The sequence below is a fragment of the Camelus dromedarius genome, chromosome 14, assembly GCF_036321535.1.
Source record: "Camelus dromedarius isolate mCamDro1 chromosome 14, mCamDro1.pat, whole genome shotgun sequence".
Classification (NCBI taxonomy): Eukaryota; Metazoa; Chordata; class Mammalia; order Artiodactyla; family Camelidae; genus Camelus; species Camelus dromedarius.
The window spans coordinates 20,459,087-20,747,444 of NC_087449.1; the positions used below are offsets into that span (position 1 = coordinate 20,459,087).

General features: G+C 43.7%; 2 protein-coding genes across 4 annotated transcripts; one reads left to right on the top strand and one right to left on the bottom strand.

Annotated features, from left to right (window-relative positions):
• Window positions 1–89,309: 89,309 nt before the first annotated feature.
• GNG12 (G protein subunit gamma 12) lies at window positions 89,310–208,996 on the top strand. 3 transcript variants are annotated; one of them, XM_064493473.1, is made up of 4 exons: window positions 89,310–89,331; window positions 136,635–136,687; window positions 203,188–203,306; window positions 205,038–208,996. In XM_064493473.1, the coding sequence occupies exons 3-4, from the start codon at window positions 203,214–203,216 to the stop codon at window positions 205,161–205,163; spliced, it is 219 nt and encodes a 72-aa protein (XP_064349543.1). In that variant the 5' UTR covers window positions 89,310–89,331; window positions 136,635–136,687; window positions 203,188–203,213; the 3' UTR covers window positions 205,164–208,996. The 3 variants fall into 3 exon arrangements, with proteins under 3 accessions (XP_064349543.1, XP_031321214.1, XP_031321215.1); XM_031465354.2 differs by lacking the exon at window positions 89,310–89,331 and adding an exon at window positions 90,191–90,327; XM_031465355.2 differs by lacking the exon at window positions 89,310–89,331 and adding an exon at window positions 90,199–90,331.
• Window positions 208,997–222,426: 13,430 nt separating this feature from the next.
• Window positions 222,427–225,592, bottom strand: GADD45A (growth arrest and DNA damage inducible alpha). Its single transcript, XM_010989011.3, has 4 exons — window positions 225,276–225,592; window positions 224,687–224,788; window positions 224,194–224,431; window positions 222,427–223,107 (listed from the first exon to the last, which is right to left on the bottom strand). The coding sequence occupies exons 1-4, from the start codon at window positions 225,317–225,319 to the stop codon at window positions 222,994–222,996; spliced, it is 498 nt and encodes a 165-aa protein (XP_010987313.1). The 5' UTR covers window positions 225,320–225,592; the 3' UTR covers window positions 222,427–222,993.
• Window positions 225,593–288,358: the final 62,766 nt, after the last annotated feature.

Consider the following 288,358-nt stretch of genomic DNA (forward strand, 5'->3'; position numbering starts at 1 on the left):
CTCTGCCATCGTGACTTGCTGTGGGCCCAGTTTTCCCCCAGATGATATGATTTCTCTTCTGGATTTTAGATAATTTCCATGTTCTAAGGAGAAAGGGAGGGAGCACCTCCCGGAGAGACGCCCAGGCTGCGCCAGCGTGTTCCTGCTTCTCCCTTAGTGTGCGCCAGCGACAGCTCCAGCATACTAAGTACTTTGTGGGGCTGTTTTTCTCTTCTAAAACGTCAGTGCTGTTGTAGCCTGAAAGAAGAACCTGAGTCCCCAGGGGAGCGTTTGGAGAGAGGCTTAGTCATAAGGACACATGTATTGATTTTACCTGCCATCCCCCGAGCTCTGCAAGGACCTGGAACTTTCAGAGAAATGGCACCTTTATTTATTTCCTCCATCTTTGGACTGAAATATCTCCATTGATGGGGCTGAGCTAGTTGCAGTGCGGGGGGTTGTTTTTTGTTCCTATTTTCATTTTCTTACCGTGAAAAAAATTGTAATAAACCCCAAAGTAAGATAACTCAATAATCATCAAGGCTTTATAATGTGGTTTCATCTTTCCCCCTTTTCTTCTCTTGCTTTAAAGCAAATCCCAGACATCATGTCATTTCATGCCTACATACCTGAGCATACATCTCTGACAAAACATAGCCAAAATACCGTTTTATTACCCAAAGCATGACATCATGACTCATATTTCAAATTCCCCAATTTTTTTTATGGTTGTTTTATTCAAATGAAGATCTAAAAAGGGGGGCTACACGTTTCATTTGGCTGTATGTCTCTTAAGTTTCTTTTATTCTAGAGAAGTACCCTTTCCCCTGTTTTTTTATGCCATTGACATGTTGAAAATGAGTTATGCTACTTGAAAGAAAAAATGTATCTCTACTGTCATTCCCTTTCTTTTCCATCATCTCCCACTCAGGAAAAGGGGAGCTGTACTGTCCCTGGAAGAGAGCACTGGTTACCGACATTTTTTTCTCTCCTTCTTTGAAGGAATGGAATTTTAAGCTGGGCCCATGACTGCCTGCTATAAAGACCCTATATCCCGGTCACCTTCACAATGAGATGTGGCCATGTGTGCAAAAGTGACGGTGAGCTGTGCAAGTGCCAGATGGCATCCTTCAAGGAGAGAGGCTCTCCCCATCCCTGCTCAGCCTCCCATGGCCTGAACTCCAGGCACAGTGGGAGCCGTCGTGGGTCATGCAATCGGGTGTGCATCCCAGGGATGGCTGAGCCCTGAGCCCCAAATGGAAGGCAGCAGGCTCCCTGCTGATTTTGTGAAGCAAAGCTGCCACTTCAGCTCAGACTTAGATCACAGACAAACGTCTACATTGTTTCAGCCACTGTTACTCTGGGACTTGGTCTAATGCAACTCCGCATATTTGCTTACAAATTTAATATCCATATTTCATATGTCTTCAACCTAATTTTCTGTTTCTGTGCCTTGGGGAAGGTATTTCATCTCACTAATTCTGAGTTTCCTCAAATATTAAAAGGAATGATATTAGTACCTATCTCATAGCATTGTTGCGAGAATTAATTCATGCATGCATTATTCAACAGATATATATTGAGTACCATGTGTCAGTTAATACGCTGTGTGCTGGCCGGGCATGTAGTGTTGAAGGAGTTATTCCTGCCCTGCAGGAGGTGATTATCTATCAAGGGAGTCAGAGTAAGCGGACGGAGGACTCAGGCACCGTGTGCTCTGGAAACACAGAGGTGGAACCCCTGCTCTGTCAAGGTGGGGCATTGAGGAGGAGTTCCAGGTGGGGGGTATCTGAGGCCTGAGGGAAGGACAGAATTAGATCAAAAGAGCTTGTACACCAATGGAAACTTCTGGACTGTTTGTTGTCTTTCTCACTTACTCCCTTGAAAACATATGTTGGTGTCCTAATTTTGTACCCGGCACTGTGCTAAGTACCACACACACAGATGACTGAAACACGATGGGTCTATGTTTTGCTAGGGGGACGCACACAGTCTAGTGAAGGAGACAGATGTTAAGAGATAAATTGTGAAACACAGTGAGAAGTACTTCAACAGGACCCTGAATGCAGCAGCAGAAAGAGCACAGATAAAAATAATAGCAATTAACATTTATGGACCTCTCCCCACGAGCTCAGCTCCGGGCTCAGCCCTTCATACGCATATCTGATTTTGAATGATCAGAACAATAACACTTATAGGGTTTGAGCAGGCACTCTTCAGAAGGCTTTGCATGCATGTTTATTGTTTATTGTTTATTCTTACATAAGAGCCCTAAAAAATAAGGAATATTATTATCTCTATCTCTCAGATGGGAAAACCCAGGCCAGAGAGGTTAAACCTCTGGCCCGAGGTCATGTGGCTGGTGAGTGGCACAGTCAGGGCGTAAACCTGAGCTCCAACTCTATGCTCTCAGCTGCTGTGCTGAGGCTGCCCCCACAGAGCACTAACCACACATGGGGACAAGGGAAGGCTTTAGAGGAGATGAAATGACACGAACCTCAGCTAAAGCAGAACAATAGACAGAGAGTTGTCTGAGGGAGACCTGACAGGACTGGTTGCTTGTTAGATATTGGTGAGAGGTAGAGGAGAGACAGAGAGAGCTAGGGAGCTGAGAAGGGCCCTGGGGAGGGTCTAGCATAGAAGGATGGGAGGATGGCAATGCCATCAATCAAACATATGAGAAAATAGATGTGGTAAGGGAAAGGCAAAGAACCTCATTTGATTGTGTACCTATTGAAAGTCCCGATGGCTATCCAATTGCAGATTAGGAACTAGAGCTCAGGAAAGAGGATAAGGCCAGGAATAGAGATTGTTCAATCATCAGTATGTGGTGGCTGGTCGTAGAAGCTACGAGATGAGATCACACGTGGAGTGGACGTGCATGGCAAGAATACAAGAGAACCAAGAATGGGGCCAGGAGAAACCTTAATAATTATGGATAGAATGAATTGGTGAGACAATGAAAGAGACAGTGTCAGTGAAAGATTTCCCCTTCTTACTGCCATCCACATGGAAATAAATGCTGGAGCATCAGCAGCTGTCTTATAACCATGAGGTAACAAGAGGACGGAAAGAGCAAGAAAATCAGAGATATATTTATCCTAACATAACTAAGACATCAAATCATACTAGTATCTGGCTTTCTACAGACTTTTATTTTTCTTTTTAAGTTGAAGTTTTGTTGACATACAGTATTATATTAGTTTCAGGTATGTAACATAGTAATTTGGCATTTATATTCATTACAAATTGACCACCGCAATAAATCTAATAACCATCTGTCACCATACAAAGTTATTACAATATTATTGAGTATATTCCCTATGTTGTACATGACATTCCTATGATTTATTTATTATATAACTGGTGGTTTATACTTCTTAATCCCTTAGCTTATTCCCCGCCCACCCCCCACTCTCACATCCTCCCTTCTGGCAACCACCTGTTTGTTCCCTGTATCTGTGAGTCTGTTTCTATTTGTTTTGTTTGTTTTTGTTTGTTAGATTTCACATATAAGTGAAGTCATACAGTATTGTCTTTTATCTGACTTATTTCACATAATTTCCCCTAGGTCCATCAATGTTGTCACAAATGGCAAGATTTCATTCATTTTAATGGCTGAGTCATATTCCTGTGTGTGTGTGTGTGTGTGTGTGTGTGTGTATAAAGCACATCTTCTTTATCCTTTCATCCAAGGACAGTTAGTCAACCATACTTCAATTTTTTTTAAAGTGAAGGAAAGAGCATTCTAACAGCAACAAAAAAGGACAGTTAAGTTGCTTCCATAACTTATATTGTAAATAATGTGCAGTGGACATAGGATTGCATATATCTTTTCAAATTAGTGTTTTTGTTTTCTTCAGACAAATACTCAGAGGTGGAATTGCTGGATCGTATGGTAGTTCTATTTTTAATTTTTTGAGGAACCTCTATACCATTTTCCACAGTGGATGCACCAACTTACATTCCCACCAACAGTGCACAAGTGTTCCCTTTTTCCCACATCCTCCTTAACACTTATTTGTTGTCTTTTTGATAACAGCCATTCTGACTGGTGTGAGATGGTAACCCATTATGATTTTGATTTTTATTTGCTTGATGATTAGATTCCTTGAGCATCTTTTCATGTGTCTATTGCCCATCTGGAAGTCTTCTTTGGAAAAATATCTATTTAGTTCCTCTGCACATTTTTTAAACCAGATTGTATTTTTGATGTTGACTTGTGTGAGTTCTTTATATATTCTGGATATTAACCCCTTATCGGATATATCATTTGCAAATGTCTTCTCACATTCAGTATGTTGCCTTTCTGTTGTGTTGATGATTTCCTTCTGTGCAGAAGCTTTTTAGTTTGATGCTCTCCCATTTTTTTTTTTTTTTTTTTGCTTTTGTTTCCCTTGCCTGAGGAGACATAGTCAAAAAATATTGCTAAGCCTGATGTCAAAGAGCTTACTGCCTATGTTATATTCTGGAAATTATATGGTTTCAGGTATTACATTTAAATCTTTAATCTATTTTGAGTTTATTTTTGTATATAGTATAAGAAAGTGGCCTAGTTTCATTCTTTAGCATGTAGCTGTCCAGTTTTCCCAACCCTACTTATTAAAGAGACTGTCTTTGTCCCACTGTATATTCTTGGCTCCTTTGTTGTAAATTAATTGACCATGTAAGCATGGCTTTTTTCTGGGCTCACTACTCTATTCCATTTATCTATGTGTCAGTTCTTGTGCCAGTATTGTACTGTTTTGATTACTGTAGCTTTATAGAACAGTTTGAAATTAGGGAGCGTGTTACCTCTAGCTTTGTTCTTTTTTCTTAAGGTTTCTTTGGCTATTCAGGGTCTTTTGTGAGTCCATACAAATTTTAGGATTTATTCATTCCAGTTCTGTGGACTTCTCTGTCATTAAACAGTAGAGATAGTTCTTAACTATAAAGTGAGAATACCTGTCACTCTCACAACCATCCTCCGTGACAGCTAAGACTAGAACAGTGTTGTATATTCAACATTATTTAAACAGACGTGGCATCAAGATATACATGGTAGTAAATTTTTCTTAAGTATTATCTGACAATATGAGATCAAGCAAATAGTTGGATATCTTCTAAGTTGGGGACCAATTGCAAGGGGTAAAGAGAATGGGTTACATAGAATAAATGGTGCAATTTTTGGAAATGGAAAACATACAACCTGTCCTTGATCACTGGGTTCAAATTGCATAGGGAAGAATTTGAATCCAGGTGGGTGTCGACATCTTGGACCTTTCCATTTTGTGGAGAGGTTGAGTCCATCTCAGTGAGGAAAAACTACAAGACTAGTAGTTAAAAAGGGAAAGAGGGCTAAATCTTGTGATTAGAGAAAGGGATTCCCATAATTTAAGATTTCAGAGTTAAAGTGGTTTCAAATAGTGACAAGAACAGAAGTGAATGGTTGCAATGCAGTGGAAGTGAAGTCTACTGTCAAAATAATTAAAATTAATAGTCAACATTCTATTTTAGTCCTCATCTACCAGATTCCAGGTATACTAAGAAATATTGTTGAGACTGCCATAACAAAGTACCACAGGCTGGATGGCTTAAGGAACAGAAATTTATTTTATAATTCTGGATGGTAGACGTCCAAGATGACCACGTCGGCACGTTCAGTCTCTTCTGAAGCCTCTCTCCTTGGCTTATAGTTAGCTGGCTTCTCCCTGCGTATTTACGCGGTCTTCTTTCTGTACCTCTGTGTCCTAATCTCCTCTTTTAATAAGACCCCATTTGTATTGGATTAGATCTCACCCTCCTGATCTCACTTTACCTTAATTACTTCTTTAAGACCCTGTCTCCAAACACAGTCGCATTTTGAGGTCCTGGGGGTGAGCACTTAAGTGTGTGAATGAGTATGGCATGGAGCAGGGGATGGGTCACAATTTAGCCCACATCCCTAGGCAGTGTGCCATTCTTTTCTATATATGAGCGCTCAGTTACTCTATGTAGCATTTAATTCTCACATAGCCTTTTGAGAACAAATGTACTATTTTCTATTTTACATATTAAAAAACTAATAGGTAGTCTGATTAAGTAACTTGCCCAATGTCTTAATCAGTTTGAGCTGCTGTGACAAAATACCGTGGACCAGTTGGCTTCAACGACAATTTATTTCTCACAGTTTTGGAGGTCTGGAAAGTCCAAGATCCAGGTGCCTGCCAATTCAACGCCAGTGAGAACCCTCTTCCTGGCTTGCAGATGGGCATCTTCGTGCTTTACCCTCCCGTGGCAGAGAGAGAGATCTCATGTCTCTTCCTCTTTTTATAAGACATTTATACCCTTATGACCCTCATCTAACCCAAATTACCTTCCAACGGCGATGCCTTCAAATACCGTCCCAAAGGGGATTAGAGCTTCAGTACATGAATTTGGGAAGAACACATTCAGTCCACAGTACCCAAGTGCACACTGCTGTTGCCTGGCCATGCTTGTATTCAAGCTCAGATCTGATTTCCAAACCTGTGTGACTTCTTTTCCACCTTGCTTCTTCCTCTAATTTAAATTTTACACCTTCTCTTCTTCCAAACTGGATTAGAGGAGCCATCCTCCTGTCATTTCTAACATGAGTCAAAAGTACTTTTTATCCCCGAGTTCTGTGTTTTATTTTTAGAGGTATAGAAGAGGATTCATTGATCATGAAAGGGATCAATAAGGAAGTCTTAAAGGAGACCAGTGTAGGGAGAAGAAATAAATAATCTCCTAAGGAGGGGCTACGAATATCTCTGTAATTCCAGGATGCTGCATTTCAGTTTGCCTACAGTATTAGTTTCCTATTGCTGCTGTATCAAATGAAAACAAATTTAGTGGCGTAAAACACTACAAATTTTTGACTGTTCTGGAGGTCTGAAATCTGAGTCTTATAAAACTAGATCAAGTTGGTGGCAGGGCTGTATTCCTTCTGGAAACTCCAGGGAAGAATCAATTTCCTTGACCGTTCTATCTTTGAAAGGTTGCCTGCATTCCTTGGCTCATAGCCTCATCCTCCATCTCCAAATTGCATCAGCCCAATCTCTATTTCTATCATTACATCTCCTTTCTCTCACTGTGGCTCTCCTGTCTCTCTCTCATAAGGACCATTGTGATTATAATGGACCTGCTCAGATAATCAAGAATAATCTCCCCAAGTCAGGACCCTTAAGCACATCTGTAAAATCCCCTTTTCCACATAAGTAACATATTTATAGGTCCCAGGGTATTAAGGCATGGACATTTTTGGAGGGGCCAGTATTCAGCCTACCACACCTACTAATGCTTGTCCATTAGTGAATAGTTGAACTAGGAAAGACAGAACCATGGATTTTATTAAAGCAGATTGCAAATCTCAGCATTTAAACACTTTTAAGAGAAAACATTGGGAGTGTAGCAACAGGAAACCTGTTGAATAATGCTCCTCTACATATTGATGTATGTAATATGTATGGCGTAGCCAATTGTAGCTGACAATGATTGCTCTGAATAATGAGTATTTCCAGGCATAAGATGCATGACTCTTATTGTGTTAATGTTTGGAAGCTTAAAAGCAGAGCATGAGTTATGTTTATGATTCACTCCGCTATGTGTGATGTAAAAGGGACAATAAAACATTGCTATCGTCAAGTGCAGGACTAGATTTCTTTCTTTACCCCTTATAGCAAAAGTCATCTTAGGCAAGAAAGATGTACTTTCTTATCTAGAGAAATGAAATAATAACTTCTTTGTAGGATTGCTTGGAGCTTAAACAGAGGGTGGGGGAGGTGATGCATGAGAACATTTTATAGTGTTTACTTTCATTAAACTACCTATGGCCCTGCCACCATTCACAGGTATTTAGTACCCACTCCTTTCCAACTGACAGTAAAATTGCCCTTCTCCCATCCACTTGAAGTTAGAAGGAGTCGTATAACTTGCTTTAGCCAACAAAACATGATTGAAGACTCTCAAGCTACACTTTCTCTGCCATGGTGATTGTAAGAGCAAGTCTTGACACCAAGTATCACACAAAATACCTGAAATTCTGAGCCTACACATGGAAGAAAATTGCACTGAAAAGCAGCCCAGACTCAAAGTGGAATGGATGTGAACAAGAAATAGACTCTTGCTTAAAGCCGCCAAAATTCTGGGAGGTTTGATTTTGTAGAATTAAACAAGCTTAATCTGGCTAACAAACTATTACAGAGATTTTAATGCTAAACTGCTGCAGAGCTTTAAGGCTTTCAGACTAAATATGTAATGGTAATATTAATGGTAACATAGCTGTTATTGTTGCTTCTGACTCTGAAGGCACCATATAAGGGCCCTTTGGATTCATTGTGCCCATCTATACTGTTTTCACACTGCTATCCGAAGTGCCGAGAACGGTGTAAAAGCACACAGTGGGCACTTAGTAAGTATTCACTGAATTAGTAAATTTCTATTTTCTATTAGGAAGGGATTTTATCAATAAGTTAAAGAAAACTAGAATTTAAGTGGTAATTAACAGATATTAATGAGTAAGGTAGCTCGCCATACAGAGGCTTTCATTGGCTTTTCAGGCTTTCCCTTTAGTACTAACTGTCATCATTAACCAATGTGTTGAATGCTTGCTATGAACACACCTGCTTCAATCTTTAATGACTTTCCTAGATTTTTAAGATTGCTATGACAGAGGTAAGGTGAACAAGCAGAAGACAACAGGTGTCATCAGAGGGAAGAGTAGAATCTTTTATGATGATGATGATGATGATGATGATGATGATGATGATGATGGTGAAATATTTCCTACATTCAAAAGAGTATGTATGCATATTTGTCTAGTTTAATAAGAAAACACACATGCCATGTACCCCCACCCCCACCCCCAGAGTTTCACAGAAATCCTGGGACCTCTGAAGTCCTCTGTGCCCTCGCCTGATGAACTTCACCTTCTTCATGCAGACATAGTCACCCTCCTGAACTTTGTGTTAATCATTCCCCTTTTCTCTTAAAGTTGTACTTCCTATGTGTATGCAGCACCCCTAAAGAATATATTTTTGCATATTTTTAAACTTTATATTATACTTTGTATCATACTGTATGCATTCTTCTGAGTCATTTTATTTTGCTTAATAATATGTTTTGGAAATTTATCAACATTGATGTGCACAGCTGTCATTTAATCACTTTCATTACTGTAAAGTATAGTTCATGACTCAACAGAAAAAGATATATGCATTCGATTTTTGTTGGATTTGGTCAGTTACTTCTTTATTTCTACAATGATCAATTGTGCTAAGGATATTCTTGTACACGTGCAAAATTTTGTCTAGGTACTGTTTCAGTTAGGCTTGGTTTCAACCCTAAGTGATAGTAACCCAAAATAGCAATGGGTTAAACCAGACAGAAATGTATTTATTACTTAAGTAAAGTTCAGGTAGATGTACCTGGCTAGTACAGCAGTTCTGCTCTCCTAAGTTTGCAGAAACCCAGTTTCCTTCCAGCTTAAGATGCTACCATTTCTAGAGTGTGGCTCTCAGCCTCACAATCCAAGATGATGGCATTTTATTCTGTATTTTAGCCAGTGAGATGAAGGAAGAATGAAAAGCCAGGTACAAAGCATATACATCACCTATCTATTAAGAAAGTTTCCTGGAAAATGCTACACATATTTCTACTTATATCCCACTGGCCAGAAGTTAAGTGCCCAGGCCTAGGTGCAATGAAGGGTGAGAAATGAAATCTTTATTCTGGATGACCAGCTAGAAATTCTACTTCCATGGTGGAAGAAGAGAATGGATATTGAGAAAGAACTAGAAAGCTTTCCCATAGGTGCATACCTGGGAGTGAAACTGCTGGGTGACTGGCTATGCATACACTCATTTGTGAAAAGCAACGCCAAATCATCCTTCCTCGTGTTTGCACCAGAGGATAAAATCTGCATATATTCATCCATTAAACAAGTATTTATGGAACACATTATTCAAAGAGCTAGACTGTCACAGTCAGCTCACATTCCAGTGGAGAACATCAGGAAACAGGTAAATTTAAAAATGTTATAATTTGGTGAGTGAAGTGAGCAGCAGTGAAGTCACGTAGCAGGCAGAGATTGTGAGAGCACTAGGTTTTGGGGACTGGCTCCAGGGGCCTGGAGAAACAGAGCTGAAAGGGCACACGTGGACTAAATTCAGATCCTCCTGTGTCTTTCCTTGGCACGGAAGAACAAAGTTGTCTTTTCTAACAAGTGGCCTTCTTATTTATCATATCAAAAGAATTGAGCATGCTGGTACTGATGATGTATTCAAATAATGATTATGCTGGTGAGGATCTCTTACCTGGAATACAATGGAGCTATCAAGTTCAGAGTCTAGTCTTTCATTTTCCATTCATTCATCAAGTACATCACATGTGCAAAGCATTGTACTGACTAAAGGGGTATTTAAAATTCGCAGAGCAAGAGTACCTATACTAGTTTGCAGGCACAAAAACAGTGCAGTTATACTGCCATTAAAGTGGGTGCAGGGAGACAGGTTACCTGCCCAGCAACGTGCAAGACTTGGGTGCCTTCTCCAGGAAGCAAGTCCCAGGTACAGGTGCTCATGTTTGAATTTTCCCAAAATATGCTGAGAGGGCTTCTTCAAATCAGCAGCCAAGCTGAGGAATTTTTCTTTCCTGCTGTAGTTGTAATTCTGCTACCACAGATCTAGCTCTCATTGCCTAGGGAAATTACGTAAGAGTCAACACAATTTGAACATTATACAGACACATTCTCTCTCTCTTTTTTAAAATCAATCCTGTGTGACTTATGTGGTACTATAAAAACACACATTGTAGCATAGAAAATTCTATTTACACACTCATTACATTTTTCCATACTTGACTATCCAATCCTTTGAATGCAAAACCTTACGTGATGTAATGCAAGTTATCCCCCATCCCACTATTTGATTGCCGATTGCCAACTAAAGTTTTGCCTGAAGGGTCAAGCAACAGCATGGTGCAGCAATGTGCCCAAACCTGGCTTGAACTTGTAGCCTTGTTGTAAATAGGCCTCAGCTTCAGGCAGCTGAGGGTACCAACCTCAAGCAATAGGGAAGCCAAAATGAAGAAAGCAGCTACCATTCAATAAACAAACGCCCAAAGTGAGTGTAAAAAGCATTCTCTTCATGAAAACTGGTGACCTGAAACAAATATTTCTCCAGCAATAATAGGGTGACTTGGAATTACCATAGAAATACAACTCAGGTTCGTCAAACGTGGTGAGCCACACGCAAGTTCCCCATAGGCCAGGAAAGAAGACCGCTGTTACAGAAGGGGAAAAGGAAACTGGGAAGTTGATAGTAAACAAAGAGTCCTCGGCTGAGTTGTTGCCAGGAAAGAAGAAGGGTCTTTGATCTTCTTGTTGGGCTCTGCTATCATTCCAAGGCCTGAGACCACCCCCCTTCTGATCTCCTAATTCTATTTAGTTGAGGTTTCCGTTTATTACTATTATTATTTTATGTTTCCCCCTGTTGATCAAGATTATTCTCTGAAAGCATCAGTGATCAAGAGTTGGGTTTTCTAGTTTCAGCAGCTTTTTGTCCCCCAGTGCCAGGAACCACTTTTCCTGGGAATAGTGTCTCACATCGGGAGGAAAGTTCACAGACTGGAAAACTACTGAGGTCACATTTGAGTAAAGAGGAAGGGTAGAAGGAAGATCTCCCAGGCATTTTTATCTGAAGTCTGCTTGTGCTCAATATCATAGACACTGAAGTTCATCTGAAGAGTTATGTCATCATTAAAGGTCTGGAAACAAATTTCCAACAGACCTGGTACAGATATCTTGGGAAAGCCATACAGCACAAATTCCTGGCCAGTAAAATGAGTTCCTTGATTATTATGAAGTTTGAGAGGAATTCCTCAGGTAGGGATAACCTCTCCCAAAAGAACTTTAGCCACAGAAGAGGCAGCATCCTGTTTATAAGAAAAGACTTCTGTCGAGTGTGAAAACATACAGACTATGACTAAAGCATTTATATCCATGAGACAACGGAAGTTGTATGAAATCTATCTGCCAGAACTTGAATGGTCCATTAGGCAGTTTAAAATGTCCAGGAGCAGTACAAACAGGCTTCTCTGGGTTGTACTTCCAACAAGTGGGACAACTGAGTTAGGCACCTTCTGAGCCTTGATCATGAACACTGTCTTTTTGCCAGTAGACCAATGGCTGAGCACATATTCAGTGGTAAGGAGTAGGACTTTTAGGGTCCCAGGTAGGACTGGGTTATTTGGTCCAAACTAGAGCTTTATCTTTTTATCAAACCAACAATTGTTGAATTTCCAATTTTTTTTTCTTTTCTGGGGCCAATTGTTGGGCTTCTCTAGTTATCATCTGGGGAAATATCCCTTTAGATCCTGACAAAGTTTCTGCTGCTGTTGGTCCCTTTAAGGGCAGCATTCCTTGCAGAATATCAGCAAGGTGATTTCCCTCAGCTTCCAGAGAGTCAAGTTTAGAGTGCCCCTTGAATCTTGATAACAGCTAAAGCAGAAAGTAAGAGTATTGCATCCAATAACTCCTGAACTTGGGGCCATTTTTAATTTTATTTCTGCTGGAAGTAAGAACCCACATTGTTTCCATAACATTCCAAAATCATGAGCTACTCTGAAAGCATATCTACTGTCACTATAAATATTGGCAGTTTCGTTCTTTGGCTAAATTATTAGATGATGTAAGAGTGTATAATTCAGCCTTTTGGGCTGAAGTAGCCTTAGATAGAGGTGTTGTCTGAACAACGTCAGAAGAAGTTACAATTGAAACCCAGCACAACATTTGCCATTGGTCCCTTTTAGATAAGAACCATCAGTGAACCATGAGAAGTCAATGTTACCTGGAGGAATTTCTTACAGATCTTCACAAGAGTCAAGAGGTGATCCATCAGCATTAAGCAGTCATAAAGGGCTTTGTCAGTGATTGGGGGGAAGAACAGTAGCAGGGTCAAGGTTATTATAATATAAAAGAGTTATGTGAGGACCAGTTAACAAAAAGGACTTCATAGGAGGTGAGGCAGCTGGCTGAGAAATGTTGAGTGTGATGAGAATTCGAGAAAGTGTCTACTGTATGAGTTACAAAAATTGTTAAAGGGATCTCACAACAGCCTCCTTAGTGGACTTAACCAAAAGGACAATGGCTCTAAGGCAAGGTGGGGCATCTCTGTGCCCCAGCGTCCAGTTGCTGGCTGTAGCACCCTGTGGATTGCTGGTGGTCCTGTGCTTTGGGGTGAGTACTCCAAGAGGGTTTCTTTCCTTTTTCTATACAGAAAGGAAAAAGGGAATCTGACAAGTGGAATGGCCAAGAGCAAGTGAGCTCATCAAACTGTCCTTTTAGGCCTGCTGAGGCATCTAGTTCTTCCCACACAATTGAGTTGGAATTGTTATTGCTTAGTAAATTATACAGAGGTTTGGCCATCAAAGAGAAATTTTGGATCCAATTTCAGCAGTAACCAACTAGCCTGAGAAAACCTTACAGTGGGCACTTAGTTTGGGGTTTTGGGAAAATGAAGACTCCCTGGATCTAGGTGTAGCCCTTGTCCTAAGGGCAGATGCCCTAAGTATCAAACCTGTGTGTGAGCAAATACAATCTTTCTTTGGCAATCTTATGTCCCTTTAATGATGAAAGCTTTAGTAATCGGAGGCTGCCTTCCTGTGAGGAAGCCTGAGCAGAGTAAAGAAGCAAATCATCTATATGTTGCAACAAAGTAGACCCTTTAGGGAACTTTATGTTATCCAGATCAGCCTTCAGGATCTGCGAGAAATAAGAAGGACTCTCAGTAAAACCCTCAGGCATTACTGTCCACCTGAATTGTTTTTCTTCCCAAGAGAAGGTAAAAAGGTAACTTCACCAACTGGAACTAAAGAATGCCCTGCGTAAATCAATTACAGTAAAGAATTTGCTGCCAGTGGGAACGGATGTTAGTAACGTATGAGAGTTAGGAACAAAAGGGTGGTGTTTATAGCTCAGGGGTCCTGGGCAAACCTCCACCCTCAGCCCTTAGGTTTTCTCACCAGTAAAATGGGAGTGTTACAGGGGCTCGTGCAAGGGATAACGAGGCCTTGAGACTTGTAATTTTCTGTTGTGAGCTTTGTGCCTTGAAGGGCTTCTTTACTTACAGGGTTTTGACTAATTTGGGGAAGAGGTTTTGAGGGATCTATTTGAAGCTTGATGGGAAGGGCACTGTGAGTTTTGTCAGTGTCAGTTGGAGATTTTGTCTATAAGGAAGATGGTAGCTGATTCAACAGGGACAAATGATCAGTGTTTCCAGAATCACCTCTTCTAGTAGCATCAGACAGAGAACAAATAAAAAATGTCAAAGGGCCATTTAATTCACCTCATTGGTTACTCTGATGACTACTGTCAAATTTTAGAATTATTTCCTCCTTTTTGGAGAAAGAAATTTCAACACGATACTTCTCTAAGAAGTCTCAGCCCTATAACTGGGTAGGAGCAGAGGAACTAAGGAGAAAAGGCTGTGTGTCTTTCAAAAGGCCTGAACAAAAGGGAATATGTTCAGAGACAGAAAGGTCTTGAAGTTCATTAGAGAGTCCCCACTATGTAAATTGTCTTAGTACTCCAGGACAAGGGCTGTCTGCTTCACAGTAGTGGGACTGAGCACCAAGAGTGTGGCTCCAGTATCAGTCAGGACTGGAAGAGATTTTACCCAATCTGGATAAATGTTTCTCCAAGCTGATTAAGAGGGAGGACTGGGAGGAGCCCCTGCAATTTCTTGGACAATTGGGAGGACACTGGAAAGTCTGGCTAAAGGCTGAAGATATTTAAAGTGCTTAAATTTATAACAATCTGTTTTCCAATGTCCTGGCTTTTTGCAATAATAGCAGAAACTAGGACGGTTTTGGTTTCCTTTAGGAGCCTTCATTTGCTGGAGCTGAAGATTAAGAATTTTGGCTGTCTTCCTTTTAGGTGGCTCATCTAGAGTGAGAGGGAGCTAACTTGCCAGATTAACTAAATCTGAAGTGAACATAGTTTCCGATTCCATCTTGGTCCTTTTTACTAGAAGGAAAAGGTCCCAGTATAGTCCATTAATAAACAGAGTTAAAAGCTGTGCAGGTGGAATCAACATCTGAAGGAAGATAAGAATTTTCCTTAAAAATAATCTGAAGTCAATTATAATAGTCATGAATAAGTTCATCAGATTTTTTTCCTGCAAGCCTGAATTTTGTTCCAATCAACAGGCTTCGGAAAAGCACTAGGAATTGCTCAATGAAGTCACCTAGTGATTACTTGAGCCTGATTATGTGGGTTAGCAGGCTGGTCTCCCAGTTGTAATTCTAGAAACCTTTCAGAATTTTCCCAGTTAGAGGTTTTCATCCAGTGCTGCATATACCTTCACCAATGAGCATATGAACTCATTGATAAAAGTCAGAGAAACCGGATTGACTATAATAAATTCCTCAGCAAATCTGTGAGTATCCTTGGTTACTTTGGGGAAATCTTTGACTATGGCTTGCAGTTCAGCTTTAGTCCGGAGAATATAAGAAATCAAGGGTTTAGGCTCTGGATCCTCAGAAGGCTTAAACTGAAAGGGACAGAGTTCACGAGTTCAGAAGAAAAGGGAGTGGAGAGAATTTCAGAGAAAAGGGGAAGTCTGGTAGGATGATTAGTATAAAGGATGAGGATACAGAGGAGGTATGGGTGGTATAGAAGAAAGGAAGGAAGATGATGCTGAAGGCAGAGTCTGGCCATGAGAAGCCAAGGGAGAGAGACAAGATGGTGTGGAGGTGAAACCTGTGATGGAGCAGCCAAGGAAGACGAGCCTGAGGCTTTGGGATCTATTTTATCTTTCCAAAATTATTTGTTTGCCTTAATTAATCTTAAAATCTTATTATGCAGGGAGGCAGTTTTAGGCTTCTGATAATGTTTGGAAGCCTCAGAATACCAATCAAAAGAGGCATCCACTCAGTTCTGGACTTTTGAGCTATTATAATCCAATTTAGTTTTTTTTTTAATTTTTAATTTTTAATTTTTAAATTGAAGTATAGTCAGTTACAATGTGTCAACTTGTACAGCACAGTGTTCCAGTCATGCATATACATACATATATTTATTTTCATATTCTTTTTCATTAAAAGTTATTATAAGATACTGAATATAGTTCCCTGTGCTATACAGAAGAAATTTGTTTTTGTAATCTATTTTTATATATAGTGGCCAACATTTGCAAATCTCAAGCTCCCAAATTTATCCCTTCCCACCTCCTTTCCCCTGGTAACCATAAGACTGTTTACTATGTCTGTGAGTCTGTTTCTGATTTGTAGATGAGTTCATTAGTGTCCTATTTTCTCTTTTTTAGATTCCACATGTTAGTAATATCATATGATATTTTTCTTTCTCTTTCTGGCTTACTTCACTTAGAATTTAGTTTTAAGAAACTTGAGTTTGGGGATTTCAAGAGTTCCTTATAATGGCCATTGATATTCTACATTGTCTCTGGTCGGGTTTCTCCATTTACTTAGAAATGCACATGAAAGGACTGTGGTTTTTAAACATAAAATCAGCTGCAGTCCCTATTGCAGGGGTGGGGATGGGTGCCCTCAAAATATTTAGATAACTGGGATTCCATTTTTCAGAGGTTTTTCTTTACAGTAATAGAATAATTTTCAAGCCACTCAAACAGCTTGCAAGCTAATACCAGCCAGTTCCAAGGAAACAGCTTGACCTCGGAGGAGCTAGGCCAAAGGCTTTCCAGCCAGTTTCCAGAGAATACCCCTCTTCCAAAGGAACAAGCTGCCAACTGAACTGGCACAGTTTCAATGAAGCAGCTCCTGTTCCCAAAGGAATGGGCCAATGACTTCTCACCCAGCTTCAGTTGAAACAATCTGATCTCAAAATCAGACCAGTGTGTCAAGCAAGTACTCACATACAGAAAAAGGCCCTAATCAGAAAGACAAAACCCTAAAATAGATTCTAAATAAGCCATGGAGAGCTTCAGATGCAAAGAGGGCATGAGATTGGAGCCAGGAGAAAAATCTCACTTCAAACTCCAGGGTTAGAGAGAAAAGCAGTGAGTGACAATGGGCTCAACTGTGGGTCCTGCACCTGTTTGCTCACCAGCCCCAGAGCCATCAGAGGTCTTCTCTGGTCCCTGTACAGGCCACCAAAATTGACCCAAAACAAATAGACTACTAGATATTTATCTAGCAAAGATGGGTTTATTCAGGTTCAGCAGAGAACTACAGTTTGAAGTCTGCAACCTTGGTGAGACATGTGAAGTCCCCACAGGCAAAAAAAAAAAAAAAAAGAGGAATGCTATTATAGAGGGAAAAAGGAAATTGGGGGTGGGGGGTATAGTAAACAAAGAGTCCATGGATTTTCACTGGCTGAGTCCTTGTCTGGAGAGAAGAGGGGTCTTTAGTCTTCTTGTTGGGCTCTGCTGTTGTCACAGAGCCTGAGAGCTCCCCCTTCTGGTATCCTGACTGTTTAATTAAGGTTTCTTTTCTTTTCTTTCTTTCTTTTTTTTTTTTTTTACATTTTTTATTGATTTATAATCATTTTACAATGTTGTGTCAAATTCCAGTGTAGAGCACAATTTTTCAGTTATGCATGAACATATATATATTCATTGTCACATTTTTTTCTGTGAGCTACCATAAGATCTTGTGTATATTTCCCTGTGCTATACAGTATAATCTTGTTTATCTATTCAACAATTTTGAAATCCTGTCTATCCCTTCCCACCGTCCACCCCCTTGGCAACCACAAGTTTGTATTCTATGTCTGTGAGTCTATTTCTGTTTTGTATTTATGCTTTGTTTGTTTGTTTTTTGTTTGGTTGGTTTTTTTTAGATTCCACATATGAGCGATCTCATATGATATTTTTCTTTCTTTTTCTGGCTTACTTCACTTAGAATGACATTCTCCAGGAGCATCCATGTTGCTGCAAATGGCGTTATGTTGTAGGTTTTTATGGCTGAATACTATTCCATTGTATAAATATACCACTTCTTCTTTATCCAGTCATCTGTTGATGGACATTTAGGCTGTCTCCATGTGTTGGCTATTGTAAATAATGCTGCTATGAACATTGGGGTGCAGGTGTCATCCTGCCGTAGGGTTCCTTCTGGATATATACCCAGGAGCAGGATTCCTGGGTCATACGGTAAGTCTATTCCTAGTCTTTTGAAGAATCTCCATACTGTTTTCCACAGTGGCTGCACCAAACTGCATTCCCACCAGCAGTGAAGGAGGGTTCCCTTTTCTCCATAGCCTCTCCAGCATTTGTCATTTGTGGATTTTTGAATGCTGGCCATTCTGACTGGTGTGAGGTGATACCTCATTGTAGTTTTGATTTGCATTTCTCTGATAATTAGTGATATTGAGCATTTTTCATGTGTCTATTGATCATTTGTATGTCTTCCTTGGAGAATTGCTTGTTTAGGTCTTCTGCCTATTTTTGGATTGGGTTGTTTATTTTTTTCTTATTGAGTCGTATGAGCTGCTTATATATTCTGGAGATCAAGCCTTTGTCGGTTTCCTTTGCAAAAATTCTTTCCCATTCTGTAGGTTGTCTTTTTGCTTTACTTATGGTTTCCTTTGCTGTGCAGAAGCTTGTAAGTTTCATTAGGTCCCATTTGTTTATTCTTGCTTTTATTTCTTCTAGGAGAAAATTTTTGAGATGTATGTCAGATAATGTTTTGCCTCTATTTTACTCTAGGAGGTTTATTGTATCTTGTCTTATGTTTAAGTCTTTGACCCATTTTGAGTTTCTTTTTGTGTATGGTGTAAGGGAGTGTTCTAGCTTCATTGTTTTACATGCTGCTGTAATTAAGGTTTCTGTTCGTCAATTTTTTATGGCACCACAGTGGCTCCCACAGGATGCCTGTCCTTGAAGTGCAAACAGTCAAACAGGGCATCACATCTGCACATGACTAATATTATAAAGTACAACATGGGATGAAGTAAGTGCTGTGCAACCTCGCGGTGATTTGCACTTGCTTCTTCTGGAGCCACATAAAGATGCAAGTGCAAGCCTCATGTTGCTAGTTTCGTGACTTGGCTGGGACCATCTATGGCACTGATGCAGACAAGGCTCCTTACCATTCCCCACCCCACTGTACATGTAGGAAGCAATCTTGGCACACAGTTATATTACAGAATGTTATCACCCTCACATAATCTAAAGACATTGTCAGGAACCAGATTAAGACGTTTGGCAAGCCCCTTCCCCAGGATGCCAAACTTCTGATCTTCAGAGTGCTCCTCGCTTCACCTATCAGATACAGGCCTGGAGTTGAATTTCCCAGTTTTTAACTAACAGATCTTCAGTTGTCAGGGACACATTCTCAACTGAGTGCTGTTATTGGAGCCCAGGGGTCCAGACTATATGTGGACTTCAACAGAAAGGAAATGGAGACTTTCTTAGCCAGTTATCATCTTCTGTCTCTGGCATTTGTCCTCCATCTGTCTATACTTAGAATATCCTTTACCACCCCCCCAAAAATGGAGGATCACTTTCTATCTCTTCTGGAGGTCTTCACCACTCACCCATCCACAGATCTTCATTTCCAACCCACCCCCCAATCAAATCCCTGCACTGCAATATCCAATAGCTGATGCATCCGATAAAATTCAGCTTTTAACAATTAGGCATTTCATTGAAATGACATGCATTGGACTTGTTTAAAGTTCTACCGCAGCTACAGGAATGAGGAATAATTTAGTAATTCCTACTGGGGAACTGGGAAAGTCTTCTGAGAGAAGGGGGCATATGAACCATATCCTGGAGGTTAGAGTCAGTCTTGATAGGCTAAAGAGGGAGTCACAGCATCCAGGTTGATGGAACAACATGAGTAAAGGCACGCTCAGGAAATACTGAGAAATTTGGTGACAGCAGATTGTGTGAAGTTGATGGGAGATAAAACTGGAAGAATGGGCTAGAGGTACATTGTGGAGCATCTTGAACGCCAGGTGAAGAATTTGGATTTGATTCAGTAAACGATGGGGGACCATTGAAAACTTTGGTGGAAAAAACTTCACCTGTCCTTCAGGAAGTCAGAGAGACAAACTTGGAGGCCAGCTAGAGGTTACTGCAGCACTCCAGGTGAAAGAGAGTGGGCATTTATCCTAGAAAGTAATAGAACTAAATAGAGGGGACCAGATTAGCAGGTCATTGGGGAAGCTAGGACTTGGCTGCTGATTTCCTAATTTCTAAATTGAGATGGATTGTTTAACCCAAGGGTATCTAGAAAAGTCACGAGTCTGCGCACATTTTTATCCAGAGGCAAGGAAGGAACTAGCCGTAATGAATAAATGTATGGAGACATTGGGAGACATAAATAAAATTAATTTGTAGTTAAATCCCATAAGTCAGGTACTATCAGTACACTGTTTACTTTAAGGTCTTTCTTATATATTCACCAGGAAAGGTAGTGTTATCCCTAAAGACAGCTGAGTGTCCTCAGTAAGTGGGAACAGTGTCATTCATTCATCCATCAAATATTCATTGATCACTTATTATGTGCTAAGTGCTCCGTATATAACAAACAAGACACATCCCTTGCCCTTGAGTTGTTTATTATCTAAGGTGATTCTGAGAGTCACACAAATGAAGCAATTCCAATGGAGGGGGTAGCAGTTAAAACAGAGGCAAGCCTGGGGCCCCCACAGAACACCAAGGAGGCAGCTAACCGGCTTCTGAAGGAATAAAGAAGCATGGGCCAGAAGAGCAGGAAGGCAGTGAAGGGAAGGACACTCAAGTCAAGGAGAAAAATTTGAATAAAAGCCGAGCTTGAGAGAGAGCTTGGTGGGTATGAAGGAAACAAGTCACCTGCATGGTGTGAGGGGAGAAGGAGTCAAGAACTGTGGGTGGAGTGCTGTGTCCAGACTGGGCAGCCTCCCAACCATCCCATGGGCTTGGGACTATATCCCAGGAGCCACTGAAAACTTGAAAGCCACAAAATGACAGCCTTGTGTTTTAGAAAGCTCACTCCAGCTGCCAGAAGGAGGAGGGATCAGAGGGGGATAAGGCTGCAGCCTGGGTGCCTACCATTCATCATGTGGCTGTCCCTGCCCAGTGCCCCCTTCTGCCTGTAGAAATCCACGTCATCCATCAAAATTCGGCTCCTGGGACACCCTCTCTGTGCTGGCCAGTCAATGTTCATTGCTCCTGCCTCAGCATTTCCATCATTCGGTTGCATCTACCTCTGTTTCCCTTAATAAGCCCAGCTCTACAGGACCTCCCGGGACTTTGAAATCCTGAGAATGCCCTTTGTAAATTATAAAGTGTTGTATAAATATTTGCAATGCTATGACAGTAGCAATGAGGCTGTTTGTCTTCCCAGCTAGACTGGGAGACCTCTGAGAATGGTGATTCTGTACTAAATCTCCCGAGTCTGTATGTCTCAGCTGGAGCAAGTCCTCATTTCAGAGTCTTTCATGCTGAAGAGGCACTGAGATATATATCAGAAAGCACTTTGGAGCCAGGCAGACCTGGGTTTGAATCCCAGCTCCTGACCAGATGCGCAGGGTTGAGCTCATTGTACCTCCCTGAGCTTGAATTTACGTGTCTGTAAATAGAAATAGAACTACTTAGCCCACGAGATTGTTGTGAGGACCGAGAGTACATATAGAAAGTGCATGGCAAGCTAGCTGGTACAAAATAGGCTATTCTTCTATTGTCTCCTTTTGTATAGCCATCCGGGGGAAACCAAATCCCAATTTAGGAAATGATATTTTGAAGAAAGTAATAGATGAGCAAGAAAAGCTACAATGAAAAGTCATTTTGCTCAGATAAAATTCAACAAGCAAGTCCCAGAAAGACCAGCTCCTAATAGTGACAGTGTATTCAAACAGAATTTTCTGTGATGATGGAAATGTTCTAAATCTGCCCTGACTTAACATGTAGCCACTAGCCACATGTGACTCCTGAGTGCTTGAAATGTGACTAGTGTGAATTTTTAATTTTATTTAATTTTAATTAAGTCTAAATAATGACCCATGGCTTGAGGGTACCATATTGGACAGGATAGGTAGATGCTACACCCTCTAAGTATGTGTGTAGAGGGGAGCTTTGAGAGGATGTGCAGAGACGGGCGGAATGGATGGGGAGACTGCCTTCAAAGCTGTCCAGAAGGGCTGAAACTGCACATAGTAGTTATAAGAATTTATAAGAAGTTATAAGAAGAAAAGGCCAAGGGCCAGGCAAAAAGCTAATAGGGGCTTAGTAAGGAGGGCAGATGCCACACCCCAGCATGAGGAAGGATTGGTGATTACTGTGTGCAGGGAAGGGAAAGCCATCCCCAGAAGCCTGTGCTAAGTACAGGCCCTCTCTGGGTTATCTAGGTTGTGTAGGTATAGCATTCTTATTGAGTCCTTGCAAATGAATTGTGGCAGCAGGATGGACAATTTGAAGTGTAGGAGTTTTACAATCTTACTTCACGACTTTTTGGCTGAACCCTAGATTTTACCCCAAAGGCAGTGCGTTCTGGGGAGCGGTGAGCAGCTGTCGGAGACCGCAGGGGAAAGATGATGTGCTAGAGAAGCATCCTGAGCTTCCTCTCCCTCGATTCCCCCTCTCACAAGGTCCCCCGTGAATTTCACTACAGAACAAGAGAGGAAAGGGGCTGGAACACCTGCCTCTCTCTCCCGTTCCTTCCTTCACCTGCCTGCAGCTGGATGACAGTCCCAGAGAGTCACCTTCCTCCTTCTTTGTGGGACCATCGAACAAACCAGAGTGGGGAGGAGGCTGATCCCACACCCACTTGGTCATGTAGATGAGGCAGCGGCAAGCCAGAGCCTGAGAGAGAAGAGGAGGGAGGGAGGGACAGCACCGAGGCTGTGAAGCAGGGGTTTCAGCTCGGTGAGACCTGAAATACCTAAAAATTCTAGGGAATCAAGAGAACATAGTTCTATGGAATACGTACCCACTCCCACTCCTAATTTTTCTTCCTTGGTGATATAACTAAATATTCAGGTTGCACATAAAAGTTTAACTCAATTCAACAAATGTTTATTGAACATCCGTTGAACAAGGCCCTGAGGGGATACATTCAAATTAGGCAAAATCCCAGCCTTTCAGGAAGGAGCCAGGAGTGTAACAGCTGTCAGAGAGAAGTAAACAAAGCACAGCAGGAGCGAAGGGGGAGGGATCCCAACAGGTTTTCAGGGAAGTCTGCAGAGAAGAAAGATGCTGGAGTTGTTCCTGGAAGAGTAAGAAGAATTCCAATCAGCTTAAAAAATAAATCAAAAACATTCTTAGAGGAAAGATTAAGTGAACATAGGCTCAGAGACATGGAGGTGCCAATGGGTGACAAGGGACAGAATAATAATGCAAGGTGGCTGTATTGTAGGTGAGGACAGGATATGAGAGGAAACGGAACAGTGGGGAATGGAGCAGGAAGCAGTGATAATGCAAGATTTGGAAGGCACTGTGGATGCCATGCCAAGGCTTTCAGACATCAGGCCAAAGGAGCCAATGAAGGTTTTTATGCAAATAAGTGACATCTTCATGAATGTTTTCTTTCAACAAACTTTGCTGAGGACAAATAAAGATGAAACAGACTTAAACCTTTTTGTTGGGTTCTTAGAGCATAAATGGCAAGATCAGGCTTTTGGAAGAATACCAGGGCAGCAATGAATGCAGGGTCTAAGTGGAATATTAAGGGACTGCAGCCAGGAGGTGAGTTAGGAGGCAGCTGATGACAAAGGCCCATTCCAGGGAGTGGTGATGGAAACAGAAGAAAGACATGGTTGGGTGGGAGATACCCAGCTGGCCAAGTCACTGGGACTCAGTGGTCCATAGAATGGGGGCTGGAGGAAGTGGGAGGGACTGAAAGGAGAGGCTGTATGAGAATTTAGGAGGTACACACAGAGAATTTCTCAGTCTGGAGGAAAGCAAAAGGATCAACTCTATCCTTCCTCCCGTATACCCAGGGAAGTGAATTGAAAACAATAATAAATTGAACCACAAGGCAATCGTTCATATATACCCAATATTGATCACCATCCCAGAGAAGACCACCAGTCATTATATCAACCTGTCCCAATAGCTCTGCATCACGTGTACTATAGCACATTGCACGTGTACTACACAAGTATGCCCAAACTGCTACTTGTTTTCTCTTACTCAGCACTCTTAAGTTGCTCTCAGTAAGGGGCAGTCATTCTGTGTTCCCTGTGTGTCTATCTAAGGCAATGTGTTGAGGAAGAACGGACCAACTCAGGGTAACCAACACTGTGGTATGCCACTGTGCATCCAAGGTAAGCTTTGGTTTGGGTTTGCTGAGTTTACTCACTGAAAGCTGAAGAAAAGAAGGCACAAGCAAGTCAGGACAACACTAAAACAGTTTAAAAAAAATTTTTAACTTGCTGTCCCACGATTCAAAAATAAATATCTGGATACTATCAAGGAAGTGAAAAGACAGCCCAAAGAATGGGAGAAAACATTTGCAAGTCATGTATCTAATAAGAACCTAGTAACAAGAATATGTAAAGAACTCTCATAACTCAACCATATAAAGGTAAATGAGCAAAGACTTTGGTAGACATTTCTCCAAAGGACATACATAAATGGACAACAAGCATATGAAAACATCCTCAGTGTCGTTAGTCACTAGGGAGGTACTAACCAAAATCACAATGGAATGCCATTTCACATTCATTACACTAGCTATAATTAAAGACACAGACAATAGCAAGTGTTGACGAGGATACAGAAAAATTGGAAACTTCATATGATGCTGGAGGGAATGGATAATGGTGTAGCCACCTCTGGAGAACAATTTGGCAATGCATTAAAAGGCTAGACATAGTTGCCATATGACCCAGCAATTGTAATTCTGGGTATGGACCAACAGAATTGAAAACACATGTTCACACAAAATCTTGTACATGAGTGTTCATAGCAGTATTATTCATAACCACCAAAAATGGAGACAACCCCAATGTTCATCAACAGATGAGTGAATCAACAGAATATGGTGCATCCATTCAATGGAATATTATTCAGCCACCAAAAACCCACAGTAGTGATTCATGCCACAATATGGATGGACCTTGAAACCTTTATGTTGAGTAAAGGAAGCTAGACACAAAATGCCACATATGGTATGATTCCATTTATATAAAATGTCAAAAACAAGTAAATCCATAGAGACAGAAATGCGATTGTTGGCTGCCGGGGGCTGGAGGAAGGGAGTGGAATGAATAGTCACTGGTCATGGGTTTGAGATTTCTTTCAGGGGTGATGAAAATGTTCTGGAACTAGGCAGTGCTGATGGCTGTACACCTTTGTGAAGATACTTAAAATGACTGAATTGTACACTTTAAAATAGTGGATTTTATGGCATGTGAATTATGTCTCAATTTTTAAAGATCGTTTGACTCCTTGATCTAGTAGTTTAGGTATTCTTTTAAGGGTAATACATATTTCTCACTTGTTGCTTTCAATACACACTATGCTGTACCTTGGGGTGTATGTCTTTTAACTTAACCTGCTTGGAATTCATTGGCCTTTTGAAATTGGAGGATTAGAATTTTTCATCAATTCTGGAGCCACTATTCTTCAAAAATTGCCTCTCATTCATTATCTCTCTTTCCTCCCTTTGGGATTCCAATTAGACTCATCATAAATCATTTCACTCTCCTTTCCATACCTATTAACTTCTCTTTCATATTTTTCATCTCTTTGTCTCTCCTTGCTGCGTACTGGTTGATTTCTTTAGATTTATTTTCCAGTTCTGTCTTGAGCTATACCTAATCAGCTGCTAAGTCATCAATTAAGTATCTAATTTAATTTATTATTACCATCCAGGTAATGGGAATTCAGTCTAAATGGGGCCATATTGTGCTTGTGAATGTTCAAGTAGGTACCCCCCTCCAATAAGCATCTAAGCTCAAAATGGGCAGTTTTCCCATCTGTCCCCTGTTGGGAAACAGGTGACTATCTTCGTGTTTGGATATGAGCAAAAATGTCCGGCAAAGAATGAGTGAATGGCAAATGCTGGTTAAAGACGGTGTACAACCCCAGAGAGATATGCGAGTTTATCTCCCCTGGAGCTATCTGTCTACATCTCAAAGGGTTGTAAACACCTAGGGACTTTCCCCCTTTCTTCCCAGAGAGGATCTGTTTACATTAGAGAGCAAACATTTCTCTCCCTCTCTGCAGAGGGAGGGTGGCCGCCCTGCAGAAGTTCCCATATCAGCTCTGAGAGTCCTAATTTCAGGCTCCCCTCCTGTAGGACAGACCCTTCTGTACATGCAGGGTGAACACCCACTTGTATCGCATCACCCCAAGGGGGAAAATGGAGCCTGGGAAACCAGCCCTGTTTCTGCTGTAAGTAAATATTGGTCTGATCCCTGATCCAGAAACTTGGTGTTTGCTATAAAGATAAAATAACTATAGTGAGAGATAAAACAAATGAAAAACCAAAAAACCAAACCATCACCCCCTGAGTGGGCAGAGGGTGAGAAGTTGGTTTACTCTCTGGTCACTCTTACATTAAAGGCGTAGAACTTTGCGGTTCAGCTTTGTACGGGGGCTCTCCCACTCTTCTCATCCGTTTGGGCTTTCTCTCCATTTCCCATTGCCCTGTGAAGGTCTGAACAGGAAACTCAAGATCACCAGAGTTTGGTGCATGCCCTCAGGGTAAAGCACTTCACAGCTGAAGTTTAAGTTTGAGTTCCTGGTATCACTTTGTATTTTGTTATTTTTTTTTTAAACAATCTTTTTGCTGTATAGTTGCAGTACCATGAACTACACATACTTGATCAACTTTAGGAGAATACACTCTTGAAGTCATCCTTATAATCAAGACATTTCCATCCCCCCAGAAGTTTCCTCCTGCCCTTGGTCACACATCCCTCCATCCACCCTCACCCCCGGGGAACCCCTCTCTGTCTCTGCACTATCTCTGTCACTATCACCTTACTTTCTGCCACTGAAGGTTCATTTGAAGTTCCTGGACTTTACAGAAGTAAAATCATGCAGTATGTACTGTTTTCCTGCCCAGCTTCTTCCACTCAGCATAATGCTGTTGGGATTAACCTAGTTGCATGCATCAGTAGTTTGCCCCTTTTTATTCACTTTGGTTTTGAACTCCAAGTATTCTCTACTTTCTTTCCAGCTCGTGCTTCCATTTAATTTTTTAAAAATATTTTTATTCAGACTTTTCAATTGTTTCCCATAGGAGGGTCAGCCAGAGCATCTTGTTCGCTAAACTTTCAGAAACAGAAATTTCATCTTAATGTCCTGCCAAAAGAAGTGTCTTCTAAGCCCTCATGGTCGCCATTGTGGGGGAAGTGAATGAGTCATGCATAACAGATCCACCCCAGATTCCTGTCTCCCTGAGAACTTCATTTCTTTTGCTCCCTTGCTACCAACGCACTTCTGGTATTTCGTGTAGGTTGCGGAAGGCATAGGGCTTTATTTAGAGACCCGCAGGGAGTCTGAGGCAGTCCTTAGCTTCCTCCTGAATCTCCGTCAGCCCTTTATACTTTGATGGGGACAGTTGGTTTTTCAGCCTTATGTAAAGTTTCAGGCAAATGCAGTTTGCCATGTGTCCTCTCCCTTTCAGTTTGATCACACCTCATAATTTCTTCATGCATTGACACTCTGAATTATAGCAGTACGTAAGGGAAACTTATGGGGCCATTTTTTTTCCATCAGTGTGTATTGTGTCAACAGGCAGGATCCAGGACACTAAACAAGCTAAAGATGTTACAGGGTGGGTCTCAGACATGCCAGAAGGCAGTGAGTAGACCCAAGGCAACAGAATGGCTATAATCAGGGGCATTCCTAGGGGATGGCAGTCCTGGAATTTATCCCATACACTATACCTTCACCAATACTCAACATGTTTCGGCAGATAAAAGTGAGGTTAAAATGAAGCATTATGGCAGCCCAGAAGAGGGAAGAAAAGTCAAAAGTCATCCTACATCACTAATATTTAGAATATATATAGAACTTGTAATTTTATAATAATAAAACAAATAACCTGCTAAAAACTTTAAAAGAGGATTTGAACATGATCTTCACAAAAGTAAATATACATATTACCAGTAAGCATTTGAAAAGATTTTTAACCTCATTAGTCATCATAGAAATGAATATTGAAAACAGAATGAGACACCACCAGACACACACTAGAATGGTTAAATTGTAAAACATTAACAATATTGAATGTTCTTAAGGACCTGGAGCAACTGGAAGTTTTACACATTGCTATTGGGAATGCAGAATGGTATGTCCATTTTGGAAAAGAGTTGAAGTTTCCTATATGGTTAAATATATACATAGCACATAACCCAGCAATTTCACTTCTAGGTATTTATCTGAGAAAAATTAAAATACTTGTCCCCATAAAACTTGTATGCAAATATTCGGAGCATCTTCATTTCCCTTAGCCCTAAAGTGAAAACCACCCATCACCATCACCAGGTGAACTGATACACAAACGTTGGCATTTTCTTCCAATAAATTACCACACAGCGTGACACTTTTGAGATCCATCCACATTGTTGTGTGCTCATTGCTTTTTATTGTGAAGTGAAAAGAGCTCAACACAGAACACTTGGTACTGTAGGGTACATTCTAGAAAAAGGCAAAACTAGTATGACAGGAAGCAGATCGGATGTGCTGCTATTGGGAAAGAGGACCCAACAGCCAGTTTAGGGATGATGGAATTGTTTCAGGTCATGATATTGCTGGAAGTTACATGATTGCATACATTTGTGAAAATTCATAGAGTTGTGGATTTAAAATAGGTACACTTTGTTGGATATAAAATAGGCTTCAATAAAACTGAATGGAAAACATCTGAAAAAAAAAATCATCCTGTGTCAACTTCTACTATCTGTGTAGAGTAGAAGAGCCAAACCCAATACAGCAAATGCTTAAGAAAAAAATCAAATCGGGTGACTTATTTAGGGATAAATACTTGAAGCACTAAAGAGATCCTCCTTCCTTATGGTTGCGGTATAAACTTATTTGCAAATGTTTACTAAATGTTTGCCAAATTCAACCCAAACCAAAATAAACAATTGCATTGTTTAGCGTAGGCCAGAGAAGAGGAGACCGTCAACATGGGCGTTATGGGAAGAATGGACACAGTGTCAGAAAACCTGGATTCCAGTCCAAGCTCTGCCACTTATTAGCTGTGTAAATAAGTCCCTTTGGAGGCAGGGAAGAAGTGACTCACTTTCTTCATCTTTAAATGGGAAAAAGAAAAAAAAACCCAATCTGCCTTGATTACCTTATTACTTTACCAATGGTTACAATCAGCAAGGGTGAGAATAGAGATGGAATCTCTTTGAAAAGTGTATGGTGGTAAATCAGTGTAAGGAATAATAATTATTATTTTGCTGCTGATAATAATAGTCTTTCATTTGAATGGGTACTTTAGCACAGGAAATCCAGGCAGGAAAACCTATCTGTTGCTTTTGCAAGAACCTAAGGGGCTCATTTATGAGATATGTCTAGGTCATGACCTTGCTTCCTCCTTGCCAACTTCATGACAAATTGGAAAAGACCTCAAATTAGATAAGACAAAAAAATCATTAAATGGCAACTTTGTGGGCCAGATACTTTGAAGGAGGGTTTGGGTTTTTTCTCTCTCTCTCTCTCTTTTTTTTTTTTTCCAATTTGTGTGTGTGTGTGTGTGTGTGAAGGAGAGTTTGCATGGATTGGAGGGTGAAGGACATGGTTCCCTCAGTGACAAGAGTTATTTTAACCCCTTTTAAGATGGAGGGCCATGGGCTATTTAGAGCCAGGAAGCTCCAAACATAGGCAACCACCTCATCCTGACTCACAAAGATAATTTTCCTCTCCACAGTTATTCTCCCATTCTCCTGACAAACAGAAGTTATATTTTATTCTGGTGTTTAATCCCTTCTTTGCATGACTCAGAAGGAAAATCCTAAAAGTTTGAGTCAATCCTGATCCCATTTCCCTCTCAATATACATTTAACGAGCATCTAGTATGTGTCAGACACTGCCTGAGGTTCTGGGTTCTCAGCAGTGGAAAACACAGTCCCTTCCCTCAGACTGCAGGGTAGAGAGATAACAACAAACAAAAACATTTCGTGTTACATCGTATGCAAAGAAGTGCTCTAAGCAAAAATGAAGGAGAGCAAAGGCTCAAAGAGAGTCACAGAATGTACTATTTTAAAGTAGTCAGAGTAGGATTTTCTGAGAAGGTAACACTTCAGCAGAGACTTAAATGAGGACAGGTTGAAAGAGAATCACAAACACACCTTGTTGTAGCAGTACCTACAGCACTTTTTGAATTAAGGGCACTTTCTATTTAAGCTTTTCATCAATACTGGTCTTCCAGTATTCAGAGTGATGTGGCCCATGGTGGGTGGGAACAGCTCAGTGGTAGAGTGTATGCTTAGCATGCACAAGGTCCTGGGTTCGATCCCCAGTACCTCCATTAAAATAAGTAAGTTAAGTAAGTAAATAAATAAATAAATAAACAAACATATTGGTTAAGTAAAAATCAGAATGATGTGGCCCAGGAGTAGACAAGCACCACAGGCCACCATTACAGCACACCACAGGACCAGCACGCAGAACCACAGGCAGCCCTTAGCCAGTCGCCAGTTTCCCGTTGCCTCGTGGGTCACCTGAGTGCCGCGTTTATGCGCATCTGCTCACTTCCTGTAAGAAAACCAGCTGTGCGGTCCTGCACAGGTATCTGCAGAGACATGGCAGTGTACACTGATTAAAGAGTTAATTCTTCCAGGTTTTTTTTTTTTTTTAAGTTAAAGAAGAACATACTGAGGGCAGCCTTCACAGGTATTACTTCCGAGGCATGAGGTCAGGTTGCTCAATGTTGCCAAAACTGTGATTATGTGATTCAGATGAGTTGGTTTACAGGCAGCCATGTGACTCGGATCTGCCCCATGATGTGATACACGAACAGAGGTCTGTGGCAGGAGATGTCTGGTCATGTTCTTCTTGCTCTTAAAGAGAGACACATCCGAGAAGGCTACATACAGTACAATTCTACTCATACGGCATTCTGGAAGAACTATGGAAACAGTAAGAAGATCAGTAGTTGCCAGAGGCGAGAGGGGAGTCAGGAGTGAACAAGTGGAGCACAGGGGGTTTCGGGGCCAGTGGAGCGGCGCTGTATGATAGAGCAGTGGTGGATGCATGTCGTTACTCATCTGCCCAAAGCTGCAGAACATACGACACCAAGAGTGATCCCTGATGTAAACGATGGGCTTTGGGTGGTTGTGATGTGTCAGCGTAGGGTCGTCAGTTGTAACAAATGTACCACTCTGTAGGGATGTTGACAGGGAGGAAGGCTGTGCCTGGGTTGGGGAAGAAGTATATGGGAAGTTTATACTTGCCACTCAACTTCGCCGTGAGCCTAAAATTGCCCTAAAAAAGTCTGTTGAAAATAAAAAGGGAGACAGAGAGAGAGAGAGAGATCCATGAGCAGAAACAGTGCCTCTTCCTCCATTGAGCTTTGTCGTGGTAGCAGGCTATCTTGTAAAACACAAGAACAGCCAGGTGAGGATGGGTGAATAGGAAGTTAGGAAGCTTAGACTGTCGGATTTCTGGACCAACCAACCCTAGGGCCACCCTAAATTTCTCCACTATTTAAGTCTGTTAGGATTTTCTGGAACTTGCAACCAAAAGCATGCTAATTAATACAAACAATGCTGACTAATATGAATATAAATTGTCCAGAGTGAGAGGAAATGAAGCGCCAGTGGCTGGGGAGAGACACAGCACAAGCCAGCCTCTTGTGTGGCCCTAATCCTGGTCACTGGCACTCAAGACACTCTGGACAATGTCCACTGAGACCAGGCTCTCTTCCCAAGATCCCTTCCACTTGTGAGGAAGCCAAGATGAGTCCCTGTTCCTCTGTTCTCAAGAAGACTCTCAAACTCTGATTTTTTCTGGAAAGTCCCCAGAGGGCAGAATCATTAAGATCTTAAGAGGAGACCATCCTTAGGCAACACTATGCCTGCCCTGATTGCCAGCACCTACCCCAGCAACCTCCACAGGGCATTTCTTTTACACGTACTCTGGCCATTCTCACGTATCAAGTGTGCATGATATATGACTGGTGCGCCCATACTTACCTGTGGTCCTACAGAACCACGTGTGCAACCGCAGAGGTATATTCATTGGACACATATGTATTTGTGCCACTTGCTTGTAGCTTCATGATTTTAGTAGTGAGATGATTGATCAGGCAGAATGCTTGTCCTTTCTCCTGTCCCTTACGTGTTACTTTATCCAGCACCCTCTCCTTGGCCGTCAGCCCTCACACTTCCTTCTTTGAGCATCCTTCTGCTGACTTCTGCCTCACCTGGGGGCTTCTGCTCCTTCCTGGGCTCTGACTCTAAGTCACGATTCTCCAGCCTACATCTTCTTTTTTCCAGTTTGACTGAGATGTGGTAGACGTACAGCGCTGTATATGTTTAACATGTATAGCATAATGGTTTGACTCACATGTTGTGAAATGATTTCCACGATAAGTTTAATTAACATCTGTCATTTCATATGGATACAAAAAAGGAAAAAAAAAGAAAAATTTTTTTCTTGTGATAAGAACTCTTAGGGTCTACCCTCTCAACAACTTTCATATACACCATGCAGCAGTCACCATGCTGTACGTTATCCCTGGCATTATTTATCTTTTTAGGGGAAGTTAGTACCTTTTGATTCTCTTTCTTCAATTTCCCCTCCGTCACCACCTCCCCGATAACCATAAATCTGCACAAATCAGATTTTTTTAAAGAGTTTGGATTTTTTTTTCAATTTTTAGACTTCACATATAAGTGAGATCATATAGTGCTTGTCTTTCTCTGTCTGACTTATTTCACATCTCCAGCCTAGCTCTCCTTCCACCTTTTCACAAGCAGTTAAAAGAACCAACTCTACTTCCTATGACTACTACTGTACCCACAGTCACTCCGCAGCCCTGGGGTTTGATTTTTTTTTTTTTTTTTTTTTTTTTGCCGCACCTGTGGTGGCTAATGTCGCATCCTGGTTTGCCTAGAACTCTCTCAGCTTTGGCGCTGCACACCCCACATCCTAGGAGCCCCCTCAGTCCCAAGAACGGGAGCAGCTGGCCGCCTCAGTCACCACTTCACAGAATCTTTTTTGACAAAAGTCATCACATCTTCTCTGTTGTTAAATCCAGTGGACACTTCTTAAACATTATCTTACTTAAGCTCTCTGATTTTTGACACTGTTCTCCACATCCTCCAGCTCCTGTGACTCCATTCTCTCCAGAGTCTACTCCTGCAGCCTGGTTATTCCTTCCCAGAGTCTCCCCTTTTTCTTTTCTCTCTTTTTAATGTTGTTTGCCGAAGGTTTGGTCCTCAGCCTACTTCACTTGGTTCTGGTCCTCACCGTCTCCCTGTGAGGGAGGGATCTCATCTGCTCAGCTGACATCACCTCGTCTCTGTGACTGCAATTCAGCAACCTTTATCGTAGGACCTCTCAGGAGCCCCAAACCACTCCATGCAACTTTTCTGGGTGCTCAGATCGAGATGGGCTGTGCAGACTGGCAGGCCTGATAAATAGTTCCTCTTTGTAGACTATTAACAAGGCTTGCTTACATCAGAGTGTAAGACAGGGAACACAGGGAGATACACAAAGATAAATAACACATGTTCTCTGGCCTTAAGGTACTGTTTTCACAGTCTAGTAGGAAAGACTGATTGTTCTGCAATGCCCACTAATTCAAGATAGAAAGTACCGCAGTGAAGTCCAACTACGGTGACAGGGAGTTCAAAGAGGAAAAGTTTGCATCTAGCTGAAAAAATCAAGAGTGCTCCAAAGAATTCAGTATTTCAGCTGGGACATGAGATTCAGACACTCAGTGATGGCATGAAAGTTACTGCAGGTGACAGGATTTACGTGCACAGAGGCAGGGCAGCATGGAGACTTGCAGAGGGCTGCCTGGGCGCGCACACACACACACACACACACACACACACACACACACACAAATAAAAGTAGCACATGAGAAATTGCCACAACTGCTATTTATCCCCATTAACAATGATCACCAACAGCTTGTAGTCTTTTTTCAGGTTGCCTTATGATCTTTAGTGCCAGCATGGGCCATTCAGCAAGCCAACTCCAGTCTCGGGGAAGCAAATACCCCACGGGTCTGAAGCCTCAGAACTAGTTCTCTCTCATTTGCCCCTTTTATCTACTGTTCAGCAATTTGTACATTAGTTCTTTATATATACATGTCAGTGAAATTTTTCCTTATCTTTAATATTTAGCTCTCTAAGCTGCAAAGGGGTCCCAGGAGTTAATAAGGTATTGAAGACAAATGTAAGCATAGGGCTGCATTACCTTGCCTCCTCGTAACTGAGATATAATTAATTATGTAAGATAAAAATCTGCATTTAGCTAAGAAAAGTCTTCAAATATATAAAGGGTTGCCACTTTTAAAGGCCTTTGTGATTTCATACTAAAAAGGGCAATATTTACAGTGTAGAATTGATGAGTTTTGACATATGTTCCAACCTGTGAAAATGTCACAACAATCATGATAAAAAACAATCCATCAACCTCAGCAGTTTCTTTGTGCCCCTTTATAACCCCCTACCTCCTCCTTCTCCGTCTCCTCCTCCATCCTCATATGGCTACCAATCCGATTTCCCTCAGTAAATACTAGCTTGCATTTTCTAGAATTTTATATAGATGGAATCACAGAGAAATGGATAATGTATGGTAACATCTCTAAATCTAATGATGTATTGATCATTAATAGCAATAATAAAAATAGTTTTTGCAAGTTTAGTAACAAACTAAAACAGATACCAATATCAGGTTACGTACATGAACAGAGTTTGCGAGAAAGTTGAAATGTACTAAAACCAAAAAAATCTGCATTTAGAAAACAACCCCCATGAGCTTAACCCTGTCCTAGGCCCGCCGCGTAGAATGCAGAAAGAAGTAGATGACGGTGTTTCATATCTTTCAGTCTTGTTAAGAATATAAGTTGTGCAAAAATAAATCATGTGGAGAACAGTAAGTAAAGGGTAGCCCGGCCCAGGTCGTACAGAGTTCCTGGGAAACGTTAAAGTCAGTGCCAGGTAAGGTCAGTTAAGATGGGCTCTTAATTATCAGAGCTTCGAGTGGGACTTGATCATTAAAGACATTGACCCCACCCCCTGCCCCTGCAAGCCACCACAGAATAGTCACTGCACTCCTCCTGGCTGAGCTCAGATACAATAGAAAAATCCCTGTCAACACAGAGCTCTTGGCAGCCACAACAGATGGACTGGAATTGCCAAGTGAGATGAAATCTGCTCAGCATCCTATTTACAGACCAGCAGTCTAAGATGCAGAGAGAGTCAATCATTCAGACCAGGTTAAGACCGTGCCAGGCAAAAGCTCTAGTTTCATGACTCCTAGAATCACAGGGAAGGAGCTCATGGGGCTGTTTAGCATGGAAGTTGGAATGAAAATTGTCCTGGATTCTGTCATTTTCTATATCACATTAGACAAGTTACTTGACCTCAATGGCATATCAAAAGCAGAACATAATACATACTTTATGTAACTGTTGTGAGGATTAATTAAGAAAAAGCATGTAAAAAGCCTAGCTGTCAATGAATATTGTTATCACTGTAGCTTATAGACTTAGCAAGTGTCTTAGAAGAAATCTAGCTTAATGTCACGTTCACTCTCAGAAAAGATATGAGGAAAGGCACCTTGGTATATGTATGCTGGACACAGCGCTGGACTGGGAGTCAGAGCACTCAGATTCAGCCTCAGCTCTGCTGTTTATAATACTTATAAATAAAATATTATAAGCTGCAGCTGTGTGATTTGGGGACATTACTTAACTTCTCTGAGACTATTTCTTCCTCTCTTGTATGGAGAGAACTCAATGTTTTACAGGTTTGGTCTGAAGATTCAATGAGAAAACAAATGTAAAAGGACTTCTGCAAACCAAAAACTGTTATATGATATCTGTTGCTACTATTTTTTTTTTCCCTTTGTAATGACAAACTTGTTTATACAGACTGTGGCCATTTGAAAGGCACTCACTCCCAAGGAAAGAAAAAGTATGACCATATATAACTAATCATAGATTTAGCCAAGCCCCAAACAACTGTAGTAGCACCTGTTTGTAATTCTAACACTGGCAGCAGACTCCCTCCCCGGGAGGAAAATTCAGATGCATCACACCTATCCATGGCTGGTATGATCTGGCCCCTGCCTGTATCCCACCCACATCTGCTCATCTGCCACGTTCCTCCTCATTCCACCCTGGTCTTCTTCCACTCCCCTGAACATGCCAAGTTTGTTCCCCCTCTCCCCCATGTCCTTCACACATTCTATTTCAAAATGCTCAAAATGTCCCTCTCTCACTGAACAGGCCTCTACTCCTGACCATTCTCAAAAAAGCAGGTGCCACCCCACCAAACACCGTCCATTCGTCTCTTTCCAGCCCTTTGTTCATAGTGCTGCAAAATTAGATTCTTTTTCCATTGACTTACTTTTTGTCCATCTCCTCTATGCAACTGCATTCTCCACAAGTACAAGGATGGGGTCTGCATGTTCACCATTGTGTGCCAGCACCTACCATGTGAATATTTTGAATGAATGATGAATGGCACAGACTGTCTGCAGCTATGAGTCAGGGTCTACAGCTGAAGGCAACGTCTGTGGTGATGATTATGTCTCCATCACAAGCCTCCATCTCTAGGTTCTCTCTGTGGCTAAGTAGTGAGCAGGTCTCCCAGGCACATGGCCTCCTGCAGACTAGTTTGCCAGATCCCTGCAGAACCCTGAATGCTTCCAAAGCCTCTGCAGGAAAGCATGACAGTTTCATGATGCTCTAGGCAAGCCACAGAGCAACTGCTTTGTAGTAGCAAGAGTGAGGCTTCTCTTTCCAGTACTTGGATGCTTCTCTTTAGCTCCCTCCATTTGTCCAGGGTCTCTGAACCCTGACAGTTGTCCCCTATATTAGGGCACAGCCTTGGGAAAAAGACCCCCCCAGCACGACCACCGCGGGATATACTCCTTTATTAAGTCAGAGACTGTTGAACACAGCATGCAAAATTATACAAATGTTCATGCATATGCATCGGAATGTTAATTATGTGAAATTTATGTTCTGACCGCCTGGGGCTGGAAATACGGTAACTTTAATCAATGGTTCCCTGAGGGAGGTAATGTTGACAACTTGCCAGGAACTTGAGGGAATCCAGGTGTGTTTGTGGAGGAACTGTTCTGTAAGAGCAGCTGCTTTTTATTCCCAGCATCAATCACTGTTAACCAACAGCTCCCGCGCCCCTCTTATGAACTGGGCACTGTGTCAGGCACTGTTACCTGCCTTTACCTGCCTCCTCTCCTCCCTCTTATTTGGACGATGGTGCATTTTTCAAAACACTTTGTAACAAGGTAACACGCGTTAACTCAATTCTCAGACTAACTCTGAGCTGAAAGAGAAGGGGTATTATTATGCCCCTTTTATAGATAAGGAAACTGAGGACCTTCAGAAGCAACAGCACAAGACAGAAGCACACGATATACACCAAAGCTGATGCCTGCAGTGTGCGCTCCAGGTCGGACCCTACACACCTAACGTTGTGTGGGTAGCACAGTGCAGAGGGAAAGGCCAGGCCGAGGGTTCCAAACATCTGTGTCTGGTCCCACCTGTCCCCCTAACTAGCTTGTGAGACTTCACCACCCTTCACGTGTTTCCCTGATGACTACATGAAGGCAGTGGACGAGTCAGTGTTTCTCTGCCTGGGCTGCACATTAGAATCACCAAGGGAGATTTTAAAAATCCCCATGCCTGAACTACACCCTACACCAGTACAACGCAGTCTCTGAGGCTGGAAGACTGATTCACCCAGGTTTGTTTAATGCTCCCTTGTCTATTTGAAAATGTAGCCAAGGTTGAGAACATTGGCTCTGAACTAAATGATCCCTTAGATTTTTCACACGCTCTAAACTTCCATCTGAAGACAACTTGCAGCCTCTGATCAATATAAATGTTCACTAATTGAGCTGTCCCCAAAGAAACCCATTTAACATCGTTTAACCAAGCCTCTCCCAATCGCGTGTGAACACAAAAGCTTTTCCTTGTGTGATAATTATGAATGCCCTATTAATAGCCCCGAGTACTAATGCGTTCTGGAAAACACTCCGTTCAGGGTCCATCTTGAAAAACAATTTTGAAGAATCTGATTCTCTGAGCCATTTGGGAATGTAGATTTATGCCTTAGGAAATACTTTCTTGCAAACTACCAGCACCTCCCAGCACATCCCCAGATGGAATGATGGCCACTGCTACTTACCGCTCTTGGGTTTGGGTGAAGCTCTATAAACGAGAATTCTCTTCAGCATGTTTTGTGTTTAGAGTAAGAAGATAGGAACTTCTGCATATGTTTAATATGTTCTAGATGCTTTAAAGAACCAACCATGAAAGCAAAACCATAAACGTATAAAATACAGCGGAACACATAAAGACACAAAATGCAAAAGCAAGGAAGATAAATACATTTGAATACATCAAATTTTTAAATGGCAGAAGACTCCACAGACTAAACACAAAAGAAAGTGTAGATTGGGAGGAAATAGCTATCACATACATTAGAAAGAGAAATGTGGACTATGTAAAGTCTAATAAATCAACAAAACAAAGACAAATAGCCCCTAATAAAAACAAATGAAGACGTGAGGAGGTAATTTGTAGAAGAAAGACAAATAGCTGATATGGAAAGATGCACAGACTCACTAGTAATCAAGGGAAAACAAATTAAATAATAACAAGGCATCATTTTTCACACATGAGATTGGCAAAAAATGTAAAAAGATTGGTAACAGCAGGTTTTCCTGAGGAATAGCAAAAGGTGTATTCTTGCACACGGTTGGTGAGGAAATAAATTGAAAAAAGCCTTTCTGGAGGATAATTTGGAGTAGCTAATACATTTCTTTTTAATTCACATTCCTTCCCACCAGCAATTCTACTTTGTGGTCTCTACCCTGAAGAATGACTTGCAAAGCCAAGCTGTTAACAATGGAAAAAAACTGGGTAAATCCTAAATAGCCATAAAATACCTATATGTAAATGCAAAGAGAAACATCTAAAACTCCAGGGACGCTGGTATGTGGTGGTCCAAGTGGACAGCTTTATCTGCATTATTAATTTTTTTATTCTCTTTTTTGGATAAAGTTGTCTTAATGATAGTGCCCAACTCATACAGTAAGTTTTAGATGAGTGCATATGTTGCCAGTGATTAGGCTCTTGTCTCATTGCAGGAAGAATTCAGAGACGAGACACGGAAGTTAAGAAAGTAAAGTGAGGATTTATTAAGGGATGGATAATACACTCTCAAGGGGAGAGCAGGCAGGCTCAGGTGAGCAGCTGCCCTGAGTTTCTTTGGCAAGTTGGTTACATAGGGTGTAAAAATGAATGGGTGGAATATTCATTGGGGAGCGAAGGGTTTGGGGTCTTATTTCCTGATTTCCATCCCAGCTCCACCTTCCCGAGGGGAAGAGGGATTTTTGTCCTCATTTTGTCTGGATCTGAAGTGTCATGGCGTCAGTGCATGATGGGTACTTCTAATCTGCAAGACTAATTTTATTTTAATGAGTGTATAATGAGCAAAAGGTTACATTTGGACACTGGAGATTCCTGCCTTTTCCCACCTTTCCTTGCCCCTAGGACTTGTCACCCCAAAATGTGTGATTTCTTATCAGTTCATTTGTACCTGCTTTTCTTTGCCCAAGGACCCCTGTTGTTGACATAACGTATGGTTTCCTGCATTTGGCCCGTGCCCCTCCCTTTTTGCTCTATTCCTGCCATTTGGCTCGCGTTCCCCTTTCTCTGCTCATATCTAGCTATCTGCCTGCTCTAATACATATACATAAAGCATTCAATGCCTGTCCCACAGTAAGCATTCAAACACATCATTGGCAGTCTTTTTGTCATCTTTAGCAATAGAGATTTAATAACTGCCTGTTACCGAGGAATGTCTTCTTGCCACTGCTCTGCCATTGCTGTGGAAGGCCTATGTCACTTACCTCTGGCTTCTGGGAAGTCCTGCCTTTAAAAGCCCCTTCCTCCTCCATTCATGCAGTGATCCATGCACTGATCACTGCATCTAGCACTCCTGTGTCCACTGACAGAGTGCACAGTGCTTTCTCCAGCCTCTGAGGTGGAGCATCATGGGAGATGTGCAAACCTTGGTCTACACGCTTAGTAACAGTGCTTTGCAACTAGCAAGTAGATTCTCTAAGAAAACTCATTTTCCTCTTCGGAGAAGATCCCAGGCCCTGCTGGTTGTGGGATGGGGGCTGGAAATGGGGGAGGAAAAGAGTGAAGGGGCATTGCATTTCTGTTTCAGACAAATGTTTAGTCAGACTTTGGAGACAGTCTTTCTCAGCTTCTTCTCTGAAACGGGTAGGCATCTTAGCCCTGGCACTATTGAACCAACAACCACAAAGAAAACGGTTTTCAATAAATTAATTTTTCTTGCAGCACTAATGAAGCAATAGCCAAGCATGGGGGAAGGGCTCATTTTAGAGCTTGGTAAATTGGTGCCGCCCCAAGAAGGAAATTACATTGAGGACCCCAGGGGTGAACGGTTGCTCAGGGAAACAGGGTGGAAGGGAAGAGCCACAGGTCCTAGGAAACGCGCAGCCCCTTACTGGAGATCTGTTTATTTTCTTTCCCCTCCTCTAACATACTTTTTCTTTCTTCTTCTTCTAATTTTTTTTTTTTTTGCTTTCTCTTTTCAAGTAAGAAGACCAGACACCCCAAATCAACCCTATCACCTTTTCCTCCCTGCTCACTTGAAACCCTGCTTCCTTTTTGCCTCCTTTATCAGGAAGTCACTCTGACTCCTATAAAGTCTTCATCCCATTCACCTTTTTCTGAGTTTGACGTAGTTGACGTCTCATCCACTTAGGGAGGTTTTACCCAGAGATTTGTGCCTATTCCCTGCCTTTCTTCTATTTCTCTCCATTAGGGACTCTCTCTATGCTCAAATTTTTATTTCTATTCAGAGGCAAGGGGTCCCAGAGATTCCTTGCAGATTACAGTTCTGACGCAAGGCTGTTACTTCCAAAGATCTCATTCTCCAGCTCCATTTCCTTGGGTTCCTGCCACAGTCCCAGCTGTCCTCTGGACACCGAAGTGTTAGTGAAGATCCCCCTCATTTCTCTTTGCCAGTGTAAATCTCACCAGGTCCTACTTCATCTAAGAAGTCTTTCAGGTCCTCCACAGCCAGAAGGGATTTCTCCTATTCTGAATTTCTGCAGCACTTAATGTCTATATTTCTTACCCCAGCCATCTCTGTCATCTGTGAAGAACTGCAGGAATAATCGTGGTGCTCACCGATGAAGGCATATGCTTCTGTTCAGAGAAACAGCTACCTTCTCAGGGCAGTGCTGGGCATAGGGAGTGCAGAGAGGATTTAAAAGGGATCCCTCCCTTACAAGTCCAGGGAGGGAAACACAAATTTAGCCACATTTTTCTCCCTTGATTGAATTGGATGGTTGGAAGTATTATCATCTGGTCCTTTTAGGGTCAATTGTACCTAATTCCTGAATGATTCAGTATGACCCAGGCCCTTTGATGAGATCATATATACATAATACCTTAATCTGGACAATTTTTAGATTAATTCCTCAAGGCAGTTTGTTTCGTGGCATACTAATTTTTCATTGGTGTATTTCCCTAGTTTCTTTCCTCACCACTATAGGAAATATCAGATATACAGGGCAAATGACTATCACAAAATCATACTAAAATATATATTTAAGAGAAAATGCTATAGGACGTTCATATCTCACATTGAATATGCAGATCACGTCTAAATGCTGAGCATCCCTTGGTGATCCCAGCTTCTAAAATTCATTCACTTTGCCTACCTCAACTGCTACCCTAGCACTCCTAACAGACTCATTTCCAAAACCTCAGATTTCCAATTTTCTTAGCTGTCCTAATTCTACTATATTTCTTGATTTAGATTCCATACAAACCTGCTCTGGAAGCAGCTGTATCAGATTTTATGTTGCCCTTGCCCATGAGATGCTCCAAATATTCAGACTGAGCAGGAAACGCTCCCTAGGTTTAGAAGTACTATTTCTCTCACCCACCTAGATGTTACTGGCCACCTTTTAGGCTCTTTTCCTTTGGCTCAGAATTTTCAAACCTGTATACATTCTTTTAAAAAGATTATTTCACTGGCTGGAATTCTTCCGTTTCTGTTCCCTTTTAGATATGTTCTCTCGCTCCTTTCTCTGTATTTATGCCCCTAAGCGATTTTAGGTTCTCCTTGGGCCATTCCAGTAGCTAATCGATTTCAAAAGGTTTTCCGCTATACATAGCATTCCCATACCATGGCCTCCTTCCTAGAAATCACTTCTTGTTCCATATTTTATTCCTGTGTCTACCAGCTCTAAGTTGTCCCTGCTGCATCAGAACTAGAGGACATTGTGATTCTCTTGTACTTACCCCATTCTGTCTCAGTTTAGAATCACTCAACTCCATAGCTGATATCCCTAGTGAATTACAAATTCCTTGAGAACAGGGTCTGTGGCTGACTCATATTTCTATTTGCCATAGTATCTAGTACAAAGCCTGACTCATGATAGATACTCAGATACTTTTGTATGAATTAATGATTAATGGGTGGGTGGGTGGGTGGGTGGATGGATGGATAGGGTAGATGGGCAGGGAGGGAACATGCGATGAAGTGGAAAAACTTTGGACTTAGGTTCCAAAGAACAGAGTTCAGATCCAGTTACTCTGTTTCTCCTTGTGACCCTGGACATGCCATTACACCTCTTTGGGTCTCAATTTCTCCAAAAGAAAAATGAGGATACTAAGAGCTGCCTTACCTAAGGTTGTTCTGAAGATCAAATGAGTTATTTTATGTGAAAATGCTTTATGAACTATAAAGAACCTTAAAAAAAAAAAAGGAACCAAACAGTGATTTGAAAGTTTTTCATGCAAATTGTATTTAAAGGCATCCAGATAATTTCTTTCTCTGATACCATAAGACCCCTCTCATCCTCAGCAAGACAGGTCAAAGACTAAAAATACAAAGACAGCTAGGTACATTGGCATCAACCACCCTTTAAGTCATCCTTCCAGTAACAAATAGGAGTAAATTTTGATAATTAAGATGAGTTGACAGCACTGTTATCTTAAAAGTAAATTACAATATCTTATATTATAAATTTGTGTTGAAAAGCGTAAAAAAACTTCAGTGCATTTTACAAATACCGCGTTGCTTCTATCCTTCTGCCTTGGGGACAGTTGGATGCTCTGCTTGTCTTAGAAATGGAATGTACGACACCATGTTTCCCAGGCCTTAGCAGCCTAGAGGGAAGGTGGGGGCATGTCATCAACAGTAGGTCTCTGGCCCTGCCTGTGACTTCTGAGCTAAGGAAACTCCAGCAGACAGCCCCACCCCAGGCCTCTGGGTCACTGTGATTCTCTACCACTGCTGCTTGGACACCCTTCTCTCTGTGGGGTGCATGATTGGAGTCCAGACTGATACCCTTCACATGGCTACCAATGACCTTGAGGATACCCGGGACCTATACTGTGAGTCATGAGAGGTGATCTGGGAGGTCTGGCTTCCTGGCCAGTCTTCCATGGTTCTGTCCCTTTGAGATGTGGCCACATCAAGCCAAATGGGGAAATACTCCTCACCTACTAAGTAATTCTATTCTTGTTGCCACTCCCCTTTCCAAGTCTTGGTCAGAAATTCCTGGTGCAAAGTGTAGAACCAACGTAAGTGTGAGGAGGACCCCTCCCATTGTGATTCTCCCCAGTAATGGTTCTTTGTTCACAACCCAAGCAGGCCTCTTTCAGCGGCCTCTCCTCTTAAACTAAATTCCTTCCCTTGAGGACCCTTGGACCAATGGATCCATGCCTCCCATTGGTAAGTTTGTATACCCAGCTCTCATCATAAGACCTTGAAGACAAGTTCATCATGTTTCAACTGTACTAACCACAGGCCATCCTCCAGAACAAATAGCATAAGATCTCAGATATAGGACCTTTTTAAGAGTCTGCCCCCTTTTTTTTTAACCCCTTGGCTGGGTGGAGGCATTATAACACAGTTGTTAAGAGGGTAGACTCAAGAGCCAGATGCCTGCTTTTGTATTTATGTTCTCCTTTTTTTTTTTTTTTTTTTTTAGATTCCACATATGAGTGATCTCATATGGTATTTTTCTTTCTCTTTCTGGCTTACTTCACTTAGAATGACATTCTCCAGGGACATCCATGTTGCTGCAAATGGCGTTATGTTGTCATTTTTTATGGCTGAATAGTATTCAATTGTATAAACATACCACATCTTCTTTTTCCAGTCATCTGTTGATGGACATTTAGTCTGTTTCCATGTCTTGGCTATTGTAAATAGTGCTGCTATGAACACTGGGGTGCAGGTGTCTTTTTGAAGTAGGGTTCCTTCTGGATATATGCCCAGGAGTGGGATTACTGGGTCATATGGTAAGTCTACAGAAACAGACTTATAGGCATAGAATACAAACTTGTGGTTGCCAAGGGGGTGAGGGGTGGGAAGGGATACACTGGGAGTTAAAAATTTGTAGATACTGGCAGGTGTATGTAGAATAGATAAACAAGATTATACTGTATAGCACAGGGAAATATATACAAGATCTGGTGGTAGCTCACAGCGAAACAAAATGTGACAATGAATATATGTATGTTCATGTATAACTGAAAAATTGTGCTCTACACTGGAATTTGACACAGCATTGTAAAATGACTATAACTCAATAAAAAAAAAATCTTTAAAAAAAAAAAAAAGAGCCAGGATGCCTGCATTCAAATTTCAGTTCAACCTTGAGTAAGGTTTTTTTTTTTTTTTTTTTTTTAGCCTTTCTAGGGCCAGTTTCCTTATCTCTAAAATGGAGGGATGATAATATCTATCTCATAGTGTGGTTGTGAGAATTATCAAAATTGTTCATAAGCTAGATCATAAAGCCTCCACTAATTTTGAAGTGTTGAAATTGTTCAAAGTATGTCCCATGGAATTAAGTTAGAAATTAATCATAACAAAACTGCTAGAAAACCCCCAACTGACTGGAAGTTAGTTAACCTGTGGCTCAAATGGGATCCTCAGGCTTTGTCTGGTTTTCCTACACGCACTGTATACCTCGATTGTCAGACTGATTGATTGATTAATTAATTAATTTTTTTAAAAAAGCCGGGGGTGGGGAGAGGCTGCCCAAGCAGAGAGCCTGGCTAAGCGCTACCTAACAGCTGCCCCCCTTAGCCACCACATGCAGGCGGCTGGGTGATACAGGACCCTCAGAACCATGGACTTGGGCTTCGTCCTTCATTTGGGAGCATATGTTCACACTAAACAGGAGTGTCGCCCCTTCTCAATACACACATTTGCTGCACAAACACACAACTCAGTGAATTTTTGTAATCATTTTCTAAGGAAACGAGCACATTTTGCAGATTCCTAAAAAGGGGGGTTTATCAGGGATTTACCCAGTTCCTCTTTTTCTGTTCAATAAGTGTAGGAATTGTGGGAGGACAAAACTGGAAATTAAAGACATTAGTTCTGAGAAGTAGAACTCACAGACGGGGGGCCTTGTGGGCCAGGAGGGGTGCTAGCTGATTCAATGGTGTGATAGCTGGAGGACCGTGCAAATGTTTCCAACTTGCTAAACAATTTGCACTTGGCTGGGACCAGGAAGTTTTGTATTTGCGCCCATGCCTGGTCTTTCCATTAGCACATATGCTAACGATATATCTCCTAGGAAACATGAGGGATTAATGATTAAAATGTGAATCATTATCCAGGGTTAGGAATTAACCAATCCTATTTCACTCAACAAACATTTATAGAGCAACTATATTTAGACTCTGGGCTAGGGTAACAGTGCCATTAAAGGCAAACATCCAGATGGACTTGTTATTGAGAAAGCATTGAGTCGCAGATCAATTTCACAGGCAAGCTGGTCTAACGAATGAGCAATGGATGTGGGATTGGAAATTTTGTGTCCTAGTTCAAGCTCCGAAACTTTCTCACTGTGTCTCAGCGGCAAGTTTATTAACCTTGCTTGCTGTCTCACAACAAGGAAAGAGTAAACCAGTCATTTTCTAATAAGATAATGAATGTGAAAGCTACTTTAAGAGAGTTGAGGAAGCTCTTTGTGTAATGTTTAGAATGCTCTCTAAGAAGGTACTCGGTTTTTTGGGGGGTTTTTTTGGAAAAGGATATAGAAAAGTGCTTCCATTTTTGTAAAGAGAGAAAATGAATACATCTGTGGACTGTTAAGTGCGTAGAGTATCTTCAGAGGCATACACCAAAAAAAAAAAACACAAAACAATAATACTGCTGACCTCTGAGGAGGGTTACAGTGTGGATGGTTGAAATGACAAAAAGGTGAATTTTTAAGATAAATAAATTGAAACAGGTAGAGGTTAAATAACGTGCCCGAGGACACCTGGTTCATATCTCAAAAAGCAGGGATTCAAAATTAGGGGGTCTAATCGGAGAACTCGCTGTTACCACCATGCCCCATCCGCCTCCTGATGCTCCGAGGAGAGGGTCTCTGCTCTAAAAGGACAGCCATCATCTGTAAAATTCAATCTGCCGACCATTTTCCCCCCATTTCCAGGCTGATGTGCTACCCAGGCTGGGAACATTATGTGTTTCATTAAATTACACTTTATTTCTCAGGTACAAATCAATACAGAGCCACAATGATTTCTCTAAAAACACGCACAACATTCGTTCCCCTGGTCTGTTCTTTTCTTCCACATCACATCCCTGAGAGCTAGAGAAGAATCACTTATTTTAACAGAAAGGATCCTCCCTTGAATGACACTAATTGAAATGTCATTCATGTTCAGAAGACATCTGAACAGAAAATATGTCTAATTGAATTTGTCAATGTCTTTCCAAAAGTCACTGTCCACCTCAGGGAATCTTTGGCCAGACATCCCTCAGCTCCTTTCACTGAATTGGAGACGTCTGCACTGTTTTTTGGTTGTGGTGGTGGTACCTGCATTCTTCTTACCATGCCTCTCAAGCTCCCTGTTGTAAAGCACCCCTTAGCCCACTTGTTCTTTCCAGAAATGTTCAATGTGACCTGCCTGTTTTAAGACTGGAGCTAAAACTGTTATTCCTCTTGGTGTCAGTTACCTTAGCAGACTTCAGGTTGATATTCTGCTGGGTTACTGCAGTGACAGCTCAGCCCCGCCCCTCTTTCATCAAGGCCCACATTGTCTGGCCCTTCTTTGTACCCGTAACTATTTCTGTTCTACTGCAGTGATCTCCTCCTCACTCCCATGGCTGCACCCAGGCTTTAGCATTACCATTCTCTTGATTTCCCACCTCAGAAGTACGAGACTTAGAAATCAACCCTGTTCTGGTCACAACTGGTGGAGCCTCTACCTGTAGGGCCATAAAACCATTAGAATCCAGCACCCTGGGGTCATCAGTCCTCAACTGGCTTCACTTTCTTTCCTGCCCAACCTGGATCCCTGGTCAAAGGTCAAAGGCTTCAACCCCAATCACTGCGGCATCCTTAGTCCCTCACTCAACTGTTGTTCGGCTACATCTGCTGGAAGGGCTCCCAAGTCTTGGTCTTCCCACGTCTGTGCCTCTGCTTCTGCTCCCAGGGTGCCTAGGGTAGTTTAAAGCACATGATAGTGCAGATGGATGACTCCCTCCACTGAGGCCTCAGCTCATGAATCTTTTTCCTGGACCCTAGTAAGTTCCCTTTCCCACTCACCATAAAGCTTTAGTAAGCTCCTGTTTCAGCTGGGATTGTATTTAGGTGCATATAACTGAAACACAAAATTATAGTGGCCCTAAACTCGATCTAAGTTTATTTCTTAACTAAGTAAAAGAAAATCACAGATTGGCAATCCAAATGTGTTACAGTAACCCCACACAAAGTCATCAGAACCTAGGTGTCTATCTTTCTGCTCTACCATCCTTAGCAGATGACTTCCATCCTCAAGATCACCTCATGACCCAAAATGGCTGCTGGAGCACCAGTCATTATATTCTAGACAGCAGGAGGGTGAAAGGCCAGAAAGGCAAAAGAGCACCCCTCAAAGCTGAGTTATCTCCCTTTAAGAACCCTTCATAGAAGTTCCATATAACTCACAATACACAACACACACACACACACATAAAATACAATAGTCACATGATCACATTTAGTTGTAAGGGAAATGGGGAAATGTAGTCTTTTAGCTGTCTATGTCACTCATCTAAACAAAAATCAGGGCTCTACTACTAAGGAAGGAGAGGAGAATGAATTTGGGGTAAGCATCTAACTGCCTATATGACATCTCCTTCACTCCTCCATTCCCACACTACCGTTCTCATTTCAATCAGATAACTCAACTCTTTTACCAGGAAAAAGAGACCATCAGATGTCAAATCCCTTAATACCTCTCCCCTTCACTGCTGACTTACCTCCCCTCCACTGCTAACTGGACCCACCCTTAGTTACTTTATTTTTGTCTCGGAGGAAGAAGTGCCTATACTCTTCCCCAAGGCTAAATAAAACCTGTGTTTTAATATGTGCAGTTTAACATATGTCAAGTATACATCAATAAAGCTGTTCAAATTTTATACTCATTCATTTCTTAATCCTTTACCATCTGTTTTCCAGTCATTATTCTCCTGAAACTCTTCTAGCTAGGATCAACAATTAATATCAAATTGCTAAATCAAAAGTAAGTTTTCAGAAAACAGTTTGGTGGCTCCTCAAAGAGTTAGACATAGAATTATCATATTACCCCACTATTCTACTTCTACGTATATACTCCAAAAACTTGAAAACAGATACTTTTAAAAGTACATATACATGCAAAATCATAGCAGCACTCTTCACAATGGCCAACAGATAGAAATAGCCCAAATGTCCATCAGTGGATGAATAAATAAAAAATCATGGGATAGATATATATAATGGAATATTATTCAGCCGTAAAAAGGAATGGAGTACTGATAAATGCTACAATGTAGATAAACCTTGAAAACATTACTCTAAGTGAAAGAAACCTGACATAAAAGGTCACAGGTTGTATGACTCCATTTATATGAAATATTCAAAGTAGTTAAATCTATAGAGGTATAACACAGACTGGTAGTCACCAGGGCCTGAGTGGCTATGGAGAAGCCACTTAATGCACATGGGGTTTTACTTCAAAGTAATTGAAACATTTTGGAACTAGATAGAGATGATGGTTGCACAACACTGTGAATGTACTAAATGCCACTGAATTGTTTACTGTAAAAGAGTTAATTTCATGTTATGTGAATTTCACCTCAATGAATTATTATTTTTTAAATCAGTTTCATCCTCAACTTACCCACATTTCCCTCCATTGACCAACAGTCTACCTTGCAAATTCTTCCTTCCCTTGATTTCTTAAGCATTAGATTTTTTTCTGGTTTTTCACCTGTTCCTCTGACCAATCTCACTGTTTCTTTGGTTGGTTCAACTTTTTTTTTTGTCATGTGATTTTGGAGAATTCTCTAGACTCTTTATTTTGGTCCTTTTCCATTCTTGTTTTACCAGATTTCTCACACCCATTATTTCAGGTCTATTGAAGAAACTTGACAGTCCTATCCTCATGTTCCTGGATAAAGAACTTTTTTCCTGGAAGGAAGCAGTACTGGAAAACCCCGGCTGAGTGGTACCTTCTCTTCCCAGGGAAGGAGGATTGATTTATCTAAGTGAAGAATGACAGAAATCTGACACCCATGGAAGAGGTTATGATGTTAAAACCCCTGGTTCCCATGTGGCCCATCCTCTCTCTTTTTGTGCCAACCTCCATGTGCAAAGAAAAAGCCCTGCTTTCCTCCATGTGCTAAGCTTAACTGAAGGCCTCTTCATTTCAAATCAGAAACCTAATAGGGGCAACAGATCCAAGCCACATTTATCATGTTCACCAGGCCAGTCTTGCTAGAAATGAAACAAACCCTGCTCTCCATCTATTGACATCTTTATTTATTTCTCTCTTGGTTCTTAATTCAGGGAAAGAGGAGTATGAGCTAATGTCCCTATAAGCCTCAACTGTCTCCAACCACAACATCAGTGCTAATTGTTCCCAAAACTACCATTCTGGCCCTGACTCTTATTTTCAGTTGACCACCTGTCTTTCCCACCCATCCCAAAATTCTGCATTATTTTAGTTTGGTTGGCTTTTAAACCTTTAACCTTATTTAGGTATAATTTTTGAAGTTGCAAAGTATACACCCTCTGGAGGCTCAAAATTGTTATACATCAGAGAATTACATAATTGCTGAAGATTACAAAATTGAGGAATCTCAAGGATGCAAGGATCTAAGGAGTCATTTTTTCCACATTCTTGATCTTGAAAAATGGCCCAGCATCCAGCCAATCTCAGTTGGAGAAGATGAATGGCAAAACCTCACAGGAGCCTGAAGGAGGAACTGGGAAGCCATTAAGAACCAAGACAGCTGACCTTGTTCTTTTTAAAATCTTCTCATTATTCCAGGAGCCACTGCCATGCCCTTCTCACAAGTGCTTTTCTGTTACTTCCAGTTGCTTTCAAGAGTTCCTCTTCCTTGCAACCAATATCTGGTGTTTATTACATCCTTTTTACTTTTCATTTTTTCCTGGGTTTTCCTTGAGCATGTAATACTTAATTAAAGCATGTTTTTAAGTATAAAGTAACACACCCACATATCTTAGTCTGTTTGGGCTGCTGTAACAAAACACCATAGATTGGGTGGCTTACAAACAACAGAGATTTTATTTCTCACATTTCTGGAAGCTGGAAGTCCAAGATCAGAGTGCCTATGTGGTTGGGTTCTGGTGAGAAGTCTCTTCTGGATGGCAGACTGCTGTCTTCTTGTATCTTCACATGGTGGAAAGAAGAGAGACGAAGGAAGCTTTCTCCTGTATCTTCCTATAGGGGCACTAGTCCTACCCATGACCGCTCCACCCTCATGACCTAATCACCTCCCAAAGGCCCCCACCTCCTAATACCAATCCTTTGGGGGTTAGAATTTCAACACATGAATTTGGCAGGACACAAACATGTTCTGTAACGCCGACACTACCCCTCATTTGCTCCCTGTGGTGAGCTGATGGACTGACTCCCTGTCCAGCCTCCTTTCCTCCCTCTTGCTGGCGTGCCTGTCCACACCGCAGAAGCTGGAAGGCTTACAAACTGCATTTCCAGACTCCTTTGCAGCTAGGGTGTTAAATTACGTCTCACCAGTTAGATGCACTTGTGCAAAATATAGAAAACAGAAATGGGGTAGAGGCCTTCTCCTTGCCCTTTTTGGACTGTTTTTCTTTTGGCAAACGTTGTCTTGGACACAGGAGATTTTTGCTGTGGCAGGGTTCCAGGGTCTGCAGGAGAGGCAGTTGCCATGGAGGCAGTGGGGAAAGAAGCCTCCTGATTTTGGCTTCCTGATCCTTGGAGGTACAATTCAGAATATACAATGCAGGATCCTTGGCTACAGGGTAGTGCGTGCTTCTACTCAAAATTTCTAGGGGTGGCCTCAGAGGTGGTAACTCTCCAAGGGTTGGTCATGCTCTTCAGGTAGCAAGGATTTTGCTCCTCCTCCCCACCAATGATTTTTACTAGCACCTAATTTTCTTCATTAAATCTCTTCTTGCATAAACTAGCTAAAGTGGTTTCTCTTTCCTGCACTGAACTCTAACCAATACACTTTCTATCCTGCTTTCTTTCCCCCATAGCAGCAAGGAGTTGGAGTGAGATATTAATGATTTTATGGCCAGGAACCGAGGAATGCCCAAATCCTGCTCTGCACATCTCCCTCTTCCATCGGAGTTCCTGAGGGAGCCATCTAAAAAAGGAATCATAAATAAAAACCAAAGTACCACTTTAGTGTTAGTTATGCACAACCTTAAAACCCAAATGCAATGCCTTGATAAAGGTTGCAGTGGGGCCTGGGACCTCCCATCCCAAGTTTCCATCTTGACATCTTAGCACTTTGGCTGAACACAGGCAGGAAGGAAGGTGAAGAGAGTGAGCCAACATTATCTCAATTCTCTTACTTATCCAGCTGTGAGAAGTAGGAGAGGAAGAGAGGAGGTTCACGCCGTTTAAGGTGCAGTAACCTCACCCACTAGGCAGCATGGCCCAATCAATTGTCCCAGACCCTGACCCCACAAACGAGCAACTCTCCCCATGGGAGGATTAGACAAGGGACCCCGAGAACTGGGTCAGCCGTGGGAAAATTGGTGGATGCCAGAGAAGGCATGGCCAGGTAGGGCAGAGACACAAGGACTAGTGAACATCCCTCAGTAAGTGTTGCCATCTCTCCTCTTCTGCCCCATGTGAATGCTCCAAAGTAGGTTTACATCCTGTCTGTCCCTCTGAAGTCACTTTCAGAGCTAAGTCCTTTGGTTTTCATGAACTTGGAATAGAAAAGAATGTATGTGTGAAGGAAGGGAAGATAAGAGAGATGGGAAAACTGACCTGTGGGTATTGGTATTAATAAATCAGGAGGTATTGATCATCATCATCAAATATGGATGAATTTTTAAAATTAATTGGCCTTATATTTCCAGAGAAGATTCTAATTCAAATATATTCATGCACCCCAATATTCATAGCAGCACTATTTACAATAGTTAAGACATGGAAGGAACCTAAATGTCCATTGACAGATGATTGGATGAAGAAGATCTGGTATAAATATACAGTGGAATACTGCTCAGTCATATAAAAAAAGAAGAATGAAATAATGCCATTTGCAGCAACATGGATAGACATATAGTATATCATAATAAGTGAAATAAGTCAGAGAAAGACAAATATACAATATCACTTATATGTGGAATCTAAAAAAAAAAAGACACAAACTTATTTACAAAACAGAAACAGACTGACAGACAAAGTAAACCAACTTATGGTTACCAAAGAGGAAAGGAGCTGGGGCAGAAATAAATTAGGAGTATGGGATTAACAGATACACACCACTATATGTAAAATAGATAAACAACAAGGCCCTGCCATAGAGCATAAGGAACTATATAAAATACCCTGTAATAAACCACAATGGGAAAGAATATGAGAAATCACGCATACACCAGACATAGACCAGAAACTACCATAACACTGTAAATGAACTATATTTAAATAAGAAAATAAAAATAAATTTTTAAAAAGATTAATTGGCCATAATGAAAATACTAGTAGAGAAACTGCTAGAATAGACTGATTTTTCTGGGAGAGAGACACTAAAACCAGAAATCCTGAATGTACCTCTAATAGGCTGTTTGACTCAACCAACCTGGGAGGCAGTGGGTGATATGAACTTTAAAAAGTTCCTTCTAAAGGTTTGTGCCCAAAGTGGGAGCACCTCAGAGTTTCTGCAGTCTCTAAAAAGCTTCCTGACTCAAATAAATCAACAAACACTGCCCTCTGTGCTGGTAATAGCTACCTCCTTAAAGACACCCCCGCCAACTCCCCTTATTTTCGCCTGTGCTAAAGAAAAGAATACATCTTTCTGAAAACAAAGAAGGTAGACTTCGGAATTTTTTTTAAATTCAAATTGATCCTTTGTGCAAATAGGCAGGAAAAAAAAATCAGAAAAGTTATATTATCCAGAAAATAAAATTGTCTAAATTGTTGAAAATATTGTTTATATTGTTGACTGAGCTGATCTTAAATGACTCCAGTTTACAGCCGAGTCCTTAACTAGCACTCTGACAATATTTAAGACTTTGCATCAATACTATCCTTGAGAATATATCTTGAGAATTGTGTCGTCTCCACGAGAGATGAAATTTCTTGGGGGCAAAAACTGTCTCATTAACACCTACCCCCTTCACAGCATCAGTGTGACAGAGTAGACTCTAGGAACCATTGGATGAATGAAGAGGTGGTGGGATGGATGCTTAAACAGATGGCTGTGCAGATGGCTGGATGGAGGAATACGATGAGTTATTTTTGTTATCTCAATCAATACACTCTTTTGGAAGGGCTTCAAGATAAATCTGTATAATATTAAACTCTGTTGAAAAAGAGACAGGAGGAGCCGGGATTACAGTAAAACCCAGACAAAACACAACAAAACGTACTAGGACCGAAAGTTTTTTTAAAAAAATTTACATTCTGAAGTCTGTAACTCTGTTTAAATGTTTTTCTTGTAGTATTTTAGAATCTTATTTTTCATTTCTTAACTTGCGGTACCCTTAAAATAATGCTGTGTCAATATTTGCTCCAAGGAAAGTGTCAGAATACAGCTATGCTCTAGGCTGGAGCCCAGCTACCCAAAGTATGGCCCACGGAACAGCAGCACCTCCATCTCCTGAGACTATGTTACTGTGGACAGGGAATATTGCCTGCCATTTAGTAAACAAGAATCAAGCCGTCAACCACTGCAGCCACCTTCTCCCATCAGTGAAGCTCCCTGAGGGGAATTCAGGATGGAGGAAAACAGGAAGAATTATGTGCGTCAGATACTGGCCCCAGATAGTTAAGATGCATATCTAGCGAATAATTTAAATGAGCCCAGATTCTCACATCTTTCCCTATGCAGAAAAGCACTAAAATCATTAACTTGAGATGCCTGTTTCTTGTGATTAACAGTAATCTTTTAGTATTTGACTACATGTTTTTTTCCCAGCCAAAAAAAAAAACCAAAACCAAAACAAAACGAAACAGTTCTTCAGAGCTATCTGCGATTGTCTCCTGGGCTAACATACTCAATAAGGTCCTCGAATAAAACTTAACTCGCAACTTTTAGGTTGTGCGTTTTTCTTCAACAGACATTAGAAATGCAGAATTTCGGGCTCCTCCCTAGACCTACTAAGCCAGAATCTTCACATTAACAAGTCCCCAGGTGATTCTTATACACGTGGAAGACTTAGAAACACTGGTCTAGATTCAAGATAATAATGATTGGAAACTGGGACTAGCCCAGAGCCAGGGTCTGTGGCATCAGAGACTTAGTGTAAGCAAAGTGTGATAAATCCCCAAGTCCTGTCCTGCTGGTTTGAGAAGAATAAGGTGCTGAGGAGGAGTCTGACGTGTTGGAACATAGATGTGAGTTTTGGAGGTGGAGAATGGAGGCTGTGGGGAGGGGGACAGTATGTGTATGTATGGGGTGGAAGGAACTGTAGAAAATCCATCTTCTGAATAACAGGAACCACAGGAAATGTAGGAGGCTACAGTCAGTGTGTTGAAATCCAATGCGAGCCCTCCATTGCACTGAAAGAGGATGGAAAGTTCTATGGTACTCAAGTTGCTCCAAAGTGCCCTGACTTTTCTGACATCACTGCCAAGCCCTTCAGCCTCAGGAAGGGGCCGCCAAGTCCATGTCCTGCTTGGGGAGGAGGACAGATGAGAATGAACAACCCGACCATATCAGATTGTCTAACTCTGGCCAGAGGCCAGGTAGTCTGCAGTGTGTCGGGGTCTGACTCCAAGGAACTAAGTCAGACGGGAGACGGGGGGTCAGAGCCTAACAGCAAGGATGTGTGGCTGCTGTTGACTTCCTGAACTGACATACGGAGAAACTGAGGCACAGAGGTGAAGCGTCTCCTCACTCCCACTAGCTGGTTGGGTGATGCTATTCAAATTTATTCACTTCTTAACCACAGCTTTGGAGTTCTTTTCTTAGGGACTGCTCTCGGGACTACAATATACATCTTATTACAGTTAACTTCGGGTTAATACTGACTGAATTTTGGTAAATTATAGCAACTTTGTTCCAGGATAGCTCCATTTCCTTCTTTGTTCTATGCGCTGTTATTGTCATTATGTCTATGCAGGTGGGTTTCAGGTCCACTGGGTCCCACCAGGACCTCGTGTGTGTGCACTTCCTCTCGGTCAGCCAGTGATACGTGGAGAGCCTGTCTAATTTCCAAAGTCTCCCTGTTAAATTTCTGGCCACAGCCCCAGGCGGGCAAGGCTATAGGCTTTTCCTGTTTGTTTTCTAAAGAGTTTTCTAATTTTTCTGACAGTGACCTCCACTCCAAATCAAGTCAGTGCCCTCCGGCAGCCAAGCTGCTGGTTTTCACAGGCAGCTCCATCCCAGTAGCTCTTTGGTGCCAACAGGTCTAGGGCAGGAGTACAGAGCAGCCCCAGGCCAGCGGGCCACAGACTCCCATTGTTCTTACTCAAAATTCAGCAATGTCTCACGAATAAATGTTTCTCAACTTGTTACTTGCCTTTGTCAGTTTCCAGAGCCCTGAAAGAATTGTTTGGAATCATTTTCTCCAGCTATTTCTGAGGGAGAGAATCTGTCATCTTCTTTGCTCTTCATTGCTGGAAATCCTGCCTCTTATTCCTTTTAATGGGCTTTTGACTTCTCATCAATAAAATAGGAAGGTTTCTTCCTTCCTAGTCCTGCTTGGGACCAAAGGTTTTGAGGATCTCGTGGAGTATTAAAAGACGGCATGGGATGTATCACCTAAGTTTCAGGCAGAAGCAACCTCGCCTGACTCTGACTGGCTACAGTATCTTAGAAGGATATGTGGCAGCCCAGAGACAAGGCTGCAACTAGTACAAATTTAAAAGGATGTTCTTTCTTCAAAAAAAAAAAAAAAACTTGCTGTTAGTTTATTATTGCACAAATAAACATCATACCACCCAGGAAAATTAGAAACTAAGCAGGTGACTGTCTCACTGGCATAGGAAGGATAAGAGTAGGGGAAGGGAAAGGAGCGAATGGATAAAATGTGGGGGCAGGAGTCCCTCAATCAAATTTATTTTGCAAATTGGCCCAAATGTATATGTCCACTCAGAAAAAAGTAAAACTAAAGCCTCTTGCTTGGACACCACTCTAACCTGAATGGTTGTGTCCCCACAAAATTCACATGTTGAAGTCCTAATGCCCAAAGCGATGGTATTAGGAGATGAGTCCCTTTGGGAGGTGGGTAGGTTGTAAGGATGGCGCCCTCATGAATGCAGTTAGTGCCCTTATTCTAAAGGCCCCACGGAGACCCCTCATTCCTTCTGTGTGAGAGAGAAGCAGGCAGTCTGCAGATTGGAAGAGAGCTTTCACCAGAACCCGACCATGCCGGCACCCCGATCTTGGCCTTCAGCCCTGCAGAACTGTGATACATTTACTTTTGTTGTTTATAACCTCCCCAATCTGCAGTATTTTGTTATGTCAGCTCAAACTGACCAATACAGAGAGACATTAGCTTGGTTTTCCAGGCCCTTCTAAAGGAAGCTTGCAAGGGCTCTGGCAATCAGAGGCTATAATAACATGCATGCATGTATGTGCTCATATTTCTAGCTGCTCAGACACATCCTGATACCAGAGCATACATACCCTGGCAGTAGGCACACTCCACACCCTCAGGCCAACTCCCCAGCCAAGGGGACTGTGTTTAGATAGGTACTCTCTGAGATGTGTCAGTGAATCTGAAAGCAGTGGAGGAATGAGAAACACAACCTCAGGAAACACCCAGAGTTACAGAGGGACAAGACCAGGTTGTGCATGTGCAGGCATCAAACAGACGTACAGGTCTCCAAAGTAAATGTACATTCCTGGACGCCATTCAAGTTTATTTCACCAGGAGCTTTCCTCTGCTGCTCCAAGATGCAGCCAGAAGTCCCAGACTCCCCATGACCTATCCCCATTCTCATGAGTTCAAATAAGCCTACAAGGTGAATGCCTTCCTCCTCTTAGACACAGTACCCTCATACGTTCTGCTGGGCTGCACTTGCAGGCCTGTGTTTGCCCAGCTTCAAGACTGAAGAGAGAGCCTGGAGGCAGTGACAGAGACATCGATGGTTTAATGGAATGGGGGAGCTTACATGTCTGAAGCAAGGTTCTGGAGCAACTCCCTACCAAGTGCCGTGGACAGCACACAGCAGCAGTCTTGCTCCAGGGGGCAGGGGAGGTTAGCAGCTATAGGGGGAATTGACGTTAGGATGGCTCATTTGTTACCAGGCGAACCAGCAGAGGGGCAAGCTCCTCACCGCCCCTTTGATAAGAATCACTAGCTGAGGCCTGGGGCAACTATGTTGGAAGGCCAGTCAGGTGAGTCAGGTGTAGGTGAAGCAGGTGCGGGTTGAGCAGGGGATGTGCAGAGAGCAAGAGAACAGCCACACTGAGTGGCCTGACCATACAAGCGCACAGCGTGAACAATCATACAAGGGAAAGCCGAATAACCAAAATATTAAAAGCACAAGAAAAAGAGCAATTTGAAAGATCCGGGAATCAGGACACCAGGACACCACCACTGGGATAAATGAACTTCAACTGTATGTAATCGTTTCATTGCGCCCCTCAAGATACAAATTCTGAGGAGAAAGCATCTTGTTGGCCTATCTTGAGCTGTATATCTGTACTCTGGCTAGGGCAGAATGAGGCATCTTGATTTACAGCCCTCCAGCACTGCATTCAATCAAGAGGATTAGTTCCCCAGAACAAAATTAGGGTGCAGTTCCCAGAAAGGAGAACACATGCTGAGCAGGTAAAAACAACAGATGGGTAACACAGAACAATTAATTAGAGATCAGATTTCTTTATTGTAGGCCTTCTCAGAGCCTCTCATTAGCAAATTTTGTTTTGATGAATCTTTAATAGGAGAAAAATATGCAACATTTCTCAATTATTTTACCAAGGAAATTTTTTTTTGACAGAATATTTCAAGAGACTAATAAGCTGATTAAGATGGCAGAGCAGGAAGACCCTGTGCTCACCTCTCCCCACAGGCACACCAAAAGTGTAACTACTTACAGAGAAGTTGTCTATGAGAATGACCTGAAGACTAGCAGAAAAGATTCTCCCCAACTAAAGGTATAAAAACGTAGTCACAACAAGATGGGTAGGTGAGTAGAGCCATGGTCTAGTCAGGACCCCCAGCCCCAGTCCATGACCTACAAACAGGAGGAGGGCCTCCCCGAGGAGCAAAGGGCCTGAGCCCCACACTGGGCTCCCCAGTCCAGGGGTCCTGCATTGGAAAGATGAGCAAACAGAATGTCTGACTTAGAACACCAGCATGGCTCATGTTCAGAAGAGCCAGAGGGCTATAGCAAACAGAGATTTCACTCTTAAAGGGTGAATGCAAAAGCTCGCAAGCTCCAAGTCCCAGCACAAAGGCAGTTATTTGAAAGGTGCCTGGGTAGATGAGTTCACTTTATCAAATCTCAAAAGAACAAACAAACCAAAATAGTATTAAGTGTCTCCAAACACCTTTAGGGAAATTAGACCATGTCACCTCAGTGCCCACGTGTATTGTAGCCCCTGAGGGCAAGAAATTGCCTTTCTTATTTATCACTGAATCTCCTATGCCTAGAATAGACCTGGCACAGAGAAAGCACTCAATAATGAATGAATGAATATGTTTATATCATCTGTGTATTTCATCCCTGAAAGTCTGAATTGAATGAGGCATTGCAAGAGCCATGCTCATCAAAAGGAAATTCAGTTAACTATATTGTGCTCAATAAGGTCTGAGCGAACTGTCCATCCTCCACAGAGCCCCAGAGTCATATCACTAAAGGGAGAACCCTACCAGTCAGTCCTACACCTTAAACTCTCTCATATTTATCACAGGCCCTACATAGCATAAACTCTGAAGCATAATACACGACGGTTTTCAGTCATGGCCCCTGCGCCCCATCTAATGTTATATCTTGCGTTTCTCCAACCCCCACTTTATGCTCCAGAAAAATAGCTTACAAGTCTTCAGAATAAGGTTAGTTTACTGCTCTGTAACTTTGCAAACACTGTCCCTCTGTTGGAAATGCCACTTGCCCCTCCCCTAAGCCACTTACAAAATTTATCTTCAAAATCCAGCTTAATTATTAACTCCACTGTGAAGTGTTCTCCAATCTCATCCAGCTGCTAGCCTGCTCCTCCAAGTAATCTCTCTCCCCTGAACTGTGCACATTTGTGAATTTGCTGTGCTCACCACGCACTGCTGTTCTGTAGGCTTGTTTGTCTTCCCTTCTAGCTGATCAGCCCCTGGGGAATAAAGTTCATGCTTGTTCACATGCGTGGTGGTAGTACCTAGTACCTTGTTTCATCTAACCGGAATGAGAAAAATCCCTCCAAGGGTTTCAGACAAAAGGACTGTACTGCCAGGAGCTGGATGCATGGGTGAGAAGAAGAAGCTGAGAAGCTAACCAGGGACAGTGAGCATCTTACTTGGGTTTCCAAGAAGCAGGCTCTGAGACCAAGATTCAAATGCAAGCAAGGTTTCAAAAAATGCAAGGAGTATGGGCAGATGAGGGGGGACGGCTACAGGAAGGGAAGGAAAGGTAACTTGCCCACGAGGACATCTCTTTAGCTAAATACCAAAGTGGGCAGCTGGAGCTTAATTTACATGGACACTCTGGAAAATAGCGCAAAATACACATCTCAGAATTATCCTGGCCAAGGGTTAAGGGAGCTGGGGTGTTTATACTGGTCAGCCCTGGTTAAGGGCTATCCCCTGAGGGGATGTTAATTTGTGAGCACTGACAGCCTGCTGTACACACAACATAAGGTGGGGGTCACCCTCCAGCCAAGGCAGGCAGGAAATTACCTTTGGAAGTCAGGCTAGCTGACTAAAATGGTAAGGGGATTCTTAGAGATGTGGACCGAACATCTTAGCATTGGCTAGAGTGAGGCAATTCGGACGTTGACAAAACCATTAATTGCCACTACCCCTGACCTTAATGTACAGAGGGTGGGGTTGTGGTTACTGGGCCCCAGAAGCCAGGAATATATGGAGAAGCTGGGATCCTCACCGTGGGCAGACACTAGAGCCTTAAAGGGCATTTAGCCGCTCCCAAAGACTCCACAGGAGGCAGACAGAGGCTTCTCCCTTCCTCTCATCCTGCCGGCTCCTACCAGTGCCTCCCATCAGCCAAAACCAGCTGGATGTCCCTTGACAAGAGTCTGGAAACCAGCCTGCCCTCCAGGATGCAGAGCAGAGCAGAGTGGATCAGAGTAGCAATAACGTGGCCCAGGACTGGCAGACTACTGTGACGTAGAGGGGCTACGTTCTCCCCCAAACCACCAGCATCAGAGTTACCCGGGCAGTTTGTCTAAGATGCAGATTCCTGGGCCCTATTCTTGGCCTAATGAATCTGAACCTTACAGATGAGGTTGGGGCCCCAGGATCCATTTTTTAACAGGTCCCTGAGGAGATTCTTATATGTAACTAACTTTGGGGGCCACTGTAAAAGTAACTCAACATAAATGTTACGGAGATTAAAAAAAAATTAAATGGAATGGAGTATGTAACAAGATGAAAATTCTATTTCTTGCCAATCCAAAAAAATCAATTAACAAAAATGGTCCTTTCTAGTCAATCTAACTGCTTAACAATAAGTCTTTGACTTTTGTTTTACCAAAAAATAATCAGAGTCAGAGGATATTAGAAAATACATCCATAAAAGCCTGAGGTAGCGCCAGGGAGCAGAATTCAAATTGTAGACGCTTTGTTGATGCACTAATCATACTATATTGTCATTATTATTTAATTGTTATTTATTATTGTGTTTATTGTTGTTTGTCATGGCTGTCTACCCTCTACTAGACTCTGAGTTCCTTGAAGACAAGGATTGTGTCTTACTACTTTCTGCACACCCAGCACAAAGCATAGCCAGTTACACAGGAATCTGAAAACTTCATGTAGGGTTAAGTTCATAATCTAAACCTTCCCCTTAGCCAGTGGCGTCTTTGAAGCTGGCTCTTTCTGGCTAAAGGATCTCTTTTCCTTTATTTTTAATTTCCAAAACCTTTTCAGGTTTTCCATACAATTGGCCTTTATAACTTTTTCTCTTGGTTTTGTGCATTCATGTGGTAAATTTGTTCAATGATGCATTAAGCGTGATATATTGTGTTTATTTTGGAATAATTAAGCAATTGTTATCATAGAAATTGCATTACTCAGTTTTATTAAGAAAAAGCTCCTCTTTCCTCAGACAGTAATATATTCAGATTAAAAAATATTCCAAGGCAAGAATCAGACAAAATAAGCATTCAAAAGCGCAAATCCAAAATAAGAAAAAGATTAACTGTGTTCTAAAATGAGATGAACAAAAACAATTTATCAATTTTACTGTTTCAAGGGACTGGACAAGAGGATGAAAACTGCATTAAAAAGATTTCCATTACCAGAAAAACTCATATAGGGACATTTATTTATGAGGAAATAAAATAGAACACAATGCTGCATGTAAAATCAGAAGCCTGTGAGCCCAAAGCTAGGTCCACTTGGGAGACAGTTCCCAGAAATTAAGAGGACACACTGAAATCAGTCAGACATGGGCAGAAATCTAAGACCCAGCATAAAATACTTACATGATCTTGAGCAAATTACAAGATCTGTGCTTTCATCTTTTCGAAAATGGTATCAGTAGCACCTACTTTACAGGGCTGGTTAATCAGCACACTCTTCAACGGCTAACTACTGCCTCAGTATTTATAAAGTCTGAAGCTAAATCAAAATACAAATGTCCCCTGTAGAATTGACTTCTGGCTACCTACCGTGCCTAATGAAATAATCCAGCACAGAAAGGGGACTTGCAGGGACACGCAATAGTAAAGAAGCACGGACCTGGGGTCCACCATGGAGGGACATCAACTAAGGGGCAGAAGGGGCACAGGAAGGGAAGTAATTCCCAGATCAAGCAAGCCAGGGGGGTCAGGTGTGTTCTCAAATATAGGGTAGTGATGGGGAGCAGGGACTTTCCTGTCACCCTGGGTCCTAATCCTCACTCCATCACCCATTAACTAGCCCTGTGAACTAGAAAGTTTCATATTCTCTCTGTGATTCAGTTTCATCACTTAAAAGAAAAACATCATAATTCATTGGGCAGCTGTCCGAGAATTTAGTGTGATCATGTGCCTAGTGTGATTATCACCGTGCCAGGCCTCTAAGAAACGTTCAGAGAATGCTAGCTAGTAGTAAGAGGAGTAGCAGCGCCACTTTCCAGGCTTGGGTTCAGGAATAAAATGCCTGCTCCAGCATGAATGAGGATTACAGTCACGGGTCTGTGTAGACCATGTCATCAAGGCCGGCACTTGGGGAAACGAGGCAAAGATATGGATCTAGAAACAAGATACCCATGGGAGATCAGGACATACTACTACGGTGGAAATGCTGTAACTAAAACTGGGACAGATAGTCATCTTTGAACTTGCAGCAAGTGTGACGCAATGAGGTTGGGTCAAATCTATCCACAGAGATCAAGCTGTCAGCTGCTGGTAGGGAAGAACTCTGGGAAAGGCAGACAGGCAACTCATAAACATATCAAAACTGAAGTCAGTAAGTTCTTATCTATCTAGAGATCATTTATTCAGTAGTCTCTCTGGCTCCGTGTAAGCAAACAAGGCTTGTGAGCAACCTAAATCATTGTCATAAAGCCCGTGAGAAAAATGTATATCTTTTACTCATAGGAAACTTTTCACCCTCTCATTCAGACCCTGTTTACTCTTATTTTACATGCAATTTTTTTTCAGTTTTATTAGGTAGAATTATTACAGTTCAACTGCACAAATGCATTATATTGCATTATTTTACGTGATTTTAATGAACATTACTATTTGGTTTCCTAGCCCAAGACAGATTTGGGGAGAAAGAGGAAACTTCTGGTGGTGGGAATCCTATAAAAAAGAAAAAACTATAATTTTTGAAAAAACTTTTTAAATGACTCTTTATTCATTCTACCTAGGCAATAGAAATAAATGCAAAAAAATAAACAAATGGAACCTAGTTAAGTTTATAAGCTTTTGCATAGCAAAGAAAACCATAAACAAAATGAAAAGATAACCTACAGAATGGGAGAAAATATTTGCAAATGATGCGACTTACAAGGGCTTAATTTCCAGAATACACAAACAGCTCATACAATTTAGTAACAAAAAAACCGAAACAACCCAATCCAAAAATGGGCAGAAGACCTAAACAAGCAATTCTCCAGTGAAGACATACCAATAGGCACATTAAAAAATACTTAATACCGCTAATAATCAGAGAAATGTAAATCAAAACTACAATGAGGTATCACATCACACCAGTCATAATAACTGTCATTTAAAAGTTCACAAACAACAAATGGTGTGGAGAAAAGGGAACCCTCATACACTGTTGGTGGGAGTGTCGTTTGGTGCAGCCATCGTGGAAAAGGGTACTATAAAATGACACACGGTAGAAACAGTCTTTTGTTTTATAGTTTATAATTTTAAAACTTTAAATTTGTCTCACTTGGAGTATTTTGGCTGAATATAGTTTTTCTGTCTAATCTTCTATTTTGGATTAGGAATAGTCTTATGAAAAATAGCAGTTTTGTACCGTTTCATATCAGGGCAAATTGCCCCAGATCCCTCACAAACCAAGAAAGCACAGTATAGCATTAGATATTCATAATGATGATTTGGGGTCCCCTCATCAAAATAAATAGTATCACCAACCACCCAGTGGGTGAGGCCAAAAACCCAGAAGTTACTTTCTTTGCCTCATTCTATGAATCCAGTCTACCAGCAAGTCTTATCAGTCATAAATCCAAAATGTGTTCTGGATTCGTTCACAGACCTCTCTTTACCTCCGTTTTCACCACGAGTCCAAGCCACTGCAGTCTCTTGCCTGGACTGTGGCAATGGCTCCTAACTGACTTCCACAATAACCCACTCACCTAAATGAGCTTTTAAAGATAAATGTTAGCATATGTCAATTCCCTGATTTAAACCTCTATTATCACTTTAAGAGAAAATTCAAAGCTGAGTGTTCTGTTCCTGAGACCTAAGATCATCCGACTACTGCTTTCCTCACCAGCTTACACACCACCCTCTAGTCACACTCTCCTTCTCTCCATTCCTTAAGTACTTCAAGATCACATCCATTTGAGACCCTTTGCACTTATCTTCTCTCTTCCTGAAATTCTCATCTCCCAGATCTTTGCAGGCACCAGCTCAAATATCCTCCTTTCCCGCAAGTCTTCGATCATTCAGTCCAAAGTAGCCACCCAGTGCTCTATTAATTTGCCCTGTCTGAATATTTTGCCTTGCACTTAGTACCGCCACAGGGTATTTCTTATTTCGTTGAGCACGATCTGCCTCCCCGCAAAGGAAGGTGATCTTTTCTCTCTCATTCGCCCTGGTGTCTCCAGTACCTAGAACAGTACCAGGTACCTGATAAATGGATCATAAATATTTGCGAAATGGATATAAATGAATAAATCTTCTCCAAAAATGTTTATGAAAAAGAAATCATCTACACATCTTAGAACATCATTACTGGGTACATATAAGTCACCTGTAACCCGCTCACCACTAATTAGGTCCTACTAATGGCTGAGAATCTCTACTATGCCTGACAACAAGAGGCGAGAGTGTTGCCTTTCAGGAGGGCAGCGTGATGGAGGAGGTCTTTGAGAGAAATGAATCTGTAAATCATGTACAGGACAGACCAGAGGGGGAAAGGCAAGAGCCAAAGTGACCAGTTTCATATCTGTTTTAGCTGTCCAGATGTGAAGCGCCGGAGCCTGAATTAGAGGCAGCGAAATGAGCAGATGCAAGGACCGTGGTGATGGAAGAAATAACAGGGTTGGAGGCCGATTAAATTTGTGGAGAGAGCCACAAGGGTGGCCCTCAGGGAGCTCAAAATCTTGGCAATGATCTCCCACTTATACAAAGTCTGCTCTATGTAAATGACAAGCTGCTTGATTTAATAGAGAAATATAGACTCATAAATTGATGTAGCAGAATGTTCCCTTATAATTTGATTCTCCTTACATGATAGTCATGAAAATCATGCATTTCTTTAAAAGACTGGAAAGACTTATTTGATATCAATAACACATCAATCAAAAATGTTAAAGTAATCATAGTTGTGTACTATATGAATACAATTATTTTGAATGAATTCAATCAAAAACAACAGTTAGGTCTTTTTAGTTTCTTTAACACTTTGATGACTTGGGTGAATTTTTAAATCTTCCTCTACTTGGTGCGGTCTGTTAGTTTTCTATTGTTGCCGTAATAAATGACCACAAAGTTAGCAGCTTAAACACAGTTCTGTAAGTCAGAAATCTCTCACGGGTCCTGCTGGGTTAAAGCCCAGGTCTGGGCAGGGCTGTCCTTCATGAAAGCTCTAGGGAAGATGCATTTCCTTGTCTTCTCTGGCTTCTAGAGGCTACCCACATTCCATGGCCTTGTGACCCCTTCCTCCATCTTCAAAGCCAGCGATGTTGTTTCTCTCTAACCCTATTTCCATCATCAAATGTCTCTCTCTGACCAAAACTGGAAAATGTTCTCCACTTCTAAGGACACTTGCAGTTAGATTGGGTCAACCCAGAGCATCCAAGATGACTCCCCATCTCAAGGTCCCTCCCTGAATGACTCATGCAGAGCCCCTTTGCCACGTAAGGTACCATTCACAGGTTCTGCTGGTTGGAGTGTGGCCATCTCTGGAGGGCCATTATTCTGACAGCCACGTGTGGAATCCCATAGTTACTGTGTGTGTCTACTAGGAGTGGTTTTTCAAATGGTGCCTATTCCTTGTTTTGTAGCTAGATTCTCCTGGTGGCTACGCACAGTCATGGGAGGAAGAGATGAATCAAAAACTTGACTTAATGTTATTTCCAGTTTTTTAGAAATGTATTTTATTTCATTTACACATATCCCCAGTTTGGCCCAAGAAGAATTTAAAGACCCTTAAGAGTCCTTAAGAATATGATAAGGTTGATGTGTCAGGTACAGGAGTGGCAGTCTCCTGTCTTTCCCTCTTTTCATAGAAACCATCCTGCAAAAGTAGAGCCTAGCAGTTCAGAGCACAGGCCCTGGGGCCAGACTGGGGCAGGGACTGGACCCACGCCCGGCTCTGTCACCTAATAGCTGTATTCTCTTCCTGAAGTCTCTGTGACTCAGCCTCCTCACCTGTAAAATGGGAGTTCATTCATTCAGCCAGTATTTATTGAGCACTTTCTATGTGCCAACATAATTCTAGGCACTGGGGATTCAGCCAGAACACACGTGTACAGTGTCATCAGTTATTAAGCAATTCACCCACCTTCACCCCCAACTTCATGTCTGCCTCAACTTCTGCCCCAGGACCCTCTGGACTTCCCACAATCTAGCAGATAAAAAGATGAGACATGGCAGAGCAGGGACCCTCCAGAAGCCTACTCTTGTACCCCTGCCTGCATCTGTGCGTGCCTGTGCTGGAGCAATCGTTCATTGTGTTTTACTATGGCCTCTGGATTCAGTAGTGAAAAATAAACAGACAAAATTCCTTTGGGGATCCTGATAGAGGAGACAGGCAACAAGCAAGGCATATTGTGTGTGTGTGTGTGTGTGTGTGTGTGTGTGTGTGTGTGTGTGTGTGTGTCTATCTTGCAGGGGAATCCGTGCTATGGGGAGAAATCTAGCACAGAGGAAGGAGAGAGAATGTCAAGTGTAAATAAGGTATCAGGAGAAGACTCACTGAGAAGGAGCCACTGGAGAAAAGACCTGAAGAAGGTGAGGGAGCAAGGCACGTGGGCATGTGGGGAGGAACTGCAGAGCGAAGACCTTTGGGAGGTGGGATGTCTGGCCTGGCCTGGGGACCACGAGGAGCATAAGTGAGCCTGGAGTGAAGGCAGATGATAAAACATGATACTAGGACCTGCCTCATGGGATAGTTGTGAGGATTAAATGAGTTACATTTCATTAATTAATTGAATGACCCTAACCCTTAGAACAAGATCTGACATATGAAAAGTTTTAAATAATGATTTTTACACTTATTATTTTTACCATTATTTTTATGCCCCATTGAACAAAGTTCAAATGTTTCCCTCCCATGGCTATAATTGCGTTCCTCAAAACACCCTCTTGGGGTGTTTCAGTACCTCATGGGTTCCACTGTGACCTCAGTCCTGCGTGAGCATGTTAGTTCACGTCTCTGGAGATGTCCAGACTTGAGGTACAGGAGTTCTTCACATCCAGAACCTACAACATCAGATCTTGCATGTTCTTCCTCCAAGGAAAGATCCCATGATGTTTGGAAATTCAGAGTTTGAGTGAGAATCCTTAATAATCACTCTCCATGTATTGCCTTGGAGAGTCAAGATAAGGCTCCATCTTTTACCACTCTAGTTTGCTGTTCTTGTCTTTTCCTCTCCCCTAACTAACCTGCCCACCACTCTGTATTTGCCCAGGGGTTTTAAAGCTTTCCCTGAGGCTTTTTCTAGGCTATCTTCAGCCCAGTCCCCTGGTATCCTGCCAGTCAGCAGTGGCTTTTCTGATGATAAGAGTGGTGACCCTTATCTCAATCACTAAGGGGTTCCATTTCTAGGGGAGGATGATCAGTTTATGATGCAGATATGGGGTATCCAAAGAGTTGTGAAATACCAGTTGAACCCCCATACACACACACACACACACACACACACACACACACACACACACACACTATAGTTAGTATGTCCCATCCCACAAATTGAGAGTACAAATATGGTCATGTCATTAATACTCAGACATCCTCCTGCCTATTAGCAGGAAGTGGTGTCTGGGGATATCCCCAACTCTGTCTAGTCCAGGGATCTCCCAGGAGCTTACACAATGCAACAGTGTTCACACCTGCCCTCCGCACCAAGCTGAAACAAGTGTGTGGATGGGTCCAGACCTGCCATGTTTCCTACCCAGTGGCTTGTGGGGCCTGGTTCTGCCCATTCCTTCCCATGCTTGTCCCCTCATTTTGACTCTGAAGTTACAGATCTTTCCGATGACACCCTCATTCTCAGGAATTCTCCCCTTCATTCTTTTACTGTGCCAGGACAGCTGGTCCAGAAGAGCTCTTTTTATGAATGAAGCCCTGTGTAAGAAACTAGCCCTATGTTACAAACTTTAAGGCCTTGGTCCCAGGTCATCAGCCTAGACATCTCCTCTCCATAACGTTGATTTTATTTTTGGAACCTCAGAGCACTTCCCTGCGTTGGGTTTAATGGGAGCCCTCCACCCACCCTTCTTCAATAGCTCTACCCAACCAGACCTCAGGGAGCAGAGTTTGGAGCCTTGGCCTCTTGTCTTCCAAAATACCTTGGGCTCTCATGCAAATCAATTGTCATCTTCCCTCAAAATCAATTTCCCCAAGTAACAGGCTTGCTGGATTGACCAAATTCAGATATGCCCCAAACCCGAACAGCAGTTGCCTCCCAACCCTATGTTAAACCACTAAAGGGGCCCCTCAAGAAATAGCACAGCAGACAGACAAGCCTCTCTTGATAATATATATACCCAGACATTTCAGATGAAAAAACAAAGGCTGAGGACAAAATCAGATAATGTAGTGTGAGCTATTTGTATCTGACACATTTTTATTTGATCTGTCTAAACATCATAATACATTTCATTAATCTCCTCTTTTGTCCAATTTGGGTGAGCCCTGGAAGACTTAGATAATTAAGATGTGCAGACAGTAATATACATAGTATAACTCTTCTTTAAATATGTTGGTTACTGACAGAGCTTCCAGGAAGATATTTTCATATAGAAACTCTATTCTCTCCTTGGTTAAAAATATTTGTTAAAAGCAAATTGCTAGCAGATGAAAGCCCTCAAGACCTTCCACAGCAAGAGGAAAGCATTGCCACTATGCGTAAATGATGCTAAAGGTCCAAAGACATCAACCTGTTTCCACCCTTGTGCTGAAAGAAGCAATAGCAGGATGCGTCATTTATGCTCGATTGTGCGTTATGGCACAGAGACGTAATGCTTTAAGACGCACGAGTTGAAAAAGCTGGGAGAAACACATTCCACTCACCAGAATTGTTAAACAGTTTATGAAACAACACTTTGAGAGAGGCTGATCCCTGGCCAACAATATCCGTGGCTTCCTTAATCTCTAGATCCGTCTCCACGCGTCTTTTTGTCTGGAGCTTATTGAAAAACCTCAATTTCCTCTCAGAGGGAGAACCGATTAGGAGTCAGCTCTCTCGGACTCTGAATCATGTCCGCCTGAGCCAGGGAGAACAAACAGATTTTCATCTAAAGGGCCAACTCTGATCAATAACGGATTCTGCATCTACATCCAGCGGACAGCCAAGAGTAATGTCTGTGTAGGCACGGGAGGGGCGGGCGCGGGCTGTGCTCTGTCTCATTCACCTCTGTGCTCCCAGGGCCTCGAACAGTGCCGGGCTCACAGTAGTCACTCAGTCAAAGTTTGTGAATGAAGAAGTGGATGAACTAATTAATCTATCACCTCCGGCTCATATCTTTGAAAAGGTACAGGGTTGCAGAAATCACACTAAACCAAGGCTACCAACTACCTGGTTAAGTCTCCTCACCGCTGGGTCCCAAGTTCTCTCTCTGTAAAATGCATACAGCAACATCCGCCCCGATTGATCAGCAGTTGAAATAATGCACTGAAACACCCCAGCATCAGACATTTTTCCCGAGCTGAATCCATCAATTTGCTATTTTCTCATCAGCGTTTCAGAATGAACCTGCCTATTTCAGCCTGTCTGAACTCGGGACCTCCTAGAGATATACATGATTATCTTTCAGGCACAGCCCCCCATGCCCCGGGAAACCAGCCTCAGAAGGATGGAGAAGGACTAACAAGCAGAATGTCACAAAAGGGGATTTCAGTGAATAGACACATCTGTGATGAAATTGTTAACTCCTGCACAAAATTACATGGTGAACTTTACAATAACATAATAAAAGAAGAACATGAAAAATCTAAGTGCTACACAGTGACATTTAGATACAAGAGAAGAGGTTTCCAGAGGTATCTCCTTGACAACCAAAGGCAAAATGGAGGGAGCTTAACCTTCTCTAGCCTGTTTCTGTCAAAACAAACTATCACATCATTACATCTGTTCTATGTGGGGGGCCTCTTTGTGTTCCACAAAAAAAAAAAATCATATTTATTCATTAGAGTAGATTCCCTACTCTGCTTCAGTGATTCAGAAATGAAACTCGCAGTGACGTTAGGGAATCACATTCAAACTTTTTAGGGCAGCAGTCCAGCTCCTTGATGATTATGCCCCATCTATCTCCCATTCTCTCTCCTCTGCTCAGATCTTTCCAAAGACTTTCCGTCTCCTTAGAATAAAAACTCTGAACCCTTACAACACAGTCAAGACCTGCAGGGTCTGGCTCAGTGCTCCTCCCCACATGCATGTGCTGCTGGATTGTCCCATTGTCCCCCATCTACTCTGCTGTTGACTGGAGATTCCTTAAACAGTGATTCCCCCCTCTGCACGTTTGCATGTGCTGGGTCCTCCCCGGTACACTTTCCTCCTAGAGATTCACAGAAATCTCTCCCTCCCTATTGACATGACATCTTATCAAAGAGGACTCCCCTGGCCATTCTACTTGAATTTGCAACACGCACCCCATCATTCTTGGTTCTCTAACCCTTTTAATGTTTTTCTTCGTTGCTCTTATACCATCTGACATCTTTTCATATGTGCATGTGAGTGTGTATATATTTGTTTACTTGCTTTGGGTTTAAGCCCTCTTATCAGAAGGTAAGCAAGCCCTTGAAGGCGGGCGCTTCACTTTGATTCCACAGCTACATCCCCATTGCCTAGAGTGGTACCCAGTGTGCACGCAATAAAAACGCATTGAATGAAGGAATAAAGCCCTCCACCAAGCCTGCTCTCCTGTCGCATTCATCCACTCTCCCTTCCTCACACACATTGCGTGTCACCTCTCCAAGCCCTCGCACACGGTTGCCCCTCCACTGAGAATACCTTCTCCCCTGTTCATGGCTCCCAGGGGGGATTCTGTCTACCACATATGAGTGAAACCAACTGGGATGAAAGGACCGGAGATGGGAGAGGAGGAGCTGACGAGAAAAAGGTTGCAGCAGGAAAGAATGGTGATACGAACCCCGGGGAGAATTGGAGGAAGAATTTACTTTAGAGGAGGAGAAGGGAATGGGGGCAGACACTTAGCAAGCATCCTCCCCAGCCTCAGCCTCGTGTTTCAGAAATGCATTTAAGTGTCTGCTTTGTTGCCAGCATCAAGAATGTATCCTCTCACCTGTCCTCTCTTCCCACCTTTCCATCGACCAGGATCTTTCTTATCCCTACAGGATCAATTTAGATGCTCACCCAGAGGCTCCCCTCCCCACCCCTCAGGGTTCATGTAATCCTGAAAGCTTGGTGAGGTCCTCTGTCCAGCATTAGAGAAATCTTTCTTTTTATACTTTTTTTTTTCTCCAACTAGATAGTAAACTCGTTGGAAAGCAAAGATGTATAGACTTTTGAGATGTTTGAATCCTGACTCCAACACTTAGTACTGTATTTCATTGAATTAAAGCTGATGTAAGTCATAGTGTTATTTTATATACCAATAAAAACAGAAACTACTGCCAATTAACTATAAAATATCATCAATTGTAAAATGCCTGATGGCAGAGATTTGAGGACTTGAAAAGTGTGCATCATAAGAATTAGTGAGATCTGGAAGCTGTGTAGCCTTAGACAAGAGGTTAAACTTCTTTGAACTTCAGGCTTTCCATTTGGGAAATGAAAACCATGCTTTTTCATTTATTCAACAAATATTGGTGCTTAAATGTTACAATTTTTTAGTTGAAAGGAACAGGAACTGGCTCTGTTTAACTTAAGCAAAAGGAGATTTACTTAAGGAAGGGTATTGGGAGCTCAGAGAATTAAAGAGAGGCTGAAGAAGCAGGACCCAGAGGAGCAGGAGGCCTAGGAAACAGAAACCATGGCAACAGTCTCCCACCAGGAGGGGTCTGGTTAGGACAGAGATGCGGGGACTTAACGCTTTCTCTTGTTGCTGGGTAAATTCAGGAGCCTCTGATGGATGGAGCCCGCCCCCTGGTGAGGGGTCCTGGCCAGCATCTGCCCCTTTTGGCTTCCAAAGTAGGAGACAAGCACCTGAATTTGCCATCCGACCCAGGCTCCCCACGACAGGAGAGAGAGAATTCCCCAAAGTGCTTTGGGACTTATTAGGAAGGCAGGAAAGGAGGAATGGATACTATGTGGCAAGACAAAAATGAAAAGTGAGTTCCTAATATGTGCCAGCTTTCATAGGGGTTACTATCCAGTGAAAGAGGCAGACATTACCATATATATTTTTTTTTCAATGAAGAAGAGACTGCTGTGAGAGAGAATAACTGGGGAGACCTACTGCTTGGCTAAATCCGATGGCCCATTCTCAGTCCTCATTTCACATGAACTGTCAGTAGCTTTTGACTCAGTTGATTATTCCCTCTCTGTGAAACATTTTCTTCATTTGGCTTCCAGAAGATCATGTCCTCATAGTTTTCTTTCTCCTTCACTACCTATTCCTTCTCTTTTGCTAGATCCTTCAACTCCCCAACCCTTAAATGTTGGTGGGCCCCACGGTTCAGTCCTCAGACCCCTTACTCTGTCTACACTCACTCCCTTGGTGAGTCCTCCTAATCTCAAGGTTTTAAATAAAATCTGAACACTGAAGACTGGTAAATGTACTTCTCCATCCAGAACCTCTACATTGAACCCCAGACTCATGTATCCAACTGATATCTCAATATCTCCATTGAGATGTTTAGTCACAGGTTCAAATTTATCTTGTCTCAATCTAATTCCCCATCTTCCCTTGCCAAACCGGATCCACAGTCTTCCCCATTTAAGGCAATGAAAACTCCATCCTCCCACAAACCTTGGCAACACCTTGGATGCCTCTCTTCCTCTCATACCCTACAGCTAATCCATTGGCAAATCCTGTTGGCTCCAGATCTGACCACTTCCACCACCACCACACTTGGTCCAAGCCAACCTCATCTCTCCCGGGCTGCTTAACAGCCCCCTAATTGGTCAACTTGTTTCTGCTCTTGCCCTCAGCATTCTAATATATGAACAATGCCTCTAGGAATCCTTTAAAAATCTAGCTTGGACATTGTACCCCTTCTCAAGATCTTGTGACAGCCTCATACAATCCTCCTTTTAACTTCTCCAAACCTTACTCCTGGCTCTGTCTCATTTATTTGCTCTAGCAGGATTTCCTCCTCCAAGTTTTGCAAATGCTCTTGCCTCCTCCCAGAATGTTCTTTCTTCTAGGCTTTCCTTCCTCACCTTTTCAGGTTTTTAACAAAACATCATCTTTCCAGTGAGGTATGCTCTCACTACCGTATTTAAAATTGCAACACCAGCACCCTCAAATACACACCCACACATCCTCCCCTACCTAGTTCCTCATTTTATCCTCAATGCCACTCATCACTCTCTGGCATATTATGTATTTTATCTGTGTGTGTGTGTTCCCCACCAGAATGTAAACAGTGTAAGGGCAGGGCTTCATTTACTTCTTACAGCATTGCCTGGCACACGGTCCACTCACCATAAATATTTGTTGAATGAATCAAGTTGCCTAATCTTTCTGAATATCAGTTGAATAAACATGGCAAATAACCCATGCCTACAGTATAAGATTCACGTAAGAGGCCAGTGAAAAACTGTGCTTTCTAAACTGAGCTGCCCTGTAAAAACGTAAGGAAGTATGAGAACCTGAGTTCCACGTGGCCACACTTCTGCCCTCGTCTCATTTGGCAGTCTTTTACATGGACTGGAAACATAAAAATTGGTTTTGCTGCCTGCAATACACGTTAAAAGCCAAAAATGTATTTTCCTTCCCTCTATGACAAAGGTGTATTTCCTAACCTCTGCTCACTACATCCTCATTACCCCTCTCAAAAAACCCACATGAAATAAAAAGAAGCTGAAAAACACCTAATAAGCAATGTTACCGGATAATAACAGTAATAATTGGTAGCATTTCTTAAAACATGTTTTTAAAGCACATACATATTTTAGGCTTTTATAAGGGAAAATGAAGCATCTGGAGGGCTGAGCTGGTAGGGAAGGAGGAAGATAAATACAGTGGGGGAGCCGGCTGACCCCTGCAGCTGAACCACAGGCACTGGCATCGAGCTGACTTCCTCTCAAGACAAATTGGAGCTGCATTCATACTGCGTCAGCCTCCAAACAAAACGGGCGCTTGGACCTATCCCACCTGGCAGGCTGGGAATATATAATTATAAGTCCGCTGATAGCAATTGTACGTGTTTCAGTAGATTAGGAAAAGCAACTAAACAGAGAGTAATTGAATTCAATGCAGCGTGTTAGGAAGGGGCTGATTTTCTGGCATTTGTGTTCCATTCAGGCGCTTCCTCCCTCTCCATCTTCATGGCTCGCCTGTCCAATCAGACAAGTCAATTACAGAAGGACTCCATCTTTCTGTAAATGCAGTGGGGAGGAAGGATTATCAAAGAGGAGCACCTGCCATGAGGCAGCGCTTAGGAGGACCTGGAAGGGAGTCCGCCATCTTGCTGTGACTCATGTGCTTCCCTTGTGAGGTCATGCCTGGAAGGCTGCCCACGACTTAGGCTGACAAAGGGTAAAGCCTTGGGGGAGGGAGAGTGGGGATAAAGGTCATGGTGGGGACACTATGATAGTAAGAGCTACATTTATTCATGGTATGCTTCCTGCATACCAGGACTATGCTAGGAACCTTATAGGCATGCACCATCTAATTCTATACTCGCCATAAGCCAGTGAGGTTGGTACTAGCATGTTCACCATTCTACAGGTGAAGAAGGAGGCTCGGAAAGGTGATAGGAAGCTCCCAATGTTACTCATGTGCTAACGCTCAGAGCAGTTAGGATTAAGGGGCTTCTCATGTTATGAAGCACCTGGTCCCAGTTAGCGCAGACACACTCGCACACGCGCACACACACATTCACACACACGCACGCACACGCGCACACACACACACAAGCCTTTGTCTCCTTGTAAAAGGCCTCGGAAGGATCTTGCTCGTAAAACTGCCACTGCCTGTGCATATTACTATAAGTTGGCGAGCTGGGCTCCACTTCCAACAATTTTGACTAGACCCTGGCTGTGTGCCCCCCAAGAATCTACCTTGACGTAGTGGCGAAGGTATGGTTTCTAAATCTGGGTTTTTATAAAGAAATATTGCCATCTGGTGGACACCTGCCCACACTTTTTAAAAATCTCCATATAAAATCTCAAAAGCAAGGGGAAGGGTGACGATGTATTTTGAACTTGAGTTGTTCTCTTTTAGTCTCAACTCTTTTAGACTCGGGTATATGTTTCTCATATGTGCTGTGCTATTAGGCAGGCTTATTCTTTTTGTAGACACATGTCAGTCTTCTGAATTCACATTCATCTAAAAGCAGCATGACCACCATCCCCCCCGCATGCAAATCACGTCCTCCTCTTGTTTTCACCATCTTATGAAGTCGCTCCCATCAACCTGGGGATTGTTTCTGACACCTCCTTCCTCTTCACCTGTGCTCCCTGCCCCACAGCATAATCTCTCACTGTGTTTTATCAATCCTATCTCCAAAATACACTTCAAATTTCCTCCTTCTCTCTCCATACCCTTGGTCACAATGCTGATTCAAGCCACCATCTCTTGCCTGAACTCTGTAGTAGCCTCCTAACTGATTTTCCTCTTGCCTAGTTCCTGCCTACATTGCTGAGCTCACTTCACATCACTCTTCCCCAGCTGCTCTGCAGCCCAGCCACACTTGCCTGCTTTGGGATTTCTCCTGCATCCCCAGCTCTTTCCCTTGCCTCAGGACCTGCCACAGGCAGTTCTCCTGGGCTTAGTTGCTCTCGACCCATTCATTTTTCAGCTACACGTTGGAAATACTTGACTCACAATGTAAATTGTCTCCAGTATTCTTTTTTGTGACATCTTGGTTTTTTTTCTTTTAGGGCACATCATTTTTGTAATTATACATTTCTGTATTTGTTTTTTTTTTTAATTTGTGTCCAATTCCTCACCTACCTTGTGAATATAAGTTCCACGTGGAAAAGAGCCATTTCTGCTAAACTTTGTATCTCTGGTGCCTAGCACAGAGCTTTATGCATAGGAGATTAGAAAAGAGAGAGAAAGATTGAAAGTTTATTATGACCAATATTACTACCATTATTAATAAAAATACCCCATTTTCCTTTAGCATATGGTTTATTAAAACTGCTGTGGGCCTTTAGAAGGTAATTAGGTCATGGGATGGAGCTCCTATGTTATGATTAGTGCTCTTATAGGAAGAGGAAGAGAGCTGGTCCTTTCTTTCTCTGTCATTTGAGGACACAAAGAGAAAATGACTATCTGTAAACCAGGAAGAGAGACTTTACTGAGAACCAACCATGCTGGCACCCTGATCTCAGACTTGCCGTCTCCAGGACCGTGAGAAATAAACGTTTGTTGTTTAAGCCACCCCATCCTTGTTACTCTGGCATAGCAGCCTGGACTAAGACAAATGGCAAATAAGCACATGAAAAGATGTTCGACATTATTAGGCGTCAGTAATCCCTCTCCCCATATCTACTCATATCTTTTTAATTGTATTATTCTTCACAGTTGTACCAAACTACACGTCCTCGTCAGCCACTCCTGTCCAATCTAATCTGTGATTCCTGTTTTATCCATAACCAAATGGTCCACTGAAGTGTTTTACAAACAAGAGCCGTTCTTTCCTCCAATATTGTGTCAACAGACCTCCTAGAACAATGTTTTCCATTTGAGGGGCCCGACCCATTACTGGGTCAAGAAACCCATTGAGTGGGTTGCAACTAACACTAATATAAAGGCTAAAATAGAAGAAACTAGCTACAGGAGATGTTTAAAATAATGGCATTTTTATCTCCACTACGCAGAACCATTGAGAAGAGAACCTATTTTTTTTTCTTCTCCCCACATTCCCACCTCAACCCACAGAAAAGGGAAGGTTTTTTCCCAGTTTCCCACCCACATGTCCAGCCCCTCCCCAGGCCATGTCACAGTTGCCTCAAGGAAGCTGGAGAGCGCCAGTCTAAAAGGGCGGAGCCTAAGTCACGGGGGGGGGGGGGGGGGGGCACTTCTTAATGGCTGCCCTGCCCGTGAGCAGCACCCTCGTCTGCTTCATGTGCCATCGCACAGCGGCAGCCACGCCCTGGGCACCGCCACCGCTTGGAGGCAGGCCGAGCCATGCCTGTGCTCTCTGCCCGGCGTTTCGGTCTGCGCTGTGAGCCTCTCTCTCCTGCACAGCGGGTTAGGTGAGCGGATGAGGACCTGCTGCACAGGTCTCGCCCTCTTAGACTCAGCCAGTCTCCACCTGAGGGAGCAGGAAACCCCATGGTGGCTTCTAGACCCAACCCTCCCGCACAGCCAACCAGACATCCCTGCTCTTTTATCAGATAGACCTGGTTCCTTGTTTCCTAATTGGCTGTTGATGTGGAACTCCCTCAGCAGGGAGCCTTGGGGGTTGGTGGCACTAAAGCACCACTTCAAACTCCCAACAAGGAATATGTGTGACTCTGATAACAAATAAACCAGACTCATGCGACGGATATTTTAAAAACTTCACTCCTTTGCTGTAAATCTCTAGGCAAGTTTTTAATCTCTCTTAATCTTGCATTTATAAAATAAGGCGATAGAACCTGATATCTCACTCATAGAGAAGCGATAATAATACCTGTCTCATAGGAGAAGAGCAAAATTTCAGAAAATAAGGCGTATAAAGCCCTTAGGACAGTGTCTGGCACATAGTCAAGAGCTTAATAAACGTTAGCTACTAGTTCCCTCCAACTTTTAAAAAAAGGCACTATTTGACTTAATGTTTAATAATAGTAGTTAAAATAGTAACACTCTTATTTTAGATATAACAAGACATATCTGTGATGACCGGGAATTTAGTCTGAAGTATTTTCTCACCGTGAATATCAAAGCAAGGAAAAGACGATGGACAATGGTAGACATAAAAAAAAAAAAAAAGGAAACATGATTTGAGGGACAGGAGAGTTAAATGAGTCACGTTCTAAGGGCCAAGAGAAAAAGAGACAGAAAATGAGCCACAATAACAGAGGCCTAGAAACGCTGTGTGATCTTACTCTAAATTCAAGCAATTCAGCTTCACGAAGACAAGACTATCAGAAAATCAGAACCTGGTATTACCACCGTCCAGGGTGGCACTGTTTCTACCTGTCAGGCAAGCAAATTTGTGCCCATATAGAGTTGCTGGTACGTGATTAAACAAAGCTGATCGAACACAGAATTATCCCTATTCCTTCCCCAAATCCCCACTAAAATAATATTTAATGAAAAACAAAAAGGTGTAAGTCACAAGAAGAAGGAAAATGGGAGGGAAGACTAAAGCAGACAAGAAATAGAAAGTAGATGAACAAGTGACAAGGCAACTGGCTTGGCAGAACCAGGAAAGCTGAAATCTGAATGTCTGTGAAGGCAGACGCTGGTTCCACCATGCAAAGCCCAGAAGTGCTCAGAATCAGAGGCACTGAGCACTCTTGGAGACAGGGATGTGAAGTGGAGCTGAAAATAGAGGACTGGTTGAAAGTTTTCATAAGGAGCACTTAGACCTCCAAATCCCTCCACTTCCTTTTGCAACCACCTCCCACCCTGACTCTGGCAGCGGACTGGAGAAGTATTTCCACCAGAATGTAAGCTCCATGGAGGCAGAATTTTCATCTGTTTTGACTCCTGGTTGGTCCTCAACACCTAGAATTATGCCTGGCACAAAGTGCTAAGAGGTTCTGGATAAATATTGAATGAATGAATAAATGATCAGGCACCTAGAAAGCATGGATATGAGCCACAGGTGAGGACAGGGTACTCAAAAAACAAGGTCAACTGAAAAATATGGATTTAAAAAGCAAAACAAAAAAACATGATGAGATTTCCAGGCTCCTAGAATGATGGCAGCCAGGCTTAAACCTTCCCTGTGCCCAACTACAGTGTCTGATCCTTTCTGGTGTATCTGGCTAGCCCAAGAAAAGAGACCTACAGAAGCCAATAGGGGTCTGAAGGCAGACAAAAGAGCCAGATCTCTACCACTTCACCGACTCCCCACACTCGGCAGGCCCTGAGCACACAGAGACGTTCCAACCAGAATCAGCCAAGGATCAGTAGACATTTGAAGAAGGCTGCCAACATGAAAGACACATTTTAAAAAAGAAACAGAAATTTTTTAGAAGGTAGAAGAAACTCAAAAGAAACAACAGATTCAATAAAAATAACAGAAAAAACTCAAAAAAAAATCATTAATACTCTCAAAGATACGAGAAAACATTGCATCCATATAACCAAAACATTTATTATTTAAAAAATAAAGTGTATATGCGGGGAGAGGGGTGAGAAAGAAGACATTCAGAGAATAAAAGAGTTTTTTTTTTTTAATGCCAAGAAGACAAAAACAACTGTCAGTAACAAAAGACATCATCAGAATATGTATTTCTTAGAGGGGAAATTTATAACAGGTGAGGTACTTTTGGAGAAAATATGGCCCAGCATAACATTTAATTGGAAAAATGTATTATTATCCATATGTAGTGCTATTCATACATAGAAGTATACAATACCATTAATATAATACAACACCAAAATACGTGTACAAAAATAACAATATATATTTTATAAGGACGCATACAAATAAAAAGATCCACAACAGAATGAGAATGTTTGTCTGTGAATATGAAGGGAATAGGAGGAGGAATAGGGTAAAAAGGGTATGAATGAAAATTCAATCGATCAGTCAACTAAGAGAAGCCCTTGAACAGATAAACAAGAATCAAGAAACACGATTAGCTGAAGCTTCTGCACCTGAGTTAAAAGAGAGTGTCACAATTCTCTTGGAAATGACAGAAACCCAACGTGTACCAGCATAAACAAATGAAAAGGAATGCACTGGCTCACTGAACCACCCAGGGCTGGGTCTGCTTCAGGCAGAGTTAGTGTCTGCAATTTTCAGTTCTCCTTTACCAAAGCTTAGCCACCGAAACATTTTATTCTGTTCATGAGCTTGTATGTTAGGAATTCAGGAAAGGCTCGATTAGACAGTTCATTTCTTTTTTTTTTAAATTTTTTTAATTGAAGTATGGTCAGTTACAATGTGTCAATTTCTGGTATAATCTGTCATGCATATATATACATATATTCATTCCTAATCCACTTGGTGTCAGGTGGTATCTGGCCAGGGCCAGAAGTTCCTGTTGTACAATAGCTTCTTCATTCACATGTCGGTGCATTGTTGATCCTTGTCCCCACTCCTAAACACACACACACACACACACACACACACACAACATGGTGTGCTGGAGCTTGGTTTTTACTCAACTACTCTTTCTGTATTCTTATAGTAAATAACTTAGCACATCTAAAGTTCCTTATTTCCATCATCTCTTCAGTAATTCTTCCTGTTTACATGCACTGATGGAGCCTTGGGAAATAGTCATGGCCTTGCAGTTATTGTTGTGGGTCCGCAGTTTCGTCTCTGGGGCTAACAGCCTTCATGGAGTAGAACTAAATATACGAAAATCTTGGCTGAGAGCAGACCCATGTTCTTCTGAAATCAGAAGGCCTGTAGGCAAAGTTCAGTGCATTTAAAATTATAATGTGTGGTACAAATGTGAGGGCTTATTAACAGTCGTGGGCTGAATACTGTCTCTGCATAGAAAAGCTCCCTTCTTTTCAATTGTTGCTCACTGTAAGTTGTTTTCTTATACTGAAGCCATTGAAGGTTTGGGGATTTGGGGTTTTTGTTTGTTTGTTTGTATTGGCAGAGGAGAGGCGCATAACTAGAGATGCCTTCTAGAAGGAGTAATCTGGCCTCATGTTGGGTGCATTAGGAGAGAGACTAGATCTGTGATCTCTAAACATTTTATATTATGTACTTCAACAGTAAAGACTTTGAGTATGCAGCCCAATATATGTATTTTTATTCTATATTATATCCCTAAACAGCTGTCCTAACAAAAGGAAAAAACACAAAATAAGTGTAGGTATAACTTCTAATATTTTAATACTGCCTCCAGCAGACTGTTTTGAAGACAACTCAGAAGGACCATTGGAGAGGCTTTTGCAATTATCAAGTGAAATGTTGAAGAAAATTACTCACTTGTCAAGCTCATCATTAGGACACTAACTAATTAAGGATGTTGGTAAAGATAGTTCCCTAACCTTTCTCTTTTAGGAAGGAGGAATAAGCATGCTATTATGGGCTAGGGGTGCTGAATCACTAGCCCTAGAGGGTATCACTAATCACAGTGATACAATCCCAAGAAAAGAGGTCAGGGTGGCACCTCCATTGTGAGACATAATTTATATTTGTAAAAAGCTTAAAGCCAACCAGATTAAGAGGCATGGTCAAAGGCAAGATTCACTATGATGGCCAGGTTCCTGAATTCCAAGCAGATTCCAAAAATGTCACCTAATCTACCAAGAGCTGGAGTGAAGTCACCAGCATTGCACTCCACAATGCTGTCAAGTTGCAAATGACTAGCATTTTACATATGTCCTTCTAGTCTTGCAATAAGAGCCTCAGCTCTCAGCAAAACTTGTTCAGTTTCAGTGTTTGGCAAAGTCCTCTTGATCTGGCCCTGTCTCACTTTCATTCATTCATTCAATATTTAATGAGCACTAGTATGCATCAGGTAATGGTATAATAGCTGAGGATATACCAGTAAACCAAACAGACATAGTACGTGCTCTCATATAGCTTGCAGTCTGATGAAGGAGACAGACAATAAAAAAAAAGTGTACAAAATAATATTAGATGATGATAAGTGGAAAAGCAGAATAGTGCACGGTTTATTTAGAGTGATCGGGAGACTGCTGCTTACAGTCTCCATGGAGTAAAGGAACTGGTTTTCTCCTCCTACCTGAAATATCCTAAATACAAACAAAATATCTGAAACAACAGTTTGTAAAACACATTACACCAGGGGACAAAAGGAGAGTGATCCCAGAGAGATGGAAAACAAACGGAGTCTTACAAGTCCCCTTGCTTACCGCTTTGAAGGCATTTTCAAGGCACAGCAGAGCAGGAGGGGGAGTTCAGGAAGAGGTGGTGGGCTTCTTGAGTTGAGAAGATGGGGATGTGAGCTCAGGGAGATGAAGGCAACTAGGATTCACAAGACAGAGCATCCGACAGAAGAGAGCTGAACAGAAAGAGAACCCAGAGACTAGAAGAAGGTCCCCCTTGAGTGTGATGTTGGGTACCGTGAGTGATGGTGAACTTGTGTAGGTAAAGCAGCCACCCAAGGCCAGGGGAAGAACCAGCTGTGAGGATGAAAGGAGGAGTGCCTGATGCTGGCACAGGACCGGGAACGTTGTCTGTTCCCACCAGCCAGACTGGAAAACCTCAGGATTTATGGATCATTGGGTAGACACACAGGTCTTGCTTCAATAGGGGGGAAAATGAGCCCTAAAGTGATAACTGCTCGAATCCTGCCAGATTAATCTTAAAAGCAAGACCTAAAATGATAAATTTGGTTCCAAGTAAGTTAACTATATTCCAGAACAAAGATCAAGGCTATTTATAGCAATACAAAAATATCCAGCACAATTCATGAGAGACCTCTGGAAGCAGATCCACTCCCAAATTGGTACTAGGACCATACGTGACTAATAAACATAAAGAAAGACACTCGACCTTCCTGGTAAAACGGGAAATAGGAAAGGAAACAGCAACAAGACACCTGGGGAGTGTTTAAACGGGAGAAGGACATGGTCAGAACCCTCTTTAAAGCATCTTTATTATATTCAGAATTTTAATGTGGTATGTAATTCACAGGATAGTCTCAAGACAGAATTAGTCCCTATTTTTATTTTGAGAAATACCAAGATAATTGAATAATACCAACAACAATACCAGGATTTTGTTGTTGTTATTATTCAATTATCTCAGTATTTCTAGAGTTATACTAGAATACTAGAAAAAATAGCATTTTAATCACATTTTTCTGAGATTCCCCCATACTCTGAAAAAAACATCTTAGATATTTTGAGAACCATGCAGTGTAAATTGGAGTCACAGAGGTTGCAGGCTGGGTATTTTCCATTCTCACCAGAATATAAAGCTAAATGAAATTAACAGGTCTGTTATCAGAGTGCCAGAGAAAATACTTTCCATTCTCGTCACAGCTTAGCTCACGGATCCACATAGTTGACTGTTTCTGAGTCAAAACCCAGTAGCACAGGCTTAAGATGGACCGATGATCTAATCATCTAACAGGCTGCTTCTCTTTTTGACACTGTAAGGGCCTTATATTTCCTTCAGGGAGGGTCAGGGGTGAGTGGTTGATAAAGAGAATGTTTCTGTTGAGCCATTTAATTACTTAGCATCTGAGTACATTCCACACTGGGGCCAACATCCAGCTCTTCTGGCCAAATTCTGGAAATGAGCAAGGGCCTGGCATGGCCAGACGGGCATTAACTACTCTTGCTTGTGTGGTTTCTGTAAGTGAGAGTGTTGATGCTGGGTACCACTGATGGTGAAGGAGAAAAATCCTAAACCTCCTCTGTGTACTGGAGGCCAGACGGCTTACACAGGAAGGGAAGCTTTAAGGAAAACTGGAGGAGGGAGTGACGGAGGAGTGAGGGGAGAGAGAGGGGATTTGCTCCATGCAGTTCGCAGCCTTGGAGCTTGGTACTCCCCTATCTTCCACAACTCCTCCGGCTGTTTCTCCTTCAAGTCTAGGTGGATTCTTTGGGAGCTCATCCCTCCTCCCCCAGAATAATTTTTTGTCCAGAACTTCCTCAATCATTTCATCTTGGAGAGAACCAGCCAGCAGGAGACAGGGGCCTCAGTCCTCCACCTAGTCCTCTCTCAAGCAGAACATCTGAGGGCAAAATGGACAACTTGTTGGTTACCCTATCTCATTGGAAGAACAAGAAGGAAGAGCAGGAGGAGGAGGAAGAGCAGGAGGAACAGAAAGAGAAAAAAGGGAGCAGGAGAAAAAGAAAAAGGAAAGGGAAAAAGAAGGAAGATACACAGACTTTACCCAAGTATTGGTGTCGTCTCTTTGTTGTTATTCTAATCACTACTTAAAACTGGGAGGTACTTTAAAATACACAGACCATGTTTGTCTGTTTTAAAGAAATTCAGATACATTAAAATCTGAAGAGTTAGTAAAATCTAGGCTGCAATTTGCCATACTGGAAAAGTTGCCTAGTCTAATTGTCCACATGAGATGTTGCCACACTTTTTCTCTAAAGAGGCAGATACATATTTTAGGCTTTGCCACCCACAAGGTTTCTGTCATTGTAAAGTAAAAGCAGTCAAAGACAATGGACAAATGAATGAGTGGGGTAGTGTTCTAATAAAACTTTATTTACAAAACCAGATGCCCAATAGTCTGGACCTCTGGCCATAGTTTGCCAACCCCTGGTTGATACCTGGTTGACAAAAATGCCTTTTTTCTTTTTATAATATGAAAAAAGATCTATTGATAGAATAAAAAAAAAATTATTCAAAGAAAACCTATATTTTCACGGTAAAAAAAATTCATGCAATATGAAAAAGTATAGGTTACCCAAAACCCTACCACCCTGAGAAAAATCACTGTTAACATTTTGCCAAACATATACTCACACAAACATTTGTGCTTCTGTGCGTATGCTTTTTTTTATACATGAGTAGGAAATTCTATGCACAGTCTTCTATAACTTGCTTTTTATGCTCAAAAATATATTCAGGCATTTTTTTTTTAATGTCAATATATTTAGATCTACCTCTTTTCACAGGGTGCTTAAGATGGAGGTACCCTGTGTCCCCTGGTGGGCATTTGGGTTGCTTCCCTTGATAGCTTCTACATCTCTGCTTCCTGATTGACCACTCGTTGAACCCCTCCAGTGATGGGAAATTTGCTAATTCTTGAGTCCACATATTTGACCTCTAAACAACAGTGTCTGGGGACTTCTGCTCTCTAGAGCTAGAGAGCCTAGCTCTGTAATAAGCCAGAAAGCGCATTTTGAGTTAGTAGTAATCAACGAATTTGAGTTAGTGCCTCAGTTTTGGGCCACTCCCACCCAGGCCTCGGAAGGCTTCCACCCATTTGAGGATGGAACAGCATTGAATTGACTACTGATCTGAAGTCATAGCTTTGGTCATAGCTCCTGCCTGTGGCGATACGCGTTTCAACAAGTTACTTGGGGATTTCTGAGACTGTGGGTGCTTCTCCCTGACCTAACTTCTCTATGGGAAGATGGCAGCCTCTGACTGAGCAGAAAAACCAGTTTGTGAAACACTTACCCAGGTAACCTATTCAAAAGGAGGTAGCTCTCCATAACTTTTTAGGGCAGGTTCAGACAACGAGTCTGGCCATGTGCGATAGGATAAGTAAAATTCTTAGGAAGCAACGCTGATATACTAGACAGACTATTCTGAAGTCTGTGGAGGGCTGATCACCCACAGACTGACTGATTTGACTCATTTTTTTCATCTTTCCCCATCTCCTTCTGACTGAGCCTTTAGTTAGGGTTGATTTTTGGATATTGGGTAGAAATTCACAGAAGTAGGGTTTCACCTCTCAATTGCAATTAAGTGAAAAAAAATCAGCTGTCCTGAGTTATAAAATCATTTCTCTTGCTTGCTTCCTGAGGGATTATACAGCAGAGAAAGCCATCTTTTAAATTTTTTTTAATTTTCATAGACTTGGGACTTCAGAGACCATTGTAAATCCCTTTATTTTAAAGACAAGCAGCAGCCCAGTAAGGTGAAGTGATTGCCCCAAATTCACAGAGATTGTTAGTGGCAAAGCCAGGGTTTAATCTCAAAGGCCTTGTCTCATTATGCATAATATTTTACTTCAGTACACTGCGCTCTTTCATGGACAAGTGATTGATGGACTGATTGATTTGTCTCGAGTGCCACTGGAGGATGGAAAACAGTTGGACCGGAAAATAGAAAGGGAAAGAAAAAAGAGTTTTAAAGAAGGCTGGAGGAAAAAAATCAGAAATTAAATAGCTTTATAGTATAAAGAAGGCAAAATATATTGTCCAAGGGCTCCATGGAAGACCAAGAGGTCAGGCCTGCCTGAGCTGGGCTAAGTATGCCAGTTATGACTGAACATAAGCCCAAGTGAGGTCCTGGATTGGTTCCTGACCGCTCACAGCTGTGCCCATTACTGGGCGTTGCCCTGAGGGAACTGCTTTGCCCAACGTTACACCTCTTCCCAGGAATGCAGGATATGGAGACACAAAGGCCCAGCACCCAGGACTCAACTTGGTCCATTTTTGAAAAGCCATCCACCTCCGGTACCCCCCGGACTTCGGGCCCAGTTGTTACTATGTTGAAAGGCAGTGTCTTCCTCTGTCCCATCCTGCCAGCCTCGCTTGCTTTTTAAATCACTCACCAATAAGCCTTCTTCTTCTGAGATGTATGTTTCCAGGTAACTCAATCTAAGATACCACCCAAATACAAACCACAGTTTGTATCATGCAGTGTCAGAATTGGGAAGAAAACCCGGTTTCCTGCCTCATCATCCTGTTAACCTAAGCCACTCTCAACAGTAATACCTCTTCCTCTGGCTCAAGCTCTTATGTACACCTTGTCGTGAAGCATCCTCCTGTAAGGCGGGCCTCCCAAGGTGAGGGATGCTGACCACCAGTGTGTTACACAAGATGACTTTGGCAGTATTTGGATGTGCTGGTTTTTACTTTAATAAGTGTTGTCTTAGCTTGAAGTGCCCCAGAAGCAGACCCTGAGATGAAAACTCAAGTGAAAAGGACCTATTAGCATCCAGGCCAGCATTGTTGTTGTGCAACCTGTAAAGTCACACACGGCCCCATACTTGGTTTAATATTCTGCAGTTGCCACCTTGAGGTTCCTCATAATTTATAAACATTTTTTAATCTTGCATCAGGCCCTGCAAATCACATAGTTGGTCCTGATTAGTACGTGTTCCTAGGAAGCACTGGCAGGGGAGTGGGACTTAGGACCCAGAGGGGTAAGAAGGACAAGCAAGCATGTGGTATCAGGTCCTGGAGATAATGGAGATCCACCCTGAGGCTGTCCCAACTGAGGGCAAAGGAACCTGAGTATTTATACCACCATGCTCCTTAGTCACTGGTGAAAGGCTGAGGCGGGGGTCGGGGAGCACCAGTTCCCAGGCACTTCCAGCTGTCCTGGGAGCAGGCAAAGTAAATGCTGCAGCTGAGGGTGGTGATCTGACAACAAAATGCTGGGGCCAGGTGCAGGTGGTGGGAATGAAAGCACACCTGGAGCCAGTGTGCACAAAACAGGCGAAGGGTCAGAGGGGATATGGCGGAGCCCTGATAGCAATTGCTGGCATTTGGCATGTATTTAATGTGATCTAGATTAAGAGACTTGCTTATCAAAGTCATGATTTCACAGGTGAAATTACTAACAGCAAGTATAATATATGTAAGAAAAAGCAAAAGTAAGTTGATCAAAAATATAAATTTAAAAAGCACATAGGAGGCACAGTGATATGAAGATGAAACATGAATGACTGAAGTTTGGACACAGCAAAGCAGAAAGAGCACTGGACCACGGGTCATGGGTAAAAGCACAAAGTCTGGGGTCAGGCTCCCTGGATTGATTTCTAGCTCTGACACTTTTGGACAGCGTGGCTTAACCTCTCTGTGCCTACCTGCTAGGGCTGTTAGGAGGATTAACAAAGTTAATATATGTAAAGCACTTAAAGTAACATCTGCCATGAAAGTGTTAGCACTTATTATTCTTGCCTTGCTCCTAACTAGATCAGTGCATCTCAAACTATCTGTGAGATTTTATTTTCAATCTGTTGCAGGCTGATGCTTTTATCCAACATGATAAATACAAAATGGATAATAAGAAAAATGAAATAAAAGAGACATACAAAATACAAGGTCATATTTTTAGTTACTAAATTCAGCAGGCAGAAAATTACTCAGTCAAATTGCTATAAAAGTTTTTACATGCTCACGTTCAAGTTCTATGCTTATCCCATTACAGAAGGGTGACAGTTCCCAGACGATCATTGTTCTATGGGCCACACTTTGAGTAGCACTGAATTAGAAAAGCTTCAATAAGCCACTTAAATTCTTGGTGCATCAGTCTCCAGATGAGATTATGTACCTGAAGGCATTTACTAAACTATAAAGTGCTCCAGAAATGGACTTACTAGAGGGCTTTAAGAGTCAATTCTATAGTCTATGGCCAAAAGATACAAACTCCAGTGTGTGATGGTCTCAGTCCCAGTTGGCATCAGGCTGCTCTGTTTAGAGTGTGTCCTTGGAGCTGTCAGTGTCTGTGGATCAGTCAAGCATTTCCTACCTCTGTACAAAGCAGGGCATAAAGAGCTCCCCTGGCAGGCTGTGGCTTGTACCCCAACAACCACCACCATCCATACATTGCAAGAACCATGCTCCTGGTGTAAGGCATCCAACCACAGACTTCCTCTAACCGGGCAGCATCCCTTCTGCAGCCTGGTCAAAAGACTTCACAGAGAGTGATACTTGAGCGGGGTCAGGAGGGAAGGAAGAGTAAAGATAATGTCCTCACTGCAATCCTTGACTCCTCGTTTCCCTAGGCCTCACTTCTCTTCCGTTGGTGAAACTCAGCACAGAGACATCCTTCGCCAACCCTTTAAGACTCTATTTCAAGTATGGACTCTGCCCACGCTGGTTCTCAGTGACCTACTTTGGCCTGCTCGTCTCTGTTATCTCCACCACATCAAACAAGAAAGGAGACACCTAGGAATATGCGGGAAGTCTACTGAGTGGTGAGATTTCTGCACTTGTATCTTTTTGACTTTCTGGACTCTTCCTGGACTTTTTGGGGGTGAATCCCCTGTCTGATTTATCTTAGTGTTTCCCCAATCACCTTTAGCACAATGCCTGGTGCATAGCAGGTGCTCAGTGAATGTCCGCTGAATGGCTGTATGTGTGAATAGTTTGAAGTTTATGGAAAAAGATGTGGCTTTTCACACTACCCTACCCTGAACCCATCTACAAAAGACTAACCAAATCTAATTAATTCTTTAAACAGAACTCTGCCAGGTACTGGGCATTCGGAAACACAGATCTCATGGCGGAGAGCTGGAGGGGGAGCTCATAGTGGGTGGTCGTACTTCAAAGTCAACAACCCTTAGTTCTAGTTCCACTCTTCTGGGAAGCAAAATCTTTCTGTGGCCCCAGGGCCCTTTAAATTTTACTGTGACTGTTTTCTTAAGAAATTCCTGGAGCAGAGCCTAACTTTTGTGTCGGGGTTGGCAACGCGCATATTCTCGGCCTAAGGGACGGTTGGCATAAGGGTTGGCGAGGCGTTACATGCGAAGGAAACTTCCAAGGAGGCAGAACAATCCCGTGGAGGGTCGAGAAGCGAGGGGCCCAAAAGCCCTTGAACTTGAGGGCTTCGGTAAATTCGGGGAAGGAAAACTGGGGATGGCCAAGGCAGCCAGACGTTTGCGGGACTTCAACGCTCCTGACCTCTGCCCTCTGCCCGCCCGCCCAAGACACGACGCGGGTTCGGCGGCCAAACCGGGATACAGCCAGGGCGTCTGGGCAGGAGGGAGGAGGGCCAGGCCGGGAGGAAGGAGTCCGGGGCCGCTGCCGCCCCGCCCGTCGGGCTGTCCGCCCCGCCTACCTCGAATGAGGCGGAGCCGGCGCCCGCCCGGAGGAGCAGGAGGAGGAGGAGGAGAGGTCGGAGCCGTCTCCAGGAGCCCTTAGAGACAGAGTCCCCGGCAGCGGCGGTGGCGGCAGGGGAAGCGCACCGGCAGGCAAGTGAGCACCCAGCGGCGGGCGCAGGTGGCTAGTCTGTCCCCGAGGGGCCAAGGGCGCAGCGCGGGGCGTCGACTGACCAGTTCGGGGGCCGCCTCCGAGTTCCCGGTGCTGGGAAGCGAGATGGAGGGAGGGAACGGAGGAAGGAAGGAAGGAGGGAAGAGTGTCCCAGAGGGCGGGGACTGGTCGGGGCACTGGGCGCCAGAGACCGGGATGGGGGAGGGAGGGCAAAGGACGCCGAGACCCGGAGACAGACGGCGCTCTTGCCCTCGACGGCCAGCGGCCGGCGGGCGCGCGAAGCCTGGGGCCCTGCGGGATCAGGGCGGGGGACGCTGCCCCCGGGACGAGGGCGGGAGGAGCGGTCTCCCGGCTCGCTCGCTTCTCTTCCTCGCCAGCCCGTGGCCGTGCGCCCCGCTCCGGGTTGGGGCTGGGAGTCTCCGGGGTTCCCAGCTCTTTCTTCCGGCGGTGCCAGGTTTGGGAGGAGGGCCGGCAGCTGGGGGCGACGGGGGCGCCACGCCCCTCTTCCCTACTTTCTTCCGCTCTTTCTGGGGACTAGGCGGCGGGTGCGCAGCCCTGGAACTCGCTCGGCGCTAGGGGTCTGGCGGGGAAATAGCGGGTCACGGAGAGGAGGACCCAGATCACACATCCTGCGAGGGTCCCCCGAGCAGTTGAGTGGCCCGGAGACTATTTGCAGATGGCATGAGGAGGTCAAGACTCAGACGTGAGTCTTGCGTGATTTTTTAAAAAGTATTGCCCGGTCACTTATTGCGTGGATCAGAGTGACTTCCTTTAAAAACAAATTATCTTAACTAGGGCGTATCAATTAAAGCTAATTTAAAAAGGCTGTCCCTGAAGTCCCCTGACACTCACTTGTCCCTCGCCTTCTGTTTGTGTCTTGTAAACTTGACTACTTAAACCATTCATAACTTTCGAAAAGGAACTCGTGATTCTCGCTAAATCCCTGCTGTGGAGTGAAACTTTTAGACAACTGGAAATCTGAGTGAAGGAACTGCTGAGGCCTGTCATCTTGTGGTCACCTCGGTCCGGCCGGGCGTGGTTGTATACAAACAAGTGCACAGAGAAGGAAATGGCCAAAAACCGGAGAGAAGGGAGGTCCCCTGCGCCCACGTGTCAGGGCACGTTTAATGGCTGCTCTGAGTGGAAACAAACCCGGAATGTATTAGACCCTGTGGAGTTGGACAAACTTCACATGATTAGCTTCCTTCCCATCAGTTGTTTCCTGTCCACACCGCCCCCTCTCCCCCTGCTGTCTTTGCGGACGCTGTTTATATTTCCTGGGGCTGTTGTAGCTTCGTCTGAATAGATTGACTGTAAGGAGCCTTTTGGACGTTGTCGGAGGCAGGGACTGTGTCTGTGTGTTCTCTACTTTAAAAGCAGAGTTCGGCGTTGTTTTTAAAGTGTCTGTCACCACACTGCACCATTGCTGGTGCCTCTCAGCTCTCTGTAAATTATCACAGGATGGCGGCCCTCACCTAGGAGAACCAGGAAGGCAGGCAGCGCTAGAATGACGGAGTTTGGTTTAACTATTGCCAAAACAGTCCCATCCAAGCAGGGAGCTGTTTTGCTTAAAAAAAGAAAAAACCCAAAGTGTATGTGTTAGCAAGCTCTTGTTTCAATAAACAAACATATGATTCACACACACATACAACTTCTTAAAGAAATCAAACGTTTTACAGAGACTTCAGTGGTAAAAGAACTTTGGGATCAAATGTTCAGCCCCTCTGCCTTCTCTAACAGTTAACTAGCACCATAAAACCCTGGTTTAAGTCCAAAAAATGCTGAGCAGTCTTACGACTGCGCCTTTAGGCCTTCTAAAAAAAAATGCAGTCGTGTTTTTACTGTTTTTAACCCAGGTAATTCAATAAGGTGTTGAATCTGGACGCATTTAGATTTGTAGAGATACATAAAAATGTGGATTTGTGTTTCACAAGAGACCAAAAAGATTAATACTATGAAGATTTTCTGTGTAGCAAACTCCAGTCCCATTGGAAAGACTAGCTCTCTAACAATGAGATTTGCAGTGTCCAGCTTATGTTGTCACTTGTTGAAGGATTTGGGTGGTTTGTCAAGTTGCTGCATAGTCAAAACACTTGAAGAAATGGCCAGCTAATACCAGATTACTTCTGGTTTTTTATGTTGAAAATTTCTCTCTGAAAGAAAAAAAAAATCAAATTTAGAATTATGTTATTTATTGTGTTGGGTTTGTTGGATTTGTATTGAGTGTTTTTTGTTGTTTTTTTTTTTTAAGTTTTATATGTCAGCTTAGGCTTAATTTAGGGAGGCAAGTTGTGGAGGTCAGATACATTTTTCTGGGGCCTGATTTGGAAGAGAAGCAGCTTAACAGAGGTTTGCGGTAGGGGCTTTGGTGTTGGATAGATGTGGATGGGAATATTAGTTATTTAACCATTTTCAGTCTGCTTTGTAAAATGAGGATGACAGTGGTCTCTGTCTTGGGGGTTTTATGAAAGTATATGGAACAATCTTTGGAAAACACTTTGCACCTAATGCACAGATAATGTTCAAAATTGTTAGGTATTTTATCTACTGACTTTAGCAGCAGGGTATCGGATAAATTACAAGATGGCAGTTTGAACCTTCTGGAAACACTAGGTGGAACAAATAAATCAGATAAAAAACACACCTGATTTTATCTATGGATGGATGGACGGATAGAGAGAGAGAAATGCTAGAGCAATTAAATTCCAAAGACGTTACTTGGCTTTATAGATAGAGCTAGATAGCCATCTATCTATCTATCTACCTATCTGCCTACCTATCTAAAATATTTGTGTACGTGTGCATCATGTTTCTACCATAGTGGTATGAATAATTATGATTAATGGATTAACAGTTTTAATGTGCTTTTAGTGTGAAGTTACAGTCATATAATATTTTTACCACCAGGCAGTCAGAAACATTTCATTAATCACATTTTAAATTTAAAGAGAATTTATATTTAAAACAGCAATATTTATTAGCCCTGGATTGGACATTAAACAGAAACAGAAATATTTGTCTTTAACCTAGGATGATTTCTAACTAAAAATGTAAAAAATGTGACCCAGGGATATACAGTTATTTTTCAGGTGCTGATGTCCACTGCTAACAGGTAAGCCATTAGAAGTGTTTAGGAAATGACTGGGAGCATTTCATAAATGTTTTGTAAAAGTGTTGTGACTGATTGTAAACTTTTGTGAGAATGGATAACCAATTAATTCAGGGAATCTACTCATCACGTCATTGACTCATTTTCAAAATTTTAAAAATGCTTTCATCTTTAAAACAAACCCTTTTGAGTGCCTGTTATTTTCTTAATGCACATCAGGTGCATAGGATTGGATTGATACGAATTGTAGCTCGTGCCACAAATGGCTTCTCATTTTACTAATTGTTCCACAGGGATGCAGAGGGGGCTTTATAATATTTTTAAATAACTGTAAAGAGTACAGTATTATTATGAATCATTTCTTGCCTGTGACATTATACTCTGAAGCAGTGGAGGATTCGATTGAATAAATTATTGATTCTTTTCACTCCTAGAACATCACAGCATAGTGATGGATTCCAGGCTCATGCTTCTAGGTGTGTAGAGTGTGGGCGAGTTACTTAATACCGCTGTGCTTCAGTGAGGTGTTGGGAGGGATAAATGAGTTAATCTGTCTCAGGCATTTAGAACAGTGCCTGACACACAGCCTATGCTCAATAAATATTCACATTAAATGATTATTATTGAAATTTTCTATATGTTATATAATAAGCATGCATTCTTGTTGTAACAGGAAAACCACTATGAAATTTTAATGTTTCTGCAACATCTAAAAAAGCTTAGTAGCTTATAAAGTCCTGTCAAGCAGTGCTTAAAGAAGTAAGAGAAGATAATCAGGCAATTGTCATTGCATCTTTTATACATGAAATGGATTTCAGTGTTAACTTAGTCAACAAATTAATTCTCCTAGATCTCAATCCCATTTTCGTTTCTTATTAGAAACTTAAAAAAAAAGTCAGAATTCCATGTTAGGATACGTCAAGTACGAGAAGGGTGGTGTGTCCAGTTTTGCAGTATATGATTACAATTATAATTAGGTTTTTAAGTTTTTACTAAGCATAGAAAAGAAAGTCCAGATGGATGATGGAATTGTCATGCCCCTCGCCCTGTTTTCTCCATGAGCATGTGTATATAATAAAAAAAAAAAAATCCACTTCTGTATAACACTCAGTAAAACCAGGTTTATTAGCTTCATATAGCAGGATTTTGTTTCTGTTTTAGGAAAAAAACGCCTTGAACAGCTGTTGAAGGTCTTTAAGTTAAATGTGAGAATTAGCCAGCAGTAAGCGAGAGAATCTTTCAGAAGTTTGTAGGTTTATCTTCTGAAAAGATGTTCGAAGTTTGGATCTGCACACAGACCCTGTCCAGAGCTGTCACGTCCGTCCGAGTCCTGTATTGAGGAGCTATGTGCAGACAGCACCTGCACGTGTCCGCGGTCTCCAGGACTGCTGCAAGGAAGACACACGTGCACATGGTTTCATGGGAAAGTTCCATGGGTAAAAAATCCAGCACAATTGTGCGATTCCATTTATGGAGCTGCCCTGCCCTCTGGGACCCGTCTGAGCCCTTTCACCTATGATCTTGCGCAATCCTCGCAGCAGCCCAGGTGAGGAAGCAAGGCTCCCTTGGGGGCAAGACGAGAGTGGGACCCAGAGGTGTCCTGCCGCCACATCCCATGACACACCCAGCACTCTGCTGAGCACTGCAGTGGGGATGCATCCAGCTCCACGTGGGGCGAGGAGGACTTGATGGAGGAAGTTTTGTTTAGAAGCTGTCAATCAGACCAAGAGAAACAGGAGGGGGTTCCTTTTAGGGGTGAGATGACCCACCTGAGGAGAATTATCAGTGTCTTGCCATTGGGCTTACCCCTCTTCAACCACCGAAGTCCAAGTGTCCAGAATTGCCTGAGAGCCAACAGGCCTGAAGGGATGTGTGCAGTGGGCCTCTCCCATCCCTGGACTCCCAAAGAAGGCCTTGAGAGGAGACGCAGGCCCTGGCAGGTCCTGATCTGGAACCAACTCACACCGACAGGTGCTGTCCTCCCCACTTCCCTCCCAGAAACCAGGCGGCTTGGACCCAGGACAGAGAGTGGAGGGGCTTTGACTGAAGGTTACTTCTAGATGGATTATTCCATTTAGTGCCGAAATCTCTTGAAAATCATTTCTCCTGTCACTTAAATGTCTGGTTTATTGTGTCAGGCTTTATTGGATATCGTAAAAGTGCTTAGCTGGAAGTGTCTGGTTGCCATCCTCCGACAGGGAGGGTTTTTGTCTTCTTTTAATGGGTCTGCATTTCGGAGGATTACTGTATAATAAAAACCGGGGTGTTGTAGACTGTTACGACTTTTGAGACTTTCAACTCTACTGGGGAATTAGTAGCTCAAAGAGGAATTCCTTTTAGGTCTGCCTCTGTGAGTCAGTTGCTAAGAATCTTTTGTAATTTTTCACATTCACTCATTGCAAGCAGTGACCTTGGGGCCAGAGGGACAGGAGGCCTTGTAATCTGCTTTCTTATGGAATAGACTGCCATTCCCCTTGTAGGCAGTGTCATGTAACTGACATAGGATCCCCTTGTTCTGCTCTAACTTGGGTTGGTGTCACCACCAGCGCTCACCGGAGTGGGCTGTGAATCAGTGGTCATCAGTGCACTTGAGCAACACGTGTAGAGAATTGCCTTCATTCCTGATGACTGTGTATAAACCCGCCTGAGCCCATGGGGTAGAATCCTAACTTTATTCATGTAGGATAATCAGGCTTTTATTTAGCTGTACATGGTACAGCCAAGATTTCCCTGAGCATTGGACATTAAATCTTCAACCCCCACTGGGACCCTTTAACTAAGACCCCAACCTTGCAATGACCTCAAATTTTGTCTGCTTTCCAGGGAGAAACTATTGCAGAGGTGCAACACAGTTCAGCTCTCAACATGAGCTAAATAAATTTAAGGATGGACAGAGGAATCAAAATTCAAAAGCTGCTTGGACTTTATTGAGGTGTAGTGAGCACTTTATTGGTATGAATCCATACACCAGATTTATTCAACCAGAATCTCAGGCAGATTGGAAGAGTATTGAAATCGGCAGACTCAGTACCTGTCCTGTACCTAAACTACTGAAACCTTTTGCGCTGTAAGACCATGACCTACCTGCCCTTTAGACCCCGAGGCCTCACATGGGTGTGTAAAGTCATGATTGGCTACTCAGACAAGTTGTCAGGGGAGAGTTGGATGTCTGGCCAAGAAGCAGAAGAATTGGATTGTGACTTCTTGACAAGGCTGCCTTGAACTCTTGTAAAGGTTGTTGACTGCGCAAGAGTACCAGGGAAGTTAAGTAGGGTCTCAAATCCACTCAGAAAACCACGTGTCCTGAGCTAGAACTGCCTTTGCCAGGAGGAAGGGGCACTTCTTTCTGACTTTCATCAAGCCTGGAAGGCTAGGTCCACTGGGAGCGCTGGCCATTGTAGCTCACATGAAGGTCCAATGTGGCTGGCGGCAGCCCTGCCTCTCCCTGCCCCGTTCAGCCACAATAACCCTCTAAATGCCAGGAGCCTGCAGAATCTGGCACATAGTCAGTGCTTAATAAATGCCAGTGGAATGGGGGGATAAAACCACATTCTCTGCAGTGTGTGCCAGCAAAGTGGATGAGCTGGTGTTCTTTTTTAATCAAAAAAGTAAAATTGATGATGCCTACTGGGAAATGCACGTTCAGCAGTGCGTGTTCCCTGTGACAGGCATCTTCCTCTTCAGTTCCTCGAATCCTAAGGGGCGGGTAAAGCCCAGCACTTGAGGTGTCGTTGACATTGTTTACTGTGGGTCGAACACCAACAGATGTGCTCAGCATTGCCTGAAACCTGTGGGGTCCCTGCACTGGTGCCTCCTGGGAATGGACAGAGGGATCCAGGGTACTTAGTGACCACAGGCCCTCCCCTTGGGGACAGGATGTAAAGGACAGTGGCCGCAGGAGCCTTTGGAATTTACCTGTGAGCGGTTGCTGCTTGTGTAGAAAGACTGTTCTAGTTTGGGGTAAGAAGTGGGGACCCCTGTTGCTAAAGCTACCAACAACCAAAAAAGGGGATTGTCTGCGTCCCTCGCAGTGCCGGCTGGTGCTGCTGGCCTGCTTTCTGTTTTAAGTCGATCCTTGAGAAAGCCGCCTCTCAAAGCTAACTTCCTCTTGGCTCCTCTCCTGAGAGACAGTCTGCACAGCAGGTAGGACCAGCCATGTTTAGTGGGTTAAATTGCTAAGGCTGTGGTTCTCAGGACAGACGTGCCAGTTTGCACTTAGGACCTTGGCCTTCTGCTGTTTTACGAACAGGCTGCACCTTGTGAAAACTGCCCACAGGTGCATAAACGCAGAATCTTTTCACATTTAGTCTGCTTAAATGCAGCCTGCTTCAGGCAAACTCAGATTCCCCAAACAGGAGAAGCAGGAGATAACAATTCCTAAAAAGGATTCCTTACAGAATTTCAGCGAGCAAACTTACCTGTTGCCTTTACAGTTGCATTTGCTTTTACGAAATTCCAGGAGACTCAACTTTTCAGGAATATCTCTCTGTTGAATTAAGCAGAATATTCCGGCACATGCTTTGCCCTCTTTTTGAACATAAATATTTGATGAGCAGCATGCTTCAGCCATTACTGTCCAAATCCAGAAAGCAAATAGATGCACCTGGCAAGCTGCCTGGGAGGAAATCCTAACATTTCTCACCTCCAGCTCTCTGACTTCCTCCTGCTGTAGTAAACGTCAGGGGGCTCAGGGACACCCACACCCAGCTGGTGAGATCCAGCGGGCAGAGGTCAGCCTCTCCACGTGCACCTCCTGGGCTCTGGACCCAGGTTTCTCTGATTTACCGATGTCAGTGTGAGAAATCAGCACGGGTTTCCCGGACCCCAGACGCCTCCCCAGTTCTGTGTCTTCCAAGCTGGTCTTGTCCTGTTCATCACACTGCTATGAAGAATGGCCTATACAACCTCTCCATCTTTTTAAAATTGGTAATGTATTTATATGGTCCCCACAAACCTCACAACCATATAGAAAGGTGAACACTGAGAAATCTTGCTCCTGTGTCATCCCTATCCGAGCCTTCTCCACACTCTCTACAGGCTGAAACGTGCAAATACAAGCAAATGAGGAGATATAGATACATATATATGTGTGTATATATATATACACACATATATATATATGTTTAATGCTTCCTCCTTCTTTCACAAAAGGATATTATATATATATATTATATAATCTATTCTGTTTTCTTTTTTAAATTAGCAGTCTGTCCTGGAGATCTCTATCAGCACGATTGTTTTCCATTGTGTGAATATACCACATTTTATCCTACCAGTCCCCTGTGGCTGGACCTTTGAATTGTTTCCAGTCTTTTGCTATTACAAATGGTGCTACAACAGATAAAGGTGTCATTTTGCCTTTGTGCAGGTGGACCTAGAGGATTGATTCCCGGCAGTGGGACTGCTGAATCACAGGGCCCTGTCATCCCCGCTTCGGAAGGCTTGACTCACTTTGCCCCCTCCCCAGCAGTGTGTTAGAGGGCCCCTTCCCTGCAGCCCCACCAGCAAGAAGTGTGTCAGCTGTTTTTATTTTTGCTCATCTCGTTGGTGAGGAATGTTAATTTAGGGTCGGTTAAATTTGTTGAGTTTTGAGTGAGGTAGAGGTTTGGGGCCATGTGTACATCTTTTCCCATGGGCGGTCCAGGCCTGCCGGTCCTCCTGCGGCCATTTATTGACCTTTCATCCTGAAGCAAGCCTCTTGCCTACGTCACTGTCAAAATCTCTTAAATACAGACTTAAGAATGTGATAGCTCTTTGGGGCCTAAGGGCAGAGTGGGCTGCCAAATCGTCAGCGCAAAATCGAGAGACATGGCAAATAGGGTTTTATGCCAGTTGCTAATGTCTGATTTATAAATAGTTTTCAGCTAATGGTATTATTAAACTGGGACGTCTCCAAAACCATTATGAAGATGATCTTCTAGTCTAGAATTTCTCCCTCTCAAACAAAAACAAGAAAGATTGAGAATGTATAAATTCCAGTGGCATTTCCTACAGAATCTTCTAAGAAATCTAGATTTTCTTCCTTTCCCATGCATCTCCTGAAAGGTTACACAGGCCACATTTTGTTTACATGCTGGATAGGGCTCCTATTCACCTTTTGGTGTGACCATCAGAGAGCTGTCTACCCCATTTCCAGCGTGAAAGAGAAAAGGGAAGAGCGCAGTGTGAGGGGAGCGGCCAGAGTTCAGGATGCCCCGGAGGGCGCGGGTTGGAGTTGCACAGGATCGTCTTTCTCTCTGAGGTGCTCTATCCATCAGCCCTGGGATGCTCTTTTAATATAAAATTAATTTTCATCTTTTCAAAAATGAAATCCATTGAAAGAGAAAGGAGTTTTGGTTTAGTGAAAAGATGACTATGTGGTTTATTTTTTGACTTTTTGATTTTAGAAATTCATCTGAGGCAGTCCTGTTTAAAGTTAGCCCACATCTCCATCAAAAAAACCCAAAAAACAAGAAAGGAGGGAGGGCTTAGAGCTCAGGGTTAGAGTTTGTGCTTAGCATGCGCAAGGTCCTGGGTTCAATCCCCATTTTAAAAAGTAAATAAATAAATAAACAAACAAACTTAATCACCCCCCCAAAAAAACCAAGAAAACCCCACCACCACAACAAACCCTCCTCAGAGTTCCCACGTTTGGCAGAGGTCTGTGAAAGCTCTAAAAAGGAAGGTCTGATCCTCTAGGCGTAGTGCTCTCTCTTCAGCTCTGACGTATATGCGTTATTATCTTGTGGAGGTGGGTTTTCAGCTCTCTGGATGCTTTGTTTTCCTTCCAGTGAGTTTTGTCGTTAGAGCATCGCTCTCCCGCCCTACAGTGTCAGCTCTGTAAGGACAGGCTCTCGGTTGCTTGTTCTAGCCCAGGACCCAGAATGGTACCTAGTGCCTCAGGGTGCTCCATCAATAGTGGATGACTGGGTCTGCTGCGGTTAGGGCCTTCTGGACCCAGTGGGTCTCTGTGGTCAGCCCAGGCCCGGGTTGGGGATCACAGTAGCCGTTCTTTGGCCTTTTGGTGGGATTCTCCAGCCCCTGTGCACTCTCTGACAATGTGCATGATGGCTTGAGGTCTGGTCCACCTGGACAAGTCACCTGACCTCGAAGGGCCTCTGTTTTCCCATTTGCAAAATAAAGACGATGACACCATGTTTCCAGAAATCTAAGATGCCATCAATTATGAGATGTGCCATTCTTCTACTGGCCATTAAGAAAGAAAAAAGAAATTGCTGCCAATTGAGCTGAAACCCACATCAGTCCTAAGGATGTATTAGCTTTCTATGCTTGCCGTAACAGATTACCACAAATTTAGCAGCTTCAGACAACACATCTGTGTTATCTTATAATTCTGAGGTCAGAAGTCATCATGGGCTTGGCTGGCTTCTCTGCTCTGGGTTTCACACATCCAAAATCTTGTTAGGAGGCTCTGGGAAGAATCCATTTGCAGGATGATTCAGGTTGTTGGTAGAATCCAGTTCCTTGCAGTTATAGGATTGAGGTCCCTGCCTCCTTGCTGGCTGTCAGTTGAGGGCCACCCTCCCCTCTTAGAGACCTTGCTTTGGTCCTTGCACTTGGGCCCTACATCTCAGAGGCAGCAACAGTGTGACAAGTCCTCATGCCTGGAATCTCTTTGAGGTCCCCTGCTGCTCATCTCTCTGCCTCCATCCAGAGAGAGTTCTCTACCTTTAAGGGCTCATTTGATTCGATTGGGCCCAGCTGGGTAATCCAGGCTACTCTCCCTTAATTACATCTGCAGAGTCCTTTTTTGCTGTGTAACATACCGTATTCACGAGTTTCATGGATTGGGAAGGCGTGGACATCTTTGGGGACCCATTCTGACTACCACAAAGTCATCCCAGTATTGGGGATGTTAAAATGTGAACAGAATTTGTTTCTTAGAATTGATTAAATACTATCTATCTTTGGCTTAAAAATTAAAGAGCTACTGGTGTATATAAACAGTAAGTGCTCAGGCATTAACTATTATTATTGCAATGAATATTATGATCGTAGTGCTCACACAACGCCCATCACCTTTAATTTCAGTTGAAGTTATTCTCACAGCTAAATGCATTTGACAAACGCTAATTGAGAGAGTAGAGTGCGCGGGCAGTTAATTCGATGACAGTGATGATGACAGTTACTCCTTGCGTGACAGCCGGGTACCGACGTGTGCTAGGACCTCTGCACACTTTCTCAGGCCTCTCAGTAGCCCTTCCAGGTAGGTAGGGAATACTGGTTCCATTTACAGGTGAGGAAGCAGGTTCAGGGAGGTTGAATACTGCTTAAGGGCTCAGTAGTAAGTGCTGGCGGCATCTTTTTAAATCCAGGACTTCCTGGCTCTGCAGTCAGTGCTCTTCGTGGCACCCTGTTACCTGTCCTGGTGTCCAGCAGGAGTGCGGGCTGGAGGGAGTGGCCTCCTGGAAGGGGAAGGAACACGGGGGAAGAGACACTGCCCTGTGATGTGTCTGTCTTGTACTCAGATGTTTCTTTGCTTTTAACTGTTAAGCTCATCGAGCAAAAACGTCCTGTCTCTTCATCCTTTTCTCAGTTTTTAATAAACTCAAAAATGATCTCTTTTCATTCAACAGGTGTTTCTCAGTTACCTACACTGAGGATAGGTAGGATATGGCTGTGAACAATATTGTGATTTATAGTAAGAGATATATACACAGTTTCTGTACAGGTCCTGGCACAGAACTAAAACCCTTGGAATTCCTCAAGTGATGAAAGCAATAAAGGTGTCTTTTGTTACATCATTGAGGTGACTTTGGGCCACACCTAAAGATTAGGGCTGTTTGCCTGGAGAAGCAGCCATGTGATTAAAAGGTTGGAACTTTCAGTCCCACCCCTCAGACCTCCAGGGAGGGAAGAGGGGCTGAAGGTGGAACCAGTTACCCATGGCCGGTGATTTAATCAATCGTGCCTAACTAATGAAGCCTCCAAAAAAACTCAAAAGGACAGGGTTAGGAAAGCTTCCAGGAGTTGCAGATGGGGAGATGTGGGAGAGGGGGTCCTCTCCAAGAGAGTATGGAAACGGAGTGCCCTTCCCCACGCCTTGCCCTCTGCATCTCTTCCACCTGGCTGTTCTTGAGTTATATCCACTTATAATAAACCAGTGATCTAGTAAGTGAAATGTTTCTCCAAGTGCTGTGAGCCACTCAGAGCCTTTAACTTGTGGAATCTGATGCTATCTCTGGGGAGATAATGTCAGAATTGAGCTCAATTGTAGGACACTCACTGGTGTCCAGAATTACTGGGTAGTGTGGAAGCCTCTGCCACAGATGGGGATCTACTCTCAAAGGGAGTTAAGTTAGCATTGAGGAATTTCTGCTTTTTAAACTATTTTAAGTATAACTGGAGCAAAGGGAAAAGGAGAAGAGAAGGAGAGTGGTTTAGCAGAACTGGAGTAAAAATAGTAGCTACCTGAGTTCAGTAAACTACTCTGAGATCACAGCCTCTAGAATTTTCCCAAGACACAATGGCAGGTTATCTTAGGCTCTTCAAATTTAGGTAGATTGTTGAAAACCAATCTTATCATTTTGCCCTCAAAACCTGCTTTTTTCCCTGCCTTCTCTAAGTCAGTGGACATCTCTAGCCATGCAGAATGCCAAGCTCTGGACCCCTGAGTCATGCAGAATTCCCCTCCTCTTCCCCTCCCTCCAGCTCAGACACCGGGCCCCCACCAGGGCGTGTCACATCCACTTCCTAACTGGTCACACATCTGCTCTCTCCCCTACCCCCACTGCCTCTCACCTGGATTGTCACCACGGCTTCCTAACTGATTGCCCCCTTCACACTGCCACCACGGTGATTTTTCTAAAACATAGATCTGAATGTCACTTCTGATCTGGCAGCTTCCCAAAGGTGTCACAAGCTAGTGGTTAAGCATTCGCACTGTCCAGGTTCAAGGCTGCCTACAATTCCTACAAGCTACAGAATCTTGGAAGCATTATTTAGTTGCTCCGTGTCTTAGTTTCCCCACCTCTAAAATGGGTGTAATAATAGTACCAACCTCACAGAAAGGTTCTAGAATTTAAGTGAGTTAATGTATGAGGCACTTAGGAGCCTGGCACACAGATAGCCCACTGTGAACATTATTAACCCACAGTCCTTGATAGCAGGCCTGGAGCCCGGCTTCCACCCTCCTGGTACCATTCAAAGCTCGCTCTACCAACAGACTCTTAACGATCTGACACTAGGTAAGTACCCACACAGAGAGTACACAGACATTTTCACAGCAAGTTGACAGTCATTTTACATCTTTGGAGTCTAAGGGAAAGTTGGACTTGCATTTTACATTTCATTTTTCTAGCAGTTCTTTTTACTGCATCTTATAAAAGTATGGGACCATAATGAATTAGGAATAAAACCAGAAAGCTGCTCTTCCACAGCAGTTTGAAAGGCACTTCTGTGTTCCCCCACACCCTCTGGATGATTCACACTAACCAGGTTACCCATACTCACTGTGGAGCCTTAAGTCTCTGGATTTCTTCACACTGTTGCCTCTGCCTAGAGTTTATCAGACATTTATTCAGCAGCTGTGTGTGCTGGGTCCTGGGGATAGACGAGTGAGTGAGATACTGCCTCTACTTTGAGGAAGCTTCCCTCCAACTACCCAGTGGATTCTTGTCTGTGTTTTGAAACCTAGCATAATTTCATTCTTTCTTTCATGCATAAAGAAAGCATTTATTTAATGCCAGCTGTTTATGAGGCACTTGCTATATTCTGCTTCTCCCCTTAAGGACCACCAAGCTAATGAAGATGGGGTGGTGAACAGACAGAAAAACAATCTCTGTAGGATAGGAGTGTGAGACAGCAGTGTGACTAGAGAAGCATCAAGTACAGAGGAGGGTGTCTGACTTTGCCTTGGCTAGATAAGGGCTTGGCAAGGTCAGAAATGGTTTCTCAGTTACAGTAGAGACAGTGTCATCAAAAAATGAAGACCTGGGCCTTGAGGTCAAGCCCAGGTCCACAGCTCAGCTCTACCACTCACTAGTCATGTGACTTTGAATGACTCTCAGTCTTAGTCTGTTCAAGCTGCTGCAACAAAATCCCATAGACCGGGTGGCTTATAAAGGGCAGAAATTTATCTTTCACAGTTCTGGAGGCTGGGGAGTCCAAGACCAAGACAGCTGCAGATTCAGTGTCTGATGAGAGCCCAGTTCCTGGTTTGTAGACAGCAGTCTTCCCTTCTCACTGTGTGGGGTCTCTTTATTTTATTTATTTATTCATTGAAGTATAGTTGATTTATAATATTGTGATGATTGGCTTAAGAAGATGTGGTGTATATGCATACATACATACAGTGGAATATTACTCAGCTGTAAAAAGAATGGAATATTTGCAGCAACATGGATGGACCTAGAGATTCTTACATGACAGCACTTATTTGGGGTCTCTTTTATAAGGGCACTAGTCCCATTTATGAAGGCCTCACCCTCATGACCTAATCACCCTCCAAGGCTTCACCTCCAAATGCCATCACATTGGGTTTAGGATTTCCACTTGAATTTTGAGGGGACACATTCAAATCATAGCACTCTCTAAACTTCAGATTCCTCATCTGTGAAATGGGGATAACAGTACCAATCTACCTCACAAGGCTGTTTTGAGGCTTATCTGAAATTGTTATATACATAATGTGCTTAGAACCATGTCAGTCATATACAGCTGCATAAATGTTAGATGGCATCACTCTGTTACCTTCTTTTTCTCTCCTTGACCCTATCTCTGGACATATTTAAATTTGCTCTTGTCTGGGTCTCCAGTGGCGTGCTCTTCAACCAGCAGACTGCTTATTACATTGACTTGTGTACTTTTACCTGCCATTCTCTGCCTCCCCTCCAGAATGTCTTATATCTCTTGAAGCCAGTGACATTTTTGACTTTATAGTGCTAGTGACAATGTTCAACTCATAGAAGATTAAATAAATGTTAGAGAATTTCTATTGTATTAAAATTTAAATTGGAGCACATCTTGTCAAAAAGCTTTGTGAAGAGTCTGATTGTTACGGACTGAATGTTGACCTCCTCCCAAAACTTACAGGTTGAACTCCTAGCCCCCAATATGATGATATTAGGAGATGAGACCTTCAGGTGGTAATTAGGTCATGAGGGTGGAGTTCTCATGAATAGGATTAGTGTGCTTATAAAAGAAGCCCCAGAGAGCTGTCTCGTCCCTTCCCCTCTGTGGGGACACAGTGAGAGGGCGACCATCTATGAACCAGGAAACAGGCTCACCAGACTCTGAAACTACCGGAACCTTGATCTTGGACTTCCAACCTCCAGAACTGTAAGAAATCAGTGTTTGTGGTTTAAGCTACCCAGTGTATGGTTTTTTTTTGTTATAGCGGCCTGAATGGACTAAAACACTGCTCAAACATTAGTTTCCGCTTTTCAGAACTGAGGCTCTTTCAAGAAAGTTTCTATTACTTGCCCAAGGTCATGGAGCTCACAAAGGGCAGAAGTGAGATTAGAACCCCACATCTCCTGTTCTTCTGTTTTGTGCTGCTGTATCACATCCATCCTGTGAGCTGGAGGTCTGAGTGCTGGCCAGGCTCTTATCACTGGCCCGCCTGTATCAGGATCATGATGTGCGGAAAGCAGGCCTGGAGAGACCTCTAGACACACCCTCTCTCCCCACCCCTCCCCACCTATCTCACTCACTGCTGCCCCACTGGTACTCATGGGTCACACCTTGGCGGTGAGTGGTGAGCGTCCACCTGGAAACGTGGGGTGGAGGCGGGGACAGAGCCTGCCTGTGGGAGGCAGGAGGCTGCCTGAGAATGGAGGAGGAGGGAGGACCTTGTCTAAGAGTGAGTAATTTGTAACAAGACTCCAGGGCTGAGTCAAGGAGGAGGAGTCCAGTGAAGTCCAGAAGTTGCAGAGTTGGGAAAACTCTTGTAAGGATATCCAAAGGCAGTGGAGCTGTTCTTAGACTTCTTTTCCCTTCCAGAGACGTCTCAGTGCCTCTCCCTTCCCACCCTCTTTGAAACGGGCACCCTTTACATGCTGCTGAGGACTATATTCTGTGCTCTCATCAGATTTGATTGGCTTATAATCCTTACTGTGGAGTCGGGGCAGAGTGGTGAGTCCATACCGTGGACTCTGACCGTGAACTTTGCTGGCTTGAGAAAAGTTCAAAATTTATGACTTCATACATTATCTTTTTTTTTTAATCTTTCTTAAAAAAAAAAGAAAGAAAAGAAAAGAAAAGAATTCTCAAACGAGAAAGGATCTAGTGGCTCAGGTAGCCTCGAAAGCCGAAGAGACCAGGGTAATGGTTTGCGAACTTGTCTGCGTATTAGGATCAGCTGGGGAGTGAGTCTGACCATCAGGAAGCCGGGGCTGCGTGCAGACCTGTGAAGTCAGCCCCGCTGGCGCGGGGCCGGAGGGCGGCCATGCCTGTAAAGCTCCCGGCTGGCCCCAGCGCACGGTCAAGGGCGGGAGCGCCCGGAGGGTGGCCCTCTTACTGCCCAAGTGAACTCTAGGTCTCTGCAGCACAGATGATTGACACGAGAGAAAGTCGTGACTTGGCTGCCAGTCAGCCTTATGGCCACTGGCTCATTTTCCTTGTTAATTCTGGGGTCTGGGAGCAGTCTTTGAGCACAAATCCTCTGTGTCAGCTCACAGTGCCCCTTCCTCAAAACATGCTGAGCTCTACCCTTGAACTGTCTAATCCAGATCTTCCTGCTTCTGAACAAATTATTGGTGTATCCTGTTAGGTAAAAACAAAAAGGAGTGACCTTGAAGGGAGTCAGTGTTCCCAGTTGGACACAGTCACCCACGGTGGGAGGGCACAGCAACTCTGGTGTGAAGGGGGTCTTACCCAAGGCCTCTCTTGGTGGCACGCCACACCACCCCATTGACAAGCTTCCTTGAGAAAGCTGAGTCTTGTATTCAACTCACGTTACTTGTGAGTCGTGTTCAACATGGCCAGGTTCATTATGGAGCCTGGGAACAAATTCTTGTGTTTGAGGAGCGTGTGTAGGCTCTTGACTTTTGACTACAAATGGCTTTAATGGTCAGCATTCATTGTGTTTTATGTCCAGGAGCATATTTTATTTTTATCAGGGATTTAGTAAAGGAAAAATTGTGGGGGGAGGTGACCTGTAAAATTCACATTCATAGAAATGATTTGTGGATGTGTTTTGCTGGATACAAGGGCAATTTTATTTTTAGAGAGAGATTTTTTTGGGGGGATTGAATGTCCGCTCCACATAGATTTCCCCATTACCCCTTGAGAGCTAGAAGCTTTCTTTCTGGATGGTAACACTTTCCAGAAGCATCTGAAAGTGGGAGTCCTTTGGGAAATTTCACGGTCACACCCTGGATTAAAATGAAAAGTGAAATCTCAAGAGTGCAACTTGGTTTTGAAACTACATTTTTTACAGCTTTGATGATGAGAAGGAGAGAGAATAAACTTTCTTGTGCACCTGCTCTTGACCAAGTATTACCACCTTATAAAGAAAGTGTAATTAGTTCATTTTATGGAAGAGGAAACTTTTATGGAAGAGGAAACTACAACTCAGAGACGTTCAGTAACTTGCCCAAGGCTGCACAGCTCATGAGGAGTAGGGCCAGAATTCAAACCTGTGTCTGCTAGACTGTACCACGCTGCCCTCTAGAACTAAAGAAAACACACTTAACTTCATAAGTGTTAATTTTCTAGTGCCTTTAAGAGACTTTTCTTTTATTGTCCACAGAAGATTATCCTGAGAAGCATATAAAATATAAAAGCACATAAAAGCATTGTAAAACCTGAGGTACTGTAAAAATGGGGGCCACATCTGCGGGAGGACAGAAAGTCCGGAGAAGAGAAAGTGGAACTGCTTCCTGGCAGGTACCATGTTTATAAAGAGCCCAGCAATCACTCTTGTGAATTTGTTTTTAAACTGACTCATAACAGCTGCGAAGGCTGGAATTATCAGTTCCCAGCTCAATTGTTTTTTTATTATTTGTGACTTGCCCTTGTTAAATATGGAGTTGTATTAAGGAGGAACAGTTTTACCGATTGTTAATGTGCTTTTGGTTGACTGTTGCATTGAATGGAGGCGTTTTGGTTATTTCACCAGAAAACAATGCTGAGGAAATTCAGAGTTAAGTGTTGGAAAAATGACAGATCTAGGGTTGGCATTCTCCAGAATTTCTAAACAGGAAAGGCTCAGGGCTGGCAGGCTGGAAGAGGTGTGAGGGTGAAAATCTGGATGCTGTGTTTGCTAAGCAAGTACTTTTTTTTTTTTTTTAATTTTGCTTGTATTTTTTTTTAATGTTTTCTAAAGATGTTTTTAAATTTATACTTTCTAAAGTGAGACAGTGTTTACTGTCCCTGTTGAAGAGGGCTTCTGCAGTGGCAGGAGGCTGACTGGCCGAGACTAATCCCAGCTCTGCCACTTGCTACTCTGTGACCTTGAACAAGTTACTTAACCTTTCGGGACCTCAGTTTCCTTTCCCAGAAGATGGAGATGATGCTGTCTGTGCCTCCTTCCTGCGGTTATTGTGAGGCGTAAGTTAATACAGATAAAGTGCAGAGAACTGTGCCTGACACCGAGGACACTCAACGCCTAATAAATGTTTGCTGTTGTTCTTTTAATTAATTGGAGTTTAATTTAATTGGAGGGGCTAATGGAGATGATGGCAGGGAGGAGGATGCTGAAGTTCCTCCAAGCCAGCCTTTTGCAGATTCTGCCAGAATAGTCCTTTTCAGCTCAATGATTTGAAGTCCGTGTTTTTTATTCTCACATTACTCCAAATGTATATTTCTGCAGTGTGGTACAGTGGGAAGATCATTCAACTGTTTATTTTTTAAATATGTTGTAATTCCAGCTGCACCTTCACAAAGTGTTAGATGTGGCCTCTGCTGAGAGTATATATTCAGTAGGGAAGAGCCACAGCCCGGAAGCCACCAGGAGCCCTGACGCGAGATGACATTGTTCCAGGCGCTGTGGAGAAGGTGTTGACTGACGTGTGATCATCTGTTCCTCTGAGAAGCCAGTACCTGCCCACTAGCTCCCTCCGAATCGCAGGAAACAGTGTATTCTCATTCTGCAGCGAAAGGAAATGTACCAGTTTTCTGGAGAAATATTTTTTCTGGCCCTAAATGCCAACAGATTTGTCATTTAGGTTCTTATGTGAGGGCATTGGGGATAGATTCCTTAGTATCTTCAGCAGTTACTCCTGGGGAAAATCTGGAGAGACTGTTTTTGTGGCTATTTCTTATGTTAACCCTTGAAATGATGAGAAGGACGCTATCTGATTCTTATTCAGTGACAGTGTTTCTACAGGAAATAATTAAGTCCAAGTGCATTGTTCTCTTGATCTAATTTGATAAACAGCCAGCAGGGAGTCCTAGGAAAGAAGAGAGGGGCGAGTCAGGAGCCTGCCGTCTGGAGTTTTAGGTACAGAATTATGGGATGTTGCAGCTGAAACGGGCCATTGTGATCACAGAGCCCAACTTCTGCTTTTTACAGATGGGGAAACTGAGGCCCAGAGATTAGCTTGAGTTTGTAAAAGAATTTCCGGTACCCCTGGGACTCCTGGTTCCAGGCCCAGCTGCCTATTCCACCCGACTACATACTTGTGCTGTGTGTACTTAGAGCAGGTCTGTACAGTAGAACTTTCTGCAAGATGGAACCGTTCAGTCTGTCCAGGATGGTGGCCACTAGCCACATGTGGCTCTTGAGTACTTGAAAAGTGTAACTGAGGAGTTGCATATTTTTTGCTTTATTTAATGTGAATTCATTAAAATTTAAATTTAGTTAGCCGCATGTGGCTGGTGACTACCATTTTGGATCATCCAAGCTTTAGAGGCACTGAGGAGGGGAAGAAGGCCAGTCCTCATCTCCTACGTCATTCTCAGCAGGCGAGAGGCTCACCTTTCCGGTGGCTCAGGTGCACCAGGTCGTGTGCTGGAGAATCAGGCTGGGCCAGTCACCCCCTCTTTCTGGATGAAAGGTGGCTCCTGTGTGAAAGAGGGGGTTGGATTTGATCTCTCTCCGGGGTCTCATTGTGACTGCAGACATGGCTCTGCACTGGCAGCGGTGTGACCTTTGGAAGGGCACTTAGCTTACCTGGGCCTCAGTCTCCTCATCTGTCACCTGTTTTTAACACCTGTTCTGCTCCCCCATCTCAGTAATGTTGGGAGAGTCTGGGAGTAGAAGATCAGTGACAGGAAATCCCTTTGCAGACTTTTTTTTTTAATGGTCTTTGGTGTTTGGAACTATTTTTCATTTTGAAGCAAGTTGCAGATGGGTTTTCTTTTCTCTAAGGTGCCACAGTTGGGGAACTGACCGTGTCAAGGTGATCCTCGTCGCCAGAGCAGAGACAAATAATGTGCAGCCCGTATGAAATAAGAGCTGGGAGACATGGTCCTGATGCAGATGACTGATTTGGTCAGTGGGTGATGGTTTTTCATAATAATCTTGCTTACCTAGGCATTCCCTAATCTCTCTGCACAGTCAGCTGTTTCATCTGAGGAACCAAAGTGGATCCCTTTCGGAAGCTGTGGCTCCCCTCCGGGCTTTTCTTCCTTGTGCTCCTTTTCTCACGTCAGCCTGCGTGAGCCCCATGTGGAATACGTGGTACCGCGTAGTAGTCAATAAACAGATAAAACCTTCTCAGGTCTCCTTGGTGATCGCCTCTCCATCAGTGGTTCTCACACTTTGTTCCCAGGTGGTGATTCACCACTGGCGGGCCCGCAGCTCACTGGTGGGCCTCAACTCTCTTCAGAAGTGTGCCATCAGATTTGGATCAAGGCATAAAATGTACTTTTGCTACCACAGAATAAGTAGGTCTGCTGGCCTGTGTGTGGGGGGTACAGTTTGCTTGGGTAGCAGGCAGTGTAACATCAAACTGGGGCCAACGAAAGCCAGGTGGCAGGTGTGGGAAGTTTGCCCCCAAGCGTATGAGACAGCTGAGTTGGGCCAGCGATGTGGTGCTGGAGGGTGACCCTGGAGAGTGACCCAGGGCAAAGTGACAGCTACAGATGTCCCTGGAAGCCTCAGGAAGCAGTATTTTTACTGCAGCAGGGTTTATCTTGTAAATATGGTTGAATAGTGCTGGGTTGAGTCTTTGAATTCTCTCAGTGATGCCACCCCAAATGGTAGCATCTGTGACTGAGTCCAAAGACCCCTGTTTCCTACCCCTGGGGTCCCTAGGGATGGCTGCGGGGAATGAGGCAGGACCTGGAAGGTACACGTCGGAGCTCTCCCCTCCCAGGACCTTCAGAGCTGTTTCAAATACTCATGTTGCACAAATCAACCTTCTGAGGAACCTTTTGAAAAAAGGAGTCCTCTGCTTATGTTTTAAAAAGTTGAAAAAGCACTACTCTAGAGCAGTGCTTCTCAAATTTTAGCACCAGAGTTACCTGGAGGGCTTCTTAAAACACATATTGCTGCGCCCCCACCCCCACCCCCACCCCCAGCCCCGCCCCGAGGAGTCAGTGTGTCTGAGTTGAAAACTGTATCTCTAAGCAGTTCCCAGGTGATGCTGGCGCTGCCAGCGCAGGGGCCACACTTTGAGAACTGAACCACTGATTGTGGAGAAGAGCAGTGATAATATTAACCATCTATTGTGTGTCTGGTACTATGTTAGATACGAACAGTTCAGTCCCATTTGGAGCTAAAACCCTTATATTACTGTCCCCGTTTTACCGAGGTGAAAACCGAACGGAGGCATTGCAAGCCTCTGTGAAAACTGAGGCTTTGGTCACTCATTTGTCACTAATTTGCTGGTCATCAGAGAGCTGGAATTTGAACTGGCGTTATCCAGTCCTCTTCCCCATCTAGGCTGTCACTTGCCTTTCTTGCAGACCACTTGTCCCCAGCCTGTGGTCTGAGATAGGGCTTGGGGGAAGAATATTGCAAAGGGGCTTGCAAATCCAGTCTGTGTGGCCCGCAGACTGAATGTCTCACATGTTAACTGTCTGTTGTACAAATGCGTTTTTGTGATAAAGACACTGTGAAGTCATATTACGTGTCTCAGCTGGACACAGTTAATGTGGAGCGAGCGTTTTCTCACACCGTGGATGCTAAAACAGCAGCTACTGTCCCTGAGCACCTCGGAAGTTGTTTTGTTCTTTGCTTCTGCTGGCACGAAGTTGCCTTCATACTAGAAAAGGGGAGGAATTACTTCACTGAAGCGCGGTGTCTGGTTGCCTTTTCTGAGTCTGGGCCTTTAGGGAGAGAGGAGGGAGACATAATATTAACTGATTCTCATTTGAGAAGGTGCCTGGAGAGAGGAATGCGATTGTGTGGATTGATTCTACCGGGAACTCACGCTGTCTGCCTTCAGCTGCTGGCCCCAGTGGGGACAGGGTTTGTCCAGGCCCGGCCCCCATCACCTGCCGCCAACCCTGAACCTGCGCTCTCCGCTTCCTTCCTCTCTCCCCCTGCTCCCTGCTGGCCAAGGCCAGCCCTCCCTCCTGGAGTCTGTCATGTCCTGTTGCCTGGATTCCATGTCCATCAGTTGTCTCCTCTCCCATTTGCGTTTTTGCTTCTCTGCTGTCTCATTCAAATGACACTTTTTTGTACACTCACTGTGGTATGTCCGACTTGGACTGTGCTAAACTTGCATCATTTACCTCTGGCCACTCATGGGTCCTTAGATGAGTTACTGCCATTCCCTAAGCATCTGTAAAAAGGGGACGTACCATCATAAAGTTATTGTGAAGATAAAGTCACAGCGCTTCACACAGGGCCTGCCTGACGTGTCTAAGTGCTCGGTGTGGTTAGAGTTCAGGAAGTTTACCTACGGAGGGAAGGAGAAATAAGCCATGATCACTGCAATTTCCTCCACCGTCTCCTGCCGTCAGTCCTTACAGGGGGCCCTCCTCTCACCCCTTTCACTGACTCACCTTCTAGATCAGTGCTTCCAACCTTTTTTCACTGTTACCCCATAAGGAGAAAAATGAACATAAGTTTCATTAAGTCAGTTGGTTTAGTTAAATATTAAGGAATACAGATTTTATTATGTAGGGTTGAGCTTTATAGAGGGCCACAGACCATTGTAATATTAAGAATTTTTTACTCCTCTCCCCACCAAGAACCAATTTCCACCCCTGGGAGGGGGCAGGACCCCTCCCGATGAAAGCGCATGCTTTAGACCCCGAACGGTCTTCTTTTTGTAAGACCCGCTAGCTTCCTCTGACCTGCCATCCTTGGTCTGGCCTCACATCTCCGACCAGCGGAACCCCGTCCTCTGCCTCTGCTCCTCTTCTGACACCTCTCTGTTTTCCTGGCCCACTCAGCCACACAACGGGGGCTGAGCATCTGAGACTTCCAGGACAGGGTCACCTCTCAGGAGAGGAGACGTACCTCATTCTCCTACAGCAGGACACAGACCGAAGAGTCGTGGGCAGAAGGAACAGGGTCCAATGGGACCTGGAAAAGGGGCTGGGAGAGGCGAGTGTATGGTGGGGTGCGGAGGACGCAGTGGCAGGGCAGGGAGAGGTGGCCGGCAGGACTAACCCAGGGGTGACGAGAGAACCAGAGCTTCCAAGGTACCACTTTGAACACTGCTCTCCCTGTTTTGTTGTAATCTTAACATATGACCTTAAAAATCACAGGTACTGCTTTTGAGAAACTATGCTTCTGGGGCAGGGCAGTGGATACCCTGGGGGCACCTGCATATCAGCTCATTTTTCTGGTCACACAGGCTTGAAACCTTAGAATGATCTGATGCCTCTTTCTTATTCTCTAGTTGAGAAACCGCAAGCAGGGCTTAACAGATTCCCTCCCCCTCTGGCACTGCCCAGTTTTACCTTACTCAGGCTTCAACAAATGCTTCCCTTTCCTCCCCATACTTCTCCCCCTACCCTGCCTCCTTCCTGCTTTCTTCCCTTCCTTCTCCTTTTCCTGCCCCCACCCTCCCTCCCTCTCATCGTTCCTTTTTTTTTTTTTTTTTGGTAGCTAATATTGAGCCAAGAACTGTGCTGCTGCTTCAAGTGCATTTGTTTTTCATTTAATACAACAATTCTATGAAATTATATAGTATTATTATCCCATTCTGCAGATAAGGAAAGTAGGGATCAAAGAGGAAGAGTAACTTGTCCAGATCACATAGTTAAGTGTCAGAATTAGGGGAAATCTGGGATGTCTATCTGACATCCACCCAAGTCCTGCTTTTCACAGCAACCACTGAAAGGATCCAAACTGGTCTCTCCTCCTGTCCCTCTCCACTCCAAGCCTTCCCAGAGCCTGCTGGGTTTAATCCTCCACAGCACAAATGTGATCATGCAACTCCCTTCCTAAAAATTCCTCAGTTCGTAAACCATTTGTACTGACATCCAAGTCCCCTACGCCAGCATGGGCTCTGGTTTCTGTCACTTTGAAGACCCTAGGATCTGGTGGGAACAACATGGGATTTGGCTCCAGAAGACCTGAGTTCAGCCCTGGAGCCACCACTTTCTAGATGTGTGATCTTGAGCAGTCAGTTAATTTCTCTGGGCCTCATTTGTTTATTTTTTCAGTAAATGTTTATTGTGTGCCTTTGATATGCTGGTCACTGTGCGAGGGTTTTGAATATCATTAGTGAAGAAAACATACATGCTTTCTGCCTTCAAAGAGCTTCCAGATTGAACTCAGTTTCCTCATCTGTACAGAGATGATGGTGACACTTACTTCACTGGGCTGTTGTGGGGAGTTGACAGAGATGACAGGCAAGAACGTGCTTTGCTGCATTTAAGGCGCTGGTCATAAGTTCTATTTTCTTCTGCTTCTGTTCCAGGAAGGTTCCCTGCACATTTCTAGCTCCTTCTCTTTGCTTGTACTCCTCCCAGCCTTTAAACTTCCTTTGCGGTCTTGATGGCCCAGCTGAACAGGTATCTTATCCACTAAACCCTTCTAGAACCTCCCTACTTAATATGAAGCTTTATTCACTCATTGAAGAATTCAAAAATATTTATCAAACACTTTTTAGAACAGTGATTTCCACTGTGTAGTCCACAGACCCCGGGGAGCTCAAGAACCTTTCAGGGAGCCCACATGGTCAAATTTCTTTTTATAATATTGAGATGATATTTGACTTTTTTGTTAGATTGACATTTGGAATAATGCTGCAAAAGCAGTGGGTGGCTAAAACTTTTTGTAGCTAATCATTCATCAAGGCAGTGGCACCAAACTTACGAGAATCCATATTTCTCACCACTATACATCACAGTAAAGAAACAAAACAAAATGCCATTTTCATTTCCAAATGTCCTTGAAGCAGTACAAATTATTGACTTTATTAGGTCTCAACCCTTGAATGTACATCATTTTAATGTTCTATGTGACACAGAAAGGATTAGAAAAGCCCCTCTGCTGAAAATATAGTGTGATGATTGTCTCAAGGAAAAACACTTGTGTGATATTAGAGTTGCAAGCTGAATTAACTGCTTGTTTCACCTAATGCCATTTTACTTGGAAGAATGTCTGACAAGCAAACTGTGACTGTTCAGACTTGGATATTTGGTGGTTTTCTCAAAAAAAAAAAAAAAAAAAAAAAAACAAAGTCGGCCTGTCACTTCAGGAAGAGTGACTGGCAGTATTTGTTGCCAATGATAAAACTCTAGCTTTCAAGCAGAAATGAGGATTTTGGAAAACTGGTATCTGCCACCACGAACTTGACAGCTTCTCAAACATACTTTAAGAAAGTGTAAAGACTTTCCTGATGAGATTGGTGGTGGTGTTAATGAGTATTCTTTTTTGATATTGTGTGATGAAATGTGTCAAGATACGGAAAACCTACAGAACTCAGTGAACTAATATTCTTCAAAGACCAGTGTGTGATGTTACAGCCCAGCATAGTAAAAGGTCTATTCAAATGCAAGATGGACTAAGCAATTTTAATCAAAGAATATGAAAAGTTCATTGAAAGGGCTTCAGCTAACTTTTAAGAAATCATTACTTGTTAAGTTTTGGTGTAGTCAAGGAGAAACATCCACAGTTACCTACTTTCCATCTGTATCAGTGTGAGGCCAGACTTTGTTCATGTACCACCACCAGTACAACGTATCATGACAGACTGGGCGTAAAGGCAAAAATGAGAATCCAGCTGTCTTCTATTAGAGAGATTTGTAGAGACTTGACGTTAAAGAGATTCACAAAAAGGTAAAACAGTTCTACTCCTCTCACTAAATCTTTTATTTTGGAAAACACCATTGTTTTTCATAAAGTATTATTTTTGTTAGGATCTAATGGATTTATCATTGTTATGTTTTTAGTTCATTAATATTTTCAAATTTTCTGTTTTAATTTCCAATTGTATAGATAGATAGATAAAGATAAATAAACAAAAGCCCTTTGTGATCCTCAATTTTGAAGAGTGTAGAGGGATCCTGAGATCAAAAAGTTTTGAGAACTGCTGTATTAGAACAGTTCTAGTCACTGGCATACATCAGTGAGCACTCAAATTCCTCCCTCCTCCAATGAAGTTTATCTACAAATACCACTGTGGTTCTGGACTCTCTGGCATGACCTACCTAGGTACCAAGTCAGTTCAAATAGGCGTGGAATGATTACAGACTAGAGTACAGTGCTTTGTCATCCCTACCAAGCCAGGGACGCATAGCAACATGGGTACATTAGAGATGCAAAGAAGGGCAGTTCACCCACGAGACTAATAAATATGTCTGCCATGCCTATCACGCCTTCTAAAAAGTCCAGAATCTGCTGAAGGAAGCAGCCCAGACTATTAGCTAAAAAGGGGTGGCCGTGTTCCTAACTAGTGTGACTTCTCCCCCGACCCTGCTCCCTTAGCCTCAGATGACTGGGTCAGGAAGAGCCCCTGACCCTATGGCAGCCATCGTCTGACAAGGAGCCTGGTCTGCTGTGAAAACCTAAGCCCAGTTTAAAGGTACCATGTGCGCAATTGGATTCCTTATACAAATTAAAAAAAAATTTATGAATGAAAGACACCCAGGACTGGGAGAGCTGGCAGTTGGCACTCTAATCTGTGGCCGGGAAGACAATCACAGAAGCCACGTTGCTAACTCTGAGTCAGCAGAAGCTACGAGGAAGCAGAAGCAGGGAAAACAAGGCTGAGTCAGCAGTGTACAGGGCCCCGTATTCCTGCTGTTAACAGGAGGCCACAGAATCCAGTCCCCAACGCTGCCTTGGCTCCTCTCCATTCTTGAACTGCTTTGTTTGGTCTCAAGGAGGCCTGTCACCATGGCCCTTCCTTACAATAAACCTCTGATACATCAGGTCACCTGAGGGAGACTGTTCCTTTCCACAAAAGAGCTTCATATATAGGAAGGTGATGGGAAGTCGGTTGGGGTGGGGTAGAGGAGACGCCTTGGAGGAGACGGGGTTAGCAGGGCCTCACAGGACTTGAGTGGACAGGGGGCGTTCCAGACCTGGGCCTCAGCATGGCTGAGAGGCATGTGTGAGGAAAAAAGGGTGGGAGGGGAGGTCACCAAAGTAAGGAGAGGGTTGGTTGGCTCAGGTGGCCTCGCGCACAGGGCACCGGGAAGCAGACAGAGGAGGGCAGACTGAGGCAGGAGGTGAAAGGGACCTCATGTAGGTCCTTGAACAGGACTGAAAATGGAATTTGGGGAAAATTAGACTGGCCTGGTGAGCAGCAAGGATGTGAGGAGAGAGCATTTGAGCCAGGGATGCTGGTTTCAAGGCCGTTGTGGTGACCCTGTAGTGCCAGTGGACATGCTGGTTGCCTCAGTCCTGCTTACACTAGACCATGAAGAGCCTGGCCTTTTCAGTCCCCCGAGAGAGGTCTTGGTTCCGAGGAAATGGTTTTCTTGTTAAATACCAGGTGTCCACGTTATGAACATCCCAGGGGCAGTGCCCACGTTGACTGGAGCTGGACTGGCCCTTCTTTTTTCCATCTCCCACCCGTTTTCTAGGTAAGAACTTCTTCAGGAAGAGTATGAGATGTTTAATGGGGAATCATTTGAATAAAATCAGTTGGGAATTTTGCAAAAGTCAGGACTACCCCAGCAAGGGGCCCTGTTCCCGAAGCCAAGTCCTTCTGCTTGGGCTTCTGGAGATTTCACGTGTGGAGTGTTAACGTTTTATTTTTGTGTTATTCATACTTCAGTTGTCGTTTTTTTCACAGTCAATTTAATTTATGTTTTTCTGCTGCCTGACTCAACTGTGCTTGTGGATATAGGTGCTCAGCGAGCAGCAGGGCTGCCTTCCTCCCCATGCTCTTGTCTTGTCCGTGGTGGCATTAGGAGAGCATTTCATCCTTCCAATGAGGAAGAAAGGGTAGGGGGCCCTTGCCTTTAAACGACCTGTATCTTAATGGCCGGGCGAGTTGGAGACGAGTAGAAAAAGAATTGTAGCAATTATTGTGGTGAGCATGACTTCTTGTATTTTGCCAGTTAACCTTTAACTCGTACAAGTGTGATATTCCAAGTTAGAATGAGCCAGGTATTGAAATGGGATGAGCTGAAGTACAAAGCTGACTAATCCGTTTCATTAACCTTAGCAAAATGTTAGCCACTAAGCCACTGACTTCACCTTTCTGCACCCCATCTCTAAAATGTTGGTAATTATAATACCTCCTTCTTAGTGTGGGCGTATGAGTTATACGAACTAGAGTAGAACTCAACGGGTAAACACGTACTTACTGACCATCTGCTAAATGTTACATACTCTGTGTGTGGGATTATAGTAAAAACCAAGCTTGAATTGGGCTCACAGGAAAGTGCTTACAACTATGCCTAGTATGTAGTAAAATATTCAGTAAATGGTACCCAGTATGATTATTACTTGAGGGAAGTGCACCCAAGTTTAGAAATTTTTGAACAAGCCAGAGTTAGCCAAGGGAAGGGTGTAGAAATCCAGGCCTCAAGCAGAAAGTATCCTGAGTGTGCCAGCCTCAGCAGGGAAGGGTTGTCCCTGCAAAGCAAAGACTGGGTTGTCTGAATGTACAGTTCAGAAAGAATCATGTATTATGCTTGTCATAGACATACACACAGAACCTTCATTATCACGTGGCCTTCAGGCACCGAGAACAATGTATATGTTTAAGCTAGCGAATAAAAAAACGCGTGTTTTTTATCAGCAGGGCATTCATTTTCATGGTAGGCACCCAGAAGGCATGTTTTTCAAAACTGGTCACATGCTAAATTGTGAACATGCACTTTGTAAAAATTCTGGAATATTGATCATAGGAAAAGGCTATGGAGATAAAGTGGAGAGAAGAGCCAATTGTGAGTAGTTTTATTAAATTCTGAGTTTTCACTGGACACTTGAGAACTGTTTCTATGAGTCCTCACATTCTAGTGCCAGTTTCCCTGACGTGCGTATTTTTGCATAGTTGGGTCAGTGTGTACATCTTTGTTGGTCTGCTTTTGCATTTGCATCAACCTTGGTTGATGTTGCCCTCTTGTCCTGTGTCCTTACAATGCACTTCTTTCCCCTTGTGGTGACAATAAAATGATCTCCTATACTGACAAGTAGCCATTGGTTTAACTTTGCATCCAAATACTAGACTTTTGGGTGGTTCCCAGCGTTTCACAGCGAGGGGCATATTTGCTATAAACATGCTGTACAGGCTGCTTAGTCAGCAACCTACCATGCAGCTTCTGGAATGGCACTCTCAGCCAAGGGCTTGGAAGTGATGTCAGCTCATTAAACTAAGAGTCTTAAGAACTGGCACTCAGGAGTTCCTGAGACAGCATCTTAGTATTGTGCTTAGTTTTCTTTATATAATTAATAGCTACGTAGGGAGAAGCTATCATGCGCCAGGGAGTACCAGGCTCTGGTGAGCAAGGTGGAAAAGGTCTTCCAGCTGATGGGGCATGCAGTGGCCAGTAGATGAAGGGTGACTGCAGTGGAAGCAGTCATCATCATGGTGACATTGCTATCCCATAAGCAGGGACTTCCAGGTGAAAAGTGGATATTTGGTCTGGGTGGATCTAGATACAGTATAACTACTTTAGATTAACTGCAGATGGTGGAATGAGAGGTCATCAAAATTGTAGAATGTTAAAAAGCTATATAATTTTTGTTATTCTGGAATTAGGCTAACAAAGTGATGGCTAGGTTTGAAGCTGCATGGTAGAGTGAAAAGCATAAGGCCTGGTGAATTCAGATAGTCCCAGGTTTGACTCTTAACTCTGCCACTTGTAGACTTGTGGCTTTGGCAGTTAAACTTTCTGAACCTCAAGTGTCCTTATGTCTAAAATGGGTATAGTATTTTCTATCTTTTGGGGTTGTTTGTATTCCCAGTGCCTAGTGCAGTGCCTAGCCCTGGGTGGAGGGTCAGCAGTTGATGGTTGGCAGAAAAAAAGAAAGGATGGCTGGCTGGATAGATGAATGGATGCATGCATGGAATGATCATTCTGGATTGAGTAAGAAGCCTCTGTGCTAAATAATATAAGTACTTCTATGGCAAGTCATATTTGCCCTATTAGCCTAGATTTGCCAAACAAATTTTCTCACTTCTAAGTTAGTGGGGACCAAATTAAGAAGCCATAAACCTCTCTTTTGTCATCTCATGTATATCAAGGCTGTAAGTGACAGAAAAGAAAACATGACTAATTGTGACCCTAACAAATAGGGAGTTATTTTTTACCTATTCAGAAAGTCTGGAGGAGATGGTTGATTCTGCCAGTTGCCGCTAAAGATCTATGCTTTTTTCATTCCTTGGCTCCACCTCCTTTGCTCTGTTGAGTTTTTAAAAGTTAGACTTGCTTTCTCATGGCCACCAAATGGTGGTCACTTCACCACTGGTTTCAAAGTTGAGAACCAAGGAGGCACCTATCACATGGCTCCTGTCTTCGGTGAGGAGGCAAAATCCTTTCCCAGCATCTTCACGAAATTTCCCCTCGGACCTCACTGTGTTGACAGGGCACACGGCCACCCTTAGGCCAGGGCTCTCGCCTTTCCTGAGCTAACAGCATCTCCCCTTGAACACACTGGGGTTTCATTAGCAGGGAAATGTTGAGGGGAGTCACATTTTCACACAAGTAAACGGATTTTTTTTTTTAAAGTAAAGTTCAAGTTTAGTGGATACGATTTACTTGTAAGACTTCATTATCTGCATTAGGGAATTCAGGATTTGCAAGCCCCCAGTTGGGATGTTAAGATTCTGTTGGTTTTCAAGCTGGGTAGAAATGTTTTTGTGACTGTATGTCTCTTTGTTGTGTGTGTGAGGGTTTTTCCCCCTTCTTTTTCCTTCTTTTGAGTGGTAGAAGAAAAGAGGAGTAAAAGAGTTAAAACAGGCAAATATTTTCTGGAGTTAATGCTAGGCCTCTGAAATGCTGCAATCCTGACTTTTGCCAGAAGCCCTATGCTGAAACTGGCCAAAAGACTGTTCACAAAATAATTCCTGACCAAGCTAGTAAAGAGAAGAAATGTAAAACAGTGTGGCAAGGGGGGGATTCTAAAAGGATGCTTGGCAGTGAAGCTTTGCAGAAAAGTGCAGGAATTTGGGGCTTGTTCAAAATGTCACTAGTGTGTGGTTGACGTTGGCTCTGCCCAGGTTCACTGCTCAGAAAGCAGTGAAAGAAAGGAAATTGCTCGTCCAGTCTGAGAAGGCTGCAAAGACTACAGTGGAATGAAGTCCAGAGTTAAATTGCACACACAGACACACACCACACATATTCTAGGAATCCAGATTTGTGGTTTAAAAAATACATATCAAACTGTTTTTGTGGAAGCTTTTGACTTGGATGACAAAATGCTTAATAATAATATCAACCATTGTCCTCTTTGGGGGAAGCCACCCAACAACTTACATTATTAAACAAATATTCCCAAATAAATAGGATTTCATGTCACGAACATCAAAACTTTTTAAGCTTTAAAGAAATACATGTGTAAATAAATGTCACTGAGGCTTGCAGATAATTTTTTTGCATGTCATTTATTGAGGAGATAAAAGGGCAAAAGTGATCCTGGTCAATGTTTTCTATTTGTGTTATCTCTCATGTTAGAATTTGACCATATCTTTGAACTGGGCTATTTCTCAAGTGACTGGAGATGAGGAATACCCTGTTTTTATACAGGAATTTCCAAGTCTCACATATAAAAGCTCCAGAAAGATGATGCTTTAAGGAAAGGAGAAAAGACATAGTAGACAATGCCAACTGACTCAACTGTCCAAGGCTGAGGTTTGCTAGGAGGCCAAGTGAAGGAGAGAAAGGTGGAATTCAGGGAGAGATACTGGTCTCTGCAGGCTGCATTCCCTGCCACGCCGGGGAAATGCCAGAGGGCTGGGAGAATGGCTGTCCCCTCGGAGCTGACACTGACCACTTGGTACCTCATCATAAATGGGGCTCATTCATGAAGGAAACACTGCTCTTCTGGAAAGCACCCATATTGAAGAAGCAACCAGAAAACCCAAATGTATAGGAGATGCCTGACAAGAGGGATCTGTGCTTCCCTCTTCCTTCTGTCTCTCCCAAAGAGTTTTCTTAACATTCTGCTGTATTTTCTGTGGCCCCTGGGCCCAAGCTGCCTGGAAGCATACAACAAAGTAGTGCAGCAAACCAGTTGGCCTTGACATCTGAGCCCACCGTCTTCAGAATTAACTGAAAGAAATTGCCACCACCGTAAATAAGGTAGACAGCCTCTTTATTAGTTGAAGTCTCCGAGCATTTTTTGAAGGTAATAAAGCTTTAAGGCTTTAGTAAGAGGCAAAAGACTGTAAAACACGTCAGATGCTTAAGAACGCAGGGTATAGCCATGAGTTTGAATACACGGAACTCAGGCTCACCATGGGCAGTCAAGGGGACGGGGCCCCCAGCCCACTTCCAGGGGAGGGGGGTTCAGAAAGAGCAGACGCATCAGAATCCAAAGCGTGTGGGGGTGTCGTTTAAAAACCATGTCTTCTGATTCACTTGGAGAAAGGGGAAATATTTATTTTCATAATACAAACATCCGAAAATCAAGTTCAACAAAATATTTCTGGCTGGTTGACAGTATGCATTCATTCAGTAACAACAACAACAAAAAAAGATTTTATTGAATGCCTAGTCTGTGTCAGGCATTGCCTCAGGCGCTGGGGTGGGGAGGGGGACAGCAGAGAACGAACAACGTCCTTTCCTCGTGGAGTTTACATTCCAGTGAAGGAAAGGGCTCATAATTCAGGAGAATAGAAAATAGAGTGTTAAGTACTATGAAGAAAAGCAGAGCAGGGTCAGGGAAGAGAGTGGGGCCTCTCTGAGGAGATGACACTTGTCAGAGTCCCGGAGGAAGTCAGGCCGCCCAGCATGGAGGCCCGCGGTGTCCCTGAGAAGAGGCCTAGCGGCCAGGAAGGGTCAGCGTCCCGGCCGAGGCGAGAGTTGCCGGGTTTATTTGAGGGGAAGGGGAGGTAGGCGTGGCCGGTGGCGCGAGCGGGGTCGGCCTGACGGGGGGCCTCAGTGGGTGCACCGCTAGGCCTGCTGGGAAGCCATGGGTGGACACACCCCCTGCTGGGAGGGGAGCAGGCGTGAAGCCCCGAGATCAGTGTGGAGGCTGCTAAAGGCCTCCAGGTGGGGGAAGCCGCCAGTTCGGACAGGGAGACAGGGGGCATGCTGAGATGTGATTGGATCTGCGAGATGTTTTGAAGGTAGGGCGGACGGGATTTGCTGACTGATGGATTGACTGGATGTAGAGTAGGTGAGAATGGAGCCAGAGATGACTGAGGACTCTGGCTTGAACAAGGGCATGAATGGTGGTGTCCCACTTTCAGTGCTGGGAGCCCCAAAGGAGGAGAAGTGTGGGGAGATTTTTAATTTGGTTGTCGCCGTTGTTAAGTTTGAGATGCCTAATAAGGCATCATTGGAGAGACGTTCAGAATGGAGATGTAGATGTGAAAGTTATCAGATATAGGGAAGAGGAGAGAATCCAGCCAAGGGGATGAGAATGCATATCACAGTTTCCCAAAACACAAGGAAGAGCACATCAGAATGGGATTGGGGGAAGGATGTGGAAGTTTTTTATGGTTATCAAAAATAAGTATGAGTTTTAAAAGGTTAAGAAAGACTGTCTTACATCGTCAGTATCCACAGCCATTCCTAGAAGTAGGGGAGACATACTCATTGGAACAAAAGCTAGCTTTGCCAATAGAAGATAAGTAGGAACCTGATTTCTGAATTAGCTGTTCCATTACTTTTCTGCTAGGCCATTGTAAACATCTTAGATATAGATAATTAGATAGAAGTGTGTACATCCTAGGACGTGTTAAGTAAAGAACTCATTCTTTTTTTTTTTTACACATAGCAATTTTTTTGTTTAATTTTTAATTTTTTTAACATTTTTTATTGAGTTATAGTCATTTTACAATGTTGTGTCAAATTCCAGTGTAGAGCACAATTTTTCAGTTATACATGAACATATGTATATTCATTGTCACATTATTTTTTTTCACTGTGAGCTACCACAAAGTCTTGTATATATTTCCCTGTGCTATACAGTATAATCTTGTTTATCTATTCTACATATGCCTGTCAGTATCTACAAGTTTTGAAATCCCAGTCTGTCCCTTCCCACCCCTCACCCCCTCAACAAGTTTGTAGTCTATGTCTCTATGTTCTTTTTTTTTTTTTTTTTTTTTTTTTAGATTCCACATATGAGCGATCTCATATGGTATTTCTCTTTCTCTTTCTGGCTTACTTCACTTAGAATGACATTCTCCAGGGATATCCATGTTGCTGCAAATGGTGTTATGTTGTTATTTTTATGGCTTTATAGTATTCCATTATATAAATATACCACATCTTTGTCCATCATCTGTTGACGGACATTTAGGCTGTTTCCATGTCTTGGCTATTGTAAATAGTGCTGCTATGAAAGGAACTCATTCTTGTGGGAAGGAAAACAAATACATGGAAGTGTAAAGTATGATCAATGCAGTTAAAGGACTTTGTAATCCAGTTGTCCCTGTATGTCAACAAATGAGAAACACGAGAGCCCAGGGACAAGGCTGGGCATGAAAATGGCTAGCTCCACAGTTAGAACCCTGGTGACTGTCTTGGGCTGCTTTCAGAATCCTCCCAGCAGAATGGTGAATGACAGATTTTTTTTTTCCCCTTGTCTCAGTGGTGGTGGTTTTTTCTGGTTCCCAAGGGGGTTCAGCAGATTATGTCATCCAAAATGTATGTAAAATGGGAAAGTCCATGAGAATGTCTGGAGGCGGGGTGCAAACTAATGTTAGAACAGAATCAGCAAAGGTGGCTTTACCCAGGAAGCAAGTGGTAGGTGTAGGAACACGTAGCTTGTACTGGATGTACCAATTTTCTTAGGAGCTGTCTTCCTCCTGTTGAACTGTGGTTTTGAGTGGATTATGTTGAACATAGTTGAATTTGTTTGTTTGTATAAGCTGCTGATCTCTTGATGATACAAGAAAAGGATATCATAAGTTCTTAGAATCTCTTTATCTTATCTGGTCCTTCCTTGGTTTTCAATGACAAAAAAAAATTCTCAGTGCCCTGCCATGTTTTGGTGGCTGTAGTGAAAGACTAAACTGTCCAGCAGAGTCCAGGCCCCGAAGTAGGGCGGGGTAATTCATAGCACACCCTTTCCACGTGCCTGTGAACATGTGAGACTCAGAGGGGGCCACTCACAGCCTCACTTGAGAACCACTTCTCATTTACTTCTGCTGCTGAGTCCGAGGCCTGGAGAAGTGTGCTCATCCACAGCAAAGGTCTGGCAGAGTGAAAACAAAACCTCTGTCTTGTTTTTCTGACCCAGGCTCAGGGCAGCGCCCTTTGCTACATCCTGCCGTTACTATGCTGCCTGACTCTGTGCAGCGGACGTAACGGGAATATTTCTGTGATGAGTCTGTCTCAGTGTCTGATGGAAAGTGTGTCATCAAAAGGGGTGATACAAGTAGAGAGCTAAGCCTCCTGGACAAAATTATCATTTCCAACATACAGCAGAATCTTAGTTATCCAGAAAGCACCCATAAAACTGGAATTTTTAGAGGGAAACACAGTTCTAATATATATTATAACTGGTGTTCAATGCTGCTAAATTTTACTTTTTTTACTTTTTTTTTTTTAATTTTCTGAGGCTAATAAAAGTTCAACCCTACTGAATAGGTTTTTTTCCCTGAATAGCTCTCTTTGAGCACAATTGGATTTTGAAAATATTTTTTTCCTTGAAAACTCATCAGCAGTGTGTTGGAGATCATTGTCTGTTGCCAGAGAAAGAGTCTAAGGTCGTATCTTCATCCATCCTGTTTCAGGAGGGCTCACAAAGCACATTGAGCTAAGCTTTGTGGGGGCAGGGGCGGGGGCTGGAGTGCCTTTGAATCAGGATTTAATGGTGGGCCCTTGGCTCTTATCAGTTTGAAGTCTTTCTGCATCTTCTGCTGACTGAAGGCCGCAGGGGCCATTTTACCATTAATTTGTTGCAAAGAAAGGCACACTTCTGTTCCCTTTTATCAGACAAGAACTGTGGGGCGGCTGCCAGAGTCAACAACACTGCAGCAAAAGCTCAAGTATGGTCACCATGTCATCCACAGTCCCTGGAAATTTTCTCTTCTGGAGTTCTTCACGGCTCAGTCTCTCACTGTCAGTCATCTTGTAAAGATTGATCCGCCACCCTCTGCCTGTCAGATACTGCCGTCAGGGAACATCCTGTTGGGCCTGCCATTATTGGGAACTGTGTTATGTTGTTTTTCTTTGTCTTCTAAACTTTCTTGACTGTCTGTTGACCAGTAAGAATATAAGCTGTTGCAATGGGTAAGGTCCCAAGTTAACAAAGGTATATGAAACTATGTTTACTGCTCAGCGTGGGTCAGTAGATTCATTTATTTAAGGAAGATTTTCAGTATTAGATTTGAAAGATACCTGGCTATTTCTCAGTTAATAACAAGCACAGAAATTAAATTCAGACCTGTCTTTGGCTAATTACTATTTTCTGTAAGTGTTAAGTGAGTGATTCTTCCCCTGCTGCACCACAGCTAGTGATCACTAGGCCCTGAGCTGGTCCCTGTGCATTGCAAATATAATTCAGCATGAATTGTTGCAAATGATACAGGCCCCAGACAAGCCCCCAAGATATTCCAGAGGGTCTTGTAGCTCAGATGGTCTAGGTTTGCTTTTAGGTGGGTGGGAGTTAGGTCACATTTAACTTTGCGCCAGTTCTAATATAAAAACCTAGGGCATGAACCCTGGGGTCCTCTTCACGCACCTTGCAAATTCTGGGTGGGTGACAAGCATCTTGGTTTGTGTGGCACCAAGGGGATTCCTGGAATGTGAGACTTTCAGGGCTAAAACTGGAAAGTCCCAGCCATACCAAGATGAGCTGGTTTCTCTAGTCAGAAGTGGAGTCACTTTAACAGAAAGGAACATTGATAAATAGCAGCTTCTAAAACCAGCAACTTATCTGTAAAATGAAGACGATTCTGTCTTCCTCCTGGGGTTGTGATAAGGCCTGCCCACTATTGCTGTCTGTGGGGTTGGGTAGCTGGCTCTGGGTTTTTCCTTGGAATGGGGACCAGCATCATCTCTGAGGGGCAATCTCCTTGCTCTCCAGAGGCCTGTAACCGCAAAGGGCCTCCTTGGCTGTTCCCTCTGGATGAGTCAGTGCCAGCTGGTTCTGATGTGAGGATGCTCGAGATCTGGGGTTGTTTCCATTGAGCTCATGTGCCTCACGGTGGTTACCCTCTTTGGGTTTTGTCTGCTACTGCCTCTTAGGTAATAAGGCCTCTCGCTGATCTGAAACTCTTTACTCTTAAAATTAATGCACGAAGCCATTTGCAGCCCCTAGTATGTATAGGTGCCCCCTTCCTCTCAGGCATTTGTATAGGCTGTTCCGTCTGCCTTGCTCATGCCTCCCTCCTTTCATCTTCTGGCTAGCCCTGGTCGTTCGTCACTCTTCAGCTTTGATGCCGCTTCCCCTTGGAAGCCTTCCGTGATCACCCCCACGCTGGTCTAGGTGCTCCTCCTCAGTGCTCTCAGAGCTCCTTGTACTTACACGGTAGATGAGGTGCCTCTGGCGCTGTAATTACCTGATCAGTGGTCCGCAGGACTCACTGTAGGCTCCTTGCAGAGATGGACTGTATTTTGTTCTCTGTTGCACCCCCGGAACCTTCCACATTGCCAAGCACACAGTAGGTATGGAGAGGCTTATAAGGAACGGGATAGTGGAAGAGCCACCAAGGAGGAGACCACCCTTATCTACAATTGGCTTTGGCCTTGCGGTAGCCCTGCCTGTCTTTCCAGTCCTCCTTGGGAGACATAAGCCACTCTAGATCTGTCTCAAAAGAGCTATATCCTCTTTATCCAGGGACCACCGTCTAGTTTAGTTAGATCTTCATTTGCCCTGTAAGGTACTGAGCACATTAGGAAAATACGCAAGTAGTAAGCAACCCAACTGCCAAGGGCTAGGTAAGTATCAGTGGGGAGACATAGGACCCAAGAACATAATGTAGGGTGAGGACCTTCAGTTTTATGTTTAGTTGGATGTACATGGAATAAGAATATTTCTGCTCTCACAAGTTTTAATACAATGTGAAATCTTCTCGAAGATCTGGTGACTTACAGGCTATACTGTATTAAATTATGAATTTTGGATGTTTCATTTCATAATTTGATCCAGATTATTTTTCTTTCTCCCTAGTGGACATTAATCGTTTCCTGTGAATTTTCCTGGTATTAGGAAACAGATGTTCCATATTTTTATCTGAGTTTTTTCCAACTGCTGAACCAGGATTTTTTTGCATGTGTGTGTGTGTGTGTGTGTGTACACAGTGAATTTTTGAGGAATGAGTTATATCAGAATTTGCCAGTAAAAGCATAACAGATATAACTACAGAATTATACAGATTTGTCCAAGTCTGGAAACACTTTTGGACAGTCTGTTTAACGTAGTTTAGTATTGTTTAGCTAATGCAGACCTCTGGCCTAAGAATGCATTAGAACTGTCCCGTGATAGTGTGCTTGCCGAAGGAAGGACTGGTGTAGCAGAAAGCACACAGTTCACGCAGCCTGTGCTTCAATGCTCTGATTTTTAACCAAACTAAAATTGTTTTTGCCGTTGTTCCGGGCAGAGTGCTAGGCTCTTTGAGAAACACAAACACAAATAATATATGGACCCTTGATACCTTCTCCTCCAATAGAAGAGTTGAACCACATTCTGAAGTACCTATAATGGCAAGTACGAAGTGGTGAAGGTTGTACACTTTCAAGGAAAGGAGGGATTTCCTTGAGCCTACGAGTGAGGGAATACGTAGGGGAAGAAGTGGTACTCAAGTTAGGGTTAAAAAAGAATAATTCTAATAAAGCAACACAGTTTAGGTCTAAGGTATTTAAATTATTTTAACTACGTGAAAACTGCGTAAGGACTGCCCATTATGTAAGCCATCATTTTGGTGGACTTGCTCTCTAGTGACTTCAGCACAGTGGACCCAATGCTCCAGTGCTCTGTATAAAGCCTTTTTAATCGGAAACGTTGTGGAATTGGTGCTTCCTATAATAATTCACTTTGCACAAAATACATCTCTTCATTCATCTCGCAAGCTTCCTTTCACAAGGAATCCTTGGGTTCAGAGAACGGAGGACTGAGGCCAGTGTTGGCCAACTCCAGGACGTGGCGACCCTCTGTAAGTCAGCTGCCTGTGTGGGTCTCACTTTTCTCCACCGTAAGGTGGGAATTGTCACCCTCCTCAGCCACTCACGTGGCTTCTGGGAAAATCATAGTTGGTGTAAATGAACACTGAAGAACAGTCAAAAGCCAAACATTTTGCCACAAAGCAATGCCATAGCTCATGAAGTTTATACAAAATCTGGCTGTTGCTTATTATTTATTAAAATGCAGTATAAATGAAAAGATGTCTGTCTTAAAATTGCAAAATATCAGAAATATATTTGTAGCAAATACATGTATTAACTCTTGATTATCATGTACCGTGAAGAACTCATTCAAATTCAAAAGAAAAATATCAAGATCCTACAACATGAATAAAGAATATGAACTTGTTTTTCATGGTAGCAAACCATTAATAAATAGGAAAAAATGTTCATCCTCACTAATTATCTTAGAAATACAAATTAAAGCAGCATTAGGAATACCATTTTAAGTATAAAATGTCAAGCTCTCAGAAACTCAATTATTTTGTTGGTGGTATTATCGTATGTTAATAAAACACCCCTTTAAAAGCAAAAACTACTGATTCTACTGTTAGGAATTTAGGGAAACTAGAAAAATAAATTAAAAGACTGAAAAAAAGCTAAAGCATGAAGATATCCAGTGTAATCTTATTTATAGTAATAAAAACTGGCAATAATTTAAATATCCAGCATTAGGGAAGTGATTTAGTAAATTGACTTTTCAACATGAAGGATTGTTCTCAGGTCCCTCAAACAGTCATTATGAATATGCATAGAAGCACACAAAAAGATATTTGAAATTTAAAGTAAAATGGAAAAAGTAACAGTCGTATGTGGGTTTTCTCCTGATGGCTGTGTCCTAGCGTCCTCCCTTTTTCTTAACCTTAGAGCAGCAATATGCAGAAGGCTTTTTAGTCCTACTTTACACCCAGAAAATTGAGGCTCAGGGGTAAATTGTCCCAGGACTTGCAGCTCATTAGCTGAGGAGCCAACATTCAAACCTAGATCTGCCCAACTCTAAAGCCTTCACCACCAGTTGCGTATACACCGTGGCTGTAGCCATGTAACACACATGTCTTTTGAGGGTCACAGAAATGAATAGTGGCCCCAGGATGGTGGGACTGTGGGTCGTTCCGAAGAAGTTTGCTGTCCTTTCAAAACTGCCATTCCAGGAAAACAAACAAACAAATAAACTGCCATTGCCCATTCGAAAGAAAAATGGGGGAAAATTATATGGGGAGTGTAACACTTCACCCTTTCGTTGTTTACTCTGACTTTTTATACATTCTGTTAAAGTTTGGCAAACTAGGAAAATACATGGGTATTTTTTAAAATTCCTCAAGGGCTTTGGCGTTACGGTGCTACTTTCTCCTCAACTGACCCACAATTAGTTGAGGACATACACCACCAGCTCCTCAATTAAAAACAAATTTGTAGTCACTAGAAGCTCTCCACAGATTAAGAACAGTGACAAGGTGGAAAAGTCCCTCCCAGTGAACAGCCCAGACCAGCTCTTCCGGCCAGGAGATAGTCTCAAGGTGGGGAAATGGGGTGGCACCGTCGGTTAAAGTAGGCCAGCTCACCTGCTCCAGGTGTGCCCTTCCCTGGGACAGAAACCTTGCACAGTAAGGGCAAATGTGACCATTTTGGCTCCTACTGTCTTTTACCTTTAGGGCTCAAGACTTGATTCATGATGCTTTAACCCACACGGCAGTACTTTGTAAAGTCAGCCCTGCCAGCATCTCCTAACACATCACTTTCTGTGATGAGTTCAAGGCACAGGGCATGTTTCTTTCAGCTTTGCCTCACCTTTATGGAGCATGTACCTTTCATGCCCACAGTAGTGTCCTTTATGTGTCTCAAAGGCCCTTTGATAGCTTTTTTGCCATTCAAGATAACATCATGTCAGCATTTGCAAGTGAAAACGTAACAGACCAGACTAGAGAACAGTGGAGACAGACGTCTGGAGAGCTGGAAACATTCTCTAGCATACTTCTCAATACAGTCCATTCCAGATTGCTCCCCATTTTGTAGGTGGGGAAATTGAGGCACATAGAGGTTAAGTGATTTGCTGGAAATCTCTGGCTGTGGAGACAGCTGGCAGCCAGGCTTATAAACCTGGTGTTCACACCACTCTCCCATAGTGCCTGTGTTATGTTGTTTTCTAGAGAATTAAAATGAGACTAGAAACAAGTATGTTCAGACAGATCAGAATCTAATCACCATTCAAAGCTAAAAATTTCTAAGAGCTATTATCTTCTTTTATAATTGCAAGAAACTTCATAGTAATGAAAGGAGTCTAGCAGGTTATCATGTTCATTCTAGACAAGTCCTGCCCAGTAGTGCTTTTTGTGGTGATGGAAACATTGCACACCTGTGCTGTTCAGTACAGTCGCTGCTTCTGCGTCTACCTGACCACTTGAATGTGGCTCATGCAACTGGGGGAATAAGTTTTAACTGTATTTAACTGTATTTACTTTAAACGTAGATCCCCCCGTGTACCCACATGGCTACTGTTTTGGACAGCACAGTTCTACATTTCTCAGTACTTTCTTGATTTCTCCACTTGGATGTCTCCAAGTTAGCAAGGTCAAATCAGAATTCTTGATTTTCTTTCTTCTCTCAACCCATTTCTCTCCCCAGTGAAGCCATTGCTGACTCAGTTGCTGGAACCAAAACCTGTGTGTCATCTCAGCCTCTTCCTCTCCCTCAACTCCCATATCCACTTCATCAGTAGGAACTAATTATTTTACCCAGAACCTATACTGAGTCCATCCATTTCTCTCCATCTCTACTGCTACCATCCTAGGCCAAGGTACCATCATATCTCATCTGCACAACTGAGTGGCTTCAGAGTTGGTCACCATTGACCTGTTCATCCTCTGTTGCCTCTTCCGGACTCCTCCCTGCAGCTGCCAGAGAAGCACTGATCCGCTCTTCCGTAGGTTGCATCACTCCCTGCTCCTATGAAAGAATTTGTAGAACTTAACACTGTTGGGGGTCTCCTGTATACTTCTTTATATACTTGTTTATTTTCTACCTCCTGTTACAATGTAAGGGCTGCTCTATCAGGAACCTCACTTACCTCATTCATGGCTGTTATCTCCAGCATGTAACAACTGTGCCTGGCACTTAATTTGCACTGGGTAAACCTCTCAATAGTAATTAAATTACTGTTTATCATGGAAGGAGATGAGAAAGCAAGAGTCAAAATGGAGATTTATAATTTGGTTGTTAATATCTGAGAGGATGCTGACATCTGTACTCACGGGAAGTTGGTGGTTTCTTTCACATTCTGGGTGCAAGCAGCTGAAGAACGGGTATTCTGCTAACTGCGTTTATCTGTGAGTCAGTAGTCTGACCCACGGTCCTGATGCAGCCTCTGGTGTGAGTCAGAAGAAGCTCTGTTTCTCCCTTGAGGGCTGTGTATGTCCCAGATCTTGAAACTGTCTTTCCCTCATTAGAGAAAGAGGAGAATGTCCTCCTGCAAGGACTTTTTATATCCATCCAAGGGGAGTTTAGACAGTGATGGAAAGAAACATATTACAGAACTCCAGGATAGAAAAGGGCACAGCCATGTCTGAACAGCACAAGGAGATTCTCAACATGAAGCTGTTGTTAAATAAGTAAATAAATAAATATATATATATATATATATATATGGAATATAAATATATATTTGGAATATACTCGCAGTTATTTGAAACCAAAGAAAACTTTAGGAAGTGGTTCTATGTCCTTTTTTATTTTTTATTTTTTGAATATTGCATTTTTTAAAGGAAAGTGCCTTTTCCGGCATCTCTTTCTGGTGGCCAGCCAAGGCTTTTAGAGGCCATGTCATTACTTAAATCCCTGAGCAAAGTAAAATGACACTGACGGACTTGTTGGCGACCTGGTCGAGTTGGCCACACTCTGAGTCGCTTCTGCTCCCTCTCGTACTAAACTAGGAAAGGATCATTCCCTCAGCGCTGGCTGAATTTAGAAGATGAAGTTGAAGCTTGCTTTGTTTGACCGCTTATTTGGAGACTTTCTCCTGGTGTGTTTAGGCCCGAGTTTGTCGCCCTGTCCCCTGTCCTTCGACTGCTGTGCCAGTGTTTCCTTGGGTGGGCCTTTATTTAACATCTGCTGTATACCAATCACCTTGCAAAGCTCTGGAAAGACAAAGGTGAATTAGACACGTTCTCAACCTTCAGAGAGTCTGCCAACAAGTGGGCAGAGGGACCAGTAAATGAAAAACTGAAATATAGGAGCCTTGGATTAACAGAAGGAAGTACCCGGGCAGTGAGAGTAGAAAGCAGTGGAACAGAGTGGGAGGCGGGCATGGTGTGGCGCTGGGACCAGGCTGTCCGGGTTCTCAGTCTGGCCCCGCTTCTTATAAGCTGCGTGACCATAGGCTACTTATGCCTCAGTTTGCCCACCTGCTAAATGGGGTAGTAAAAGAACCCATTTCAGATGGTTACTGAGAGGATGAAAGGAGCACATAAAGCCTGGCACACAGCTGTACAAAAACCAGCCTGCCTTACTATCAGCGGGAGGAGTAGTACATGCCAATCGATTGAACTGAGTGAATACTGCTTTACTACTGTTGTTGCAGAGAGCGTGGTCCTCAGCCAGCCCAGGGAGTTCACAGAGGCTCCCTGGAAGTGGTGGTTTTTGAATTGAGACTTGAGGGCAGGCTGATACTGTAGGGAAAGGACATGTTTGACAGTAAGAACAGAATCTGCAAGGCACAGAGGAGTGGGGGGGTGACATTTAGGGACCCATAAATAGGTTTATGTGGATAAAGGACAAGGTGCCAGTGAGAGAGTGCCCAGGAGGGGGCAGGCACGAGATCACTAGGGCTTTGGAGACTGGGCTAAGGAACTTGGACTTGATCCTACAACCTAGAGAGAGCCACTGACGGATTTTCAGCGGATTCAGGGCTCGCCGGGGGAGAGTGGGAGGCAGCATCCCCTGTGGCCTCAGCCCATGGACTGTTGATTCTAAACGGCCACCCTGACCGACCTCCTTCCCTAGAATTTGAGCAGAGAATCCGTGTGTGTGTGGATCTGATTTTGCTCATTGGGTGTGATTTCTGTGGAGGTCACAGATTAATAAAGTAAAAGGACATGTTTTCTTAATTCCTTTTTACCTGATTCTTCCTCTTACTCCCTGCCCCTGCCAAGACAGATCCAGAGATGTCCATCTTACAGACACGTTTGAGAATAAGATAAAAGTGATAGATTCTTCCCTCAGAAAAATCACAGACACGATTTTGCAAAGAGCCCACATTAACCTCCCCCTGCACCCTCTTCCTGATCCTCCAGACAGGCCCCCCAGACCAGTGCAGTCTTTTTGACCCCAGGCTTGCCTGTGGTTTTTGTGTTCCCACTCCAAATTACTTTAAATTTAATTTGTTAGCGCACCCCATAACTCTTCCATCTGCCATCACTGCTATTATCTGACCATGTATCATGGGAGCAGCCTTGGATCACTTGATGGTTATAATTAAAACTGAAAGTAATTGTCCTATTTTGAGCCGCTCAGATTTAATTGAGAGTATAGTGGCTGAGGGCATGGGCTCTGGAGACAGACTACGTAGATCAGAATCCCAGCTCTGCCAAGGTCTTACAACCTCAAGTAAGTTACTTAACCGCTCTGTGCCTCAGTTTCCTCAGTACAGGAACAAGCATGATAATACAAGTCCCCTTGTGAAATTATCGTGAAGGTTCATTGAGGTGACATGGGAGCATGCCAAGAATACAGAGTCAGTGCTGTGTAAATATTTGCTATTATTATGTTATTATTTCTACTACATGACGTCATGGAAGAGGGTACTTAATGATGGATTCTGAGGAGCAGGAAAATAGATGAACAAAATCTCCATGTGCATTTCACTCACTTTGGATCCTTGCCAGTACCTGAAGGCCAAGAATAGACTCCCTAGGCCTGTGCTGTCTGGTGTCAAAGCCACCGGCCCCTGTGGCTGTTGAGTACTTGGAATGCTGCGAGCCTGGGTTGAAATGTACTGGGTCTTGAAGATTTAGCACGATTAAAAAAAAATGCAAAATAGCTCGTTAATGATTTTGTATATTGGTTGCGTGTTGAAATGATAATATTCTGAATCAATCAGGTTACATTAAATGTTAAAATTGTCATCTGCTTCTTTTTGCTTATTTAATGTGGCTACTAGATCACTGAAATTATGTGGCTGGCGTTACATTTCTGTTGAATAGCAGTGCCTTAGGCTCACCATTGTCAGTAAAAGCCAAAGGTGTGGTTACGTGTGATCAGGTGACCACGATGGGAGAGCCTTGTACATTCCTCCCCTTGCCCTTCAAGTTATACTGGACCATCCATTTTTTAATTGGTCCCATACAGGGAGTAGTGGTTTGGTGTTAGCAGAAGGGAGTTGAGGGAACGAGGCGAGAGCAATGACTAGGGAGGCATCCCCGGACTTGGAGGGGTTTGGATGAAAACACTACCATTTATAGTTATACTGGCCTGGACGCTCTGCACTCCCTGAAGGAGATGGGGGAATGCTCTCTGCTCAGGAAGTTGAAATATGTGGGCGAAAAACTCCCTACTCCATCAGGAGCCAGAAAAAGCTTTGCTAATCTTTAACTGAAAGAATGAATGCTCAGCATGATGGCAGTCACTGGGATCGAATGCACACCCTTTCCAAATGTGGTTTACTTATGGAATGTTTGTTTCTTTCTATTTCAGATTCATTCCATCACCTAAAACCCGATAACGGTGGGCCACGCAGAGTCTTACTGGTGAGTGTGTTTTCATTTTTAAGACAAAGTGACTGTTTAACATTATTTTTGAAATGATATTCACACTTCTAAGTTAGATGCACCCCTACTGGTACTATGATTAGATGTCTATTTATTCACATTTTTTTTTCCTCCCCAAAATGGTTTACAATGTTTCCATGCCTTAAAAAAAAAAAAAAAAAAAAAGATCAATCCATGTTCTTTTGCTAAGAATGTGGTCAGGGAAAAGATCTATGATTACATGCCAAATACTATTAAATTAAAACTTTTTTCTTGTAAGAAACTATTTCCAGGCCCCTGTTGATGGTCTGCTTGTTTCTCACAGTATCCAAAACAACAGTGTTACTTTGGCCAAGGAATTTAGACAGTCCCTTGCGGTGTGTTGTAATGAAAACTGGCTCATAGCTGTAACATATTAGCTTCCTGACTGCCCTGTTTTTTTCTCTCATCTCTCTTTAAACCTAAATGTGATTGTTGTGACATACCAGTGCTATAGTGGTAGAAAACTTCCTTTAGAAAGTTCCTAGGAAAGGAATATGCTTTTTAAGTGGAAAAGCTTCTGAGGCCTCATGTGGCACTACTCCCTAATATGTGGCAATGCTGTTATCTGAGGTGTGCATCAGTTAGCTTTTGCTGCATAACAAACCTCCCCCAAATTTAGTGACTCAAAATAATGATCATTTCTCTAGCCCATAATCCTGTGGGTTGACAATTTAAGCTGGACCCAGGTATGTGATGCTTTTGGTTTCAGCTGGAACCATTCATGTGTCTTCAGTCAGCTACAGGTCCAGGTTACTGAGGCTGGGGGTCATTTGGCTATCGGCTGGAGTGATGACAATGCCTAAGACGTGTGTCTCACTGTCCTACAGGCTACCCTGAGCTTGTTTACAGGGCGCTTGGGCAGGGTACCAAGAGGACAGCAGAAGCATCTTGAGGCCAAGGCTCAGAACTGGCGCAACATTGCTTCCACCACATTCTGTTTAGAGAAAACTCTGTGGCTAGTCTAGATTCTACCTCTTGGTGAGAGGAGCTGCAGAGTCACATTGCAGGGAGGATGGAAACACAGGGGAGAAAAATTGTGGCCACTTTTACAGTCTACCCTACAGTGTTTATGAGTGGCATGAAAACAGCTGTGATCAAATAAAAAGAACCTGGAGAGTGAGAGGGCTCAGATCACGCTCCCATCTCACAGCCTGTCTTCTCATCCCGTTGTAATCAACAGACCCTAGGATTGCGGTCTTGGTCTTTGCCGTATGGCATCTCAGGCAGCTCGGTGGGATCCTGGTCTCCACTCTCCGATACTAGGTCTCCATTGTCCCACCTCCTGTCATTATGCACAGCACAGCCACACCAGTCATCCTTCAGTTTAGCTTCCAGGATGCTCCTCCTTTGCTCCAAGACTGTCAGTGCCTCTGTGTCATCCACACCAGCCTGGACACCTCTCTGGCTTCTCCACTGCCGTTATCTGGCCCCACCCTCTCTCGTTCACCTCCCACTGTCCCTTGTATTCTAGCCAGACTGGCCTATTTACCATTTCTCCTGAGGACACCTCATGCTGCTTACCCCTTCTCCGCTTGGAAATCCCTCCCATTCTACAGGGCCCAGGAGAATCTTCCCTTCTCTGTGACATGGCCTTCCCTGCCTGTGATCTTCTCCGCCCTGAATACTTCAAAGCCAGACGCTGTCTTCTGTGATTCACTCTTCTTCCCCTTCGCTAGTCTTCCTTCCTCAGCAGCTCTGTCAGCGCTCTGAGAGCGGGAGGCTCCCCTTGCCTCCCTTGCAGTACTCAGCATGGGACCGAGAGCACAGCTAGGACCTAGTCAGCCCAGAAGCAGCATGGACCCTGCCCCAGGTCCCCCACCAGCAGCTCCTCGGAATCACACGAGGCACCTGCTGAAATCCAAGCTCACAGTCCCCTCCCTGAGCCGTCCGCATTCATTAGGTGGACCCCGGGATCTTGAAGCACTCAGATGATTCTGATGTTGGCAACCACTTGTGGAAAGAACAAGAAATGTGTATGAGACCTGGGTTTGAGTCCTGGCTCTGCTACTTCTTGGCTCTAGGACCTTATAAACTCGATCTTTCTGAGCTTCAGTTTCCTCTTCTGTGAAATGGAAATGTTTAACTTGAGGGTTGCCAAGAAGATAAAAAAGGGTGATGTTGTGCAAGTGATTTATAAACTGTAAAATATAATTAAAATACGTGATTGTGGATCTGTGGCTGGCTAGTGTTTTGAAAGGGGCAGTTACCTCCATGGTAGTAGCCATGGTAGTGACAGAGGACTAGACAGTGAGTAATCAAGTAGTGGAAGAAGGATTAGTAATTACAGCAGCTATAGTCATAACTAGTGTTACTGTTTATTCAATACCAACTGTGTGCCTGACACTTCAAACTGCTTTACATGGAATGATTTGAGATTTATAGGAAAAACCCCTTATTCAATTGCATCTGTATCATGATTACAGCCTATTCCATCATTAGTGATTCAGTGCTTTGGCTTCTTCCTTTTCATTCCTGAGAGAGGAAATAGTTGGGTAAGCTGCTATCAACCATTGACAAGTTATCAATGTCAAGTACAAGGTCCTGTAGAAGTGTGAGCTGCTTTGATTTGGTGGGAGAAGTGAGAGCCACCAACAGTCCTAGTGAGAGAGTAGGCGTGGGACACGCAGGAGTGGACGAGAGGACACCCAGCTGCCTGAGGATGGAGGGAGAGATCCCCAGGAGGGCTGGGGCGGGGCCAGTCTGAGACATTTGCTGACTTGACGGCTTCTCCCAGGGCTATTCCTGGTCCAAGGCCACCACCTTCTCACCCTGCTCATTTAGAACTTCCCCATAAGGGCTACCACAACAGGCAGCATTTGTAAAAACTTTTCTCCATTCACCATACGATTTGTTGTACAAATCAGTTATTTTGATTGCTGTTGGTTTAGTATACATGCCTGTCTTCTTTTAAAGATTTTTGAGGTGGCTTTTAAATACACGTATAGTAAGATTAAGAAAAATATGGAAGGAAGGAAATTTGTGGGGAAGGAAAAGTGAAGTCAGAGATAAGGTTAGGCCCCCAGTTCTTGGGTGAGAGCCTGTATACCTGCCAGCAGGTCCCACAGTCTTCCCTCTGAGCTTCTGAGCAATCATTACCAGGAAAACATGCTTAGTTAACAGTTCGCGGTGGCTGGAAGATAAAAGCATGCTAGTTACTCAGAAGAAGTAAGGTTAATTGTGATTCAAGACTTAAAGTAATTTCTCCTGAGTGCTCATGGAGAGGAGACCACATAAGGTAGCAAACAATGTCCCGGTAGAAATAGACGCATGAGGACTACCGCTGGTGTCAGCCAGTGATGGGACGGACACCTGAGTGTAGCCCAGGAAGCGCCCTTCCAGTCCAGGTGTGCATTTCTCTGTTGGCCTTGCTAAGTCCAAGGATAAAGTGTCATAGTTTCACCTGGAATAACAAGTGCATCTATTCATTCCACCCCCCCCCCCCCCGCCCCGCAGCCCTCCCCACCCCCACACGGACCCCACAGACTGTCATGACTCTCGGTGCTGAGTCTGGATGCTTGGCTGTGAACCAGATCTGGCACACCAGATGAAATCTACTTACCATCCCTGTTCTAGAAGAATAACAGACAACTTCCTGAAAGTACTCTGTGAATGGTATTTATCCCAACCCCAAGTCTTGCTGCTCCCTAACTCAGTCTGTGGAGTGGCTTTTTGATACACAGATTTTACACTGAGGCGGTCCTCTGTGACCTGTGCGGCCCACTTCCCTTGCTCCACGTGTATCTCTCCTTCTGTTTTAGGCCCCATGGCTCTAGGTCATTTTAGATACCAGAGAGTGCTCTGACCTTTTGGGGAACCAGGGCAGTGTGAGAGGCTCGTTGGAATAGGAGTGGTAGACTCTGGGTATGTATTCAGTGGCAGTGAGCTATAAACTGAGCTACCGTTGTCCGCTTCTGGAACTCTCTTCTTCCAGTCAGTATCTTTACTATTTATTGCAAGAGGTAGTATTTGATTGGTTGCCAGCATTGGTAAGATGAACCATCAGGAGCAGAGGGTGGTATGAGAGTAATGTTAAGCCCAGACTTTTTGCAGGAATGTTACAGGATGAAAAATTTTTAATTTAGGAAGGATCATTGTTGGAGAAGAGCCTAGAATCCCATGAGGACTGCCCATAAATGGGCATTTCCTTTTGGGCTTGGTTTTCATTTAGGTCAGGTTTCTTAGAATGATTTTGGTTGCAAGTAACAGAAATCCAACTTAAACTAGTGTCTTGACTTACACTGGCATAGCCTTCCGGCATAGGTGCATCCAGGGATTCAAAGAATATCAGCAGGCCATTATCCTTCACTCTCTGTGTTTCTTGACTCTGCTTAACTCTCTCAGTTTCATTCTCAGGCAAGCTCCCCCTCACCATGATGCAGAGGTAGCCATCAGCATTATAGTTCCATCATCTTCGCAGCTGCGGATCCCAGCGAAAAGAGAGTGTCTCTTTTGCCATTGCTCTAGCAATAGCACCAAGGAGGGATCTTGACTGGCCCAGGTTGGACTCCTTGCCTAAATCAACCCGGCCGGAAGTGTGCAGTAGACCACAGGCACTACCTGTTTGGTCAGGGCTTGTTCATGTGTTCCTTGAGAGAAGGCGAACCCCACCAGAATCGCACAGTGGGGGGCCCTAGGCAAAAAGGAGGAATTCTGTTACCAGAAGAAGAAAGGAAGAGAAAGAGCATTCCAAGCAAACACAGTTTCTAGGTACTAGAGTGCACTGATTTAGAAATTCCTACTTTGGGGTCTATTAAACTTGAAAGGTTTAAAATTAGATTCAGCTTCAGTTACACTGAATACCTAGTCCAAGTTTGGTGTCATGATTGAGCCTACGGAGAGGAGGGAGGGTGGGCAACCCCACTGTGGGGTCAGGTGGGCAGCTTTTGGCCTGAGGACCCCCAGTCTGGATGATAGACCTGAAGATGATGAGTGGGCCTCAATGGACCTGTAATCCATTGAATGAATCAGTGAATGAGCTTCTATAATTATTTGTAGAGTGTGTGTGAACTTTTTTCCTGGAGGAAGGGATCATGCTTCCATCATTTGCTCGTAGGACTCCCTGGTTCCCTCTACGGCTTAAGAGCCCGTGCTTCAGGCTCACTCGAATTGTTTTAGATTTGGCGAGCTTAATCTTACACATTCATTTCTTGTTTTGGCTCAACTAGTAGAGTTTAATGTCCATGATAAACACAGCTCCTTATGGAACAGACACAGTGATGTCAGTGGCTGAGTATGTTGCATTAAATTGCATGTTGAGGCTTTTAGGCCTATATGTAAACCATTCACAGTCGTAGTTGCCATTTACTTAATGCTTACCCTGGTGCCCGCTCTGTGCAAAGTGCTCGGCGTGCATTATCCAACTATGTGTTTATACATGTGACTGCAATTCTGTGGACCTCAGGTCTGTTACGGTACCACCTGCTGGAACCAGCTCCTTCCAGCTGCTTCTCTGAAAACACAGGAGACAAAACCTGAATTTTTCTCTGCCCCATGTCTGCTGAGTCCACCTCTCTCCACCTCCCCTCCCTCAGATGACAGAATTATCAAATCCCAAAGTGGGAGGAGGCTGCTGAGATCGTGCCATTTAGTGGTTTGCAAACTCTGCTCTCTGGTTTTCCATCTCAGGAACTCCTGAGAGGGAAGGATGGAAAGGACCCAAGTCCCTGTCCTGCTTCAGTCACTGCCGGCTGCTGAAAGCCAGTCATCCAGGAGAAAAGAGAGTCTGGGGTTCAGTGTGAGACTTGAGGTTGAGTCCAGGCTCCTGCTTTACTTACCTACCTGTGTGACTCTGGGAAAGTCGCCTCGCCTCTCTGAGCCACAGTTTCCTTATCTGTCAAAAGGGACGACAGTGCTGTCCTCACGGAGCTGTTGGGGGCCTGGATGAGGTCGTGCCTGTCAGGTTCTTGTCCTCGTGCCTGGCACACAGTCAGTGCTGGCAAAGGTCAGCTGTTGACTAGAACACTGCACAGTGCAACTTGTGAGACATAATTAAGACGCAGATTTATTCCTGTCTCTCGCTGTGCCATTCTAATTGATTCAGTGGCGGTGTGTTTTTCCCCATTTCCTGACAAAAACTTGATTAGAGCTGTGGTTTTTCTGATAACTCTTAGGTGACAAAAAGCCCTATGGCCCCTTGAAGTCACACACACACACACACACGCGCGCGCGCGCACGCGCACGCGCACACGCACACGCCCGAGGAACTGGAAGTACCCACTGTAGTCTATGAACTGTCAGTATTCCCATCTTGCCCACCGCTTCAGCCTGTCCAGATGAGGCAGAGAGAGAGAGGACACTTCTTAACCCACTGCTCCTGGCACTGGGTCTCTGAGCCTGGCTGGTGGGGAAGTGGCCTCTCTCCCTCCTGGCTGCTTCGGTGGCTGTCCCGAGGACTCCCCTTCCACCCGGCTCTCCCGGGATGCGGGCGGTACCTCTCCTGCTGGCTGCCTCCATCCTCCAGCAACCTCTGGTCCTCATTCAGGTTCCGTCTCTGGGGTCCTCTCACCCCCAGGCTGAAGCCCTGGTGGGGAGAGCCTGTTTTGGGGAGATGGCAGCTGGCATTCCTGGTACCCAGCATTCACTTCCTTTAACCCCCGATGGGGGAAAGGGCCAGCAGTCACTGTCTTCTCTGCCACCTTAGGTCACTTCAGCCCTGCTCCCACATTTTGTGTCCTCAGGCAGGTGTCACATACCAGTCCCCAGACTCTAGGAGACACCGGTCTAGCCCTCCAGGTGTTGCCTTTGAAACCCTTGTCTCTAGGTTTGAGATGAAAATCGGGCTCCCGCCACCCTACCCACCTTGAGGAGGGCGGGAATCAGCGCATTTCCGAGGAATCTGCCCCTCAAAATCCCCCGTCACTTTCCACTGTCCCGAGCCTGTTTATATCCTCCTGATGGCCCTTTGAGCCAGCTCGGTCAGCTTCTTAGAAATTTCCACGAAATGGTCTGGCCCCTGGCTCTGGAATTTCCCATCCGTTGAGTCGTGTTGCCGCAATGGAAACTTCCACTTGAGCATCTTGTCGTAGTAACTGCTGGTCCAGAACAAGGAACTCCTCTGCAACACCCCTAACGGCGGTCCTTCATCCTGTGCGGAAAGCTGTCCAGGCGTGGGGAGCTCCCTGTCCCCCACTCCCCTCCCTCCCGCGCACCCCATTCTGATTTTCAGACACTTGCAGTTGTTGGGAAGATGCTACTTCCATGAAGCCAAGCCTGGGTCCCTGTAAGCTTTCCTGTAATGGGATCGGGAGTGTGCATGCAAACCTCGTCTGAGAAAATCTGCCTGGGCTGCGGGGATTTGAGTGGCAGCCAGGCTTTCCCCCACACCCTGTTCTCTGAGACCACACGGAAGCCTCTGACCTTGTCTCTGCGTGGGTCTCCTTTACTGTCCCGCCAAGGTGCACTTCACATAACCGCACAGAAAGCTAGTGTTGGGAAGCTCTGTGCTCAAGCACCATTTCTCATGCCCATGGCTCCAACATCCTTTCTCTTGGTAGAGCTGACTTGCCATGCTTCACGGGGGGCATTTTGATCAGGGGTCCGTCCACAGTTTATGAAGTCTCCAAGATCAAGCCTGGCAAAATGTGCCCTATTGCCCTCCAAAGACACCCCTGTCCCCACTTTTCTGTGGTTTTTCTTCTATGCTTAAGCGTCCTTTGGACTCAGCTGATTTGTCTGCCCCAGCATTGTGAACTTGGCTTCTCTGCCCAGGGGTCCTTCTTTGTCATGTGCAAGTTGGGCCACAGTGATGGTGGATCCCAGAATAAGGTCACTGTGTTTAAATTCTCCACCCCGTGGTGAGGGTAGCATCTCAGATGAGCAGGTGATGTGTGCTAGCAAGATGCTTGGGTCAGCTAAGGTTGGAGTTACTTTGGGGACCGTGGCCTAAGAATGTATTAAATGCATTTTGGGTAGTGCCTTCATGGACTAGTTCCCCCTGACAAGTCTGTACATTGTGTATCCAGTTGTGAACCTGATTTATGTCCTCGAGTTACTACTTTTAATGGCTGTCCTCAAAGACGTGAGACGCTTCTCGCTCCCACTCCTCAGCCCCATTCCCTCCCTCCTGCCCTGATAATGTGGAGACAGAGGCCCAGAGGGCAGAATTGATCTCCTGAGCACTGCTTACCTATCCTCTTCTCTTGGCCTGAAAGAGTATAGTGGGTTTTATTGGGCCATTCAAAAATCTAGATCTATAAAAGAGCCAAGATGCTGATACCTAAAACAAACTTTGTATTTGTAAGCAGAAAGACTAGAGTTCAGACCTTTCCTCAGCTACTGGAGACAATTGGGACAGAAGTGGTTTCACCTCCCTGAGCCTCAGTTTCCTCATCTGTTACATGGGGATAATGCCATTCGCCTTACAGGATTGTTGGGCATGTAGTAAATTCAGCACAGTGACCTGTCACAGGGTATGCATTCAATAAACGAGCTATTACCATTTTTTGCATTGGCCTATTGGGATGATTTCTAAAAACTTTTAAAGCCTTGGAAAAAGTAGCAGTTCTCCAGTAATAGTTGAGCAAGTCACTTACTCTTTTAAAAATTTTTTATACTTTTTTTAATTGAAGAATAGTCAGTTTACACTGTTGTGTCAATTTCTGGTGTACAGCATGATGTTTCAGTCATATGTGTACATACATATATTCATTTTCATAATAGGTTACTGGAAGATACTGAATATAGTTTCCTGTGCTATACAATATAAACTTGCTGTTTATTTTATATATAGTAGTTAGTATCTGCAAATCTCAAATTCCCAATTTGTCCCTTCCCACCCCCTTTCCCCCCTGGTAACCATAAGTTTGTTCTCTATATCTGAAGCCTCTTACTCTGTTTTTTAATTTTTTTTTTTTTATTGAAGTACTGCTGGTTACAGTGTGTCAGTTTCTTGTATGCAGCAGGTACAGTGTCCTAGTCATGCAGATACATACTTTTTTTTCATTAAAGGTTATTACAAGATACTGAGCATAGTTCCCTGTGCTATACAGCAGAAACTTTTTTTAATCTATTTTTACATATAGTGGCTAACATTTGTAAATCTCAAACTCCCAAATTTATCCCTTCCCACCCTCTTTCCCCGGTAACCATAAGATTGTTTACTATTACTATGTCTGCAAGTCTGTTTCCATTTTGTAGATAAGTTCCCCCCCCCATTTTTTTTTTTTTTTATGATTCCACGTATGAGTGATGTCACATGGTATTTTTCTTTCTTGTTCTGGCTCACTTAGAACGACGATCTCTAGGTCCATCCATGTTACTGTGAATTGAAGCCACTTACTCTTAAAGCCTCAAATTTCACATAATAAATTGAGGATAATACTGCCCAGGGTTATTGAGAGGATTAAGCAAAATAATCTGTAGGAAATGCTCAGCACAGGCCTGGCACATAGTAAACATCCACAGAACAGTGGTCTCCGTTTTCCCATCACAACATTATCTCCATTTTACAGAATCTGCAGAACACTTTTTTTTCCTTATAATGGTCTCCTGAAGACACTTTTATATGTAAAAAGTTGTTCTCGCTGTTCAAGAAAGAACAAGAATATTTAGTCTCCAGTTTGCTTATAAATAACAAACAGTAGCATATATGAAAGCAAGCTATCTGTATGCCTAAACCAAACAGCTCTCCTTTTCTTTAGATTTCACCTCATTTCCATGTTAAGTTTTGGGTAGGTGAATTTGCCATGAGACGAGGACAAATTTATATGTTGATTTTACAAGTACTGTGAAAATACTCAAACTTAGCTATATTTAGTTAGATGCTCTAAATTGAGATCGGTTTATTTTGTGCTCTTTCAATAAAGACGCATAGTGGGCTCCTCATGGCACCCAAGGAGGTCCTGGAAGGGAACGTGGAGGAGAAGACAGGGCCTGAACTGTAATAAGATGACCCAAACCAGAGACAGAGGAGGGTGGAGAGCTGACGCCTGCCCGGGCTGGGATTCCTGACGGGGAGGCTTGCTCCCTCTGATACAGCAATGCCTGCATTCCGTCTAGCAGTTCCGTCCTCCTGGAGCAAGGGGCAGTCCTGAGCCAGCAGAGCGCCAGTCCCCCTTGCTTCTTACTGACCAGGTGCCCGTGCTGCAGCAAATACCAGGTTTGTGCAGAATGACACTGACGTCATTACTGGTTGGACTGATTCTGAAGTTCGTGTCACTCATGCCTGGACACCTTTGGTGAACGAATGATCCCAAACTCACTTTTCGTTTGGGTCTGACTCACCTCTGCAGACAGACGGTTCAGCAGTAATCTTCCTTGATGTGGAAACTTGAAATGTGGCTGCAAAGCCACAAAGAGGGGAGGGAAGGGTGGGTGGCAGAGCAGTGGGGCCCCTTCAGCTGCTTGGCCAGCGCATGTGTGTGCAGCCTCTGCCATGCGCTCGGGCAGGATGAGGATGGAGCGGGACCTAAGGGAGACTCAGGGCGGCTGCCCGCCCTCTTCCTTCCCCAGCTCTGTAGCCCACTCCCTGAGGCAGGAACTGAGCCACGAGGCCTGAGAGGAACCACCCGTTGCCATTCTGTGGGCCAGGCTGGCGGGAACCCTGTCCCAGTGCATCCTCAACTCGCAGGGCAACCACAGGGATAATGGTGGGTGTGAAGCGAAGCCTCAAGATCTCTCCCTGGCGAGGACCCCGTCCGATGTCCTATAGCTAATGTGCTATTCCCAATTCTGAGTGTGTGTGTGTGTTTTTTTTAAAGACGCCCCCTAATTTTATAAAGCTTAAGAGCCACAAAAATGGGATCTGTCCCCAGACCTGAGAGAGTTGGCACACACTCTGGGTCCCATTTCCCCTGCACCAAGACCCTAAAGCTCCCATTTGCTTCTACCTCAGTTACAGACTTTGCCCCTGTGTGTGTCCTGTGCTGCGGCTACATCCAGCTAGACCTGAGTTCCCACCACATCTCCTAACCTGGGTGGGGGGACAGCCAGGGATTGCTGTCTGGATTCCTTCCTGGCCACCAGACACCCTCCCCGGGGTGGAAAGGTCCCACCGTTCCTGCAGGAAGGCAGGGCAGGAGCTCTCAGACCTCCAGTGGCTTTGTGGTTGTGGGGAGGGAGGCCCTACAAAGGAGCCAGGCAGGAGGGACCCAGCCCTGCAGCCCCGTGTGAGGCACCCATCCACTGGCTGAAATAAGCTTGGTGGAAAATTCTCCTTTAGAAAAAACAAAAAACAAAAAAAAAACGGAAAGGAATATCCTTGAAACTGTATCAGCTTTGGCAAAACTATAACTCTGATCTCAAGTTTGGGGAGATAGGCCGGCCAGCCTACAGGACTCTGCTGATCAAGAGTGCTGGCCTGCTCTCAGCCCTAATCATGCCCCTTCCTCTTATTCCACACAAGGGCTGGAGTGCTTTGCTAATCAGTTAGGATTAAATGTATTGAGAAGAAACGAGAGGAGGGGAAAGGCCCTTTTTGTACATGAATATCTTTCTACCATCATGCAAAAATCCAAGTTTGAAAATGATTTCCTCTTTCATTCAAATGCTGGCAAACTTCTCCCCCTGGTGGTGAGGTCGAGAACTGTTTAAAATGAGCTATCAGACATCATTGTTGTGACTGATAATCTGGAAAGAAATTGTCAGCCTGGGATGAGTTAGGACAGTGAAAGGGGCTGAGTCTATAAGGTTTTGAGGTTTGGGAGTATCTTTTGGCCTTAAAACAGTTATTTTAAACTCAGGGTTAAATGTGTTTTTTCTGTAAAGAGTAAAATGGTTAAAATGCCACTAGGTTTAAGGTTCAAGCTTATTACAATACAGTGGACTTTTTGCCAAAACTCTGCCCCAGTGCTAGTTATGTCAAATCCTTAACAGTCTGTAGCTTCTTTTACTCCTTGAGATTGCGGCAGAGACATAAAACCAACCAGAAAATAAGAATTTCAACCACCAACTGGACATCTATTAGGGATCCTGGTTTACACACTCCAACTCACCACTGTCCACATTGAAATCTTTTCCTCTGGTGCTGCTACTTTAAATTATTTGCCTCAGTTCATTTACGCTTACATCTAACAGCTGTCAGAAAGTCACAGTGGGACTAACAAGGTAAGAGTTATTTCACTGCTACTTCCTACACGTTTTATATATTTTTAAAAGTAAAATGCAAAACAGACTTAGGAGGATAATAGTTGGTCTGTTTAAACCTTCCCATGTATGTGGCCTTCTGTTAAAGCATGGTTTTCTCTTGACACCGTTATTAATCCTTTGTTAATTACTCTACTGCTTTTAATGACCAGAACTGACCCGGTTATTTAGCTTCCATTGTGTCTTCAATAACCAGCGCCTTCACAGTGGAAATCTCATTGGCCGTCCTTTGTTCACCAAGTGGTCGTTCGTGTCCCTGATGACTGTTTATCAGCGCCATTGTCCTGGGATCGCCGTTCCCCAAGTGGAGGATACAGTCATGGTGTTTATATTAGTAATGCTTTTATACAGTTGGGTTTTTTTTTTTTTTTTATTCTTTTCTCTGCTCTCAGGAACCCTGAGATGCCCTTCAGTTTGTGGGCCTGGCATTGGGAGAGGTGGGTTGTTACTCGTAAAGCAGATTAATTGCCTACATGGGATGTGAAAGGAAAAAAGGTGCATACACTTTATAGGTTATTGTAAATTTTTTCAATGTTTAACAGTTTTTCTAATGATTATTGGTCATATTTTTATATATTTTGTCTACTTTAATTTTTTATCTCATGCAGTTTTTATGTAAAAAAAAAAATTGACCATATCATGTTTGCTTTTTTCCCCCCAGTGTTTGGAAACCAATTGTCCTAAGCACTAAATAGGCATTATTGGGGGGAGGGGGGTGTATATTTCCCCCAAGATTTCTCACACACACACCCCCCCTACCTTTCTCTCTTCTTGGGCATCTTTCCCCCTTCCACTGTTGAAGCTGGCCATTAATCTAATGTTGAAACAGCCTGATTCATTAATGATTCCTTGATGTTCAGGTAATTGCAAGGCTGAGCCACATCAGAATGGCTTGTAAGTTCCCTCTAATTTCAGAGCATTTTCAAGCTTTCATTACTGTTCACAAATTGCAGCACCCTAAAGTTCAGGCTCTGCTGACTAGGACGAACAGGAAGGAGAGGGGCGGGCAGACTTTAGGAATGTGTATTCTGGCGCTCGTGTTTTTAGTAAAGGGCAGTGTTCTGCAGTCATTTGGATGGATTGTCGTGATAATGTGGTATGAGATGGAATTGGAGAGGCTTCAGGGGCCTGACCCTCTTCCCTCTGTGCACCCCAGCTGCAGCCACACCGCCTCTGTGTCTTTCTCAAAGCACCAGGCTCCTGCCCGCTCCCCCTGGGGTGCCCCCTCCAGTTACTTGCTACTGGGGTATTTCATAGCCCTCAGCATCATCTGTATTATCATGTATGTTTCTTTACATGAGAGGTTGATGTCAGCACAGAGAAGGGTCCTGACACAGAGCAGATGCTCAGTGAAGACTTCCTGAATGAAGAAACACAAAAGAATGAACAAGTGAACAAACAGATGTATTTAGGATCATGAGAGGAACAGTGCTCTTTGTAACCATACTTTAAGATGGAGTCTATTGAAACAGCAGTGCAATATTACTTTTTTGTTTCCCTGAATTAAAATATATCTTATAATATGCCAGTGTGCAAGGCGCAGTTATCAATTGTGGGACTGCAAATTGTCTGGAGTGTTTTAGAAAAAGTTGTTAATTCCATATCCTTAAATACAGCCTTAGATATAGAAATTAATGGTGAAAGGCCAACAGATAGTTGGTAGGAAGAAAGAGAAAGCACTTCACTTTGGAATCATAGCAGAATTATAAAACAGCCCAAGATTCTGCAATGAGGAAATGCCTATGTAAAATGGAATCTCACTGCCATTATTAAAATTCATGTGTATTCATTTCGAGGAACCAAAAGTGCAAAACCTAAATCTGATCAGGAAAAAAACAGCTGACAGTCCCAAACTGAGGCACATTCTACAAAGCAACTGGCCTTTACTCTTTAAAAAAAAAAAAAATATATCAATACCACGAAATACAAAGAAAGTCTTAGGAACCGTCCCAGGTTACAGGAGACTGAAGAGCTCTGACAGTTCAGTGTCGTGTGGAATTTGGGGTTTTCTTTTGCTATAAAGGACACCATTGGGACAATTGCTGAAATCTGAATAAGGTTGTAGATTAGATAATAGCAGTGAGGTTGCTTAAGAGTACTCCTTACTTGCAGGAGATACACACTGAAGTATTGAGGAGTAAAAACATCACCTCTCTGTCTGTCTTTTTCTCTCTCTCTGTCTCTCTTGTCTCTCTGCCTCTCTGCCTCTCTCTCGGAAAGGGAGTACAGGGATTGAAGTAATTATAATAAAATGTTGACATTTGAGGGGTCCAAATCTGGGTGAAATACGGTATCAGAGAATTCTTTGAACTAGTCCTACAGCTCTTCTCTAGGTCTGAAATTATGTCAAAATAGAAGTTTTAAAACAGGGTGCTTATGAAGAGCTTATAATCCCATAGGAAAATGCCACTGCTGGAAAGGAGCAAAACATAGAACTGTATACTAGAGTGTGATCTCAGCTGCCTTAAAGACACTGAGAAAAGATGAGAAGGACATACAGCAATGTGTTAACTTTCGTTATCTTGCATCCACGTTAGTATATGTTACACATTTTTCTCTACATAGCATGCATTTCTTGAAAAATAAGGAAGAAAAACACTTCTCAGGAAAGGTAATGGCTGACTCACAAAGAGAGGAGAGCTGAGAGCACCTCGCTCCTTGCGCACCGCCACGTGCCCCATTCTGTAGAAGGCTGCCGTAGATCTATGCATGTGTACACACATGCACACACATGGTTTTTAAAAACTTTTGTTTTTCCTCAATGGTATTTTGGAGGAAATCCTCTATTGGGTAGGAGCTGAAATGAGATAACCTCTTAAGCCTCGTCCAGCCCTGGAATTCCTTGCTGTGCTTTCCCAGTTTTTGGAAGTTAGCACTTTCTGTGACCCAGACATGATGCTAGGTACTGAGTACCTAAGGATGGATAAGCCACCCAGTGCTCCTGTGTTCACAGTCCGCAGCAGATCGGTGGTTGCGGCCCGTGCTGGGTACTATGGGAGCATTGTGGCTCCTGTGACAGGTGGACTCGGCTTGGGGCGGGGTGGTGGTTGGGCAAGGCAGGCATGGATCTGGGGACCTAGAAAGGCCATTTAGGGAAGGGTACCGGGACATTGCAGGCCGAACGTTCCAGTGTGTCTAGCATACATTCTCTGGCCCACTGGAGTATCATTCTGGAGACCCCGGCTGGGAGGCGAGGGTCTTGACAAGAGCTGGGAAAGCTCCAGGTCCTGCAGGGTCTGCTTTCCCAGGCGTAGGAGGAAGTGGTCCTGCTGCAGGACGTAGGGGTGCTTCCTGTGGCTCGGGAGCAAGGCTCCCCATGAACTCGTTGCCTCCATCGTGGTGGGAGTTTGCCTGATCACCCCCAAAGCAGATGCTGCACAGATATCCCCAGGGAGGACAGAATAAAGGTGAAGGCAGTACTGTGCTGGCGAGTTTGCTGATCTCTGATGTACTCGGTGGAACTCCTGGAACGTGCTTTATTCATTGGTGTCATAAATAAAGCCGAGGGGTCAGGTCTACCTGCACTTGGCCTTGCAGGCTCTCCAGCTGTTTCCAGAGTCCCAGAGTCACCCCCAGAGCAGTAATGTTGTTGAGTTGTGCTCCCCATTTCCCTGGCCAGTCACTCCTCTTTGAACCATCATTGGCTTGAGCCCATTATCCATACCAGTTTTGGGAGCCTGAAGACACCAAGATGTAAGTCCTCTTCATCCACTGAAGAACTAGATCAAACAGGCAAAACAGTGATTAAGAATCCTACACCAGGGTTAGATTGGAAGCTTCCCTGTTTATCTTGGGACCTTTTTTTAAAGAACCATTTTAGAGCATGATGTTTTTACTCAGGTGTTGCTTCCATTATAAACATATCTCATAGTTTGTTAGGAAGAGCACATGAGCTGATATAAATTCTGGATATAAAATATCATAAGCATTTGATACCTACCAGTTATTATTAATAAACATCGATTAGCACCATGTATGAAGAGAAAGCACTCGAGTCTTGGTCAAATGACCTGTTTTCTAGTCTAAGCTCTCCCCCCACAATCCTAGAAGTAAAGAAAAACTGAGCTGGATAGAGGACTTAGACATTTTTTTAGCATCTAGTCCAACAACCTCATTTTCGGAAACTTGGAAAGGTGTAAGAGTTCATTAGCTTATTGGTCATAGCTTAGTGTTCTCACCCTCATTTTTAAAGCGAGAGTAATCACTGTACCCCCATCACACGATTCTTGCGAAGGTTACACCTCAGGCCCCTGGCAGCGTCTGGCCCCAGAGAAGTCCTTCAGTTAAATTAACTCGTGTTGTCGTTGGCGAGTTCCAGTTTAGTTGTCTTCCTCTCCCATTGGACTGTGAAGACAGAGACTTGTCCTCCTGGCTTATCTTCACATCCCCGCCATCTGGCATGGTGATGGGCACATAGTCGGTGCTCAACTAACATTTGTTGAAGGATCGAAGAAAGCATCTTGCTGAAGGTAGGATTTAGGCAAAGTCTGAATCAGAGCAACGTCCTAACTCCAGGGTTCAGGTTTTCCATACTGTTCACTCTTTAGCTTCCTACTCTCTTTAACTTTAGGCAATTTGCTTCATTTCTCTGGGCCTCATTTCTCTGTTTCTTCCCCTTGGATTTGATGGGCCAGGTCCCTCTTAGGTGAGCAGAGTGTCACCGGCTGCCTTTAGAGAAGACCTATGGTGGTGTGCTTGATTGGCCACTAGGTGGCATGGTTGGCCAAATATCAGACAAAGCCAGAAAAAAGGACTGCCCCACTGACAGTACTGTGGGATCTTATAATTGGAAACTAGTTACCCTTGGATGAGCTGGGGTGCTGGCTGTGGGGCAGAGGCAGGTGTCCCGTCCCAGGGTTTGTGCTCACGGACTTTAGGGCCAAGTGTGGCTGAGAGCCCATAGCTCTGCTCCCACCAGCTAGGACCCAGGACACCCTGAAACTTCCCCAGGCCTTTGTTTCAGTAACGCCATGCTTCAGTCGTGCTCAGCACTGCGCCAGGATGGAGGAAGAGCTCCTCAGTGTAGCAGCTATGACTCTGCTTCTGGCGTTGGATACCATAAAACACCGCTTTTCTGTTCCCTGCCCAGCCAAGTGGACGGGCCTTAGAAGTCTTTGCAGGAGAAGCTTTCATGCCTGGCTCCCTGTTTCACAACGCTGGAATTTTAAATAGCCCCTTAAATGGAAAAGTGGGTGGCCTGTCGTTATCAGGTTGAAGGGAAGCCTAGACTATTTGGAGGGACATCAGAACTCCTGAGAACATCACTATGGAGCTTAATCAGCACAAAGCAGAGTATTTTGTGCATAACTGGGACTCAGGGTGGAGGGGAGTGGTGAGGGGGATGGTCACAAAAGGCCCTTTGCTGAAGTTGTTCAAAGAAAGAATTTCTTTGTTGCATGGACCATCATTCGGATCTGAGTGTCTTATTTCAAAATAATTTAGGGAGGATCTTCTAGGAGAAGCAACACTTACTGCATGCAAAGTATTATGCTAAACATCATACATTCATTATTCTATTTAATCCTCTCGCAACCCTGTGAGGTGGGTTTGAGTGTTGTGCCCATTTTATAGAGAAGGAAAAAAGTATAATAGTAATAGCCAACAGGCATTGAGTGCCTGCTTCCTAGAGGTCAGGAGTTACTCTAAGAGCTCTAAGGATCGTTTTTACAGTAATTCTGCAAGGTAGATGCTGTTAGTACCTTCATTTTACAGAGGAGGAAACAGGCACCGAGAGGTTATGTAACCTTATTGAGGTCACAGAGGGAGTGAGTGGAAAAGTCAGAACACAAACCCCGGCCCACTGGACTCCGAAGGCGGTGTTTGTTTACTGCTGTGCCGTGCTGCCTCCCACGATGCTTTGTGTGCAGTAGGTGCCTGATGAGTGTTTGTTGAGTTGGATCCTTCTAGACTGTAATTAGCCAGCACAGAGGAGACTCCCTGAGGAAGCGCTCTGCGGGTCTTCACACTCCTACCCCGAACCACACCGGCGCCCGTGAGCATCGTGGGCCGCAGTGCCGCTTCGCATGCTGGATTTTGCCCCTGACTTTTGTGGGTAGTAAGGTACTGTTCCCTTGGAACAGACAGGAAAAGGCTGTCATCGTGGCAGGTGTTTCCAGGAAACACTTCTACAGGGAGCATCTCGGCGAATTTTATCTGCTTCACCCTTTTCTGACAGATGTTTCTTGGGCTTGTTTGTTCTGGGAGAGGGGTGTCCCACTGCATCTCTTTAGCCTCAGAAAGCCAGGGCCGGGGGAGGGAAACAGCGCAGTGGCAGAGCGCATGCTTAGTGTGCACAGAGTCTTGGGTTCAATCCCCAGTATCTCCATTAAAAAAAAAAAAAAAAAAAAGCCAGGGCCAGCGGGTGGCAGGGTGCCAGGCCAGCCCTGGATGTTGTACCATCGGCGTGTGCAGGGGCACCCAGGCAGCCCTGAGGCTGCTCGCTCCTCAGTCGGGACACCTGGCCAGTGCCTGGGACATGAGTGTGGAGGGGGCCCACCACCTCTGTTAGCCGGCTGGCCCCTGAGGCCAGGCAGTGTTTTCGGTCCTCACAGTGCAGAGAAGGCCTGAGGAAGGAAAGCAGGACCCAGGCCACATTTATCAGTCTCTGGGTGTAATAATCCAGTCCCAGGGCTTCTGGCTCGTTTCTGGATGTGTCACTGCAACAGGAAGCCCAGAAGAAGTTTGACTAAAATCTCCTGCTCAGACCTGTGATTCTGAGCAGGGAGACTTAATTTTGTAACCCTCTCTCCGTTCCTGCTTTTTCTCTGTAAGTGAACTGTGCTACCTCCAATCTTCCTCAGAACTTCTCAGCATCTCAGGGGGGGTGTGTGAACTCCGAGCCCCAAGTTCAACCTTCTCAAGGAAAGCAGTGATTTTCTCTCTGAATATTTCTCCCTTGAAATAGAAGACGTTTTCCACCATAACCAAAATTATGCACGCCAAAGGGGAGAGAGGGAGGGTCCAGAGCTGTTGGACGGGGAGGTGACAGTTGGTAGAATGAGTCTCTGAAGAGGCGGAGGGGCGTGAGGTTGAGGGCATAGGTAGAAGGGCCCGCACTTGTCATTGCTCCTTTGGCCCCACTACTTGTCCCCTTCTGGCCACATTGGTCCTGTGCTCGCCTCCCCAGGACGTAGGTAGAAGCGGGTGGATGTTTGCTGTGTCGTTAACAGAGCGGCTGGACACTTGGCAGACAGCGGAAGTGAGTGACAGGCCGCAGGCCATGCCGGGCTCCTATGGGCATTCTTCCTTGTCCCATCCAAAGCAGTGCTTCCTACCTGTCCTCTCGTGATGCCACACTCAGGAAAGCCATCCCGGGGAATGGAGGGAGATGCCCACCACTGGAGCTCTGGACCATTTGGCCCCGCTGGGCCGCCTGGGGCTGAGGCGCACCTGAACCTCAACTAGGAGAACTGGTGCAGAGGCTGAGAATCACATGCCTCACCATGCAGGTTACCCTGTGGTCAGTGAGAGGCTGTGATCGAGAGAATCACACGCCTCACCGTGCAGGTCACCCTGTGGTCAGTGAGAGGCTGTGATCGAGAATCACACACCTCATCGTGCAGGTTGCCCTGTGGTCAGTGAGAGGCTGTGATCGAGAATCACACGCCTCACCGTGCAGGTTGCCCTGTGGTCAGTTAGCCAGGGCCCTTCATTTACCAAACCCTTCTGCTGCCCAAAATTGGAAATTCAAGGTAGGTGTTCATTTTAGAGATTCTGAGGTCCAGCCCCTTCATGGGACTTTTGGGAAAAACGGAGGATCAAAGAGGCTTGAGCTAGGGGTCCCAGTGTTGGGACCAGAACTGTCCCTGTGTGCACGTAACTATGGGATAAGTGTGAGTGAGGAGGCATGAGCTCACATCACGCCTGTATATTCGTGCACACGTGTGCATCCACACCACACACACACACACACACACCCCGGTTCTGCAGGGCTACCCTTCTGCTCTTAAAGTGTCATGTTTTCATATTTCGTTCTAACAAACTGTTTTAAAACCAAATGGCAACTTTAAGCCGCTGCGCTGTCTCATGTTGCCTCCAACTCAAACCCACTCCCCATCCTGAACTCAAAAGATGGAATGCTGGGGTCCAGAGCTGTCACCCTCTGAGCCACAGCACCACCAGCTCTTAGGAACCCATGCCTGATGTCATCTGTCATCAGCTGTTTCCAGACTGAGGGGCCCCTGTTACTCTGCAGGGAGTTACGGCATCAGCCTCCTGACGGCTCCCTGAGTCCAGCCTTGGCTCTCCCACCCCACAGTGCAGCCAGAATGGACTTGTAAACTGCAAGCCTGATCATGCTCCTCTTTTTCCCTCCTTTCTTCATGCCCTTAGATTAACCACATCCCCCGCTGCATTCAGGTGCAGCATGAATGTTCCTCTGGAGGGCCGTCCTGACTCACCAAGTCTGGCCTGGGCATCCCTGTCGTACCCTCTACCTTACCTTTTATAACACTGACCACACGGTTCAGAAGTCGTCTGTTTCCCCACCCGCACCCGGCAGATGCCAAGCCCCTCAGGACCCGGGGTCTGTCTTGCCTGTGGCTGTGGCCTTGAACCTGGCACAGACCACACGGGCACTGAGCGCACATTCAGCGGGCGCCTCTGCTGCTTGAACTGTCGTCTTTGTTTCATTCTCCACTGCCTGGCCCTGCCTGTTGTTCTGTTTTAAAGCCTGAGCATCTTGGTGGAATCAAGGCTCTCATATAAACAAACAACAACTTACCACTGGTGATGTCCCAGGACCAAGTTACATTTAGCACAATTTGTTCATAATTACTGTTCATCATTATGACCCTAGGACACTGTAAAAGTCTTAAGTGCCCTTGATTCATCAGAGGCAAATTGAATTATTCGTTTAGCAAACATTTTGAGTATCCACTTTGCACTAAGTGTGTGCTCAGTACTATAAGCTGTATAAGGGTGGATGAGATAAATTCTGCCTCCAGGAGTTGACCATAGAGTTTTTATAGTTTGTTGGTGTTTCTTCCTATGTGGAACTTTTTTTTTTTTAATTTGAGCAAAAAACAAAACATTAAGCTCCTGAAGAAGGCTTGAGACCCATCTGAAGGGTAGGGGCACCTCACAATATGAGGCCAGAAGACAGCGATGGTTCTTCATTCAAGCACGCGGGTGGGATAAGCCACCCTGCCTCTGGTCTACAAGGACGTATCCAGTGCAGACTCTGCCCTTTAAAAGCCCGTGGTCTAACAGAGGGAACAAGATATATACCCATGCCTCTAAGACAAAATAGAAAATGTCCTAAGAAGCTATATCTGTTTAGGCTACAAGTAAAAGAAAACCCAACTCAAAATGGCCTAAACCATTTTGACTTATTCTCTCATCTAAAGAAGAAGTCCAGGTGAAGGCTGCTCCCAGTTGACCAATTTAGCGCTCCTTGACAATGCCAAGTTCTATTATGTCCACCTCGAAGCATCAGCTAGCTCTCCTCACAGGTACAGAAAGGCTGCAGGCATCCTATCTTCTCATCCCAGTGCCAAAGCAGGTAAGGAATGGTTTCTTATGCATCCTTCTTTAAGAACAAAGAGACCTTTCAAAAGCCCCCAGCCAGCTTCCCCTCATGTCTTGCTGCCAGAACTGAGGCATATGTTCATCCCTAAATTCATCCCAGACAAATGGGATGGGGTCATTTACATGCCCTAGATCAATCTAGATTTGCCCAAATCACATGAGGAAAGGGTGCACTTGTTCTGCCAGCACGGAGGAAGGGGGCGATGGCTACTGAGTGGCGGGCTAGAGTGCCTGCCACAGAAGGAATTATAAAATACCTCTGGGTTGTTCAGAGGAAAACACGGTGGGCCCAGAGGGGAGAAGACCTACAGGCATGCTGGTTGTTCTAACAGGAGAATACAGGTGCTGCAGGAGCACACCAGCAAGGCTTCCTGGAGGAAGCCACGTCCAAGTCCAGGAAGCAGCCTGAAAAGGGGAGGGCCACGATCAGATTTCCTTTCAGGAAGAGCGGCTTGACTGGGGGCTCTGATGGAAGGCGGACCAGCTAGGAAGCTGTTGCTGTCTTGCGGGGAGCTGCTCACCGGCCCAACGGGCGTGGTGGCAGAGGATAAAAACAGTCACTTGAGAAATACTGGGGAGGGAGAGTGCGCAGGACTAGGAGGTGGAAGCCGCGACACGGCCAGGGTGACTGCAGAGTGTGTGGGCGCTGCCGGCCGGCCGGGACGCCCCGCCCCGAGCGGAGCCGGCGCGGGCGGGGAGCGGGGCGTTCAGGTGGGGCCTGAGCGCCGCGCGTGGGCGGCGGGTGCGGCCGGCGCCGGCTGCCGGGCGACCGGAGTCAGAGCGCACGCCGGGAGGCTCCCCGGGATTGTCCGAAGAATCCGTGCAGGGAGGTGGTGAGGAGAAAGGCAGGCACACGGGCTGCGGGCAGGGCTGCAGAGGTCACAGCTCCGCAGGCTGGGCAGGGCACAGCCCATTCTCAGACCCGCGTAAAGTGGGCTGCACCCGGGGACTGGAGGAGAGCCTGCCGGCCCCAAGAGGGATGGGGACATACTGGCGAGAGCCCGGGCCCTGTCCACGGCAGGTCACAGAAAGGAGAAGGGATAACCCGTTTGAAACTGGACCCAGTGCTTAAATACACCGTCACACATTCTGTCTGCTGCCCGTCCTGCTGAGGCAGGTGTTCTCCCGTGAACAAGCACAGAAACCAGCAGGGGCGGAAACTACCCAAGGGGTCAGCACAGCTCCAGAAGCAGCTCCCTGCTCTCCCCACTCAGGCCAGTGCTCTTTTTGCTACAGCTCCCTGCAGAGAATCTATTCATCCCTGCTCAGGGACTTCACTAGGTGTGAGGATTGTAGAACTGAGGAGAGCAGTGCCATGTGGGAGGCAGAATAAAGCCCAAAAAAACCCAATAGCAGTGAGAAGTGAAGATAGAAACAGAGATTGAGTGACCATCGTGCCTTGGATGGCCCAGAGGAGGGGTGGGGCCAGGAGATTATTTGAAAACAGGAGCTTTAAAAAACAAAACAAAAACATTCTTACAACACATTTACCAAACACCCACTTTGTACACAGCCATGTTCCAGGGGCTGGGCATCCAAAGGTGAGTGAGGCGTGGGTCTGGCCTTCATGGAGCTGAATGGGGAAGATGCCACAGGAGCTTGCTTTTGTAGCTCAGCAAGGTCAGTGCAGTGGTGGCACTGGACGAGGCCAAAGGGAGGCCACTAACTCAGCCCCCAGGAAGAGTTGCAGGACACTGTAACACAGATCAGGTTCAAGCTACCCTTGCTTGCTTTGGGATTTTTGTAAGGACACACAGACATAAGTTGGCATTTCGAGTCTAACAGTGTCTGGCACATAGTAAACACACAGTGGGCAAAAGGTAATATTATTTGTAATTCAGGTTAGCAGAGGGATGAGCTGAGAGCAGAGAGGATGTTGCTAAAGTAATGATACCTTAGGCAGCTGTCAGGTGCATAGAGGTAAAAAGTAAAGTACTAAATTAGTTAGAGCAGGACTAGCTAATTGTTTTAAACTTATGTGTCACCTACAGTTGATTGGAGCTAGGTGTTGAAAAGAGGTTAATTAACTCATGTCTGCGCCGAACAAGAAAAGAGCACTGCGATCCCTTAGTGATGTCTGCTGGGGGTGCAGGGGTGGGAGGAGGCAGCATGCGTTGCCACACGCCTGCCATTTTCAAATTAGAATGATAATTCAAATAACTGGGATCTGACTGCTTAAAACCTATTGACCCCACCCCTGCACACTTGGCATTTTCCAGAGACAACAGTGCTCTGCTCATGTGTGAAATTTTTGAAAGTAAACAATCATACTTTCACAGTGGTCTACTGGAATTTCAGGTACGTTCAGCCCAGTCTCCTAAACTTGCTAGACAGACAGCTGCCCTCTTGTCCCTGATTAGAGCCAGGAGCTGAGCAGCATCCTGAAACCCCAAGGAGAGATGCGTACGAGGTCATTAATCTCTATGTTGATTAAACTGTCTTTCTCCCAGCAGTGGGGGAGTAAAGGAACATGTGTTAGATTTTCTTTAAGAGCTGATGCTGGAAAAGAGCTGCTAACGAGAATGTCCAGTTATTCAGAGCTTCCCATTAAAGAGTCGGCCCAATCAGTCAAGGGTGAGCCCGGCGCAGAGGGGTGGGGAAGAGACCACAGCTTCTTGTGTCTTGGTAATAACTCTTGCTGAAAGACAGATGTGATACAAATGCACTGGTACTTGTCACACTTCACGGTCATTAACCTGACATCTCTGTTGTACTATGTGATTTGGTTTAGAAAGGCAGACGTGAACTCTAAAAGACGGGGAGAGACACATCTAGTACATGAGTTTGTTAGTATGTGAGGTTTGGGAGAGGTTCCTGTTTGCTGCTTGTTTCGGTTTGGCTCTTCTGGAGTGTCCACAGGAGAACCCTTTCTACCAGGCTCACTTTTCATGCTGGAAATGCAATTAGATGTATCTTTTGGGGGATGCTGTTGAATGGGAACAAGGTCCAAGGTGTGGCTTTTTTTGGTTACCTAAGTGTCCAGGGAGTATCGTAGGGAGGCATTTGGTGCATGTACTTTTTCTTCCTTTTCTTTTTCTTTTTTTTTTTTTCCTTTGGTGCATGTACTTTTGTACTCATGGTCCCAAACACTGCAACCCTGACCTACTGGAAGGCCCCATCCTGGACAGTGGACAGTGCTGCCCCAGAGCACATTTATATTTATTTATACAAAAATATAAATAGTCCGCCTTGGAGGCTGTGAATTTTACTACAAGTATTTTTTGGAAATAGGTAGAATATGAATGCATGTATAGGGGGGGTGTGTGGCTGTGTGTGAATGAATGGTTGGGAAAATCCAGGTGGCCCAAATGATAAAGTAGTTTAAAACTGCTGGAAAAAGATATCTTAATACCAAAAGCAAAAACAGGAGTACGTGCATGCACGTTTATTCTGCATGTGTGCTTGCTGGTCTAATGTGAGTCTCACGCGAATGACATTGCTCAGTAAGAAGGTGTATAAACATGTGTACGATAATCTGAGAAACGAGTGGGCCTAGAAACCTAACCCCCCCTTATAACACTGTTTCTATGGGAAAATATGCTCCCTAAGTACCTTCTTTGAAACCAACTTTTGAAACCCTGCCGATTTATAAGTTGGGGGTTAATGACATAAAGCGATCACCTACTGATCTGTGGAATTCTCAGCCCTAGTCCGTCATCAGGCATTTACTGAGTAACTGCTGGGTGGATTACACCCTGATAAGCATGGCAGGGTGAAACAAAAGGCATAAAGGAGCGTTTCTGCCCTCAAGAAGCTTGTACCTAGCTGGGGGGAGAAGAAAGCATGCACGCAGAGCAACCTGAGAGTCGCTGCGCATGGGCTGCAAAGCCAGGGTCCTGCAGGCTGCAGCGTCAAGGATGGATGTGAGGCCGGTGTGGTTAATCAGGAAAATGTGGGGCTCCACTGGCCGAGCATGTCCCTATTCATTTGTAATCCCCAGGGGCAAACCAGAGACTTTCCCATTCTTCCCGGAGAGCCTTGCACAAGCGTGAAGCGATGGCTGCAGTGCCTGTCATCTGACCCCGGGATGCTGAGCAATTGGAAACCACAACTGGCATGTGGCATTACCTTATTAGGAAAGGTTCAGGCTGCTCTCCTCTTCTCTTCTCTTCTCTTCTCTTCTCTTCTCTTCTCTTCTCTTCTCTTCTCTTCTCTTTTCTTTTACTTATTTGCTCTCTCTGTCTCTCTCTCTATGTCTTCCTTCCTTTCTTTCTTTCAAAGAAGAAAGGCTCTTGGCAGTCTAGGCAGTGGTGTACCTCCTGTGTCCAGGGTTCCAGCTCTGAAGCACGCCCTGGTGAATCAGAGCCTTTCTGAGATTTGGAGCCCGACTTTGTGTGCTTTGTGTCATTTTCTGGGAGAGTCTACAAACAAGACAGGCCTTAACCAGTGACTCAGGACAGGCAGGCAGGCTCCTCACCTTATTCGTGAGGCTAGAGCGATTGCTTTTCATTTAGCTCAAGCCTAGAGGTCACCAAGAGTGAGAAGGGACATCAGGAGGGGGGCAGATTGGCTGTAAAATTCCTGAGACTGGGGATGGGTTACATTCCCCCTGGGAATGCTGACAGCCTGCGGAGTGGGGTATGTGGCTGAGGCTGCTCTGCCAGGTAACACGTCCAGATCAACCGCTGTGTCCTGATTGGAAATGCCCAAAAATAGGCCCTTAGCTCTGCTCTGCACATCTCCTCTGCGAAGTGCTTCCCAGGGGCTGGGTCGGCAAATAATTGTACCCGAGCCTTCCTTACGGTTCTTTTCAACAGAGTTCTTGTTATTAGTTATGCTGTGGGAGAAGAGGGTGTGACACTCTTATCCAAAGGGGGGTAATAATAATAGTAATAATAATAATATAGCAGCAAACATTTGTTGAGTGTTCACTACGTTTGAGGAACTGGAAGCACTTCATATGCTGTGTCTAATTCTCCTTACAGCCCTTGACAGGGTTTTTACATTATGATCTCCATTTTTGCAGATGAGAAAAACTGAGGCTTAGGGAGTTCAAGTAAACTATCCAGAGCCTCACTGCTAGTAAATGCCAAAGCTAGGATGCAAACAAACCCAGACCTAGCTCCTTCCACACTTAATTTCTAGGCATGTCTCCCTCTCAGACAACTTTTAAATGTTCAGTTTCTTACAGCTCTTGCTTCTACTTAATCCTCCTGCATCATTTGGGAAGGAGAGGAACTTCCTCTCCACCCCTCACCCCTACCCTAGGGCAGTGAGAAGAGGGAGGGGCCTTGGAAAAATCGGTCAGAGATGAATGTATTTAGAAGAAGGAGGGTTTGTGAGGGATGTGTCGAGTTGGCCAGCAGAAAGGGAGAGGCTATTCTGGACCTCGCTTGTGTTACGGAAGAATGCATGGAAGTGAGTGGGAGAAACAGAAAGTAAACCGGGACCGGGCAGGGCCCAATAGAAGGAAACGTGGTCGTCAGCAGAGAAAGGGGCAGCGCTGCCTTCAGACGCGGCGTGTTAATGATTAGCGCGCTGCGCCGCTTCCGACCTCACGTGCTCTCCTCGGAATGCAGAACTCCCGCGTTCGGGGGAGAGTTTTGCTCTCCAGAAAACAAAACCGTGACATTTAATTCTGGGTTTCTGCCGGGACTGGATGAAATCACCACTGGAAAAACAAGAATGGCAGTGCGTGTTAATTATTTCGGGAACTCTTAGAGGGTGCAAATAAAATAACCGCCGTCCCAGGGAGACACACTGAGGGCCTTCCTCCACCCTCTTTTCTTGCTGCCCCCACCCCCCAGGCTCCCATTAGCCTCCTGTCTCCTTGCTGCCTCGATTGAAGGCCCCACATCCCTTGTGTTTCTCTTAAAAAAAAAACAAAACTGCTTAAGGGAGATTTTTGTAAAGCAAACTGCATCTTCCCAGAAGCCTTTGGTCTCCTTGCTGGCAGCCTCTGACCGTCCTAGGGGATTGATCTTTGATTGGCAGCCTGCCTCCTCACACTCATTTCTTCGCCACCAGCCTCTGAAAAGCCAGGGATTTCTTTATTGATCTTTAACCAGACTCTTAAAATACCCAGGACTTCCCCTCTTCAGAAGAACCATTTTACCAGCAGCCGAATCCTTTGAAAAATGAATTGTAGTCCACTTTGCAGGTTTTCTTCCCGATTCTGCTCCCTAAAAGGAAGGCTCTTTATCCCTGCCCTCCCCCTCTCCACCCCCTCCTCCCTGCATGCAGACTAACAGTCTCTGGTTTTAATACAGCAAGTTCTGTAATTATTTGTCTTCTGCAGATTAGGAGACTGAAACATTGCAGCCACTCTCCGCCCGTTCCCACTTAGCCCCAGTGAATAGAACTATGCCCCACCATCCTTCTGGTGGCCAGCAGCCTCAAGTCCCACAGTATCTCTCCGTTGGCACAGGGAGCCGACATTGTTTGCATAGCGTACATTCCTGGACAATTGAACTATCCAATTTAACCTTCAGAGTATCCCCATCGGTTTGTGGGTGTTTGTTCCGGGGCGAGGGGGAGCAGTGGTGACTTTCATGGTTCGCACATAATGCTACCCACACACACCCAAAATTCCAGCTCTTTATACTCTAGAGAGTAGCCGAAAATTGTGTTGTTAAAATTCACAAGTGAAATCAAAAGTTTAAGATACTTCTGTCTTTTTGTCTGGAAGCAGATAGCATTAATACTTCTTTATAACACCCCCCACCCTCCTCCCATCATATGAAAGCCTTTTAAAAATAGCCTCATTCATGTGAAATCAATCTTCCTTAATTAAGATGCTATAATAACGCATCGTTCTTGAAATACACTCTGGTTATGATTGGTGCCTAATCAGGGAAACTTTAAAACTCTTATCCCAAAGACCAACTCTTGCCCCACCCAACATTCAGGACAGTCTTTATGCTTTTAAAGCTACGTGTTAGAAATATTTGCAGTTTTGTATGCATGAAGTTTGGTTCCAGAAATGACATCAGGAAAGGTATGAGTAAGTTGAAACTCATCAGGTTTTCTTCCATTTATTTTGAATGAATTATAGCCCCCCCCCCCCCGCTAAAAAAAAACGTTTAAAATACGCTATTTGCTTTAGGGATGTCTAGCTGCCTTTTGCTTTCAATCTGGGATTTATGCCTTCTGCATCCTTATCACCATCCTTTTTTTTTTCACTTTTTAAAAAATTTTATTGATAAACTATATATAACATAGAATCTATCATTTTAACTATTTTTTTTATCCTGAAGTTCTTGGGTAAACAAAGTTTATTCTAGGTAGAGCAATTCATTGAGAGATAAAACCGTTTTAAAATATACATATATGTACTGTTTATGGTTTCTAAGAATAGAGCTTTAGCTTTTTAAGCTTACATAGTTATCAAAGAAATAACACCAACCACAAAATAAGAATCAACAGAATGCAGTAATCCATTTATAAAGGACAGTCAAATGTGCTTACACGTATTCAAGAAATCACTCATCCAAGTTGTAAATAATAAAAAATAGGATTATTAACATTCTTTGTGACCTTTGCGCTTTTCACTTAATGATCACCGACAGGCCTCTGGGTTGTAAAAATTGATCTAATTCATTCTTTTCAATACCAGGTCCACATACTAGACATACAGCAATTTATTCAACTATTGCTTACCACCCTTCTTTTATCTACTTTCACCTTTCCCAGATCCTAAGAGAATAAATGTTTTAGAACCTGGAAAACAAAAGAAAATCGCAACCTCCCTGAGTTACTTACCAGTACTCACTAGGGTTTAAGCATGATTTCTTGCACATAATTTAAAAATCAAAACACCAACTGGCGGATTTAAGCCAAACCTCCTATTTTTAGAACAGGATTTTAAAAAATGACAGATTGTATTTTCGGCCACACAGCCCAACAGCGATGGAGGAGGCTTCTGGGCACTCCTCCATCCCTCAGTGCAGGGCTGGGGTGACCGCCTCCTCGCCTGGGTAGCTCCCTCCCTCCTCCCGGTGCCTTCTCCAGCACAAGCTGCTTCTGAGCTGGTTACTGGGAAGAGAGGATGTTGCAGGCTTAATTTAAAAAAACAAATCAAGCCAAGAAAAAAAAAGTGTTTTGTAATTTTCCTTTTAAAAGGTCTGGTGGATGTGTGTGCTCCTTGAGCTTGGGGTAAAATGGGACTTTTTAAAATTAAGAACGGAGCAGAAACGTTTCCTTGTGTATTCTTACAATTATGCCTTTGTCAGCAGGTAGTTTATAGGGGAGTCAATTTTTTAAAAAAGAGAAGGCTCTGGTCTTTAATTATCCCAGTCAGTATTCAGCTTTAGAAAGTCAGTGTACCTGCTGAGTATGTTAATTTAACCTCTTTATAGTATCTTAACTCAGCCGGTCCCTCACCCAAACTCCCTCCCCAAAGAATTCAGAGGATTTCTGTGATATGTGAGAGCTTTGTACCTGCATATCTTCCTTTCTGTTTCTCAGTTCTTTAGGCTTTAATTAAAATCTTCAGGTCAGCTTTTTTGCTCCTCATGTAACTTCCAATTCTTTTATTCATTGATTTCTATATTCCTACTTTCCACAAATTCCATCAAATATGTCTTAAGTGCTTACTTTTCACTAACTGCACAGATAGAGACAGAGGTATCCGGCCTTCAGAGACCTTAGATTCTAGGGAGACCGAGAGAGAAGTAAACCAATGTGGGGCGGGGGAGTATTCCAGATTGTGGTAAGTGATAGAACCATTTCCACAAATATTTAAGTGTCCACCTGCTCCCCAGAGATAGGAGGTGTTCTTGTAGATTGTTTTTGGAGAGGGGACTCTCAAATTCGTCTTCTTATTTGTCCGTAACCCTGTGAAATATGGGGGACAGGTACCATTTTCTTCCTCTTAGAGGAGAGGAAGTTGAAATTCAAAGAAATGAAGCTGTTGAAAGTTATAAAATTCCTACGCGGGAGAACCAGATCCAGGGCACTTGGCCCCGTTTTTGGCCCCTCTCACCCCCTGTGCCACACCACCTGGCCTTGCTGGGCCCAGCAGCTTTTCACATGGGAGGAACTGAGGCCCAGAAGAGTGAGATGCCTCCTCCAAGTACACAGCTAATTCATGTCCGATCTGGGCCTAAAGCCTAGCACTTTATTGAACTGTGTTCTTCAGTTCAGCAGTTCAGGTGCCAGCCTGCTGGGCCCCGCCGCCGGTGGTGGTGGTGAGCTTCCTATGTCGGCCGCTGGGGGACCTGATGTAGGTACATCTTTCATTGATGCTCTGTCTGCCACACCTGCCTGGTTCGCCATCTGTGTGTAAGTGCCCACATAAGAGAAATTTGTATTTGTAATTATTTCACAAACACATAAGTAAACACTTGACAAATATGAACCCATTCATTCCTCAACACAACCCAAGAAGGTAGGTACAATTATTATCCTCATCTTACAGATGAGGAAAGAGGCACAGAGATAATAAAGGGACTCGCCCCAGTCTTACAGCTAGTGGGCAGCAGAGCCGATCAAGCCCGGCAGACAGCCCGGCTGCAGTCTACCAGTGTAGCCACTGCTAGTGTTGTTTCAGATGGGATCACATATTCCCTCAGGCCATGTGCTAGGAGGGCACAGAGCGTGACACTACAGAGGCCTGGGTTCAAATCCCAGGTCTAGCCCTTTCTAGGCGTGTGATTTGGTGCAAATCACTGAGCCTCTCTGGGCTTCACTCTATCAGATGGGACTAATGCACACTTTGTAGTGGGGTAGTGAGAGCATTTACATAGCCCCTCACAAAGCCACCTGGGTCCTCCTTGCAGCCACTCGCCAAGTAGTGGTTACACATTTGTGATTCTGGAACTGTGTCTTGTCTGGACTGAGATACAGGGGCTCCCTCAGCAGACCACACATTGGCACCCATTCTCACGAACGTTCTTTACACATCTGAAAATCAGGTATAGGGAGGTGCCGGGGTGGGGGCTGTGGGGCACAGCACAGGGAGACCTGGGGATGCCAGCTCCGGCTCTAGACTCGCATACAGCAGTTCCAAAACCCTGCAGCTAAACCTGGACCCATCTTGCTTAGAAGGCTGCTGGGGGACTAAAGTTTAAGAGCAAAGGTTTGGAGTCAGTCTCTCTAGGGTCAGATCCTGGCGCTGCAACTTACAGCTCCAATCTACTTAATGTTTTCATGCCTTAGTTTCTCATACATCAAATACGGATGGCAGTGGTTCCCCCCGTGGGATTAGCAGGAAGATTAAACGAGGTGGTCCTTGTACAGCGTTTAACACAGTGCCTGCTACTTAGTATAAGAGCCCCATAAATACTGTTCAGTTTATTGTTAACATTATTGTCGTTCAAGCGAAGCCTGTTGAGGATGTCTGCCTCCCTCTCTCTCCCCCACCACCCCCTTCCCCCACCTCCCCCCACCTCCCCTCACCTCCCTCCCATCTATGCATACCTCTCCCCCCCACCCCACCACTCACATACACACTAGCACACCCAAAATGGCTTCTACATTATTATAATACTCTCCATTTTCAGTACTCTACTTACAGAAAATACTATTTTTTCTGTCTTGATATATTTCCAGAAAATTACTTAGTACCTGACTGATGTTCCCAAGTCTCTTAGGAACCAGAGTCTTTGAAAAAACCTGGATGAGTGGCCTGCCTCATAACTTAGCTCCTGTTTCCAAAGACAAAGAATTCAGTTTATTGATAAATAGAAACATAAAAATGCCATAAGCATTACAGCAGCCTTTATTCATTGCCCTTTGAGTTTCCTGAAGTTTAAAAAAATATATACGTGACATACGTTTTAAAGGGCTCATGTGCACACACGCGTGCGCATGTGTATACACACATGTGCGTTTGTGTGTGACCGGGTCAAGAAACAAAACATGGGCCAGTGTGAGGAAAACTAAACGTCCTCTTTCCCAGGGCCTCACCTTGCAAAGTACCCTTATGTCCAAAGGCCTTCTGGCCTGTCCCCCTCCTTATCTAATCCAGCTGTATCTAGGTTTCACTCTCCTGTTGCCTTGGGCCTTGTTAGCAGCAAATAAAACCATCTCTGTCATTTGCTGTATAGAAACGTGTGTGCCATGGGATTAGGTGCAGTTTTATGGTTTGTTAACAAAAATGGGTTGCATTTTGTGTTATTTGGCTGTGTTTTGACATTGTTTTGCCTACCCGGCTGACGTTGTCAAGAAGAACCTTGCTTCTGTTTCAGGTACTAAGTACAAGGCATACTAAATCTTGATGCTGCAAATCCAGGATTCAAATTCCTAAAATACTAGACAGCATTGTGTTTTCACACAGCTCCCCCCACTGCTTCCCTACTTCAGATCCCAGAAAGTAGCCTCAGTGATAACCCTCCACCCAGAGACACCATTGTTAGTGAATCCGCGTGGCTGTGAGTTTTGCCCTAAACAATCAGAGACCTTTTTTCTTCTTGATTAATAAATAGACAGCTTGCATCTTTACTCTTCGGCTGAGTTTAGAACACCAGTATTTTGCGTACCACCATCATGTCATACCTGTGTATCATCTAATGCCATCTATTTAATGTTTTTCTTTAAATCTGTTTTAAATTAGCTCACTTTTTAGTCTTTTCCCAAACAATATTGATAAAACCACAGCTCTGATGTATAATTATCTCTGTTTTTCCTAACATTGAAATAAATACTAACCATTATTGTTAAGATCAATAATGTATGTCTGCATGCCACCAAAACTTACATTCCAAAGAGTGGAAAATAGCAGTTTATGATGTCGAGACCCATCCGATGGTATTTTGATTGGTCTCTACATCAAATCTTTCACTGCAACGACTTTATTGACGATAAAAAAATATTTATTTATTTTTTTAGGTGGTATGTGTCGCTTTGTACGCACTGTTCTGCACTATTTCTCTTCGGCTTCTTTGGGTTCTACCATTTAAGGCTCTAAAATGTATTCCTCTTTTGAGATAATAATCATACTTATCTCATAGGGTAATTGCGAGGATGAAAGCTCTGAGCATGGTGCCTGGCACAGAGTTAGGGCTGTTAGTTCTTCTCTGGTCTGTGTGGGTGTTTTCTTCCCAGATGAATTTATTAAATCCCAGGGATCAAAGAATTCCTGAATCGCTCGTGAGTATGTAGCATAGTGGCTTGCCTGCAGTAGCTTTCCAGCACGTGTTTGTTACGTGATTACAGGTTAGGTAGTTGTAGAACAGTCTGGGGAAATAAGCAGACCGAGGTCATGAGGGTAACACACTTCTTGATGTCAGTCTGTTAATGCACATGGTTGTGCATGAGTCTTTTTTGTGGCAATCTATTTATTCAAGTCATCTCTGAAGGGATGTTGGAGAATCTGTCTCTGGCTAGTTCCCCCTCATGCATGTCACCCCCAAGTGGAGAAGGAGAAAGAACTGACATTTAGTCTCAGGACTTTGAAGTATTTGATTCCTAAGCTGTCATTGGTCCCATCATCGACACGAAACACCGGAACAATTTCCCAAAGATCACTTACCCCATGGTCACAAGCTCACATATACTGAAGGACCCAGGCCAGGCCAGCGTCACAGTGAGCGAGGCCGGGCCCTAACCTCTAGTCTGCAGCCACGTGGGAATGTGCGCTCTCTTAAAAAAAAAGCCAGAAATTTGGATTTCTTTGTGAAAACTCCCAAAGTCTAAATGTTGGCTCCATTGTTGGTTTTGCTTTTGCTTCCTTTTTTTTTTTTTCCAAATAATTCTCTGTGGGCCAAATAAAACAGGTCTGCTGCCAGCTCCAGCTCTGCAGCGGGCAGTATGTGACTTTTGACTTAGATTTTGCTTCCTTGATTGATTTGAGAGTTTGTCCTCAGATGCACAGTATTTTTTTTTTTCAGTAATTTATTCTAATGTCAAACAGCTAATTTAATTATTCCAAATTCTTAAGAATGCTGGAATCAAAGAGCAGTTTGTAACTTTGGTGGTCAGATTCTGTGTCCCAGCTCCTCCAAAACCTGAGAATGAGCCATTGACACTGCGGCCTGGGCTCCAGTCTTTCCTCTCTTTACAAACAAAGAAAACAGATTCCAGACAGTTAACAGCACGGGTAACTTGGTAGAAACTTTGGTTAGAATATGGTGAACTTTCTTCCAGGGTGAATGCATTTTTGTAGAGCAATAAGGAACAGCTTAGGAGAAAAGAAAAGGCCTTAAAGTCCAGGTGTGCAATCAGTCGGAATAGCCTGGAACTCTGGCTTGTTGATTCTTCTCAAAGGCCAGAGAAGCTTTAAAAAGCAAACAAACAAACAAAAAATTTTAAGCATAAGAAATGCTTTTTCAGTTCTAAGCACTAATCTTTAACTTAAGAAGCATTTCTCTGTCTCCTTTCTCTATTATGTATTTTATTAAAATGCACTGAGGTCCAAATTAGATAATAAGCTAGCTATGTGATCAATACATGACTTTCCTACTCATGTTGAAGAAACAGTGGGGAGAAGTATTTAGGGAAGTCGTTCATTTTAATTTTTTTTAAGGAACTAATGGATAAAAGTATAAAACAGGCACTTCTCTGTGGATCTATCCATATTCATGGAGTATCTATTAGGTTGTGTATGGTGGACTTCTGAATGAAGCCATGATCTTTCTTTAGTTTAGATCAGAGGCTGGCAAACTTGTTCTATAAAAGGCTACATAGTAACTGTTTTAGGCTTTGTAAATCATACGTTCCCAGTCACAGCCACTCATTTCTACCACTGTCGCACAAAAGCAGCCCTGAATGATACATAAGCAAGTGAGCATGCCGATATTCCGGTAAAACTTTATTTGCAAAAATTGTCAGCAGGCTGGACTTGGCCCATAGGCTGTAATTTGCAGACTTCTGCTCTTGAAGACTGAGGAGGAAATATAGGAGAAATAGGTATATTTATTTGCTATATTCTTAACTTTTTTTATTGCTCAAACAACAGCAAGAGTGTTCGTAGTCCTTTCTAGCAAATTAAGTTCATCTTTTCATGTTCTGATCGCTTTGTTTGCTTAGACTGTTGACCCTTGAAACACGTGGGTTTGAACCATGCACGTCCACTTTACACAGATATTTTTCAGTAGTAAATACTGCAGTACTACACACTCCGCAGTTGATTGAATATGGATTCAAAACTATGCATTTGACAAACCCCATATAAGGAGGGCTGACCATAAATTATAGGCAGATTTTCAACTGCACAAGGGTCTGTGCCCCTAACCCCTGTGTTGTTCAAGGGTCAGCTGTATAATTTGTATACACTTTGTGCGTAGCATAGGTAAAAATGTTTTTACTAACGTAATACCCCAAACATTTTTATGTAGCAATGCAATCTTCAAAATTATACCTTCAGTGGTGAAGGGTACTCTATCTAGCTGACATTCCATAATTTATCCATTTCTATGTTTTGTGAAGTTTTATTTTCTCTCTTCATTTAAAAAAATTTTAATATATAATACTGCAGTGACTATCTCTATGCAAATACCCTTTACTTTGGATTACTTTCTTAGGGTAAATTCCCTGGGGTAGGATTATTGATTCAAAACATATGAACATTCCTGTGCTTTTTGGAAAGGATTCAAAAGTGGCTTTAAAAGACTGGTAACTACTTGCCGACAGCAATTCCAGTTTCACATTGGCCTTCGTGGTCATGACAGGCTTAGATGAATGAAGCAGGTCGTTCAGTCCCCCAGAATCTGAACTCACTGTGTCTGCTTCATGTCCAGTTCTGGCTTGCTCTGACCTACAGGAGTAGACACAGAACACGTCCCTCACTACTGATGCTCATCTGCCAGACGTTCTTGGTAACAGTAGTTGGAGGATCATTGGGAGTAAATCTCTCACCCTCCAGGCAGACAACTCTGAAGCAGTGTGTACCTTTGAAGGTGTAGATCTTGAACCCCAGTTCCCAAAGGCCATCCCTAGGGCCCCGGGCTAGTAAGAGCCCCTTGGCCCTGTGATCTCCCAGTATGATCCCCCAGCGATACTTCTCATCACCTGGGTGTTGTCCACCTTCCCTCACTGCCGTTTCCCCGGTACATGGGGCCTGGCACACAAGGTGTCCAGTACACTTAGGTTGAATTAAGGCCATGCTGGTCCCCATGTGGAAAAGCCATCATGCATTGGTGGATAGGACGTTGTAGGGACTTGCTCTGTTCTCCAGCAGAGCCTGGAATAAAGATGATCTTCTGAGACTAAGCTGGTAAAACTCCAAACACGACGGAGGAGATGGACTCTGTGTAGATGTCACCTTAAAGGAGAGGCTCTCGGAGCAGGATGAGCTAGGCCCAGAATTCTGATCATGACCTGAGTGTCACAGAAACTGTGGTCCCTGGGGTTCCCTGTCTGAGGACAGAAGGTATTGATGTACCGCAGGCCCTCTGCCTGGCGCCTGGAAAGGGGACACATCGGTTGGTGTTTACTAAGCATTGTGCGGGGCAGAGACCTGCTGACCTGAGGCCCCCAGAGAGGTGGGCCTGCTGGAGGGACAGAGGCCTGTGGGCAGCCCGGCTGAGCCATCTCCCTCTCAGCCTTGCTGAGACTGTGTGCTCCCTATGTGGACTCCCAGTGTCTCAGTGGGCATCTTCCCTGAGACACCCCAGGCAGGGCTGCCCTATGCAGTGAGGTGGGTCTCCACTGTTGTCTCTGTCTGTCTCCTTGAGCTTGACTAACATGTTTCATTCCTGAGAGGACCTCTTCTGGAGGCACTGATGGAGTTTTAGAACCTGCCAAGCCGAGGGCAGGCCTGAGGGTGGGGTCCTGGCGGGGTGCTGCCTCCCCCAGGCCCCAAGCAGGGTGACTGGTCATAGTCCTTGGGGGCACCCTCCCATGACCCCTCCTGCCTGCCTAAGAACTGTCACTCGGCCTTGAGGAGGATGAGATGTGGAGCAAGGCAAACCCTGGAACCTCTTACTTTTAACAAGGAGGAAAGAAGCCAGTGTGAGCAGGAGCTCTTGGGAAGGTAGGACTCCGGGGCAGAAAGCCAGAGCGAGCATGGCTAGGGTGGGTTGAGCCGTGGGGCAGCCAGGGATCCAGAGTACACGACCCCACAGTCGCCACCAAGACCATTTCAGAAGTTACTCCTGCTGCTTCAGTAGCCGCTGGGATCATTTCTGTGATCTCATTCTCACAGAACCAACGGCAGGCCCACCCGACAGTCACTGAGCTACCAGACACTGTACCACTAACTTCCTCGGCTTTCATAGCTCACGTGTGCGACTTAAACCCTGGATCACCCCCTGCCCCTGCAGTCAGTGCCTGAGAGACTGCAGACAGTTTACATACGCTTTCTGAGTGCATTTCCTCGTCTCTGGAATGGCTACGGTATTGCACACCTTGTCGGGTGAGTGTAAGGATTAGGGATAATGTGGAAACAGAAGCTGGCACATAAGACACAGTTAACGGGACGTATAGTACCATCGTGTCACCCAGTCACTCATTCACCTCGTTCATACCAGGCGTGGTTCCAGGAGCTGGGCAGCCAGCTTTGAAAAAGGCAGGCCTTAAAAATGAAGACAGACCTTGTCCTCATGGAGCTCAGATTCTAGAGGCAAAAGCAGACAAAACATACATAGAATATAATGTCAAGAAGTGACCCGCGTTCAGAAGGAAACTGAAGCAGAATAAGGGGAAAGAAAGTGACGGGTAGGGTAGGGTGTTGGCTATTTCAGGCATGGCAATCAAAGAATGCCTTCCTGAGAAGGTGATGTGAGCAGAGACAGACCTGAAAAAAACACAGAATAACCCACGCACATATCTAAGGGAAGAGCATTCCAAGGAGGGGGAACAGCAAATGCTAAGGCCCTATGGCAAGACCAGTCCTGATGTATTTATGGAAAAGCAAGTAGACCTTGAGAATTGGGAGAGGAAACTGGAATAGTGGCCAGGGGCCAGATCTAAGGTCTCATAAACCATGCTAAGATCCTGGAATTATTCCAGGAATGATGGGAAGCCACTGAAGGGTTTTAAGCAAAAGGAACAATATGATTGGATTAAATTTAGAAAGCTTCACTCCAGCTGCTGATTGTAAGATAAACTGTATGTCAGTAAAAAAAAAAAAAAAAGAAAAAAAAGAAAAAGAAATAGGAAAGGATGTTTAAAAAGACGTCTTGGGAGTCTAGGAGAGAGGTGAGGGTGGCCTGGACCATGCTGGGAGCCTAGAGGTGATCAGAAACCACTGGGTTCTGGTGTGATTCTGTCGGTAGGGCCAGCCGGGCTTTCTCTGGGGTTGCCTGTTGGGTATGAGAGGAAGAAAGGAGCCAACGATGCTGCAGGTGTTTTGGGCCTGAGCATTTGGATGAGTGATGTTGCCATTTCAGAGGTGGCAAATGCTAAGAAAGGGTGGATTTTGGCAGGCATTGGGGGAGGAATCCTGAGGTTGCTGTACACGTGTTGAGTCTGAGATTCCTTGTAGGTATCCAAGTGCAGGTGTTGAGCAGGCAGGTGGATATTAGAAGCCAGAAGTCCCGGGGAGGTTGGAGCTGGGCATAAACAGAGGGAGGGCTCAGATCGTGGGAAAGACTTGACAGACTCCAAAGCTCTGTGAGGACAGAGACAATGTCTATTTTATTCACTTCTGTATGCCCGGCATGAGCATTCGGTATGTGTCTGATGAGTGAGTTAATCTGTGGCTATTAAACTGTTGCATGATGAATGTGGTTTCGCGCAAAACAAAATCACTAATCGAAAATTTGCTTTCTTATTCCAAACCAAAAATAGAAAACCTGGTATGTGGTTTCTTAAGTAATAATTGGCATATAATAAAATCAAAGTTTGACACTGAAAGGAGCCTTTGAGCCATTTAATGCGAAAGTTCAAAATTTGTGGAGAGCAAAGATGGCAAGGGGAGTAGACAGTATATTGCCAAGGGTGAGAGAGTGTATAGGAGTCACACACTGACAATAAACCAAATAAAAAGTCTAGACCATCAGTGCACGACTCTTGTTCAAGTATATGAAGATGTTGCAGTTAGTGAAGCAGAACAATGTGTTCTTGTATTCTCATAACCAGCAAGCTCCTCTTAAAAGACCGACTGTCTGGAAGGGAGAGAGTTTAGTGAGTGAGTGTACATCTTCAAGTCTTCGTCTTGAAACGGCTGGAAATCACAGATCTAAACCACACCCTTTGTTTTCCTGATACAGAAATGGAAGGGAGTTAGATTAAGTGACTTGTATGAATTACACAGCTCATTAATGACCAGGCCTAGGTGGACCCCTCAGTCTCCCTAACCTGAGCCTGAAGCTTTCCACCACCCATGTGCCTGTTCTGATGTTCAGCACCAACTTTCTTCAGACCAGTAATCGAGGTATCACCTTAGAACAGAACGCATTTATTTTTGGCCATGAAATTACTTCAGTGATTTATTTTTCAAGTGATTTAATAGGAGAATCATAATTAGACTTTGCTTTAGCTAATTTCAAAATCCATTTACAGTTCCCTAAGCACATGTCTTTTGGCAATGCGAAAGAATAAATAGTCCAGAAAGGGTCAGTGAAAGTAAAATGTTTAATTTGCAGTAGACAATTTACCAGGTGAGTAATTCTCATGTTGAAAATTTAAAACCTGATTTGAGTTGCAAATATCATTTTAAGGAAGCTTGGAAGCCCATGTGGAACTTCAGGAGGGGACACATTTGAATATCCACAATTCTTGGTTCAAATTCTGGCTCCACAACTCAATCACCTGTACGGACTTTGTTGGCCAAGCTTAGTCACTCCTCCAAGCCTCAGTTTGCACATCTGCAAAATGGGGAGGAAGACCCTTTCTAAGGAGGATATTAGACAGCACACCCATTTCTTGCCTGCACAGACGAGGGCCTCGGGAAAGAGAGGAGCCTCTCATTTTACACATGAAGACACTGAGGCCTATTAGAAGTGACCCAAAGAAACCGTTCTGAGTTTAGCCTGCAGGCCAGTCCCCTAGGTTTTAATTACCCTCCAACTCAGTCTCCTGATGTTCCTGGCTCCTGTCCTCCCCAGGCTGTGCTTCAGGAAATTGCCCTTCCATATGCCCAGACAGCTTCCCTGGTGGAGGAGGGGCCCCAGCTTCTGGGGCTGGCATCACAGTCTTTGGACTCCTCCAGCAGGTTCCACTGAGAGACTGCCCTGGGGGCTCCATTACTCACACATCCCTGCCACACAGCGCAGCTGGCCCTGGCCTGAGCACAGGCTCGTTTACATCCTTGCACAACAGGAAGCAGGTCCGGTGGCCAGAGCCGCGCTGGCCCCACTGCAAGCAGTCGCTCCAGGTGCCCTGGGTCCTGGAGCCCTGGCCGTGCCCTGGCTTCCACTTTTGCATCAGGGAGTAGCAGTCTTCTGCAGTTTGGTGGGGGTTTTGAGTATTTGGGGTGGGAGAGTTGGCTTGGTTCTTGTCCCCTGTCACGTGTTTGGCAAGCGAGACCAGAACGGCGAGGGCAGGGAGGGGTGCCGTGTCAGGCAGGGAGGGGGTGCATTTTGCTGAGTCAAAGTTCCTGCACAGAGTTCTCCCACAGTGGCTGCTAGTGAAATGGCAGACGGCTGAGTCACTCCGTGAGACGGGAACAGGAAGACATCCTGTTGATTCCAAGCCATTTTCAGTTCAGTTATGAGAATTTACCCTACCCACCCCCCCTCAAAAAAGGATGATCGGCGTGCATCTCCCTCCCTTCTGAGCACAGTGGATCCAGCACCTGGCTCCGTCCCTTGTGAAGGACTGCTCAAGGCTCAGCTTTGTTTAGTGCTCAGGAAATTAGCCAGTGTCCTTGGTCTGCATCTGTTCCCGTATCAGAGAACCCTCTTTGCCAAAAACACTTTCTGTCTGTGGTTTTGTCTGTTTGTTTGTTTGTTTTGTTTTTGTTTAAATATTTTCCCTTCTTTCTCCTCTTGGAATGGTAGTGCCCTCCAGGGTTTTTAGGATTCTCTTTTGTGTAAACATTTTTCATTTTTCTTTTTCTGACAGAAACTGTGGTTAGTGAAGATTCAACAAAAAATTTATATCACTTGAAGGATTCTCACCTCCTATTAATGGGATTCTCATAATCCCCTAGTTCTTCTTAAATTATTCAGTATTCTTGATAATCATTATAACAGCTCAATAGTTTTGAATGCTTAGAGCCAGGTACCCTTTTAAAAACACACATTTGATCCTCCCAACAGCTACATGAGACAGCAGGACTATTTTTATTCCCATTTTGCAGATGAGGAGACTGAGGCACGGGTTAAGCAATTTCCAAAGTCACAAAGTTAGTTGAATGGCAAATGCCAGAACTTTAGCCCTGTTCCTCATCACTCTCTTTGCCAGCATTTACTGAAAGTGTGGTCAGCAGATGATCTCATGAGATGTTCCTAGGAAAAAAGTATTTATGTTCAAATAATTGAGGGAAATGCTGCAAACCACATGCTTCTTGCAGATCATAAATGCATCTTAGTGTGGAAAGACCCTGAGAAGTCCTGCATGAAAGAAGCCTGCTGATCTTTGTTTGAACTAGGGCTTTCCAAAATAGGTGTGACATGGGCCTTTATTTCTGTATATGCCTATTATGTTGTGATACATTTTGAGAAACACCTCAGTAGCATACGAAGGCATGAGCCAGTTAATTGTGTGGGCTTTGGAGCCAGAGTACCTGGGGTCAAATCCTGTATCTGCTACTAAGTGGGTAAGTTATATAGCTTCCCCTGCCTCACTTTTCCCATCTGTACAATGGCAAAATATAATATGGCATGCTCTCACAGCGTGACGGTGAGGACTAAATTAGTCAGTGCATCTAAAAAACCCAGGGGAGAGTTGTGCAGAGAGAAATACTCCATGTTCTAAATGTAGCAGAATGAATCAAAACATCTGCTACCTGTGGGGTCCCGCTGCAACCAAAATGCTCTTTCATGGTGTTCAGAAACACATGACAGAGGAAACACGCCCTCCCTCTTTCCCTTGCTGCTCTCTCTCTAGCTGCCCTGGATTCCCTACCTCCCACCATCTGGTTGGTCCAGATAGCAGCTCAGAGCTGCACTTGGGTCTCTGCCCTTGAGTCAGGATTAGCATGCCCTTTTACTGGGACAGGGGGCAGCTATCAGGGTTAGCCACACGCTTGTGGGTGGCCCAGGCAGAATCTGCAAAAAGAATGTGCTGGTGAGAAAGAAACTCAAGTTCCCTGTGCTTAAACAAGGCAGCTGCCCTTGCACACTGTTGCCTCCTGGATTTCCAGAGGGGGAAGCAATTGCAAAGCAGTGCACTATTGAACTTGCCACTCCTCCAGTCACCTGCCGCTCACCAGAGCTGCTCCTCCAGGGGGACGGGTGCTGGATGAGGAACTTTGCAGTTCAATTCTGCAGGCTTGGCTTCTGGGTGCTGGTGTCTTGGCACCCAGCTAGCCAGAGCCACCTTGTGCAAAGTCCTGCAGCAGGCAGATAGTGCTTGGTGGGGCCCCGCTTTTCCCCTCCCCTGCATGTTCCAAGGTTGGTTGTACATTGACTCCCTGGAATGACTAGAGAGAAATCCATGGGGAAGAAGGAGACCAATTACAGAATTTCCAAATTTTTAAAAGAGTGCCGCCTCCTCCGTAAAGCCTGCCCAGATTTCCCCCAGCTAGAATCACTCCTTTATATTTATTTATGTTGCCCTTTGTGATTTTTCTGTGAATTTTAAATGTCTCAAAATGAGAAATTAATATTAGAAAAATGTACCAGCTTCCTAAATGAGCAAGGCTGGTTGCCCATGATATATTTATTATTGAGTGAAAAATGAAATTTGTAGAACTGTGTGTAAATATGATCCCATGTGTTTGAAAAACCACATCAGTGTGTATGACGGTTGTATTTAGGAAGGCCAGAAGATGTGTGGAAGGAAGAAAAAAGACTAGGGACAGTAGTCACCCCTTTGGAGTGAAATCAGAAAGGAGGAGTTTTAACCTTTTATCGTATTCACATGCATAGAGGTTGACTTTTTCAACATACTCCTTTTGTTATTTAAAAAAGAAGAAGAAAATAATAATGTAAGGGAAACACCCTGAGCTGGTTTCAAAAATAGGTCTAGACTAAATAGTAGTGGCTAATAATGGGTGTTGCCTGCCGGGGCTGGGAGGCTTTGCAGTGAGAAGGCAGGAAACGCAGAGCAGACCCTTAAGTGGGCCGGCTCCGGTCCCAGCCAGCGCCATGCGGGCTCCGCTCGGCCGGGCAGTGGGCGGCTTTGGAGCCTGCGCTGTTGCAGGGGTGTGAAGCTTTGCTTTTTCCTTTCCCACGCCTTCCCTCCAGTAAGCCACCCAGGCTGCTCGGATCCTCAGGGGTTCAGCTTCCCTGTGTTGCCCTTGGCCATGATGGAGCACTCCCATCACCCAGGCCCTGACTGAGTGGAGGGCCCTCCCTGAGCCCAAATACAAGTGGGCACAACTACCAGAAGGGCCATTGTCATTACTGGGTCACCTCTGCAGAGTCCTCACTCCCCGAGACAGTTCCTCCCCCAACCCTTGCTCCCTGCCCAGGGGGGAAGAGATCCCAGAGTGTGAGCCGGAATAGGGAGAGCCTTGTCTCAAAGTCAGGAACTGGGGTTCTTTCCCAGTTCTGGGGGGCCTTGGGCGAGTCATCCGATTTCCTGTTGCCTCAGTTTTCCCAGATGCTACACATACAGAGTAATTTAATCACAGGGTGTTCGTGAGGCATGATGAAAGAGCTTCAAAAGGGGAAAAGGTGGTGATGTGAAAAGAAAAACTGGCCCATTATTATTATTATTAGCAGGGCTGCTCTGGGGGTGGAGGTGGGGCAGGAGTGGGCGGGGCGGGGGAGGGGTTGCTGCTCAGGGCCTGAGCTGATTTCTCTCCCAACACAGTGTTCAATTTCTGCTTTGATTGGAGGCAGAACCCCTTTCTTTGCAGCAAAGTACTTGCGGTCCTAGAAATCCCCTCTTTGTAGATAAGAAACTCAAGGGCCTGAGAGGTTGAACAGTCCGAGTCTTTTTCCCACCTTCCCAGATCCCACTGGGAATCAGGGAACAGGGCCCAGAATGAGGCCGGACCCTGGGATTCCATGTTCTGGGTGGTAAGGATTTAACTGGAGTCTCCTGATGTAACAGTCCCTTTATTCTGAGGGCATCGAACTGATAGTGTTCACAGAAGAATGAACACAGCGTGGGACACCATTCCTCACATACATATTCTCTAGGGCCTTCAGGAGCCTTAAGTATTCTCGTTTGTGATTACAGTTTTTCCTCCAGATCAGATAGATGCCAGTCATTCAGTCTAGTGAACATCTAGGCAGAGACATGGAATCTTAAGGTCGAATGCAGCACCTGAACTTGTCCGGCTCATTTATGCTGTGCCCTGAGGGTTTTTTCTGTCCCACCGTCCCACTCTCTTCCCTCATTCACTCAAAACCCATTTTAAGGAGACATTGCACATTCATTTGTTAAGTAAATATTTATTGAGCGCTGCCAGGCGTAAGACAGTATACTAGCACTAAAACCATTTCTGTCTTTCATTAGCTTAAGTCGGGTGGGGGTGGGGGGCACAAAAAGATAAGCACACAGATAACCGCCTTACGCGAGAGGCAGTTAAGTGCCAGAGAGGCAGAACAATGCATTTTCAACCCTCAAAGGAGGAACAGATCGTCTCCATTCATCTGACATACCAAGGAGGCACATCTGTGATCATATCATTCCCTGCTTAAAATTTTTCAGTGGCTCTCAGTTGCCTCCAGCATAAAATCCAAACTCCTTACCCTAGCAGCCAACCTTGTGACTCTGTTCCACACGCCTTCCAGCTCCTTTTCATGGTGTCTCTGCTCTGGCAAATCTACTACCTACCTTTCACATTGTGCACTAGCCTTTGCCCCTCCATTTGAAGTGCCCTCCCCTCCCAGCTCCAAAGCCTGTAGTGCAGTGCCACCTCCTCCATAAAGCCTGCCCGGATTTCCCTCAGCCAGAAGGAATCACTCCCTCTTCTGAACTCCCCTTGTGCTGACCTCTCTGTCTGTCCTGATGCTGCTTTTCTGCTGCAGGTTATTCAGGGATACATCAGTTTTCCCTCTGCTGGATTGAAAGCTCCTTGAGGGTTTGTTTTTTGTACATGCTCAGTGCCTACCAAAGGATCAGAGCAGCCCCCTGATAAATAGTTGTGGGAGGGAAGATGGGGGTTGCTTTTGGTTGCAGGATCAGCAGAGACTCAGTGGAAGATGTAACCTGGCAGGACCTGGAAGCGGGTGTGGAGTCTGAGGGAAATTAACAGAGCATGTCAGACTTCAATTCCAGGGGCCATTTGAGGGGCTACAAGTCAGGTGGGTTTTCTCTACTTCTTTTTGGTTGCGGGTGCTCTTGGATTAATGCTGTGGACCCTCTCCCTAGAAAATGTACATACCCACAACATTTCAGAGAGGGTACCTGGACCCTCTGCAGGTAAAGAATCCCCAAAGCAAAAAAAAAAAAAAAAAGTTGCAGAAGACTGGAAAGGTGGGTCACAGCCATGTTGTGCAGGATCTCTGGTCTGCAGTGGAAGTTGCATTTACTTCAGTTAATTAGGAGCAGTTGATGGTTTTGTTTTGTTCTGTTTTGTTTTAACTTCCTTTTGAAGTATAACATCTTACAGCTACTTACCCAAATCGTAAGTACAATGATTTTTTTTTTCACAAGCTAAACACATACATAGCCAACACTTGGAAAAGGCCCCTTTGTTTCCCCTTTGCCACCTTCCCCTTTTTCATTCCTAATGGACTCCGATGGGATGTACTTCTTTTTACTCTTTGCATCGGGCTTCTTTCAGCGTTATATTTGTGCTGTTCATCCATATCGCTGCGTGTATTTGAAGCTTGTTTGTTGTCATTTGCTGTGGAGTATTCCGCTGAGTGAGTTACTCCCCTGCTTGGGTCGTTTGGGCAATTTCCATTTGGGGGCTGTTATGAACGGCGCTGCTCTGACTATTCTAATGCGTGTCTTTCGGTGGATCTGTGTACACGTTTCTGTTGGATACACACCTAGGACTAGAATGGATAGGTAAATGTTCCACCTAAGTGAATACTGGAATATTGGAATATTTTACATTCCCCGCATCCAGTTGATGATTCTTGAGGAGCATCATATAATTAGAGCTGAATTTTAAGATGTATCTGGCTGTTGTATCTTTGATGGCTCAGAGCAGTGGTTTCAAATTGTGTTTCAAGGAGCCCTGGGAATCTGCAGAGTCCTTGCAGGGTCTGCTGTGGAGATGGAAGGGGGGCGGAGTTAGCGGTAGTGCTCCCAGCTCCTCCGTCCCGGCCACTCCAGCAGAGTAAGCGGGCTCATATCTGTTTAATTAGCCTTTGCCATTATCTAAGATTACTGGTCCGTAGCCAGCAGTCTGACAGGTTGACAGCTGTTGGGGGAGAGCTCTGTGAAACCAAGAAAACCAAGGCAGCTGTAGTCATCTCTGCACACATACCAAGGGAGGGCCTGACCAAGAGGTTGACATCAGGGGCACCAGAGAGGAAGGGGCGGATAGGAAAGTAGAACTGGCAGGACCAGTCACCTCTCTGGATGTCAGGGAGCAACGGGGTGGTCTCAGAAACAGAGCTGACGTTTGGAGTCTAGGTAACCATCATAAAGGTAGCTTTACTAGCAGAGAGACTGAGAAGCCAGGTCCAGAAACAGGCCTCCTGGGGAGAGGTGGGGGGCCCCCACACATAGCTCCGGGACCGGACATGGATGACAGAGTCCTCTGCAAGCCCTTGGTGGTAGACAGAAGGAGAGGGCAAAGAGGGAAAATAGGCAGGCAGGCAAAATCTTCAAGGACAGCTGACTTGGAGGATGTGGAGCAAGAAAGTTGTCAGCCCAGGAGACAGAACGGGACGGTCGGAGGCACGGCGACGTGCCCGGGGAGAGTCGGAGCTCAGAGACGGAAGGCAGAGTCAGGAGGGTGGGGCAGCCCAGCAGCATCACTGCCAAAAAATGGACTAGTTCCAAGAGTTCTTCAGCTTTATCTGGAATCATGACATTTCACGGAAGTGCCTTCTTAACCAGCAGTTATGTTCAGGGTGGTGTGTGTATTGTGCTGTTATCTTGGGAGACTGGCAGCAGTGTGCCCTTGTACATGGTAACTCAACCAGAAATTTCAGTTTGCTCTGATACCCGTTCCCAGAACATTCTGGCTAAAAGAGAGCTTACCGTATTTGTAGGCATGGCTTTATTTTAAAACATCCATAAACATATTTTTCCTCCTATATGCTTGCTTGCTTTACAGCCCACATGGTAAGGGGTTCCCTTATTTGGGCTGGCCCCCACTTATAAATTCTTCTGGGGCTTCAGAAGCAGCTCTGTGCTGACCACCCCACCCCACCCCCATCCAATGCGCATAATTCTTTCAGGACACTGGATGCAGCTGTGTGTGTCACCTGCATGGTTTATTTTAGTGACACAGTCCCTGCCTTGATCGTTAGGGCAATACATAAATATTAAGTACTTAAGCCAGTGATCTGAGAAGTTCTGCAGAGCAGGGAAGAAAGGACCATTCAGAGAGAAGCAAAGAAGAGGCGCAGAGCACTTACATTGTCGTCCTTTGTTAAGGATGAGGAAGCTGAAACTCAGAAAGGGGAAGGGACTTGCCCAAGGCCACCAGCTTGGCAGAGAAGTCAGGGAGACCCAGGGGTTGCGCCTGAACAGCACCTGTGGCTCGCTCATCCAAGTGTGCAGCCCAGTCACCCGGTGCTCTTGCAGAATGTACTTTTCCCAGGACTTACCCTGATATTCTGATTCTGGAGGTTTGAGGGTGAAGTTTGGACCTGGGTGCATTGAAAGAACTGCTCAGATGATTCTGAAAGCAACTCTGTTAGTAGTCACTTTGTGGTTTCTGGTTTTCACTCCATACTACCTCTTTCTGTGTGTGTGTATGTATGTGTGTGTGTGTGTGTGTGTGTGTTAACTTTTTCTTTTTTTTTTTTTTTAATTGATTATAGTTAGTTTACAATGTGTCAATTTTTGGTGTACAGCTTAGTGTTTCAGTCATGCATGTGCATACATATATTCATTTTCATATTCTTTTTCATTATAGGTTACTACAAGATATTGAATATAGTTCCCTGTGCTACACAGTATAAACTTGTTTATCTATTTTAGATATAGTAGTTAGCACACTACCTCTTAAGTGCAGGTATAATCTGCTTCTAAGAAAATGTCACTAAACAGATTATATTTGAGAGGAAAAACCAATACTCTTCTCTATTTAAGAAGCATATGGAATTATTAAAAGTGAAAGTACACTAAATATTCAGAGGGAAAGCACCTGATAGGCTACTATGAGATAGGAGTCTTATGAGGCAAAAAGATCCTCACACTTTAAGTTCTCTGCAAAAATATCTTACCTATTGATCCCATAAATTTGCATATTAAATTAAAGAGGTGCACACAGTCCATTAGTAGAAATTAAAATAAAATGAAGTCTTAAGATATAGATTAAACTCCTGAGAGAGATCACAAGATATAGATGGTATATGAGAAAGCACTTCATAAGTTTCAGTCTTTTGGTGGCATTGTTATTACACCAGACTTACCACATTAGAAATAGAATACCAGATTTCAACACTGTGTCAAGGCAAATGTGACGTACAAACGTGGCAGCATCTCCATGTGACACTTGGATATGTTTGCCCAGAATTTAGCTGGGGATGGTTTTCATTTATAGACGAAGACACAAGCTTCCCACGATCATGTTCATTTATAAATGTTGACACTGACAGGTAACAGCTGTTTTTGAGAGACTTGAGTTTGTTTATTTACTCAGTCTGTTAAAATCAGTCTTGTAATTTCTACAAGTAATATAAACACATGTCATTTATTTTGACTTCTATTGTGCATAAAAATGTTCCAAAGAATCTCATGCACTTCAGAAGGTACCCCAAGGACAAACTTTTGATAGAACTTACTTCAGCCTTTTGAAACTCATATTTGGTCACAGGCAACTAAATGCTGATTTCTTGTGATCTCTCTCAGGAGTTTAATCTCAGGACTCATTAAGTGTTAGAAAAGTTTAATTAACCTTCCAGTTAAATGCATGAATAAATAAAGGGCAGTAAATATTGTTGTATTGGTGTTAGTATTTGCTGGAAAGTGTATTCCCATTGCCACTCATAAGATGAATTTCCCTTGGGACGCAGCCCCCTTCCCTCCACTTCAAGCACCTGACCTGCACAGGCTGACTTAAGCGATAGAGTCACCTGGGGGTAGTTCTTTCTGTCCAGAGCTTGCAGCATCAGAATTGTACTTTCCTATATTTGTCCTTAATGCAAGGGGGAAGGTGCCACTGAGGACAGAGACCAAACAAGGAGCTGCGTTTGAAACCAAGGGTAGCAGGTAGTCCAAAACCAGCATCTGTGTCACCCTCACTTTCAGAAGAACAGGAATGAGGAAAATATATGCGCTCATGTTACACTGTGGAAACGCAGGTCAAACTGAGCTCAAGACACAAGAAGGTAGTGTTTAAAATGTTACAATTTAGAGATGTTTATTATGGTTCCTAATTGATACATAATCAGAATCAGAGCTGAACAGTGAGTTTCTCTGACTTGACCACTGAGTCCAGTAGCTAATGCATCTGGGAAAGTATTATCTGAAGGAATCCTTTTGTAGTGTGACATGATCCCCATTTGTTTCACAAATTCTGATTTCTGTACATTAGGTTCAGGCTCTAATCGTCCCTCACCTACAATACTGCCATGGATCCTTGTGTCAAAATAAAGTATTGAGTTCCTGCTCCTTGTCCAGCCCCGGGAATGTATTGTCCCTTGTAGTTCCTCAATTATGAAGAGGGAAAATTGCAAAGCCATCACTTCCTCATAACATGTGTCTCATAACCATCCATGTGTCTCATAGCAAGTCAAATCAGTGTGTATAGTTTTGTGTGTATTGTATGTGGAAGAAGTAAAGAACTGTGTAATATGGGGCGGCTGGCCTCAAGGGGCCAACCAAAAGGTAGAGAATTAGACTTAAAGAAGGACTCTGATGGGTGAAGTAGATGCCAGTATTTGTGAGAAGTTACAATGACCATGGTTGTAAAGCCAGCTCTTGGGACGTGTGGTCTGGTAAGTTCCTGGTATACCAAGAGAAGCAGAATATTTGAAATAGTTCTGGCCTGGAAAAATCTGGGGCTGAAAGTAGCCATAGAAATTCTTTTTCAGGGCTTACAGGCAGCATCCTTTCCCACTGCATTCCATTTGATGATCTTGTTTTGTGAAATTCTTGAGTTTAAGAGAACAAACCTTAACGAGCTTGGTAGTCACACGTCGTGTATTTAAATTGGTGTCATCTTTCCAAATGTTTTCAGTGTTACTCTGTCGTGATACATGTTTTGCTTAACTCAGCCCTCTTTCTCCAAAGTCCTGTATCTCATTGAAAGAAAAATTTAATGGATTTGAATTAATTCATATTTCTGAGGAATTTTATATCATCTCTTAAAGTGAACAGAGACATACTGAAATTTTACAAAATTCAGTGAGCTGCAGTAGAAGTGTGCCTTTTGGGTGCCAAATTATTTAAATTGCATTGATGTTGCTGGTGAGGTTGGGACCTTGAGTGACTTGGCTTGGTGTTTCCTATTCCATGTTTTCCCTCAAGTAACATTTTCTGAAAGAGGAGTTAATCAACAAGTTTGCTTGGAAAGGGAGAGTTCGAATCTGTTTACACAGAGAATGAGTTAGAGCTACAAGAAACCAACTTGGGGACCCCTTGTATCTTCAGTCTTTTCCCTTTGAAAATATCTAAAGTTTGAGATACCACGAGGCTCAAATCAAACAAGTGCTTTACCCGGGAGGGCCAGCACAAAAAACGTTCACCTTGCTGGTCACTCCAGGAATTCAGTAGACACTACTTTTCCCCAAAGTAGTTGTCAAGTCTGGACAGGTTTGAAAGGAGGTCAGGCACGTCTCCTTGCCAGAGTTTCATGGCAGAAGAAAATGAGATGAAGGAAGAGAGAAAAATTAAGTATCCTCCTCTGTGGTCTGTAGCACGTACAAGTTACGGGTATCCAGACCAGTGCTGGGCCTTCCGGGTTTTGTCGGTGAATGCAGTGAGGGGCGAGGCTCCCTGGCAAGTTAAACTTTGGCATCTGGGACCCCGGGCCTAAGCGCCATGTCAGATGGGCAGAGGGCCCGATTCATGGCTGTTTCAGTCCCATCTGTACCTCCTTGAAAGGCAGTTACCTCTCTGCTCTGTGGACATTGGGCATACTTGCTAGATCGTGATCTGGAAGAGGAAACGGTGGATAATAATTAACCTGTCTTCCACTCTTTAATGACAGAGCTCATCTTATCGTGTTGGTAATTATCGTGTTATAGGTTATGATGAGTTTAGGATCATAGAACTTGACTTTTAACTTTTTATCCTTGAAATTTTCAGACATACACAAAAGCAGAATGCATCCCGGGTGCCCGCCACCCACCTTCAACAATTAGCGCAAATCCGTGGCCAGTCTTGCCTCATCTGCCCCCTCACCCACTCCCCTCGCTCGTGCAGTTTCTGTCACCATAGACGAGTTTTGCCTTGAACTTTACGTAAATGGAATTCATATGTGCTCCTTTGTGACTGGCTTCCTTTGCTCAGCGTGACGTCTGAGAGATTCGCCCATGTTGTTGCTGCATCGGTAGGTGGTTTCCCCTTTTCTTCTCACCTATTAGAAGGCGTTCAGCCTGAGCTGCTTGGCGGCCTGCTCCCCTGCTTTTCCGCCTCTGTAGCTCTCTGGTCCCCTGTTCCCAGCCCCTCCTTTTCCTCATTCCCAAGCTCAGTCTGGAGTCCGTGCTCTCTGACTCTCTCAGTGACCTTCTCCTTCTGGGGTCTTCACTCTCCCTGGTTGCTCAGCGTTCTTCCTCTGCTTTTGAAAATGCTCAGATGACAACCATCCCTTAAAAGAAACAATCCTCTTGCCCCTAAAAGTTTCCATCCAATTCCTTGTCTTTGCCAGACTGCCACATTTCTCTGAACAGTCCCTTACGCTCACCACCTGCATCCCCTGAATTAATGGTTCTCTCTTGGTCCCTTAGCATTCTTCTTTTTTAATTTCTTTATTTTATTTTTATTTTTATCTATCTCTTGATGGGGGGAGGAGGTAGTTAGGTTTTTATTTACTTATTTTTAATGGAGGTCCTGGGATCGAACCCAGGACCTTGTGCATGCTAGGCATGCGCTCTACCACTGAGCTGTACCCTCCCCCACAAGATCCCTTATCACTTGACCTCCCTTCCCCTCACACTGTGGAAACCACGCACCCAGGGGCCCCCAGCGGCTCCCCAGTCACCGAGTTCTATGAGCTATACTTGCTGTCTCCTTCCTTTACCTCTGTGAAGTGACGAATGCCTGCCCCTCCACCTGGTTTTGTGAATAACAATTACTGGGAATTTGTTGTTGTTGTTTTTTTATCATAAAAGCATCTCATGTGCTTGAGAGCCCAGACTTTGGAGCCAGGCTGGCTGGGATCGCAGCCCTGGCCCCTCTACTTACCTTCGCCCTGGCCTTGCCTGTGTTCTAGGCGTCTGCCTCCCTCAGTTCCTTTAATCCTAAACTGAGGAAAACAATGGTAACAACCTCATAGCGTTGTTCTGAGGATGAAGTAAGTTAATGTCTGTAAATCCCTTAGAACAATGCTTGGCAAGTGTTAGTGCTGTACAAGTATCAGCTATTAAGGGCAAAAATAAATAAAAACTAACACACTGCAGAAGTGCATAGAAACACTAATAACCCCCTAAAATTCTCACCACCTAGCAGTCGCTACATTGTGGAGTATATTCTTCCAATATGTTTTCTGGGCATAATATATTTTAACTAAACATATTTAGAACTAACTAAATATACTTATACAGCATTAACTTGCCCTTCCTGCCTCTCTTCCCCAGCTTTTGTGACAGTGTCCCCCTGCTCCTTCTTGGCCCCTTTGAAGCTGCCTTTCTCATCCCCACCCATATGGGGATGGCCCAAGGGGATGCTCTGCCCTTTCCTTCATGCTCTCCCTCCAAAGTCTAGCGCTTCACCACCACCTATCCAAAGAAAGAAGTCTTGTTCACGCCTACATTTCCTATCTCGTGCATCCAGCTTTTCCTCTACATCCCGATCACCTCCATCTGTTTGAAACCTTATGCTCTAACTCCCAATAGCAGTGATGGTGCTGGTGGGTAACAATGGGTGGTTTCTGTGTGCCGGGCTCTTTTCTGCATGATTCCATTTCATCATCACTGTCCTGTGGGGTAAGCACTCTTGTTAGCCCATCTTACAGAGAACTCGGGGTTCAGTGAGGCTGAGTGGTCCATCCCACATCATACACACCAACGTGGCACAGCTCAGATTTGAACCCAGTTCCATCTGATCGCAAATATGACCTTGACCATGTTGCCTGCCCCCAGACCTTCCACGGCAATATTCTACTTGTCTTTCTCTGGCCCCCACTTCTAGTCCATCCTGCATAAGTTTGTTTGATTGTTTTTCTGATAACACTCCCTTTGCCTGTCATTCTGCTCAGAAACCTTTGGTGGCCCCATTTTCACATAAAGTGAAACAGCTCTAATCCACTGTCTGCTGCTCCCCGCAGTCACCGTCCTGAGCTTCTCCCCACTCCTTCACTACCGCCTATCCACATCTTACCCTTCAGGGATTGATCCATTTAAGGACTGTGTTCTTAATGCATCTGTCCTTGCTCAAGCCCTCACCGACCGTGTCTTCTCGAAGCTCCTAATACTTGCACACTTGGCATGCTTTATTGGCCCACTGATACTCCTTATTTATATTCAGGACTTAGTCCATCTTGCTGGAATCACAAGCCCTTTAATCACCAGTGCAACAGCCCACATTCATTGTTGGCTAGCGATGCCCAGCGTTTCTGGTGACTGTAAATGTCAGCGAGCTGCACAGCCTCTTCTCCGTCCTCAGCCTTTCTCCTGAACCAAAACTCCCATGCCTTCAAGCAGCTGGCACCGTTCAAAGCAGGAGATCGACTACCTAGCTGCCTCGTAGTCTAGGATGGATGTAACCGCATTTGCCTGCGGCCCCACTTTCAATCCTCCCAGTAGGTGTTTGGGTTGTTTGCGTGTTTGTTTCTTTTAGCTCACTCTGGACAAGTGGTGTGCCCCTGTCTGCTTAGCAGTGTTAGAAAGCATGCCCTCTGTTTAAAGGGGATCAGATGGGCTAGGCCTTCACAACTAGAATCCTAAATATCTCTGTTCTGCTGTCTTGTCAGCCCACCAGGAGCGAGGGTAGAGTGGCTGAGTTGGGGACAACAGAGCCCGGGGGGGGGGGGCAGGGGGGATCTCACTGCAGACAACGTCCAGCCCTGCTCAGCTAGGGGAGGTCAGTCCCTCAGGAAGGCTGGTGGGGAGGACTCCCCGCCGGTCACACAGATGGAAAATCAGGCACAAGTATTCTGGGTTTGGGTATCCAAAGGGCCACAGACCACATTACCACAGGTGAGAGATGAATGGGCCTTTGGAATGCTCTGCCTCCTTCCTTAGATTGGTCCTGTGTCCCTTGCCAGGAATAACTTCCTCAAGGCGAAGTGCCTGTGTCTTTTGGGAGCAAGCAATGCTATATGGAGTGAGAGAAAGAGTCCAAACAACATGAGAACATAGCCAAGGGACCAGACCGCTTCATTGCACCCTGGGCATCTGTGGAGGGAAAGAGCCCAGGAGTGGGGGTGACTCAGTGAGGAGCCCCTGCATCGTTGCTTCTCCATGAGTGGTCCCCACAGCAGCAGGACCACCTGGGTTTAATGAATGGCAGTACCACATCGCATGCTACACCAGTTCAGGGTGAGAATTTTCTAATGAACTCTTTCTGATACAAAAAAAAAAAAAAAAAAAGCCCATGCTCAGCATCACTGGGAACTTCTTAGAGACACAAATTCTCGAACCCCCAGCCCAGACCTATTGACTCAGAAAGTCGGGGGGTGGAGAAGAACTGTTCCAGTGGTTTTCCTCACTTCCTACAGCATCATTTGCTCTAGAAAGCAGTGAGCCCTCTGAAGGCAAAAATTCAGTCTTCTGTTTCTCTGATTATTCCTACTTCCTCTCTCCAGCCCCAGCAAGCTCCTACTGAAGGACCTGCAGGCAGGTGCAGTGTGTGCACTGATGGTTAGGAGCTCCAGGGTTGAGTTTAGCTCTGAAGAGCCTCGATTTCCTCATCTGGAAAATGGGTTAATAAATACCACCTTCACCATAACCTCCAAATATAATATTAGTTAAAATAAAAAATGGAGAACAGAGAAATGCACATAACATGCTTCCATCTGTATTTTTTGAGAGACATGCTTATATGAATAAATCACGTTTTTGTGTGCATGTAATGTATTCAGCAGGAAATACGAGAACCTGGTAACAGTGATTGCCTCAGGAAGCCTAGAGTAGAAGGGCAGCTAGTCTTTGTCATCTACCCTTTTGGATTGTTTAAACTTTTTAAACACATATTCTTTTAAAATTTAAAAACTAGTTAATGAAATAATAGTACTTTCTTTTTCATGGATGTTGTAAAGAATAAATAAAATAACTTTATGTAAAGCCCTAAGCACAGTGCCCCGCACAGAAAAAGCATTCTGTCTTTGTTTTCAATATTAAATCGTCGTGGAATTCATCCATTCATTTATTTATTCATTCATGAATAAACAAAAGGGTCATCCAGCTGACTTAAGGCAGCCCTGCAGAGATGAACAAATCATTTCTCAGTCAGTCTTGCTATGCTAGGTAGAGAGTAAAACTCATCTGTAAAGGTCACTCTCAGTCTTGACTGTGAACACGTGCTCTGTATGACTGGCCCCTGGCCCGGCACACGGAGGGGCTGGGCCCTGCACCTCTGCAGTGCGCATCAGAGAGCTGCTCGCACGGCCCTCCTTCACTGGTTGCAGGCCTGTTTGGGGCATAGTATGGGGGATGCAAAGCAGTACTGCCCCCAGAATCTGGGCACCCCACAAGTGGCCAGCCCACACTGGAGGTGACCATTCACAGTGCCAGGAACTGGCTCTATTCAAGTGCATTGGATCCCAGGCACTCCACCTCAGCTCCTCAGAGCTGTCAAGGGAACCAGGCAGGCAGGTAACCTTTGACTTGGAACAGGCAGTATTTTGCAGGATAGCTGTGGGAAGGAGCAGCAGGGTGTATCCTGTTTCTAAGGAAACAAACACTGGGCACATTAACACCCAGCGTGATAGGTTCACACTGGCTGATGTGTTGCATTGGTTGCTACATTGCGTGTCTTAATCTAACCCAAGTGTTTATTAAGGCTTCATTCTCTGCATTAGTCAATATGAGAGAGAAGATGGCACAGATAACTCACCTGCCTGGTTAAGGGTGTGGCTTTGAAGTAGGAGAGATCTGGGTTCAAATCCTGTTTCTACCACTTTCTCGGTGTCTGATCCTGGGCAAATTATTCAACCTTCCTGAGCTTCAGTCTTAATAGGCATAATAAATCCAACCTCTCGGAGTTGCAGCCAATATTAAGTGAACCATTATCTGTTGAGAGTACTTGATACAGTAGCTGACACATAGTTCAGTAATGAATAAATGCGCTTGTATACTATTATTATTGAGCTAAACTTCCCACAGTTTAGTGGGAAAACAGTATTCACACACACAAAGTCAATTACATAACAATAAGTATTAAATAACATACAATTAAGCATCTAAATAAATGGTGTTGCCAACCCTTTTTGAGAGTTTGATGATAGCTATAAATACTTGAAAAAAATAAACATAGGCGTGCACACCGAATAGTGAATACAATTTGAGGGGATTCCTTCACAACTCCCCCTGCCTCCTCATCATGCATCCTTAGGGGTCTTTGAACCCCTGAGCTTTAAGCATATAGCAGGAATTCATACAGGGAATTAACCACTGTAAGCAAAAGTAATTAGGGAGACCTTCCTGGAAGAGGTAAAAATGTAAACTAGCCTAAAAGAAGAGAGAATTTAAATAGGCCAAGAGAAGCAGGCGGAGAACTTGGCTGGAGATTTGCGGGTGGGACTTGATGCAGCCCAGGGGGTGGGGTGACAACCCTGGGACACCACAGCAGTACAGAGCAGGCCAGGGTCTGGGCTGGGCCTCTGGAGTCAGGCTGCTTGGGCTCAGATCTCAGCCAAGCAGCTTGCTAGCTGTTTGATCTTAGATATATACTTAACCTCTCTGTGCGTCAGTTTCTTCATTATAAAATGGGGATGGAAATACATCGAATGTGAGGACTCAGTAGGATACTGTGTTGACAGTGCTTGGCATGTAGGCTGGTGTCTGGCATACAGCAAGCTCTGTGTAGGAATATGCCGCGTGTACGATTAGGATATTTACTGTGATGGTGGAAATCCTAGAATCTTGACAGCAAAGCCCAGCCCTTTGGACTTTTCCTGGGGTTACTGAGGAACCCCTGGAAATTTTTTGAGCTAGTGAGAAATAAGGTGAAAATGGTATGTTATCTGAGCATATGGTAGTCAGGATAGATTCAATTGGAGAAAAGTAAGGGACATGAGTGCTGTTACGAGGCTGATGCAGTAATTGTCACCTGAGATGCTGGGAGCCAGGACTGAGGCAGACTGGGGAAATGGGGAAAAATTTAAATGGGGACCTGGTTTGTCAAAGTGGGAATCAAGAGAATTTGGAAAGTCCCGGCGCCTGAGGTTACACTGTCCAATAAGGAGCCACGGTGATGACTGAGCAAGCACTTAAATGTCACTAGTCCAAATCAAGGTGCTGCACGTGCAAAATGCACACTGAGTTTCAAAGATTTAGTACCAAAAAAAGGTAAAATATCTCAGATTTTTCCACTGATGTACATTTTAGTTTTGGTCATATTGGGGTAAATAAAATACATTAATTTCACTTTTCTTTTTTTCGTGTGGCTAGTAGAAAATTTAGCCTCACATACTTGGCTCACATGTCATTGGATGGAGCTTAGTTTTAGGAATTGGAAGGAGCGCTGAGGCAAAGGGATGCCTCGGTGACTAAGACAGCAGTGTCACTCATTGAGAAAGGGGCATCAGAAAGGTTAGGGGCAGGCAGCAGTGTTGTGTTGGGTTTTAGGTATGTGGTGTTTGAAGCAGCTGTGCACACTTGAGTGCAAATCCAAATAAGCTTTTATTTAGACGTTGGAATTAAGGTAAAGGGTCAGGGCTGTATGCGTGCAAAGTGTGCTGGTCTGAGCTCAAGTCCTTGAGGGTAGAGCTTTTACATAACTGAGGACCAATGTGGGTCAGGCAGGTGCTGAGTAATTTACATATTTCTCTCATTTCCTCCTGGTACAGCCTGATTAGGTAGATACTATTATTATCCCTTCCCATTTTACAGATGAGGGAACTGAAGGTCAGAAGTGAAGCAACTTGGGGTAGCATGTAATGAGCCAGGATTTGAGTTTCTCTGACTGTAAGGCCCTTGTTCACTCTGCTACACCCGCCCTCCAGGACTGAGCCCCCGAGAAAGCCAGGTCGGAAGGAGGAGCAAGATCTGAAGAAAGGAGTAGCAGCCGACAGGCAAGAACAGGGTTGGGGGAGCATCACAAAAGCCAGGGAGGAGACACTTTCCTGGACGGAGTGGCTGTTAGGAAAACAAATTTAGACTTGGGTTCCAAAAAAGGATGTTAAATGATTAGAGCTATTTGAAACTGAAGGTGAAAGGTCATTAAAAGGAGTTAGAACATTCCAGGGCTTGTTCAGAGTTTTGAAAAGTTAAGTACAGGTAGGAAGTGACATTCTTTTAGTTTGACCTGGTCTAAGACCCATGCAGAAGTAAAACATGGGTAGAACCAAGAGGCAGAGACTGACCGTCAGGCGCTGGTGCTTCTCAGGAGGACCTAAATCAGAATCCCCGGGAAGCTTGTAAATACAGATACATTCTGAATCCGTTTTTTACAACAAGCGCCCCAGGTGTTCCAGAGACACAGTGAAGTTAGGAACCAGCTGCTCAGGCTCTGCAGCTCTCTCCTCTGGATCTGCTGCCCGGGATTGGCTCATTCTTGTGGCTTCTTGCCGGCTTTGCTCGGGCCCAGGAGGATGACAGAACCATCCTGTGTCTTTAGCAATAGCTCTACCCAGAATCTGGGGCAGCCCTTCTTTTCAATAAGAGCAACCAATTCTCCTTCACTTAGGTCTTCTCGCAAGGCCACCCAACGCCACGATTCTACCGTCATTGCTAGGAGACCATCTATCTGAGGGAGCAACAGGCCTTAAATGGAGGCTTTGTCTCCTTTTGTCCAGTGCTTCTTGCTGACACCTGGCCCTGCTTTCTCCCGACCCCTTCCTTGTGTCCTTGGTGTTCAGAGGCTTGCGGTATAGAGTGGTGATGAAGAGGATGACCTTGGGAGTCTGGTGACCCTGAGTCCCAGCTCTGCTACATAAATCAGCGTGATCTCCACCAAGAATTTTTTAACCTCTCTGTGCTTCGCCTTTATAACAGAAATGATTAAAGAATTCACTTCTCAGAGGATTAAATGAAATGATTCTTGGAATTTACTTACGTGGCACATACTAAGTACTCAATAAATGGTGGTAGCTTGTTGAACTTTACTGTCATTATAGCAGTAACATCACCATCATCATCATTATTCAAGGACATGTGCCCTGGATGGCAGGTAAAATCAACTAATCAAAGATACCAGACAAGGACCTTGAAGGGTTGGCAAGTATAAAAGCACCTGCTTTTAGAGGATGAGCTCTAATGAGGTCTTGAGAGAGAGCTGTCCTCTTTCTTTTTCATTCTGCTGATTCTGAGCCTAATAAACTTCTCTTAGAAAGGAATATTACCATCACTTCATTGTCTCTACCCAATTCCAAACCATGTTTTCCACCACTCCACAAAGCCCTTCCTCATCTCTCTGGCTTATTTTCCACCCCGTAGGCCAGCAACGCATTGTTTTTGCCCTTTGTTCTCAGCACTGGACAGGAGCAGGGCAGGACGTGCAGCCAGTCGCTCACAGGTTCAGCCACCTTTGGCCTCATTGCCTGTGAGCTTTGGGGAGAAGGAGAGTTCTGGGTCTTAGCTCTCCCTCTTTTCAAGTCTTAGAGTGTGTCAGGTTCAGCAATGATGGTAGGAAGACAGAAATCATAGCTAACTTTTGTAAGATATTCACAGATTACAAAGCAACAGACTAACAGTTGTGAATCAGTCAGGGGTCAGGTACAGCAAACCAAAAGCACTCTTGGGGACGTGAGCGGAATGAGCTTGAATACGGGCGATGAGGTGCTTGTGTAATCAGTGGAAGGGGTGGGGAAGTAGGCTGTTGATGGAGCTCCCAGGAACTACTAGACACCAGCGCAGAACGGGGCCCCAGGGGCCTCCAGTATGTGAAGAACTGGGGGCTGCTGCAACCACATGGCTGCTTAGCACCATACAGCTCATGACTGGACATGGGGCGGGGCGGGGGGGCAGCACCTCCAGCCGCAAGGAGCAGATGCCCGCCCACCACCTTGTTTGCGAGGAGAAATAAGCCCAGCAGCAAGAAGCTGGCCTTCTCACTTCCATCGTCCGGAGCTCTAGGCCTGGGAGAACCTGGGTGTAGTGTTTGGCTTGGGCTGCTAGACTCAGTGGCTTAAACAACGGACATTTAATTTCTCACAGTTCTGGAGGCTAGAAGTCTGCATTCGTGGTGTCAGGGCAGGGGGTGGCAGGGGCTTGGTTCTTGAGACCTTTCTCTTTGGCTTGTAGATGTCCACCTTCCCCCTGTGTCTTCACGTGGTCATTTCTCTGTTCTCACCTGTGGCCAAATTCCCGCTTCTTATGAGGACACCACTCCTACTGAGTTAGGGTCCACCCTACTGAGCCCCTTTTAGCTCAGTCACCTCTTTAAAGACCCTGTCTCCAAATACAGTCACATTCTGAGGTTGTTTTTTTTTTTTTTTGGCAGGGTGGGAAGGGGAGATTAGGGCTTCAACTTACAAATTTTGGGGGGACACAATTCCTCTGATAACAGTAGGAGATGTAGGGTTTTGTTTTTTTTTTTTTTACCTTTCCAACCCTGCAGTTCAGCAAGGCCCACCCAGAGGTGGGGAGGCCATCAGGGGCTGCCCACGGGCTGTGATCAGAGGATGCAGGTACTCAATGCTCAGCAGGACTGTTCTCTACATTTACTCCTCCTGCATGCTCATTTTATCTGATGCTCCCAACAGCCCTTTGAGATGGAGAAGTATTATTATCCCCATTTTTCCCATGAGAAAATTGAGGCCTAGCCAGGTTGCACGTCCTGTGCAGGGCCCCAGAGGTGGGAAGGGGCAGGGGCAGGCCTGAGCCCAAGTGCCCTGGCCTAATCCTCGAGCAGCTCCCAGCGGCTCAATAGCCAACGAACCGCAGAAAGGCGGTGCCACGAGTTCAAATAGGGGGCCCGGCAGGTGTACCGCTACTCAGATCCAGCCCACTTTTGTAAGATTTTCTTATTTTTTCAGACATTTTTCTTTCTTTTAAAGTGAAATATTTCCATTTTTCAATTGGCAATCAAAGTTCACACACACACACACACACACTCTCTCTCTCTCTCTCTCTCTCTCTGTCTTTCTCTCTCTCTCACTTTCTCTCTCACACTATGGAGTTAACCTTGTGTGGGGCCCAACCAAATACATCCATAGCCTGGATTCAGCCTGCAGGCTCTGATAGAAAGTAGTAAGTGTTCATGAGCATAGAAAAACTATTCTTAGGAGCCTGACTCTCCCCTCCCTGCACTCCTTCAAGGCCCTACTAGGAGACATTGCTATGGATCACATTACCTTGAAACTCTTTGCTGTCTGAATTTTTCCCGTTTCCCCTTGAATGCGTGGTTTTCCTCTCATTGAGCCCAGGGGCCCAGCCCTTTCTAAACATCTGTGTGCCCGGGGGGGCATTACTGCCGGTGCTCCTGTCCGTCCTCCCAGCAAGCCTATGAGAGAGATCGCTGGCCCCCCTCCCAGAGGAAGGGCAGGCAGAGAGAGCTGGAGGAGGACATTGAGAGTCGAGGGCAGGATCAGAGGATAAGTGGAAAGCTGCTGTCTTTTTTTGCAGCCTGCTCTTTTATGACACCTACAAGGGGTGTGTTTGCTCAGTGTTGGCTTCACTCCAGTGATGCAGGTACTGGCCAGGCCATTGATGACTTGTGATTCAGATCCTGGGCCTTCTTGATGCCTTCCTCCCAGAGTCTGTTCTGTGACACACTTTCTATCCCCAGCCTCCCCTCCCTGCTTCAGGCCCCTCTAGAAAAAGATTAACATGCTCACATTTCCCTAAGGCAACATCTTGTTCCTAGGAATTTCTGGGAAGCTGAGAATTCAGATGAACAACAGCATTAAAACCAATGCAAAGTATTTGAATAGCTAAATATTAAATAGGTTTATTCAAATCTCTCAGCCACATATGAAAATGAAAAACAGGCTGTAGAAGCAATAGCCAGAGTTTTATAAACCTGGGGATCTGCACAAGCAGGCACTGCCCTGGCCCTGGCCCCTTCTGGGTGGGACAGAGCCCTGGAGACCCGGGATGTCCAGATGTTGACCTCAGGCCTTGCCTAGTAGCTGCAGCAAGAACATTCTTTCTTAGCTTGTAGACATGAGAGGGAAGACCTGTCCTTCAGGGCACTAGACAGACAAATAGATACCTTCTACACCATAAGGAGTGTTGCACAAACATGAAGCCATCAGCAAGGCCACAACTCCAGGTCATGGAGAGTCAGGGTCACTCTTGCTTGAGAACCACATTGTGGACTGTTTGGTGATGCTCTGAGTGTTTGTGAATCAGATTCGTCGGCATTGCATCCTTTCCTTGATACAGTAGGAAGTGTGGCTTCTGGGGTGGAGAGGCTTACAAGCTGGTTCAAGGCTGTGAGCTGGATCAACTTGGAGCAAGTTTTTGCAATTTTAGTTGCCTTGTCTATAAAACAAGGATGAAAGAGCAACATACATTTTAGGATGAGAGTAGGGCTTCACGGACAGACGTGGGCAAAAGCACTTGTGCGCTCTAAGGCTCCCTCCAAATGTCAGGTGGTGTTTGTCTTGGAAGCTATTCTTGGAGTAAGAATAAAGCAAGCTCTTTATCCCACTCGTAGCACAAACAAACATCCAGACATCCCTGCCATTGAGGGAAGACCAAAGAAAACCCTCTGAAGGTGCAGAGATGCTCAGAGATATTTGTGCCCCAGCCTCTCGGTCTGGTTCTGCCGCAGCCCAGCTGCTGAGATGCAGAGCAGCTGCCAGCGGGGAGGGAGTCCTCAGCGAGACCTCCAGCTCCTGTAAACACTGCCCACCACTCAGGCATCCAACAGCCATGACCCTGCTGGTGTACACGAGAGGCAGCTCAGCCGACTGAGTTCCTCGAAGAAGCTCCTTAAGTTAAAACAATTTTGATTCAACTTCTCCGTAGGAAGTGCATTATAATAAGAAACGATGTTCCCTTCCAGTGGTGCAGTGTGCAACTTTTTCTAGAGGAATCCCCAGTGCAAGGGAGCAGGAAGCTATCTGAGGCACAGGGGAGAAGGCTCTATGTGAGGCAGATCAGAACACAGATGCCAGAATAGGAGAAGCTGTAAGAAGCCCTAAGCTGGCCGGTGTGAACTGTGAATCGTTGTTTATAATCGTGACTATAATACAGTCAGGAAGTAAGTGCTTCATGCACTAGATGCAGAGTTTCTCGCCAATTTTAGGGGAACCTACCGGAGCACTTTAAAAAGAAAGGCTGACTGTGGACTCTTTGCTTCTGGCCAAGTGGGTGGGAGGCATGGCTGACCCAGGCCTCCTACGTGTGTGAAATGTTCTGCAGTTACAGGAAAACTTGCTCAGGCCTTGGAAACTTTTTTGCCCTGGAGGTTGAGAAGAAGAAGAGAATGCTTGGCGTTATTTTCCTGCAAAGAGAACATTTAGAAAGTCCTGAGGGTGCAGCCTGGAAACCACAGGCCGCTTGGAAAGGGTGTCACATTCGCCTTCTGGAGGCAGGGAGCCAGTCCTGGGAACTGGCGCCAGCTGGCTGGGGAGCCCTGGTTAACGTGCTCCGGGGAACAAAGTGAGGACCAGCACGCCCTGAATCAGGGAGCTTCACTCTGTTCACAGAGGGGTTGCCTGCTGTTCAAGACCCTTGCCTGGGAGCACAGAAGGGGGCTGGGCCGCTGAAGCTACTAGGAGGAGACCCTAGGCCCCTCTTTTGGGTGGGGCAGGATGATGGAGGAATCTGAGGAAGAGGCAGCGAGTCAGGAAGTGTGTTGTAACCAGGTCGCCCAATGCCTCAGACAAGGCAAGGCCACCGTGCCCTGCCAGAGACACCTCCTCCCAGTTTCCTGCACTGCAAGTGCTCCCTTTTTCTAAGGAACTCCTCAGTTGGCTGTCAGTAGCTTTCCATTCTGACCTGACACGAGTGCAGCAGAACTGCCCAGGGCCCATGCCTGTAGCCCACCTTGGAGGCCCGCTCGCCGCGGGGAGACAGACAGGCACACAGGGAATCCACTCACTGGGCTGGGTGCGACCCCTGAGGACAAACAGAACAGCAGCTGCGCTATATGGAGTGCCTTGGTCCTGTGCTAAACACCACATGTGCATCAGGGGATCAAATCCTCAAAACCAGTAGCATCCCCATATTACACATGAGAAGACATGGGCTCCTGGAGCTTAAGCAACCTGCCCGGTTTCACCCAGCTGGTAAGTGGCAAGGTCCAAACCAGCAACAGGAAGCTTGCTGACTAGGCTGGATTTCAAAGTTTTGCACACAGTTAAAAGCAGTTTTATGTGTCCCTTGATCCAAAGCTACCTCTGACCTCAGAGGTTACAGCCCTCCCCACGTCCCTGAACGTGGCCATCGGGAACATTCTGAGTGCGGTGGAACTCGGGTGGACACCGTCGGAGCCTGGGGGTTGCTGTTTTCTGCAGGCTTGCCTGGTGGAAGCCTTCATGGCAGACTTGCTCTGTGCCGCTGCGGCCCTCTGGAAGGTTGAGTCAGCCGGGGTTTGCTGCCGGCGCCACGGTGCCCTCAGACTTTGCTGAGCCCAGGCATAGCACCAGGGAGGCACACCTACTGTCCACCTGCTCTGAGTCATAAAACTGCCACGCTGCTGGCAGGCCTGCCAGCTCTGCGATTCCTTCCGGTGCCACCTTGCCGAGAGAGAGCTGAGCCGAAGATGGCAGGGCACCAGGCTGTGCTTCTCCCCAGCCCTTCCCCTTGAACTCTGCCGTCGGACAACCAGACTAGTCGAAGCTCAAGGTCCAGAATATTTTCTTGGCTTTTCACCAGGTGGCTGGGGAGAGAGAGGCAGAGGGCAGCCTCAAATCCAAAGGCTCAGGCCCCAGGGGAGAGTCAGGCCACGAACATGTGGTGGGGGTGTGGGAGGAGCAGACACCATGGCCACCAGGAGGAGGCCAGAGAGAGGTCACAGGGGCAGGGGCACGGATGAGGTTTTATTGCCTATTTCAGGCTTTTCAGCTATATTCCATTTGACATTTGTTGTAGATCATCTGTCACTGAGAGTCTTTCAGCCGAAAGGTTCCCACTTTTTCTTGACTAAAGACTTATCTGCCTGTTTAACTTACGTTCTCCAAACGATTGCAGATCTCGATAGCACCTAAAAAGGCTCCCTTTGTGCAGAGTTCTCCGGAAGCACTCTCTCTGGCTGTTCTCTGTCACCAGGACTTGCGTCAGTGTAAGCACTGGGTAAGAGAGCCAAGCGAAGTGAGATCAGCCCTTCTACTAACATCCAGGGCAGTAGTGGTGCCCTGCACGTGGAGCGTGGCCTCTGGCTGCCCGTGCCCACCTTTGCTGGAGGCCTCGTACCTACCACAGATGTTGGTGTGTATTTGTTTCCCCTTAGAAAATCCAAGGAAAGGCTGCTTGGTGCTGGATGTGGGGCGCCTGGATTTAACTACTAGTACCGGGTTTCTGCAGACGAAAGATTCATGATGGTGCCCAGAGAACTCCGAGCTTAGACACCTAGGCCGTCACTCCAGTTGCTGAGGGGCTTCGTAGTAACCGCCTCCGGGAGGCAGGGGTGACGGCCGCACTTGCCTCCTTTCCCCCCAGTAACACAGAGCATTGTGAGTGATTCAACAACTTAAAGACGACTGTTCTTCACCTTTAAAATAAATTCTTTTTCAGACTTCAAGTAGGAACCATAACTGAAGATGTCAAGCAAAACCGCCAGCACCAACAACATCGCCCAGGCCAGGAGAACCGTGCAGCAGTTAAGGATGGAGGCCTCCATTGAAAGAATAAAGGTAAGAGGCCTTGACCGGATCAGGCGTGTTTTCTGGCCTGTTCTGTCTGCTCTCCCAGGGCGAGACCACATTTCTGAGAAGGTGGTGCCCTTTAATTCAGCCAAGTGCCAGGATTCCCACTACCACCACCCCCGCCCCGACCCCCGGCAAGCTGGGAGCCTCTGAATCTTCTTTCATTTCTACCTAGTGCGGGCCTCACATCAAAAGCACTGGTGAGCTAGTGTCTGAGTTAGCCTCTCTGCTTGGACAGAAAACCTGAAACCCGTGACAGGATTTCCTGAGGACTTGCCTGCCCTGAATGCACACGGTCAAGGCCTGTGCTCGCTGTGTGCGCCAGCAGGACAGGGGTTCCAGGTGGACGTTATAAACAGCCTCGTCATCCCTTGGGAATGTAGTAAGAGTTCTAGAGCTATCGGTGCAGCCGAGGTAGCCTTGCATAACATGTCAGCCGTCGGGTGTCCTTTTTAGGAGAAGGCAGTTTTTTCAGCGTGTGTGGACTTTAATGACCACATTCTGCACCCGGGGTGAGTCACGCCAGCCTTGGTTGAGACCTGGAAGAAACCAGGAGGCATGTGTTGGGTCACCTGACTTTGAAGTTGTCTCTCCCCAAATCCCGAGAGAGGGCTAGGCTGTAAGTGCCCTGGAATGTTGTGAGTCATCCCGTATCCTAGATACTGAAGTGGTCACCTGAGAAATTCCTGTGGGCCTGGAGACAGTCACCTGTCTTCCAAACAGGAGGCTGCCTGTGCTGTCTCTGACAGGGCTCTGCTGCCCTGTGCCCCTGTCCTGAGGACATTGATCTGATCGTTCTGAGGGCTCTCCCCGCGAGACTTCTGAACAGGGTGTGGCACTGCCATTCTTAACTCGCGCCAGAGGAAGTTACTGCACCTCCCCATGCTAGTTTTGTCCTTTTTATTTCCCCAAGCCCAACTTTTAACAGTCAGTCTTGAAGCTCTCCTAGAATTTGGCTCCATTCTTTCAGAGTTCTGGCTCCAAGCCCATTATTCAGCTCTTTAACTCAGTTCTGCATTCTCATCAATTTTTTATTGAAGAGGAAGTAAGATACAACCTTCCCTTGAATTACAGACACTTTTCTTCTTCCTCTCCTGCCCCTGCAACTTTTTATTTTGAGACATTTCAAACCTACGGAAGAGTTGTGGCAACCAACACCCGTATGCTCTTTCCCAGGATTCACCAATTGTTAGCATTGTGCCACATTTGCTTTCCCTTTTTCTGTTTAAAGAAAAATTATGTGAGTTTTGTGTATCTAAACTACTTGAAAGTTACTTGCAGGCATCGTGACTCTTCACCCCTTGTACTGTGCCGTCTCCTAAGTCCAGGAGCCTTCTTCTACGTAAGCACAGCACAGCCACTGCGTTCGGGATCAGCTGCTATTATTATCTGACACAAAGCCCAGTTTTGAGTACAGAACGGCCCTTACTTCAGGTGGGATGGTTTGCTGACGATCAGATTCCGGCTACATGTTTCGGCAGGAATACCAGTTGGCTGGTGGTGCGTCTGCCGCACTCACCCTCGGAAACACCTGATATCAGTCTGATCGCTTGGTTAAGGAAGACCTTAGCTGCCAGACTTCTCCATTTAAAAGCACTTTTTCCTTTTTTTAAGTTACAAGTAATCTGGTAGCTACCCAGTGGGGTAGCACTCAATGTCTTTAAAGTTTGTAAATGAAGTATTTTTTTCTTTGTTTGCTTTGGTTTGTCCACCTGCCAGGTTTCAAAGGCATCAGCAGACCTCATGTCCTACTGCGAGGAGCATGCCAGGAGTGACCCTCTGCTGATGGGGATACCAACTTCAGAAAACCCTTTCAAGGATAAAAAAACCTGTATCATCTTATAGAGGAGCAGTGAGGCGGTTCCTCCCCTGTTCTCACAAAGCAAAGTATGAGCAGCTCCTTGAAAAGATTGACCCTTCAGCTTATTTGGTAACCACTGCTAATAACTAAAACGCTCTTAACTTGGAATCATGGACTCTGAAGTCTTTATTTTCCAAGTTGTCCTCTCTCTAAAATACCCTTTACTAAATTAATACAGAATAACAATCTTGTTTTTCCATTCAGGTTACTGCTGAAGGAAAGTTGGTCTGGCCTTTTAAAAAAAAAACACAATTAGATACTTTTAAATGTATGAGTGATCCAGTTAAGACCTAAATTACCCAAGCACTCATCTAGATTAAAAATGTCAAGAATAACTTAAGTCCTAAAAACCTTTCTATCATAGTGTGTTCTTAATAGGGTTGTGCCAATCTGTACAGTATACATGGGCGAGGAGTGTTTTGTGTATATATATATGTGTGTTTGTATATACACATCTCAAAGCTTGTTTCCTTAGTAAAATGTCTCTCTCTCCATAGCATCAGTTCCTCAACTCCAGAAGTTATACCTTTATCCTGAGCTATGTGTAGGCAGAGTTAAACCCTTTTCTTGTAGTTACTGTACAAAAAGTAAAGAACACCCTAAAGTTTGTATTCATCGTGATTGAGTAATGAAGTCCTCTCTCTCCTTTTGAAATCTTGCTGACCTCTTAGGCTACAATAAACTGTGCCAATTAACATTTAGAAACTGAACTAAAAGCCCTTTGATAATAGGAGGTATTAGCTCACCAAGGGCTCTCGGGCTTCAGTGATCCTGAGTCCAGAAGCAGGGAGGAGGCCCTTGGGGATCCTCTGGGCAGCTGTGCGCCAGGGCGCCCATTCTCTGCGTCGTGGTAGACACCTCTGAAAGCTCCGCTCGAATGATGGGAACAGAGCAGAAGTGCGTGAAAACCAGCTGCTCTCCTTGGCCTCACTTTGTGGTTTAGCTCGCTTTCTCCGCCTGCCTTGTGTCTTTCCTCTGCTGCCAGAACCTCTGTCTTCAGAGGTAATGTTCCCCTCCCCAGCCCCAGGTGGGTGGAATGTGGTGGGAGAGAAACATACAAAGAACGTAAAGGTATCAAGACACTTAAGCTCTTTTCAGAGCTCTGCAGCATCAGCGTCCTCCCTACCTTGTCCACACGCCATCCGAGAGAGCCTTGGGTTCAGTGGTTCACTCCTTGGGCCCGTGGGGTCCAGCAGGGGGGTGTCAGGTACCTTGTTTTCCTCTGGGCATGAATATTGCCCTGACATAGCCTCAGAATTTCCAGTGGGGAATCCCAAAAGAAGGCATCTCCTATGGCCAGAGGGAGGGTATGTTAACTTGACCAAAAAGGAAGAGAGGGTCCATCTTTTTAAATCCTCATGTACAAGCCCAAACCATACACCAGGCCTTTGATATTTTAATTCCTCTTTAGTTCATTAAAAATAACTACTAATGAAGGATTAAAAATTTATTCTCAAAAAGGATTCAACCCCAAGAAGGAATTATTTGCAACGGTTTTTCCTTGTTCCATACACTCCCGCCCTACAGTACAAGCTCCCTTTAAAATCTAACGGGGCTTCGAGTATTATGCTGATTGTGGGTGAATAAATGCAGTACTGTCCTTAAAGTGCTCAAATATATTCAGTATTTCTCCAAGTCACCTATCCTCTCAGCATTGTGAAATGGCCTCCCTCTTCCAAGACCGTGTAGGAATCATGCCACTGCCCTTAACCTACTGTCACCTACTGCTTGGTTCTGCAATATGCCCAGTTTCCGAGTAAATTACAGGCACTTGTTGGAGAGAGAGGTTTTTCCTTGCAAAAGGTGAAATTTGAAATGTACATTAAGATAACTTTACATTTAATGCATCACTTAATGAGACATTCTTTTTAATAAGTATATTTTTCTACTGATAGTTTCAGAACACTAATCTTACCTTCACTCTCATTTTTACCATGTTTCTTTAAATATTTATAATGCAGCTTGTTATAAAATATTTTCATGAAATTACTTTTATTATCCTGTTAATGTACACATTTTTGGTAGCAAACATAGTTTATTCTTTAGTACTAAAACATGATCTTTTACCTAACAGAAAACAAGTATGTTTTGCTATATATCTGTTAATATGCTTATAGTGGTAAGGAAAGGACTTGAGGTCCCAGGAGATTTCATTTTCATTTTTGCTGGCCAGATCCTGTAACGGCTGTGCCTATGAACATCTTGTAACTTCCTAACTGGGTATAGGGCATGCTAAAGAAAAGTGAAATCAAATCCTTTGACCCTGGATCCAAGGAGGGAAATAATTGTAGCTAAATGTTGACTTACTTATAATGAGACGTCTATGTGAGAAAAATATAATATATGTATACATATATATGATATGCGGAAGTCACTTTTATTTATCAGGCTTCATTCTACTTGTGAAGCCTCTGTTTAACTGTCCTGCAGCAGCTGGTTTAGGATAATGATGGACAAATGCCCAGTGTGTTATTTTCTCCAACCACCACTATGCTGACACAATCCCTGATGTACATGCAGCTTCTTGGCTTCATATCTATGAAGCTATTTACGTACGTTCACTATACTTCGCCTTTAACCCTGCTTCTGCTAACAGTGATCTCTTTTTCCATTCTTATATCTTCATTAGTTCATCATAAATCTGTCCAATTGAGGCCTCAGGACCATGGCAAGATATGCTAGATAGAATTTCCTGACTCCAAAGTATTTTACAGAAACTTTTTTTTTAAATAGAGAAAAACACTTTCTATACCAGGTGGTTCACAAGCTGTAGGTTGTAGCTACTTTTTTTCTAAAAAGGATCAGGTTTTTAACACTTCTTCCCCCTATTAAAATGAAAAGTGCCATACTTACCCTTTAAAGGAAAGACCTGATTTGCTTTCTATTTGGACTATTTTTCTACTTCACTAATCTTTAAACTATCAGGAAAAAAATTACACCACTGATTTAGTAATTTTGAGGCATAGGTTAGTTTAGATAGTGGAAGATGTGCCAAACTTTCCCTTCAGATGCCTTCTTTTCAACCAACGTGCAACTAAGTGTCATCTGAGTGATCACTCCAAATTTTGATTTAAGATCTATATAGGCCCAAGAAGTGAACCACAGTACACGTCAGTCCTTTCTCCATAAATGTAACACCAGCGTGTGTTATGAATTGTACTGACTTCTTTTATGGTAGATCTGTTAATAGGAAAAAATGCATTAAGTCAAATAGAACTATCTGTATGTTAAAATAAAGTATGTACGTAGAGTTGGGTGGCCTGGATCGTTGTCTAGACAGTCCTGTGCCCCTGTGCCATGTGACTGAACGAGGCAGTGCGTCTCCCTGGGCTCAATTTCACCATCTGTAAAACAACAGGCTTTAGGGAGATAATGGCTGAGATCCTTCCTGTCCGTCCAACTGCCCACCCCTCTACTGGTCCTGCCAACATGTTGGTGCTATAAGCTGCTTCAAGTCTGAAATTGGTTTGTCTATTGTGTACGCTCATTTAATAGCTTATGAAAGGCCTTTTTGTTACACGGCTTTTTTTTTCTAGTTTTATGGACTTGATTACTGTAATAATGTCTTGTTTGTAGCCATGTAACTATAAACATATATTCTCTTGATGTCTCAGTAAATTTGCATTTGCGATATAGTTGATGGGATTGTTGTTTTATAACGTTCTTTGGCTACTCGTCTGTCCCGCATCTTATTAACCTAAACATTGTGATCATTGTTTGGAAATCTGTTCTGTGGAAAGAATAAAAAACATTTGCTTCACAGCTAACGTGTCCACAGATTTTGAAAAGTTTCATTAAAGCACCGTTGCTCTCTTTACTGGGTCAGTGCCTCATTGTGTCTTCCTACCCATATTTTGCTCAAAAATTAATAGAAGACCAATTCTCTTCTCCTTTTCCTTCCTTCATTCAGTTACCATTTCTGAGCACCTGCTGAGAACCAGATGTGGAACCCAGGCTCTCATGACACGCAGATGACTAAGGCTCACACCAGCCTGTGAGAAGCTCACAGTCTAGAGCACGGAGGGTGGGAATGACCGATACATAAACTAAGAATGAAAGCCCCATGTGCAGAGTGCCTGAACGCAACTGCACACGCAGTGCCGTGAGAGCCCAGGGGGAGAAGGGCTGCCTCCACTTGAGCAAAGTCTGAGGAAGCTTCCGAGGAAGGCAGGGTTTGAGCTAGGTCTTGAGAGAAGAAACCCTGTATGCAGTGGAATGAAGTCTTGGGAGGGCGTGATATGAGGAAGAGAAAAGTGAGCTCAAAGCCTAGCGTGCAGAGCATCTCCCATACCATGTATTTACCCTGCAGGCAAGAGGAAGGCCGTGGAAGTTGTTAAGCAGGAGTGATGTAATGATTCACGATGTGTGGAAGGCTGTTTCACATCCACGGCCGTGACCATGGAAACAGATAACAAAGGGAAGGGTCATTAGACTTGATGACTCATATTCACCAAGTGTTTGCTAACAGTACCCTGCCTCCTGCCCTGTCCCTTCCTCCGGGGCTGGGATTCCCACCAAGATGAAGGGAGGATGATGTCATCCACAGGGTTGGGAGGAGGGGGGAAGGCAGCCAACGAGGGCCTCGTTAGGGACTGGGCAAGCTGCAGAGGTGGCCCCTGCCTCTGAGAACCAGCAGTCACATGCTACAGAGAGTAGGGGCAAAGGGTGCCACCAACCCTTTCTGGGAAGGGACTAAAGAACTTAGACACTTTGGTCATGAAAAAATAGCAACTGACAAGCACTTTCTTTGGTTCAAACCAAATTACCCGAAAAAGAAGTTCCTGTGACTCTCAGTGGAAGACAGTTGCATTGGGAGTGGTAGGTGGGACTGGGTAGGGATAAGGGGAGAGAGGATAATGAGGCTGAAAAGGGTAGACTAAGTAAGATGCAATGGTACACAACCTTAACGTTATAAACAGAGAACTCAAACCTACTGGTAATGGTGGGAGCTCAGTGTGGAAACGCCCATCGTACGGCAGCCCAGCTCCCCTGGGCACGCACTGTGGTCAGCTTCTCATTGGCAAGTGGTTGGTTACACATAGACATATTGACATTCACATAAGCCTTACTTGGGTCTAGGTAGACAGTCTTTTGAGCATTTCTCCCTCCCTCCCTATGCCTGACTTCACAAACTCTGGGCTTGCGGCTCTGACTGCAGAACCTGCCCCACCGTCAGCTCTGGCCACCTTTGCACAACTTGGCATGACTACTGCCTTTAGCAATAGTTTCTTTTCAGAGCATGACCCTGCTTGCTATGCTCCCCTTTGCCACTGTGAGCAAACCTTTGCCTTCAGATGAGCTCTTCTGTTGCCCCAGTTACTGTCTCCTTATCTGAGTCAATCACATCTATTAAAGGCTATTTCACTGTAGGCCAGCCTTGGGCAAACATGTACAGCTGCTCTCAAGAACCCTCACCTCAACTACCAATTTTTTAAGAAACCAGTATTTCCTCTGCACTGGAAGAACATGGAGTCCAGATAAATTCATCCTGAAATGTTAATGACAACGTAGTAGTCTGTAGAAGACCACTGGTACTGTGAGATAGAACTATGGGGAGAGCAATGCTTAGCCCAAAGGAGAATTTAATAATAAAGTTTTAGGTGTATTCAGACTTATTTTGACATGTGAAACATTTTTAGACCCTAGAAATCCTCCTAGATCATCTATTCAATTATGAAAGCAAGTAGTTGGAATGGTTGAGATATATAATGGTAAGATCTTGAACTTGGAAGTTAAGAAACCTGCAGCTGAGACAGCCATGTGCAAGTTGCTACTTCTGGTCTCTAGATCTAATCATGCCCCCATCTTTATACACACACACACTCCTTAATAATAGAAGTAGAAGCTCCATCCACAAAAAGAACTTAAATCTGGTCCTGACGTAGGACACGAACCATGTGACATCATAAGGACCCAGTGCATCCAAAAGTTGACATGTTAGGGGCAGGCCTAAAGCAGTCACTCGCTGAACAAGTTGTGATATAAAGTTTCCTTCTAAAATAGATTTAAATAAAAAGTAAGCCAATTTATATCTTCAAAAATGTGCATGTGGAATAATACAGCTTGTACCTGGTTATGGCAAGAATCGCAAAGAAGCCTTACAGTGTATCAGAAGTCTAGCACCCCTTTGGAGAACTGCACTTCAAGAATCATCCACATTCAACAGGTTGTTCCTACTTTTAATGCTGAAATATTTTCCCACAACCAATGCATCAAAATACTTTGTTCTAAATAAAACCCTTTAGATCTAAGATCTATGAAGTACATTTCAATATGGGTCATACAATATCTGTCGATATTTACAGGCATTCATGTGGGGCTCTGGGGAAAGGAAGGACCCAACCTTGACAACAGGCTGGGCACTCTGTGTGTATCCTCCCACTGAAGCCTCACAACTCTGGAAAGTAGACTTTATTTAACTCAGTCCTGCAGATGAGGAACTGAGGCTCAGAGAAGTCAAGCACGCTATGCAGGGTCCTACAGCTGAAAAGTGTAGACCCTAATTCCATACACCTAGGTCAGCTGGACTCTGCAGCCCGTGGTCTGTATTCATATTTGTAGCATGGTTTGAATCGATATGGGTAGGAGGGAGAAACAAAATAACTTTTGGAATTTTTAAATTAATCAAATAAGAAACAGAACTACCATACAACCCAGCAATTCCACTCCTACATATGTATCTGAAAAAAACAAAAACACTAATTCGAAAAGATGCTCACACCTTAGTGTTCATAGCATTATTTACAATAGCTAAGACATAGAAGCAATTTAAGTGTTCATAAACAGATGAATGGCTAGAGAAGATGTGGTATACATACACACACTGGAATACTACTCAATCATTAAAAAGAATGAAAGTTTGCCATTTGCAACAACATGGATAGACTTGGAGGGTATTATGCTAAATGAAATAAGTCAGACAGAGAAAGACAAATACTATATGATATCACTTGTATGTGGAATCTAAAAAACAAAACAAATCAGAGAATACAACACAAAAGAAATACACAGATGTAGAGCACAAACTAGGGGCCACCAGTGGAGTGTGGGGAGGGGATTAAGAGGCACAAACTGTACTAAAAATGTACTAAAATAAATAAGCTACAAGGATCTATTGTACAGCACAAGGAATACAGCCAATATTTTATAATAACTGTAAATGGAGTATAACCTTTAAAAATTGTGAGTCACTATGTTGTATACCTGAAACATATTGTATGTCAACACAGTAACAAAATTTTTTTTGAATTAAAAAAATTTAAATAAAATTAATCAAAGTCAAGTCAGCAAATTAGTTCCTTAGTAATCAGGAGTGTAATGACCTTAAAGAAGAACAAACAATACTAGACTCCCCATGGCCGGGTACTATTCTCAGCATCTTGCGTCTATTAATCCATTTAATTCTCACAACAATCCCATGAGGTTGCTACTATTATTATCCCTACTTTACACATGAGGTAATGGAAGTTTAGAGAGACCCAAAAAGTACATTTGACATGCTCTTTTTTTTCTTTAAATGCAGTTTTCCATGAGTTGTCAGTATGAAGTAAGAGAAAGCACATGTCTTGGAATCAGGAAATGTAGGTTCTAGCTCAACTGCCACTAATTTGCTGTGCAACCTTAGGACTTGCATTACTTCTGGTCCTGTTTCCAGAAAAAAAAAAAAAGGATCTATTTTTAAAGAAGGATTTAGGCTAGGTAATTGTTAAGATTTCTTCTAGCTCTAAGTTTTACACAAATTTTGGAGAGGAGAGCAATTCACTTTTGGTTGCTTTTTTGCAACTTTGTCCCCAGTTATTTTACATTTTCCTCCTTCAATTGAAAATGAGGAGGGAAAGAAGCAAACTCTAGTATGGGGTCATAGAAGGGTATGTGGGTTTGCTGTGTGTAATTATAGATATTTAAAAGGTATTTAAAGAATCACTTCCTGATATTTCAGCTACTGACTCATCATCAGGACTGGAAAAAATATTTAAGGAAAAATGAATTGTAGAAAGGTATTTTGTATATAAGCAACTAATAGAATTAAGTAAGTAAAGTTCTTCAACAAAATACCAACAATATCTCATAAGTTCATAAAATATAACTTCAAAAAGAAAACCAGATCACTCAAACATTAAATGTGAATAATAGCATTTGGTTTTTAGAAGCAGGACAAAGAGGAATTCATTCATTTGTTGAGCTCCTACTAGGAGTGTAGTAGTTGCTACTAGCACGGTGCTAAGTATGTCTTAGGATAAACCCAGAAAAGACTAGGATCTCCCGATAGTGAGGGTGGGGTTTTGGGGGTGGGCACTAGGGGGTAGAGAAACAATAAATTTACTGTGCCATGTAGTAAATGCTATTATAAAAAGTCGCCCTGCCTGAATGAGTCAGAAAAGGTTTCACAGGGGAGGCAATATATCAGTTGGGCTTTGAAGGATGAGTAGGAGTTAGTGAAGAATAGGGAAAGGATATTCTTGGCAGCAAAAACAGTATGTACAAATGCTAGGTTCTGAAGAAGTCTGGGGTATCAGGTAACAGATCACTGCGTGGGGAGTAAGAGAAGGAAAATGTTGATGAGGCTGTGAAGGAAGTTTGAGTTAAGTCATCAAAGGCTAAGGGTTTTTACTGATTATATAGGCAGAGGGTGGTGGGAGTTGGTAGAATTGTTTAAGCAGGGTCCTGACATGACAAGCCTTGTTTTCTTAAAGATAATTAGAATGTACAAGGAGGATAAACTTGGAGAGAAACTGGCAGAGGTGTTTCTAACCTCTGATGAGCCCCCAGCAGAATTTCACAATTCTTTCATTAGTCCTTATTCATCTCCTCCATTCCAAACTTTTATCACCCTTCTCAAACCCTATTTATCTCCCTCCCACCAAGCAAATAATTCTGCCTTCCCCATCAAAAAAAAAAATGTAGGGGTCAGTCATTCGGCCTGAATTCTTAAAACGTCCTACCTTCCCACATCCAAATGTCCCCATCACACGCATCCAAATAATTCCCATCAGGCTCACGGGTGAGAAGCAACCGTGGGTTAAAGGCCACGTCCTCCAGCTATTCCCGAAGCCCCTTATCCTCTTCTTTCCTTCTTTATCAAAATGTTTCCAGAAGGTCGTCCACCTTCCCCGTCTTCTCTTCCCCACCTCCCAGCTTCTCAACTGACTGCAACGTAGTCTTACTTCCACCAGGATAACGAAACTGACTTTGCCCAGTAAAACAGCCAAGTGAACTCTTAATTTCCAAATTCAATGGAAACTTTCGGTCTCAGGGACTCATCTAACAGCGGGAATTATTCTCCACTGTTAACTCACCCTCTGCCCCACCAGCTTCTGTGACATCAGACTCCTATTTCCCCTCTGTTTCCTCTTCCTCTGTCTGCCTTCTGAAATCCCACCCTTAGTCCCAGGTTTCTATTCCCCGCCCACTGCTGCTCTTCTCCCCTCACCATTCTTCCTGGAGAGCTCACCCACTCTCACAGTTATTATACGCCGAGGATTCCCAAAACAGAGCATCCGGACCAACTATTGGGCCAAACATCCGACTTACCTCTTCTACTGGACATTTTTAGTAGATGGTCACACACGGCTTGAAATACAATGTGTCCAAGACTAAACCCAGCTCCCCTCCCGAAACTTTAATTGATAGTAGTATCATCACTAAATTTCCCCAGCTGGAAATCTGAGAGGCCTTCAAGAATTCCCCCTCATTCCTTATATCTGTGAAATCAGTCATGCCTATTTCATTTCCCAAACACTGTTCAAATCCAGCCCTGATTTTCCTCACCAACTGTAAGCTGAGACCCGAATCATCCCTTGACTGTACTACTCCGTCTAGACTCCAGCCTCCGTGGTTGCCCCACCTCCCCACCCACCCCTGGTATTAGGATAACCAACCACTTCTGTTTACTTGGGACTGTCTCAGTTTTAGCCCTGAAAGTCTTGGGTCCAGGAAATCCCTCAGTCCCTCACTTCTAGTTGCAAATAAAACTAAAGCCCTATTTTTAGTTGAAAATGAAATTTGTTGACGCACATTACTGAAAATCCACGGGCCTCACTTCAGGTACAGCCGGCGTCAGCAGCTCTGCTTTCAGGTTTCACCTCTGCCCTTGCTCTTCAACAGGCTCAGTCTGGGCAGCGGGCGGGCCGCTGCTAGCCACCCTAGACATGTCCATCCATCAGTTTGGCAGCGCCGCAAAGAGATTCTCTACGCTGGCAGAGAAGTCTCAGGAAGATCTCTGATTAGTCCGGCTGAAGTCACGTATTTATCCCCCAACCAATCACCACGGCCAGAAGGATGAGCCAGGCCTATATTTCAAACCTGTTTTTGAGGCTGGGGAGAGGGGTGCTAACAAGAGGGAAGATTCAGGGAAGGACGGAGGAGGCGGGCAGAACAGATGAGAATGATGAACAGCTATCTCTTTACATTACACTCCCCTGAAACTCCATCACACGGATCTGAGCAACTGAACGCGTCTGAGAAGAGTGAACCATAGATCACTCTTAGCCCATTTTGCTTTTCTATATAAAATCCTTGGAGCCCCCTCAGTGCTTGCAGGGCAAAGCCATGCTTCTTGAGAGGGAACACAAGGCCCTCTATGATCTGGTCTCTGTCTACCCTTTCAGCCTACCTTTCTCCACTCCCTTCCTAACACTTAATCCTCTAGCAAACACCGCAGACTAAAAGAGTCCCTCGTGCACCACATTTTTCTTCCCTGACTCGGTTAGGCCAGAAAACCATGCTTCAGGACTTCGGTCAAGCATCGCCCTTCCCTGGAAGTCTTCCCCACCGCCACCGCCACCCTAAACACACACACACACACACACACACACACACACACACCCCGCATGCCCAAACCTGCCCTGCCGCCACACCACCTTGAAAATTGTCAGCTTTCCATGCTAGATGTACGTACTAGAAGGCAGGTAGAAACTGCACCATAATCATCTTTCCGTAGCAAGTTCCAGCACAGTACTTGGTGCACAGCATGGGCTCAGCCATTGATTTTGAACAGAAACTGTTCTGATAATCCAACTGAGTGATAAAGGACTAAATTAAGTTAATGGAAATGGAAAGTAACATAATTTAATTGGATGGTGTCTTTCCGTATTCAGTTCTGTTGGGCTATGTAGTTTACTGGGGGACGGGGGGTTCTTTTTCACTTAAATAACCCTCTACGTTTGCAAAGATAAAACTATGTAGAATACATACATAACATACACGCACAGAAAAATTCTCATGGGAGATGTGATTATGATTAGGTTACATATATCCAGTACTTCCAAGAACTGAGTCAAGTGCTTTCTACGCATTGTCTTCTTTATTCCCCAGGGGAGGTGGGGACAATAATACAAGCCTTGTTTCTTTTCCCATTTTCTAGGAGAAATAATTGAGGCTGGGAGAAGTTACACTAACCTTCCCAAATTCTAGATGGGATCCAAGACCCAAGACGCAGGTCTTTCTGGCTATAAAAGCCCACTGTCTTAACTGCTGTACTCTTTTGCTTGCTCTTTTGTCAGCTCTATCCATAACAGTTTCACGAAGAAACAAAATGAAATCAGAAGGCTCTTCTCCAGGTGAACCATTTCTCGCAGAGTGATTATTTTGATGATTGTAATGTGATTACAATGCGGTGATGTAATCAGGTGTTAAGCGGTGATACTAGGAGTTTGCTGCTTTTCTGCATAAGTTCTCAGACACTTAATTGTAGAAAAGACAATAGCAGAAGAGCACCCAGGGGCACAAAAATCATTTTTCCCTGTGATGAACTTCTAAAATGAAAGAGAACAATTCTTAGAATTCTCTGGGTTTTTTGTTTTTTTGTTTTTTTTTTTTTTTTGTCTCCTTTAGTTTTCCTGAGGCTCTGTCCCACTTAGTAGTTAAGTAAAAGATTAGATCCAATTAGTTTCATCCTCCCCCGGGCTAACCTCTGCTGCCTGATTGGCCTCCTTGAGAGGCTGAGTTTACTGTAGAATTCTGATTCTCCCCTTACTCGCCATGCAGCTTTGGAGGCGTGAGTCTCTTGCCCTCTCTGAGTCTCAAGCACATTAGCAAGAAATCAAATGGATTGTTAGAAGCCAGAAAGTGCTAATAAGAAAACTAGAAACTCCAGTCGCCTCTGGAGCGCTTACCCTGACAAGTGCCCTGCACAACAGGTGGTTTTTATCATGCTAATCAGCTTCTTCCTTGTCTTGTCCAAGAGCCCAGCACGTGACAGGTCTGTTGCTCAGGGTCAGCTCAAGGCGGGGCTAAGAGCCATCCTGTAGGTGGCCTCTCCCACCTTGTGTGGGTCTCATAACTTGTACAGTAATCACCTTAGTAAACTAGTGAATTCTAACTCTGTCAACAGGTAGCAAATTGTTCTGGTTGTACCTCTTCCCTGGGAATCCCTTCAAGATTTGCAGAGAAATGTGTATTCCTCCACTCCTGGTGGGCTGACATCAGGGAGCCTGGAAACTGATCAGGTGAAAACTGTCCTCTCTCCCTCCCTCGAGATTTGTAAAGAGTGGTTCTGCTGAGTCTCAGCTGGAAGAACTCCAAGAAAGCGCTCAGTGTTTCTCAGACTTCCCTGATAATAAGAATTGCCTGAAGTACTTGTTAAAAGAAAAAAAATACAGACTTTTCCCAGCCCCACTTAATCTGAAGCTCCTGGGAAGGGGTCTTGAAGCTGTATTTTTACAAACATCCCTAGGTCTCCATTATCATCGGAACAATGTGAGAAATTCTGATAGTGCAAGTAACTCATTTTACACAGGAAGAATCTGAGCCCCAGACTGAGAGAGATTTGTTGTTGGGGAATGAAGGGTAGACCCCACATGCCTAAAAGGATTAGGAAGGGAAGCCTGAGTCCGGCAGGCTCGAGTTCACAATAGGGAGGAGGGAGGTCTGTGGAAAACTAGAAATCCTTGTCTACAAGGAAGGAGCCTCCCCTCAGCCCCGGCCAAACACTGTCATGCAGAATGTGGGCCGCTGCTGCCACGTAGGGCAACTTTTCAAGAGACAATGGAAATCAAGGTTTTTCTAAGAAATTTCTCCATGTTTACATGTTGACAATTGATTCAAAAAAATTTCTATGAGCCACAGTTCTCGTGGCTGCCAGTTTCCAACCTCGCATTAGGACTTCATGAGCCATAATTTTCGTCTTTTCCTTGCCTCTCTCGTGGTGGTAATAGCACACTGCCTCTTTTCTCAGTTTTAACAGTTTTTTTGTTGTTGTTGTTGTTGTTTTTTAATGGAGGTACTGGGGATTGAACCCAGGACTGCAAGCATGTGCTCTACCACTGAGCTATCCTCTCCCCTCCCAGCAGCTATTTTTAAATGGCTTTCTATCTCCTACCAAAAAAGGGGGCTGGTTTGCAGGGTCTTTTATGATCTGCTTCCTACCACCTTTTCCCACTTCACCACCTGTCATTGGAGAGTATGGATTCCAGGGCCTCGGTGTGCATCTCAGATTCACCACTTACTAACAGACTCTGGACAAATTTCTCTCTCTGTGTATCAGTCTCTTCACCTTCAAAATAGAGGCAATGATAGTATTTATTTCCACCGAGTGGTTGTGAGTGCTAGTAAGTTCCTGTAAAGTGCTTAGAGCTGTGCTCAGCCTGTAGCAAGCCCTGTGAGTTGCCCCGGAAGCTCGCCCCAAACATACCTCGGGTTCCTACCCTCCAGAGCTGCCGTTCTCCTCCTGGAATAAGTCCCCTTCATGTCTCCTCATCCTCTGGGTCACCCTGGATCTGGCAAACCTTCCCGGCCCCCAGGAACACGTCGGCCTTGAACGTCACACGTCATCACACGTCGCCCTGCATCGCAGGTGTCAGTCTTCTGCTCTAAATTGTGCACATCCTTAAAGGGAGAGACCTTACTTTTTCACTTTTGCAGCCCCGGGACCTAACACCATGCCAGCTACATGATAGGCTTTCCATAAATAGTGCTAAAGAAGTGAATTGCTAATCTTGATTTCCTTATTTGATGATAAACTTCTTAAGGACAAACCCTCCTTACAGGCTACATATGTGAATTCGCCGCAGCACCAAGCATTCTATTCCATATTCAATCAATTAAGTAATTTGTGCAGCTTGCAAAATACGATGCTAGCTTCTGATCAAAGAACTTACAATCTTTTTCTCCATGTCATCCCCATGTGCCCTCCAGAAATGTCTACCCTTTGGATTCCCATCGCAGTTCTCTGGGCCCTTCTTATGTTCCGGACACTTTTTTCTTTGGATTGTATCTGTTGATGTGTGCATCTCATTGCTTCACCAGACCGTGAACTCCTCAGAGCCAGAGTATGTGTCTGAGTTTTTGTAGACTTCAATACAACCAGCATAGCCCCTTGCCCAGAGTATGCACTAAGTACTTCTTGGTGGTCTTCATGAACACAGCCTTCTCACAGAGTTTCTTATGTTTATCTAAGGACTGTTAAAAAGGAAAGAAAAAAAAAATGTTCTACTCAATTTGAGGGACACCAGCCTGGTGTTAAATCATGCCATTGAGAGTTTTATTCGTTTGAAGGAAACACACTTCCTTGCTTGCAGCCTTTCCCCGCTTATCAACGAATAAAATTTAACCCATACAGTTGAAAACTGAAGAAACAACGACTTCACAAGTGTTCCAGTAAGGCATCTCAAAACGTGCTTTGGAAATACTTCCAATTGACATATGCAAACAGCTTTTTCCTAGTAATGACCCTTTTTTGTTTGGGAAATAAAATACCTATTACAGGAAATGAAATTTTGTGGCCTTCATGAGTCCTTTCGCTACAGAAGTTTCACTTACTGAGGGCCTTGGTGAACTGTGGAAAGGAGGAGGCAGTGCTATTTTTGACACTGGGGTGAAGTTGCCAGTGGAAAAAGTAGGTATTTTCCACAAACAACACACCTCAGGTAGAGGAGGGGATTTTTGTTCCTTTTGCAACATTTCTACCTACTTGCAATAAGTAGGTTTAATGGCATTTAAAGCCACAACTGAAAGATACTAGCATCCTTTAGAGGTAGCATCTGCCCAGGTGATTGCACACTTGTTTACAATTAACTGTTTCGTGACTGGATTTTTCAGTGCCATGTTAATTTTGTGTTGTGTTCAATCAGGAAAGAATAACAACAGTTAAAATTTAAAAACCAAAACAACATTGCATTCGTTGTTGAAATTTTTCCTGAAACAAAACCATCTGAGGAATGTATACTACCACTTTCTATCTCTAAACACTATGAATTTAGAATACAGATTCAAGACGCTTTCCTTCCAATATATATACCATGTTACAAGCAATGAATTTCTCTGATGCCTCAAAAATTTTCTGATTGCTGTCGCCTAAGTTTTAGTAACAGACACACCATATTGAGTACCTGCCATACGCCAGGTAGTTTGCATTCATTATTTCTAAATCATTTAGTCAACAAATATTCATTCAATACTCACTGTGCGCTGAGAAGTGTGCTAAGTACTGGACTACACTTATTGGTTCTGACCTTTCAGGAAGTTACAGTCTTGTAGGAGAGGAACAACTCTGCAAGATGGGAGATTTTATCTTTTTTGCAGATGAGGAAAAAGGAATGTGGAACTAACACTGGCTGCTCTTTCCATCAAGTCATCTTGCTCCTCTCCACTCAGCCTTCCTAGTTTAATTCTCTCATCTCTGCAGAAGGGTTTTTCATGAAGTAGTTGTGAAAAAGGATTGGAAATATTTTTTTACTTTAGTGGGAAGGTTTAAAAAAAATTCTGTTTAAAATGCACTGCTCTCAATCTTTTGATAATGTAAGAAATGAGTATTAAATATCAGTTATGTTTTGGATTGGGCCCTGGCTTAAGTAAGATGCAACAAGTCTAAACAAGGCCTGAAAACCCACATTTCTAGCAGATGTGGAAAAACAGAAACTTAATTGCAAGGTGAAGGGCTCAGCGGCCTGTGTTATTCCTAAGATAGGCAGAAACTTGGAGGGCTTTTTTTGTTGTTGTTACTGTTAGCTGGTTTTTCTCTTCTGTTTCTACTTTTGCCTGATTGCCTGGAGTCATGACAAGGATGGGAGACAGGCGGCAGGGGAGCCCTGGGGGGTATGGTTTGAGAAGAAGGCAAAGAAAAATCCTGTGGACTAAAGCTATGTTAGGCCTCACCTCAGTAGGTTTTGTTTGTTTTTTTGCTTTCTTTGGCTGTATCTTCAAGAGATTGTTGCAGTTAATTTATCAAGTGACTGTTCCAAGTAAAAATGTCTCTTCTGCTGAAGTCTTTTATTTCTTCTGCTCTTTTCTTCCATCTCTCCCATCTGATATAATTTAACCAAACCCCTTAGAACTGTAGCAGACAGCTGGAAGGCACCGGAATCTTTGGCAGGCTGCTTGTTCCCTGAACATGCCTCTGCACAGGGCACAGCCTTGGACTGTTACAGTCATTTTCTAATTGGCCTTCTTACCTACGGCTGCTTATCCCAGTAACCCGTCTTCCAGTCCCCAGTGTTATCTTCCTAGAACACTGATCACGTCACTCCCTGCGTGAAGGCCTCTGCAGATTGGCCAAAGTTTACAGAAGGAAGCCCAAATGCTAAGGTGACACAGAATGCCCTTCAGTCTGGGCCTAATCCCCACCTACCTTTTCAACCTTATCTCTCCCTTATCTTTTTACACCAGAGGCACACAGAATCCCTCTTTGTCCCCTGAACAAGTTTTGGTCTTTCAGGCCGCCACACTTTTTCAGAAACTACTGCTAGCAATAACCTCTTCCTGGTTTAAGATCCAAATAAAATGATCTCTCCCCAAGAACTTCACTGGTCCTACAGGTAGCTTCGGTCACTCTTTCCTCATTGCTTCCTTAACATGTTGCATATAATCTTCTTATAGCACTAATAGCACTGAAATGTAAGGATTTATTCAGGTTCATCAAGTGCAATTTCTAACACTTTTCCCTAACTCCAACTCCTTTTAAATCACCTTTGTTTTTCTGACTTTGGATGAGCAGGTAGAGCTGGTACCAGTAAAATACCTGTTAAATAATAAATTAAAAAGCAAAATTATAGTAGAGCAGGGCATCGGTAAAATTTCCATTAAATAATAAATGAAAAAGCAAAATCATGCCATGTCCAGCCCAAATGTTTAAAAGTGGGAAAAATATATATGCATACATATATACACACCATTTATATAATATAGACACATGTATACTATATATATACATAATGTATATCATTTCAGGAGGGTTTTAATTTTTCCGTATTAAAAAACTCGTTCAAAATAAAGTCCAAGTAAAAAGAAACAAAAGCACACATTAAGAAATGATGCAATTATTCCATACCAGTTTATTGTAGGTATTGTGTTTCCAAAAATTTATAGCATAAATAACCTTTCATGTCACAAAATAACTTAGTACAATTTATAATAAAACTTTGAGAATTTAACATCTCATCAAAATACAATAAAATATGGTTTTAAAATAGGATTAACCCTTTCTGCTTTTCTTTGACTTGAGGGCATATGAACCAAAAATACCCACACTACTGCTGCACATTTAAACTTTAACAAAGCATATTTGGTTTATTTAAATGTAACTCAACGATCCTAAATTAATACATAGTTTTGTTTTCCTTCCTGCGTGGTTCTTTGTAATTTTTGTTCCTTTTGACTTGTGTTTCTGTCTCAACACAGCTTCCTTCTTCATTTTTACCTCTTTCCATCTGCAAAGTCATCTATCTCCGGGCTCCCAGAACACGTAGTTGAACTCACTCAGCCCCTTGACATCAGTTTCTGTAATCCTTGCATCAGTGTTGGGAGTAACTGCTTGAGTAACTACAAAGGTATTTCAAAACTTCAGTGCAATTTGGTTCAGTTATTTTCATTCAGATGCCATCACCGTTCAGGGAGATTAATCACTGGAACCCACTGATCCATGTAGCGGCTTTCCCGGCAAAAACAAATAAGTTGACTTAAGGCAGGATCCTTCCACTGTGATGAATGTGGATTCTGGGGACAAATTCAGGAAAATAAATTTACTATTTAAAAAATCAGCATTTCCTAATAATTACACCATTTTTGAGGGGAAGATGCTTGAACATTCTATTACTTTGGCTGTGTGACATGGAGACCAGTTACAACCATAAAAAAATAAAATTTATTCTAGGTAGCTGGGTTTCCTGTAAAACCGTTAAAGGTAATTCTCTACTAAGCTACACTCTGCAAAGTATAAACACATGCAACCCACTGAGCCATATAATATGTTTGCATGTTAATATTTATTGTTTTGCATAAGAGTATTATTCACAGGCTTGTGCTACCAAACTTGTATGTGGACAGAGACCTGAGTGAAGCAACTTTGAGAAATACTTCCATGCTGTGCTACCAGGAGGTGAGAGCTGCAGAGCAGTTACCTAGAGTTGCCACCTGTTATCCTCCCAAAAGGGAGAGTAGTATTTTTCAGGAGTAACAGAATAATTAGGCTGCCACTTAACAAGATCAGTCCAAAAGGAGTGAAATCTAAAAGACAAAACGATCACTTTTACCTCTGTAAACACAAGTTATCTACCTACAAAAGGTTTTTACTGGGGGGAAAAAGCTCCACTGAAAAAAATGCAAGATTGCGAAGAAAAAATTTCCACATCATTCTCTTAATGTATTTCTAGGGAATTAATAAGGTCTCTCTCCTACACCATTTCTATTTTTAGCTTTGACTGGCGAGAATGAAGCTGACTCCTTAATGAGGGTGAGCCAGGAATTTATTTGGCTTTATCTAATCTGCCCTGCTAAAGGAATTAGTCACGGGAGGTAGTGCAGATGTAGGTAGGGAGTAGCTGGGCTGACAATGCTGACTCACAAGGATCTCTTCCGCTTCTGGCAGCCTCCAACGTGCTTAGACATGTTCTGTACCAGAGAAAATCCTGGTGATGAAACTAGCACATCTCGGCTGAAAGTCCAGCTACTCTTTAATGGGGCAAAGGCGCCCAACTCTTGACCCCCACCCATCCCAGATCCGCAGTCAGCCGACTCTCAGCTCTTGTCGATTTCCTGCCAGGACTCTAACCCCGACCTGCCCGCAGTCCCCTTCTCCCTTACCGTCACCAGCACGCAGTGCAGGTCCGGGGGCTGCTCTGCGCCCTCGCTCGCCGCGGGGCCCGCGTCGGTCTCCAGAAGCAGGAGCTCCGCCAGCCGGCCCGGGTTGCTGACGCGCAGGATGTCGATGTCGTTCTCGCAGCAGAACGCCTGGATCAGGGTGAAGTGGATCTGCAGAGCCACGTCCCTGTCGTCGTCCTCGTCCGCCGCCAGCAGACACAGCACCACGTTATCGGGGTCGCTGAGGGCAGGGGCGGGGCTGGTGAGCCCAAAGGCCCAACTCGCCGCGTGGGCGCCCGCACCCCCGCCCCCCACCGCTGCCCGGGTCCCCGGGGTCGTGCCCCAGCCCGCTCGCTGTCCCTGAGACAGGCAGCCGAGGGGCAGATGGAAAACAGCAGGAAGCGGCGCTGCAGCGCGAGGAGCGCCCCGCAAAGGCGACCTCCCCGGGCCAGGGCGGTTAGTGGAGCCGCGAGGGACACGTTGGGGTCCCACTTACACATTGAGCAGTTTGGCCGCCTCGTACACCCCGACGGTGATGGTGCGCTGACTCAGGGCTTTGCTGAGCACTTCCTCGAGGGCATCCCCCACCTTATCCATCCTACACGCAGACAGAGCAAGGGGGTCCCGTCAGCCCGAAGCCCCTCCGAACCGTCGTCGCCCCCTCGCCCTGCACCGCGACTCTCTCTCCCGAGGGCACGCGCCACCGCGCACCTGGGCCTTCTGCAAACCCCGGGCTCGCCCAGCTGTCACTTCCATGACCTCTCGCACGTCCAGAGGCCGCGCGTCCTGTGGGAAGCCCCGAGAGTGTCACCCGCCTCCCTTTCCCGAGGGCAGGAGCCGCGAGGGTAGGAGCCGCAGGGGCAGGGATGGTTACTTGTGCCCTTTGCAAAGTCTCGGAGGGGCTCGACCAGGCACGCTCTTTCTGGCCACGCGCGCTTCTGAAGTGTCCCCGCCGAGGAAAAAAGAAGAGGTGCCCTCTGCAAACTTTTAACCGCTCGCTCCCGGGCAAACCTTGCACAGCCTGGCAGCACTGGGGTGCGCGCGGTGGGCAAGCAGAGTTCAAGAAGAGCCTCCGGCCGACCTACCTTTCGGTCTTCTGCTCTCCAGCCGAGAATTCCTCCAAAGTCATATTGCAACTGCAGGTCCCCCACAGAGAGAGAGCGGCTTGCGGGCTGCTCCTGCCACCGCGGGTACGCGGGCGCCTGCTCTCTGCACTCCCTCGCAGGCTCTTCCAGCGCCCGCTGCCGCCGCGCCGTCCGCCCCTGCCGCCCAGCTCGCTCGCCCACCGGCTCTCGGCCCCTCCCCGCTTTGCCACGGACCACAACACCGACACGGCAGCTGCCTCACAGCCACTGAAGGACAAAGGCCCGGCTCGCAGGATTTATTCTGCCACCCACCAGCCAACCACCGCCTGCCTCATTTGCATACGCACAGCCATTGGGCTATGCAAATAAGCCTGCTCCCGATAATTTGACCCGAGCTCCTGGAACCAGGCTGAAAGGAGCGGAAGGGGGAGGAGTCATGCGCAAGGCGCGCCTAGAGGGCGGGGGCAGGAGGGGGGTAGGGCGGGGCTAGAGGAGGACCGGGTTCCCAGTGGACTCTTCCTGAGGGCGGGATGGGTAGGAGGGGAGGTCTTTGCAGTGGCGGGAGTTGAGGGGTGGGAGATGACTTCAGATAGGGTTGGAGCAGGCTGCTAAGTGTTTCTCTAGTTGGGGCTCATTTTTTAAAAATTTGTTTCATGGCTTTTGTTTTGGGGGGCTTCCATGAAAATCTATTTTCAGGATTAATGCACCCAAGTCTAGTAATTATTAGTAAGCCGGTTACATAAAAAGAGTGTGTCCAGACCTCTGGGGCAAAGTTTACCTCAGAAGTGTTGTTTATGTAAGTCTAGGCAAAGCTGTTTATTAGTAGTAGTATTATTTTGGTGCCCTGATGGCTGGTTTGATTTATTTTTGGAAGGTTGCAAGGGTTGGAAGCTCAAAAAAGAAAAATCAACACATTTGTGTTTGGTAGTGGCAGGGAACCAAGATTCTGTGGAATCTTTTCCACAGAAAGCAGCAAGGCTTCCCACCTGCCCACGGTAACTCTGGAAAATCGTGTTCAGGAGGAGCTGGTTACCACACATGTGTATCCTAGCCTTACAACTCCAATTCTCCTTTCTCAGAGTCTTTCCCAAAGGAGAATCCTTCTGCACGGCACCAGCTAAGAGACAAATGTCTGACACCCACACAAGCTACACATCTAAATTCAAAAAGCCCTCAACTTCCTTTCATAAGGCAAGCAAGTATGTCACTATCTTCCACAGGGAGCCTGTGATCTCACTGTGAATTATTGATGTTAGATGCTGAATCATGAAGCTGCTGCTACAGGACCTTTTAGTCATATGCTAAAATTTCACCTTTGAGATAATGGCAATCTGTGGGTGGAAAGAAAGCAGCAGTTATACACTTTTGAAAAGCAAACTTGAATGTATAGACTTTCACTGAACAGGTTGAGGGTACTTTACTTTGCTTTATGAGTTTATGCAATAAATGCAAAAGTATGTGTTAAACCTACTGAAGTCACCAAAAGTGGTGAAAATGCTCCCATATGCTTGCATTCAAAACCATCCTTGCATTATTAACATCAGCGTTCAAAGGTCACAGAAGTAATTTTTTGCCAAGCTACACAGGAGTTTTTGCACCCGTATGTTTGTGTCATTCTAGACAAAATATTCTCCAGTTCTCTTGCTCTTAATTTAGTGGAAAAGGAAAATGTTAGGTAGGTTTTCTGGTTCATTTATTTGCGCTGCCATTTTGCACTTAATCCCTAACTGCTTTGTCAGCAAGGGACAATGGGTAAAGGAATGGTGCTGACCAATGTATAATATACCCAGGCGTGTAAGGTATATTTCATATCTATACCTTAAATTCTCACACGGAGTGTCTTTGTTAAAGAATTCCTTTAGACTGAAGTTTAGGCAGGAGCTGAAGCACTTTCAGATCTGCAAACAAAATCTGAATTATGCAATCTGGCCTGAGTCATCATCTGGAGATTGTTGAACTGTGTTCTGTGGAACTCCAAGGTTCTATCTACTAGGTATTTCTTCAAAGTTTTTTAGAAGAAAGTGTGATCACAGCAAGCTGACACAAAATTAGGGAAATGAGTGAGTTTCTTGACAGCAGGGACTGTGACTTCATCAACTTGGTGTTCTTGGCACCTAGCACAATTTCTGCGTTTCGTAGAAACACAGTCAGTGTTCATTGAGTTGACTAGAATTGAGAGTTGAATAAGATCCCAGAATCCTGCAGTGCTTTGCAATGCCTGAATTCTCTCAATATGTTTCCCATAACTCTACTTCCAAAAAACTGCTTTGATGTCCTACAATATACCAAGAATTGTACAGTTTCTGGTCCTTTGCCTTTAAAGTACTTGTCTAATTGCTATATCCATGCTTGAACTGGATTTGGGGACAAAATAGTATGCACTGTCATCAGCCAGCTATGCTGAGAGTCCCATGACTTTAGTCATCTGAACGGAAACTGTAGGACAGTAGAACCCGCCTATTGTTATGCCAATTCAAATGAACCACAGCCCTAGTAATGCCCCACCCAGGCCAACTATATGCAGTAAAAATGCACTATAAAAGGATTACCTCTTAATATCAGCCTAGTCCCCCACTCAAAAACTATATTGCATTCTATATTGGGTCTCATGGGAAAGTGATTTGTTCAAGTGTTATGGGTTGTTCTCTGTGAGATAAGCCTAGTCTTCCAGTATGCAAAAATACTCATTTGTCATACTTTCTGACTCAGCTATGTTACATCGTTTTGCCTCATTGCTGAGTCTATCTACAATGTTTCATTAGTGATTATTTTCAAAGCTGGTGTTCCCAACTGGAAGTAGAAGCTGCATTTAGCTACAGCTAGATTGCTGTTATACATTAGGTTGATCGTAGATGGTATGGTTCACAGATGTTTATTAGTCCTGGAGGAGGATGGTACAAATTATCAGAGGAATATCCCTAGATATATAGATATATAATATATGTGTGTGTATATACATATGTGTATCTTAAAAAATAACTCCAACATGTAAAATCATTTTTAAAACTACACCAGGTACTTTAACGGCACAGGACTGGAATGAACTTCCAGTAATATTTATAAGGATGCTAACCGGTTATATTTGGAAATCAGATGAAAATATGTACTCAAGAATTGTTAAATTATTTTAGCACTGCTACCTGCTTTGCACATTGAGTCTTTTTGATCCATTTCTTTTCTTTTCTTTTTATTGGAGTAACTGGGGATTGAACCCAGGACCTCATGCATGCTAAGCATGAGCTCTACCACTTAGCTATGGAGAAAAAGGAACCCTTGTCTACTGTTGGTGGGAATGTAATTTGGTGCAGCCATTATAGAAAACAGTATGGAGATTTCTTAGAAAACTGAAAATAGACTTACCCTATGATCCAGCAATCTCACTCCTGGGCATATAGCTGAAGGAAAATCTAATTGAAAAGATACATGCACCCCAGTGTTTATAGCAGCATTGTTTACAATAACAAAGACAGAGAAACAACCTAAATGTCAATCAACAGATAACTGGATAAAGAAGTTGTGGGGGATATATATATCTCATATATATGTGATGGAATACTACTCAGCCATAAAAAAGAATAAAATAATGCTATTTGCAGCAACATAGATGGACCTGGGGATTGTCATACTAAGAGAAGTAAGCCAGAAAGAGAAAGAAAAATATCATATTATATCACGTATATGTGGAATCTTAAAAAAAAAGAGACATGAATGAGCTTATTTATAAAACAGAGACAGACTCACAGACATAGAAAACAAACTATGGTTACCAGGAGGAAAGAGGGTAGGGAGGGATAAATTGGGAGTTCAGGATTTGCAGATATTAACTACTATATATAAAATAGATAAACAACAAAGTCCTACTGTATAGCACAGGGAACTATATTCAAAAGCTTGTAATGACCTATAATGAAAAAGAATATGAAAAGGAATATATATATGTATAAGAATAAATCAATTACTGTGCTATACACCAGAAATCCAGAAATTAACACAGCATTGTAAATTGTACTTCAAAAAAAAAGTCTTTTTGATATTTTCTTCACTTTTATCATACATATATTCCTATAATGGTTCTACACTGCAGAATGATATCTTTTTCTTTCAAAAATTAGTCAGTCCTTTAACATCTGAAAGACATATGATGCTTTATGTTTCACTATTAGACAGATCATCGTTCACATTAAGAAGATCGATTAGCCTATAACAAATGTATTTAACACCTACCTAGAACTATATTATATTTTATTGTTAAAAATCATAAGGTTCCTAATGTATTTTTTGTGTAAATTTGGTAAAGTTAGTTTTTAAAGGCAGACTCTAAATTCCCTCCCCACCCCCCGCCACTTTTTTTTTTCCCAGAGAAGATCATTCAAACAAGATATACTTTATACCTAAAAATATATCACTTCTTAGGATCAATATTTCCATTTGAATCTAATATAAATGTTTAGTTTCTTGGGCCATCACAGTGTAGGCAAATTCTGAGATGGCCTCAATGATCTCTAACCTCTGGTGTTAAGCTCGGTGTTATTCTTATCCCTTGAGTGTGGGCAGAACCTGTCCCTGGCTTCTTACCAATAGAGTATGGCAGTGCTGTTGGGCTATCACACCCATAATTATGTTTCAGTCCCTGACAAAGGTGAAAGGATTTTGCAGGTATAACTAAGGTCCCTTTTTAGTTGACTTTGAGTTAATCAAAAATGAGATTAAGCTAGGTGGGCCTGATCGAATCAGGTGAGCTCTTTAGAAGCAGGCCTAGGTTTTCTCTGAAGAGAGCATGGAAACATCAGAGGCTTTCTTTCTCCATTGCTGGTTTGAAGAGGCAAACTTCCTCAGTTCAACAGCTGCAAGGAAATGGATTTTGCCAACAACTGGAGGGAGCTTGGAAGTAGATCCTTCCCTACTCAAGCCTACAGATGAGAAGGTAGACTGAGCAACACTGACTTTAGCCTTGTAAGACCCTAAGAGGAGAACCCAGCTAAGCCATGCCCAGACTTCTGACAGACAGAAGGTGTGAGATAATAAATATGTTTTTTTAAACCATTAAGTTTGCGTTATTTTGTTATGTAGCATCAAAACCTCATATAGTACCCTTAATGCCATCTTGTTGTGTGTGCAATAAATTCTTACCCTATGGAAATTTCCTTCAGCTGTCACTATTCAGGGCAATGGAGTCATGGTGTTGCTTTGAGGTTTAGGCTAACCCCCTGTGTTGCCACCCGCTGCTCACATGTCACCAGCCGTGCAGGAGCCAGCCAGTTAAGGTGTCAAATGAAAAGACTTGCTAGGACACCTTTCAAGGACCTCCCTCACCCCATTTCCCCACCTCTCGGCTGGGTTGAGTGTGGGTCAGAAGGTTTCTGTCGCAGTAGGAATGTTCTCTCTGTGAATGTCTCCGCTTGGTGGACTAATCAAAGGTGAGAATATAGGTGGTCTGGGTTGGTAGTTGGCCATTGGTATTTTGTTCTGGCACTTTGACCAGGTTTCTGAATTTTCTATCTCTGAAATAGAAGAAGTGATTCTTTTCACCATCCACTTCATTGTAAAATTTTCTTCTTCCTAACTCTTAACAGCTTAGTCCTTCTCTGTCTACACTCACTCTCTTGGTGACCTCATTGAGTCTCATAGCCTTAAATATTTATAAGCTAATGACTCCCCAGTATCCTTCCAATCTGGTCAGTCATCTCTTCTGAACCTCAGGCTTACTCACAATCTCTGGCTCAATATACAGTAAGCATCTCAAATTTAGAATGACAAAGTTGGCCTCCTGATTGTCCTCCTCTAGGTCAATGGCAACTCCATTCTTCCCATTGCTCAGCCCCTGAGCCATGGTATCATCCTTGACTTCCTTTCTTCACCACCCACATCCAGTCCATCAGCAAATCCTATCAGCTTACTTCAAAATGTAAAATAATCCAACCATTTCTCAGGGCTGCCACCACCACCACCATCGTCTCCCACTTGGACAGCTGCAACAACTAGTTTCTCTCTCTCTGCTTTCACCCCCCTTCTGCTCACCTCCAGCAGCCAAAGTAAGGCTAGACAAAGCAAGTCAAATCCCAGCCATGGATCCAACCCAAACTTACCAATGGCTCTTCTTTTCACTTAGAGTCAAAGCCAAGTCCTCACTAAGGTTTAAAAGATCCTACAAAAATCTATTCACTGTGATGAAAATGTTCCAATAGTAATGGTGGTGATAATTGCACAACTCTATTAATATATTAAAAACCACTGAATAGTACATGTAGGGTGAATTGTAGAGAATGAGAATTATATCTCTATTAAACAGTTATTTAAGAAATATTGAATGCCTACTCCAACCTCATCTTTTATAACTCTTCCCCATGCCCATTTCTCTCAAGCCACATGGGCCTTTCTTTTGCCTCAGGGCCTTTGCATTGACTACAAGCCAGAAATATTCTTTCTCCAGATCACCACAAAGCTCTCTCCTGTCAAGTTCTCTTCTCAGTGAGGCCAACCCTGTTCACTCCTGGCATTGCAGATCCCCTAGACCCTGTTCTCTCTCTTTTTAAAAACTTTCTAAGATACATATTATACTTGTCTTATATATTGTCTTTATTATCTGGTTCCTCTCTCTTGCCCACTCTACTCCCTAAGTATAAGTTCAATGGAGTAGAATTTGTTTTGTTCACTGTTTGATCCCTAAGTAGTTAGAATAGTGCATTGCACAGAGTATACCCTTAATAAATATTTATTGAATCAGATATTGTTGAATTAATAAGTTATACAGATTTAAAGATGTAAATAATGAACTGGAACATAAAGCTATATATTTTCTTATATATTAGAAACCATTTTTGATTGAATCCTAGTTCTATTGGTTGTACTGTTATAATTACAGAGGGTTGTATACCCTTATCTACATTTTATGTTCTTCTTCATACACTCTTCACCCCACCCCAATGATTTTTTAAATTATTATTATTTTTTTTAATGGAAGTACTGGGGATTGAACCCAGGACCTCATGCATGCTAAGCATGCACTCTACCACTGAGCTATTACCCTCCCCTGCAATGATTTTTTAAATATTTTTTTCAGGAGCTATAAACTGGCCCATTCTGTAACTAAGGATTTGTGACCTCTATCAGTCTGTAGTGTATACACGTATAAAACCCAATAGATTAAAAGGTGCTTAATTGCCAAGCTTTAAGTCTTGTTCTTTCAATGTAGCATAAAGAGATTATAATGATGAGGAAAACAACCTTGAAAGGTTTTATGAAGGTGAGTTTTGAAGTGGGAGATTTAAAAGAGCAGAGATAGGGTGTTTTGTTATATAAGCAACATACAAGAAACACAAATAGAGATGAAATTAAAGGCATTGAGTAATATTTAGGAGACTGCAAACAAAAGAAGTAAGGCGTAAAGGAAAATAAGAGCTTTCTTTATTACTATCTGAACTTTTACCTCTTTCTCTGGCTTTAGTGCTTGTAAGCATTTAATCTCTATTCACTGGAAATTTCTGCCAGTAGAGCTTCTAGTTTGAAATTGCTTGTAAGATCTATTCTGTTAATAATATGCATTCTTATATTTCGCTTTGGTCCTCCTTTACTTTGGCAGTGGAATGTCAGTCTCAAGGTCTGGAAGATATTAAATATTAAAAAAGGACAATTTACGATTAAACCCTGTAAGACTCTGATCTTTTAAAGAGTGTCTAGGACACGGTCTTTTGAAGCACCCATTTCTGGATGGTTGCTCTGGGAGGCTGTCTGACAGTCCTCTGGCTACTGTTTGACTTTATATTGTAAAGGTCTAAAGTAGCCTCATTTTTAGTAACCGAAGAATGCAGTGAGCAGACTGTTATCTGACTGTCCATTATGAACACTTTACTCCTCTGCTTCATGGACCATATCAGTTTGTGGCAAAGTGATGGATTGTGTTTAACATTCTGTCGTTGACCTATAAGGATTTTTGCCATATGCTCTAGCTCATCCCCTTAAGACATAGGAGGAGAAGGGCCTATTAGTATCGCTGGCCACTAAGCAGAAATGTGTCAGGGATTTTGCTTTCTCAGCTGGAACATCACCCTTGGTAAGGCGTCCTCCCTATTTTGAAAAAGATTCACCATCAAATACAAGAATGCCTGTCTATAGATTCATTTGACTCTTTATAGTTTGTGTCTGTATCTTAGGGATGTTTTGAAATGATGCTATAAAACTAAGATCTATATGGCTACTTTGTGTGCACAGCCAGCTTGATAAATCTAAATTGATGTCCTTCTAAGAATGTGGATTGAATAATGCCCGATCTTAAGATTGTTTACCCATTTCATACCTCGGTTTCCTCATTTGTCCAGTATATATATATATATATATATACACACACACACTTGTTATGTAGCATCAAAACCTCATATAGTACCCTTAATGCCATCTTGTAGTGTGCAGTACTTAATGCCATCTTGTTGTGTGTGCAGTAAATTCTTACTCTGTGGAAATTTCCTTCAGCTGTCACTATATACGGCAATATGTGTATACACTTGACATATATATACATATATATATGAAGAGAACTCTCTTTCCACAAAAGAAATAGTAGGCATAATCCCACATATAGATAAATAAAAGCAAAAGTGTCCTGGCTGAAGTGGCCAGGTGGGGGTGGGGGTGGGGCTGAGGGACAGGGGGCTGCAGGGTTTGAGACACACATTGGTCACAACTGGAAACTGAAAAGCTTGTCCTGTAAGACTCTTCCAGCTCTACCATTATTTTGCTAAATAATTTTGTTATTCTAATAATTATTCTATATTTTTCAGCAGCCATCACAACTTTTACTATCTTATTTTACCATAAAAAAGCTATTTTTCTGAGCCTAAAAAGTTTAATCACCAGATAATCTGTCTACAGAATTAAAAACATATTCCTATTCCTCTTCTCTGGTACCAATTTTTTAAAAATCTCAATCCATTTCAACAGGTTAGTAGAGATTATGTTACAGCTTGCCTTATTAACCTTAATATATTGCCTAGTTACCAAATGCTATGGAGTATGATTTGGCACTGTGTCTTAATAAACAGGTCGCACCTGGGAGTTAGTGGGAACTCTCCCGTCTGAGAAGCAACAGCTATAACAGATGGTAAAACGACTGAAAACCAGGTGGGGTCATTGTTTAATGACCATCTGAATTAAGTTTGGTTAATTTGGTGTGTCTCTCATTACCCCTAGCAACTGGACCCTCTACTCCATTTTATAAGTTTGGGTTTATATCTTTTACATAAACTATCAAAACAAGTCCATCTGTGATCTTGAAGCTATACGCGTCTCAAATCCAGCCACAGTGTAAATCCTGACGTCTTTGTGTCTAGCTGTGAGGAGCCTTCAAACGCAGGCTTTTGGCAGTACTCTGCAACTTACTTTTTCTCAAGTGACTTCTCATCATCCATGACATGGATAAATATCCCTTCACTCTTTTCAGAGGTGTTTTTTTTTTTAATTAATGAAAGTCCTTCCTTTTAACCTAAAACCCTTACTAGCAAGAATTTTCAAGAATCTGAGATGTCACCGGGGAGGGTGTAGTTCAAGCAGTAGAGTACATGCTTAGTGTGCACAAGGTCCTGGGTTCCTTCCCCACTACCTCCTCTAAAAATAAATAAACAAATAAACTTAATTACCTCCCCTCACTGGGGGAAAAAAAAAAAAAAGAAACCGAGATGTCAAATTTTCAACCCATATATAACCCTTTAGAATTTCTCCTAAAATCTGTTTGCAGCAGAAGTTGGCTTCTGGGATGTTTCAGAAGATTTCTAACTAGACTTGTGATTTAACAATAAAAGCAGCTAATTTGTTAAATGCTTATCATATGCTTGGAACTTTTTATTTATATGACGTCACTTGATTCCCACGACCATCTTTGAGGTAGATACTATAATCTTCATGCTATTGCTTGAGGGGGGAGGGTATAGCTCAGTGGTAGTGTACATGCTTAGTATGCACAAGGTCCTGGGTTCAATCCCCAGTACCTCCACTTAAAAAAAATTAAGATTCATGTTATTGCTGAAGAAGCGGTGGCCTATTGGAGAGGTTAAGCTAGTTACCAGCGCAAAGGACCCATAGCTAAGTGGCAGAGCCAGGATGCAAATGCACATTTGTGAGACTCCAGATCTCACCTTCACCGCAGATCATCGTCCTCTAGGACAGCTGGAGTTCACGCAGCCCCACAGCATAGTACTCAGAGTGCAGACTCTCGAGGCAGGCTTGGGCAAATCACTTAACCTCTCTTGTCTCTTTCCTGAGTAATAATAGTACCTATCTCATCAGTTTATTATGATGAAGTGAGATAATAGAAGTACACACTTACAGAGCATGGCACATAGAATGCCATGAGTGTAAATTCTATGACACCCATTTTCCAATTCTTTCATCTAAATAAAATATTTTATTTTCATTTTCTCTAACATTTGGGGCATCCTTGCTGGTGGTAGAAGTACTGGGCTTCCCTGTCTTCACCTAATTTTGTGAAAAATCCCCCTGCATTTTCATACAGCCACAGATGAATCCAGTATATGTGTTCCTGTCTCTAAATACAGATGAAGTAAACTTCCCCTATTTGTGTACCTTAGATCTTTGTGCAGTTTTGATAGCCTGAATGATATAGTTCAGCATGCTAAGGAACAGGGCTTGATGTTCTTGAAAACTTTCTCATGTGTGAGTGTGTGTGTGTGTGTGTGTGTGTGTGTGTGTGTGTGTGTGTGTGTGTGTGTGTTTTAATACAGAACAATGCGTTTCCCAAACTGTAGAATACCCTTAATGTTTCTTTTATCCTCTGAGAGCTTCCTGTATTTGTGAACTCCTTTCAAATCAGCAACTGCAGCTTCAACATCTGGGTCCTCCCTGCTGTAGGGAACATAAATTAACTGGTCGCGTTCTGTAAATGTTATGAGCGAGCGCTCGGGGAGCACACAGAGCCAGGTCAGGGCACTTTCAGTATCTAGCAGCTGGTCCCGATGTAGTGCCTCAGAACTGGTTTTAGCTGACGTCAGATAACGCTGATGTGCACCAGATTGGCTTGTAGTACCAGTAAAGCTGATCCCTCCCACTTCCCCTACTGCCCCTGTGCTTGCCAGAATGCTGGAGACCATTATGAACTCACAGTTGTCATTTGATCTCCATCTGGCTGCTGTCACTAAAGCTGCCTTTTATCGCTTGCCAGAAGTGTAAAGCTAAAGACATTTCTCTTTCTCACAGATCTTTGCTTCTAGTCCGTACTTTTCTAATTTTCTGGGTAGTTTCAAATAATTCTTCTGTCTGAGTCTGTGTACCACCATCAGGAAACTAACAAAGGACACGCTAGAATATTTACCCAGATGTCTTCTTGGTGAACTAGATTTAGCAATAGATTTTTAGGAAGTGTTAGAGGTGGGCTGTGGCTTTGTTGACTTCAAATATTGTGCCTTAAGTTTGATGTGGTTTGAATGCCTGATATAAATGTGAGATTTGCGTGTGTGATCTCATGCTGTGGTAAATTTTATGGAGCTGTAGATCACAGCAGTCTAGCCATACAATTATAGGGGTCCCTGTACTGGATTAGAATCTACACAAATTAAACAATAAATATAAGGGTAACATGCCATAAATTGGATCTTGTAACAGCTTAATAATCTGATGAGGACAGAAGAATCGATTCTGAGGTGATGTTTAATGTACTTAGTCACTAGACTGTTCTTAGTTAAAGCTGATCGTAAATCTGGAAACAGCTTAAAGATTTACTGTTAGTGATCATCTGGTAGTCAAGATTTAGCAATCTTAGCACCACAGTCTGAAGATCATTCTTGGTCAAGAAACCACTCTAGGGATGGCATTTCACATTCAGCCAGTATTATTGTTGGTGATGATGATGGAATATCATAGGCTTTAAAAGTTTTGGAAACAAAGTTAGGATCCTGATTTTTACTTAGTTTAGCAAATTAATCCTGTAAGAAGTAATTATAAAGAAACTTTTATGTATGTTCTCAGTGTACTGATTATCAAAAAAAATTAGGAGGCACTACATTCTTTTTTGGGGGGGGAGGGGGTGCTAGGAAAGGTAATTAGGTGTATTTAATTTTAGAGAAGGTACCAGGGATTGAACCCAGGACCTTGTGCTTGCTAAACACGCACTCTACTGCTTGAGCTATACCCTCCCCGCCACTACATTCTGTATGAATCCATATTGTGTGTTTGTGTGTAAAAAATAAAATAATTTGGGAGGACACACATGACAATGTAAACAACGTTCCTCTTTGAGTGATGGGATTACAGGTCATTTTGATTTTCTTATTTTTGTGTACTTTTATTTGATTGTGTTTCATATAATAAGTATATGTTACTTTTAAAAAGTATTTTTAAAAGGAGAAAAAAGTATTTTTAATAGAAGTAGATTTATCTTCAGTGAAAGACATGGATCATACGATTTGATGCATTTTGGCAAATGTACACACTCACACAACCCAATTGAAATATAATCTCAATAATGATATAACCCAATGAGGACGTATAACCTTGCCATTGCCCCAGAAAGCTGCTCTCTAACCCCTTTCCAGTCAATGCCCACATCCCATACAACCACTGTTCTGATTTCTAACATACAGGTGTGCCTATCACTTGTTAACTAAAATACACAGCACAGTTGTTTTTGTTTTGTTTTTAAAGAAATTTCTCGGTAAACTGAGATAGGACTAAAAAAAAAAAAAAAAAGTTGAAACAGTTCCCTGCCTTCAAGTATCTTACCTTGTCCATGAGGAGGTGAGAAAAATAACAGAGCAAGAGCTTAGGAGAGAGAATTTAAAAGCTAAATCATGTAGCTCAAGAAAACTCAAAGAAGAGCAAGATTATCGTATAAGATTTTATAAGATCTTAGATCCGTTATTTCATTCCAGGAGAAAAAGGGAGAAAGTCTATTGGACTATAAGCTCTAAGGGCTCAGGGACTGTTATTTTTGTTCACTGTATGCTCGCTGCCTTACACACTGCCTGCCAGAGGTTCTGACTCAATGAATATTTGTGAACTGAATAAGTGGATACTATCATTCATTTACTCAGTCAACAAATACTTGTTTACTCTTCCAACAAGTATTTATTGACCTCTTACTATACACCATGGATTGTGCTGGGCTCTGGACATGGAATGGTAGACCATGGCCCTTGAAAATGGTAGACAGGGCCCCTAACCTCATGCGGGTTTCAATGTGTCTTGTCAGGAAGATGGATATTAACGGGAAAAATGTTAATTAAATGGAAAAAGTGGGAGGTTGAAAGGGAAGGAGCTTGGTGAGCCTGAAGAACTGAGAGAAGGCCAGATCAGCGAGGGGTGAGGAAGCAGGAGGTAGGACATCAGAGTTAGCCAAGGACCAGTCGAGGCAGATGGGACCTTGCTGGTTGTCAGATGGATTGGGGATTTTATCCCCCAAACAATAGGGAGCCATTGAAGGATTTTAATTTTAATTTTAATTTTAATTATATGTTTCAAAATGCTATTCTGGATCTTGGGCAGAGAGAATAGCTTGGACAAAGGCAAGAGCAGGCATAGAAAGACCAGTCAAGAGGCTGCTGTAACAGTGTAAGAGGGATTTCAGGGTCTTGGAGAGGGTGGCTGCAGAGGGAGTGAAAAGAAATGGAGTTAAGACATATTCAGAGAGAGAACTGGACCTTAACAAATGATTGGCTCTGATGAATATATGAGTAGAGGTGTTAAGAGTGACTCTAGGTCCTGGCATGAGTTAGTTTGGTGATGGTGGAACCATTTAATGTTTTTCTCTCAGATTGTTATACAGAAGAAGCCAAGCTCATGGACTGACCATGGTGAGGTCAGACCTCTGTTGGGCAGAGCTCAGACCATGTATCTGTAACATGTCCACTGCATACCTAAGGTGAAAAGTGGTGATTTAGAATGGCTGGTGTAGGGCAAAATGGTGATGGTGGAAGGATTTTTATGCCCACAACCTGTTCTCTTGGGCACTTTTTCTTGATCTTGCCCACACGCCTCCTTTTCTTTCACCCATCCTCACATCCTTGTCAGGTATCTGATAATTCATCCCGACTAAGGTGATTACTGATAATTCTAGCTCTAAGGTGGGGTTGTCTTTTTCCCACCTCCTAGTCCACATACCTTGAGTTTTTGCCTTTTAAGAATAATGGGATGGATATTAGGGAGAGCAAACGGGTCACAGAGCCGGTTATTACAATTATAATGTCTTAGAAAAATGAGGCTGTCCCTAGCGTCTGCAGACCGGGCCCCCATCCTATTACTCTCTATTTCCCCCTGTTATTTTCTTCCTTGCCCCTTTTCCAGTATTTTCTTTGCATCTCTGTCTATCAGTTGTCTTTATTTTGGATCCTAAATCTGTCTTTGGAAACTTTTCTTAAAATTTCTGAACCTCAGTTTCTTCAACTTAGTTGGGGAATAGTATCAATGCCAGCGGATTCAATGTCTTCTCTGTGGTAATTTCTCACTGTTAATTGCTTTCCTCCACCACCCAGTTATTGGCTCCATTGCTGGGAACCCACCAAAAGTCACTCTCAGGTGTACTCAGCTTCTATAGGTGAGTTTAAAGGTACCACCACAGTGGATTTGGAAGGTGTCTCTCATTTCTATTCTTCTCCTCACTTGTCCACTATATGAGGCCATGCCATCCTTGAGAGAGAGTCATTTGTCTCACCCAACTTGTCCAATGGCAGATACTACAATTATTAAGCAAGAGAGTATAGCTGGATATGCACAAATCCATCCCCTAACCCTAACCGTAGCCATGAGAAAAGCAATTCAATACATGTAGTGTACTGACTACCAATCACAAACATCCTTGGGTATGAAGACTAGTCCTCTACAAAGTGTACACACATGAATCAAGCAAGCTAAACTGTATCATGTATAACTATGACTACTACTGTTTATCAGTTAACAAGGACCCAGCACCCAGTCATTCAGTCATATGTAGTTGTTAAGTACCTACTATGTGCAAGAGCATGCCCCAGGAACAGGCCCACAAGTAATGAACAAGATGGAGTTCCAGAGGAATTCACATGCTTTGAAGGAAATACACATGAATCAACTAATTACAGAATTGATTGCTCAGTTATAATTGTGCTAAATTCTACGAAGAAACAGTTACAGGTTGCTATGAGAGTTGACCACAGGGGATCTGACAGAGCAGAGAGGTCAGGGAGGTGGGGGAGACTTCTGGGGAAATTGCTAATAAGGACTGAACGTGAAGGCTAAAAAGCAGTTCCTGGGACAGAAAGAAAGGCTGTTTGGAAGATAAAGATTCTGAGTTTCCCTGTGCCAGTCGTGGGTTGTCTCAAGTTCTGACCCTGGCAGAGCAGATTCCAGCCTCAGTGACTTGCTGGGGTTCTGAAGCTGGGATCCGTAAGCATCTTCCCACCTGGTTACACCCAAAGGGAAGAAATCTACTCAGGTATTCTCAGAACCAACCAATTAAAACTGGGTAGAGAGTATAGAGGTATCAAATATCACTTAATTTTCTCTACAAGACATAAGAACAGGCTACTCAGGAACCTCACTTTATTGAAGGTCTGCTTTGGGACAACTGATTTACACCTCTGCGAGCTCACTCAGTCCCCTATTAAACTTGCAATGCAGATAGAAATCCCACTTTACACCCAGGATCAGGGAGATTAGATAACCTGACCAAGATCACACCTGTACCAACCCTTGTCCCACGAATGCCCATGACCCTTCAGCTACACCAAGCTGCCCAACTGGTGTCATATTGTTAGATGACTGCTGTCCTCTTTAGGAGTGCTTAGATCATTAAAGAAATTTTTGTAATAACCTATAATGAAAAAGAATATATATATACATATGTATAAACTGAATCACTATACTGTATACTAGAGACTAACACAACATTGTAAATCAACTATATTTCAATTCTTTTAAAATTAAGTTTGTTTATTTATTTATTTTTTAATGGAGGTGCTGGGGGTTGAACCCAGGACCTACTGCATGCTAAGCATATGGTCTACCACTGAGCTATACCTCCAGCTTAATTTTCTTTTTTTTAAGTGTCAGCCTTGGAACTAGAGAATAAACCCAATTACAATCTGCAGTGTTCCCATTTTCAAAAACTGTTATTTAACAAAGTTGATTATGAGCAGATCCATGGTTTCACTCTTTAAGTCTGTGTCTGTTGATATTCTGGTTCCCTAAGTTTAATCAGCAAATAGGTGAAAGGGAAGTTAGCATGATTAGGATAATTTCTACAAATGGGTTGAAAACCTTGAAAAACTGAATAGAAGAAAATACCATTAGAGGATTAAGGAGAAGCAGTGTGAACACAGAAGTTCTGTGAATCACTGTCATCCTCCCAGGAACTGGGTGTTTCCTGTCTTCACGTAAATTAAATTGACATTACTGTATTTACATTGAACTTCTATTTCCAAATACCAATGTGTTAATTTAATTTTATCCTTATTATATTGGAGATCACATTCAAGCAGTACCAGAAAACCAAAGAGAACTCACGAAGCTTTTTGGGAACAGTTTGGCAGTTGAGAAATCACATTAGATGGGTTTCAGGATCATTTCTTTTTCTGTTTCATGGGAAACACTTGAGTGACCCAAAAAGCCATGGTTCTTTGGAAGGAGATCAAGAAGCAAATAAATAGACTCTTCATGTGCCTCTTTGCTTGTGGGAGTTGCAGAAATGGAAATCAGCACAAGGACTTGATTTCTTATAGTTTGTACAAGGGTTGGGGGTGTCCCTGCTATAAATGATGCTAAATAACCATCTCATGCACAGCTTTCAGTGGGTCTGGTAGACCTAAGCAAAACAGTGACGTGTTCTCTTGAGCCCCACATCCTTGGTTGAGCCTTTGGTCCATTTCTCTTTCCTTGCAGGCTCCTTGTGCACCTCGAGTGTTAACTCCTGCCAGCTGTGCCTCCTACTCATCTCTCAGATCCACCTTTCTCAGACACCCCCTGGAAAGGCCAAGTTCAAGACTTGCGCCTCTCTGGTCCCATTTAATTGCTACTGCTGCGGTGCTTCCCTCTCATCCTCCATCTACGCCCATCAAGAGGGCCGGAAGTATCTTTTCGCAAATGACTCCCATCAGGTTACCCTGCTCCCGCTGAGTAGCCTCCTCTGGCCTCTTGTTAACGACGGGGCAAAGTCCAGGCTGCTTAGCAGGGCAAATGATCTGACCTCTGCTGACCTCAGCAGTGTCATTTCCTGCCTCATAAAGTGCTTCTGCCCCAGGTACTTCTTGTTACAGCAATGCTGAAGCATTTATGGTGCCCGGCAGTCTGGCTTCACGGACAAGCGAACTGTGCCCTGCACTTACAAGGGTGGTGTGATTTAATGCTCTGCTATCCCTGTTTTGAAATTCTTAATCATTTGTGAGCAAGGGGTTCTGCATTTCCATTTTGTCCTGGGCTTCACAAAGTATATAGCTGGTCCCGGTCCCCAAACGTCACGTTGCTTCCCCCCCCGGTAGTGCGTGCTGCACGTCGTCTTCCTCCTGCCAAGAGCACCCCTCCCTTCATCTCCATCTCATGTGCTCTTCTTAGTCTTTCAAACCTAATTTGAATACCACTTCTTTAGCGAAACCTTCCCTGAACACCTGTCCCTCTACCCCAACCACATTAATCTTCTGTGGTCCACCCCCTCCCTCCCTCCCTGTGCACAAACATCTGTTATAATCCTCCGATGCTATATAGTGATTCATCACGTACCTGCCTGTCTCCCTCTACCAGCCTTTGAACTCTGTGAAGACAGGGTCCACGCAGGGCCCAGGCAGTGGAACAGAACAGTTAGGAACTCGGGAACCAGACTCTCTGGCTGGGCATCACCTTGGAGGAGTTACTGGCTTCTCTGTGTGTCTTCGTTTCCTCAATTAACAAAAGGAGGGCTAATCACAGAACCCCCCTGGAAGGGTTGTTGCTGGTGGGTTTGAATAAGACAATCCACGTAAAGTGCTTGGAAGAGGACCTGGCATATAGGAACATTCAGTAAACGTTTCCTGCTCTTACACATTATTCTCTTTGGTGTCCCTGAAGCCTAGTGCAGCGACTAGAACATTTGTTCTTGTACGTTTATTGAACAGCTAGTGTGCAGGCTCTGTGCCAGCTGCCTGAGACACAAAGTGAAATCAAACATGACCTCTGCTCTCGAAGAATTTAATTTTAGTCAGGGAGAGAGACAAGCAATTAGCAAGCATGGTCTGACATGATAAAGTCCCAGGTGCAAGGTACTTCAAGAACACAGAAGAGAGGCATCCACATTAGCCTGGGGAGGCGAGCGTGATCTGGATCGTGCAGAGTGGGTAGGAGTGAGCGCCACACGGAAAAGAAGATTATTCTAGGGAGAGGGAACAGCAGACGCAAAGGCACACAGTGTGGAAGTGTTGCGTGTTTAGGAAACCACGTGGCATGTGCTGTGGCTGAAGCAAACGGTGCTTGGTGGATCTGGGGGAGACTAGAGAGACAGTCTGGCAGGGCTGGCAAATAGATTTCAACTCTGGTCTGTTGGTGGTGGTTCCCTAGAACTTTGTATGGAGAAGGATTCTGAAACCACATCCAGTCTCTGTGGGAAAAAGTGATGGGATCCATTAGCTCTGTATGTTTTGGGAGTAGGGGCCTGCATGCCACATATCTGCTGCTGTTGATAGAGTATGTGAGGCCTCATATGCTGTATGGAGGAGGTTGAATTTTATCCTGAGAACCAGAGGGAATAAGGGAAAGATTTTAAGTATGGGAGTGACACGATCGGGTTACATAATAGGTGTTCCATAAATGCTTGTCGAATTGAACTGACTACGAGCCCCACTTCACCTATGAATGATTTAGTGCATTAAATGCATTCGAGTGATCTGAACCCAGTGAATAAAACATGTCTAACCGAGCCCACCGTGCTCGGAGGCACTGTGCTAAGTGCTGAAAGAATTAGAGCAGCATCCAGAGGTGCTTAACATGCTCCCATGGTGTGGTTTACACAGGAAAGCAGTCGGGTTCACACTGTAGTTTCAAACGGAGGATTAAAGTGGTATTAATAATTTATGCAGCTATAATATTTCATGCTATGAGCTGGACTTATCCCAAAAGAAAGACTTCCAGGGGACTTTGTGAACCTTTAACCATCCTGCTGGTTACAAATCATACAGTGCAGAAATGATTGGAAGAAACCGATCAGAATGTTTTAAAATATAATTATATTAATATGTTTTTATACATTATTTCCTAATACGAATTTCATTTGTAACTAGGTGAAAAGGGCTCTGAAATTCGGACTGTTAGAAAAAGTAAATTCCCTGACCTATTATTCTTATTAAGAAAATAAATTAAAATCCTATAAAGTTAGCAATTTTTAGTGCAATTGTTGTCTTTTAACTGTGACTGGTTAAAAAAAAATCCTACAGGAAGCCATTCTTCTAAAAGAATCCATAAAGGGAGGTTACCGTCAACAAATTTAGTATAGTAGCCAAGGGCATATATTTCTATTTAGTTTTCCTTGATTCCCAAGGGATTTAAAGTAGCATAGGATAATGCAACCAACATAGCAAGGAGTTAATTTAAAATAATCATGCACTATAGGGCAAAGGGAATTGGAATGGAAGAAAATCCAGTGGAGTCCACATGTGGGATTAGAGCATAGCATGTAAGAAAGTGTGTGTATCTCAAGACACTCAAGAGAAACACTCTAAGTCTTATTTTTATATACAAAAAAGAAAATGGAAGTAAGTGGCATTTCTGATTTAAAGATAATAAGTGAAAAGACAAAAAGCAGATTTTTTCAGATACTGCCTGGAAATGATCAAAAGAATCGATGACAATATGGAGATTAAGAGAAAACTTTGCACCAGGTTGACTAACCATGTCACTCTGCCCTACGTGTCTATTTGTTTTGTCTTTGTAGCTTTCTGGTGTTTCCTCACTTTGACTTCCTATCTTTATGAAGGCTGACAATGGTCGAAGATCAGTGTGGAAGGGTTTTGTCTTTGTGTAGATATTCTCCTTTGCAGCCACCCTTCAAGGGTTGAGGGTGACAGGAAAGGAGTTGGACTGCAAACCACTTGAACAGCGTGATGTCCGATTCTTGGAATCTACTATGGTTCCTAATACTTAAGTGATACTCAATAACTGTGAGTTGAAAGGAAAATTGAAGCTTCATAGAATTTATTAATCTTCAAAAATGCATAATCACTAAGGATTCATGCCTATGTGGTATCTTTATCATAGTTTCCAAAACTCAGTTCTTAGTTCATATGGTCAGGTGACCTGGACATTTTGTTCGAAAAGCGTTTAGGCTACAATGCAGCCTTAGGAAGAAGGTACACTAGGAAGACAAGGAATGGAAGTAAAAAAAAAAAAAGAAAAATCAAAGAGAGGGCACACAGCAATTCTTCCTTGATGCTCCATTATTTGTTGCTTCCTTAATTCATGCCTTTGTGAAAACAGGAAGACCTCTGAGCTTCAGACAACACTCTCCCACTCTCACCCAGATGCCCCTTATCCTCAGAAAGGTTTTTTTGGTTTTTGTTTTGTTTTGTTTTGTTTTGTTTTGTTTTGTTTTGTTTTGTTTTGTTTTCTTTCCACTGAGACTCTAGAGCACTCGAGAGGGGAAGGAAAAAGGAGATCACATTTTTTTTTAGTATCTACTTCATGCCAGGTGCTCCACGAAGCAAGTTAGCAGTGATTATACTATTTAATTTTCAGAGGAGTTCTGATAGGCAGGTGTAATGGGATGGAGTCAGATTCACCCACATGTCCACCCAACTTCCTTCTCCTTTGCTGTGTAGAAGAGGTACCTCTCCCACTCTCAAAACTTTCTCAGTCTTTTTTATTTTAACCGTTAATCAAGACCTCGATGCCCCATGACCACAAGGACACAGTATTATTCCTCTGGAATAGGCCTTAATATTGTTTATATTTCTAGTACACTTGACATGAACTGTTATCAAGTTATAACATATTATCAACAGATTAATCCAGTTGGCCAGGAACTTTACAATGAGCTATTGTTTGAGGAGAGAAAAGGAGGCCATGGCAAGTATATAGAAAAAATACTTCCTGAACCATCACAGTCACGGTAGATCTCCAGTTCTATGAGTTAACCATTAAAGTGTGCTCATCAAATTACCAATATGATATAATGATGATGATGAAAATCATGGTGATCGTAGTAACACTCTTACTTACTGAGCATTGAACACGTGTCAGGGATTGTTTTAAACACTCCTATTGTGTCATTAAACCTTGATGATAACTCCACGAAGGAGATGTTATTGTCCCCACTTTACAGAGGAGACAACTGAAGCTCAGAGTTGTGACTGGCTGAGTTCTCCTGGTCCGAAATGGCAGATTTGGGTTAGAACCCAGATTTGATGTTCATACCTCTAATCTCAGTCACGGTGCCAAACAGCCTCCGACAATAACAACCGGCACTAGATTGCTATCTTTCAGTTTTAGTTTTGCTGTCATGTCTCTACTAGAATCACATTTGTTAGGTTTTTTTCCTGGCATGTATGTGTGTGATACGTGGTTGTAGTTAATTCTGCCGTAAAGGATAACTCTACCACCGGTTCCATAGCTTCAAGAGTCTTTTCGGCCAGGATATGCTGGTTTTGTCAAGTAACTTAATTTTACTATAACTTATACTGCTTCTTTTCTGTAACAGTAACAGTCTTCGGAACATGCTGTCATATTATTTTGCTTTCGTATCTATGTGTCCATATACAGGCAGACCTCATTTTGTTTTGCTTCACTTTGTTGTACTGAGTTTTTTTTTTTTTTTAACAGATGGAAGACTTGTGGCAACCCTGCATTGAGCAAGTCTATTGGCACCATTTTTTCCAACAGTATTTGCTCACTTCTTGTCGCTTGGTCACATTTTGGTAATTCTTGCAATATTTCAATCTTTTTCATTATTATTCTATTTATGATGGTGATCTATGATCAGTTATCTCTGATGTTCCTACTACAACTCACTGAAGGCTCAGATCTGGTTAGTATTTTTAGCAATAAAGTATTTTTAAATTAAGGTATACACATTTTTAAAGCCATAAGGTTATTGCACACATAGATTACAGCATACTGTAAGCATAACTCTTATAGGCACTGGGAAACTAAAAACTGTATGTGTCCCATTTTATTATGATATTCTCTTTGTTACAGTGGTCTGGAAACAAACCTGCAATATCTCTGAGGTATCCCTGGATACAATATGAAAAACCTGTGCGTATAATCTCAGTGGCATTGTTTTACCCTTAAGGTGAAATGGTGTCCCCTCTCACAACCCAGCTCTGCCGGTTTTCACTCCTCTAATATGTACTGGCTACCCACTGTAAGTCAGTCACTCTGCTGGACATGCAGGACACGGCGATGAAAGGACATGTACTCAATAAGTCCATAATAACTCATTCTAGTTCATGTTTAAAACAGATAAGGTTGATCTTAAGTCAGTGGAATACTCCACATTTAATTAGTGAAATATACCCCAGTAATCCCACTCGCCATCCTCCCTAGAAACTCTTTTATGATATGGCAACAATGTATAAGGTACCTATCTTTAGCATGCAGAGTAAGAGATGCTCAGTAGCCTATGGATGAATTCTAGTTAGTTCCTGCTCAAGACATTCCCCAAACTCCTGGAACACCAGATATTGAATGAGTCCCAGAAACTAAGAGACTTTTGGAAGATTCTGTTATTTTAACTCTGTTATCCAAAGCCTTGAAAAACATGCCCTATAGTCAAATCCTGGCTTCTTCAGTCACTCTCTGTATTGTGCTGCTATGTTACATAACCCTTCCTGAGCCTCAATGTCCTTGTTTGTAAAACAGATAATAATAATGTCTTTTTTTTTTTTTTTTTTTTTGGTTTGCTTATGAACTCATTCATCCAGAAAACAGGTTTCAAAAATACTCACTTGAGCTGGGTACTAGATAAACTGTTCAACAAGATAGATGCTGTTCCCGCCCGCATGACCCTTGCAGCCCGGTGAGAGGAAAAGGCAGTAAATGAACTGGGTGCTGTGACAGGGAATACAGAGGAGAAACACGCTTCGGAGTGGGTGGGCAGAGATGGCCTCTCTGCAGAGGTGACTCTTAGGCTGACATCTAAAGGATGCAAAGGGCATGCTTTGTAAATGGCAAGTGGCAAAAGTATTTTGGGTAGAGGAAGCGATTTGTGCAAAGGTTCTGAGTTGGTAAAGAGTTCTCAGCTTTGGGCTGAGAAACTCAAAGTAGCCTAGTAGGTTGAAAAATACAAAGGAGGGCATTATCCTAAAAAGTGGATATTGTTTACCCCCAAGCCCAGTCATTCTCCTCGTAGGTATATATCCTAGAGAAATTCTTGTATGTCTCTACTAGGATACACGTATGAGAATAGTCCTATTAGCACTCACCTTTGTTCGTGATAGCACAAAACTAAAACAGTCCAAACACTGACAGAAGGAAAGAGAAGTTAGTCTTGGTACAGTCCCATGACAGAATGTTATGCAGTGGTGAAAAAGGCTGAATGGTAGCCACTCAAAACTATAAAGATAAATCTTATAAACATTACTCTGAGTGGAGAAAACAAATCATTTAAAAAACAGCTTACAGTACTATTTACTATGTATTTAAAATAAACTTAGAATACCCAAAGTTAAAAAAATTATGTATACATATTATATTGTAAAAGTATTTTTAAAAAGCAAGGGAATTGAAATTTTATTTCTAGCCAAGATATTGGCATGGAGAGCAAATTTACCCTTCTGCCCTAAACAACTAGGAAACTAGAAAATTATATAAAACAATGGTTTTCAGTAATTGTACAACAGCAAAGCAGGGCTGCAATGCATGAGTGAAGGAAAACAAACAAGGTGAGCTCTGTAGTCGCACCAGTTTACCCCCTGGAAGGAGTTGCCAGGTGGTGGCACAGAAAAGGGGAACTAAACAGATGCCAGTGGTCTTGCTGTGTGAAGGAAACAGAGACTGGAGTTAGGGGAGAACAAGGCAGCCACAGTTTGCTGGGCAGGGTACTGCAGAGGAGGGAGCTGTGCAGAAAGAGAGTTCCAGAGAGCTGCAAGGATCACTGGCTGGGTGCTTATCTACCCTTGAGTCAGACAGACTTAGCCTAGGTCAGGGAATGACCTATCGGAAAGGAACAGGCAGAACAATTCCTGGACCTCAAGTGGCACTGGGAAAAGTTCTTGTTCCCACAAATCAGCATGGAAAGATCTCATAATATATGGGACATTCAGTAGGAAACTTAAAGGTCAAGCACATCATAATGGGCCCAAAACCATCTTAAAGGCAGCTGTGGACCCAAAATAAAAAGCTTAAAAACAAGTTTGAAAGGATCTAAGTGTGATCCAATAACTTAACTGGGTGTCAGGAAAAAATATAACAATAACTAAGGAACACAAGAAAATCGAGCAACCAGCAACATAAAACCACGATGTCTAGTATCTGATAAAAAAACAAAAACAAACAAAAACCCCACAACAAGCCATGCAGGAAAGCAGGAAAATAATGCCCCAGAACCCAGGCAGAAAACCAATCATAGAAACAGAAACAAAAAGGATACTGATAATTGAACTAATTAACATGTAAGGACATTAAAACGGCTCTTATAAATATGCTCCGTATGTTCAGAAGATAGAAGAGCCACATAGCCACAATGAGGAGAGAATCTGAAGATACGAAGAAAACCCCAAGCGGAATTTCTAGAGATGATATCCAAAGTGACAAAATACATTGGCTAGCATTTGTGTCATTGAATGTAAAGGCATCTCTGATAGAAAACGTACATTGCATCTTGCTTTTTAAAATCCAATCTGACAATCTGACTTTTGATTGGCACGTTTAGTCCATTCATATTAAATGTAATTAGCAATACAATTGGATGAGGTGGGCCATTTTGCTGTTTTTTTTTTCTAGCTCTCTCATCTTTTTCATTGTTGTTACTCCTCTTTTCCTCTTTTACTACTTTTTGTGCTTAAAAATTATTTTCTGTATTCCATTTCATCCCTCTATGAATTTGATAGCTGTATTTCTTTGCTTTATTTGTCAGTCGTTCTTCTAAAGATACACTATGCATCTTTAACTTATCCTAATCTATCTCAAGTAAACACTGATGTGCTACTGATAAGATGTAGGAACTCACCACCAGTCTAGTAGCATCCCCTTCTTTTTGTGCTATTGTTGTCATGTACATCACATCTATGTATGTTGTAAGCCCCACAATAAAGTCATATGCTGTTGCCAAGGGGGAGAGGGGTGGGAAGGGACAGACTGGGAGTTCAAAATTGGAAGATACTGACAGGCATATGTAGAACAGATAAACAAGATTATACTGTATAGCACAGGGAAATATATACAAGATCATGTGGTAGCTCACAGCGAAAAAAAATGTGACAATAAGTATATGTATGTTCATGTATGACTGAAAAATTGTGCTCTACACTGGAATTTGACACAGCACTGTAAAATGACTATAACTCAATTAAAAAAGTTAAAAAAATAGTCATATGCCCTTTAAAGAAATTAAGAGAATAAAACAGAAAATACGTAAGTATAATCGTTCATATGTATGCACATATTTACCAATTCCTGTGTGTTTCATTCCTTCCTGTGGCTCTGAGTTACCGTCTGGTGTCATTTCCCTTTAGCCTGATGGGACTTCCTTCAGCATGTCTTACAGCAACAAATTTTGTCAGATTATTTATTTGAAATTGTCTTTGTTTTGTCTTCATTTCTGAAAAAGAGTCTGGATATAGAATTCTTTGTTGAGAGATTTTTTTCTTTTCGCGTCTGTGAAATCATCATTCCAATGTTTTCCAACTTGTATTGTTTCTGACAAGAAGTCAACCAATAATTGCATTGTTTTCACACTTTATTTATTCATGTATGTTGTCTGCCCCTTTCTCTTTCCTCTCCTTCTGGAATTTCAACTACATGTAGGATAGACTGCTTCATGTGACCCATATAAGTCTCTGAGATTTGGTCTTTTTGTTTTTTCCAATCTTTTTTCTCTCTATTCTTCAGATTTATAATTTCTGTTTGAACAGCTCACTGACTTTTTTCTGTCGGTTCAAATCTTCTGTTGAGCTCCTCTAATAAACTTTTCCTGTTAGTATGATACATCTCAGTGCTTCTCTCGAATTTCAGAATTCTCTAGAATTTCCATTTGGATCTTTTTTTTATAGTGTCTGTTTCTCTTGAGTTTCCTTATTTGTTCACCCATTTTTAGCATATTTTCTCTTAACTATTTGAATATATGTATTTTTAGATTTCCTTAGACATATTTATAATAGTTGCTTTGACATTTGTGTGTGTGTGCTAAATCCAACATCCAGGGTCATTTGGAATTAGTTTTTATTGACTGGTTTTCATTTCCTAAGTATAGGTCATAATTTTCTGTTTCTTTGTGTATCTAAATTTTTTTTTCACTAAAAAGCAAACATCGTAGATAATACATTTAGTGGCTTTGGATTTTGTTTTATTCTTGTTAAGATTGTTTTTTGTTTCAGTAGGTGACTAACTTGTCTGTAGTCAAAATTTGCGAAGTCCACTTCCCCCGAATGTGCGCTCACTGTTGGCTCTGGTCAGTTTTGTTGTTTTGTTTTGTTTCCTGGAGGAGTGGTGCTTGGCTCCATAAGGTCTCTCCTACACCGACATAGCTTATTGGTATGCCAGTGTTCCGGGCAGAGTCATGCTTAGATACCTCAAGCCGGCAAGGCCTTTACTCTCTGCTGTCTGAGTTGTGTGTAGGCTGAGGAGCACATTAAAAGGTGCAGTAAATTCACAAGTTTTCCCAGACTGTCCATTTTTACTGGGTTCTTTAGGGTGCACGGGTGCACACATAGCTTGGCAGTCATCCAGACCTATGTGATTTTATTATGTCGGCTCTTCTATAGCTCTCTAGCTTCTAAAATTCCCCTATTCTAGCTCTTCTGCCATCCTCCCTAAACCAAGACTACCATTTTGTCCAGCAGATAAAGCTGTAGGGTTTTGCTACTCAACATGGGGTGGTGCATGGGAACGCCTCCTGCCCCTAGACCAGCACGAAGGCCACAACCTTGCTCCTCTTACTAAATGTGGTGAAGTTGTCATTAGCAAAACTTCTTACGTGGTTGCCTGACTTTGGTAATTTTCCAGTACTGTAACGTGATTGTTAATAATTTTGCCGTTTTATGCCTGTTTGCAATGGAGAGGAACTTCTCTACCTCTTCTTCATGCCACAATTTATACAAAGTAGTGCCTCCAAACAGGCTTTTTTAAAACATAGAAATTGACACATTGATTCTAAGATTCATATAGAAATTCAAAGGACCTAAAATAGTTAAATAATTTTGAAAAAGTACAAGAAACTTAACTCTATATGACTCTAAGACTTCTTATTATACAACTCATGTGGTATCACCATAGGAAGAGAAATCTAAGTCAATGGAAAAATAGACCCAGTCATATATGGTCAGTTGATTTTTGACAAACGTGCTGAGATATTTCACTATAGAAAGGATGGTCTTTTCAACAAATGGTGCTACAACAATTGGTCGTTACCTTACACCACACACGAAAATTAACTTAAAATGTGTCATAGACCTAAAGGTAAGAGCAAAAACTATTAAACTTAGGAGAAAATCTTTGTGATTCTGGAGAAGGCAAAGACTTATAGATGGGACATAAAAAAATATAAGCCATAAAAGAAAAAATTGGTAAGTTGGATTTAATCAAAATTAAAAACATTTACTCTTTGAAAGACATTAAGAAAATGCAAAGGCAAGCCACTAACTTGGAGAAAAATTTTCAAAGCAAATAGCTGATAAAAGCCTTGTATCCAGAACATATAAAGAATTCTTACAACTTAATACCTATAATAAAAAGAAAAATACTTAATTAAAAAAATGGACAAACAGTATAAATAGATACTTCACCTAAGAATGTCACCTATGGATGACAAACACATAAAAAAGATGCACAACATCATTAGTCAGTGGAGAAACGCAAATCAAGACAACAAGATGTCACCAAATACCCACTGGAATGGCTAAAATTAAAAAGACAGCCCATACCAAGTGTTAATGAAGATACGGAGCAAATAAACTCTCATATATTGCTGGTGGAAATGAAAGAAATGGTGCAACTTCTTTGGAAACAGCTGGGCTGTTTCTTATAAAGTTAAACATATACCTTGCATAGACTCCACAAATTCCATCTCTGGATATTTACCCAAAAGAACTGAAAATATATGTTCATGCAAAGACCTGTACCTGAATGTTCAAAGCAACATTAATCATAATAGCAAAACCTGGAAACAACCCAACTGTCCTTCAACTGGTGAGTGGATAAGCACAGTGAGGTATATGCATACAACAGAAATATTATTCAGCATAAGGAGTAAATAATTGATACATACAACAGCATGGATACATCTCAAAAGTATCATGCTAACTGCCAGAAGTTAAACACAAAAGATTACATATTGTAGGATTCCATTTATATAAAATTCTAGGAAAGGCAAGACTATATATTACAGAAATCAGTGGTTGTCAGAAGTTGAGAGTAAGGAGTGGAGATTGACTGCAAAGGGGAAAGAGAGAACTTTTGGGGGTTGAAAAAATATGCTGGACTGTGATTATGGTGGTGGTTACACGATGGTATATATTAAGCAATATGCATTATACTCTTTAATTAGGTGAATTTCACTGCACATAAGTTATTTGATATTCCATCAGATAAAAAAAACGCAAGGGAATGAAAAAAAAGATTCAGATAGTGGTTACCTTTGGAAAGGATGCAGGGAGATGGAATATGAGAGATATGTGTAAGAACATTGAATGTTGATGGGGTTTTTTTAAATAGTTTTTCTGTATATTAAGTTTTTTTGTGTGTGTGGGTAATCAGATTGATTGATTGATTGGAGGTACTGGGGATTGAACCTAGAACCTCATGCATGCTAAGTAATCACTCTACCACTGAGCTATACCCTCCCCCTATATATTAAATTAAAATTAAAAAGAATAGAGAGGAAATGAGTCAATAGGGGAGGAGAAATGTGGACACATGCAGACAACTTCAGAGAATTAAAGCAGTGGCTACAGAAGAATGTGATGTCAAAGCTTTTTTTTGTTTGTTTATTTAAACATACAGGAAACACTAGAGCATGTTTTTACACCAGTGAGAACAACTCTCTAGAAAGGGAGAAAATAATGATGGAAGAAGAAGGGAACAAAGAAGGAGCAGAGTCCTTGGGAGGGCAAGAGGGGATGGCCTCTGGAGCCAAGTGGAAGGATTGGCCTTTGGTCATGGGATGGTCTCTTCCCCCATGGCAACGACAGAGGAGAAGATGGATACAGATTCAGTTAGGCGTAGGAACTTAGTGGTGGGAAGATGAAGCAATTTCCTTCTGAAAATGTCTGTTTTCTCAATGAAGTATGGTTAAGGCCATCAGCAGAAGTGGGGAGGAGTGGGAAATGTGTGGCGCGTGTTTGAAATGGCCATGTGGAGAGTGCAGCCAGGACGCCGTCAGGGATTACCTGCTCAGTGCCTGGCATACACGCCTCTTCCTTCTACATCCTGTACCCACTTCGGCTAAACTCCGTGCCTCTGTTGGCTGAGGGTTATTTACTCCCTTGGCTGCGGTCTGGAGGGGAGAAGCACTCAGTAATGAGTAAGAGTCAGCAGAGGAGGCAGCTGTCTTCCTGGCAGTCTCCTCGTCTTGGATCTGCAGTCAAAAACATTGCTAGAGATCTGTTTACAGCATTTTGCAATCCATGGAGGGTGAGGGAGGCCTCTCCTGAATGCTTTGCTTGCTAATCTAATGTTTCCAGCTAGGCCACTGCTCAACAGAACGTTTTCTCAGGTAGTTCTTGTTTTGGGCATTTGTATATGTTTTTGTTCTTTTTTTTTTTTTTAATTGAAGTACTGCTATATATAAAATAGATAAACAGTAAGGTCCTACTGGATAGGATAGGAAACAATATTCAATACCTTGTAATGGCCTATAATGAAAAAGAATATAAAAAGGAGCATATATATGTGTATAACTGAATCACTATGGTGTACATCAGAAATTGACACAACGTTGCACACGGTGTTTCTGATCTGTACTGAATCAATCAGTTGATTTCTCCTTCTGTTATGCTCCCACTCTCCATGCTATCCTATAACATAGATTATACATATATCTGTGCATATATTATATGACGTACTCTAATAGTATTTCCTACTTAGGATATAACTTGCACTTTGCGTTTCTGCCTGTCTGAAACGCATTCAGTACGCATTCAGTAAATGTGGAATGAACTAATCGATCAATCAACATGTATCTATTGACTATTTATTGCAGTGCTTAGGAGACAGGCTTTAGCAAAAAGTGCAGACACCTCCCTCGTGTCACCTACAGTCTGGTTGGTAAGACATACATATGAAGGCGATGGTGTAGTAAAACACCAAGGTACAGAATTCGGAGTTGAATTTGAAGTTTACAGAAACTAACTAAATTTATGACTTGGGGAAAGTTGCTTTACTTTCTGGGTCTCGGTTTCATTGTTTATAAGAAATGGGGACTTGGATTGCTGTGAGAAATAAATATGATAATACAGGTAAACTGACCGGCATAGTACCTGAGCACAGTCAGAGCTCAATAAAAGCAACTCTGCTGCTTGAAAATATCTTGTTTGTGAAGCACCATGTCCAAGGGGCAGACAGTGGTTTCTCAGCTGTAACATGGAGACTATAGCGCACCGCCTTCTCTGGTCATTATGGGAACTGTGCTGTCACAACACTAAACCGATTATCTGCATTGTTGTGTTTGGTCTCCATAATAACCCTGTGAGGAGGGAGGGTGCTTATGATCACTTTCCAGGTGAGGAAACTAAAATATAGAGAGAGGAATTAATTTTCCCAAGGCCACAGAAAGAATACATGGTAGAATCAAGGGATACGAAATCAGACAGTCTCTTAACTAGAGGTTAATAACCTTAATGGCATTAGTAGAGCCAGCAGTAGGAGCAAGAATACAGAGAGATCACTTTGATGGGAGTGGGCATAAAAGACTTCTTGGCCGTGGGATCGGAGACTGTTTTTTAAATATGGCATGATTTCTGTAGGCAGACAGGGATAAAGTCTTCCTAAAGCAGAAGGTGATTGCCAGCAAAAGCACAGAGTCTGGGCAGGTGCAGGCTTGCTCATGAAACTAGGCCGTTTTGACCCCTGCAAAAGATCTGCCTTACAGGGAAGTAGTGTAAACTGAGGCCAGAAAACATGGTTAGGGCCCAATACAGGGAGAACTAAATACTGGGAATCAGACATTTGCTGGTACCTTTCTGTGAGCAAGGGGAGTCATTCTCTGGTGTGCCAGCCTGGAACTCGGGACACAGGCTAGGGGAGAAATAAAGATTTGGGGTTTGTGTGCCCAAAGGCGGTAAAAGTATAGCTGACATTCTCACAGAGCTTTAGCTTTTGCCCAGTGTCGTCAGACCCAAGGTTTTTGCTGATACTCACAATAGCCTTGTCCTTGGGGTGGGCAGGTAACTCCCGTTAAGCGAGTTACCACCTGTGAAATGCCTGCTCTAAAGCAGGTACTTAATTAAGGTCACTTCCTTTTTTATAGCCAAGACAATGAGGGTCAAAGATGTTAAGCAACTTGCCCAAGTTCACAGAGCTAGTAAGTGTCGGAGCCAGGACCCTTCTCCCAGCTTACTCAGTTTTCCACACTTCACGAGGTCAGCCCCGTTATTAGTTCTGTATAATTCATTCAACAAAAAGCTGAGCGCCTATTGCATGTCTCATAAGGTATCAAGCTACAGGGGTACAAAGATAAATATGTGTAATGCTCACAAACCACTGGGGAAAATAGACTTAAAAACATTTCTAGAACAATTTGACAAGTGCTGAGATCATAGTGGGTGCACACATGTTACAGGAGGGGATGCAGAGGGGTAGAATGGCCTCACAGAATAGGCAAAGTTTGCACTGAGCCACGTATCCAAACCACACCCTTGCAGCTGGTCTTGAGTCTCACACTTAACCCTCCAGGAGGTCAAGTGTCAGTGGACACGCTGGAACCAGGGAGCCTCTAAGAAGGGAAATCGTGCAAGCAAGTGTCAGAGCGAGTAGAGGATGTCGCAGCCAGGGGAATGCACCCTCGGCTCTCCCTCCGAGAGAACAGGATGTGAGGAGTACAGGAGCTGACAGCCCCTAGCTGCTGCATCTTCAGAGTGCAGGCAGCATTCCTGCGGAGGTGACAGTCCCCCGACTGCTTCCGGCCACTGTCAAGAGCATGGCAAAGGCACTAGAGCGAGGCCATTCCCGCCCAAAACCAGTACTCCGCTCTGGAGCTCACCATTCTGACCAGAGCTTTCTCAGGGCTGCACAGCAGGCACTGGGGCTCTTCCTGCCTGGTCCTCCTTCCTTCCCCTCTGCTTTCACAGGTGTCGGGCACCACAGTGGTACCAGGCTCTCCCCACCTGCTCCTGCTCCCTCCCCTTGAACTGACACATGGAGTTAGGGAGAGACACCAAGGGCAAAGTGCTAGGGCAATGCCTTCATCTTGTAAGTGAGGAGAGGAGGAGGATGCAGAAGACCATGGAGGTAAGAGGAGAGCCGGCGGAAAGCCCCAGGACCAAGCCTCCAAGAGAGCAAATGTCAGGACGATGGTCCCTGGTTGTATCCTGGAGGGAAAACGAGGCTGGTGAGAAAACTCACAGCTGCATGCCAGGCACAACAGTCTAGAGAAGTGTCGCCCGAATGAATGAACAGAAATGGAGAACTACCAGGGTATTTAAAGCCAGCAGCTGCAACAGAAAAACACCCCAATTCACAGTTGGTTTAACCCAATAAAAGTTTGTTTTTCACTCATGGCAAGACGGGTGCTGTGGTTTGTCCATGTAAAGCAGGCGTTGCTGTTGATGCCAAGAAAGGTGAGGAGGGAGTGGAGCATGGCTGGGGGATTTCTGACCGTCTGACTTAGGAGTGGCCAGCATCACTTCTCACACCCCATCTGCCAGAACCCAGATGCGAGGCCCCAACCTAACAGGGAGGGAGGGAGGGGGAAAGATCTGTTTCCCAGTGCCTGGGAAAAGGAAGATGAAACATGGCTGGGCAAACCCACAGCACAATCTCTGCCACATGGAATATGCCACAGTGTTTGTCTGTGCGCATAAACCTTCAAAAAGATGAGTGCGTACACAGAGGGCTGCGGGAGAGGGGGGCATCTAAACCTGTTGAGTGTTTGAGCAGAGTGAGCAGACAGTCCAATTGCAGGGAGTGAGTGAAAGCAGGGATGGGTTGTAAGGAAGTGGAGGTGACTCAACCCTGCCCACCTCCACCCTCTGACCCCAGGATTGAGAGCTGCCCTCTCGCCACCCACACATACTTTGCATCAGCCCATCCAGCACTAGTTCGCTTCGCTGGGCAGACAGCTCTGCAAGGAGGGGTGGTGTGGGCTGCACGTCTGTACCCCCAGCCCCTAGCACAGTGCCTGGCATGGAGTCACTGTCTGCAACGTGAATGAAAAATGTTCTCCACTCTGGAGATCTGGACGTAAGGGATCTGGGCTGGAAAGGGCATCCTTCCTTTTACTATTACTATTTTTTTTAAATTGTGGTGAAATATACATAACATGAAATTTACCATTTTAACTATTCTTAAGTGTATAGCTCTGTGGCATTAAGTACGCTCACACTGTTGTGCAACCATCACCACCATCCATCTCCAGGACTCCTTCCATCGTGCAGAACTAAAACTCAGTACCCACTGAACAACAATTCTCCGCTCCCCCTACTCCCTGCCCCGGCAACCACCACTCTACTTTCTGTCTCTATGAGTTTGACTATTCTATGTCGCTCATACAAGCAGAAGCACACAGTATTGGTCCTTCTGTGATTGGCTTACTTTGTTTGGTGTAATATCCACAAGGTCCATCCATGTTATATAGCTTGTATGAGAATTTCCCTCCCTTGTAAGGCTGAGTAATATTCCATTGTATGTATAGAGCACACTTTGTTGTTTCACTCATCTGTAGATGGATTCAGGTTGATTCAACCTTTTGACCATTGTGAATATGGATGTACAAATATCTCATCAAGACCCTGTTTTCAATTCTTTTGGTATAGCTATACTTTTTCAAGGTGGTTCAGGTGATATGAAACACAGCTAGGGTGGAAAACCTCTCTTTCATGCAAAATGGAAGAAGAGAGTTAAAGGAAATGATGGGGACTATAGGAGTCTGGGGAAACCAATGACAGTGATCAGTGGTCAGGAGTGGTCAGTGACAGTGGTCAGGAGCAGGCAGACACAGACGGGGCCCCAGCTACAGTGGAGGAGTTTATTGCCAGGAACCAAGGGAAGACAAGAAGGAAAGTCACAGGACCGTGGAAAGGCAAGGATGTCAGATGATCTAATTCCTTAAGCAGAGGTGATGTCATCTGCTGACCAGAGCAGGAATGGGGGTGTAAGTGAGGCTGGAGCTTGAGGAAGGAGAGGATTCAAGCAGTCGTGAGAGGAATGCAACTGGGAGATGACAGAGGAAGATGAACAAAAGACAGAGACGAGGAAAGGACCCAATGGCGTGTGTGTTGGAGAAGAGGCGGTGCAAGTACAAGGAATTCCTTTCTATTAAAATCAAGCTCATCTGAGGGCAGGGAGTCAAGAAAGTTGGTGGCCAGTATGCTCAGAAATAAGAAATCGTTAGAAGGATGGCAGGATGTCTGCGAGGGCCCGGGCAGATGGACATGAGGCAGGCCAGGTCACATGGTGGGCTCAGGGATCCAGGGCAAGGTGGAGAAAATGGATCATGGACACCATCCAGGTTTGGAAACAAGCCAGAGGATGTGGCAGAAGGTCAGGGGAGGCTAAATGCCATAGAAGTGCTGAGTGCTGCATCTCTGAACAGACCCACGCTCTTACAGAGGCTCCTGGTACAAACAAGGAGAGTCACTGTCACACACAGAGACAACATTATATCTTATCCCATGATATCAATTGCAATTCTTCCTCGGAGCTTGTCTTCGAGGGGAGCCCTCCAGACTCCTAGACCGACCGTTATCCTTATCACTGAAAACTTGTGTAGATCAAGATCTTCTCACCTGCATTCAGGAATCAGAGTTCTCTCCCTTTGTGCCTGCCTGACTGCTCCTTCACTGCAGTCGGCAGAAATCCAGGGCGACCAGGAACAGATATCCAGGACCTGGGGAAGTCCCCTCACTGAGTCAAGGCAGTGACTTTGCACTTCTAGAAGCCCTCACCCTTCCTACTTTACTGTGGGAGCTGTGGGCTGCAGTGACAATGTCCCTAGTGATCTCATTTTGAGCTCATCTTTGTAAAAAGAAAACATCAGAAGCTTTCGAAGCAACTGTACTGGAAAATCCACTCCCACCCTCCTCCCTTCCTCCCACTCCCTTCCTCCAAGAGGACTCAATCTATCTTTTTGATCTGGAACTTTCTTTATCTAGTATCTCATGGCGAATAGGAAGCTTTGTTCATATTTCCCTCCGATGCCCCCATTTATGCCAAAGTCTTTGTTGGCGTCGTCCATCTCCTTCCCTGCTCTGTGGGTCTCAGCTTCCTCCCTGTGTAATTGCTCAGGCTCCCTCCTGCCTGCTCTGAGAAATCTGTCCGTTGCTGCCTGCTGCTTGCTGTCTGTTATCTTTTACTTGCTCCACTGGGCTTCTCACTGCCCTCTGGACATTGCTGCTGTTCTAGGACCAGATAGGGATCTGTGTGTTTTTCTAAGCAGCCACTTACACTAGCATTTTGCTGTCCATATTTTATAGCCTTTCTCTCCCTTGTTTCCCCCTCTGTGCCTGCTTCCTGTTAGAGCAGATCTGTGAGAGGCTCTCCAAAAGGCAGGCAGCCTCGGGAGACCACCGTCCTACTGAAGTCCTTGGACATGTCCAAAGTGACACTGTCCTTCCGTTGCAGATGTACAGGTGGGCAGGCAGGTGGCCTGCCGATTCCGGGACAACCCAGTCGTCAGAGGGGTTGGAGGGAAATTAATGCTGTTTAATAAATGGATGAGCCAGACAAAGTCACATGTAAAAGATGTGGTGCTAGGAAAGGAAAGAGATGTGAAAAGAAGTGTTCTCTCAGCCTTTCGTATGTGCCTTGTGGCTTCTGACTGATAACGGGAAGTGAGGCTCCTCCAGGCTCCCTTTGAGACGCCCGTGACCCTCCTTGCTCCATTTCCAGCTTGCTTCCAGTTCTTTCCAGTTTTGGCAGAGCAACTGACCTTAGACTTTTCTGTTTGCTTCTAGAAACCAGTGTTGGCCCTTGGCTCCCTGTGTTTGTACTGTCAGCACTCCCTGGGGACTTAGACTGTGTCAGTTCTTGGTTCCCCAGGCAGAACCCCCTGCACTAGTTCTGGCCCCATGTCTTGACCTCACTCCCGACGCTGTAGTCAGGCTTTCCTGCTCTGTGCAGGCCTTAGAGGCTGTCAGATTTCGGAGGTGGACGAGGTAGTGGAACACAGTTCACAAGGAATATCTGAAGGATGCTTGTCCTCACGTAGCAGAAATGTTAGAAGAGAGAGTTTTCAAGGAGTGGAAAGAGTTTTAAATAAGTTCTTTGTGATATGAGTAAAAGAAATACAGGGAGGAAAATTGGAGCATCAGTCAAGTGGTTAAGAATATCATGAATCCAAAATTGGCAAAGGTCTTAAGAAACAAAATAAATATTGAGTCAAATATTTGAGTTAAATGTAGATCCATGCAAGAATCAGATCTGTGTGAAATGTAATAATAATCATCTAAACCATCAATTCGCAACGGGCTTACGTTATTTAAGGTAATTATTGTACCACTCTGTGGTCAAAAGAGTGAGGGTTCCTGGCCTTGCTCTTTTATTCTTTCACTGACCTATTTTACAGATTTTTTGGAACACCAGCCAAATGCCTGCTTGGTGCTAGATGCTACGAGAGATACAAAGAAATATAACACCTAGCGCATGCCCTTAAGATGGCTAGACACGTAAAAAATGAAGATAAACAAACAAAACGTACGGCAAGAGAATATCATTAAGTATCAGCAGAATAAGTACTATGTGTCTTCATGAGGAAGCAGCCCTGGGGGCTGGGGGGGAATCACAGAGGGTTCCTGGAGAAGGTGAGCCACCAAGGACCTTGACGAATAGGTAGAATTGTAAAGGAAAAGAGGAATCCTTATGCTCAGTGATGATTTACTGAGTTTCCATAATACATGACAAATTGTGGAAGAGCTGTCTCAGGTTACAATCAACAAAGGACATCCTTACTATCTTCCAAAACTTAGAATGAGAGAAGAAGAAGACTCGAGGATGAACATTTGTTACCTGGCTGTTGGGGTGATGGGTCAGGCGTGTGTGTTACACGTGCGGCAAGGTATCTTCACCGCGGCACACACCTGGAGAACGGGAATGCATGTTTAGAATGTAATCAGCGTCCAGTAATAGGATGCTTGGTTAACAGTGGCTTCAACAATAAAGATGTTTGATTAACTCACAAAACAAGAAGTCCACAGTTGCTGTCACTGCCCACAAAGATCAGGAGGGGCCCAAGTTATTATTATTTTTTTCACTCTGCCATCTTCAGAGAATTTTTTTTTGCCTGTCCTTAGACTAATTTCCCTATGGTCACACAATGGCAGCTGCAACTCCCACAGAACTGCGTTCCAAGAGTGAAGAAAGGGGCAAGGGCCAAGGGAGTTCTCCTCCTGAGGCTCTGCTTTTCCATCTAAGAAAAAAGCCTTTGATAGAAACTCTTCAGCAGATTTTCCCTGAAACCTCCTTGGCCAGAACTGAATCATACACCGACCTCTACAGCCAATTCCTGGCAAAGAGCTAAGCCACTCATGATTCCTCCCCTTGGTCTGGGGTAGCCACCCAGCTTCCATGAGATCAAGGAACCTCTACTCACTTTCTCAATAAAACCAGAGTTCTCTTTGACAGAGAAGGGAGTGGAGAGGATGTATAAATAGAAAATCATTCACCAGCTTTAAGGGTCTCTGCCCGTGTGTCTGCTCCAATGACTACAGCCAGCTTCTTGCTTGGCTGTAGCCCGGCCCTAACATTCACCTTCATTCACACTGAATTTTTTCCCCACTTCTTGAAAACGATTGTTCGCACATAATAGCTCTGACTTATACAAGAGAGGTGGTAACTCGAAATGCCACTCAGCCAACACTTATTCAGAGAAAACCCCTTGGCCATACCCCATAAAGTTGGTGAATGAATGTCCTTTTATATGTTTTAAGTTTAAAAAAGTTAGGTACCATTTTTACAACTCCCCTCCTCTACTAAACTGGCTGCAAAGGAACCAAACAATCTCTAGACCCAACTGCTTTAGATAACAGGGATTCGTCTGTTGCAATCATTAGCTTTTGTTGCCTGACTCTCCGACTGGATTGAAATCTGCAAGACAGAGTTCAATGTCATCCCGAAATCTAGAACTGTGCAGTCCAATAGCCACTAGCCACACGTATGGTTATCAAGCATTTGAAAAGGGGCTAATGTGAAGTGAGACTGAGGAACTGAACTTTTAATTGTATTAGATTCTAATTAATGCAAATTTAAAACCTGATTCACTTATTGTAAAACTTTTAAGTATGCTTGGAACAATTCAGGTGTATCAATCTACTTCTCCAACTGTAAATTTTATGAACTCTAGATATAACTTGATTATTTTCAGTGAAAACTTAGCATCTGAATTGAGACATGCCCTAATATAAAAAGTATACCAGATTTTGATGGTTAATATGCAAAAAAGAATGTAAAAAAACTCATAAATAATTTTTACATTGGTTACACAATGTAGCGGCAATATTTTGAACATACTGGGTTAAGCAAAATGTATTCACATTAATGTCACCCGTTTCGTTTTACTTTTCAATAGTCACTAGAAAAGTTTCTAGTGGCTGGAAAATTTTAAATTACACCTGTGGCTGGCTTTATATCTCCTTTGGGCTGTGCTGCTCCTGGACAGAGCGAGCATTCAAACCTTCACTGAATGAGTGCAGGAGTCCAGTGACTTGACCAAGGTCACTCAGAAAGACTCAAAACAGAGTCTCAGGTTCCCTGGATCCCTACTCCCTTTTCTTCCACCATTCACTGTAGCCTCCTTTAATCCCACACTGTGCTTCCTCCTCACCGTCTCAGGTCCACCTGCAGGACAGAAACTGTCCTCATGGGAGTGAGCTTTGCAAACTCTGGGGACAGGGAAGAACACCTGCGTAGAGGTTCTATAAAGGCAACGGCTTATGGAAAATGGAGCCCACTGCGGTGGAGAGAAGTCAGTGATCCAGGACCCCGAATCTCAGAGGGCCTCTGGTTTCCTATTTTGCTGTTTTGGGGTATCTTTTCTGAGGTCTCCAGTCATCTCAATGTACATCCTCATTCTGAAAGTTCTTTCAGTAAAAGAGTGGTTTTACACTTCTGGGCAGATTTCTTGCCATCCCCAGGGCTCTGGTGACACAAAACAGACAGGAGTGACGTAGGGTGTATGCACACAACTAGGGGAAGACTGAGGGACTGCAGCCACCCAGGCTGCCCCCAGGGGAGCTCAGCACTCCCACAGCCCAGAGGGCAGAGCTCTGTTAAACTGGCACCAGGAGATTTGCTCCAGCTCTGCTGAGGCCGCTCTCCCAAACTGCAATCACTGTAGAACAGTGCTGCTCCCGTAAAACATGCACGAAGCCATCTGAGCCTGTGAATTATACGCCGAACTGAAAGCACTGTAATTCACATTTTCAATTTTAGGTCCTCATGTTCATGCTGGAAGTATATTTATTTATGAAAGATTTCATTTAATAGACATTCATTTAACAAATGTTTATTGAAGACCTGCTATGTGCCAGGCAATGTGAGTTGCTGAGAGAAAATAATACACACAGATTTGCTGGTCTGAACTATACATAAATTACTTATTTAGCTGAACTATAAATAAGTTGTGTATAAATTTATGGGAACTATCAGAGGCAAAGAGAGGAATATAGTTTATAAGAGTGTGAAGTGAAGAGAGGCACAGATAATTTTTAAGAATGTGATCCAAAGATGCGTCTTTACATAAAATAGTATCCTCGCCATCCTGGTTTAAAACCAGAATCTCTCTGAATGAATTTTTGTCTCTGACAGTGGCATTAAAACATTTGGTGTACTTCTAGGAATCTACTCCAAGGAAATAAGCAGATATAGGGTCAAAGATTTATATATATGGTGGTTATTTCAGTGTTATTTAAAGGAGAAAAATGCAAATCCTCTAAATGTTGAATAAGAAAAGTTTGATAAAATTTGGGGCTGTGTATATCATGGCAAGTCATTATAAATCATTAGAAATCAAGTCTTGAAGAAAAGTGGTGTGAGAAAATGTTTCCCTTATATACTAAGATTTAAAACTCAGGATATTAAAATAAACATGGTATTGTTTTCAGTTTTGGGGAATGTCTACATATGCAGGAAGAAAAGGACTGGAAGGAAATATACTGAAATTAACAGGGGTGAGGTTATGCATGGATTTCATTTTCTTCTTTACACTCTGAATCTTTTAAATATTCTATATAATTATTTACTACTTTTGTAATAGGAAAAATAAACTTTTAAAAGAAATGTGGTGCAGTGGCATTTTCTGCTATGGAATTAAATTCTAAATATTAAAAAAAAAAAAAACTAGTCTCCCTCTAATTTTTCTACCATTCCTTAAATACTCATTCTGTATCTGGCATGCTTACCTCTATTAAAACTTTTGAATCAGTTTGTAACATTGTGATAAATTGTGTTTATGACACATTGCATGGGCAACTAAATCCATAAATTCACTTCTTGGTGTCACATGGTGTAATACCACTTCCCTCCCTGGACTACTGGGGAGACTGGTTGACACAAAACATGTGAAGAGCTTCCTCCAGTGCTGACCCATGTGATGAGCTCTTACCACTAGTCCCACTCCCTCTGCCTCTATTTATTCCCCTCACCACTCTCTGTCTTGTGCATTGTTAGTATTTTAAAATTATGAATAATTCCTTTCTTTTTTCATTGTGGTAAAATATATATAAAATAAAATTTACCATTTTAACCTTTTTTAAGTGCACAGCTCTGAGGCATTAAGTGCATTCACATTGTTTTACAACAATCACCGTCATCCATCTCTAGAACTCTTCTCATCTTCCCAAACTACAACTCAGGACCCATTAGAAAAAGAACTCCCCGTTCCTTCCTCTCCCAGCCCCTGATAACCACCACTCTACTTCCTGTCTCTGTGAATTTGACTATTCTACTGAAGGTGCAGGTACAAGAAGAATGAGAGAGTATTTGCCCTTTTGTGACTGGCTTATTTCACTTGGCATCGCGTCAAGGTCCATCCGTATTACAGAGTATGTGTCAGAATTTCCCTTCTTTTTAAGGCTGAGCAATGTTCTATTGTATGTATACAGCATATTTTGTTTAACCATTCATCCTTTGATGGGCACTTCAGTTGCCTCCACATTTTGGCTCTTGTGAATAAGACTGCTATGAACATGGGTGTACAGATGTCTGCTTGAGCAATTTTTCTTTTGCTTAAAGTGGAGATTACTGGATCATATATGGTAATTCCACTTTAAAATTTTCATGGAATTTCAAACTGTTTTCTTTAGTTCTGTTAGTGGCTGCAGCATTTCACATGTTACAGTGTCAATGTTTCTTCTCCCTAATTAGGTTGATATCTTCTTGAGATCAAGTGCATCCACATCCAAACCACTCCAAGCAACTAAAAAATTCCCTTAAGCATTGTAGATACTTAAATACTTGATGAACTCACAGATATGAAGAGCAAACTAGTGGTTACCAGCGGGGAGAGGGAAGGGGGAGAGGAGGCAGATAGGGGTAGGGGAGCAAGAGATACAAAGTATTACTAAGTATGAAATAAATAAGCTACAGCACAGAGCATACAGCCAATATTTTAAATGGAGTGTAATGGAGTATAAGCTATAAAAATGGAGTATAAGCTATAAAAATGGAGTATAATCTATAAAAATCTTGAATCGCTACGTTGTACACCTGAAACAACTATAATATAGTAAATCAATTGTACTTGAAAAAAATTTACCATTTAAAAAAAAAGGTTTTTTTCCTAATTTCTAGATGATCATTTCCAGTCTTCCAACCAGCATGTTCCTTCTTCTCTTCCTCATTCTTCCGTCAACTCTCACATACTGTGATTTAGTAGACCTCTGCTAATGATTCCCACATCTTTGATGATGTATGAACGTTGGTCATGTAGCTCCTTCTTTGAGTGTCGTTCAGCCATTAAAACCTCAGACAATGGAGTCAGAAAGACCTGCCTCAAGCCCCGGCCTTGCCACTGACAAGTTATATGACCTTGGACAAGATTGTAACTTCTTGTTTCAGATACTTATTGATGTGTAACAAAACACTCCAAGTGGTTTGTGGTTTGAAACAATAACCATTTTATTATTCATTTCAATTCTGAGGGTCAACTGGGTCAATTCTTACATTCCATGTGGTATCCGCTAGGGTCACTCATCTTGCTGCAGGGGCTCAGATGACCAAAGGGGCCTCACTCACATGTCTGCACGTCTGGAACCTCAGCTGGGGCAGCTAGAATCACTGGGGGTTGGCTGGACCTCTTTCTTCCTTCCTTTCTTTTCTTTTCCTCCCTTCCTCCCTTCTTCCCTTTCTCCCTCTCTTCCTCTCTTTCTTTATTGTTTTCTTTCTTTCTTTCTTTCTTTCTTCCTTCCTTCCTTCCCCCCCTTTTCCTCCCTCCCTCCCTTCCTTCCTTCCTTTCTTCTTAGCTTCTCATAAAAACTGGCCCCTTTTTCTATGATGCCTCTCTCTCTCAACAGTTCAGTCAGACTTCTTTATCTGGCAAGTGGCTTCCAGGAGAACAAATGGACATGGCCAGTTGTCTTAGAACATGGGCCAGAATGGGACCAGTATCACCTTCAATCTATTCCTTTGTTGAAAATAGCCATGGGCCAGCCAAGACTCAACAGGGTGAAAAATAGACTGCCACACTTGGTAGGAGGAGGGCCATGTTCATATTTGGTTGGGAGGAATTGGTGGCCATATATTGCAAACAACCCATCTCTAAGGCTCTCTTTCCCCATCTACAAAATCACAGATAATAATAGTAGCTATCTTTACAGGATCAGAGTGAAGATTGAATCTGATAATGCATGCAAGATGCACACTAATCATGACTCTAATCATTATCATTATTTTTGCTATTTTATTTCAGTCAAGGTAGAAGTTGTTCAGGCTCGTTCTGAAATTCACTTCTCTTCTCTTTCTTTCTTTGATAAGATCAACACCATACTAATCACACCACAAAGAGTGCAGGAACCAGTACAAAAATTTCCATCCTGCCTGGCACAAGCCAGGCCTCCCTGAGAATTCTCAGGGCTTTCCAGTCTCCGTGCCTGCTCCCCATTTCCCTCTTGAGGTGTGGCTCTTGGAGTGAAAGGTCATCAATGTCTTTGGGGTCTACTTTGAAAATTCAACAGCTTTCTGCAATTTTTAAAAAGTGAAAACAGTATTTTGCTTCTTGCAAAATCTTAATGCCTTTCTCTCTTTGAATTTCATTATGTACTTTCATGAAAGAAAAACAAAAAGCAGAGGGTGGCACAAACCTCATACCTCAGCTATTCAGAGAAATGTGTCATTTCCATGCTGACTTGGTGTTCCTCACCAAATCATATCCACTGGTGAGTGGGAGGGAAGATTTACTCAAGAGTCAATCTGAGTTAAGGAGTAGTCTAATCTCAGCATTTAAACAGCTCCTGTTACACGGGGTACCGTGTCTCCTAGTCCGTCTTTCCGTCCCCCTAGTTTCCTCCCTAAGATGAGCCCACGTGGCTATTGATGCTCCCTGGATGAATGGAAGTGCCAAAGGAAAGCACTTGCCCATTAGCTTTCTGAGACCGATGCCCTTTGCAGGGATCAGAAGAACAGTTTAATTTCTTCCATGGTTATCAATTTAATGTTTTTGACTTCTTGGTTTTTCCTAGAAAATCATTCATGTGAGTCTCATATTCACTGGTATAAGTTGTTTACAATGTTCCCTTTAAAAAGCATCCTCTATATGTGTATATTCATGTTTTCATGGCTAATACCTATTAAGCTTTTTCTCTTTTTTATCAATCATTTTAGCCAAATAACTTTTTTACGTTAAAAAGCAAACCTGTGGTTTTATCAGTCAGTTTTGCTCAGTTTTCTCCACTTCATTAATTTCTTTTTCTATATTAATTATTCATTCCTTACTTCTTATTTTGGCTTCGTTTTGTTTTTCTTTTCAATCTTTTTTTATGTCCTAATAAAGAAATGTAGGGCTAGCATTTTTCTTCTGAAAATTGCTTTGGCCATATCCTATTGGTTTTGATGTGTGCTGTTTTCATTGTGGTCCAGTTCCAAACAGTTTATTTCCTCTTTAAACCAAGAGATCTTCAGAAGTGTGCTTTTATATTTCAGGAGTATACAGTTTTGGGGTATTTTTTGCCCCCTATTTGTTAATTTTTAAATTTATTGCATTTTAGTCATTGAATGTGATCTGGATAATAAGTTTTTTAAAATGTGTTGTTATTTCCTTTGGGCAGAGAACAGAGCCACATTGAGTGAGCTCTGCATGTGTGCTTTTAATTTAAAAAAAAAAAAGCTTAATATTGCATTATTTTTACTTTCCAGTATTGTCATAGCTTCTGAGACAGGCAACAACTTAGTTGCATTTGATAGCATTTGACTCATTTATCCAACAGATACTTATTGAGCGCCTGCGTGTTCTAGGCACCCATAGGCTTTGGGAGACAGAAAGATGAGCAAACAGAGACACAGGTCCGCCCTTGTGAGGTCTCGTGGGAGGGGAGGAGCAGGAACAAATCACAGAGGCCCTTTAGTGAAACAATGGGCCAAAGAAACAAACATTTGGTTTTTTGAATGCACAACACAAAAGATCCTAATGGAGGGAAAACTCTTCTGATATTTGAACAGAGAGCAGAAAGGGGAGTGGAAAGTAACTAGGGAAAGGGCTGGGGAAGGAGAAGGAGGGCGTTGCCTGCAGCAGAGCGTGTCACGGGGCCCTTTGTGGAATGTGACCAGGTGTGTCAGTGGGGTCCTGGAAGCAGGCCAGTGCAGGATGTCCACAGTACTGGCCAAAGCTGAAAGGGGATGTGAGAGTGTGCATGTATGTCTGTGTGTGTGTGTGTGTGTGTGTGTGTGTGGGTGGGTGCGCCGCACGCGTGTGTAGTGGAGGGGGCGTTGCAGACCATATAAGGCCTTATAAACAATATTTGCCTTTAAGAAAAATGGGAAGTCAGTAAAAGAATTTAGATAGGCTTACGGGATCATATTTGTTGTTTCAAGAGATACTGCGAGGAGGAACTTAATTGCTCCAGGGAGTATTTTATTCCTTGATGTTGTGCATATAGAGGTCCCACTTCTCTTCTTGCTGCCTCCCTTTAGCAAAGCTGATCTAAATGTATTCAAGAAAAATAATCACCAGGTGCATTTTCTATTAGAGGCCTACAAATTACCCTGTGCCTTTGGAAGCAAGTCTGTACTATTACTAGATTATAATAATCATAATAGCCATCTTGTAGTAACAGCTATCATTTTTTGGAGCTTTTGCTCTGTGCCCTAGTTCTGTGCTACGTCCTCTGCAAGTTCTCCCTCATTTGATCTTCACAACGATCTCATGAGATTTTTTTTTCACTACACATGTTAATCACCATGTCTGTCACTCTTTGCAAGAGAAACTCCCCTGCCTACCACCTACTTTGAATGGGGGATATTCCCATTGGCTTTGAGTTATCTGATGTGATTGTCCTCAGACACACTACACACAAACACACACACACACTTCTGATTGGATCAGGGGTGAGTCCTGGACCCAACAGCACCCAATCCACTGACCAGCCAGCAGTTTTTAGGGTGTTATGATAGAAAAAGCCTTGTCCAAATATATTCTTGCTTTTAGACATTTCCAGTTGAGATGTATAAAGCAAATCAGTTAATTGCAGAAACTGAAGTTGAAAGATGAAAGGCCAGAGAGGCCACGATGGGCCTGAGTGAGTCGAGGGCGTGAAGAACCAAAGGTATAAAGCAGCAGAAGCTGAAGAAACTGGTTCACAGAGGGAAGAGAAGCAGACTCAAGAAGAAGCTAACCCTGGGACAGTAGCAGAGCCATGCAAATGATGGGCATTAGAGGAAAGATGCACACGTTCCTGCCCCTGGATCCAACTCCAGTCTCTGAAGCCCAACCCCAGGGTGGTTCCTTCTCTCAGCTTTGCATGAGATACCCGCCTCCCCCATTAGGCACTGCCAGAAGCTCATTACCAGAGTACACCAGAAAGAATCTCGGCTCCATGCAGCACGAGAAACTCGGCATTCTCATGTGCAGAAGAAATAGAGGCTCAGAGAGGTTAAGTAACTATCCCAAATTGCCACAGCACATTGGCGAGCAGAAATTTGAACTCAAATCAGTGTCACTGTAAAGCCCTCTTCCTTAAGCAGAGTACTGTTAATATCACAGCAGCAGGAATTATCTGCTCAAAGATATTTGCTCAGACTTTTATCTTTTTTACTTCGACAATAAACACTGGGGCACATGACTGTCAAATTCGTAAAGCAAGTGACTTGGCATTATTGGCCTGTTGTTCGGTATCACATTAATATTTAACATGGGAGGGTAACTGCTTTTGAGAGGACTGAACAAAAGCAGTGTTTTGACCTAGTCAGCTATTTGGAGAGTGGAGATGGTGTAGGGGCAGGGACATGTCAAGAGATAGGTTTATAATTTCTCTTCCAAGAACTGATCAGAGCCTTGCAGGTGATTATCCATTCACCTGGAGAATGGCCATGGGTAAACTAAATCATGCAAAAGAAACTTCTAGCTTCCACATATAAGTGATATCATATGATATTTGTCTTTTTCTATCTGACTTACTTCACTTAGTATAATAATCTCTAGGTCCATCCACATTGCTACAAATGGCATTATTTCCCTCCTTTTTATGGCTGAGTAGTATTTCACCACACACACACACACACACACACACACACACATGCACACACTACAGCTTCTTTATCCATTCATTTGTCCGTGGATATTTAGGTTGTTTCTATGTCTTGGCTATTGTAAATAGTGCTGCTATAAACATTGGTGTGCATGTATCTTTTCAAATTAAAGTTTTCTCTGGATATATGCCCAGGAGTGGGAGTGATGGATCAAATGGTAAGTTTATTTTTAGTTTTTTAGGAACCTCCATACTGTTCTCCATAGTGGCTGCACCAATTTACATTCCCACCAGCAGTGTAGGAGGGTTCCCTTCTCTTCACACCCTCTCCAGCATTTACCATTTGTAGACTTTTGAATGATGGCCATTCTGACCAGTGTGAGGATACCTCATTATAGTTCTGATTTGCATTTCTCTAATAATTAGCGATGTTGAGCATCTTTTCATGTGCTTATTGGCCACACAAATAAACTTATTTACAAACCAGAAATGGACTCACAGACATAAAAATAGACTATGGTTACCAAAGGGGAAAGAAGCGGGGGAAGGATAAATTAGGAGTTTGGGATTAACATATATACATTACTGTATATGAAATAAACAAAGACTTACTGTATAGCACAGGGAACTATATTCAATATCTTATAATAAACTATAATGGAAAAGAATCTGAAAAAGATTCTTTGAGTTTTACTGGCCTGACACCCTTCACCAGGGAAGACCTGTGAACCTGAGCCAAAGGGCTGGTGTACACTTGTTTGCTGTGTAAGTGAGAGTAGAAAAATGTGTGATGTACAGTGGAGTCACTTTGCTATACACCTGAAATTAACACAACATTGTAAATCATCTATACTTCAATTAAAATTTCTTTTAAAGTAGAAAGAAACTTGCAGCACTCATTGAGAACTACACGGCTGCTAGCCCAGGTTTTGGTAGTGGAGGGACAGAGCTGGGCACCCTATCAACCCTGGTGGTGTCCTCTGTGTAGAATGTCTTCTTTGTTGTAAAGAGGCTACCAAGTGAAACGTCAAAAGGAGTGAATCCAAAACAAATTCAATGACAGCCTAGTAAGGATGAGGCCTTTGCCCGATGAAAGGGTAAAGGTCAGAGTCACAGGTCCACAAAGCCTGAAGTAGGTCACCTTTGCTGTGACACAGCAGGAAATCTATGAGACGGCAGCCTTCTGGTAAACCACCAGCCCTGTCTCTCCCAAGACTTTTCTCGCATGTGTGCACTGACCCAATTGCCTCTCCAGATGGTCCCAGGTCCTGTTCTGAGGGCGGTGGGGATCTTCCCCTTTGGTGCCTCTTCCCAGCAAGCCCTCACGCGTCCTGAGCTAGCTGTAGTGGAAGACCTCTCCTTTCCTGATCTTTGCCAAACCACCTTTTACCTAATTCCTGGTGTTTACCCTGTTGAGAGGGGTGTGGCCAGAGATCACAGACCCACAGAGGTGAGAGAGACTAGGAAAGTCCCAGTGGGATGCCACGAGCTCCAGTTGCATGTCCCAAGAGGGTCAGCTGACAAGAGTCACAGAGTCCAATGGCAAAGATCAAAACCAAGCCTGAGGGCAGCCCCCGGAGGGTCCGCCAGGTCCATCTCCTCTGTTCTTTCTTTCTCCACATTGCCCACTACTGTACTCTTACTCAATGGTTTTCTTATTAAAATTCACTTTTACACTTACTTAAATAAAACTGTATATCAGTAGCGTAAGTGAAAAATGAGAGTCACTTTTCAAAAATAAAAAGGGAAGCCTTAAAAATAGATTTAACTATCAAGGTAAAAATAAGCTGTTTGCATTTTACCTAAAAATTGTAGGTCGCTGCCACTGGGGAGTGCCAGCCTCACCCTGGCCTGTGGCACCTGGGCCTGACCCAGTCAGGCCTGCATGTAGGTCCTGTTTCCACCATCCGTGGTTGAGAGACTGGAGACAGGTGACTTCACCCACATGGGCCTGTCTCCTTCCCTGTCAAGAGGGGACAACAACCGTACGTGCTTTGTAGGGGTGTGGCGAAGATGAAATGAAATATTGTCAGGAAAGCCCTCAGCACCAGGCCTGGCCCATGCCACACACTTCGCAGATGCTGTCTGTTTCTCCCAGAGCTTTCCCAATAAGTGCACTCGTGATTTGCAGGCCATCCATTCCAATGTTTGTTTGGGAAACACAGTTTTTATCAGTAAAACCAAAGTTCAACTTGAAATAGCATCTAAGTTCTAAAACAGCGAGAAAAATATCATTATAGTGCTATTATTGCTAAGGATGAGAAACAGGAAACCAGAACAATGGTTCACGAGGCTCAGCTGGCCAAGATGAAATGCATCTTTATGAAGGGGGTCAGGGTTGCCTCCAACAGGAGGTGTTGGCCAGGTCCTCCTCGGCACAACCCCCACCCCCACCCCCCGCCAACAAACAGCCCTTTAGCAGAACCTGACTCGGGATTCTTGGCAGCATGAGCTGGAAGCAAATCAGGTCAGCTTGAGTCCAGAGTCCCGAGTCCTTGGCCCCACTTGGCACAGCTTCAGCCACAGGTCTGGGCTTTGTGGTCATGCCTGGTGCCGGCCGGAGGCACGGCTCTCTGCAGTCAGGACGTCTGTCAGCCCAGGGCAGAGGGGCACGATTGGCCAGGCCCCAGCCTCCAGCGCCGCGGCTTCCAGACATTCTGCCACAGAATTTTCCCAAATGGAACATCCCCCTTCCTGAACAGCTTAGGTCTGGCCGCCTTGACCTCCTCTCACTTTCAACCACTTCCTTTCTTTCTCAACACGAGCTTCCCTCTCCAAGCCCCGAGTGTCTTCATAACGTCACTTCACCCACCTTCCAGAATGCTGGTCTACCTTCCTTCTCGCCTCTCCTCTCCTCTCTCTCTCATTCTCTCTTTCTTTCTCACTCTCCCCTCCTCCCACCACCCCTTCCCTCCCTGCCTCTTTCTCTCCTCCCCTCCCTCTCTTCTTTCCTTCCTTCACAAATGTCTCTGGAGCTTTACTAATGAGCTAGATTTTGTGTTAGAGATTACTGTGGTAACAGGATCCCTGGCTTCTCTAAAAGGAAAGACTAACACTAACAGATAATTTCTTGAATAATTATTTAATTATACCCAAAATAATGTTGGAAATAAGGGATCCAAGAGTCTACAGAATTCATTTGACACGGTCCATATCCAGTTGCACATCTAACGTGCTAGACTGGGACGGCCCTGTAGAGCAGGGATTATGTCTACTTTGCATTCTATCTCTAGGGTCTAGTACAGAGCCTGACACATACATAGCAGACAATGAATACTTGTGGATTCAATGAATAAAATGCTTTTAAACATAACCTGTTAGTGCTCATCTAGACATGGGAGTCACGAGGGAAAGTCTCCTTTTTCAATCTCATCTTCCCCCCGCCCACGCTATCAACAGCCAGGTAATTAATAGCCAATTAGATGCTAAAGGTATTAGGTGTCAAGGAATAGATGAAGTCCAAATACCCTCCTAGGGTCTTTGCCCTCAGCTCTCCCACTAGGGAAGATGTGTCCAGAAGCCCCTTTCCAGGAACCCTCAGCTTTGGGGACAAAAAAGGACAAGACCTCTGCATGATTTCATGACTTCCTTGGTGTGGAGGCATCTTGACTACTCTCACCATGGCCAAACAAGTGTCCTTCGGTTCACATCCACCTTAGTTACTGTGACTACCCCAGTTACGTAGGGAGCAAGTGGGTTACTGAAAATCATGCTACTGTGAACAGCTGTGGAAAGAAATTAATCTAAAATGGGGGGTGGGGTACCACTTCTAGTGATAACTGAAAGGAGGGAATACCAGAACACACCGACTCCATCACATCTGCACTTCACAACGGAAAATAATGGTAAGGTGTTAGGGAGGGAGGAACAAACTGACAAAGCAAATAAAATCCTCTCATTACGGCAAAGGCACCATTTAGAGGGAGGCGGTGAGACGCAGGGTACCAGGATCACCCTCAGGCCTTCAGGCAGATGTTGGAGGTCCTGATGGATAAGAAGTGAGAAGATGGGCCATCATGTAAGAGATATCCAGTCTTGGGCTTGACCTGAACTTGACCCGTCTCTAATAAGAATCTGTCCAACTTGGCAGTGATGTGACAGCAAACTCCATGAATTTGAAGAGCACAATTCATGCCAAAAAATTTTGATTGCTTTTTTGGACAGAATTATCCTCATTGTTACTGGGCTGGACAAAAAAAAAAGTGCAATAGTTGCAGTGTCTCTGTTTGGCGTGGAACACAATCAGCCCTTTTCTCCCTGATACCCAGGGGAAGAAGGCTGATGTAAGGGCTGGTGAGGTCACCTTCAACGCACCATGTGTGCCCCAGCAGGCACTTCAGTGAAAGTGAGACGGATGCTCAGCCCTCTTTGGGACAAGCAATAGCTCAGCGTGCTCGCTTCATAAACTCAGAATTTTATTGCTGTAAAGGATGTTAGACACCGCCCAGTCCAAAAGTTCTGAACTAGTTCAACCCCATTGTTCCGAGGGTGAGGCTGAGGTCAAGACACAGGAAATGACTTGATCAAAGGACATTGCTAGATTGGAAGCCGAGCCAAGACCTGCTCACAAGGTGCTTTTTTCTATTTCCATTTCCTCACACAGTAAGGGTTCAGTAAGTGCTGGCTATCATTATCTCTGTTACTGCTATATGTAATTTGCACACCCCATGGCAATTAGTATTTTTTCTGCTTTGTGAATGCAGAAACCAGGTAAATTACCAGGGGACACACAGCTAACAAGTGGGGCAGCCCTGGAACCCAGGTGGTCTGGTTCCCATGCCATCCTCTCTCCAGTCCTCACGCTGTCTGCACACAAGCTGTGCCTGAGGTCCGCATGCTGTGAAGCTACAAGCCGAGAAAGACCCTGCGATTGTTGGTTCTAGAGAATCATTCTGCTAACTTTGCACAACAGCTGGGCTATTGGGGTGATCCCCCATGGGGACAAAGAACAACGTCTTTTGGATGACTGTTTTCTTTCTATCTGGTGAGTGTATGTGCCGCTGGGGACCACACTGGAAAGCAGAAGTAGTTCAGACAGGATGCTGGAGAGGTAGGCAAGTGACAGAGCCCAGAAGGCGTCTGTCCAGGTTAGGGTGCTTCGATTTTACTTTACCTATGGAAATGTTGGTGGGATTTGAGCAATAAAATGACATGGCAAGATTTGCGCCTGAGGTAAGTCCATGCTGGCAAATGGGTGAAGGATAGATTTGAGAGGGTTGGAGGAGAGGTAGGGAGGACTGGGAGGAGGCAGCAGCTTTGGTGAGATGATGGGGGCTTAAACCATGGTTGTAGGGAAGCAATGGAGAGCAGACTGAGGTCAAAGATGGAGGAGCCACGGTGACTCTCCAGTTTGCAGCTTTGAAGGCTGAGTGGGATGAGTACAGGAAGACGGGTTGGACTAGGGGAAGGACTAAGTTCTGATTTAGACAGAGATAAAGATGCCCAAAGGATATCTTAGCCTGGATTTCTCCAAAGCAAGGCCTGGGATACAGATTCACATGCTGGTTGTTTATCTGGGAAGTGATCCCAGGGAACAGGAGTGAGAGACCAGGGAGGCTAATAATATAAGACAGGATGGAAAGTAAGTGAAGGACTTGTATCATGTTGGCTTCTTCCATGGGACACTAGCACTGGATCCTCTGAAGCCTCCCGGGCAACTTACACTGCATCTCAGGATCGTCCACCAAAGAGACAAAAGAGGGAAGCAGTTACTCACTAGTTCCTGTACCCCACTGGTCCAGGGCTTCTCCATGGAGTGTTATTCCTGCCCCCTGCCCCCACATCTGGGTTGCACATATGTAAATGTCAGGCACTTCCACAGGTGTCCAGGATGAATGAATAGGTGTCCGGGGGCATGAGAGGAGCCCCAAGGCAGGAGGCGAGGTGTAAGCTACTTGCTGAAGTAAGTTACTGTGTGAACTGAATCAAAGTCAGGGCAGCACGGCCTGCTGGAGCTGCTTCTAGACTTGGAGGTGAAGCCAAGGGACTGTGAGATGGTGCAAGAGGCATCCAATTCATGAAGCATCTTGGTGGGACTGTCCAGTGGGCAGATGCATAAATCTTCTAAAGCTCAGGAGAGAGGCCAGGGCTGGAGATAAAGATCTGGGGATCATCAGGGTACAGGTGGTGGCTGAAACCTTGGGGAAAGTGCATTGAGTGCTAAGAGCAGTGAGCTGAGGACAGCAGCCTGGGGAACATGTCAGGAGGAAGCAGAGGAGGAGAAGCCCATGGAAGAGCAAGACAGGTTAGGGAGACAGAAGGAAACCTGCAAATGTGGGTCCATGGGAGCCAAAGGCGCAGAAAGGAGCCTGGTTTGAAGGTCTCTAACCCATCATGTGCCCCAAGAGACCCCCCTCAGGTCTGGGATTCACCGTCAGCAAGAGGAAGTTCAGTAGAACCGTGGTGTCAGAGGCCAGAAAACAGTGGGCTGAGGTATGAACAGGAGGAATGAGACCGTAAGGAACAGTACAACCTGCATTGTCACAAGGGTGAGGGCAGCAAAGAGGTGAGAACAGAGTTCAGGTCAGAGAGTGAGGCGCTGAGGGAGATCAGACAAAAGATTTTCTTGCTGAAGCAAGACTGTGTGCTGAGCCCGTGGGAGCACACGAACTGGGCTGGCTGTTTTCCTTCTCACACTGGGGTCTTCACACCTGAGGATCACACGAAGAGTCTGGTCCAGCAGTTAGCTATTGCTATTAGTCACTCAGTATTTACTGAGCATGAACAACGTGCAGGGCCTTGTGCAAGTAACTGAGGACAATACACGGGTGATTGTGATTCCATCCAGAAGATCTCAAGCTTAGAGCTAGGGCATTAGCTACGCTCCAGAGGAAATTAGAAACCGGGCTGGGTCAGGCATGCTGAGCTGGTGTGCAGGAGTTGTTCATTCAATACATTTGCTAAGGGGTTATCATGGGCCAGGCCTGATCCAGGTGCCGAGAATATATCAGAGAACAAAACAGACCAAAATCTTGCTCTGGTGGACCTTATATTTTAACAAGTATATTAGCCAGGAGAGTGTGCAAAGTATCAATGATTTAACCACACAACACTTCATTTCTTTCTCTTTCACACAAAGTCTATTGTGATTCTCCAGGGCAATTGTCCTGTAGGAGTGAGTCCAGGGCCCAGAAGGCTTCACCACCTCAATTTAAGTTTCCTTGGTTGCTATGGCAGAGGAAGAGATGAGGGATGGGGAACTTGCCACGGGCTGGTCAGTACTGCATCTTGGAAATACCACCATCCATTCTCCCAGGACTAGATGTCTCCCACCTAATGACATCTAATGGCCTCACCTAATGACAAAGAGGCAAGAAATCCAGGGGAGCAAATGGAATATCTGGTGGGAACCATTGTTTCTGCTTCTTGTGGGTAGACAGTCTATAGACACAATAAATAAATGAATATGTTATATACTATGTACAAAGGTGGTAAATGCCACAGGAGAAGGTACAGCAGGGTAAGGCGGACTGGCAATGTTGGGGTGGGGGTGGGGAGCATCTTAAAATAGGGTATTGATGGTAGATTTCATTGAGAAGGTGACATCTGAGCAAAGCCTTAAAGGAGGTGAGGGAGCCATTTGAATATCTGGGAGAAGAGTGGTCTCAGCAGTGGGAACAGTCTGTACAAAGGCCCTGAGGCACAAAGATGTCTTGAGGAGAGGAGTGCAGAAGTAGGAAGTAAGGTCAGAGAGGTGAGGAGCAGGGCAGAGGGAAGAGAGGAACAGTGTGCAGATCGTGTAGGGCCTTAGAGGCCATTTGTCAAAACTCTGACTCTGAGAGGAAAGAAAGCTGCTGTATGACTGGAGCAAAGACTGTGGAGCTTTAACGTGACTCCTCCGGCTGTTCTGTGGAAAACAGACTGTAGGGCAGGGAGGCTTCAGGGAGACCAGATAGAGGGTTGTGATCGCCATGCAAGCAGGAGACAGTGGTGGCTGGGACCAGGATGTTGGCACCGATGAGAAGCAGTTCAGTTCTGGACCTTTTTGGAAGTTCGTGCCAAGGGGTGGGGTTTCTGGAGCCTTCGTTCTTCATCGGCTCTGACTGTGTAGGTCACGACCGTCCAGAGTCCCTGAGATGAAAGTGAGTCGGTAGTGGGGCGGGGGACGTGGGGGAGGGAGGGGTGGGGGACGTGGGGGAGGGAGGGGCGGGGAGGGAGCCCAGCGCCAGGGCTGAGAAATAGGCGGACTCTCAGCCACGCCCTGCATGGAGAGCGTGAGGATGGCCTTGCCTCCAGGGCACTGGAACCCGCTGCAGGACTGGCCACGCCCCTTTCCCACTAGCTCCCTGCCCTGCAGCCTGGCCACCTGTCTCCTATCACCGATAGACATGGATGAGCAAGGTGAAGAGCCTGAGGCCTGCAGAGTCTAGGTGACCTTAAAAGTCAGGATCAGAATCAGAAAAGGCACGCTGGTGCCCTGCCTCCCGGCTTGGAGCTGCTGTTTGCTTCCCCTGCTCTTCCCTCTTTGACCCATTTTTACCAAGATCAAGAGAACTGGGGCTTGAGATGATCACAGCGAGTATTTCTGACCTGTCCTCACACCCCCACCCCACCGCTCTGGACAGGCTTTGGGAGTCCCCACACCGGCAGAACTGCCTAGGTCTGGCACGGTGAGGGCGATGGACTGTATCAGGACGTGGAGAAAACAGCCGCGGTCTGTACGGTGGTCGGAGGTGAAAAATCATAGGCTCTGGTATTAGAACTGGTTCCAATCCCAGTTTTGTCACCCATTAGTGATGTTACCCAGGGAGGTTACTTTAGCCTCTCTAAGCCTCAGTTTCCTTATCTGAAAAATGGGGATAAAACCTATGCCATAGGATTATTATAACAGATGTATTATATGTAAAATGTCTAGCTCAGAATAGAAGGAAGTGACAGCTCCTGTAAGTCGGTTCACTCAAAATTTTTTCTCAAACATCTCCTTTGCCTTCTAGTGGAGAGGGTAGGCAAGGAAATAATACTCAAACTTCCACGTCTTCTGTGGCTGGGGGTGGCCACAAAACCCAGTTATGGCTAATTTGATGGAGGTAGAAGTCCTTGACTTTTCCAACTAAAAAAGTAGGGCTTCTGAGCATCAAGTCCTTGCTCTTCTCTCCCTCCCCGACACCTTCTTGCCTGGAACTTAACTGTGAGGGTGGAGGTAGAGCAGCCACTTTGCAATTGTGAAGTAACAAGACAAAGACCAGAAGAAAAGGATGATAGGGTGGCAACATAGAAAGCACTGGGTACTTGATGACATAGTTAAGCTTCTATTTTAGTCCATGGCTACCTGCCCAGAAATTTATTGTTGTGTGAGACAAACATCTTCTTACGGGTATTCACCAGTGTTTGTTGGGTTTCTGCTATGTGAAGCAAACACAATTAGTATCAATAGCTATCATCATCATCATCTCTGTTTTCCTGCATCTGCAACAGCTTCCAACTCGCAGATTTAGATTTTGTTATCTAATTGGAGAGCCAATTAAGATTTATTAAATGAACTTCTAAGGTATATTTCCCAGGGAGTATTCCAAGAACCATTGGTTCTTCCAGATATTAATAGGTATTCTGAGAAAAGAAAAAGCTCTATTGTCAAGTGAACAAATGGTGGTCACTGGCAGAGATCTTTTAACAGTGGTTTCATGTTAGTATACTGTCTGAGGACTTTCCAAAGGATATGTGTAAAAAAAAATAATTTTAAAGAATCAATTTTAAATCCAATTACCATAAGTACTCCTTCCAAAAATTAATATGTCCGAGGACTCCTCATTGTGGTTCCTCTCTCCCTTCTGTCCTCATCTCCTGCTCGACCAGAAATTACCGTGATACATCACACTAAAGTTGTAGAAACAACTTTACAACAAAGTGATGATTTCAAATATTGGTGTTTAACTGGATTCTAATGACTGGGTCATCCTTCTGCGAGCCATGTGGTTCCCAAGTCTTTGCTTTCAACAGAATTCAAGGACATCCTACTTGAATTGTCAGCTGATGGATCATTAAAAAAAAATTTTTAATGATAAATGACCATGTAATCTTTCTCCTATACCTCTGAAATAGTGAGTGGCAGTTCTATAAATCTATTCTTACCTATTTGTTCATGTGAACAGTTTCTCAATGCCTGTATCTGTAAAAAATAAAAAATAAAAAATAAAAATAAATAGGAATAGAATGGATGCTGCACCCTGTCTCATTCCAGCCATAAATAACTCACCCATCAAGAAACAATTGAGAAGAGCTACTCAGCTGATTCAGGAATGCAATTCCAACACAAATTTATTTTTTATGTTTAATAATTATATCTCATAACAAATTCATAATACTTATCTGTTGTTTTGACTAATTCTGGGCTAATGATAACAAAATCTAGAAGAAAAAAAATTTTTTTTTAGAAAAAACTTTAAAACACTTTGCAGGGGGAGGGCATAGCCTGATCAGTGGCAGAGAGTGTGCTTAGCATGTACAAGGGCCTAGGTTCAATCCCTAGTACCTCCTTTAAAAAGCCAAACAAACAAATAAACCTAATTACCTCTCCCCACCCCCCCCAAAAAACCCCACTTCGCATCCCTCAATTTACATCTGTGTGTGTGTGTGTGTGTGTGTGTGTGTGTGTGTGTAGGTACAAAGATACAGTAGAGTGCCCAAAGGACTCTAAGCATTAAAACATTATTTTAGAATAAAATTCTGTTGGAAAAGTGGAATGGAGAAAAACGGTGAACATGTATATTAAAGAAAAGCTTGTTCATAGACTTTTAAATTAGATACTGATGGGTATCAAGTTGTGGTGGTCAGTGTCTAAGTGTTGTGGTGTTTAGGGAGGGAGGGTAGAGCTCAGTGATAGAGCATGTGCTTAGCATGCACAAGGTCCTGGGTTCAAACCCCAGTACCTCCATTAAAAAAAGAACTAAATAAACCTAAGTGCTGTGGTGTTTAGAAGTCTTCGGAAAACATTTAAGAGAGTAACGTAAGAGCTTTATTTTTAAATGGCAATGTTTATAGTATGTCAGAAATCCTTTGCAACTATTTAAAAACTTATCATGAAACTTTATAGATGTTTGTTTTAAAAATGGATGATTGGAATATGGTTTTCAAACTTTTTGGAGGAGTGTACTGGGGAAAATTTGAAGATCGTCGCCTTAGAGGACCTGCTTTTGTGAGTAGATAAAAATACCAAGTAATTAAGAATGATATTGTGGAAATAGTGCTTCTACGACCATTTGTTCTTCTTTAAAAGGCTGGTTATAATCACTGGCTTGCATGTTATATGTGGACCCAGTAAACCTTTACACATAGATAATGCAAAGCTAAACCTCACTTCTGTCTCTCTCCCACTTAATCACAAGAGACAGCTGTATAGAATCCAAAGTTATTAATCTAATAATAAAATTTCATCTAAATTGTGAGGACAAGAAGATAACATAGTCTATCATCCAGCAGCTTAAAAGAGAAATACATTTGGAAAACAAAACACCAAAAAAAAAAAAAAGGATAGAATTTATAACAAAAAAGCAAATTAAATATGTTGTCAGTGAGAGCTGAGTAGGAAGTCAGTGCAAAGAGATGATAGTTAACTGTTATGTCCCAGCTGTCTTTTGTAGAATGTATTGTCTACTTTTATGGGAGGCATATGTTGGGACCCAGTAGATCTAGAAAGAAATGGAAAAGGCAAAGAATAGCAATCAAGAATAATGAAGATCTCATTTTATTGAAAGGCCTGGATTCACTTTACAATAGTACATTTATTGAAAGATTTATGTTTCTGTCTAAATGTAACAGGAAATCAAATTGTAACCCAAGAGATTTTTTAGAGTCAAACTACACAGAAGAAGGAAATTACTTAGGGTGCATTAAGGACACATTAAAAATTTTTTTAGAGGGATTGTTTGTTTTGGTAAAGAATCTTTGGTGATCAAAATTCCTGCTTAGACTTCTTCCACTATATAAAAGGGAAAATGGGATCAAAGTAAATAAAATAAAACTTCAGGTTATTATGGCATCACCACTATCAAAATCAAATTATAGCTTGAGTCAATTCTAATAACTAAAGTAAACTTTTGGTTAATAATAAAAAGAAATATTATTATTAACAACAATAATCCAATTTATTGGTTATTAATTCATACTCATAACTGAATAAATTATTCCGTTTCATAACTAACTTTCAAGCTTCAATGAAGCCAGAAATCCTAGCATCTCCTCCGTTAGAGGTGTCAGAATGATCCAAGACAGGAGAGATGTGGGAAGGACCTGACTGATTTACAGTGGGGACTCTTGACGTTTGAAAATAAGGAGCCAAGAGAATAGAGCAGGAAAGGGTAGTTCCCAGCCCACCCAAGAGAGAACAGAAGCCCTGCTTTTAAGAAATCAAAACAACAAAACAGTTCTCTCATTTCCAGTCCACTCTGGCATCATATATCAAATGCTAGTTATTGTGGTATGAAGACTAAAACTCTTCCCCAGGGAATTTGCTCCTCCTTCTGCACACCTTGCTCATTTTGAGTCCACAACCTGCACACCTACACGTGGCGGCCCTGATCCACTGTCTACCCATTGGCCTGCGCTGGAAACCTGGAAATCATCCTTGGTTTCCTTTAGTATTTCTCTCCACTTCTCTTCGTCTCAACTACTGCTTCTTAGTTTGCATGCTGCTCTTGGGAGTAACAGTGTTTGTCTCCTAGCAAAGAACTCGATAAACATGTATGGAATAAATGAACTGATTTGATAAGATCTTTGACTGACCTCTTTCCTTAAAGAGTGCCCTGTGAGGCATGATGAGATGGGTAAAAAAAAAAAAACAAAAAAAAAACCTTGTCCTTTATCTCTTCAGGTGCCACCTTCTCCAAGAAGGTTTCTAAATCCCCTTCAACCAATCAGACTGGAGTATGTGACCTCCTTCTGATCTTTCAAAGGACCCTGTGCTTACCTTTGCCAAAGAACTTACAATTCTGTCGTGCAACAATTAATTTGCTTGTCTGAGTCCCCCACTAGTTAGAGACGTTTATACCTGGATCCCCAGAGCCTAGCAGAGTATCTGGTGCATCATACAAAGACAATGAATGTTGTTGAATAAATGAATGAATGAATACTACAAGGAATAAGTGTATTAAGAGGTATACACAAAGCAGTCCTATGGGGAGACAGATGAAAGAGCAGCTAATTCTGCCCCTGGGGTGAGCCTTAAAAGATCAGTTGGAGTTTCCCTAGTGAATAGGGCAAGGAAAGGCATTATAAGCAGAAGGAATAGCATGAACAACAGCATTTGAGCAAGAAAGCACATGAAGCATTTAAGACAATGGGAGACTGACAAAGCTTAAGAACAGCTTTGAGTGGGAGGAAGTAGGGCAGATGTGGCTAGAAAGGTTGTTTTAAACAAGTTGTGAAAGATCTGGAAGGGATATCAAGGGGTTTGAAAATTATAAAGTAAAAAATCACTGAAGTTTTTAAGCAGAGTAATAACATGATCAGATCTCTAAAAGAAAAAGAAAATATTTTGTTTCCTTTTTAGTAACTAAAAGCCCCAGATCTAACTTTCTCCATCTTTATATTTCTTGATACTTCAGGAAAATAAAAAAAAACAAAGACCAGCTGAAGCAATTCTGCTTTCCTTGCCTGGTCTGAACTAGGCACTTTTTTTTTTTTCTTTTCCTTGTTTTCTGGCCAGGCGCTTGGTGCAGTGTGTGCATCATACAGCTGGGAAAACATGAGCTTCTCGAGTTTGTTTGGCTTCGGAGCTATGTGGGTGAGCGCGAGTCTGGGCAGTGTGTCAGCTCCTTCCTGAAAGTCTGGGTCAAGGAAGTCCACGACACAGCCTTGTTTACTTGATTTTGCTTTCAGTGTTGAGAACACTGGTTCTGATGACTACAAAGGTGTATGTGGTCGCTCCTGGCTCACAAGCCTGTAATTCCTTTGAAAAGTTGATCTGATCAGGACAACTGCGACCTTATTTTAATACTTCAGTTCCTTTTGAAACACCCAGATGGAAATTGATGCTTTATTTTCCTCGCGGCTTTTGTTCCTGGCTAACCATCATAGTTTGGTGGATCACTGGGAATAATTCTTAGGAACTGAGTTGCTGGGCTGGCAGATTCGGAGAGGGTGGACCTCGAGTGGCCAGTCCAAAGCAAGTCCCCTAGCCTAGACGCACAAAATTACAGTTAATTGACAGTTTTTTCCTGAGTGCCTGCTTTGTGCCAAGCACTGTTCCAGACACTGGGATCCCACGATGAATGAGGCAGTTTCTACCAGAGTCTAGTAGCCGAAACTCATCAAAGGTAAAAGCCAATTCTTATTTCTCTTTACATCTCCCAAAGTGCCTAGCGGTAACTCAAGGCAGAGCCTCAGTAGATACTGAAGGTCTTAAATAAATAGGCATATTCCAGTTTGGCCCAACAAATATTTACTAAGAGCCTACTATGAGTCAGTATTGTGTTAGTAGTGGAGAGACAAAGATGAGAAAGAGCGGGCCCGTACCCTCAAACTGCGCACAGCCTGGCGGGGAAGACAGACATTAAAGCAATTATTCAGCCTGTTCAAATCTGAGCCTCTAAGGAGCCCCAAAGCCCCTAAAGAACCTCTTGCCACCCACTCCCTCCTCTAGAACGCTAGACCTCCCTGCAAAAAGAGTGATGGTGGCACAGAAGAGAGACTCCCGGCTGCTGCCCAGCACTCTGCCCTCCTGATGCTTTTATCTTTTCAGCTGATAGTATTTTATTCACGTTCCTGCAGGTGGTAACACAGGCACAAGCCACTCTCACGTGGGGCTCAGAGGAGGGCACGACTTCACCACATGAGACGAGAGCCTGATTAGATCTGGAAGGGGATTATGCAATCTCCAGCAAAACCCAACACAGCAGGTGATGTTTTGTTTCCAGAAGTCTACTCAAAACCAAAACTCCTGCTCCCCTCAAGCATGAATTGTGCAACCCAGATACCAGGGCACCTGATGATAGGTTCCAGACACAGACAACCACTGTGAAATGGTATTATAAAACATTTTCATTTTAAAAGCTGATTTCAGTATTTTTTTTATTTCTTCTGATTCTGCATCAACCATTATCCACATGCCTCGTTTTGTAGCCACCTTGGTTCAAATAATCTTGTTACCTGCTGAATCATTAGACTCCCTCATGAGCCGTAGTGATCCAGAGAACCTTCCAAGAACCAGTTTAAGGATCTTTAGAGCTAATCCTCCAGGCAGTGGAGAGAGGAGGGCTTTTGTTTCCTTCTCCTCTCTTGCAAAGCTGATGCTTAGAGCCTAGAAATATAGAACCTTCAACATTCTGAAAAACTGAAAAAAGAAAGAGCTGGAGAGAGACTGAGAAGAAGGATGGAGGGGATGAAAAAAAGGAATGAGAGAGGGAAGGAGGGAAGAAGAGAGAAAGGGAGAGAAAAGGAGGGAAACCATCTACCCAAAGCTCTCCTCAGATTTTCAAAATATAAATTCATAAAATCCTAAAGCTGAAAGGGCCAATTTCCCACTTGTAAAAGCATCAGACATCACCTGCACCAGTTTTTCAGTAGGAACCACAATTATTCCACAGAAACATGTCAACAGGTCTCTGCTCAGTTTTATGAGCAAAAAGCAATGAAGCAAATTACACTTATCTGCCTTCTATAGAGAATTGAATTTGGCTTTCTTAAATTCAGGTGTTGGACTATTGAGAAGACCACGTTAGTTCCTTTACTAATGCTTTTGTTTTACCTCCTTTCACCCAACGCAGGATTTCATAATATGGGTTATTTAAAAATGAATGAGTGGCTCAAGATTAGACTCATCTCTCGTCACTTCTCCAGCCTCACCTTTCTCCGCCTCTTGCTGTGCCCACAAACTACAGTTCTCAACTCCCATGCAGACACCCCACCACTTCACCTCCAGGCATTACCCACGTCCCCTCTCCACGGAATAAGCTCCCCCTCAGTTTTTCCCTGCAAGTGTGGACTTCTCCAGGATACCGCTCCTCCTCCCCCCTTCCTTCTCTGGGTAAGGAGCCTTTTCTTTGCGGTCCTGTCTCACGCTCAGCACATCTGCACCATTCCACTTACCACCCTGCACGTAAGGACCTCCTCTGTGCCCACACCTGCCTCCCCCTCTCCCCCAACACAGTGACTGGGCATCATTTACTAGTCACGTTCTTATGGACTCACATGCTTCCTGAACATAGTAGGTACTGGCATCCATTATCTGCTGCTGCGAAACAA

Bases quoted from the DNA above. Each gene is read 5' to 3' on its own strand.
- GNG12 (XM_064493473.1), top strand. From the start codon at position 203,214: ATGTCAAGCAAAACCGCCAGCACCAACAACATCGCCCAGGCCAGGAGA. The intron at 203,307-205,037 runs GTAAGAGGCCTT...TCCACCTGCCAG, and splicing joins CCTCCATTGAAAGAATAAAG to GTTTCAAAGGCATCAGCAGA.
- GADD45A (XM_010989011.3), bottom strand. From the start codon at position 225,319: ATGACTTTGGAGGAATTCTCGGCTGGAGAGCAGAAGACCGAAAG. The intron at 224,789-225,275 runs GTAGGTCGGCCG...GTCTGCGTGTAG, and splicing joins GGAGAGCAGAAGACCGAAAG to GATGGATAAGGTGGGGGATG. The intron at 223,108-224,193 runs GTAAGGGAGAAG...ATTTGTCCCCAG, and splicing joins TGCACTGCGTGCTGGTGACG to AATCCACATTCATCACAGTG.